Source organism: Procambarus clarkii, chromosome 46 (genome assembly GCF_040958095.1).
Source record: "Procambarus clarkii isolate CNS0578487 chromosome 46, FALCON_Pclarkii_2.0, whole genome shotgun sequence".
Taxonomy (NCBI): domain Eukaryota; kingdom Metazoa; phylum Arthropoda; class Malacostraca; order Decapoda; family Cambaridae; genus Procambarus; species Procambarus clarkii.
The window spans coordinates 3,541,455-3,829,375 of NC_091195.1; the positions used below are offsets into that span (position 1 = coordinate 3,541,455).

At 47.1% G+C, this 287,921-nt stretch overlaps 2 protein-coding genes across 2 annotated transcripts; one reads left to right on the top strand and one right to left on the bottom strand.

Moving 5' to 3' along the window:
* The first annotated feature begins 8,963 nt into the window (after nt 1–8,963).
* On the top strand, nt 8,964–211,163 carry LOC123770447 (uncharacterized). Its single transcript, XM_069301515.1, has 3 exons — nt 8,964–11,157; nt 12,266–12,703; nt 206,945–211,163. Exons 1-3 carry the CDS (start codon nt 8,964–8,966, stop codon nt 207,097–207,099), a joined length of 2,787 nt encoding a protein of 928 aa, XP_069157616.1. The 3' UTR covers nt 207,100–211,163.
* Nucleotides 211,164–267,254: 56,091 nt separating this feature from the next.
* Nucleotides 267,255–267,755, bottom strand: LOC138350497 (uncharacterized). Its single transcript, XM_069301517.1, has one exon. The coding sequence runs from the start codon at nt 267,753–267,755 to the stop codon at nt 267,255–267,257; it is 501 nt and encodes a 166-aa protein (XP_069157618.1).
* Nucleotides 267,756–287,921: the final 20,166 nt, after the last annotated feature.

Consider the following 287,921-nt stretch of genomic DNA (forward strand, 5'->3'; position numbering starts at 1 on the left):
GCCCAGCGTGGGAGCCCTGGTCATAGTGGGAGACATACACACTGTGGGAGCGCCCAGCGTGGGAGCGCTGGTCATGGTGGGAGACATACACACTGTGGGAGCGCCCAGTGTGGGAGCCCTGGTCATGGTGGGAGACATACACACTGTGGGAGCGCCCAGCGTGGGAGCCCTGGTCATGGTGGGAGACAGACACACTGTGGGAGTGCCCAGCATGGGAGCCCTGGACATGGTGGGAGACATACACACTGTGGGAGCGCCCAGTGTGGGAGCCCTGGTCATGGTGGGAGACATACACACTGTGGGAGCGCCCAGCGTGGGAGCCCTGGTCATAGTGGGAGACATACACACTGTGGGAGCGCCCAGCGTGGGAGCCCTGGTCATGGTGGGAGACACACACTGTGGGAGCCCTGGTCATGGTGGGAGACATACACACTGTGGGAGCGCCCAGCGTGGGAGCCCTGGTCATGGTGGGAGACATACACACTGTGGGAGCCCTGGTCACGGTGGGAGACATACACACTGTGGGAGCGCCCAGCGTGGGAGCCTTGGTCATGGTGGGAGACAAACACACTGTGGGAGCGCCCAGCGTGGGAGCCCTGGTCATGCTGGGAGACATACACACTGTGGGAGTGCCCAGGGTGGAAGCCCTGGTCATGGTGGGAGACATACACACTATGGGAGCCCTGGTCATGGTTGGAGACATACACACTGTGGGAGCGCCCAGCGTGGGAGCCCTGGTCATGGAGGGAGACATACACACTGTGGGAGCGCCCAGCGTGGGAGCCCTGGACATGGTGGGAGACATACACACTGTGGGAGCGCCCAGCGTGGGAGTCCTGGTCATGGTGGGAGACATACACACTGTGGGAGCGCCCAGCGTGGGAGCCCTGGTCATGGTGGGAGACATACACACTGTGGGAGCGCCCAGCGTGGGAGCCCTGGTCATGGTGGGAGACATACACACTGTGGGAGCCCTGGTCATGGTGGGAGACATACACACTGTGGGAGCGCCCAGCGTGGGAGCCCTGGTCATGGGGGGAGACATACACACTGTGGAAGCGCCCAGCGTGGGAGCCCTGGTCATGGTGGGAGACATACACACTGTGGGAGCGCCCAGCGTGGGAGCCCTGGTCATGGTGGGAGACATACACACTGTGGGAGTGCCCAGGGTGGGAGCCCTGGTCATGGTGGGAGACAGACACACTGTGGGAGTGCCCAGCATGGGAGCCCTGGACATGGTGGGAGACATACACACTGTGGGAGCGCCCAGTGTGGGAGCCCTGGTCATGGTGGGAGACATACACACTGTGGGAGCGCCCAGCGTGGGAGCCCTGGTCATAGTGGGAGACATACACACTGTGGGAGCGCCCAGCGTGGGAGCCCTGGTCATGGTGGGAGACATACACACTGTGGGAGCGCCCAGTGTGGGAGCCCTGGTCATGGTGGGAGACATACACACTGTGGGAGCGCCCAGCGTGGGAGCCCTGGTCATGGTGGGAGACATACACACTGTGGGAGCGCCCAGCGTGGGAGCCCTGGTCATGGTGGGAGACATACACACTGTGGGAGCGCCCAGCGTGGGAGCCCTGGTCATGGTGGGAGACATACACACTGTGGGAGCGCCCAGCGTGGGAGCCCTGGTCATGGTGGGAGACATACACACTGTGGGAGTGCCCAGCGTGGGAGCCCTGGTCATGGTGGGAGACATACACACTGTGGGAGCGCCCAGCGTGGGAGCCCTGGTCATGGTGGGAGACAGATAAGATAAACACCAACACGACTGATAAGACACATACCTACACACGTCCTCACCATAAGGAACGTGTAAGCTACTGACGTTTACTGATATCATTTAAAACTTTGTATATTTTTAACTTTAAATATTTCCCATATAATATAATACATAATAACGTCATAACTCCACAACACGTGATGTTGCACTTGTGGGTAATATGCAGCCAGCATTATCAGCCATTATCGCTATCACTATTATCAGTCTCTGGCGAATGTGTTCATATCTGTGTGTGTGGTGAACTTCCACACTTCCCAGTTGTTATTGATGGTTCCTCAGTGTGTTGTGGAACCTGAAGCTGGCCACTGTGTAGTGAACTACCAGGTTGTTGTGTTGTGGAACCTGATGCTGGCCACTGTGTAGTGAACTACCAGGTTGTTGTGTTGAGGAACCTGATGCTGGCCACTGTGTAGTGAACTACCAGGTTGTAGTGTTGAGGAACCTGAAGCTGGCCACTGTGTAGTGAACTACCGGGTTGTTGTGTTGAGGAACCTGAAGCTGGCCACTGTGTAGTGAACTACCAGGTTGTTGTGTTGTGTTGAGGAGCCTGAAGCTGGCCACTGTGTAGTGAACTACCAGGTTGTTGTGTTGAGGAACCTGAAGCTGGCCACTGTGTAGTGAACTACCAGGTTGTTGTGTTGTGGAACCTGAAGCTGGCCACTGTGTAGTGAACTACCAGGTTGTTGTGTTGAGGAACCTGAAGCTGGCCACTGTGTAGTGAACTACCAGGTTGTTGTGTTGAGGAACCTGAAGCTGGCCACTGTGTAGTGAACTACCAGGTTGTTGTGTTGTGTTGAGGAACCTGAAGCTGGCCACTGTGTAGTGAACTACCAGGTTGTTGTGTTGAGGAACCTGAAGCTGGCCACTGTGTAGTGAACTACCAGGTTGTTGTGTTGTGTTGAGGAACCTGAAGCTGGCCACTGTGTAGTGAACTACCAGGTTGTTGTGTTGAGGAACCTGAAGCTGGTCACTGTGTAGTGAACTACCAGGTTGTTGTGTTGAGGAACCTGAAGCTGGCCACTGTGTAGTGAACTACCAGGTTGTTGTGTTGAGGAACCTGAAGCTGGCCACTGTGTAGTGAACTACCAGGTTGTTGTGTTGTGGAACCTGAAGCTGGCCACTGTGTAGTGAACTACCAGGTTGTTGTGTTGAGGAACCTGAAGCTCGTCACTGTGTAGTGAACTACCAGGTTGTTGTGTTGTGTTGAGGAACCTGAAGCTGGCCACTGTGTAGTGAACTACCAGGTTGTTGTGTTGTGTTGAGGAACCTGAAGCTGGCCACTGTGTAGTGAACTACCAGGTTGTTGTGTTGAGGAACCTGAAGCTGGCCACTGTGTAGTGAACTACCAGGTTGTTGTGTTGTGTTGAGGAACCTGAAGCTGGCCACTGTGTAGTGAACTACCAGGTTGTTGTGTTGAGGAACCTGAAGCTGGCCACTGTGTAGTGAACTACCAAGTTGTTGTGTTGAGGAACCTGAAGCTGGCCACTGTGTAGTGAACTACTTGGTTGTTGTGTTGTGGAACCTGAAGCTGGTCACTGTGTAGTGAACTACCAGGTTGTTGTGTTGAGGAACCTGAAGCTGGCCACTGTGTAGTGAACTACCGGGTTGTTGTGTTGTGTTGAGGAACCTGAAGCTGGTCACTGTGTAGTGAACTACCAGGTTGTTGTGTTGAGGAACCTGAAGCTGGCCACTGTGTAGTGAACTACCAGGTTGTTGTGTTGAGGAACCTGAAGCTGGCCACTGTGTAGTGAACTACCAGGTTGTTGTGTTGTGTTGAGGAACCTGAAGCTGGCCACTGTGTAGTGAACTACCAGGTTGTTGTGTTGTGTTGAGGAACCTGAAGCTGGCCACTGTGTAGTGAACTACTTGGTTGTTGTGTTGTGGAACCTGAAGCTGGTCACTGTGTAGTGAACTACCAGGTTGTTGTGTTGAGGAACCTGAAGCTGGTCACTGTGTAGTGAACTACCAGGTTGTTGTGTTGAGGAACCTGAAGCTGGTCACTGTGTAGTGAACTACCAGGTTGTTGTGTTGTGTTGAGGAACCTGAAGCTGGCCACTGTGTAGTGAACTACCAGGTTGTTGTGTTGAGGAACCTGAAGCTGGTCACTGTGTAGTGAACTACCAGGTTGTTGTGTTGAGGAACCTGAAGCTGGCCACTGTGTAGTGAACTACCAGGTTGTTGTGTTGAGGAACCTGAAGCTGGCCACTGTGTAGTGAACTACCAGGTTGTTGTGTTGTGGAACCTGAAGCTGGCCACTGTGTAGTGAACTACCAGGTTGTTGTGTTGTGTTGAGGAACCTGAAGCTGGCCACTGTGTAGTGAACTACCAGGTTGTTGTGTTGAGGAACCTGAAGCTGGCCACTGTGTAGTGAACTACTTGGTTGTTGTGTTGTGGAACCTGAAGCTGGCCACTGTGTAGTGAACTACCAGGTTGTTGTGTTGTGTTGAGGAACCTGAAGCTGGCCACTGTGTAGTGAACTACCAGGTTGTTGTGTTGTGTTGAGGAACCTGAAGCTGGCCACTGTGTAGTGAACTACCAGGTTGTTGTGTTGAGGAACCTGAAGCTGGTCACTGTGTAGTGAACTACCAGGTTGTTGTGTTGTGTTGAGGAACCTGAAGCTGGCCACTGTGTAGTGAACTACCAGGTTGTTGTGTTGAGGAACCTGAAGCTGGCCACTGTGTAGTGAACTACCAGGTTGTTGTGTTGAGGAACCTGAAGCTGGCCACTGTGTAGTGAACTACCAGGTTGTTGTGTTGAGGAACCTGAAGCTGGCCACTGTGTAGTGAACTACCGGGTTGTTGTGTTGAGGAACCTGAAGCTGGCCACTGTGTAGTGAACTACCAGGTTGTTGTGTTGAGGAACCTGAAGCTGGCCACTGTGTAGTGAACTACCAGGTTGTTGTGTTGAGGAACCTGAAGCTGGCCACTGTGTAGTGAACTACCAGGTTGTTGTGTTGAGGAACCTGAAGCTGGTCACTGTGTAGTGAACTACCAGGTTGTTGTGTTGAGGAACCTGAAGCTGGTCACTGTGTAGTGAACTACCAGGTTGTTGTGTTGTGTTGAGGAACCTGAAGCTGGCCACTGTGTAGTGAACTACCAGGTTGTTGTGTTGAGGAACCTGAAGCTGGTCACTGTGTAGTGAACTACCAGGTTGTTGTGTTGTGTTGAGGAACCTGAAGCTGGCCACTGTGTAGTGAACTAAAAGGTTGTTGTGTTGAGGAACCTGAAGCTGGTCACTGTGTAGTGAACTACCAGGTTGTTGTGTTGAGGAACCTGAAGCTGGCCACTGTGTAGTGAACTACCAGGTTGTTGTGTTGAGGAACCTGAAGCTGGTCACTGTGTAGTGAACTACCAGGTTGTTGTGTTGAGGAACCTGAAGCTGGTCACTGTGTAGTGAACTACCAGGTTGTTGTGTTGAGGAACCTGAAGCTGGTCACTGTGTAGTGAACTACCAGGTTGTTGTGTTGTGTTGAGGAACCTGAAGCTGGCCACTGTGTAGTGAACTACCAGGTTGTTGTGTTGTGGAACCTGAAGCTGGCCACTGTGTAGTGAACTACCGGGTTGTTGTGTTGTGTTGAGGAACCTGAAGCTGGCCACTGTGTAGTGAACTACCAGGTTGTTGTGTTGTGGAACCTGAAGCTGGCCACTGTGTAGTGAACTACCAGGTTGTTGTGTTGAGGAACCTGAAGCTGGCCACTGTGTAGTGAACTACCAGGTTGTTGTGTTGAGGAACCTGAAGCTGGCTACTGTGTAGTGAACTACCGGGTTGTTGTGTTGTGTTGAGGAACCTGAAGCTGGCCACTGTGTAGTGAACTACCAGGTTGTTGTGTTGAGGAACCTGAAGCTGGCCACTGTGTAGTGAACTACCAGGTTGTTGTGTTGAGGAACCTGAAGCTGGCCACTGTGTTATTGAACTACCAGGTTGTTGTATTGAGGAACCTGAAGCTGGCCACTGTGTAGTGTAGTGTAGTGGGCCCCTATGCTCGTGGGGCCCCTATGCTCGTGGGGGCCCCTGGCCCATGCAGTAAGACGGCTCTAACTGAGATGGGATAAAATCCAATAATGACACTCCTAAAAAAACTGGTCGATTAACTAACGTTTTTCACATGGAAGTGAATTTGGTAAAAAAAAAAAAAAAAAAAAAATATTAAATGGAAATATTTGTCAGTTGGAGGTTAGAAAGGGAGGGGGGTGATGGGGCTACAGCAGGAGAAGGAGAGGTGAAGGATGGATAGAGGGGGAAGGGGGAAGAAGGGAAGGGAATTCCCCTTTGGCGGCCCCTTTATGTACCTCTACGCGGTTCTTTATGTACCACAAGAAGGCCCTTTGTGTGCCTCTTGGTGGCCCATTATGTACCTCTTGGCGGCTCCTTTATGTACCTCTTGGCGGCTCCTTTATGTACCTCTAGGTGGCCTCTTTATGTACCTCTAGGCGGCCCCTTTATGCACCTCAAGGGCGGCCTCTTTATGTACCTCTAGGCGGCCTCTTTATGTACCTCTAGGTGGCCCCTTTATGCACCTCAAGGCGGCCCTTTATGTGCCTCTAGGCGGCCCTTTATGTTCCTCTAGGCGGCTCCTTTATGTACCTCTATGCGGCCCTTTATGTACCTCTAGGCGGCCCTTTATGTACCTCTAGGCGGTTCCTTTATGTACCTCTATGCGGCCCTTTATGTGCCTCTAGGCGGCCCTTTATGTACCTCTAGGCGGCTCCTTTATGCACCTCTAAGCGGCACCTTTATGTACCTCTAGGTGGCCCCTTTACGTACCTCTAAGCGGCTCGTATATATGTACCTCTAGAAGGCTCCTTTATGCACCTCTAGGCGGGCCCCTTTACGTACCTCTAGGCGGCCCCTTTATGTGTCTCTTGGCGGCCCTTTATGTGCCTCTAGGCGGCCCTTTATGTACCTCTAGGCGGCTCTTTATGTGCCTTCAGGCGGCCCCTTTGTGCACCTCTAGGGGGCCTTTTTATGTGCATTTAGGCGGCCTTTTTATGGGCCTCTAGGCGGCCTTTTTATGGGCCTCATAGCGGCCATTTTAAGGGCCTCTAGGCGGCCATTTTATGTTCCTCAAGGGTGCCGTTTTTTAGTCCTCTAGGCGGCCATTTTACCGGCCACTAGGCAGCCATTTTACGGGCCTTTAGGCAGCCCCTTTATGGGCCTCTAGGCGGCCATTTTAGGGTCCTCTAGCTCGCTATTTTAGGGGCTTCTAGGCTGCCCCTTTATTGGCTTCTAGGTTGCCATTTTATGTCCCTCTAGGAGGCCATTTTATATGATGAGCCTCTACGCGGCCCGCCATCATTGCTCCAATAAGAGACTCTCAGGGGACGGAAGTTTACTTGTAGTAAACTCCATGTAAGTTGTTAACATTATACTGTGAATATTGTACACAAGAGAGCGGAGGGGGAGAGGGCGATCTACACAGAAGCTCAGCTGGGAACCCTTGCAAGAAAATAAATAAATAATTCAAAGCCTAATTAATATGATATAGCAAAGTTCGTGGTACGGGGGTAGCTTTGGTACTCTTTAAAGTTGTACTCCCTACATATATGCCATTCCCTGTTGGGCACATACCCAGCAGGAATTACTGTTAGAAATTAGGTGAGGCTAGCTCCCTGAGTAGGGTCTTCTAGCTCGCATAGACAGAGAAGCAGACATTATTTTTTATTGATACAGATTTATCATTTCTTGTTCTATTTTGTGTTGATATAGTAAACAACTTATTATTACTACTTTCGATATAACTTTTCATCCTTTTGACAACATCAATAATATCAACTATACTTTCCGAAGAATGTGTAAACATAGCTTCCTTAATCTCTCTTAATAAGGGAGATTTCTAATTCCTGAGATCAACTTTGTCATTCTTCTCTTTATGGGTTCAAGTTAAATTATGTCCAGTATATTGTATGTTGACCAAACTGAACTGCATAATCTAAATAGGTCCTTACAAGAGCAAGATAAAGGCAGAGGATAACATTACTAAATGCTACACCGTATATTTCTGTGTGAGAAAATGAGCACCATTACTCTACCTAAACCAGAAGCCAACACCACAATGATCACAGGAGTTAGGTCAAAATTTTGACAAGTTTTAAGTTATAAAATAAAACAAAATGCAGGAGGCAGACTTTGGAATTTTATTTGTTTTAGTGATCTCAAAAATGTATTTCTGACCCAATGTTTAACACTAACATCTTGTTTTAATAACGTTAAATTGTTCTTCCAGATGACAGAATTCTGAAGAGTATAAAGACAGAAGAAATTAACTAGTTAAAGAACAAATTGAAAATAACAAATAAGCTGGAACCGAATATTGCATTAACATGTGAACACATTTTGTAAGATTTGGTTTATTTGAAAATCACTTATATTTTTGGTCAATTAAGTGACTGTATTATGGTTAATGCAGTCGGATCATCACCGATTACATCCGAGTTTGATTCCCTGGCAGTGTGAGATGCTCAGCCTCCTGATACCTCTGTTCACCTATCAGTAAACATTAACCTGGAAATTAGTCAACTGTTGAGGGATGCATCTTGAGGAAGGTCTGTCGTTGGCTTAGGAAGGCCTACACAAGCCTAACAAGCTGCCCGTCTCCGACAGTGAGAAACAATGTTATCTTTTTAAACATAATATAATAACAAAACCAGCGTGAGACATTTACTGCTTGTGTGAAACTTGACAACAGTTGTGTGAGGTGAGAATCATACGGCCCAGTATGGCGGCCTCGAGTCCTGTTATCCAACCGGAAGATGTGAACAGACTGCGGTATGGACTGGCTGTGACTAAGGCAGGACGAGACGCGCTAGCAAGTGTGTTTATGTGGTCGTACCGGGGCACCTTCCCAGTAGTGACTTACCTCACTCAGGACTTGAGGTACGACAATGCTCAGTACAGGCGTGTCTTCGATGATCACCAGAGGAAGAAACTCGAAGATTCCTCTGACGCGGCAACTTTTGATATCACCCTGTTGTATAAACTTCTGCAACGTGTGTGTGGTCTGGCTGAGATGAATGACCCCACGTGGACCACTCCAGGGCCTCAGGGACCATCACTTGAACACCTCATTTACAGCCTGAAGGAACACCGAAACACGTTGGCCCATGATAATGTGGGAATGTCAGAGCAAGATCTTACGTCAACACTGACGGAGCTCAGTGACTTATTGGCTAAGATGCTGGCTGAGGCCGGCGTCCGGTGTGGGACAAACAGCCAGGATGTGGACCACGTGACCAGAGATGTCACCAAGTATATTGGTGGTCTGCTAGCGAAGGTCAGAGAGCCGCTGGATCCCTCAGATGTGGCCTACTTGCCACAGCTCCGCCAGGAGATTAAGATGTTCAAAAGCCACATCACAGAAGAGGTTAAGCAGATGAGCAAGCAGGAGCTAACTGACGGGTATAAACTGCTGTACCAGATTGTTTCCGCACCCTGGCTCCTCCTCAACATTAACTACAACCCAAGTCTTGCTTTTACACGACTACGACTCCTTGAAGATCCCGTCATAGGGGCAAGACCCTCCCACGCTGCCAAGGGTCAGGATATAAACTATGAAGACATCTTGAGTATGAGACGAGAGGACGGAAGAGACTCTCAGTGTGTCCTCCTGACGGGGGAAGGTGGTATGGGCAAGACAACTTTACTCAAGCTCATCCTCGAGAAGTGGGTAGAGGACCCTGCTGCCATACGTCACCTGGGCACTGTGGACCTCGTTTTCTATGTACAGTGCAGGGACTCACATCTTAATACCTTCGATGGTCTCCTCCGCCAGTTGCTGCCTCAAACACTTAGTGATTCTGACGCTGACTTCCAGCTGTTTAAGGAGATAATATTGAGCTTAAATATATTAGTCCTGATTGACGGCTACGACGAGGTCAACGACCATTCAGGAAGGCTGGTGAAGGAGCTGTTGCACCTGCCTGGCAAGGATGTGAGGTTGGTGATAACCACACGGCCGGGGTGGGACCAACACCTGTCACAGCTCGTCCCACACACCAGACCTCGCTGCAACATCCTCGTCTTGGGCATCACTCCAGAACGTCGCGTGGAGTTCGCCGAGAGAACCATCAAGGTGCTGGTGGAGGAAGAGAGCCAACGGAGTGACATCACAGGGAGGTTTACCCAGCGGCTGGAGCAGATGAGTCAGTTCCTGGGTGAGTACCTCAACACTCCACTCACCTTGACCTTGTTGGCGCTGCTGTGTGTCGAGGCTCCAGAAGAATTTAACAACCTCACCACAAACACTCAAGTCTACGAGGAGATTCATGACTTCATAACCAACAAACTGGTGTCCAGACTCACAGACAAACACGTGACCGAACCCAAAGGAAAATGTGACGAAAATGTGAAAAAGTTTTTGAGGTTCTTAGAAGAGATTAGTTTAAGAGGGATCCTGAGGATGGAGTACGACCTTTGGCCGGAGACGGAAGCGGAGATTAGGGAGAAGTGTGACACTCTGAGACTGCCGCAGGAGGAGGTCTTGTCCAACTATTTCACAAGAACCAGCTACCGTCGGGGCCTAAATGTGGTGTGGGTGTTTGGCTATTTTCACGCCAGGTACCAGGAGTATTGTGCCAGCAGGAGGCTGGTCGATCTCTTGTTGAAGGCTGAGCAAGACCGAGGTGATCCAGCATCACACCGTGTGTCAGGGGAAAGGTCTATAATCATTGACCTCTTGGTGGATGTTGTACGTAAGGAAAAGGGTACCTTGGGAGATCACCTGAGAGAGTCAAAGTTTGATATTAGCGCCGTGCAACATGAGCTTTGGGCGGGTAACAGATGGTGGAACATTTTACTCTGCACTACCGGGGTGCTGTGTTCCCGGGGAGTAGAGCACAGGTTCATTACTCACATAATTGACCTGTGCGAGATGGTTACACTTGAGACTGACAAGCTGTTGAAGCATGTAGCAGAGTCCCGCGGGAGTGAGCACGTCATCCAAGCCGTGTGTGAGAAGCTGCGTACAGCACAAGCGTGGGAAATAGAGAGTGTTGACTCGTGGGTTGTCCTGCCGCTTGTTCTTAAGAAGGTGACACCTAAGAACATTTACCTAAACATATACGATCCATCCCAACTAAAGCAGCGCCTGTCTACACTGTCAGTGCTGGCAACAATGAAGGTAACCATATGCTTAGATCTTTACTATAGTTTATACAGCAAAGAAACAAGTGTTATAACAAAAGAATGTTTGGAGAGGCTGACAGCCCCCGGCAGTAAGTGTACCTTAGAGGAGTTTGTTGGTGACTTGACTGAGGCAGCCATACCCCTCCTGCCTCACACCCTCAAGATCCTCACCCTGCGCCTCACACTACAGCAACTGCCCGTCCTCATCCGTCACCTGCCTCACCTTCCTCACCTGATGGATCTTGGTAAATATTCATATTTTCCACCATAATTTTTAGGGTTATTTATTAATACCAAAATTACGCAAAGGGCTTCATTCGTCATGTTTAATATAGTAATTCAGATTTACACTGTTTACATATATGTTTACAACCTTATGGACGAAAGACTCCTTATATTGTTTACAAACATAATCACCTTATGGGAGACAAACACCTTATATTGTTTACAAATATATTCATCTTATGGACGACAAACACCTGATATTGTTTACAAATATAGTCACCTTAAGAGCGACAAACACCTGATATTGTTTACAAATATAGTCACCTAAAGAGCGACAAACACCTTATATTGTTTACAAATATAGTCACCTTAAGGGTGACAAACCTTCTACTTTGATTACAAATATAGACTTATTAAGGGCGACTACTCCATGAATAATAAATTTTCGAAACATTCCGCTGCTGTATATATTCTTGTGCATAAATAATTTCATGAAGTATTTAGCGACGCCATACTTTTGGTTCAGATGACTTACAACTTTGACTTTGACTCGTGGTACAGATCTCCTTTCACTGTGACCTAATTCCTGTTTAAGATGACCTTTCACTGTGACCTAATTCCTGTTTAAGATGACCTTTCACTGTGACCTAATTCCTGTTTAAGATGACCTTTCACCGTGACCTAATTCCTGTTTGAGATGACCTTTCACTGTGACCTTGATCCTTGGTTAATTAGACCTTCTGTAACTTTGATCCTTAGTTCAGGTGACCCATCTATCCCTGTGACCTTGATACTTGGTCCAGATGACCTTTGACTGTGACCTTGACTTAGTTTATATGACCTTCTAATGAGACCTTGACCATTGATAAAGATGACCATGACTATGACCTTGACCATGATACAGATGACCATGACTGTGACCTTGACCATTGATACAGATGACCTTGACCGTGGCTTTTAAAAGCTATTAATACATAGTTTAGATGCTATTAATACTGTCCAAAATACGGACTTGTCATCAGGTAATAAACCCAGCAGTAAGGTGAGTGGATGGCTCAGTATGTCTTCTTGTTATATCTTAGAACATACCAGTAACGACCGTGACTGTATCTCAGTGCATGTCTTCAGACATTGACCTGGACGTCACGGGCTACGTGGTCCCGGACACCCTGGACGCCACGGGCTACGTGGACCCGGACACCCTGGACGCCACGGGCTTCGTGGACCCGGACACCCTGGACGCCACGGGCTTCGTGGATCCGGACACCCTGGACGCCACGGACTACGTGGACCCGGACACCCTGGACGCCACGGACTACGTGGACCCGGACACCCTGGACGCCACGGGCTACGTGGACCCGGACACCCTGGACGCCACGGGCTACGTGGACCCGGACACCCTGGACACTCTGCCGTACCAGGGAAGGATGCTCGACCTGACCATCTGGCGGCGCCTCACTGATGACGACCCCGCCATAGACTGGTGCTGCGACCTGGCGGCTCAGCTGTGTCCTCCCTCAAGAGGAGGGTATAGTTACCTGGGCTTCTCTAACACGCTTCTCACCAGTACGTATTGACGACATTTTAACACGTGAATATCTGTAACTCAGTTGTTTAATTCACAGTGCTTCCAGTGGTTTCAAAAATATTTTTACATTAAAAGTCATGAATTAGAGAAGTTATAAGGCTTCTTGAGTAACTTTGAGCACCGTTTAGCGACCAAGAATATTCATTAAGCAAGCTTCACTGCTTATAAGATAACACTGATCAATATTTAGCCCAACATTGTCTTGCTTAATACAAGCTAGATTTACTTGATATAAGTTTTCTTTGGCATGAGTGTGTGACATAGACAGGTGGTGGTGGGGTGAGTAGTCAGGTGTGGGCTTTAGTGTTCCCTCTCATGTGCAGGTGTGGGTCGGGAGAGTAGCCAGGTGTGGGCTTTAGTGTTCCCTCTCATGTGCAGGTGTGGGTCGGGAGAGTAGCCAGGTGTGGGCTTCCGTGTTCCCTCTCATCTACAGGTGTGGGTCGGGAGAGTAGCCAGGTGTGGGCATCAGTGTCCCCTCTCATGTGCAAGTGTGGGTCGGGAGAGTAGCCAGGTGTGGGCTTTAGTGTTCCCTCTCATCTACAGGTGTGGGTGGGGAGAGTAGCCAGGTGTGGGCTTTAGTGTTTCCTCTCATCTACAGGTGTGGGTGGGGAGAGTAGCCAGGCGTGGGCTTTAGTGTTCCCTCTCATGTACAGGTGTGGGTGGGGAGAGTAGCCAGGTGTGGGCTTTAGTGTTCCCTCTCATGTGCAGGTGTGGGTCGGGAGAGTAGCCAGGTGTGGGCTTCCGTGTTCCCTCTCATCTACAGGTGTGGGTTGGGAGAGTAGCCAGGTGTGGGCATCAGTGTCCCCTCTCATGTGCAAGTGTGGGTCGGGAGAGTAGCCAGGTGTGGGCTTTAGTGTTCCCTCTCATCTACAGGTGTGGGTGGGGAGAGTAGCCAGGTGTGGGCTTTAGTGTTTCCTCTCATCTACAGGTGTGGGTGGGGAGAGTAGCCAGGTGTGGGCTTTAGTGTTCCCTCTCATGTACAGGTGTGGGTGGGGAGAGTAGCCAGGTGTGGGCTTTAGTGTTCCCTCTCATGTTCAGGTGTGGGTGGGGAGAGTAGCCAGGTGTAGGCTTCCGTGTTCCTTCCCATCTGCAGGTGTGGGTCGGGAGAGTAGCCAGGTGTGGGCTTTAGTGTTCCCTCTCATGTACAGGTGTGGGTGAGGAGAGTAGCCAGGTGTGGTCTTCCGTGTTTCTTCCCATCTGCAGGTGTGGGTGAGGAGAGTAGCCAGGTGCGGGCTTCAGTGTTCCCTCGCATCTACAGGTGTGTGTCGGGAGAGTAGCCAGGTGTGGGCTTCCGTGTTCCCTCTTATCTACAGGTGTGGGTGGGGAGAGTAGCCAGGTGTGACAACGTTTGTTTTCATGTATTAGCTACGTTATTGTGTGGTTGTAAATAAGTTGTCACAACTTACTGCACAACTTTGGCTAAACAATTTTGAGACCGTGTCGCAACCTTAAATGTTGCATAAAAATCGTTTTCCTGATTGATGGAATATATTTAAAAAATGTAGAAATATTTTAAAAATATATTTTTACATATACTAGAAATAAATCACAATAAAAAGGTAGGTTAAAAATATTTTATTCATTACTTTCACTTAATGGAGAATCCATGGTAGTGGTGGTGGAATTGTTGCTGGGTTGTGGTTGGTGGCTGTGGTGGTAGGTTGTGATTGGTGGCAGTGGTGGGTGATGTTTATTGTTGGTGGTAGTGGTTGGTTCTAGTGGTGGTTAATAGTTGTGGTTAGTGGTGGAGGTGGTTGATTGCTGTGGTTGGTAATTGTGGTGGCTGATGGTTGTGATTAGTGGTAGTGGTGGTTAATGTTAATGGTGGTTGAGGTTGTGGTGGATTATGGTATTGGTGGTTGATAGCTCTGGTGGTTGATGTCTGTGTTGGTTGATGGCTAAGGTGGTTGATGGTGGTGGTAGTTAAAGGTTGTGGTGGTTGATGGTAGTGTTTGTTGATGGTTGTGGTGGTTGATGGTAGTGTTTGTTGATGGTTGTGGTGGTTGATGGTAGTGTTTGTTGATGGTTGTGGTGGTTGATGGTAGTGTTTGTTGATGGTTGTGGTGGTTGATGGTTGTGGTGGTTGATGGTAGTGTTTGTTGATGGTTGTTGTGGTTGATAGTAGTGTTTGTTGATGGTTGTGGTGGTTGATGGTTGTGGAGGTTGATGGTAGTGTTTGTTGATGGTTGTGGTGGTTGATGGTAGTGTTTGTTGATGGTTGTGGTGGTTGATGGTTGTGGTGGTTGATGGTAGTGTTTGTTGATGGTTGTGGTGGTTGATGGTAGTGTTTGTTGTTGGTAGTGTTTGTTGATGGTTGTGGTGGTTGATGGTTGTGGTGGTTGATGGTAGTGTTTGTTGATGGTTGTGGTGGTTGATGGTTGTGGTGGTTGATGGTAGTGTTTGTTGATGTTTGTGGTGGTTGATGGTAGTGTTTGTTGATGGTTGTGGTGGTTGATGGCAGTGTTTGTTGATGGTAGTGTTTGTTGATGGTTGTTGTGGTTGATGGTAGTGTTTGTTGATGGTTGTGGTGGTTGATGGTTGTGGTGGTTGATGGTTGTGGTAGTTGATGGTTGTGGTGGTTGATGGTAGTGTTTGTTGATGGTTGTGGTGGTTGACAGTTGTGGTGGTTATTATTAGTGTTTGTTGATGGTTGTGGTGGTTGATGGTAGTGTTTGTTGATGGTAGTGTTTGTTGATGGTTGTGGTGGTTGATATTTGTGGTAGTTGATGGTAGTGTTTGTTGATGGTTGTGGTGGTTGATGGTAGTGTTTGTAGATGGTTGTGGTGGTTGATGGTTGGGGTAGTTGATGGTAGTGTTTGTTGATGGTAGTGTTTGTTGAAGGTTGTGGTGGGTGATGGTTGTGGTGATTGATGGTTGTGGTGGTTGATGGAAGTGTTTGTCGATGGTAGTCGTGGTTGATGGTTGTGGTGGTTGATGGTAGGGTTTGTTGATGGTTGTGGTGGTTGATGGTTGTGGTGGTTGATGGTAGTGTTTGTTGATGGTTGTGGTGGTTGATGGTTGTGGTGGTTGATGGTAGTGTTTGTTGATGGTTGTGGTGGTTGATGGTAGTGTTTGTTGATGGTTGTGGTGGTTGATGGTAGTGTTTTTTGATGGTTGTGGTGGTTGATGGTAGTGTTTTTTGATGGTTGTGGTGGTTGATGGTAGTGTTTGTTGATGGTTGTGGTGGTTGATGGTTGTGGTGGTTGATGGTAGTGTTTGTTGATGTTTGTGGTGGTTGATGGTTGTGGTGATTGATGGTTGTGGTGGTTGATGGTAGTGTTTGTTGAAGGTTGTGGTGGTTGATGGTAGTGTTTGTTGAAGGTTGTGGTGGTTGATGGTTGTGGTGGTTGATGGTAGTGTTTGTTGATGGTTGTGGTGGTTGATGGTAGTGTTTGTCTATAGTTGTGGTGGTTGATGGTAGTGTTTGTTGATGGTTGTGGTGGTTGATGGTAGTGGTGGTTGATGATTGTGGTGGTTGATGGTAGTGTTTGTTGATGGTAGTGTTTGTTGATGGTTGTGGTGGTTGATGGTAGTGCTTGTTGATGGTAGTGTTTGTTGATGGTTGTGGTGGTTGATGGTAGTGTTTGTTGATGGTAGTGGTGGTTGATGGTTGTGTTTGTTGATGGTAGTGTTTGTTGATGGTTGTGGTGGTTGATGGTAGTGTTTGTTGATGGTAGTGGTGGTTGATGGTTGTGGTGGTTGATGGTTGTGGTGGTTGATGGTAGTGTTTGTTAATGGTTGTGGTGGTTGATGGTAGTGTTTGTTGATAGTTGTGGTGGTTGATGGTAGTGTTTGTTTATGGTAGTGTTTGTTGATGGTTGTGGTGGTTGATGGTTGTGGTGGTTGATGGTTGTGGTGGTAGATGGTACTGTTTGTTGATGGTTGTGGTGGTGGATAGTTGCAGTGGTTGATGGTTGTGGTGGTTGATGGTAGTGTTTGTTGATGGTTGTGGTGGTTGATGGTTGTGGTGGTTGATGGTAGTGTTTGTTGATGGTTGATACCTGGTTGATGGGGTTCTGGGAGTTCTTCTACTCCCCAAGCCCGGCCCGAGGCCAGGCTCGACTTGTGAGAGTTTGGTCCACCAGGCTGTTGCTTGGAGCGGCCCACAGGCCCACATACCCACCACAGCCCGGTTGGTCCGGCACTCCTTGGAGGTTGTGGTGGTTGATGGTAGTGTTTGTCTATAGTTGTGGTGGTTGATGGTAGTGTTTGTTGATGGTTGTGGTGGTTGATGGTAGTGGTGGTTGATGGTTGTGGTGGTTGATAGTTGTGGTGTGTGATGGTTGTGGTGGTTGATGGTTGTGGTAGTTGATGGTTGTGGTGTTTGATGGTTGTGGTGGTTGATGGTTGTGGTGGTTGATGGTTGTGGTGGTTGATGGTTGTGGTGGTTGATGGTAGTGTTTGTTGATGGTTATGGTGGTTGATGGTAGTGTTTGTTGATAGTTGAGGTGGTTGATGGTTGTGGTGGTTGGTAGTTGTGGTGGTTGATGGTTGATGGTAGTGTTTGTTGATGGTTGTGGTGGTTGATAGTTGTGGTGGTTGATGATTGATGGTAGTGTTTGTTGATGGTTGTGGTGGTTGATGGTTGTGGTAGTTGATATTAGTGTTTTTTGATAATTGTGGTGGTTGATGGTTGTGGTGGTTGATAGTTGTGGTGGTAGATGGTAGTGTTTGTTGATGGTTGTGGTGGTTGATGGTAGTGTTTGTTGATGGTTGTGGTGGTTGATGGTTGTGGTGGTTGATGGTAGTGTTTGTTGATGGTTGTGGTGGTTCATATTAGTGTTTGTTGATGGTTGTGGTGGTTCATATTAGTGTTTGTTGATGGTTGTGGTGGTTGATGGTTGTGGTGGTTGATGGTTGTGGTGGTTGATGGTAGTTTTTGTTGATGGTTGTGGTGGTTGATAATAGTGTTTGTTGATGGTTGTGGTGGTTGATGGTTGTTGTGGTTGATAGTTGTGGTGGGTGATGGGAGTGTTTGTTGATGGTTGTGGTGGTTGAAGGTTGTGGTGGTTGATATTAGTTTTGTTGATGGTTGTGGTGGTTGATGGTTGTGGTGGTTGATAGTTGTGGTGGTTGATGGTTGATGGTAGTGTTTGTTGATGGTTGTGGTGGTTGATGGTAGTGTTTGTTGATGGTTGTGGTGGTTGTTGGTTGTGGTGGTTGATGGTAGTGTTTGTTGATGGTTGTTGTGGTTGATGGTTGTGGTATTGATGGTTGCGGTGGTTGATGGTTGTGGTGGTTGATGGTAGTGTTTGTTGATGGTTGTGGTGGTTGATGGTAGTGTTTGTCTATAGTTGTGGTGGTTGATGGTAGTGTTTGTTGATGGTTGTGGTGGTTGATGGTAGTGGTGGTTGATGGTTGTGGTGGTTGATGGTAGTGTTTGTTGATGGTTGTGGTGGTTGATGGTAGTGTTTGTTGATGGTAGTGGTGGTTGATGGTTGTGTTTGTTGATGGTAGTGTTTGTTGATGGTTGTGGTGGTTGATGGTAGTGTTTGTTGATGGTAGTGGTGGTTGATGTTTGTGGTGGTTGATGGTAGTGTTTGTTGATGGTAGTGTTTGTTGATGGTTGTGGTGGTTGATGGTAGTGTTTGTCGATGGTTGTGGTGGTTGATGGTACTGTTTGTTGATGGTTGTGGTGGTGGATAGTTGCGGTGGTTGATGGTTGTGGTGATTGATGGTAGTGTTTGTTGATGGTTGTGGTGGTTGATGGTTGTGGTGGTTGATGGTAGTGTTTGTTGATGGTTGTGGTGGTTGATGGTAGTGTTTGTCTATAGTTGTGGTGGTTGATGGTAGTGTTTGTTGATGGTTGTGGTGGTTGATGTTAGTGGTGGTTGATGGTTGTGGTGGTTGATGGTTGTGGTGTTTGATGGTTGTGATGGTTGATGGTTGTGGTGGTTGATGGTTGTGGTGGTTGATGGTTGTGGTGGTTGATGGTAGTGTTTGTTGATGGTTGTGGTGGTTGATGTCGTACATGTTTGTTGATAGTTGAGGTTGTTGATGGTTGTGGTGGTTGATAGTTGTGGTGGTTGATGGTAGTGTTTGTTGATGGTTGTGGTGGTTGATAGGTGTGGTGGTTAATGGTTGATGGTGGTGTTTGTTGATGGTTGTGGTGGTTGATGGTTGTGGTGGTTGATATTAGTGTTTGTTGATAATTGTGGTGGTTGATGGTTGTGGTGGTTGAGAGTTGTGGTGGTAGATGGTAGTGTTTGTTGATGGTTGTGGTGGTTGATGGTTGTGGTGGTTGATGGTAATGTTTGTTGATGGTTGTGGTGGTTCATATTAGTGTTTGTTGATGGTTGTGGTGGTTCATATTAGTGTTTGTTGATGGTTGTGGTGGTTGATGGTTGTGGTGGTTGATGGTTGTGGTGGTTGATAATAGTGTTTGTTGATGGTTGTGATGGTTGATGGTTGTGGTGGTTGATAGTTGTGGTGGTTGATGGTTGATGGGAGTGTTTGTTGATGGTTGTGGTGGTTGAAGGTTGTGGTGGTTGATATTAGTGTTTGTTGATGGTTGTGGTGGTTGATGGTTGTGGTGGTTGATAGTTGTGGTGGTTGATGGTTGATGGTAGTGTTTGTTGATGGTTGTGGTGGTTGATGGTAGTGTTTGTTGATGGTTGTGTTGGTTGTTGGTTGTGGTGGTTGATGGTAGTGTTTGTTGATGGTTGTTGTGGTTGATGGTTGTGGTGGTTGATGGTTGCGGTGGTTGATGGTTGTGGTTGTTGATGGTAGTGTTTGTTGATGGTTGTGGTGGTTGATGGTTGTGGTGGTTGATGGTTGCGGTGGTTGATGGTTGTGGTGGTTGATGGTAGTGTTTGTTGATGGTTGTGGTGGTTGATGGTTGTGGTGGTTGATGGTAGTGCTTGTTGATGGTTGTGGTGGTTGATGGTTGTGGTGGTTGAGGGTTGCGGTGGTTGATGGTTGTGGTGGTTGATTGTTGTGGTGGTTGATAGTAGTGTTTGTTGATGGTTGTGGTGGTTGATGGTTGCTATGGCTGATGGTTGCGGTGGTTGATGGTAGTGTTTGTTGATGGTAGTGTTTGTTGATGGTTGTGGTGGTTGATTGTGGTGGTTGATGGTAGTGTTTGTTGATGGTTGTGGTGGTTGATGGTTGTGGTGGTTGATGGTAGTGTTTGTTGATAATTGTGGTGGTTGATGGTTGTGGTGGTTGATGGTTGTGGTTGTTGATGGAAGTGTTTGTCGATGGTAGTCGTGGTTGATGGTTGTGGTGGTTGATGGTAGTGTTTGTTGATGGTTGTGGTGGTTGATGGTTGTGGTGGTTGATGGTAGTTTTTGTTGATGGTTGTGGTGGTTGATGGTTGTGGTGGGTATGGTAGTGTTTGATGATTGTTGTGGTGGTTGATGATAGTGTTTGTTGATGGTTGTGGTGGTTGATGGTAGAGTTTGTTGATGGTTGTAGTGGTTGATGGTAGTGGTGGTTGATGGTTGTAGTGGTTGATGGTAGTGTTTGTTGATGGTAGTGTTTGTTGATACTTGTGGTGGTTGATGGTAGTGTTTGTTGATGGTAGTGGTGGTTGATGGTTGTGTTTGTTGATGGTAGTGTTTGTTGATGGTTGTGGTGGTTGATGGTAGTGTTTGTTGATGGTAGTGGTGGTTGATGGTTGTGGTGGTTGATGGTAGTGTTTGTTGATGGTTGTGGTGGTTGATGGTAGTGTTTGTTGATGGTTGTAGTGGTTGATTGTAGTGTTTGTTGATGGTAGTGTTTGTTGATGGTTGTGGTGGTTGATGGTTGTGGTGGTTGATGGTTGTGGTGGTTGATGGTACTGTTTGTTGATGGTCGTGGTGGTGGATAGTTGCGGTGGTTGATGGTTGTGGTGGTTGATGGTAGTGTTTGTTGATGGTTGTGGTGGTTGATGGTTGTGGTGGTTGATGGTAGTGTTTGTTGATGGTTGTGGTGGTTGATGGTAGTGTTTGTCTATAGTTGTGGTGGTTGATGGTAGTGTTTGTTGATGGTTGTGGTGGTTGATGGTAGTGGTGGTTGATGGTTGTGGTGGTTGATGGTTGTGGTGTTTGATGGTTGTGGTGGTTGATGGTTGTGGTGGTTGATGGTTGTGGTGGTTGATGGTTGTGGTGGTTGATGGTAGTGTTTGTTGATGGTTATGGTGGTTGATGGTAGTGTTTGTTGATAGTTGAGGTGGTTGATGGTTGTGGTGGTTGATAGTTGAGGTGGTTGATGGTTGATGGTAGTGTTTGTTGATGGTTGTGGTGGTTGATAGTTGTGGTGGTTGATGGTTGATGGTAGTGTTTGTTGATAGTTGTGGTGGTTGATGGTTGTGGTGGTTGATATTAGTGTTTGTTGATAATTGTGGTGGTTGATGGTTAAGGTGGTTGATAGTTGTGGTGGTAGATGGTAGTGTTTGTTGATGGTTGTGGTGGTTGATGGTAGTGTTTGTTGATGGTTGTGGTGGTTGATGGTTGTGGTGGTTGATGGTAGTGTTTGTTGATGGTTGTGGTGGTTCATATTAGTGTTTGTTGATGGTTGTGGTGGTTCATATTAGTGTTTGTTGATGGTTGTGGTGGTTGTGGTGGTTGATGGTAGTGTTTGTTGATGGTTGTGGTGGTTGATGGTTGTGGTGGTTGATGGTTGTGGTGGTTGATAATAGTGTTTGTTGATAGTTGTGGTGGTTGATGGTTGTGGTGGTTGATAGTTGTGGTGGTTGATGGGAGTGTTTGTTGATGGTTGTGGTGGTTGAAGGTTGTGGTGGTTGATATTAGTGTTTGTTGATGGTTGTGGTGGTTGATGGTTGTGGTGGTCGATAGTTGTGGTGGTTGATGGTTGATGGTAGTGTTTGTTGATGGTTGTGGTGGTTGATGGTATTGTTTGTTGATGGTTGTGGTGGTTGTTGGTTGTGGTGGTTGATGGTAGTGTTTGTTGATGGTTGTTGTGGTTGATGGTTGTGGTGGTTGATGGTTGCGGTGGTTGATGGTTGTGGTGGTTGATGGTAGTGTTTGTTGATGGTTGTGGTGGTTGATGGTAGTGTTTGTCTATAGTTATGGTGGTTGATGGTAGTGTTTGTTGATGGTTGTGGTGGTTGATGGTAGTGGTGGTTGATGGTTGTGGTGGTTGATGGTACTGTTTGTTGATGGTTGTGGTGGTTGATGGTAGTGTTTGTTGATGGTAGTGGTGGTTGATGGTTGTGTTTGTTGATGGTAGTGTTTGTTGATGGTTGTGGTGGTTGATTGTAGTGTTTGTTGATGGAAGTGGTGGTTGATGGTTGTGGTGGTTGATGGTAGTGTTTGTTGATAGTAGTGTTTGTTGCTGGTTGTGGTGGTTGATGGTAGTGTTTGTTGATGGTTGTGGTGGTTGATGGTAGTGTTTGTTGATGGTTGTGGTGGTTGATGGTTGTGGTGGTTGATGGTTGAGGTGGTTGATGGTACTGTTTGTTGATGGTTGTGGTGGTGGATAGTTGCGGTGGTTGATGGTTGTGGTGGTTGATGGTAGTGTTTGTTGATGGTTGTGGTGGTTGATGGTTGTGGTGGTTGATGGTAGTGTTTGTTGATGGTTGTGGTGGTTGATGGTAGTGTTTGTCTATAGTTGTGGTGGTTGATGGTAGTGTTTGTTGATGGTTGTGGTGGTTGATGGTAGTGGTGGTTGATGGTTGTGGTGGTTGATGGTTGTGGTGGTTGATGGTTGTGGTGGTTGATGGTTGTGGTGGTTGATGGTTGTGGTGGTTGATGGTAGTGTTTGTTGATGGTTGTGGTGGTTGATGTCGTACCTGTTTGTTGATAGTTGAGGTGGTTGATGGTTGTGGTGGTTGATAGTTGTGGTGGTTGATGGTTGATGGTAGTGTTTGTTGATGGTTGTGGTGGTTGATAGTTTTGGTGGTTAATGGTTGATGGTAGTGTTTGTTGATGGTTGTGGTGGTTGATGGTTGTGGTGGTTGATATTAGTGTTTGTTGATAATTGTGGTGGTTGATGGTTGTGGTGGTTGATAGTTGTGGTGGTAGATGGTAGTGTTTGTTGATGGTTGTGGTGGTTGATGGTAGTGTTTGTTGATGGTTGTGGTGGTTGATGGTTGTGGTGGTTGAAGGTAGTGTTTGTTGATGGTTGTGGTGGTTCATATTAGTGTTTGTTGATGGTTGTGGTGGTTCATATTAGTGTTTGTTGTTGGTTGTGGTGGTTGATGGTTGTGGTGGTTGATAATTGTGGTGGTTGATGGTAGTGTTTGTTGATGGTTGTGGTGGTTGATATTGTGGTGGTTGATGGTTGTGGTGGTTGATAATAGTGTTTGTTGATGGTTGTGATGGTTGATGGTTGTGGTGGTTGATAGTTGTGGTGGTTGATGGTTGATGGGAGTGTTTGTTGATGGTTGTGGTGGTTGAAGGTTGTGGTGGTTGATATTAGTGTTTGTTGATGGTTGTGGTGGTTGATGGTTGTGGTGGTTGATAGTTGTGGTGGTTGATGGTTGATGGTAGTGTTTGTTGATGGTTGTGGTGGTTGATGGTAGTGTTTGTTGATGGTTGTGGTGGTTGTTGGTTGTGGTGGTAGATGGTAGTGTTTGTTGATGGTTGTTGTGGTTGACGGTTGTGGTGGTTGATGGTTGCGGTGGTTGATGGTTGTGGTTGTTGATGGTAGTGTTTGTTGATGGTTGTGGTGGTTGATGGTAGTGTTTGTTGATGGTTGTGGTGGTTGATGGTTGTGGTGGTTGATGGTTGCGGTAGTTGATGGTTGTGGTGGTTGATGGTTGTGGTGGTTGATGGTAGTGTTTGTTGATGGTTGTGGTGGTTGATGGTTGTGGTGGTTGATGGTTGTGGTGGTTGATGGTAGTGTTTGTTGATGGTTGTGGTGGTTGATGGTAGTGTTTGTTGATGGTAGTGGTGGTTGATGGTTGTGTTTGTTGATGGTAGTGTTTGTTGATGGTTGTGGTGGTTGATGGTAGTGTTTGTTGATGGTAGTGGTGGTTGATGTTTGTGGTGGTTGATGGTAGTGTTTGTTGATGGTAGTGTTTGTTGATGGTTGTGGTGGTTGATGGTAGTGTTTGTCGATGGTTGTGGTGGTTGATGGTACTGTTTGTTGATGGTTGTGGTGGTGGATAGTTGCGGTGGTTGATGGTTGTGGTGATTGATGGTAGTGTTTGTTGATGGTTGTGGTGGTTGATGGTTGTGGTGGTTGATGGTAGTGTTTGTTGATGGTTGTGGTGGTTGATGGTAGTGTTTGTCTATAGTTGTGGTGGTTGATGGTAGTGTTTGTTGATGGTTGTGGTGGTTGATGTTAGTGGTGGTTGATGGTTGTGGTGGTTGATGGTTGTGGTGTTTGATGGTTGTGATGGTTGATGGTTGTGGTGGTTGATGGTTGTGGTGGTTGATGGTTGTGGTGGTTGATGGTAGTGTTTGTTGATGGTTGTGGTGGTTGATGTCGTACATGTTTGTTGATAGTTGAGGTTGTTGATGGTTGTGGTGGTTGATAGTTGTGGTGGTTGATGGTAGTGTTTGTTGATGGTTGTGGTGGTTGATAGGTGTGGTGGTTAATGGTTGATGGTGGTGTTTGTTGATGGTTGTGGTGGTTGATGGTTGTGGTGGTTGATATTAGTGTTTGTTGATAATTGTGGTGGTTGATGGTTGTGGTGGTTGAGAGTTGTGGTGGTAGATGGTAGTGTTTGTTGATGGTTGTGGTGGTTGATGGTTGTGGTGGTTGATGGTAATGTTTGTTGATGGTTGTGGTGGTTCATATTAGTGTTTGTTGATGGTTGTGGTGGTTCATATTAGTGTTTGTTGATGGTTGTGGTGGTTGATGGTTGTGGTGGTTGATGGTTGTGGTGGTTGATAATAGTGTTTGTTGATGGTTGTGATGGTTGATGGTTGTGGTGGTTGATAGTTGTGGTGGTTGATGGTTGATGGGAGTGTTTGTTGATGGTTGTGGTGGTTGAAGGTTGTGGTGGTTGATATTAGTGTTTGTTGATGGTTGTGGTGGTTGATGGTTGTGGTGGTTGATAGTTGTGGTGGTTGATGGTTGATGGTAGTGTTTGTTGATGGTTGTGGTGGTTGATGGTAGTGTTTGTTGATGGTTGTGTTGGTTGTTGGTTGTGGTGGTTGATGGTAGTGTTTGTTGATGGTTGTTGTGGTTGATGGTTGTGGTGGTTGATGGTTGCGGTGGTTGATGGTTGTGGTTGTTGATGGTAGTGTTTGTTGATGGTTGTGGTGGTTGATGGTTGTGGTGGTTGATGGTTGCGGTGGTTGATGGTTGTGGTGGTTGATGGTAGTGTTTGTTGATGGTTGTGGTGGTTGATGGTTGTGGTGGTTGATGGTAGTGCTTGTTGATGGTTGTGGTGGTTGATGGTTGTGGTGGTTGAGGGTTGCGGTGGTTGATGGTTGTGGTGGTTGATTGTTGTGGTGGTTGATAGTAGTGTTTGTTGATGGTTGTGGTGGTTGATGGTTGCTATGGCTGATGGTTGCGGTGGTTGATGGTAGTGTTTGTTGATGGTAGTGTTTGTTGATGGTTGTGGTGGTTGATTGTGGTGGTTGATGGTAGTGTTTGTTGATGGTTGTGGTGGTTGATGGTTGTGGTGGTTGATGGTAGTGTTTGTTGATAATTGTGGTGGTTGATGGTTGTGGTGGTTGATGGTTGTGGTTGTTGATGGAAGTGTTTGTCGATGGTAGTCGTGGTTGATGGTTGTGGTGGTTGATGGTAGTGTTTGTTGATGGTTGTGGTGGTTGATGGTTGTGGTGGTTGATGGTAGTTTTTGTTGATGGTTGTGGTGGTTGATGGTTGTGGTGGGTATGGTAGTGTTTGATGATTGTTGTGGTGGTTGATGGTAGTGTTTGTTGATGGTTGTGGTGGTTGATGGTAGAGTTTGTTGATGGTTGTAGTGGTTGATGGTAGTGGTGGTTGATGGTTGTAGTGGTTGATGGTAGTGTTTGTTGATGGTAGTGTTTGTTGATACTTGTGGTGGTTGATGGTAGTGTTTGTTGATGGTAGTGGTGGTTGATGGTTGTGTTTGTTGATGGTAGTGTTTGTTGATGGTTGTGGTGGTTGATGGTAGTGTTTGTTGATGGTAGTGGTGGTTGATGGTTGTGGTGGTTGATGGTAGTGTTTGTTGATGGTTGTGGTGGTTGATGGTAGTGTTTGTTGATGGTTGTAGTGGTTGATTGTAGTGTTTGTTGATGGTAGTGTTTGTTGATGGTTGTGGTGGTTGATGGTTGTGGTGGTTGATGGTTGTGGTGGTTGATGGTACTGTTTGTTGATGGTCGTGGTGGTGGATAGTTGCGGTGGTTGATGGTTGTGGTGGTTGATGGTAGTGTTTGTTGATGGTTGTGGTGGTTGATGGTTGTGGTGGTTGATGGTAGTGTTTGTTGATGGTTGTGGTGGTTGATGGTAGTGTTTGTCTATAGTTGTGGTGGTTGATGGTAGTGTTTGTTGATGGTTGTGGTGGTTGATGGTAGTGGTGGTTGATGGTTGTGGTGGTTGATGGTTGTGGTGTTTGATGGTTGTGGTGGTTGATGGTTGTGGTGGTTGATGGTTGTGGTGGTTGATGGTTGTGGTGGTTGATGGTAGTGTTTGTTGATGGTTATGGTGGTTGATGGTAGTGTTTGTTGATAGTTGAGGTGGTTGATGGTTGTGGTGGTTGATAGTTGAGGTGGTTGATGGTTGATGGTAGTGTTTGTTGATGGTTGTGGTGGTTGATAGTTGTGGTGGTTGATGGTTGATGGTAGTGTTTGTTGATAGTTGTGGTGGTTGATGGTTGTGGTGGTTGATATTAGTGTTTGTTGATAATTGTGGTGGTTGATGGTTAAGGTGGTTGATAGTTGTGGTGGTAGATGGTAGTGTTTGTTGATGGTTGTGGTGGTTGATGGTAGTGTTTGTTGATGGTTGTGGTGGTTGATGGTTGTGGTGGTTGATGGTAGTGTTTGTTGATGGTTGTGGTGGTTCATATTAGTGTTTGTTGATGGTTGTGGTGGTTCATATTAGTGTTTGTTGATGGTTGTGGTGGTTGTGGTGGTTGATGGTAGTGTTTGTTGATGGTTGTGGTGGTTGATGGTTGTGGTGGTTGATGGTTGTGGTGGTTGATAATAGTGTTTGTTGATAGTTGTGGTGGTTGATGGTTGTGGTGGTTGATAGTTGTGGTGGTTGATGGGAGTGTTTGTTGATGGTTGTGGTGGTTGAAGGTTGTGGTGGTTGATATTAGTGTTTGTTGATGGTTGTGGTGGTTGATGGTTGTGGTGGTCGATAGTTGTGGTGGTTGATGGTTGATGGTAGTGTTTGTTGATGGTTGTGGTGGTTGATGGTATTGTTTGTTGATGGTTGTGGTGGTTGTTGGTTGTGGTGGTTGATGGTAGTGTTTGTTGATGGTTGTTGTGGTTGATGGTTGTGGTGGTTGATGGTTGCGGTGGTTGATGGTTGTGGTGGTTGATGGTAGTGTTTGTTGATGGTTGTGGTGGTTGATGGTAGTGTTTGTCTATAGTTATGGTGGTTGATGGTAGTGTTTGTTGATGGTTGTGGTGGTTGATGGTAGTGGTGGTTGATGGTTGTGGTGGTTGATGGTACTGTTTGTTGATGGTTGTGGTGGTTGATGGTAGTGTTTGTTGATGGTAGTGGTGGTTGATGGTTGTGTTTGTTGATGGTAGTGTTTGTTGATGGTTGTGGTGGTTGATTGTAGTGTTTGTTGATGGAAGTGGTGGTTGATGGTTGTGGTGGTTGATGGTAGTGTTTGTTGATAGTAGTGTTTGTTGCTGGTTGTGGTGGTTGATGGTAGTGTTTGTTGATGGTTGTGGTGGTTGATGGTAGTGTTTGTTGATGGTTGTGGTGGTTGATGGTTGTGGTGGTTGATGGTTGAGGTGGTTGATGGTACTGTTTGTTGATGGTTGTGGTGGTGGATAGTTGCGGTGGTTGATGGTTGTGGTGGTTGATGGTAGTGTTTGTTGATGGTTGTGGTGGTTGATGGTTGTGGTGGTTGATGGTAGTGTTTGTTGATGGTTGTGGTGGTTGATGGTAGTGTTTGTCTATAGTTGTGGTGGTTGATGGTAGTGTTTGTTGATGGTTGTGGTGGTTGATGGTAGTGGTGGTTGATGGTTGTGGTGGTTGATGGTTGTGGTGGTTGATGGTTGTGGTGGTTGATGGTTGTGGTGGTTGATGGTTGTGGTGGTTGATGGTAGTGTTTGTTGATGGTTGTGGTGGTTGATGTCGTACCTGTTTGTTGATAGTTGAGGTGGTTGATGGTTGTGGTGGTTGATAGTTGTGGTGGTTGATGGTTGATGGTAGTGTTTGTTGATGGTTGTGGTGGTTGATAGTTTTGGTGGTTAATGGTTGATGGTAGTGTTTGTTGATGGTTGTGGTGGTTGATGGTTGTGGTGGTTGATATTAGTGTTTGTTGATAATTGTGGTGGTTGATGGTTGTGGTGGTTGATAGTTGTGGTGGTAGATGGTAGTGTTTGTTGATGGTTGTGGTGGTTGATGGTAGTGTTTGTTGATGGTTGTGGTGGTTGATGGTTGTGGTGGTTGAAGGTAGTGTTTGTTGATGGTTGTGGTGGTTCATATTAGTGTTTGTTGATGGTTGTGGTGGTTCATATTAGTGTTTGTTGTTGGTTGTGGTGGTTGATGGTTGTGGTGGTTGATAATTGTGGTGGTTGATGGTAGTGTTTGTTGATGGTTGTGGTGGTTGATATTGTGGTGGTTGATGGTTGTGGTGGTTGATAATAGTGTTTGTTGATGGTTGTGATGGTTGATGGTTGTGGTGGTTGATAGTTGTGGTGGTTGATGGTTGATGGGAGTGTTTGTTGATGGTTGTGGTGGTTGAAGGTTGTGGTGGTTGATATTAGTGTTTGTTGATGGTTGTGGTGGTTGATGGTTGTGGTGGTTGATAGTTGTGGTGGTTGATGGTTGATGGTAGTGTTTGTTGATGGTTGTGGTGGTTGATGGTAGTGTTTGTTGATGGTTGTGGTGGTTGTTGGTTGTGGTGGTAGATGGTAGTGTTTGTTGATGGTTGTTGTGGTTGACGGTTGTGGTGGTTGATGGTTGCGGTGGTTGATGGTTGTGGTTGTTGATGGTAGTGTTTGTTGATGGTTGTGGTGGTTGATGGTAGTGTTTGTTGATGGTTGTGGTGGTTGATGGTTGTGGTGGTTGATGGTTGCGGTAGTTGATGGTTGTGGTGGTTGATGGTTGTGGTGGTTGATGGTAGTGTTTGTTGATGGTTGTGGTGGTTGATGGTTGTGGTGGTTGATGGTTGTGGGGATTGATGGTTGCTATGGCTGATGGTTGCGGTGGTTGATGGTAGTGTTTGTTGATGGTAGTGTTTGTTGATGGTTGTGGTGGTTGATTGTGGTGGTTGATGGTAGTGTTTGTTGGTGGTTGTGGTGGTTGATGGTTGTGGTGGTTGATGGTAGTGTTTGTTGATGGTTGTGGTGGTTGATGGTAGTGTTTGATGATAGTTGTGGTGGTTGATGGTTTTGGTGGTTGATGGTAGTGTTTGTTGATGGTTGTGGTGGTTGATGGTAGTGTTTGATGATAGTTGTGGTGGTTGATGGTAGTGTTTGTTGATGGTTGTGGTGGTTGATGGTAGTGTTTGTTGATGGTTGTGGTGGTTGATGGGAGTGGTGGTTGATGGTTGTGGTGGTTGATGGTAGTGTTTGTTGATGGTAGTGTTTGCTGATGGTTGTGGTGGTTGATGGTAGTGTTTGTTGATAGTAGTGGTGGTTGAGGGTTGTGTTTGTTGGTGGTAGTGTTTGTTGATGGTTGTGGTGGTTGATGGTAGTGTTTGTTGATGGTAGTGGTGGTTGATGGTTGTGGTGGTTGATGGTCGTGTTTGCTGATGGTTGTGGTGGTTGATGGTAGTGTTTGTTGATGGTTGTGGTGGTTGATGGTAGTGTTTGTTGATGGTTGTGGTGGTTGATGGTAGTGTTTGTTGATGGTAGTGTTTGTTGATGGTTGTGGTGGTTGATGGTTGTGGTGGTTGATGGTTGTGGTGGTTGATGGTAGTGTTTGTTGATGGTTGTGGTGGTGGATAGTTGTGGTGGTTGATGGTTGTGGTGGTTGATGGTAGTGTTTGTTGATGGTTGTGGTGGTTGATGGTAGTGTTTGTCTATAGTTGTGGTGGTTGATGGTAGCGTTTGTTGATGGTTGTGGTGGTAGATGGTAGTGTTTGTTGATGGTTGTGGTGGTTGATGGTAGTGTTTGTTGATGGTTGTGGTGGTTGATGGTTGTGGTGGTTGATGGTAGTGTTTGTTGATGGTTGTGGTGGTTCATATTAGTGTTTGTTGATGGTTGTGGTGGTTCATATTAGTGTTTGTTGATGGTTGTGGTGGTTGATGGTTGTGGTGTTTGATGGTAGTGTTTGTTGATGGTTGTGGTGGTTGATGGTTGTGGTGGTTGATGGTTGTGGTGGTTGATAATACTGTTTGTTGATGGTTGTGATGGTTGATGGTTGTGGTGGTTGATAGTTGTGGTGGTTGATGGTTGATGGGAGTGTTTGTTGATGGTTGTGGTGGTTGATGGTGGTGTTTGTTGATGGTTGTGGTGGTTGTTGGTTTTGGTGGTTGATGGTAGTGTTTGTTGATGGTTGTTGTGGTTGATGGTTGTGGTGGTTGATGGTTGCGGTGGTTGATGGTTGTGGTTGTTGATGGTAGTGTTTGTTGATGGTTGTGGTGGTTGATGGTTGTGGTGGTTGATGATTGCGGTGGTTGATGGTTGTGGTGGTTGATGGTTGTGGTGGTTGATGGTTGTGGTGGTTGATGGTTGTGGTGGTTGATGGTTGTGGTGGTTGATGGTAGTGTTTGTTGATGGTTATGGTGGTTGATGGTAGTGTTTGTTGATAGTTGAGGTGGTTGATGGTTGTGGTGGTTGATAGTTGAGGTGGTTGATGGTTGATGGTAGTGTTTGTTGATGGTTGTGGTGGTTGATAGTTGTGGTGGTTGATGGTTGATGGTAGTGTTTGTTGATAGTTGTGGTGGTTGATGGTTGTGGTGGTTGATATTAGTGTTTGTTGATAATTGTGGTGGTTGATGGTTAAGGTGGTTGATAGTTGTGGTGGTAGATGGTAGTGTTTGTTGATGGTTGTGGTGGTTGATGGTAGTGTTTGTTGATGGTTGTGGTGGTTGATGGTTGTGGTGGTTGATGGTAGTGTTTGTTGATGGTTGTGGTGGTTCATATTAGTGTTTGTTGATGGTTGTGGTGGTTCATATTAGTGTTTGTTGATGGTTGTGGTGGTTGTGGTGGTTGATGGTAGTGTTTGTTGATGGTTGTGGTGGTTGATGGTTGTGGTGGTTGATGGTTGTGGTGGTTGATAATAGTGTTTGTTGATAGTTGTGGTGGTTGATGGTTGTGGTGGTTGACAGTTGTGGTGGTTGATGGGAGTGTTTGTTGATGGTTGTGGTGGTTGAAGGTTGTGGTGGTTGATATTAGTGTTTGTTGATGGTTGTGGTGGTTGATGGTTGTGGTGGTCAATAGTTGTGGTGGTTGATGGTTGATGGTAGTGTTTGTTGATGGTTGTGGTGGTTGATGGTATTGTTTGTTGATGGTTGTGGTGGTTGTTGGTTGTGGTGGTTGATGGTAGTGTTTGTTGATGGTTGTTGTGGTTGATGGTTGTGGTGGTTGATGGTTGCGGTGGTTGATGGTTGTGGTGGTTGATGGTAGTGTTTGTTGATGGTTGTGGTGGTTGATGGTAGTGTTTGTCTATAGTTATGGTGGTTGATGGTAGTGTTTGTTGATGGTTGTGGTGGTTGATGGTAGTGGTGGTTGATGGTTGTGGTGGTTGATGGTACTGTTTGTTGATGGTTGTGGTGGTTGATGGTAGTGTTTGTTGATGGTAGTGGTGGTTGATGGTTGTGTTTGTTGATGGTAGTGTTTGTTGATGGTTGTGGTGGTTGATTGTAGTGTTTGTTGATGGAAGTGGTGGTTGATGGTTGTGGTGGTTGATGGTAGTGTTTGTTGATAGTAGTGTTTGTTGCTGGTTGTGGTGGTTGATGGTAGTGTTTGTTGATGGTTGTGGTGGTTGATGGTAGTGTTTGTTGATGGTTGTGGTGGTTGATGGTTGTGGTGGTTGATGGTTGAGGTGGTTGATGGTACTGTTTGTTGATGGTTGTGGTGGTGGATAGTTGCGGTGGTTGATGGTTGTGGTGGTTGATGGTAGTGTTTGTTGATGGTTGTGGTGGTTGATGGTTGTGGTGGTTGATGGTAGTGTTTGTTGATGGTTGTGGTGGTTGATGGTAGTGTTTGTCTATAGTTGTGGTGGTTGATGGTAGTGTTTGTTGATGGTTGTGGTGGTTGATGGTAGTGGTGGTTGATGGTTGTGGTGGTTGATGGTTGTGGTGGTTGATGGTTGTGGAGGTTGATGGTTGTGGTGGTTGATGGTTGTGGTGGTTGATGGTAGTGTTTGTTGATGGTTGTGGTGGTTGATGTCGTACCTGTTTGTTGATAGTTGAGGTGGTTGATGGTTGTGGTGGTTGATAGTTGTGGTGGTTGATGGTTGATGGTAGTGTTTGTTGATGGTTGTGGTGGTTGATAGTTTTGGTGGTTAATGGTTGATGGTAGTGTTTGTTGATGGTTGTGGTGGTTGATGGTTGTGGTGGTTGATATTAGTGTTTGTTGATAATTGTGGTGGTTGATGGTTGTGGTGGTTGATAGTTGTGGTGGTAGATGGTAGTGTTTGTTGATGGTTGTGGTGGTTGATGGTAGTGTTTGTTGATGGTTGTGGTGGTTGATGGTTGTGGTGGTTGAAGGTAGTGTTTGTTGATGGTTGTGGTGGTTCATATTAGTGTTTGTTGATGGTTGTGGTGGTTCATATTAGTGTTTGTTGTTGGTTGTGGTGGTTGATGGTTGTGGTGGTTGATAATTGTGGTGGTTGATGGTAGTGTTTGTTGATGGTTGTGGTGGTTGATATTGTGGTGGTTGATGGTTGTGGTGGTTGATAATAGTGTTTGTTGATGGTTGTGATGGTTGATGGTTGTGGTGGTTGATAGTTGTGGTGGTTGATGGTTGATGGGAGTGTTTGTTGATGGTTGTGGTGGTTGAAGGTTGTGGTGGTTGATATTAGTGTTGGTTGATGGTTGTGGTGGTTGATGGTTGTGGTGGTTGATAGTTGTGGTGGTTGATGGTTGATGGTAGTGTTTGTTGATGGTTGTGGTGGTTGATGGTAGTGTTTGTTGATGGTTGTGGTGGTTGTTGGTTGTGGTGGTAGATGGTAGTGTTTGTTGATGGTTGTTGTGGTTGACGGTTGTGGTGGTTGATGGTTGCGGTGGTTGATGGTTGTGGTTGTTGATGGTAGTGTTTGTTGATGGTTGTGGTGGTTGATGGTAGTGTTTGTTGATGGTTGTGGTGGTTGATGGTTGTGGTGGTTGATGGTTGCGGTAGTTGATGGTTGTGGTGGTTGATGGTTGTGGTGGTTGATGGTAGTGTTTGTTGATGGTTGTGGTGGTTGATGGTTGTGGTGGTTGATGGTTGTGGGGATTGATGGTTGCTATGGCTGATGGTTGCGGTGGTTGATGGTAGTGTTTGTTGATGGTAGTGTTTGTTGATGGTTGTGGTGGTTGATTGTGGTGGTTGATGGTAGTGTTTGTTGGTGGTTGTGGTGGTTGATGGTTGTGGTGGTTGATGGTAGTGTTTGTTGATGGTTGTGGTGGTTGATGGTAGTGTTTGATGATAGTTGTGGTGGTTGATGGTTTTGGTGGTTGATGGTAGTGTTTGTTGATGGTTGTGGTGGTTGATTGTGGTGGTTGATGGTAGTGTTTGTTGGTGGTTGTGGTGGTTGATGGTTGTGGTGGTTGATGGTAGTGTTTGTTGATGGTTGTGGTGGTTGATGGGAGTGGTGGTTGATGGTTGTGGTGGTTGATGGTAGTGTTTGTTGATGGTAGTGTTTGCTGATGGTTGTGGTGGTTGATGGTAGTGTTTGTTGATAGTAGTGGTGGTTGAGGGTTGTGTTTGTTGGTGGTAGTGTTTGTTGATGGTTGTGGTGGTTGATGGTAGTGTTTGTTGATGGTAGTGGTGGTTGATGGTTGTGGTGGTTGATGGTAGTGTTTGCTGATGGTTGTGGTGGTTGATGGTAGTGTTTGTTGATGGTTGTGGTGGTTGATGGTAGTGTTTGTTGATGGTTGTGGTGGTTGATGGTAGTGTTTGTTGATGGTAGTGTTTGTTGATGGTTGTGGTGGTTGATGGTTGTGTTTGTTGATGGTTGTGGTGGTGGATAGTTGTGGTGGTTGATGGTTGCGGTGGTTGATGGTTGTGGTTGTTGATGGTAGTGTTTGTTGATGGTTGTGGTGGTTGATGGTAGTGTTTGTTGATGGTTGTGGTGGTTGATGGTTGTGGTGGTTGATGGTTGCGGTAGTTGATGGTTGTGGTGGTTGATGGTTGTGGTGGTTGATGGTAGTGTTTGTTGATGGTAGTGTTTGTTGATGGTTGTGGTGGTTGATGGTTGTGGTGGTTGATGGTTGTGGGGATTGATGGTTGCTATGGCTGATGGTTGCGGTGGTTGATGGTAGTGTTTGTTGATGGTAGTGTTTGTTGATGGTTGTGGTGGTTGATTGTGGTGGTTGATGGTAGTGTTTGTTGGTGGTTGTGGTGGTTGATGGTTGTGGTGGTTGATGGTAGTGTTTGTTGATGGTTGTGGTGGTTGATGGTAGTGTTTGATGATAGTTGTGGTGGTTGATGGTTTTGGTGGTTGATGGTAGTGTTTGTTGATGGTTGTGGTGGTTGATGGTAGTGTTTGATGATAGTTGTGGTGGTTGATGGTAGTGTTTGTTGATGGTTGTGGTGGTTGATGGTAGTGTTTGTTGATGGTTGTGGTGGTTGATGGGAGTGGTGGTTGATGGTTGTGGTGGTTGATGGTAGTGTTTGTTGATGGTAGTGTTTGCTGATGGTTGTGGTGGTTGATGGTAGTGTTTGTTGATAGTAGTGGTGGTTGAGGGTTGTGTTTGTTGGTGGTAGTGTTTGTTGATGGTTGTGGTGGTTGATGGTAGTGTTTGTTGATGGTAGTGGTGGTTGATGGTTGTGGTGGTTGATGGTAGTGTTTGCTGATGGTTGTGGTGGTTGATGGTAGTGTTTGTTGATGGTTGTGGTGGTTGATGGTAGTGTTTGTTGATGGTTGTGGTGGTTGATGGTAGTGTTTGTTGATGGTAGTGTTTGTTGATGGTTGTGGTGGTTGATGGTTGTGGTGGTTGATGGTTGTGGTGGTTGATGGTAGTGTTTGTTGATGGTTGTGGTGGTGGATAGTTGTGGTGGTTGATGGTTGTGGTGGTTGATGGTAGTGTTTGTTGATGGTTGTGGTGGTTGATGGTAGTGTTTGTCTATAGTTGTGGTGGTTGATGGTAGCGTTTGTTGATGGTTGTGGTGGTAGATGGTAGTGTTTGTTGATGGTTGTGGTGGTTGATGGTAGTGTTTGTTGATGGTTGTGGTGGTTGATGGTTGTGGTGGTTGATGGTAGTGTTTGTTGATGGTTGTGGTGGTTCATATTAGTGTTTGTTGATGGTTGTGGTGGTTCATATTAGTGTTTGTTGATGGTTGTGGTGGTTGATGGTTGTGGTGTTTGATGGTAGTGTTTGTTGATGGTTGTGGTGGTTGATGGTTGTGGTGGTTGATAATACTGTTTGTTGATGGTTGTGATGGTTGATGGTTGTGGTGGTTGATAGTTGTGGTGGTTGATGGTTGATGGGAGTGTTTGTTGATGGTTGTGGTGGTTGATGGTGGTGTTTGTTGATGGTTGTGGTGGTTGTTGGTTTTGGTGGTTGATGGTAGTGTTTGTTGATGGTTGTTGTGGTTGATGGTTGTGGTGGTTGATGGCTGCGGTGGTTGATGGTTGTGGTTGTTGATGGTAGTGTTTGTTGATGGTTGTGGTGGTTGATGGTTGTGGTGGTTGATGATTGCGGTGGTTGATGGTTGTGGTGGTTGATGGTAGTGTTTGTTGATGGTTGTGGTGGTTGATGGTTGTGGTGGTTGATGGTAGTGTTTGTTGATGGTTGTGGTGGTTGATGGTTGTGGTGGTTGATGGTTGTGGTGATTGATGGTTGCTATGGCTGATGGTTGCGGTGGTTGATGGTAGTGTTTGTTGATGGTAGTGTTTGTTGATGGTTGTGGTGGTTGATTGTGGTGGTTGATGGTAGTGTTTGTTGATGGTTGTGGTGGTTGATGGTTGTGGTGGTTGATGGTAGTGTTTGTTGATAATTGTGGTGGTTGATGGTTGTGGTGGTTGATGGTTGTGGTGGTTGATGGAAGTGTTTGTCGTTTGTAGTCGTGGTTGATGGTTGTTACGGCCCTCTCGGGACGCAAGGGGGTTCTTACTCTGATGTAGTTAGAGGAAGATATATATCCGGCCCCAAGCCAGTAGAGGCTATCAAGGGATGCGATCCGTGACGCAAGTAACTTAAAGGGAGTAGGGAAAGAAAGGTAAGAACTTAATATAATATAATTTTCACCATCACCATTTGAATATATAGAAATAAAACGTACACAAGGGGGAGGGGTATTAACACTTTACAAAGGGGATCAACACTGTAGTCTTCTGCTGGAGACTATGGATCCTTGAAGCTAGGTGCTGAGTCCGCGGTGCTTTCTTCGTGGCCTCAAGACGTGTCCTCTGAGAACGCCGAGTCTACCCTGGCCACAGGTCAGCCACAACACAGGTCCACTGGGGGCACCGTCGTGGAGGCCGTCAACCACACGTCCAGCAGGTCTGCTGGCAGGTACTGAGCCACCAAGGCTGGTACGGCCACTCCACGAACGATATAAGGGGTACGCCCTAGACAGGAGTCTCGTGTGATATCACCAATCACCCTCCTGTCCTCAATACCCCAGTGGATTATCGTCTCCAACAGTCGGTCCCGGGTAAATCCTTCCACTGCCACTCCACTGGCAGGCTTAACACACCACAGTGTTCTTCCGGGGGGACGACGTCACAACAGCTGCAGCAAACTTCACTGTATGGAGACTGGCTGCCTCGGGTAGACTGACTTCACCTTCAACACAGTGGTCCCAGGTCGGCTCTGTAAGCAGACACGTCATCAATAACTGGGACACTAATACACCACACTCACAGGCTCAGATACTAACACCTGACGTATCCAGTCCATAGATGGCGCTGTCGTCGGAGCACCACCTCACCAGAGGTCAGGAGCGGCGGTGTTGAGCGTTGAACCAGACTGGAAACTGGTCCTCGAGGCCAGTACACGCTGTCCTCACTAGGTGTCGTCGTTCGTTTGGCGGGGGTTTCGGGAGCTGACCCACAGATGGCGTGTTTGTCACTGCTCCAGGCTCGGACGTTGGATCCGGGTTCGTAACAATGGTAGTGTTTGTTGATGGTTGTGGTGGTTGATGGTAGTGTTTGTTGATGGTTGTGGTGGTTGATGGTAGTGTTTGTTGATGGTAGTGTTTGTTGATGGTTGTGGTGGTTGATGGTTGATGGTTGTGGTGGTTGATGGTTGTGGTGGTTGATGGTTGTGGTGGTTGATGGTTGTGGTGGTTGATGGTAGTGTTTGTTGGTTTTGGTGGTGGATAGTTGTGGTGGTTGATGGTTGTGGTGGTTGATGGTAGTGTTTGTTGATGGTTGTGGTGGTTGATGGTTGTGGTGGTTGATGGTAGTGTTTGTCGATGGTTGTGGTGGTTGATGGTAGTGTTTGTCTATAGTTGTGGTGGTTGATGGTAGCGTTTGTTGATGGTTGTGGTGGTTGATGGTAGTGGTGGTTGATGGTTGTGGTGGTTGATGGTTGTGGTGTTTGATGGTTGTGGTGGTTGATAGTTGTGGTGGTTGATGGTTGTGGTGGTTGATGGTTGTGGTGGTTGATGGTTGTGGTGGTTGATGGTAGTGTTTGTTGATGGTTGTGGTGGTTGATGGTTGTGGTGGTTGATGGTAGTGTTTGTTGATGGTTGTGGTGGTTCATAATAGTGTTTGTTGATGGTTGTGGTGGTTAATATTAGTGTTTGTTGATGGTTGTGGTGGTTCATATTAGTGTTTGTTGATGGTTGTGGTGGTTGATGGTAGTGTTTGTTGATGGTTGCGGTGGTTGATGGTAGTGTTGATGGTTGTGGTGGTTGATGGTTGTGGTGGTTGATGGTAGTGTTTGTTGATGGTTGTGGTGGTTGATGGTTGTGGTGGTTGATGGTAGTGTTTGTTGATGGTTGTGGTAGTTGATTGTGGTGGTTGATAGTAGTGTTTGTTGGTGGTTGTGGTGGTTGATGGTTGTGGTGGTTGATGGTAGTGTTTGTTGATAATTGTGGTGGTTGATGGTTGTGGTGGTTGAGAGTTGTGGTGGTAGATGGTAGTGTTTGTTGATGGTTGTGGTGGTTGATGGTTGTGGTGGTTGATGGTAATGTTTGTTGATGGTTGTGGTGGTTCATATTAGTGTTTGTTGATGGTTGTGGTGGTTCATATTAGTGTTTGTTGATGGTTGTGGTGGTTGATGGTTGTGGTGGTTGATGGTTGTGGTGGTTGATAATAGTGTTTGTTGATGGTTGTGATGGTTGATGGTTGTGGTGGTTGATAGTTGTGGTGGTTGATGGTTGATGGGAGTGTTTGTTGATGGTTGTGGTGGTTGAAGGTTGTGGTGGTTGATATTAGTGTTTGTTGATGGTTGTGGTGGTTGATGGTTGTGGTGGTTGATAGTTGTGGTGGTTGATGGTTGATGGTAGTGTTTGTTGATGGTTGTGGTGGTTGATGGTAGTGTTTGTTGATGGTTGTGTTGGTTGTTGGTTGTGGTGGTTGATGGTAGTGTTTGTTGATGGTTGTTGTGGTTAATGGTTGTGGTGGTTGATGGTTGCGGTGGTTGATGGTTGTGGTTGTTGATGGAAGTGTTTGTTGATGGTTGTGGTGGTTGATGGTTGTGGTGGTTGATGGTTGCGGTGGTTGATGGTTGTGGTGGTTGATGGTAGTGTTTGTTGATGGTTGTGGTGGTTGATGGTTGTGGTGGTTGATGGTAGTGCTTGTTGATGGTTGTGGTGGTTGATGGTTGTGGTGGTTGAGGGTTGCGGTGGTTGATGGTTGTGGTGGTTGATTGTTGTGGTGGTTGATAGTAGTGTTTGTTGATGGTTGTGGTGGTTGATGGTTGCTATGGCTGATGGTTGCGGTGGTTGATGGTAGTGTTTGTTGATGGTAGTGTTTGTTGATGGTTGTGGTGGTTGATTGTGGTGGTTGATGGTAGTGTTTGTTGATGGTTGTGGTGGTTGATGGTTGTGGTGGTTGATGGTAGTGTTTGTTGATAATTGTGGTGGTTGATGGTTGTGGTGGTTGATGGTTGTGGTTGTTGATGGAAGTGTTTGTCGATGGTAGTCGTGGTTGATGGTTGTGGTGGTTGATGGTAGTGTTTGTTGATGGTTGTGGTGGTTGATGGTTGTGGTGGTTGATGGTAGTTTTTGTTGATGGTTGTGGTGGTTGATGGTTGTGGTGGGTATGGTAGTGTTTGATGATTGTTGTGGTGGTTGATGGTAGTGTTTGTTGATGGTTGTGGTGGTTGATGGTAGTGTTTGTTGATGGTTGTAGTGGTTGATGGTAGTGGTGGTTGATGGTTGTGGTGGTTGATGGTAGTGTTTGTTGATGGTAGTGTTTGTTGATACTTGTGGTGGTTGATGGTAGTGTTTGTTGATGGTAGTGGTGGTTGATGGTTGTGTTTGTTGATGGTAGTGTTTGTTGATGGTTGTGGTGGTTGATGGTAGTGTTTGTTGATGGTAGTGGTGGTTGATGGTTGTGGTGGTTGATGGTAGTGTTTGTTGATGGTTGTGGTGGTTGATGGTAGTGTTTGTTGATGGTTGTAGTGGTTGATTGTAGTGTTTGTTGATGGTAGTGTTTGTTGATGGTTGTGGTGGTTGATGGTTGTGGTGGTTGATGGTTGTGGTGGTTGATGGTACTGTTTGTTGATGGTCGTGGTGGTGGATAGTTGCGGTGGTTGATGGTTGTGGTGGTTGATGGTAGTGTTTGTTGATGGTTGTGGTGGTTGATGGTTGTGGTGGTTGATGGTAGTGTTTGTTGATGGTTGTGGTGGTTGATGGTAGTGTTTGTCTATAGTTGTGGTGGTTGATGGTAGTGTTTGTTGATGGTTGTGGTGGTTGATGGTAGTGGTGGTTGATGGTTGTGGTGGTTGATGGTTGTGGTGTTTGATGGTTGTGGTGGTTGATGGTTGTGGTGGTTGATGGTTGTGGTGGTTGATGGTTGTGGTGGTTGATGGTAGTGTTTGTTGATGGTTATGGTGGTTGATGGTAGTGTTTGTTGATAGTTGAGGTGGTTGATGGTTGTGGTGGTTGATAGTTGAGGTGGTTGATGGTTGATGGTAGTGTTTGTTGATGGTTGTGGTGGTTGATGGTAGTGGTGGTTGATGGTTGTGGTGGTTGATGGTAGTGTTTGTTGATGGTAGTGTTTGTTGATACTTGTGGTGGTTGATGGTAGTGTTTGTTGATGGTAGTGGTGGTTGATGGTTGTGTTTGTTGATGGTAGTGTTTGTTGATGGTTGTGGTGGTTGATGGTAGTGTTTGTTGATGGTAGTGGTGGTTGATGGTTGTGGTGGTTGATGGTAGTGTTTGTTGATGGTTGTGGTGGTTGATGGTAGTGTTTGTTGATGGTTGTAGTGGTTGATTGTAGTGTTTGTTGATGGTAGTGTTTGTTGATGGTTGTGGTGGTTGATGGTTGTGGTGGTTGATGGTTGTGATGGTTGATGGTACTGTTTGTTGATGGTCGTGGTGGTGGATAGTTGCGGTGGTTGATGGTTGTGGTGGTTGATGGTAGTGTTTGTTGATGGTTGTGGTGGTTGATGGTTGTGGTGGTTGATGGTAGTGTTTGTTGATGGTTGTGGTGGTTGATGGTAGTGTTTGTCTATAGTTGTGGTGGTTGATGGTAGTGTTTGTTGATGGTTGTGGTGGTTGATGGTAGTGGTGGTTGATGGTTGTGGTGGTTGATGGTTGTGGTGTTTGATGGTTGTGGTGGTTGATGGTTGTGGTGGTTGATGGTTGTGGTTGTTGATGGTTGTGGTGGTTGATGGTAGTGTTTGTTGATGGTTATGGTGGTTGATGGTAGTGTTTGTTGATAGTTGAGGTGGTTGATGGTTGTGGTGGTTGATAGTTGAGGTGGTTGATGGTTGATGGTAGTATTTGTTGATGGTTGTGGTGGTTGATAGTTGTGGTGGTTGATGGTTGATGGTAGTGTTTGTTGATAGTTGTGGTGGTTGATGGTTGTGGTGGTTGATATTAGTGTTTGTTGATAATTGTGGTGGTTGATGGTTAAGGTGGTTGATAGTTGTGGTGGTAGATGGTAGTGTTTGTTGATGGTTGTGGTGGTTGATGGTAGTGTTTGTTGATGGTTGTGGTGGTTGATGGTTGTGGTGGTTGATGGTAGTGTTTGTTGATGGTTGTGGTGGTTCATATTAGTGTTTGTTGATGGTTGTGGTGGTTCATATTAGTGTTTGTTGATGGTTGTGGTGGTTGATGGTAGTGTTTGTTGATGGTTGTGGTGGTTGATGGTTGTGGTGGTTGATGGTTGTGGTGGTTGATAATAGTGTTTGTTGATAGTTGTGGTGGTTGATGGTTGTGGTGGTTGATAGTTGTGGTGGTTGATGGGAGTGTTTGTTGATGGTTGTGGTGGTTGAAGGTTGTGGTGGTTGATATTAGTGTTTGTTGATGGTTGTGGTGGTTGATGGTTGTGGTGGTCGATAGTTGTGGTGGTTGATGGTTGATGGTAGTGTTTGTTGATGGTTGTGGTGGTTGATGGTAGTGTTTGTTGATGGTTGTGGTGGTTGTTGGTTGTGGTGGTTGATGGTAGTGTTTGTTGATGGTTGTTGTGGTTGATGGTTGTGGTGGTTGATGGTTGCGGTGGTTGATGGTTGTGGTGGTTGATGGTAGTGTTTGTTGATGGTTGTGGTGGTTGATGGTAGTGTTTGTCTATAGTTATGGTGGTTGATGGTAGTGTTTGTTGATGGTTGTGGTGGTTGATGGTAGTGGTGGTTGATGGTTGTGGTGGTTGATGGTACTGTTTGTTGATGGTTGTGGTGGTTGATGGTAGTGTTTGTTGATGGTAGTGGTGGTTGATGGTTGTGTTTGTTGATGGTAGTGTTTGTTGATGGTTGTGGTGGTTGATTGTAGTGTTTGTTGATGGAAGTGGTGGTTGATGGTTGTGGTGGTTGATGGTAGTGTTTGTTGATAGTAGTGTTTGTTGCTGGTTGTGGTGGTTGATGGTAGTGTTTGTTGATGGTTGTGGTGGTTGATGGTAGTGTTTGTTGATGGTTGTGGTGGTTGATGGTTGTGGTGGTTGATGGTTGAGGTGGTTGATGGTACTGTTTGTTGATGGTTGTGGTGGTGGATAGTTGCGGTGGTTGATGGTTGTGGTGGTTGATGGTAGTGTTTGTTGATGGTTGTGGTGGTTGATGGTTGTGGTGGTTGATGGTAGTGTTTGTTGATGGTTGTGGTGGTTGATGGTAGTGTTTGTCTATAGTTGTGGTGGTTGATGGTAGTGTTTGTTGATGGTTGTGGTGGTTGATGGTAGTGGTGGTTGATGGTTGTGGTGGTTGATGGTTGTGGTGGTTGATGGTTGTGGTGGTTGATGGTTGTGGTGGTTGATGGTTGTGGTGGTTGATGGTAGTGTTTGTTGATGGTTGTGGTGGTTGATGTCGTACCTGTTTGTTGATAGTTGAGGTGGTTGATGGTTGTGGTGGTTGATAGTTGTGGTGGTTGATGGTTGATGGTAGTGTTTGTTGATGGTTGTGGTGGTTGATAGTTTTGGTGGTTAATGGTTGATGGTAGTGTTTGTTGATGGTTGTGGTGGTTGATGGTTGTGGTGGTTGATATTAGTGTTTGTTGATAATTGTGGTGGTTGATGGTTGTGGTGGTTGATAGTTGTGGTGGTAGATGGTAGTGTTTGTTGATGGTTGTGGTGGTTGATGGTAGTGTTTGTTGATGGTTGTGGTGGTTGATGGTTGTGGTGGTTGAAGGTAGTGTTTGTTGATGGTTGTGGTGGTTCATATTAGTGTTTGTTGATGGTTGTGGTGGTTCATATTAGTGTTTGTTGTTGGTTGTGGTGGTTAATGGTTGTGGTGGTTGATAATTGTGGTGGTTGATGGTAGTGTTTGTTGATGGTTGTGGTGGTTGATATTGTGGTGGTTGATGGTTGTGGTGGTTGATAATAGTGTTTGTTGATGGTTGTGATGGTTGATGGTTGTGGTGGTTGATAGTTGTGGTGGTTGATGGTTGATGGGAGTGTTTGTTGATGGTTGTGGTGGTTGAAGGTTGTGGTGGTTGATATTAGTGTTTGTTGATGGTTGTGGTGGTTGATGGTTGTGGTGGTTGATAGTTGTGGTGGTTGATGGTTGATGGTAGTGTTTGTTGATGGTTGTGGTGGTTGATGGTAGTGTTTGTTGATGGTTGTGGTGGTTGTTGGTTGTGGTGGTAGATGGTAGTGTTTGTTGATGGTTGTTGTGGTTGACGGTTGTGGTGGTTGATGGTTGCGGTGGTTGATGGTTGTGGTTGTTGATGGTAGTGTTTGTTGATGGTTGTGGTGGTTGATGGTAGTGTTTGTTGATGGTTGTGGTGGTTGATGGTTGTGGTGGTTGATGGTTGCGGTAGTTGATGGTTGTGGTGGTTGATGGTTGTGGTTGTTGATGGTAGTGTTTGTTGATGGTTGTGGTGGTTGATGGTTGTGGTGGTTGATGGTTGTGGTGATTGATGGTTGCTATGGCTGATGGTTGCGGTGGTTGATGGTAGTGTTTGTTGATGGTAGTGTTTGTTGATGGTTGTGGTGGTTGATTGTGGTGGTTGATGGTAGTGTTTGTTGGTGGTTGTGGTGGTTGATGGTTGTGGTGGTTGATGGTAGAGTTTGTTGATGGTTGTGGTGGTTGATGGTAGTGTTTGATGATAGTTGTGGTGGTTGATGGTAGTGTTTGTTGATGGTTGTGGTGGTTGATGGTAGTGTTTGTTGATGGTTGTGGTGGTTGATGGGAGTGGTGGTTGATGGTTGTGGTGGTTGATGGTAGTGTTTGTTGATGGTAGTGTTTGCTGATAGTTGTGGTGGTTGATGGTAGTGTTTGTTGATAGTAGTGGTGGTTGAGGGTTGTGTTTGTTGGTGGTAGTGTTTGTTGATGGTTGTGGTGGTTGATGGTAGTGTTTGTTGATGGTAGTGGTGGTTGATGGTTGTGGTGGTTGATGGTAGTGTTTGCTGATGGTTGTGGTGGTTGATGGTAGTGTTTGTTGATGGTTGTGGTGGTTGATGGTAGTGTTTTTTGATGGTTGTGGTGGTTGATGGTAGTGTTTGTTGATGGTAGTGTTTGTTGATGGTTGTGGTGGTTGATGGTTGTGGTGGTTGATGGTTGTGGTGGTTGATGGTAGTGTTTGTTGATGGTTGTGGTGGTGGATAGTTGTGGTGGTTGATGGTTGTGGTGGTTGATGGTAGTGTTTGTTGATGGTTGTGGTGGTTGATGGTAGTGTTTGTCTATAGTTGTGGTGGTTGATGGTAGCGTTTGTTGATGGTTGTGGTGGTAGATGGTAGTGTTTGTTGATGGTTGTGGTGGTTGATGGTAGTGTTTGTTGATGGTTGTGGTGGTTGATGGTTGTGGTGGTTGATGGTAGTGTTTGTTGATGGTTGTGGTGGTTCATATTAGTGTTTGTTGATGGTTGTGGTGGTTCATATTAGTGTTTGTTGATGGTTGTGGTGGTTGATGGTTGTGGTGTTTGATGGTAGTGTTTGTTGATGGTTGTGGTGGTTGATGGTTGTGGTGGTTGATGGTTGTGGTGGTTGATAATACTGTTTGTTGATGGTTGTGATGGTTGATGGTTGTGGTGGTTGATAGTTGTGGTGGTTGATGGTTGATGGGAGTGTTTGTTGATGGTTGTGGTGGTTGATGGTGGTGTTTGTTGATGGTTGTGGTGGTTGTTGGTTTTGGTGGTTGATGGTAGTGTTTGTTGATGGTTGTTGTGGTTGATGGTTGTGGTGGTTGATGGTTGCGGTGGTTGATGGTTGTGGTTGTTGATGGTAGTGTTTGTTGATGGTTGTGGTGGTTGATGGTTGTGGTGGTTGATGATTGCGGTGGTTGATGGTTGTGGTGGTTGATGGTAGTGTTTGTTGATGGTTGTGGTGGTTGATGGTTGTGGTGGTTGATGGTAGTGTTTGTTGATGGTTGTGGTGGTTGATGGTTGTGGTGGTTGATGGTTGTGGTGATTGATGGTTGCTATGGCTGATGGTTGCGGTGGTTGATGGTAGTGTTTGTTGATGGTAGTGTTTGTTGATGGTTGTGGTGGTTGATTGTGGTGGTTGATGGTAGTGTTTGTTGATGGTTGTGGTGGTTGATGGTTGTGGTGGTTGATGGTAGTGTTTGTTGATAATTGTGGTGGTTGATGGTTGTGGTGGTTGATGGTTGTGGTGGTTGATGGTTGTGGTGGTTGATGGAAGTGTTTGTCGATTGTAGTCGTGGTTGATAGTTGTGGTGGTTGATGGTAGTGTTTGTTGATGGTTGTGGTGGTTGATGGTTGTGGTGGTTGATGGTAGTGTTTGTTGATGGTTGTGGTGGTTGATGGTTGTGGTGGTTGATGGTAGTGTTTGATGATAGTTGTGGTGGTTGATGGTAGTGTTTGTTGATGGTTGTGGTGGTTGATGGTAGTGTTTGTTGATGGTTGTGGTGGTTGATGGTAGTGGTGGTTGATGGTTGTGGTGGTTGATGGTAGTGTTTGTTGATGGTAGTGTTTGTTGATGGTTGTGGTGGTTGATGGTAGTGTTTGTTGATGGTAGTGGTAGTTGATGGTTGTGTTTGTTGACGGTAGTGTTTGTTGATGGTTGTGGTGGTTGATGGTAGTGTTTGTTGATGGTAGTGGTGGTTGATGGTTGTGGTGGTTGATGGTTGTGGTGGTTGATGGTAGTGTTTGTTGATGGTTGTGGTGGTTGATGGTAGTGTTTGTTGATGGTAGTGTTTGTTGATGGTTGTGGTGGTTGATGGTTGTGGTGGTTGATGGTTGTGGTGGTTGATGGTTGTGGTGGTTGATGGTTGTGGTGGTTGATGGTTGTGGTGGTTGATGGTAGTGTTTGTTGGTTTTGGTGGTGGATAGTTGTGGTGGTTGATGGTTGTGGTGGTTGATGGTAGTGTTTGTTGATGGTTGTGGTGGTTGATGGTTGTGGTGGTTGATGGTAGTGTTTGTCGATGGTTGTGGTGGTTGATGGTAGTGTTTGTCTATAGTTGTGGTGGTTGATGGTAGCGTTTGTTGATGGTTGTGGTGGTTGATGGTAGTGGTGGTTGATGGTTGTGGTGGTTGATGGTTGTGGTGTTTGATGGTTGTGGTGGTTGATAGTTGTGGTGGTTGATGGTTGTGGTGGTTGATGGTTGTGGTGGTTGATGGTTGTGGTGGTTGATGGTAGTGTTTGTTGATGGTTGTGGTGGTTGATGGTTGTGGTGGTTGATGGTAGTGTTTGTTGATGGTTGTGGTGGTTCATAATAGTGTTTGTTGATGGTTGTGGTGGTTAATATTAGTGTTTGTTGATGGTTGTGGTGGTTCATATTAGTGTTTGTTGATGGTTGTGGTGGTTGATGGTAGTGTTTGTTGATGGTTGCGGTGGTTGATGGTAGTGTTGATGGTTGTGGTGGTTGATGGTTGTGGTGGTTGATGGTAGTGTTTGTTGATGGTTGTGGTGGTTGATGGTTGTGGTGGTTGATGGTAGTGTTTGTTGATGGTTGTTGTGGTTGATGGTTGTGGTGGTTGATGGTAGTTTTTGTTGATGGTTGTGCTGGTTGATGGTTGTGGTGGTTGAAGGTTGTGGTGGTTGATAATAGTGTTTGTTGATGGTTGTGGTGGTTGATAGTTGTTGTGGTTGATTGGAGTGTTTGTTGATGGTTGTAGTGGTTGATGGTTGTGGTGGTTGATATTAGTATTTGTTGATGGTTGTGGTGGTTGATGGTTGTGGTGGTTGATAGTTGTGGTGGTTGATGGTTGATGGTAGTGTTTGTTGATGGTTGTTGTGGTTGATGGTAGTGTTTGTTGATGGTTGTGGTGGTTGTTGGTTGTGGTGGTTGATGGTAGTGTTTGTTGATGGTTGTTGTGGTTGATGGTTGTGGTGGTTGATAGTTGCGGTGGTTGATGGTTGTGGTGGTTGATAATAGTGTTTGTTGATGGTTTTGGTGGTTGATGGTTGTGGTGGTTGATGGTAGTGTTTATTGATGGTTGTGGTGGTTGATGGTAGTGTTTGTTGATGGTTGTGGTGGTTGATGGTAGTGTTTGTTGATGGTAGTGTTTGTTGATGGTTGTGGTGGTTGATGGTTGTGGTGGTTGATGGTAGTGTTTGTTGATGGTTGTGGTGGTTGATGGATGTGGTGGTTGATGGTTGCGGTAGTTGATGGTTGTGGTGGTTGATGGTAGTGTTTGTTGATGGTTGTGGTGGTTGATGGTAGTGTTTGTTGATGGTTGTGGTGGTTGAAGGTAGTGTTTGTTGATGGTAGTGTTTGTTGATGGTTGTGGTGGTTTATGGTTGTGGTGGTTGATGGTTGTAGTGGTTGATGGTAGTGTTTGTTGATGGTTGTGGTGGTGGATAGTTGTGGTGGTTGATGGTTGTGGTGGTTTATGGTAGTGTTTGTTGATGGTTGTGGTGGTTAATGGTAGTGTTTGTCTATAGTTGTGGTGGTTGATGGTAGCGTTTGTTGATGGTTGTGGTGGTAGATGGTAGTGTTTGTTGATGGTTGTGGTGGTTAATGGTTGTGGTGGTTGATGGTAGTGTTTGTTGATGGTTGTGGTGGTTCATATTAGTGTTTGTTGATGGTTGTGGTGGTTCATATTAGTGTTAGTTGATGGTTGTGGTGGTTGATGGTTGTGGTGTTTGATGGTAGTGTTTGTTGATGGTTGTGGTGGTTGATGGTTGTGGTGGTTGATGGTTGTGGTGGTTGATAATAGTGCTTGTTGATGGTTGTGATGGTTGATGGTTGTGGTGGTTGATAGTTGTGGTGGTTGATGGTTGATGGGAGTGTTTGTTGATGGTTGTGGTGGTTGATGGTAGTGTTTGATGATGGTTGTGGTGGTTGTTGGTTGTGGTGGTTGATGGTAGTGTTTGTTGATGGTTGTTGTGGTTGATGGTTGTGGTGGTTGATGGTTGCGGTGGTTGATGGTTGTGGTTGTTGATGGTAGTGTTTGTTGATGGTTGTGGTGGTTGATGGTTGTGGTGGTTGATGATTGCGGTGGTTGATGGTTGTGGTGGTTGATAATAGTGTTTGTTGATGGTTTTGGTGGTTGATGGTTGTGGTGGTTGATAATAGTGTTTGTTGATGGTTTTGGTGGTTGATGGTTGTGGTGGTTGATGGTAGTGTTTATTGATGGTTGTGGTGGTTGATGGTAGTGTTTGTTGATGGTTGTGGTGGTTGATGGTAGTGTTTGTTGATGGTAGTGTTTGTTGATGGTTGTGGTGGTTGATGGTTGTGGTGGTTGATGGTAGTGTTTGTTGATGGTTGTGGTGGTTGATGGATGTGGTGGTTGATGGTTGCGGTAGTTGATGGTTGTGGTGGTTGATGGTTGTGGTGGTTGATGGTAGTGTTTGTTGATGGTTGTGGTGATTGATGATTGTGGTGGTTGATGGTTGTGGTGATTGATGGTTGCTATGGCTGATGGTTGCGGTGGTTGATGGTAGTGTTTGTTGATGGTAGTGTTTGTTGATGGTTGTGGTGGTTGATTGTGGTGGTTGATAGTAGTGTTTGTTGGTGGTTGTGGTGGTTGATGGTTGTGGTGGTTGATGGTAGTGTTTGTTGATAATTGTGGTGGTTGATGGTTGTGGTGGTTGATGGAAGTGTTTGTGGATGGTAGTCGTGGTTGATGGTTGTGGTGGTTGATGGTAGTGTTTGTTGATGGTTGTGGTGGTTGATGGTTGTGGTGGTTGATGGAAGTGTTTGTTGATGGTTGTGGTGGTTGATGGTAGTGTTTGATGATAGTTGTGGTGGTTGATGGTAGTGTTTGTTGATGGTAGTGTTTGTTGATGGTTGTGGTGGTTGATGGTAGTGTTTGTTGATGGTTGTGGTGGTTGATGGGAGTGGTGGTTGATGGTTGTGGTGGTTGATGGTAGTGTTTGTTGATGGTAGTGTTTGTTGATGGTTGTGGTGGTTGATGGTAGTGTTTGTTGATGGTAGTGGTGGTTGAGGGTTGTGTTTGTTGATGGTAGTGTTTGTTGATGGTTGTGGTGGTTGATGGTTGTGGTGGTTGATGGTAGTGTTTGCTGATGGTTGTGGTGGTTGATGGTAGTGTTTGTTGATGGTTGTGGTGGTTGATGGTAGTGTTTGTTGATGGTAGTGGTGGTTGAGGGTTGTGTTTGTTGATGGTAGTGTTTGTTGATGGTAGTGGTGGTTGATGGTTGTGGTGGTTGATGGTAGTGTTTGCTGATGGTTGTGGTGGTTGATGGTAGTGTTTGTTGATGGTTATGGTGGTTGATGGTAGTGTTTGTTGATGGTTGTGGTGGTTGAAGGTAGTGTTTGTTGATGGTAGTGTTTGTTGATGGTTGTGGTGGTTTATGGTTGTGGTGGTTGATGGTTGTGGTGGTTGATGGTAGTGTTTGTTGATGGTTGTGGTGGTGGATAGTTGTGGTGGTTGATGGTTGTGGTGGTTTATGGTAGTGTTTGTTGATGGTTGTGGTGGTTGATGGTAGTGTTTGTCTATAGTTGTGGTGGTTGATGGTAGCGTTTGTTGATGGTTGTGGTGGTAGATGGTAGTGTTTGTTGATGGTTGTGGTGGTTAATGGTTGTGGTGGTTGATGGTAGTGTTTGTTGATGGTTGTGGTGGTTCATATTAGTGTTTGTTGATGGTTGTGGTGGTTCATATTAGTGTTTGTTGATGGTTGTGGTGGTTGATGGTTGTGGTGTTTGATGGTAGTGTTTGTTGATGGTTGTGGTGGTTGATGGTTGTGGTGGTTGATGGTTGTGGTGGTTGATAATAGTGTTTGTTGATGGTTGTGATGGTTGATGGTTGTGGTGGTTGATAGTTGTGGTGGTTGATGGTTGATGGGAGTGTTTGTTGATGGTTGTGGTGGTTGATGGTAGTGTTTGATGATGGTTGTGGTGGTTGTTGGTTGTGGTGGTTGATGGTAGTGTTTGTTGATGGTTGTTGTGGTTGATGGCTGTGGTCGTTGATGGTTGCGGTGGTTGATGGTTGTGGTTGTTGATGGTAGTGTTTGTTGATGGTTGTGGTGGTTGATGGTTGTGGTGGTTGATGATTGCGGTGGTTGATGGTTGTGGTGGTTGATAATAGTGTTTGTTGATGGTTTTGGTGGTTGATGGTTGTGGTGGTTGATGGTAGTGTTTGTTGATGGTTGTGGTGGTTGATGGTTGTGGTGGTTGATGGTTGTGGTGATTGATGGTTGCTATGGCTGATGGTTGCGGTGGTTGATGGTAGTGTTTGTTGATGGTAGTGTTTGTTGATGGTTGTGGTGGTTGATTGTGGTGGTTGATGGTAGTGTTTGTTGATGGTTGTGGTGGTTGATGGTTGTGGTGGTTGATGGTAGTGTTTGTTGATAATTGTGGTGGTTGATGGTTGTGGTGGTTGATGGTTGTGGTGGTTGATGGAAGTGTTTGTCGATTGTAGTCGTGGTTGATAGTTGTGGTGGTTGATGGTAGTGTTTGTTGATGGTTGTGGTGGTTGATGGTTGTGGTGGTTGATGGTAGTGTTTGTTGATGGTTGTGGTGGTTGATGGTTGTGATGGTTGATGGTAGTGTTTGATGATAGTTGTGGTGGTTGATGGTAGTGTTTGTTGATGGTTGTGGTGGTTGATGGTAGTGTTTGTTGATGGTTGTGGTGGTTGATGGTAGTGGTGGTTGATGGTTGTGGTGGTTAATGGTAGTGTTTGTTGATGGTAGTGTTTGTTGATGGTTGTGGTGGTTGATGGTAGTGTTTGTTGATGGTAGTGGTAGTTGATGGTTGTGTTTGTTGACGGTAGTGTTTGTTGATGGTTGTGGTGGTTGATGGTAGTGTTTGTTGATGGTAGTGGTGGTTGATGGTTGTGGTGGTTGATGGTAGTGTTTGTTGATGGTTGTGGTGGTTGATGGTAGTGTTTGTTGATGGTTGTGGTGGTTGATGGTAGTGTTTGTTGATGGTTGTGGTGGTTGATGGTAGTGTTTGTTGATGGTAGTGTTTGTTGATGGTTGTGGTGGTTGATGGTTGTGGTGGTTGATGGTTGTGGTGGTTGATGGTTGTGGTGGTTGATGGTTGTGGTGGTTGATGGTTGTGGTGGTTGATGGTAGTGTTTGTTGGTTTTGGTGGTGGATAGTTGTGGTGGTTGATGGTTGTGGTGGTTGATGGTAGTGTTTGTTGATAGTTGTGGTGGTTGATGGTTGTGGTGGTTGATGGTAGTGTTTGTTGATGGTTGTGGTGGTTGATGGTAGTGTTTGTCTATAGTTGTGGTGGTTGATGGTAGCGTTTGTTGATGGTTGTGGTGGTTGATGGTAGTGGTGGTTGATGGTTGTGGTGGTTGATGGTTGTGGTGTTTGATGGTTGTGATGGTTGATAGTTGTGGTGGTTGATGGTTGTGGTGGTTGATGGTTGTGGTGGTTGATGGTTGTGGTGGTTGATGGTAGTGTTTGTTGATGGTTGTGGTGGTTGATGGTAGTGTTTGTTGATAGTTGAGGTGGTTTATAGTTGTGGTGGTTGATAGTTGTGTTGGTTGATGGTAGATGGTTGTGTTTGTTGATGGTTGTGGGGGTTGATAGTTGTGGTGGTTGATGGTTGAGGGTAGTGTTTGTTGATGGTTGTGGTTGTTGATGGTTGTGGTGGTTGATATTAGGGTTTGTTGATAATTGTGGTGGTTGATGGATGTGGTGGTTGATAGTTGTGGTGGTAGATGGTAGTGTTTGTTGATGGTTGTGGTGGTTGATGGTAGTGTTTGTTGATGGTTGTGGTGGTTGATGGTTGTGGTGGTTGATGGTAGTGTTTGTTGATGGTTGTGGTGGTTCATATTAGTGTTTGTTGATGGTTGTGGTGGTTAATATTAGTGTTTGTTGATGGTTGTGGAGGTTCATATTAGTGTTTGTTGATGGTTGGGTGGTTGATGGTAGTGTTTGTTGATGGTTGCGGTGGTTGATGGTAGTGTTGATGGTTGTGGTGGTTGATGGTTGTGGTGGTTGATGGTAGTGTTTGTTGATGGTTGTGGTGGTTGATGGTTGTGGTGGTTGATGGTAGTGTTTGTTGATGGTTGTTGTGGTTGATGGTTGTGGTGGTTGATGGTAGTGTTTGTTGATGGTTGTGCTGGTTGATGGTTGTGGTGGTTGATTGTTGTGGTGGTTAATAATAGTGTTTGTTGATGGTTGTGGTGGTTGATAGTTGTTGTGGTTGATGGGAGTGTTTGTTGATGGTTGTAGTGGTTGATGGTTGTGGTGGTTGATATTAGTATTTGTTGATGGTTGTGGTGGTTGATATTAGTATTTGTTGATGGTTGTGGAGGTTGATGGTTGTGGTGGTTGATAGTTGTGGTGGTTGATGGTTGATGGTAGTGTTTGTTGAAGGTTGTTGTGGTTGATGGTAGTGTTTGTTGATGGTTGTGGTGGTTGTTGGTTGTGGTGGTTGATGGTAGTGTTTGTTGATGGTTGTTGTGGTTGATGGTTGTGGAGGTTGATGGTTGCGGTGGTTGATGGTTGTGGTGGTTGATAATAGTGTTTGTTGATGGTTTTGGTGGTTGATGGTTGTGGTGGTTGATGGTAGTGTTTGTTGATGGTTGTGGTGGTTGATGGTAGTGTTTGTTGATGGTTGTGGTGGTTGATGGTAGTGTTTGTTGATGGTAGTGTTTGTTGATGGTTGTGGTGGTTGATGGTTGTGGTGGTTGATGGTAGTGTTTGTTGATGGTTGTGGTGGTTGATGGTTGTGGTGGTTGATGGTTGTGGTGGTTGATGGTAGTGTTTGTTGATGGTTGTGGTGGTTGATAGTTGTGGTGGTTGATGGTTGTGGTGGTTGATGGTAGTGTTTGTTGATGGTTGTGGTGGTTGATGGTAGTGTTTGTCTATAGTTGTGGTGGTTGATGGTAGTGTTTGTATATGGTTGTGGTGGTTGATGGTAGTGGTAGTTGATAGTTGTGGTGGTTGATAGTTGTGGTGGTTGATGGTTGTGGTGGTTGATGGTTGTGGTGGTTGATGGTTGTGGTGGTTGATGGTTGTGGTGGTTGATGGTTGTGGTGGTTGATGGTAGTGTTAGTTGATGGTGGTGGTGGTTGATGGTAGTTTTTGTTGATGGTTGTGGTGGTTGATGGTTGTGGTGGTTGATAGTTGTGGTGGTTGATGGTTGAAGGTAGTGTTTGTTGATTGTTGTGGTGGTTGATAGTTGTGGTGGTTGATGGTAGTGTTTGTTGATAGTTGTTGTGGTTGATGGTTGTGGTGGTTGATATTAGTGTTTGTTGATAATTGTGGTGGTTGATGGTTGTGGTGGTTGATAGTTGTGGTGGTTAATGGTAGTGTTTGTTGATGGTTGTGGTGGTTGATGGTAGTGTTTGCTGATGGTTGTGGTGGTTGATGGTTGTGGTGGTTGATGGTAGTGTTTGTTGATGGTTGTGTTGGTTCAAATTAGTGTTTATTGATGGTTGTGGTGGTTCATATTAGTGTTTGTTGATGGTTGTGGAGGTTGATGGTAGTGTTTGTTGATGGTTGCGGTGGTTGATGGTAGTGTTTGTTGATGGTTGTGGTGGTTGATGGTTGTGGTGGTTGATAGTAGTGTTTGTTGATGGTTGTGGTGGTTGATGGTTGTGGTGGTTGATGGTAGTGTTTGTTGATGGTTGTGGTGGTTGATGGTTGTGGTGGTTGATGGTAATGTTTGTTGATGGTTGTGGTGGTTGATGGTTGCGGTGGTTGATGGTTGTGGTGGTTGATATTAGTGTTTGTTGATAGTTGTGGTAGTTGATGGTTGTGGTGGTTGATAGTTGTGGTGGTTGATGGTTGTGGTGGTTGATAGTTGTGGTGGTTGATGGTTGATGGTAGTGTTTGTTGATGGTTGTGGTGGTTGATATTAGTGTTTGTTGATGGTTGTGGTGGTTGGTGGTTGTGGTGGTTTATAGTTGTGGTGGTTGATGGTTGATGGTAGCGTTTGTTGATGGTTGTGGTGTTTGATGGTAGTGGTGGTTGATGGTTGTGGTGATTGATGGTTGTGGTGTTTGATGGTTGTGGTGGTTGATGGTTGTGGTGGTTGATGGTTCTGGTGGTTGATGGTTGTGGTGGTTGATGGTTGTGGTAGTTGATGGTAGTGTTTGTTGATGGTTGTGGTGGTTGATGGTAGTGTTTGTTGATAGTTGAGGTGGTTTATAGTTGTGGTGGTTGATAGTCGTGTTGGTTGATGGTAGATGGTAGTGTTTGTTGATGGTTGTGGGGGTTGATAGTTGTGGTGGTTGATGGTTGATGGTAGTGTTTGTTGATGGTTGTGGTGGTTGATGGTTGTGGTGGTTGGTGGTAGTGTTTGTTGATGGTTGTGGTGGTTGATGGTTGTGGTGGTTGATGGTTGCGGTGGTTGATGGTTGTGGTGGTTGATGGTTGTGGTGGTTGATGGTAGTGTTTGTTGATGGTTGTGGTGGTTGATAGTTGTGGTGGTTGATGGTTGTGGTGATTGATGGTTGCTATGGCTGATGGTTGCGGTGGTTGATGGTAGTGTTTGTTGATGGTAGTGTTTGTTGATGGTTGTGGTGGTTGATTGTGGTGGTTGATGGTAGTGTTTGTTGATGGTTGTGGTGGTTGATGGTTGTGGTGGTTGATGGTAGTGTTTGTTGATAATTGTGGTGGTTGTGGTGGTTGACGGAAGTGTTTGTCGATGGTAGTCGTGGTTGATGGTTGTGGTGGTTGATGGTATTGTTTGTTGATGGTTGTAGTGGTTGATGGTTGTGGTGGTTGATGGTAGTGTTTGTTGATGGTTGTGGTGGTTGATGGTAGTGTTTGATGATAGTTGTGGTAGTTGATGGTAGTGTTTGTTGATGGTAGTGTTTGTTGATGGTTGTGGTGGTTGATGGTAGTGTTTGTTGATGGTTGTGGTGGTTGATGGTAGTGGTGGTTGATGGTTGTGGTGGTTGATGGTAGTGTTTGTTGATGGTAGTGTTTGTTGATGGTTGTGGTGGTTGAAGGTAGTGTTTGTTGATGGTAGTGGTGGTTGATGGTTGTGTTTGTTGATGGTAGTGTTTGTTGATGGTTGTGGTGGTTGATGGTAGTGTTTGTTGATGATAGTGGTGGTTGATGGTTGTGGTGGTTGATGGTAGTGTTTGTTGATGGTTGTGGTGGTTGATGGTAGTGTTTGTTGATGGTTGTGGTGGTTGATGGTAGTGTTTGTTGATGGTTGTGGTGGTTGATGGTAGTGTTTGTTGATGGTAGTGTTTGTTGATGGTTGTGGTGGTTGATGGTTGTGGTGGTTGATGGTTGTGGTGGTTGATGGTAGTGTTTGTTGATGGTTGTGGTGGTGGATAGTTGTGGTGGTTGATGGTTGTGGTGGTTGATGGTAGTGTTTGTTGATGGTTGTGGTGGTTGATGGTTGTGGTGGTTGATGGTAGTGTTTGTTGATGGTGGTGGTGGTTGATGGTAGTGTTTGTCTATAGTTGTGGTGGTTGATGGTAGCGTTTGTTGATGGTTGTGGTGGTAGATGGTAGTGTTTGTTGATGGTTGTGGTGGTTGATGGTTGTGTTTGTTGATGGTTGTGGTGGTTGATGGTTGTGGTGGTTGATGGTAGTGTTTGTTGATGGTTGTGGTGGTTCATATTAGTGTTTGTTGATGGTTGTGGTGGTTCATATTAGTGTTTGTTGATGGTTGTGGTGGTTGATGGTTGTGGTGGTTGATGGTAGTGTTTGTTGATGGTTGTGGTGGTTGATGGTTGTGGTGGTTGATGGTAGTGTTTGATGATAGTTGTGGTGGTTGATGGTAGTGTTTGTTGATGGTTGTGGTGGTTGATGGTAGTGTTTGTTGATGGTTGTGGTGGTTGATGGTAGTGGTGGTTGATGGTTGTGGTGGTTGATGGTAGTGTTTGTTGATGGTAGTGTTTGTTGATGGTTGTGGTGGTTCATATTAGTGTTTGTTGATGGTTGTGGTGGTTCATATTAGTGTTTGTTGATGGTTGTGGTGGTTCATATTAGTGTTTGTTGATGGTTGTGGTGGTTCATATTAGTGTTTGTTGATGGTTGTGGTGGTTGATGGTAGTGTTTGTTGATGGTTGTGGTGGTTGATGGTTGTGGTGGTTGATGGTAGTGTTTGTTGATGGTTGTGGTGGTTGATGGTTGTGGTGGTTGATGGTAGTGTTTGTTGATGGTTGTGGTGGTTCATATTAGTGTTTGTTGATGGTTGTGGTGGTTCATATTAGTGTTTGTTGATGGTTGTGGTGGTTCATATTAGTGTTTGTTGATGGTTGTGGTGGTTGATGGTAGTGTTTGTTGATGGTTGCGGTGGTTGATGGTAGTGTTGATGGTTGTGGTGGTTGATAGTTGTGGTGGTTGATGGTAGTGTTTGTTGATGGTTGTGGTGGTTGATGGTTGTGGTGGTTGATGGTAGTGTTTGTTGATGGTTGTTGTGGTTGATGGTTGTGGTGGTTGATGGTAGTGTTTGTTGATGGTTGTGCTGGTTGATGGTTGTGGTGGTTGATGGTTGTGGTGGTTGATAATAGTGTTTGTTGATGGTTGTGGTGGTTGATAGTTGTTGTGGTTGATGGGAGTGTTTGTTGATGGTTGTGGTGGTTGATGGTTGTGGTGGTTGATATTAGTATTTGTTGATGGTTGTGGTGGTTGATGGTTGTGGTGGTTGATAGTTGAGGTGGTTGATGGTTGATGGTAGTGTTTGTTGATGGTTGTTGTGGTTGACGGTAGTGTTTGTTGATGGTTGTGGTGGTTGTTGGTTGTGGTGGTTGATGGTAGTGTTTGTTGATGGTTGTTGTGGTTGATGGTTGTGGTGGTTGATGGTTGCGGTGGTTGATGGTTGTGGTGGTTGATAATAGTGTTTGTTGATGGTTTTGGTGGTTGATGGTTGTGGTTGTTGATGGTAGTGTTTGTTGATGGTTGTGGTGGTTGATGGTAGTGTTTGTTGATGGTTGTTGTGGTTGATGGTAGTGGTGGTTGATGGTAGTGTTTGTTGATGGTTGTGGTGGTTGATGGTTGTGGTGGTTGTTGGTAGTGTTTGTTGTTGGTTGTGGTGGTTCATATTAGTGTTTGTTGATGGTTGTGGTGGTTCATATTAATGTTTGTTGATGGTTGTGGTGGTTCATATTAGTGTTTGTTGATGGTTGTGGTGGTTGATGGTAGTGTTTGTTGATGGTTGCGGTGGTTGATGGTAGTGTTTGTTGATGGTTGTGGTGGTTGATGGTTGTGGTGGTTGATGGTTGTGGTGGTTGATGGTAGTGTTTGTTGATGGTTGTGGTGGTGGATAGTTGTGGTGGTTGATGGTTGTGGTGGTTGATGGTAGTGTTTGTTGATGGTTGTGGTGGTTGATGGTTGTAGTGGTTGATGGTAGTGTTTGTTGATGGTGGTGGTGGTTGATGGTAGTGTTTGTCTATAGTTGTGGTGGTTGATGGTAGCGTTTGTTGATGGTTGTGGTGGTAGATGGTAGTGTTTGTTGATGGTTGTGGTGGTTGATGGTAGTGTTTGTTGATGGTTGTGGTGGTTGATGGTTGTGGTAGTTGATGGTAGTGTTTGTTGATGGTTGCGGTGGTTGATGGTAGTGTTGATGGTTGTGGTGGTTGATAGTTGTGGTGGTTGATGGTAGTGTTTGTTGATGGTTGTGGTGGTTGATGGTTGTGGTGGTTGATGGTAGTGTTTGTTGATGGTTGTTGTGGTTGATGGTTGTGGTGGTTGATGGAAGTGTTTGTTGATGGTTGTGCTGGTTGATGGTTGTGGTGGTTGATGGTTGTGGTGGTTGATAATAGTGTTTGTTGATGGTTGTGGTGGTTGATAGTTGTTGTGGTTGATGGGAGTGTTTGTTGATGGTTGTGGTGGTTGATGGTTGTGGTGGTTGATATTAGTATTTGTTGATGGTTGTGGTGGTTGATGGTTGTGGTGGTTGATAGTTGTGGTGGTTGATGGTTGATGGTAGTGTTTGTTGATGGTTGTTGTGGTTGACGGTAGTGTTTGTTGATGGTTGTGGTGGTTGTTGGTTGTGGTGGTTGATGGTAGTGTTTGTTGATGGTTGTTGTGGTTGATGGTTGTGGTGGTTGATGGTTGCGGTGGTTGATGGTTGTGGTGGTTGATAATAGTGTTTGTTGATGGTTTTGGTGGTTGATGGGTGTGGTGGTTGATGGTAGTGTTTGTTGATGGTTGTGGTGGTTGATGGTAGTGTTTGTTGATGGTTGTGGTGGTTGATGGTAGTGGTGGTTGATGGTAGTGTTTGTTGATGGTTGTGGTGGTTGATGGTTGTGGTGGTTGATGGTAGTGTTTGTTGATGGTTGTGGTGGTTCATATTAGTGTTTGTTGATGGTTGTGGTGGTTCATATTAGTGTTTGTTGATGGTTGTGGTGGTTCATATTAGTGTTTGTTGATGGTTGTGGTGGTTGATGGTAGTGTTTGTTGATGGTTGCGGTGGTTGATGGTAGTGTTTGTTGATGGTTGTGGTGGTTGATGGTTGTGGTGGTTGATGGTTGTGGTGGTTGATGGTAGTGTTTGTTGATGGTTGTGGTGGTGGATAGTTGTGGTGGTTGATGGTTGTGGTGGTTGATGGTAGTGTTTGTTGATGGTTGTGGTGGTTGATGGTTGTGGTGGTTGATGGTAGTGTTTGTTGATGGTGGTGGTGGTTGATGGTAGTGTTTGTCTATAGTTGTGGTGGTTGATGGTAGCGTTTGTTGATGGTTGTGGTGGTAGATGGTAGTGTTTGTTGATGGTTGTGGTGGTTGATGGTAGTGTTTGTTGATGGTTGTGGTGGTTGATGGTTGTGGTGGTTGATGGTAGTGTTTGTTGATGGTTGTGGTGGTTCATATTAGTGTTTGTTGATGGTTGTGGTGGTTCATATTAGTGTTTGTTGATGGTTGTGGTGGTTGATGGTTGTGGTGGTTGATGGTAGTGTTTGTTGATGGTTGTGGTGGTTGATGGTTGTGGTGGTTGATGATAGTGTTTGATGATAGTTGTGGTGGTTGATGGTAGTGTTTGTTGATGGTTGTGGTGGTTGATGGTAGTGTTTGTTGATGGTTGTGGTGGTTGATGGTAGTGGTGGTTGATGGTTGTGGTGGTTGATGGTAGTGTTTGTTGATGGTTGTGGTGGTTCATATTAGTGTTTGTTGATGGTTGTGGTGGTTCATATTAGTGTTTGTTGATGGTTGTGGTGGTTCATATTAGTGTTTGTTGATGGTTGTGGTGGTTCATATTAGTGTTTGTTGATGGTTGTGGTGGTTGATGGTAGTGTTTGTTGATGGTTGTGGTGGTTGATGGTTGTGGTGGTTGATGGTAGTGTTTGTTGATGGTTGTGGTGGTTGATGGTTGTGGTGGTTGATAGTTGTGGTGGTTGATGGTTGATGGTAGTGTTTGTTGATGGTTGTGGGGGTTGATAGTTGTGGTGGTTGATGGTTGATGGTAGTGTTTGTTGATGGTTGTGGTGGTTGATGGTTGTGGTGGTTGGTGGTAGTGTTTGTTGATGGTTGTGGTGGTTGATGGTTGTGGTGGTTGATGGTTGCGGTGGTTGATGGTTGTGGTGGTTGATGGTTGTGGTGGTTGATGGTAGTGTTTGTTGATGGTTGTGGTGGTTGATAGTTGTGGTGGTTGATGGTTGTGGTGATTGATGGTTGCTATGGCTGATGGTTGCGGTGGTTGATGGTAGTGTTTGTTGATGGTAGTGTTTGTTGATGGTTGTGGTGGTTGATTGTGGTGGTTGATGGTAGTGTTTGTTGATGGTTGTGGTGGTTGATGGTTGTGGTGGTTGATGGTAGTGTTTGTTGATAATTGTGGTGGTTGTGGTGGTTGACGGAAGTGTTTGTCGATGGTAGTCGTGGTTGATGGTTGTGGTGGTTGATGGTATTGTTTGTTGATGGTTGTAGTGGTTGATGGTTGTGGTGGTTGATGGTAGTGTTTGTTGATGGTTGTGGTGGTTGATGGTAGTGTTTGATGATAGTTGTGGTAGTTGATGGTAGTGTTTGTTGAAGGTAGTGTTTGTTGATGGTTGTGGTGGTTGATGGTAGTGTTTGTTGATGGTTGTGGTGGTTGATGGTAGTGGTGGTTGATGGTTGTGGTGGTTGATGGTAGTGTTTGTTGATGGTAGTGTTTGTTGATGGTTGTGGTGGTTGAAGGTAGTGTTTGTTGATGGTAGTGGTGGTTGATGGTTGTGTTTGTTGATGGTAGTGTTTGTTGATGGTTGTGGTGGTTGATGGTAGTGTTTGTTGATGATAGTGGTGGTTGATGGTTGTGGTGGTTGATGGTAGTGTTTGTTGATGGTTGTGGTGGTTGATGGTAGTGTTTGTTGATGGTTGTGGTGGTTGATGGTAGTGTTTGTTGATGGTTGTGGTGGTTGATGGTAGTGTTTGTTGATGGTAGTGTTTGTTGATGGTTGTGGTGGTTGATGGTTGTGGTGGTTGATGGTTGTGGTGGTTGATGGTAGTGTTTGTTGATGGTTGTGGTGGTGGATAGTTGTGGTGGTTGATGGTTGTGGTGGTTGATGGTAGTGTTTGTTGATGGTTGTGGTGGTTGATGGTTGTGGTGGTTGATGGTAGTGTTTGTTGATGGTGGTGGTGGTTGATGGTAGTGTTTGTCTATAGTTGTGGTGGTTGATGGTAGCGTTTCTTGATGGTTGTGGTGGTAGATGGTAGTGTTTGTTGATGGTTGTGGTGGTTGATGGTTGTGTTTGTTGATGGTTGTGGTGGTTGATGGTTGTGGTGGTTGATGGTAGTGTTTGTTGATGGTTGTGGTGGTTCATATTAGTGTTTGTTGATGGTTGTGGTGGTTCATATTAGTGTTTGTTGATGGTTGTGGTGGTTGATGGTTGTGGTGGTTGATGGTAGTGTTTGTTGATGGTTGTGGTGGTTGATGGTTGTGGTGGTTGATGGTAGTGTTTGATGATAGTTGTGGTGGTTGATGGTAGTGTTTGTTGATGGTTGTGGTGGTTGATGGTAGTGTTTGTTGATGGTTGTGGTGGTTGATGGTAGTGGTGGTTGATGGTTGTGGTGGTTGATGGTAGTGTTTGTTGATGGTAGTGTTTGTTGATGGTTGTGGTGGTTCATATTAGTGTTTGTTGATGGTTGTGGTGGTTCATATTAGTGTTTGTTGATGGTTGTGGTGGTTGATGGTTGTGGTGGTTGATGGTAGTGTTTGTTGATGGTTGTGGTGGTTGATGGTTGTGGTGGTTGATGATAGTGTTTGATGATAGTTGTGGTGGTTGATGGTAGTGTTTGTTGATGGTTGTGGTGGTTGATGGTAGTGTTTGTTGATGGTTGTGGTGGTTGATGGTAGTGGTGGTTGATGGTTGTGGTGGTTGATGGTAGTGTTTGTTGATGGTTGTGGTGGTTCATATTAGTGTTTGTTGATGGTTGTGGTGGTTCATATTAGTGTTTGTTGATGGTTGTGGTGGTTCATATTAGTGTTTGTTGATGGTTGTGGTGGTTCATATTAGTGTTTGTTGATGGTTGTGGTGGTTGATGGTAGTGTTTGTTGATGGTTGTGGTGGTTGATGGTTGTGGTGGTTGATGGTAGTGTTTGTTGATGGTTGTGGTGGTTGATGGTTGTGGTGGTTGATAGTTGTGGTGGTTGATGGTTGATGGTAGTGTTTGTTGATGGTTGTGGGGGTTGATAGTTGTGGTGGTTGATGGTTGATGGTAGTGTTTGTTGATGGTTGTGGTGGTTGATGGTTGTGGTGGTTGGTGGTAGTGTTTGTTGATGGTTGTGGTGGTTGATGGTTGTGGTGGTTGATGGTTGCGGTGGTTGATGGTTGTGGTGGTTGATGGTTGTGGTGGTTGATGGTAGTGTTTGTTGATGGTTGTGGTGGTTGATAGTTGTGGTGGTTGATGGTTGTGGTGATTGATGGTTGCTATGGCTGATGGTTGCGGTGGTTGATGGTAGTGTTTGTTGATGGTAGTGTTTGTTGATGGTTGTGGTGGTTGATTGTGGTGGTTGATGGTAGTGTTTGTTGATGGTTGTGGTGGTTGATGGTTGTGGTGGTTGATGGTAGTGTTTGTTGATAATTGTGGTGGTTGTGGTGGTTGACGGAAGTGTTTGTCGATGGTAGTCGTGGTTGATGGTTGTGGTGGTTGATGGTATTGTTTGTTGATGGTTGTAGTGGTTGATGGTTGTGGTGGTTGATGGTAGTGTTTGTTGATGGTTGTGGTGGTTGATGGTAGTGTTTGATGATAGTTGTGGTAGTTGATGGTAGTGTTTGTTGATGGTAGTGTTTGTTGATGGTTGTGGTGGTTGATGGTAGTGTTTGTTGATGGTTGTGGTGGTTGATGGTAGTGGTGGTTGATGGTTGTGGTGGTTGATGGTAGTGTTTGTTGATGGTAGTGTTTGTTGATGGTTGTGGTGGTTGAAGGTAGTGTTTGTTGATGGTAGTGGTGGTTGATGGTTGTGTTTGTTGATGGTAGTGTTTGTTGATGGTTGTGGTGGTTGATGGTAGTGTTTGTTGATGATAGTGGTGGTTGATGGTTGTGGTGGTTGATGGTAGTGTTTGTTGATGGTTGTGGTGGTTGATGGTAGTGTTTGTTGATGGTTGTGGTGGTTGATGGTAGTGTTTGTTGATGGTTGTGGTGGTTGATGGTAGTGTTTGTTGATGGTAGTGTTTGTTGATGGTTGTGGTGGTTGATGGTTGTGGTGGTTGATGGTTGTGGTGGTTGATGGTAGTGTTTGTTGATGGTTGTGGTGGTGGATAGTTGTGGTGGTTGATGGTTGTGGTGGTTGATGGTAGTGTTTGTTGATGGTTGTGGTGGTTGATGGTTGTGGTGGTTGATGGTAGTGTTTGTTGATGGTGGTGGTGGTTGATGGTAGTGTTTGTCTATAGTTGTGGTGGTTGATGGTAGCGTTTGTTGATGGTTGTGGTGGTAGATGGTAGTGTTTGTTGATGGTTGTGGTGGTTGATGGTTGTGTTTGTTGATGGTTGTGGTGGTTGATGGTTGTGGTGGTTGATGGTAGTGTTTGTTGATGGTTGTGGTGGTTCATATTAGTGTTTGTTGATGGTTGTGGTGGTTCATATTAGTGTTTGTTGATGGTTGTGGTGGTTGATGGTTGTGGTGGTTGATGGTAGTGTTTGTTGATGGTTGTGGTGGTTGATGGTTGTGGTGGTTGATGGTAGTGTTTGATGATAGTTGTGGTGGTTGATGGTAGTGTTTGTTGATGGTTGTGGTGGTTGATGGTAGTGTTTGTTGATGGTTGTGGTGGTTGATGGTAGTGGTGGTTGATGGTTGTGGTGGTTGATGGTAGTGTTTGTTGATGGTAGTGTTTGTTGATGGTTGTGGTGGTTCATATTAGTGTTTGTTGATGGTTGTGGTGGTTCATATTAGTGTTTGTTGATGGTTGTGGTGGTTCATATTAGTGTTTGTTGATGGTTGTGGTGGTTCATATTAGTGTTTGTTGATGGTTGTGGTGGTTGATGGTAGTGTTTGTTGATGGTTGTGGTGGTTGATGGTTGTGGTGGTTGATGGTAGTGTTTGTTGATGGTTGTGGTGGTTGATGGTTGTGGTGGTTGATGGTAGTGTTTGTTGATGGTTGTGGTGGTTCATATTAGTGTTTGTTGATGGTTGTGGTGGTTCATATTAGTGTTTGTTGATGGTTGTGGTGGTTCATATTAGTGTTTGTTGATGGTTGTGGTGGTTGATGGTAGTGTTTGTTGATGGTTGCGGTGGTTGATGGTAGTGTTGATGGTTGTGGTGGTTGATAGTTGTGGTGGTTGATGGTAGTGTTTGTTGATGGTTGTGGTGGTTGATGGTTGTGGTGGTTGATGGTAGTGTTTGTTGATGGTTGTTGTGGTTGATGGTTGTGGTGGTTGATGGTAGTGTTTGTTGATGGTTGTGCTGGTTGATGGTTGTGGTGGTTGATGGTTGTGGTGGTTGATAATAGTGTTTGTTGATGGTTGTGGTGGTTGATAGTTGTTGTGGTTGATGGGAGTGTTTGTTGATGGTTGTGGTGGTTGATGGTTGTGGTGGTTGATATTAGTATTTGTTGATGGTTGTGGTGGTTGATGGTTGTGGTGGTTGATAGTTGTGGTGGTTGATGGTTGATGGTAGTGTTTGTTGATGGTTGTTGTGGTTGACGGTAGTGTTTGTTGATGGTTGTGGTGGTTGTTGGTTGTGGTGGTTGATGGTAGTGTTTGTTGATGGTTGTTGTGGTTGATGGTTGTGGTGGTTGATGGTTGCGGTGGTTGATGGTTGTGGTGGTTGATAATAGTGTTTGTTGATGGTTTTGGTGGTTGATGGTTGTGGTTGTTGATGGTAGTGTTTGTTGATGGTTGTGGTGGTTGATGGTAGTGTTTGTTGATGGTTGTGGTGGTTGATGGTAGTGGTGGTTGATGGTAGTGTTTGTTGATGGTTGTGGTGGTTGATGGTTGTGGTGGTTGTTGGTAGTGTTTGTTGTTGGTTGTGGTGGTTCATATTAGTGTTTGTTGATGGTTGTGGTGGTTCATATTAGTGTTTGTTGATGGTTGTGGTGGTTCATATTAGTGTTTGTTGATGGTTGTGGTGGTTGATGGTAGTGTTTGTTGATGGTTGCGGTGGTTGATGGTAGTGTTTGTTGATGGTTGTGGTGGTTGATGGTTGTGGTGGTTGATGGTTGTGGTGGTTGATGGTAGTGTTTGTTGATGGTTGTGGTGGTGGATAGTTGTGGTGGTTGATGGTTGTGGTGGTTGATGGTAGTGTTTGTTGATGGTTGTGGTGGTTGATGGTTGTAGTGGTTGATGGTAGTGTTTGTTGATGGTGGTGGTGGTTGATGGTAGTGTTTGTCTATAGTTGTGGTGGTTGATGGTAGCGTTTGTTGATGGTTGTGGTGGTAGATGGTAGTGTTTGTTGATGGTTGTGGTGGTTGATGGTAGTGTTTGTTGATGGTTGTGGTGGTTGATGGTTGTGGTAGTTGATGGTAGTGTTTGTTGATGGTTGCGGTGGTTGATGGTAGTGTTGATGGTTGTGGTGGTTGATAGTTGTGGTGGTTGATGGTAGTGTTTGTTGATGGTTGTGGTGGTTGATGGTTGTGGTGGTTGATGGTAGTGTTTGTTGATGGTTGTTGTGGTTGATGGTTGTGGTGGTTGATGGAAGTGTTTGTTGATGGTTGTGCTGGTTGATGGTTGTGGTGGTTGATGGTTGTGGTGGTTGATAATAGTGTTTGTTGATGGTTGTGGTGGTTGATAGTTGTTGTGGTTGATGGGAGTGTTTGTTGGTGGTTGTGGTGGTTGATGGTTGTGGTGGTTGATATTAGTATTTGTTGATGGTTGTGGTGGTTGATGGTTGTGGTGGTTGATAGTTGTGGTGGTTGATGGTTGATGGTAGTGTTTGTTGATGGTTGTTGTGGTTGACGGTAGTGTTTGTTGATGGTTGTGGTGGTTGTTGGTTGTGGTGGTTGATGGTAGTGTTTGTTGATGGTTGTTGTGGTTGATGGTTGTGGTGGTTGATGGTTGCGGTGGTTGATGGTTGTGGTGGTTGATAATAGTGTTTGTTGATGGTTTTGGTGGTTGATGGTTGTGGTGGTTGATGGTAGTGTTTGTTGATGGTTGTGGTGGTTGATGGTAGTGTTTGTTGATGGTTGTGGTGGTTGATGGTAGTGGTGGTTGATGGTAGTGTTTGTTGATGGTTGTGGTGGTTGATGGTTGTGGTGGTTGATGGTAGTGTTTGTTGATGGTTGTGGTGGTTCATATTAGTGTTTGTTGATGGTTGTGGTGGTTCATATTAGTGTTTGTTGATGGTTGTGGTGGTTCATATTAGTGTTTGTTGATGGTTGTGGTGGTTGATGGTAGTGTTTGTTGATGGTTGCGGTGGTTGATGGTAGTGTTTGTTGATGGTTGTGGTGGTTGATGGTTGTGGTGGTTGATGGTTGTGGTGGTTGATGGTAGTGTTTGTTGATGGTTGTGGTGGTGGATAGTTGTGGTGGTTGATGGTTGTGGTGGTTGATGGTAGTGTTTGTTGATGGTTGTGGTGGTTGATGGTTGTGGTGGTTGATGGTAGTGTTTGTTGATGGTGGTGGTGGTTGATGGTAGTGTTTGTCTATAGTTGTGGTGGTTGATGGTAGCGTTTGTTGATGGTTGTGGTGGTAGATGGTAGTGTTTGTTGATGGTTGTGGTGGTTGATGGTAGTGTTTGTTGATGGTTGTGGTGGTTGATGGTTGTGGTGGTTGATGGTAGTGTTTGTTGATGGTTGTGGTGGTTCATATTAGTGTTTGTTGATGGTTGTGGTGGTTCATATTAGTGTTTGTTGATGGTTGTGGTGGTTGATGGTTGTGGTGGTTGATGGTAGTGTTTGTTGATGGTTGTGGTGGTTGATGGTTGTGGTGGTTGATGATAGTGTTTGATGATAGTTGTGGTGGTTGATGGTAGTGTTTGTTGATGGTTGTGGTGGTTGATGGTAGTGTTTGTTGATGGTTGTGGTGGTTGATGGTAGTGGTGGTTGATGGTTGTGGTGGTTGATGGTAGTGTTTGTTGATGGTTGTGGTGGTTCATATTAGTGTTTGTTGATGGTTGTGGTGGTTCATATTAGTGTTTGTTGATGGTTGTGGTGGTTCATATTAGTGTTTGTTGATGGTTGTGGTGGTTCATATTAGTGTTTGTTGATGGTTGTGGTGGTTGATGGTAGTGTTTGTTGATGGTTGTGGTGGTTGATGGTTGTGGTGGTTGATGGTAGTGTTTGTTGATGGATGTGGTGGTTGATGGTTGTGGTGGTTGATGGTAGTGTTTGTTGATGGTTGTGGTGGTTCATATTAGTGTTTGTTGATGGTTGTGGTGGTTCATATTAGTGTTTAATGATGGTTGTGGTGGTTCATATTAGTGTTTGTTGATGGTTGTGGTGGTTGATGGTAGTGTTTGTTGATGGTTGCGGTGGTTGATGGTAGTGTTGATGGTTGTGGTGGTTGATAGTTGAGGTGGTTGATGGTAGTGTTTGTTGATGGTTGTGGTGGTTGATGGTTGTGGTGGTTGATGGTAGTGTTTGTTGATGGTTGTTGTGGTTGATGGTTGTGGTGGTTGATGGTAGTGTTTGTTGATGGTTGTGCTGGTTGATGGTTGTGGTGGTTGATGGTTGTGGTGGTTGATAATAGTGTTTGTTGATGGTTGTGGTGGTTGATAGTTGTTGTGGTTGATGGGAGTGTTTGTTGATGGTTGTGGTGGTTGATGGTTGTGGTGGTTGATATTAGTATTTGTTGATGGTTGTGGTGGTTGATGGTTGTGGTGGTTGATAGTTGTGGTGGTTGATGGTTGATGGTAGTGTTTGTTGATGGTTGTTGTGGTTGACGGTAGTGTTTGTTGATGGTTGTGGTGGTTGTTGGTTGTGGTGGTTGATGGTAGTGTTTGTTGATGGTTGTTGTGGTTGATGGTTGTGGTGGTTGATGGTTGCGGTGGTTGATGGTTGTGGTGGTTGATAATAGTGTTTGTTGATGGTTTTGGTGGTTGATGGTTGTGGTGGTTGATGGTAGTGTTTGTTGATGGTTGTGGTGGTTGATGGTAGTGTTTGTTGATGGTTGTGGTGGTTGATGGTAGTGTTTGTTGATGGTAGTGTTTGTTGATGGTTGTGGTGGTTGATGGTTGTGGTGGTTGATGGTAGTGTTTGTTGATGGTTGTGGTGGTTGATGGTTGTGGTGGTTGATGGTTGTGGTGGTTGATGGTAGTGTTTGTTGATGGTTGTGGTGGTTGATAGTTGTGGTGGTTGATGGTTGTGGTGGTTGATGGTAGTGTTTGTTGATGGTTGTGGTGGTTGATAATAGTGTTTGTCTATAGTTGTGGTGGTTGATGGTAGTGTTTGTATATGGTTGTGGTGGTTGATGGTAGTGGTAGTTGATAGTTGTGGTGGTTGATAGTTGTGGTGGTTGATGGTTGTGGTGGTTGATGGTTGTGGTGGTTGATGGTTGAGGTGGTTGATGGTTGTGGTGGTTGATGGTTGTGGTGGTTGATTGTAGTGTTAGTTGATGGTTGTGGTGGTTGATGGTAGTTTTTGTTGATGGTTGTGGTGGTTGATGGTTGTGGTGGTTGATAGTTGTGGTGGTTGATGGTTGAAGGTAGTGTTTGTTGATTGTTGTGGTGGTTGATAGTTGTGGTGGTTGATGGTTGATGGTAGTGTTTGTTGATAGTTGTGGTCGTTGATGGTTGTGGTGGTTGATATTAGTGTTTGTTGATAATTGTGGTGGTTGATGGTTGTGGTGGTTGATAGTTGTGGTGGTTGATGGTAGTGTATGTTGATGGTTGTGGTGGTTGATGGTAGTGTTTGCTGATGGTTGTGGTGGTTGATGGTTGTGGTGGTTGATGGTAGTGTTTGTTGATGGTTGTGTTGGTTCAAATTAGTGTTTATTGATGGTTGTGGTGGTTCATATTAGTGTTTGTTGATGGTTGTGGAGGTTGATGGTAGTGTTTGTTGATGGTTGCGGTGGTTGATGGTAGTGTTTGTTGATGGTTGTGGTGGTTGATGGTTGTGGTGGTTGATAGTAGTGTTTGTTGATGGTTTTGGTGGTTGATGGTTGTGGTGGTTGATGGTAGTGTTTGTTGATGGTTGTGGTGGTTGATGGTTGTAATGGAAGATGGTAATGTTTGTTGATGGTTGTGGTGGTTGATGGTTGTGGTGGTTGATATTAGTGTTTGTTGATAGTTGTGGTGGTTGATGGTTGAGGTGGTTGATAGTTGTGGTGGTTGATGGTTGTGGTGGTTGATAGTTGTGGTGGTTGATGGTTGATGGTAGTGTTTGTTGATGGTTGTGGTGGTTGATATTAGTGTTTGTTGATGGTTGTGGTGGTTAGTGGTTGTTGAGGTTTATAGTTGTGGTGGTTGATGGTTGATGGTAGCGTTTGTTGATGGTTGTGGTGGTTGATGGTAGTGGTGGTTGATGGTTGTGGTGGTTGATGGTTGTGGTGTTTGATGGTTGTGGTGGTTGATGGTTGTGGTGGTTGATGGTTGTGGTGGTTGATGGTTGTGGTGGTTGATGGTTGTGGTGGTTGATGGTAGTGTTTGTTGATGGTTGTGGTGGTTGATGGTAGTGTTTGTTGATAGTTGAGGTGGTTTATAGTTGTGGTGGTTGATAGTTGTGTTAGTTGATGGTAGATGGTAGTGTTTGCTGATGGTTGTGGGGGTTGATAGTTGTGGTGGTTGATGGTTGATGGTAGTGTTTGTTGATGGTTGTGGTGGTTGATGGTTGTGGTGGTTGATGGTAGTGTTTGTTGATGGTTGTGGTGGTTGATGGTTGTGGTGGTTGATGGTTGCGGTGGTTGATGGTTGTGGTGGTTGATGGTTGTGGTGGTTGATGGTAGTGTTTGTTGATGGTTGTGGTGGTTGATGGTTGTGGTGGTTGATGGTTGTGGTGATTGATGGTTGCTATGGCTGATGGTTGCGGTGGTTGATTGTAGTGTTTGTTGATGGTAGTGTTTGTTGATGGTTGTGGTGGTTGATTGTGGTGGTTGATGGTAGTGTTTGTTGATGGTTGTGGTGGTTGATGGTTGTGGTGGTTGATGGTAGTGTTTGTTGATAATTGTGGTGGTTGATGGATGTGGTGGTTGATGGTTGTGGTGGTTGATGGAAGTGTTTGTCGATGGTAGTCGTGGTTGATGGTTGTGGTGGTTGATGGTAGTGTTTGTTGATGGTTGTGGTGGTTGATGGTTGTGGTGGTTGATGGTAGTGTTTGTTGATGGTTGTGGTGGTTGATGGTAGTGTTTGATGATAGTTGTGGTGGTTGATGGTAGTGTTTGTTGATGGTAGTGTTTGTTGATGGTTGTGGTGGTTGATGGTAGTGTTTGTTGATGGTTGTGGTAGTTGATGGTAGTGGTGGTTGATGGGTGTGGTGGTTGATGGTAGTTTTTGTTGATGGTAGTGTTTGTTGATGGTTGTGGTGGTTGATGGTAGTGTTTGTTGATGGTAGTGGTGGTTGATGGTTGTGTTTGTTGATGGTAGTGTTTGTTGATGGTTGTGGTGGTTGATGGTAGTGTTTGTTGATGATAGTGGTGGTTGATGGTTGTGGTGGTTGATGGTAGTGTTTGTTGATGGTTGTGGTGGTTGATGGTAGTGTTTGTTGATGGTTGTGGTGGTTGATGGTAGTGTTTGTTGATGGTTGTGGTGGTTGATGGTAGTGTTTGTTGATGGTAGTGTTTGTTGATGGTTGTGGTGGTTGATGGTTGTGGTGGTTGATGGTTGTGGTGGTTGATGGTAGTGTTTGTTGATGGTTGTGGTGGTGGATAGTTGTGGTGGTTGATGGTTGTGGTGGTTGATGGTAGTGTTTGTTGATGGTTGTGGTGGTTGATGGTTGTGGTGGTTGATGGTAGTGTTTGTTGATGGTTGTGGTGGTTGATGGTAGTGTTTGTCTATAGTTGTGGTGGTTGATGGTAGCGTTTGTTGATGGTTGCGGTGGTTGATGGTAGTGTTTGTTGATGGTTGTGGTGGTTGATGGTTGTGGTGGTTGATAGTAGTGTTTGTTGATGGTTGTGGTGGTTGATGGTTGTGGTGGTTGATGGTAGTGTTTGTTGATGGTTGTGGTGGTTGATGGTTGTGGTGGTTGATGGTAATGTTTGTTGATGGTTATTGTGGTTGATGGTTGTGGTGGTTGATGGTAGTGTTTGTTGATGGTTGTGGTGGTTGATGGTTGTGGTGATTGATGGTTGCGGTGGTTGATGGTTGTGGTGGTTGATGGTAGTGTTTGTTGATGGTTGCGGTGGTTGATGGTAGTGTTTGTTGATGGTTGTGGTGGTTGATGGTTGTGGTGGTTGATGGTTGTGGTGGTTGATAGTAGTGTTTGTTGATGGTTGTGGTGGTTGATGGTTGTGGTGGTTGATGGTAGTGTTTGTTGATGGTTGTGGTGGTTGATGGTTGTGGTGGTTGATGGTAATGTTTGTTGATGGTTGTGGTGGTTGATGGTTGTGGTGGTTGATGGTTGTGGTGGATGATATTAGTGTTTGTTGATAGTTGTGGTGGTTGATGGTTGTGGTGGTTGATAGTTGTGGTGGTTGATGGTTGTGGTGGTTGATAGTTGTGGTGGTTGATGGTTGATGGTAGTGTTTGTTGATGGTTGTGGTGGTTGATATTAGTGTTTGTTGATGGTTGTGGTGGTTGGTGGTTGTGGTGGTTTATAGTTGTGGTGGTTGATGGTTGATGGTCGCGTTTGTTGGTGGTTGTGGTGGTTGATGGTAGTGGTGGTTGATGGTTGTGGTGGTTGATGGTTGTGGTGTTTGATGGTTGTGGTGGTTGATGGTTGTGGTGGTTGATGGTTGTGGTGGTTGATGGTTGTGGTGGTTGATGGTTGTGGTGGTTGATGGTAGTGTTTGTTGATGGTTGTGGTTGTTGATGGTAGTGTTTGTTGATAGTTGAGGTGGTTTATAGTTGTGGTGGTTGATAGTTGTGTTGGTTGATGGTAGATGGTAGTGTTTGTTGATGGTTGTGGGGGTTGATAGTTGTGTTGGTTGATGGTTGATGGTAGTGTTTGTTGATGGTTGTGGTGGTTGATGGTTGTGGTGGTTGATGGTAGTGTTTGTTGATGGTTGTGGTGGTTGATGGTTGTGGTGGTTGATGGTTGTGGTGATTGATGGTTGCTATGGCTGATGGTTGCGGTGGTTGATGGTAGTGTTTGTTGATGGTAGTGTTTGTTGATGGTTGTGGTGGTTGATTGTGGTGGTTGATGGTAGTGTTTGTTGATGGTTGTGGTGGTTGATGGTTGTGGTGGTTGATGGTAGTGTTTGTTGATAATTGTGATGGTTGATGGTTGTGGTGGTTGATGGAAGTGTTTGTCGATGGTAGTCGTGGTTGATGGTTGTGGTGGTTGATGGTAGTGTTTGTTGATGGTTGTGGTGGTTGATGGTTGTGGTGGTTGATGGTAGTGTTTGTTGATGGTTGTGGTGGTTGATGGTAGTGTTTGATGATAGTTGTGGCGGTTGATGGTAGAGTTTGTTGATGGTAGTGTTTGTTGATGGTTGTGGTGGTTGATGGTAGTAGTGGTTGATGGTTGTGGTGGTTGATGGTAGTGTTTGTTGATGGTAGTGTTTGTTGATGGTTGTGGTGGTTGATGGTAGTGTTTGTTGATGGTAGTGGTGGTTGATGGTTGTGTTTGTTGATGGTAGTGTTTGTTGATGGTTGTGGTGGTTGATGGTAGTGTTTGTTGATGATAGTGGTGGTTGATGGTTGTGGTGGTTGATGGTAGTGTTTGTTGATGGTTGTGGTGGTTGATGGTAGTGTTTGTTGATGGTTGTGGTGGTTGATGGTAGTGTTTGTTGATGGTTGTGGTGGTTGATGGTAGTGTTTGTTGATGGTAGTGTTTGTTGATGGTTGTGGTGGTTGATGGTTGTGGTGGTTGATGGTTGTGGTGGTTGATGGTAGTGTTTGTTGATGGTAGTGTTTGTTGATGGTTGTGGTGGTGGATAGTTGTGGTGGTTGATGGTTGTGGTGGTTGATGGTAGTGTTTGTTGATGGTTGTGGTGGTTGATGGTTGTGGTGGTTGATGGTAGTGTTTGTTGATGGTTGTGGTGGTTGATGGTAGTGTTTGTCTATTGTTGTGGTGGTTGATGGTAGCGTTTGTTGATGGTTGTGGTGGTTGATGGTAGTGTTTGTTGATGGTTGTGGTGGTTGATGGTTGTGGTGGTTGGTGGTTGCGGTGGTTGATGGTTGTGGTGGTTGATAATAGTGATTATTGATGGTTTTGGTGGTTGATGGTTGTGGTGGTTGATGGTAGTGTTTGTTGATGGTTGTGGTGGTTGATGGTAGTGTTTGTTGATGGTTGTGGTGGTTGATGGTAGTGTTTGTTGATGGTAGTGTTTGTTGATGGTTGTGGTGGTTGATGGTTGTGGTGGTTGATGGTAGTGTTTGTTGATGGTTGTGGTGGTTGATGGTTGTGGTGGTTGATGGTTGTGGTGGTTGATGGTAGTGTTTGTTGATGGTTGTGGTGGTTGATAGTTGTGGTGGTTGATGGTTGTGGTGGTTGATGGTAGTGTTTGTTGATGGTTGTGGTGGTTGATGGTAGTGTTTGTCTATAGTTGTGGTGGTTGATAGTAGTGTTTGTATATGGTTGTGGTGGTTGATGGTAGTGGTAGTTGATAGTTGTGGTGGTTGATAGTTGTGGTGGTTGATGGTTGTGGTGGTTGATGGTTGTGGTGGTTGATGGTTGTGGTGGTTGATGGTTGTGGTGGTTGATGGTTGTGGTGGATGATGGTTGTGGTGGTTGATGGTTGTGGTGGTTGATGGTAGTGTTAGTTGATGGTTGTGGTGGTTGATGGTAGTTTTTGTTGATGGTTGTGGTGGTTGATGGTTGTGGTGGTTGATAGTTGTGGTGGTTGATGGTTGAAGGTAGTGTTTGTTGATTGTTGTGGTGGTTGATAGTTGTGGTGGTTGATGGTTGATGGTAGTGTTTGTTGATAGTTGTGGTGGTTGATGGTTGTGGTGGTTGATATTAGTGTTTGTTGATAATTGTGGTGGTTGATGGTTGTGGTGGTTGATAGTTGTGGTGGTTGATGGTAGTGTTTGTTGATGGTTGTGGTGGTTGATGGTAGTGTTTGCTGATGGTTGTGGTGGTTGATGGTTGTGGTGGTTGATGGTAGTGTTTGTTGATGGTTGTGTTGGTTCAAATTAGTGTTTATTGATGGTTGTGGTGGTTCATATTAGTGTTTGTTGATGGTTGTGGAGGTTGATGGTAGTGTTTGTTGATGGTTGCGGTGGTTGATGGTAGTGTTTGTTGATTGTTGTGGTGGTTGATGGTTGTGGTGGTTGATAGTAGTGTTTGTTGATGGTTGTGGTGGTTGATGGTTGTGGTGGTTGATGGTAGTGTTTGTTGATGGTTGTGGTGGTTGATGGTTGTGGTGGTTGATGGTAATGTTTGTTGATGGTTGTGGTGGTTGATGGTTGTGGTGGTTGATGGTTGTGGTGGTTGATGGTTGTGGTGTTTGATATTAGTGTTTGTTGATGGTTGTGGTGGTTGATGGTTGTGGTGGTTGATGGTTGTGGTGGTTGATAGTTGTGGTGGTTGATGGTTGATGGTAGTGTTTGTTAATGGTTGTGGTGGTTGATGGTAGTGTTTGGTGATGGTTGTAGTGGTTGATGGTTGTGGTGGTTGATGGTAGTGTTTAATGAGGGTGGTGGTGGTTGATGGTTGTGGTGGTTGATGGTAGTGTTTGTTGATGGTTGTGGTGGTTGATGGTTGTGGTGATTGATAGTTGCGGTGGTTGATGGTTGTGGTGGTTGATGGTAGTGTTTGTTGATGGTTGTGGTGGTTGATGGTAGTGTTTGTTGATGGTTGTGGTGGTTGATGGTTGTGGTGGTTGATAGTAGTGTTTGTTGATGGTTGTGGTGGTTGATGGTTGTGGTGGTTGATGGTATTGTTTGTTGATGGTTGTGGTGGTTCATATTAGTGTTTGTTGATGGTTGTGGTGGTTCATATTAGTGTTTGTTGATGGTTGTGGTGGTTCATATTAGTGTTTGTTGATGGTTGTGGTGGTTCATATTAGTGTTTGTTGATGGTTGTGGTGGTTGATGGTAGTGTTTGTTGATGGTTGTGGTGGTTGATGGTTGTGGTGGTTGATGGTAGTGTTTGTTGATGGTTGTGGTGGTTCATATTAGTGTTTGTTGATGGTTGTGGTGGTTCATATTAGTGTTTGTTGATGGTTGTGGTGGTTCATATTAGTGTTTGTTGATGGTTGTGGTGGTTGATGGTAGTGTTTGTTGATGGTTGCGGTGGTTGATGGTAGTGTTGATGGTTGTGGTGGTTGATAGTTGTGGTGGTTGATGGTAGTGTTTGTTGATGGTTGTGGTGGTTGATGGTTGTGGTGGTTGATGGTAGTGTTTGTTGATGGTTGTTGTGGTTGATGGTTGTGGTGGTTGATGGTAGTGTTTGTTGATGGTTGTGCTGGTTGATGGTTGTGGTGGTTGATGGTTGTGGTGGTTGATAATAGTGTTTGTTGATGGTTGTGGTGGTTGATAGTTGTTGTGGTTGATGGGAGTGTTTGTTGATGGTTGTGGTGGTTGATGGTTGTGGTGGTTGATATTAATATTTGTTGATGGTTGTGGTGGTTGATGGTTGTGGTGGTTGATAGTTGTGGTGGTTGATGGTTGATGGTAGTGTTTGTTGATGGTTGTTGTGGTTGATGGTAGTGTTTGTTGATGGTTGTAGTGGTTGTTGGTTGTGGTGGTTGATGGTAGTGTTTGTTGATGGTTGTTGTGGTTGATGGTTGTGGTGGTAGATGGTTGCGGTGGTTGATGGTTGTGGTGGTTGATAATAATGTTTGTTGATGGTTTTGGTGGTTGATGGTTGTGGTGGTTGATGGTAGTGTTTGTTGATGGTTGTGGTGGTTGATGGTAGTGTTTGTTGATGGTTGTGGTGGTTGATGGTATTGTTTGTTGATGGTAGTGTTTGTTGATGGTTGTGGTGGTTGATGGTTGTGGTGGTTGATGGTAGTGTTTGTTGATGGTTGTGGTGGTTGATGGTTGTGGTGGTTGATGGTTGTGGTGGTTGATGGTAGTGTTTGTTGATGGTTGTGGTGGTTGATAGTTGTGGTGGTTGATGGTTGTGGTGGTTGATGGTAGTGTTTGTTGATGGTTGTGGTGGTTGATGGTAGTGGTAGTTGATAGTTGTGGTGGTTGATAGTTGTGGTGGTTGATGGTTGTGGTGGTTGATGGTTGTGGTGGTTGATGGTTGAGGTGGTTGATGGTTGTGGTGGTTGATGGTTGTGGTGGTTGATGGTAGTGTTAGTTGATGGTTGTGGTGGTTGATGGTAGTTTTTGTTGATGGTTGTGGTGGTTGATGGTTGTGGTGGTTGATAGTTGTGGTGGTTGATGGTTGAAGGTAGTGTTTGTTGATTGTTGTGGTGGTTGATAGTTGTGGTGGTTGATGGTTGATGGTAGTGTTTGTTGATAGTTGTGGTGGTTGATGGTTGTGGTGGTTGATATTAGTGTTTGTTGATAATTGTGGTGGTTGATGGTTGTGGTGGTTGATAGTTGTGGTGGTTGATGGTAGTGTATGTTGATGGTTGTGGTGGTTGATGGTAGTGTTTGCTGATGGTTGTGGTGGTTGATGGTTGTGGTGGTTGATGGTAGTGTTTGTTAATTGATGGTTGTGTTGGTTCAAATTAGTGTTTATTGATGGTTGTGGTGGTTCATATTAGTGTTTGTTGATGGTTGTGGAGGTTGATGGTAGTGTTTGTTGATGGTTGCGGTGGTTGATGGTAGTGTTTGTTGATGGTTGTGGTGGTTGATGGTTGTGGTGGTTGATAGTAGTGTTTGTTGATGGTTGTGGTGGTTGATGGTTGTGGTGGTTGATGGTAGTGTTTGTTGATGGTTGTGGTGGTTGATGGTTGTGGTGGAAGATGGTAATGTTTGTTGATGGTTGTGGTGGTTGATGGTTGTGGTGGTTGATGGTTGTGGTGGTTGATATTAGTGTTTGTTGATAGTTGTGGTGGTTGATGGTTGTGGTGGTTGATAGTTGTGGTGGTTGATGGTTGTGGTGGTTGATAGTTGTGGTGGTTGATGGTTGATGGTAGTGTTTGTTGATGGTTGTGGTGGTTGATATTAGTGTTTGTTGATGGTTGTGGTGGTTGGTGGTTGTGGAGGTTTATAGTTGTGGTGGTTGATGGTTGATGGTAGCGTTTGTTGATGGTTGTGGTGGTTGATGGTAGTGGTGGTTGATGGTTGTGGTGGTTGATGGTTGTGGTGTTTGATGGTTGTGGTGGTTGATGGTTGTGGTGGTTGATGGTTGTGGTGGTTGATGGTTGTGGTGGTTGATGGTTGTGGTGGTTGATGGTAGTGTTTGTTGATGGTTGTGGTGGTTGATGGTAGTGTTTGTTGATAGTTGAGGTGGTTTATAGTTGTGGTGGTTGATAGTTGTGTTGGTTGATGGTAGATGGTAGTGTTTGTTGATGGTTGTGGGGGTTGATAGTTGTGGTGGTTGATGGTTGATGGTAGTGTTTGTTGATGGTTGTGGTGGTTGATGGTTGTGGTGGTTGATGGTAGTGTTTGTTGATGGTTGTGGTGGTTGATGGTTGTGGTGGTTGATGGTTGCGGTGGTTGATGGTTGTGGTGGTTGATGGTTGTGGTGGTTGATGGTAGTGTTTGTTGATGGTTGTGGTGGTTGATGGTTGTGGTGGTTGATGGTTGTGGTGATTGATGGTTGCTATGGCTGATGGTTGCGGTGGTTGATGGTAGTGTTTGTTGATGGTAGTGTTTGTTGATGGTTGTGGTGGTTGATTGTGGTGGTTGATGGTAGTGTTTGTTGATGGTTGTGGTGGTTGATGGTTGTGGTGGTTGATGGTAGTGTTTGTTGATAATTGTGGTGGTTGATGGTTGTGGTGGTTGATGGTTGTGGTGGTTGATGGAAGTGTTTGTCGATGGTAGTCGTGGTTGATGGTTGTGGTGGTTGATGGTAGTGTTTGTTGATGGTTGTGGTGGTTGATGGTTGTGGTGGTTGATGGTAGTGTTTGATGATAGTTGTGGTGGTTGATGGTAGTGTTTGTTGATGGTAGTGTTTGTTGATGGTTGTGGTGGTTGATGGTAGTGTTTGTTGATGGTTGTGGTAGTTGATGGTAGTGGTGGTTGATGGTTGTGGTGGTTGATGGTAGTGTTTGTTGATGGTAGTGTTTGTTGATGGTTGTGGTGGTTGATGGTAGTGTTTGTTGATGGTAGTGGTGGTTGATGGTTGTGTTTGTTGATGGTAGTGTTTGTTGATGGTTGTGGTGGTTGATGGTAGTGTTTGTTGATGATAGTGGTGGTTGATGGTTGTGGTGGTTGATGGTAGTGTTTGTTGATGGTTGTGGTGGTTGATGGTAGTGTTTGTTGATGGTTGTGGTGGTTGATGGTAGTGTTTGTTGATGGTTGTGGTGGTTGATGGTAGTGTTTGTTGATGGTAGTGTTTGTTGATGGTTGTGGTGGTTGATGGTTGTGGTGGTTGATGGTTGTGGTGGTTGATGGTAGTGTTTGTTGATGGTTGTGGTGGTGGATAGTTGTGGTGGTTGATGGTTGTGGTGGTTGATGGTAGTGTTTGTTGATGGTTGTGGTGGTTGATGGTTGTGGTGGTTGATGGTAGTGTTTGTTGATGGTTGTGGTGGTTGATGGTAGTGTTTGTCTATAGTTGTGGTGGTTGATGGTAGCGTTTGTTGATGGTTGCGGTGGTTGATGGTAGTGTTTGTTGATGGTTGTGGTGGTTGATGGTTGTGGTGGTTGATAGTAGTGTTTGTTGATGGTTGTGGTGGTTGATGGTTGTGGTGGTTGATGGTAGTGTTTGTTGATGGTTGTGGTGGTTGATGGTTGTGGTGGTTGATGGTAATGTTTGTTGATGGTTGTTGTGGTTGATGGTTGTGGTGGTTGATGGTAGTGTTTGTTGATGGTTGTGGTGGTTGATGGTTGTGGTGATTGATGGTTGCGGTGGTTGATGGTTGTGGTGGTTGATGGTAGTGTTTGTTGATGGTTGCGGTGGTTGATGGTAGTGTTTGTTGATGGTTGTGGTGGTTGATGGTTGTGGTGGTTGATAGTAGTGTTTGTTGATGGTTGTGGTGGTTGATGGTTGTGGTGGTTGATGGTAGTGTTTGTTGATGGTTTTGGTGGTTGATGGTTGTGGTGGTTGATGGTAATGTTTGTTGATGGTTGTGGTGGTTGATGGTTGTGGTGGTTGATGGTTGTGGTGGATGATATTAGTGTTTGTTGATAGTTGTGGTGGTTGATGGTTGTGGTGGTTGATAGTTGTGGTGGTTGATGGTTGTGGTGGTTGATAGTTGTGGTGGTTGTTGGTTGATGGTAGTGTTTGTTGATGGTTGTGGTGGTTGATATTAGTGTTTGTTGATGGTTGTGGTGGTTGGTGGTTGTGGTGGTTTATAGTTGTGGTGGTTGATGGTTGATGGTAGCGTTTGTTGATGGTTGTGGTGGTTGATGGTAGTGGTGGTTGATGGTTGTGGTGGTTGATGGTTGTGGTGTTTGATGGTTGTGGTGGTTGATGGTTGTGGTGGTTGATGGTTGTGGTGGTTGATGGTTGTGGTGGTTGATGGTTGTGGTGGTTGATGGTAGTGTTTGTTGATGGTTGTGGTGGTTGATGGTAGTGTTTGTTGATAGTTGAGGTGGTTTATAGTTGTGGTGGTTGATAGTTGTGTTGGTTGATGGTAGATGGTAGTGTTTGTTGATGGTTGTGGGGGTTGATAGTTGTGTTGGTTGATAGTTGATGGTAGTGTTTGTTGATGGTTGTGGTGGTTGATGGTTGTGGTGGTTGATGGTAGTGTTTGTTGATGGTTGTGGTGGTTGATGGTAGTGTTTGTTGATGGTTGTGGTGGTTGATGGTTGTGGTGGTTGATGGTTGTGGTGATTGATGGTTGCTATGGCTGATGGTTGCGGTGGTTGATGGTAGTGTTTGTTGATGGTAGTGTTTGTTGATGGTTGTGGTGGTTGATTGTGGTGGTTGATGGTAGTGTTTGTTGATGGTTGTGGTGGTTGATGGTTGTGGTGGTTGATGGTAGTGTTTGTTGATAATTGTGGTGGTTGATGGTTGTGGTGGTTGATGGAAGTGTTTGTCGATGGTAGTCGTGGTTGATGGTTGTGGTGGTTGATGGTAGTGTTTGTTGATGGTTGTGGTGGTTGATGGTTGTGGTGGTTGATGGTAGTGTTTGTTGATGGTTGTGGTGGTTGATGGTAGTGTTTGATGATAGTTGTGGTGGTTGATGGTAGAGTTTGTTGATGGTAGTGTTTGTTGATGGTTGTGGTGGTTGATGGTAGTGTTTGTTGATGGTTGTGGTGGTTGATGGTAGTAGTGGTTGATGGTTGTGGTGGTTGATGGTAGTGTTTGTTGATGGTAGTGTTTGTTGATGGTTGTGGTGGTTGATGGTTGTGGTAGTTGATGGTTGTGGTGGTTGATGGTAGTGTTTGTTGATGGTTGTGGTGGTTGATGGTAGTGTTTGTTGATGGTTGTGGTGGTTGATGGTAGTGTTTGTTGATGGTTGTGGTGGTTGATGGTAGTGTTTGTTGATGGTTGTGGTGGTTGATGGTAGTGTTTGTTGATGGTTGTGGTGGTTGATGGTTGTGGTGGTTGATGGTTGTGGTGGATGATGGTAGTGTTTGTTGATGGTTGTGGTGGTGGATAGTTGTGGTGGTTGATGGTTGTGGTGGTTGATGGTAGTGTTTGTTGATGGTTGTGGTGGTTGATGGTTGTGGTGGTTGATGGTAGTGTTTGTTGATGGTTGTGGTGGTTGATGGTAGTGTTTGTCTATAGTTGTGGTGGTTGATGGTAGCGTTTGTTGATGGTTGCGGTGGTTGATGGTAGTGTTTGTTGATGGTTGTGGTGGTTGATGGTTGTGGTGGTTGATAGTAGTGTTTGTTGATGGTTGTGGTGGTTGATGGTTGTGGTGGTTGATGGTAGTGTTTGTTGATGGTTGTGGTGGTTGATGGTTGTGGTGGTTGATGGTAATGTTTGTTGATGGTTGTTGTGGTTGATGGTTGTGGTGGTTGATGGTAGTGTTTGTTGATGGTTGTGGTGGTTGATGGTTGTGGTGATTGATGGTTGCGGTGGTTGATGGTTGTGGTGGTTGATGGTAGTGTTTGTTGATGGTTGCGGTGGTTGATGGTAGTGTTTGTTGATGGTTGTGGTGGTTGATGGTTGTGGTGGTTGATAGTAGTGTTTGTTGATGGTTGTGGTGGTTGATGGTTGTGGTGGTTGATGGTAGTGTTTGTTGATGGTTGTGGTGGTTGATGTTTGTGGTGGTTGATGGTAATGTTTGTTGATGGTTGTGGTGGTTGATGGTTGTGGTGGTTGATGGTTGTGGTGGATGATATTAGTGTTTGTTGGTAGTTGTGGTGGTTGATGGTTGTGGTGGTTGATAGTTGTGGTGGTTGATGGTTGTGGTGGTTGATAGTTGTGGTGGTTGATGGTTGATGGTAGTGTTTGTTGATGGTTGTGGTGGTTGATATTAGTGTTTGTTGATGGTTGTGGTGGTTGGTGGTTGTGGTGGTTTATAGTTGTGGTGGTTGATGGTTGATGGTAGCGTTTGTTGATGGTTGTGGTGGTTGATGGTAGTGGTGGTTGATGGTTGTGGTGGTTGATGGTTGTGGTGTTTGATGGTTGTGGTGGTTGATGGTTGTGGTGGTTGATGGTTGTGGTGGTTGATGGTTGTGGTGGTTGATGGTTGTGGTGGTTGATGGTAGTGTTTGTTGATGGTTGTGGTGGTTGATGGTAGTGTTTGTTGATAGTTGAGGTGGTTTATAGTTGTGGTGGTTGATAGTTGTGTTGGTTGATGGTAGATGGTAGTGTTTGTTGATGGTTGTGGGGGTTGATAGTTGTGTTGGTTGATAGTTGATGGTAGTGTTTGTTGATGGTTGTGGTGGTTGATGGTTGTGGTGGTTGATGGTAGTGTTTGTTGATGGTTGTGGTGGTTGATGGTTGTGGTGGTTGATGGTTGCGGTGGTTGATGGTTGTGGTAGTTGATGGTTGTGGTGGTTGATGGTAGTGTTTGTTGATGGTTGTGGTGGTTGATGGTTGTCGTGGTTGATGGTTGTGGTGATTGATGGTTGCTATGGCTGATGGTTGCGGTGGTTGATGGTAGTGTTTCTTGATGGTAGTGTTTGTTGATGGTTGTGGTGGTTGATTGTGGTGGTTGATGGTAGTGTTTGTTGATGGTTGTGGTGGTTGATGGTTGTGGTGGTTGATAGTAGTGTTTGTTGATAATTGTGGTGGTTGATGGTTGTGGTGGTTGATGGAAGTGTTTGTCGATGGTAGTCGTGGTTGATGGTTGTGGTGGTTGATGGTAGTGTTTGTTGATGGTTGTGGTGGTTGATGGTTGTGGTGGTTGATGGTAGTGTTTGTTGATGGTTGTGGTGGTTGATGGTAGTGTTTGATGATAGTTGTGGTGGTTGATGGTAGTGTTTGTTGATGGTAGTGTTTGTTGATGGTTGTGGTGGTTGATGGTAGTAGTGGTTGATGGTTGTGGTGGTTGATGGTAGTGTTTGTTGATGGTAGTATTTGTTGATGGTTGTGGTGGTTGATGGTAGTGTTTGTTGATGGTAGTGGTGGTTGATGGTTGTGTTTGTTGATGGTAGTGTTTGTTGATAGTTGTGGTGGTTGATGGTAGTGTTTGTTGATGATAGGGTGGTTGATGGTTGTGGTGGTTGATGGTAGTGTTTGTTGATGGTTGTGGTGGTTGATGGTAGTGTTTGTTGATGGTTGTGGTGGTTGATGGTAGTGTTTGTTGATGGTTGTGGTGGTTGATGGTAGTGTTTGTTGATGGTAGTGTTTGTTGATGGTTGTGGTGGTTGATGGTTGTGGTGGTTGATGGTTGTGGTGGTTGATGGTAGTGTTTGTTGATGGTTGTGGTGGTGGATAGTTGTGGTGGTTGATGGTTGTGGTGGTTGATGGTAGTGTTTGTTGATGGTTGTGGTGGTTGATGGTTGTGGTGGTTGATGGTAGTGTTTGTTGATGGTTGTGGTGGTTGATGGTAGTGTTTGTCTATAGTTGTGGTGGTTGATGGTAGCGTTTGTTGATGGTTGTGGTGGTAGATGGTAGTGTTTGTTGATGGTTGTGGTGGTTGATGGTAGTGTTTGTTGATGGTTGTGGTGGTTGATGGTTGTGGTGGTTGATGGTAGTGTTTGTTGATGGTTGTGGTGGTTCATATTAGTTTTTGTTGATGGTTGTGGTGGTTCATATTAGTGTTTGTTGACGGTTGTGGTGGTTGATGGTTGTGGTGGTTGATGGTAGTGTTTGTTGATGGCTGTGGTGGTTGATGGTTGTGGTGGTTGATGGTAGTGTTTGATGATAGTTGTGGTGGTTGATGGTAGTGTTTGTTGATGGTTGTGGTGGTTGATGGTAGTGTTTGTTGATGGTTGTGGTGGTTGATGGTAGTGGTTGATGGTTGTGATAGTTGATGGTAGTGTTTGTTAATGGTTGTGGTGGTTGATGGTTGTGGTGGTTGATGGTAGTGTTTGTTGATGGTTGTGGTGGTTGATGGTAGTGTTTGTTAATGGTTGTGGTGGTTGATGGTAGTGTTTGTTGATGGTAGTGTTTGTTGATGGTTGTGGTGGTTGATGGTAGTGTTTGTTGATGGTTGTGGTGGTTGATGGTTGTGGTGGTTGATGGTTGTGGTGGTTGATGGTGTTACGGCCCTCTCGGGACGCAACGGGGTTCTTGCTCTGATGTTGTTAGAGGAAGATATATGTATCCGTTCCCAAGCCAGTATTGGCTATCAAGGGATGAGATCCGTGACGCAATTAACTTAAAGGGAGTAGGGAAAGAAAGCTAAGAACTTAATATAATATAATGTTCACCTTCACCGATTAAATATATAGAATAAAAGAGTACACAAGGGGGAGGGGTATTAACACTTTACAAGGGGATCGTGCACAATCTAGTCTTCTGCTGAAGACTCTTTATCAAGAAGCTAGGTGCTGAGTCTGCGGTGCTTTCTTCGTGGCCTCAAGACGTGTCTTCTGAGAATACCGAGCCTACCCTGGCCACAGGTCAGCCAAAACACAGGTCCACTGGGGGCACCGTCGTGGAGGCCGTCAACCACACGTCCAGCAGGTCTGCTGGCAGGTACTGAGCCACCAAGGCTGGTACGGCCACTCCACGAACGATAAAAGGGGTACGCCCTAGACAGGAGTCTCGTGTGATATCACCAATCACCCTCCTGTCCTCAATACCCCAGTGGATTATCGTCTCCAACCGTCGGTCCCGGGTAAATCCTTTCACTGCCACTCCACTGGCAGGCTAACACACCACAGTGTTCTTCCGGGGGGACGACGTCACAACAGCTGCAGCAAACTTCACAGTATGGAGACTGGCTGCCTCGGGTAGACTGACTCCACCTTCATCACAGTGGTCCCAGGTCGGCTCTGTAAGCAGACACGTCATCAATAACAGGGACACTAAAACACCACACTTACAGCCTCAGACACAAACACCTGACGTATCCAGTCCATAGATGGCGCTGTCGTCGGAGCACCACCTCACCAGAGGTCAGGAGCGGCGGTGTTGAGCGCTGAACCAGACTGGAAACTGGCCCTTGTGGCCGATATTCACCGTCCACATCCGGTGTCGTCGTTCGTTTGGCGGGGGTTTCGGGAGCTGACCCACAGATGGCGTAGTTGTTACTGCTCCTTGCTCGGACGCTGGATCCGGGTTCGTGACAGATGGTTGTGGTGGTTGATTGTTGTGGTGGTTGATGGTAGTGTTTGTTGATTGTTGTGGTAGTTGATGGTTGTGGTGGTTGATGGTTGTTGTGGTTGATGGTTGTGGTGGTTGATGGTTGTGGTGGTTGATGGTTGTGGTTGTTGATGGTTGTGGTGGTTGATGGTTGTGGTAGTTGATGGTTGTGGTGGTTGATGGTAGTGTTTGTTGATGGTTGTGGTGGTTGATGGTTGTGGTGGTTGATGGTTGTGGTGGTTGATGGTTGTGGTGGTTGATGGTTAGGGTGGTTGATGGTTGTGGTGGTTGATGGTTGTGGTAGTTGATGGTTGTGGTGGTTGATGGTAGTGTTTGTTGATGGTTGTGGTGGTTGATAGTTTTGGTGGTTGATGGTAGTGTTTGTTGATGGTTGTGGTGGTTGATGGTAGTGTTTGTTGATTGTAGTGTTTGTTGATGGTTGTGGTGGTTGATGGTTCTGGTAGTTGATGGTAGTGTTTGTTGATGGTTGTGGTGGTTGATGGTAGTGTTTGTTGATGGTTGTGGTGGTTGATGGTTGTGGTAGTTGATGGTAGTGTTTGTTGATGGTTGTGGTGGTTGATTGTAGTGTTCGTTGATGGTTGTGGTGGTTGATAGTTGTGGTGGTTGATGGTTGTGGTGGTTGATGGTTGTGGTGGTTGATGGTTGTGGTGGTTGATGGTTGTGGTGGTTGATGGTTGTGGTGGTTGATGGTTGTGGTGGTTGATGGTAGTGTTTGTTGATGGTTGTGGTGGTTGATGGTAGTGTTTGTTGATGGCTGTGGTGGTTGATGGTTGTGGTGGTTGATAGTTGTGGTGGTTGATGGTTGATGGTAGTGTTTGTTGATTGTTGTGGTGGTTGATAGTTGTGGTGGTTGTTGGTAGTGTTTGTTGATAGTTGTGGTGGTTGATGGTTGTGGTGGTTGATATTAGTGTTTGTTGATAATTGTGGTGGTTGATGGTTGTGGTGGTTGATAGTTGTGGTGGTTGATGGTAGTGTTTGTTGATGGTTGTGGTGGTTGATGGTAGTGTTTGCTGATGGTTGTGGTGGTTGATGGTTGTGGTGGTTGATGGTAGTGTTTGTTGATGGTTGTCGTGGTTCATATTAGTGTTTATTGATGGTTGTGGTGGTTCATATTAGTGTTTGTTGATGGATGTGGTGGTTGATGGTATTGTTTGTTGATGGTTGCAGTGGTTGATGGTAGTGTTTGTTGATGGTTGTGGTGGTTGATGGTTGTGGTGGTTGATAGTAGTGTTTGTTGATGGTTGTGGTGGTTGATAATTGAGGTGGTTGATGGTAGTGTTTGTTGATGGTTTTGGTGGTTGATGGTTGTGGTGGTTGATGGTAATGTTTGTTGATGGTTTTGGTGGTTGATGGTTGTGGTGGTTGATGGTTGTGGTGGTTGATATTATTTTTTGTTGATAATTGTGGTGGTTGATGGTTGTGGTGGTTGATAGTTGTGGTGGTTGATGGTAGTGTTTGTTGATGGTTGTGGTGGTTGATATTAGTGTTTGTTGATGGTTGTGGTGGTTGATAGTTGTGGTGGTTGATGGTAGTGTTTGTTGATGGTTGTGGTGGTTGATGGTAGTGTTTGTTGATGGTTGTGGTGGTTGATGGTTGTTGTGGTTGATGGTAGTGTTTGTTGAGGGTGGTGGTGGTTGATGGTTGTGGTGGTCGATGGTTGCGGTGGTTGATGGTTGTGGTTGTTGATGGTAGTGTTTGTTGATGGTTGTGGTGGTTGATGGTTGTGGTGGTTGATGGTTGCGGTGGTTGATGGTTGTGGTGGTTGATGGTAGTGTTTGTTGATGGTTGTGGTGGTTGATGGTAGTGTTTGTTGATGGTTGTGGTGGTTGATGGTAGTGTTTGTTGATGGTTGTGGTGGTTGATGGTTGTGTTTGTTGATGGTTGTGGTGGTTGATGGTAGTGTTTGTTGATGGTAGTGTTTGTTGATGGTTGTGGTGGTTGATGGTTGTGGTGGTTGATGGTAGTGTTTGTTAATGGTTGTGGTGGTTGATGGTTGTGGTGGTTGATGGTAGTGTTTGTTGATGGTTGTGGTGGTTGATGGTAGTGTTTGTTGATGGTTGTGGTGGTTGATGGTAGTGTTTGTTGATGGTAGTGTTTGTTGATGGTTGTGGTGGTTGATGGTAGTGTTTGTTGATGGTTGTGGTGGTTGATGGTTGTTTGTTGATTGTAGTGTTTGTTGATGGTTGTGGTGGTTGATGGTTGTGGTAGTTGATGGTAGTGTTTGTTGATGGTTGTGGTGGTTGATGGTAGTGTTTGTTGATGGTTGTGGTGGTTGATGGTTGTGGTAGTTGATGGTAGTGTTTGTTGATGGTTGTGGTGGTTGATAGTTTTGGTGGTTGATGGTAGTGTTTGTTGATGGTTGTGGTGGTTGATGGTAGTGTTTGTTGATTGTAGTGTTTGTTGATGGTTGTGGTAGTTGATGGTTGTGTTTGTTGATGGTTGTGGTGGATGATGGAAGTGTTTGTTGATGGTTGTGGTGGTTGATGGTTGTGGTAGTTGATGGTAGTTTTTGTTGATAGTTGTGGTGGTTGATTGTAGTGTTCGTTGATGGTTGTGGTGGTTGATGGTTGTGGTGGTTGATGGTTGAGGTGGTTGATGGAAGTGTTTGTCGATGGTAGTCGTGGTTGATGGTTGTGGTGGTTGATGGTAGTGTTTGTTGATGGTTGTGGTGGTTGATGGTTGTGGTGATTGATGGTAGTGTTTGTTAATGGTTGTGGTGGTTGATGGTTGTGGTGGTTGATGGTAGTGTTTGTTGATGGTTGTGGTGGTTGATGGTAGTGTTTGTTAATGGTTGTGGTGGTTGATGGTAGTGTTTGTTGATGGTAGTGTTTGTTGATGGTTGTGGTGGTTGATGGTAGTGTTTGTTGATGGTTGTGGTGGTTGATGGTTGTGGTGGTTGATGGTTCTGGTGGTTGATGGTTGTGGTGGTTGATTGTTGTGGTGGTTGATGGTAGTGTTTGTTGATTGTTGTGGTAGTTGATGGTTGTGGTGGTTGATGGTTGTTGTGGTTGATGGTTGTGGTGGTTGATGGTTGTGGTGGTTGATGGTTGTGGTTGTTGATGGTTGTGGTGGTTGATGGTTGTGGTAGTTGATGGTTGTGGTGGTTGATGGTAGTGTTTGTTGATGGTTGTGGTGGTTGATGGTTGTGGTGGTTGATGGTTCTGGTGGTTGATGGTTGTGGTGGTTGATGGTTGTGGTGGTTGATGGTTGTGGTGGTTGATGGTTGTGGTAGTTGATGGTTGTGGTGGTTGATGGTAGTGTTTGTTGATGGTTGTGGTGGTTGATAGTTTTGGTGGTTGATGGTAGTGTTTGTTGATGGTTGTGGTGGTTGATGGTAGTGTTTGTTGATTGTAGTGTTTGTTGATGGTTGTGGTGGTTGATGGTTGTGGTAGTTGATGGTAGTGTTTGTTGATGGTTGTGGTGGTTGATGGTAGTGTTTGTTGATGGTTGTGGTGGTTGATGGTTGTGGTAGTTGATGGTAGTGTTTGTTGATGGTTGTGGTGGTTGATTGTAGTGTTCGTTGATGGTTGTGGTGGTTGATAGTTGTGGTGGTTGATGGTTGTGGTGGTTGATGGTTGTGGTGGTTGATGGTTGTAGTGGTTGATGGTTGTGGTGGTTGATGGTTGTGGTGGTTGATGGTAGTGTTTGTTGATGGTTGTGGTGGTTGATGGTAGTGTTTGTTATGGCTGTGGTGGTTAATGGTTGTGGTGGTTGATAGTTGGGGTGGTTGATGGTTGATGGTAGTGTTTGTTGATTGTTGTGGTGGTTGATAGTTGTGGTGGTTGTTGGTAGTGTTTGTTGATAGTTGTGGTGGTTGATGGTTGTGGTGGTTGATATTAGTGTTTGTTGATAATTGTGGTGGTTGATGGTTGTGGTGGTTGATAGTTGTGGTGGTTGATGGTAGTGTTTGTTGATGGTTGTGGTGGTTGATGGTAGTGTTTGCTGATGGTTGTGGTGGTTGATGGTTGTGGTGGTTGATGGTAGTGTTTGTTGATGGTTGTGGTGGTTCATATTAGTGTTTATTGATGGTTGTGGTGGTTCATATTAGTGTTTGTTGATGGTTGTGGTGGTTGATGGTATTGTTTGTTGATGGTTGCAGTGGTTGATGGTAGTGTTTGTTGATGGTTGTGGTGGTTGATGGTTGTGGTGGTTGATAGTAGTGTTTGTTGATGGTTGTGGTGGTTGATAATTGAGGCGGTTGATGGTAGTGTTTGTTGATGGTTTTGGTGGTTGATGGTTGTGGTGGTTGATGGTAATGTTTGTTGATGGTTTTGGTGGTTGATGGTTGTGGTGGTTGATGGTAATGTTTGTTGATGGTTTTGGTGGTTGATGGTTGTGGTGGTTGATGGTTGTGGTGGTTGATATTATTGTTTGTTGATAATTGTGGTGGTTGATGGTTGTGGTGGTTGATAGTTGTGGTGGTTGATGGTAGTGTTTGTTGATGGTTGTGGTGGTTGATATTAGTGTTTGTTGATGGTTGTGGTGGTTGGTGGTTGTGGTGGTTGATAGTTGTGGTGGTTGATGGTAGTGTTTGTTGATGGTTGTGGTGGTTGATGGTAGTGTTTGTTGATGGTTGTGGTGGTTGATGGTTGTTGTGGTTGATGGTAGTGTTTGTTTAGGGTGGTGGTGGTTGATGGTTGTGGTGGTCGATGGTTGCGGTGGTTGATGGTTGTGGTTGTTGATGGTAGTGTTTGTTGATGGTTGTGGTGGTTGATGGTTGTGGTGGTTGATGGTTGCGGTGGTTGATGGTTGTGGTGGTTGATGGTAGTGTTTGTTGATGGTTGTGGTGGTTGATGGTAGTGTTTGTTGATGGTTGTGGTGGTTGATGGTAGTGTCTGTTGATGGTTGTGGTGGTTGATGGTTGTGTTTGTTGATGGTTGTGGTGGTTGATGGTAGTGTTTGTTGATGGTAGTGTTTGTTGATGGTTGTGGTGGTTGATGGTTGTGGTGGTTGATGGTAGTGTTTGTTAATGGTTGTGGTGGTTGATGGTTGTGGTGGTTGATGGTAGTGTTTGTTGATGGTTGTGGTGGTTGATGGTAGTGTTTGTTGATGGTTGTGGTGGTTGATGGTAGTGTTTGTTGATGGTAGTGTTTGTTGATGGTTGTGGTGGTTGATGGTAGTGTTTGTTGATGGTTGTGGTGGTTGATGGTTGTGTTTGTTGATTGTAGTGTTTGTTGAAGGTTGTGGTGGTTGATGGTTGTGGTAGTTGATGGTAGTGTTTGTTGATGGTTGTGGTGGTTGATAGTTTTGGTGGTTGATGGTAGTGTTTGTTGATGGTTGTGGTGGTTGATGGTAGTGTTTGTTGATTGTAGTGTTTGTTGATGGTTGTGGTAGTTGATGGTTGTGTTTGTTGATGGTTGTGGTGGTTGATGGAAGTGTTTGTTGATGGTTGTGGTGGTTGATGGTTGTGGTAGTTGATGGTAGTGTTTGTTGATGGTTGTGGTGGTTGATTGTAGTGTTCGTTGATGGTTGTGGTGGTTGATGGTTGTGGTGGTTGATGGTTGAGGTGGTTGATGGAAGTGTTTGTCGATGGTAGTCGTGGTTGATGGTTGTGGTGGTTGATGGTAGTGTTTGTTGATGGTTGTGGTGGTTGATGGTTGTGGTGGTTGTTGGTAGTGTTTGTTGATGGTTGTGGTGGTTGATGGTTGTGGTGGTTGATGGTTGTGGTGGTTGATGGTAGTGTTTGTTGATAATTGTGGTAGTTGATGGTAGTGTTTGTTGATGGTTGTGGTGGTTGATGGTTGTGGTGGTTGATGGTAGTGTTTGTTGATGGTAGTGTTTGTTGATGGTTGTGGTAGTTGATGGTAGTGTTTGTTGATGGTAGTGTTTGTTGATGGTAGTGTTTGTTGATGGTTGTGGTGGTTGATGGTAGTGTTTGTTGATGGTTGTGGTGGTTGATGGTTGTGGTGGTTGATGGTAGTGTTTGTTGATGGTTGTGGTGGTTCATATTAATGTTTGTTGATGGTTGTGGTGGTTCATATTAGTGTTTGTTGATGGTTGTGGTGGTTGATGGTAGTGTTTGTTGATGGCTGCGGTGGTTGATGGTAGTGTTTGTTGATGGTTGTGGTGGTTGATGGTTGTGGTGGTTGATGGTAGTGTTTGTTGATTATTGTAGTGGTTGATGGTTGTGGTGGTTCATGGTAGTGTTTGTTGATGGTTGTGGTGGTTGATGGTTGTTGTGGTTGATGGTAGTGTTTGTTGATGGTTGTGGTGGTTGATATTAGTGTTTGTTGATGGTTGTGGTGGTTGTGGTGGTTGATGGTTGTGGTGGTTGATAGTTGTGGTGGTTGATTGTTGATAGTAGTGTTTGTTGATGGTTGTGGTGGTTGATATTAGTGTTTGTTGATGGTTGTGGTGGTTGATGGTTGTGGTGGTTGATAGTTGAGGTGGTTGATGGTTGATGGTAGTGTTTGTTGATGGTAGTGGTCGTTGATAATAGTGTTTGTTGATGGTTGTGGTGGTTGATGGTTGTGGTGGTTGATGGTAGTGTTTGTTGATGGTTGTGGTGGTTGATGGTTGTGGTGGTTGATGGTTGCGGTGGTTGATGGTTGTGGTGGTTGATAGTAGTGTTTGTTGATGGTTGTGGTGGTTGATGTTTGTGGTGGTTGATGGTTGAGGTGGTTAATGGTTGTGGTGGTTGATGGTAGTGTTTGTTGATAGTTGTGGTGGTTGATGGTTGTGGTGGTTGATGGTAGTGTTTGTTGATGGTTGTGGTGGTTAATAGTTGTGGTGGTTGATGGCTGCGGTGGTTGATGGTTGTGGTGGTTGTTGGTTGTGGTGGTTGATGGTAGTGTTGGTTGATGGTTGTGGTGGTTGATGGTTGTGGTGGTTGACGGTTGCGGTGGTTGATGGTTGCGGTGGTTGACGGCAGTGTTTGTTGATGGTAGTGTTTGTTGATGGTTGTGGGGGTTGATGGTAGTGTTTGTTGATGGTTGTGGTGGTTGATGGTTGTGGTGGTTGATGGTAGTGTTTGTTGATGGTTGTGGGGGTTGATGGTAGTGTTTGTTGATGGTTGTGGTGGTTGATGGTAGTGTTTGTTGATGGTTGTGGTGGTTGATTGTAGTGTTCGTTGATGGTTGTGGTGGTTGATGGTTGTGGTGGTTGATGGTTGAGGTGGTTGATGGAAGTGTTTGTCGATGGTAGTCGTGGTTGATGGTTGTGGTGGTTGATGGTAGTGTTTGTTGATGGTTGTGGTGGTTGATGGTTGTGGTGGTTGTTGGTAGTGTTTGTTGATGGTTGTGGTGGTTGATGGTTGTGGTGGTTGATGGTAGTGTTTGTTGATAATTGTGGTAGTTGATGGTAGTGTTTGTTGATGGTTGTGGTGGTTGATGTTTGTGGTGGTTGATGGTAGTGTTTGTTGATGGTAGTGTTTGTTGATGGTTGTGGTAGTTGATGGTAGTGTTTGTTGATGGTAGTGTTTGTTGATGGTAGTGTTTGTTGATGGTTGTGGTGGTTGATGGTAGTGTTTGTTGATGGTTGTGGTGGTTGATGGTTGTGGTGGTTGATGGTAGTGTTTGTTGATGGTTGTGGTGGTTCATATTAATGTTTGTTGATGGTTGTGGTGGTTCATATTAGTGTTTGTTGATGGTTGTGGTGGTTGATGGTAGTGTTTGTTGATGGCTGCGGTGGTTGATGGTAGTGTTTGTTGATGGTTGTGGTGGTTGATGGTTGTGGTGGTTGATGGTAGTGTTTGTTGATTATTGTAGTGGTTGATGGTTGTGGTGGTTCATGGTAGTGTTTGTTGATGGTTGTGGTGGTTGATGGTTGTTGTGGTTGATGGTAGTGTTTGTTGATGGTTGTGGTGGTTGATGGTTGTGGTGGTTGATATTAGTGTTTGTTGATGGTTGTGGTGGTTGTGGTGGTTGATGGTTGTGGTGGTTGATAGTTGTGGTGGTTGATGGTTGATAGTAGTGTTTGTTGATGGTTGTGGTGGTTGATATTAGTGTTTGTTGATGGTTGTGGTGGTTGATGGTTGTGGTGGTTGATAGTTGAGGTGGTTGATGGTTGATGGTAGTGTTTGTTGATGGTAGTGGTCGTTGATAATAGTGTTTGTTGATGGTTGTGGTGGTTGATGGTTGTGGTGGTTGATGGTAGTGTTTGTTGATGGTTGTGGTGGTTGATGGTTGTGGTGGTTGATGGTTGCGGTGGTTGATGGTTGTGGTGGTTGATAGTAGTGTTTGTTGATGGTTGTGGTGGTTGATGTTTGTGGTGGTTGATGGTTGAGGTGGTTAATGGTTGTGGTGGTTGATGGTAGTGTTTGTTGATAGTTGTGGTGGTTGATGGTTGTGGTGGTTGATGGTAGTGTTTGTTGATGGTTGTGGTGGTTAATAGTTGTGGTGGTTGATGGCTGCGGTGGTTGATGGTTGTGGTGGTTGTTGGTTGTGGTGGTTGATGGTAGTGTTGGTTGATGGTTGTGGTGGTTGATGGTTGTGGTGGTTGATGGTTGCGGTGGTTGATGGTTGCGGTGGTTGACGGCAGTGTTTTTTGATGGTAGTGTTTGTTGATGGTTGTGGTGGTTGATGGTAGTGTTTGTTGATGGTTGTGGTGGTTGATGGTTGTGGTGGTTGATGGTAGTGTTTGTTGATGGTTGTGGGGGTTGATGGTAGTGTTTGTTGATGGTTGTGGTGGTTGATGGTAGTGTTTGTTGATGGTTGTGGTGGTTGATGGTTGTGGTGGTTGATGGTTGTGGTGGTTGGTGGTTGTGGTGGTTGATAGTTGTGGTGGTTGATGGTTGATGGTAGTGTTTGTTGATGGTTGTGGTGGTTGATGGTAGTGTTTGTTGATGGTTGTGGTGGTTGATGGTTGTGGTGGTTGATAGTAGTGTTTGTTGAGGGTGGTGGTGGTTGATGGTTGTGGTGATTGATGGTTGCTATGGCTGATGGTTGCGGTGGTTGATTGTAGTGTTTGTTGATGGTAGTGTTTGTTGATGGTTGTGGTGGTTGATTGTGGTGGTTGATGGTAGTGTTTGTTGATGGTTGTGGTGGTTGATGGTTGTGGTGGTTGATGGTAGTGTTTGTTGATAATTGTGGTGGTTGATGGATGTGGTGGTTGATGGCTGTGGTGGTTGATGGAAGTGTTTGTCGATGGTAGTCGTGGTTGATGGTTGTGGTGGTTGATGGTAGTGTTTGTTGATGGTTGTGGTGGTTGATGGTTGTGGTGGTTGATGGTAGTGTTTGTTGATGGTTGTGGTGGTTGATGGTAGTGTTTGATGATAGTTGTGGTGGTTGATGGTAGTGTTTGTTGATGGTAGTGTTTGTTGATGGTTGTGGTGGTTGATGGTAGTGTTTGTTGATGGTTGTGGTAGTTGATGGTAGTGGTGGTTGATGGGTGTGGTGGTTGATGGTAGTGTTTGTTGATGGTAGTGTTTGTTGATGGTTGTGGTGGTTGATGGTAGTGTTTGTTGATGGTAGTGGTGGTTGATGGTTGTGTTTGTTGATGGTAGTGTTTGTTGATGGTTGTGGTGGTTGATGGTAGTGTTTGTTGATGATAGTGGTGGTTGATGGTTGTGGTGGTTGATGGTAGTGTTTGTTGATGGTTGTGGTGGTTGATGGTAGTGTTTGTTGATGGTTGTGGTGGTTGATGGTAGTGTTTGTTGATGGTTGTGGTGGTTGATGGTAGTGTTTGTTGATGGTAGTGTTTGTTGATGGTTGTGGTGGTTGATGGTTGTGGTGGTTGATGGTTGTGGTGGTTGATGGTAGTGTTTGTTGATGGTTGTGGTGGTGGATAGTTGTGGTGGTTGATGGTTGTGGTGGTTGATGGTAGTGTTTGTTGATGGTTGTGGTGGTTGATGGTTGTGGTGGTTGATGGTAGTGTTTGTTGATGGTTGTGGTGGTTGATGGTAGTGTTTGTCTATAGTTGTGGTGGTTGATGGTAGCGTTTGTTGATGGTTGCGGTGGTTGATGGTAGTGTTTGTTGATGGTTGTGGTGGTTGATGGTTGTGGTGGTTGATAGTAGTGTTTGTTGATGGTTGTGGTGGTTGATGGTTGTGGTGGTTGATGGTAGTGTTTGTTGATGGTTGTGGTGGTTGATGGTTGTGGTGGTTGATGGTAATGTTTGTTGATGGTTATTGTGGTTGATGGTTGTGGTGGTTGATGGTAGTGTTTGTTGATGGTTGTGGTGGTTGATGGTTGTGGTGATTGATGGTTGCGGTGGTTGATGGTTGTGGTGGTTGATGGTAGTGTTTGTTGATGGTTGCGGTGGTTGATGGTAGTGTTTGTTGATGGTTGTGGTGGTTGATGGTTGTGGTGGTTGATGGTTGTGGTGGTTGATAGTAGTGTTTGTTGATGGTTGTGGTGGTTGATGGTTGTGGTGGTTGATGGTAGTGTTTGTTGATGGTTGTGGTGGTTGATGGTTGTGGTGGTTGATGGTAATGTTTGTTGATGGTTGTGGTGGTTGATGGTTGTGGTGGTTGATGGTTGTGGTGGATGATATTAGTGTTTGTTGATAGTTGTGGTGGTTGATGGTTGTGGTGGTTGATAGTTGTGGTGGTTGATGGTTGTGGTGGTTGATAGTTGTGGTGGTTGATGGTTGATGGTAGTGTTTGTTGATGGTTGTGGTGGTTGATATTAGTGTTTGTTGATGGTTGTGGTGGTTGGTGGTTGTGGTGGTTTATAGTTGTGGTGGTTGATGGTTGATGGTCGCGTTTGTTGGTGGTTGTGGTGGTTGATGGTAGTGGTGGTTGATGGTTGTGGTGGTTGATGGTTGTGGTGTTTGATGGTTGTGGTGGTTGATGGTTGTGGTGGTTGATGGTTGTGGTGGTTGATGGTTGTGGTGGTTGATGGTTGTGGTGGTTGATGGTAGTGTTTGTTGATGGTTGTGGTTGTTGATGGTAGTGTTTGTTGATAGTTGAGGTGGTTTATAGTTGTGGTGGTTGATAGTTGTGTTGGTTGATGGTAGATGGTAGTGTTTGTTGATGGTTGTGGGGGTTGATAGTTGTGTTGGTTGATGGTTGATGGTAGTGTTTGTTGATGGTTGTGGTGGTTGATGGTTGTGGTGGTTGATGGTAGTGTTTGTTGATGGTTGTGGTGGTTGATGGTTGTGGTGGTTGATGGTTGTGGTGATTGATGGTTGCTATGGCTGATGGTTGCGGTGGTTGATGGTAGTGTTTGTTGATGGTAGTGTTTGTTGATGGTTGTGGTGGTTGATTGTGGTGGTTGATGGTAGTGTTTGTTGATGGTTGTGGTGGTTGATGGTTGTGGTGGTTGATGGTAGTGTTTGTTGATAATTGTGATGGTTGATGGTTGTGGTGGTTGATGGAAGTGTTTGTCGATGGTAGTCGTGGTTGATGGTTGTGGTGGTTGATGGTAGTGTTTGTTGATGGTTGTGGTGGTTGATGGTTGTGGTGGTTGATGGTAGTGTTTGTTGATGGTTGTGGTGGTTGATGGTAGTGTTTGATGATAGTTGTGGCGGTTGATGGTAGAGTTTGTTGATGGTAGTGTTTGTTGATGGTTGTGGTGGTTGATGGTAGTAGTGGTTGATGGTTGTGGTGGTTGATGGTAGTGTTTGTTGATGGTAGTGTTTGTTGATGGTTGTGGTGGTTGATGGTAGTGTTTGTTGATGGTAGTGGTGGTTGATGGTTGTGTTTGTTGATGGTAGTGTTTGTTGATGGTTGTGGTGGTTGATGGTAGTGTTTGTTGATGATAGTGGTGGTTGATGGTTGTGGTGGTTGATGGTAGTGTTTGTTGATGGTTGTGGTGGTTGATGGTAGTGTTTGTTGATGGTTGTGGTGGTTGATGGTAGTGTTTGTTGATGGTTGTGGTGGTTGATGGTAGTGTTTGTTGATGGTAGTGTTTGTTGATGGTTGTGGTGGTTGATGGTTGTGGTGGTTGATGGTTGTGGTGGTTGATGGTAGTGTTTGTTGATGGTTGTGGTGGTGGATAGTTGTGGTGGTTGATGGTTGTGGTGGTTGATGGTAGTGTTTGTTGATGGTTGTGGTGGTTGATGGTTGTGGTGGTTGATGGTAGTGTTTGTTGATGGTTGTGGTGGTTGATGGTAGTGTTTGTCTATTGTTGTGGTGGTTGATGGTAGCGTTTGTTGATGGTTGTGGTGGTTGATGGTAGTGTTTTTTGATGGTTGTGGTGGTTGATGGTTGTGGTGGTTGGTGGTTGCGGTGGTTGATGGTTGTGGTGGTTGATAATAGTGATTATTGATGGTTTTGGTGGTTGATGGTTGTGGTGGTTGATGGTAGTGTTTGTTGATGGTTGTGGTGGTTGATGGTAGTGTTTGTTGATGGTTGTGGTGGTTGATGGTAGTGTTTGTTGATGGTAGTGTTTGTTGATGGTTGTGGTGGTTGATGGTTGTGGTGGTTGATGGTAGTGTTTGTTGATGGTTGTGGTGGTTGATGGTTGTGGTGGTTGATGGTTGTGGTGGTTGATGGTAGTGTTTGTTGATGGTTGTGGTGGTTGATAGTTGTGGTGGTTGATGGTTGTGGTGGTTGATGGTAGTGTTTGTTGATGGTTGTGGTGGTTGATGGTAGTGTTTGTCTATAGTTGTGGTGGTTGATAGTAGTGTTTGTATATGGTTGTGGTGGTTGATGGTAGTGGTAGTTGATAGTTGTGGTGGTTGATAGTTGTGGTGGTTGATGGTTGTGGTGGTTGATGGTTGTGGTGGTTGATGGTTGTGGTGGTTGATGGTTGTGGTGGTTGATGGTTGTGGTGGATGATGGTTGTGGTGGTTGATGGTTGTGGTGGTTGATGGTAGTGTTAGTTGATGGTTGTGGTGGTTGATGGTAGTTTTTGTTGATGGTTGTGGTGGTTGATGGTTGTGGTGGTTGATAGTTGTGGTGGTTGATGGTTGAAGGTAGTGTTTGTTGATTGTTGTGGTGGTTGATAGTTGTGGTGGTTGATGGTTGATGGTAGTGTTTGTTGATAGTTGTGGTGGTTGATGGTTGTGGTGGTTGATATTAGTGTTTGTTGATAATTGTGGTGGTTGATGGTTGTGGTGGTTGATAGTTGTGGTGGTTGATGGTAGTGTTTGTTGATGGTTGTGGTGGTTGATGGTAGTGTTTGCTGATGGTTGTGGTGGTTGATGGTTGTGGTGGTTGATGGTAGTGTTTGTTGATGGTTGTGTTGGTTCAAATTAGTGTTTATTGATGGTTGTGGTGGTTCATATTAGTGTTTGTTGATGGTTGTGGAGGTTGATGGTAGTGTTTGTTGATGGTTGCGGTGGTTGATGGTAGTGTTTGTTGATTGTTGTGGTGGTTGATGGTTGTGGTGGTTGATAGTAGTGTTTGTTGATGGTTGTGGTGGTTGATGGTTGTGGTGGTTGATGGTAGTGTTTGTTGATGGTTGTGGTGGTTGATGGTTGTGGTGGTTGATGGTAATGTTTGTTGATGGTTGTGGTGGTTGATGGTTGTGGTGGTTGATGGTTGTGGTGGTTGATGGTTGTGGTGTTTGATATTAGTGTTTGTTGATGGTTGTGGTGGTTGATGGTTGTGGTGGTTGATAGTTGTGGTGGTTGATGGTTGATGGTAGTGTTTGTTAATGGTTGTGGTGGTTGATGGTAGTGTTTGGTGATGGTTGTAGTGGTTGATGGTTGTGGTGGTTGATGGTAGTGTTTAATGAGGGTGGTGGTGGTTGATGGTTGTGGTGGTTGATGGTAGTGTTTGTTGATGGTTGTGGTGGTTGATGGTTGTGGTGATTGATAGTTGCGGTGGTTGATGGTTGTGGTGGTTGATGGTAGTGTTTGTTGATGGTTGCGGTGGTTGATGGTAGTGTTTGTTGATGGTTGTGGTGGTTGATGGTTGTGGTGGTTGATAGTAGTGTTTGTTGATGGTTGTGGTGGTTGATGGTTGTGGTGGTTGATGGTATTGTTTGTTGATGGTTGTGGTGGTTCATATTAGTGTTTGTTGATGGTTGTGGTGGTTCATATTAGTGTTTGTTGATGGTTGTGGTGGTTCATATTAGTGTTTGTTGATGGTTGTGGTGGTTCATATTAGTGTTTGTTGATGGTTGTGGTGGTTGATGGTAGTGTTTGTTGATGGTTGTGGTGGTTGATGGTTGTGGTGGTTGATGGTAGTGTTTGTTGATGGTTGTGGTGGTTCATATTAGTGTTTGTTGATGGTTGTGGTGGTTCATATTAGTGTTTGTTGATGGTTGTGGTGGTTCATATTAGTGTTTGTTGATGGTTGTGGTGGTTGATGGTAGTGTTTGTTGATGGTTGCGGTGGTTGATGGTAGTGTTGATGGTTGTGGTGGTTGATAGTTGTGGTGGTTGATGGTAGTGTTTGTTGATGGTTGTGGTGGTTGATGGTTGTGGTGGTTGATGGTAGTGTTTGTTGATGGTTGTTGTGGTTGATGGTTGTGGTGGTTGATGGTAGTGTTTGTTGATGGTTGTGCTGGTTGATGGTTGTGGTGGTTGATGGTTGTGGTGGTTGATAATAGTGTTTGTTGATGGTTGTGGTGGTTGATAGTTGTTGAGGTTGATGGGAGTGTTTGTTGATGGTTGTGGTGGTTGATGGTTGTGGTGGTTGATATTAATATTTGTTGATGGTTGTGGTGGTTGATGGTTGTGGTGGTTGATAGTTGTGGTGGTTGATGGTTGATGGTAGTGTTTGTTGATGGTTGTTGTGGTTGATGGTAGTGTTTGTTGATGGTTGTAGTGGTTGTTGGTTGTGGTGGTTGATGGTAGTGTTTGTTGATGGTTGTTGTGGTTGATGGTTGTGGTGGTAGATGGTTGCGGTGGTTGATGGTTGTGGTGGTTGATAATAATGTTTGTTGATGGTTTTGGTGGTTGATGGTTGTGGTGGTTGATGGTAGTGTTTGTTGATGGTTGTGGTGGTTGATGGTAGTGTTTGTTGATGGTTGTGGTGGTTGATGGTATTGTTTGTTGATGGTAGTGTTTGTTGATGGTTGTGGTGGTTGATGGTTGTGGTGGTTGATGGTAGTGTTTGTTGATGGTTGTGGTGGTTGATGGTTGTGGTGGTTGATGGTTGTGGTGGTTGATGGTAGTGTTTGTTGATGGTTGTGGTGGTTGATAGTTGTGGTGGTTGATGGTTGTGGTGGTTGATGGTAGTGTTTGTTGATGGTTGTGGTGGTTGATAATAGTGTTTGTCTATAGTTGTGGTGGTTGATGGTAGTGTTTGTATATGGTTGTGGTGGTTGATGGTAGTGGTAGTTGATAGTTGTGGTGGTTGATAGTTGTGGTGGTTGATGGTTGTGGTGGTTGATGGTTGTGGTGGTTGATGGTTGAGGTGGTTGATGGTTGTGGTGGTTGATGGTTGTGGTGGTTGATGGTAGTGTTAGTTGATGGTTGTGGTGGTTGATGGTAGTTTTTGTTGATGGTTGTGGTGGTTGATGGTTGTGGTGGTTGATAGTTGTGGTGGTTGATGGTTGAAGGTAGTGTTTGTTGATTGTTGTGGTGGTTGATAGTTGTGGTGGTTGATGGTTGATGGTAGTGTTTGTTGATAGTTGTGGTGGTTGATGGTTGTGGTGGTTGATATTAGTGTTTGTTGATAATTGTGGTGGTTGATGGTTGTGGTGGTTGATAGTTGTGGTGGTTGATGGTAGTGTATGTTGATGGTTGTGGTGGTTGATGGTAGTGTTTGCTGATGGTTGTGGTGGTTGATGGTTGTGGTGGTTGATGGTAGTGTTTGTTAATTGATGGTTGTGTTGGTTCAAATTAGTGTTTATTGATGGTTGTGGTGGTTCATATTAGTGTTTGTTGATGGTTGTGGAGGTTGATGGTAGTGTTTGTTGATGGTTGCGGTGGTTGATGGTAGTGTTTGTTGATGGTTGTGGTGGTTGATGGTTGTGGTGGTTGATAGTAGTGTTTGTTGATGGTTGTGGTGGTTGATGGTTGTGGTGGTTGATGGTAGTGTTTGTTGATGGTTGTGGTGGTTGATGGTTGTGGTGGAAGATGGTAATGTTTGTTGATGGTTGTGGTGGTTGATGGTTGTGGTGGTTGATGGTTGTGGTGGTTGATATTAGTGTTTGTTGATAGTTGTGGTGGTTGATGGTTGTGGTGGTTGATAGTTGTGGTGGTTGATGGTTGTGGTGGTTGATAGTTGTGGTGGTTGATGGTTGATGGTAGTGTTTGTTGATGGTTGTGGTGGTTGATATTAGTGTTTGTTGATGGTTGTGGTGGTTGGTGGTTGTGGAGGTTTATAGTTGTGGTGGTTGATGGTTGATGGTAGCGTTTGTTGATGGTTGTGGTGGTTGATGGTAGTGGTGGTTGATGGTTGTGGTGGTTGATGGTTGTGGTGTTTGATGGTTGTGGTGGTTGATGGTTGTGGTGGTTGATGGTTGTGGTGGTTGATGGTTGTGGTGGTTGATGGTTGTGGTGGTTGATGGTAGTGTTTGTTGATGGTTGTGGTGGTTGATGGTAGTGTTTGTTGATAGTTGAGGTGGTTTATAGTTGTGGTGGTTGATAGTTGTGTTGGTTGATGGTAGATGGTAGTGTTTGTTGATGGTTGTGGGGGTTGATAGTTGTGGTGGTTGATGGTTGATGGTAGTGTTTGTTGATGGTTGTGGTGGTTGATGGTTGTGGTGGTTGATGGTAGTGTTTGTTGATGGTTGTGGTGGTTGATGGTTGTGGTGGTTGATGGTTGCGGTGGTTGATGGTTGTGGTGGTTGATGGTTGTGGTGGTTGATGGTAGTGTTTGTTGATGGTTGTGGTGGTTGATGGTTGTGGTGGTTGATGGTTGTGGTGATTGATGGTTGCTATGGCTGATGGTTGCGGTGGTTGATGGTAGTGTTTGTTGATGGTAGTGTTTGTTGATGGTTGTGGTGGTTGATTGTGGTGGTTGATGGTAGTGTTTGTTGATGGTTGTGGTGGTTGATGGTTGTGGTGGTTGATGGTAGTGTTTGTTGATAATTGTGGTGGTTGATGGTTGTGGTGGTTGATGGTTGTGGTGGTTGATGGAAGTGTTTGTCGATGGTAGTCGTGGTTGATGGTTGTGGTGGTTGATGGTAGTGTTTGTTGATGGTTGTGGTGGTTGATGGTTGTGGTGGTTGATGGTAGTGTTTGATGATAGTTGTGGTGGTTGATGGTAGTGTTTGTTGATGGTAGTGTTTGTTGATGGTTGTGGTGGTTGATGGTAGTGTTTGTTGATGGTTGTGGTAGTTGATGGTAGTGGTGGTTGATGGTTGTGGTGGTTGATGGTAGTGTTTGTTGATGGTAGTGTTTGTTGATGGTTGTGGTGGTTGATGGTAGTGTTTGTTGATGGTAGTGGTGGTTGATGGTTGTGTTTGTTGATGGTAGTGTTTGTTGATGGTTGTGGTGGTTGATGGTAGTGTTTGTTGATGATAGTGGTGGTTGATGGTTGTGGTGGTTGATGGTAGTGTTTGTTGATGGTTGTGGTGGTTGATGGTAGTGTTTGTTGATGGTTGTGGTGGTTGATGGTAGTGTTTGTTGATGGTTGTGGTGGTTGATGGTAGTGTTTGTTGATGGTAGTGTTTGTTGATGGTTGTGGTGGTTGATGGTTGTGGTGGTTGATGGTTGTGGTGGTTGATGGTAGTGTTTGTTGATGGTTGTGGTGGTGGATAGTTGTGGTGGTTGATGGTTGTGGTGGTTGATGGTAGTGTTTGTTGATGGTTGTGGTGGTTGATGGTTGTGGTGGTTGATGGTAGTGTTTGTTGATGGTTGTGGTGGTTGATGGTAGTGTTTGTCTATAGTTGTGGTGGTTGATGGTAGCGTTTGTTGATGGTTGCGGTGGTTGATGGTAGTGTTTGTTGATGGTTGTGGTGGTTGATGGTTGTGGTGGTTGATAGTAGTGTTTGTTGATGGTTGTGGTGGTTGATGGTTGTGGTGGTTGATGGTAGTGTTTGTTGATGGTTGTGGTGGTTGATGGTTGTGGTGGTTGATGGTAATGTTTGTTGATGGTTGTTGTGGTTGATGGTTGTGGTGGTTGATGGTAGTGTTTGTTGATGGTTGTGGTGGTTGATGGTTGTGGTGATTGATGGTTGCGGTGGTTGATGGTTGTGGTGGTTGATGGTAGTGTTTGTTGATGGTTGCGGTGGTTGATGGTAGTGTTTGTTGATGGTTGTGGTGGTTGATGGTTGTGGTGGTTGATAGTAGTGTTTGTTGATGGTTGTGGTGGTTGATGGTTGTGGTGGTTGATGGTAGTGTTTGTTGATGGTTTTGGTGGTTGATGGTTGTGGTGGTTGATGGTAATGTTTGTTGATGGTTGTGGTGGTTGATGGTTGTGGTGGTTGATGGTTGTGGTGGATGATATTAGTGTTTGTTGATAGTTGTGGTGGTTGATGGTTGTGGTGGTTGATAGTTGTGGTGGTTGATGGTTGTGGTGGTTGATAGTTGTGGTGGTTGTTGGTTGATGGTAGTGGTGGTTGATATTAGTGTTTGTTGATGGTTGTGGTGGTTGGTGGTTGTGGTGGTTTATAGTTGTGGTGGTTGATGGTTGATGGTAGCGTTTGTTGATGGTTGTGGTGGTTGATGGTAGTGGTGGTTGATGGTTGTGGTGGTTGATGGTTGTGGTGTTTGATGGTTGTGGTGGTTGATGGTTGTGGTGGTTGATGGTTGTGGTGGTTGATGGTTGTGGTGGTTGATGGTTGTGGTGGTTGATGGTAGTGTTTGTTGATGGTTGTGGTGGTTGATGGTAGTGTTTGTTGATAGTTGAGGTGGTTTATAGTTGTGGTGGTTGATAGTTGTGTTGGTTGATGGTAGATGGTAGTGTTTGTTGATGGTTGTGGGGGTTGATAGTTGTGTTGGTTGATAGTTGATGGTAGTGTTTGTTGATGGTTGTGGTGGTTGATGGTTGTGGTGGTTGATGGTAGTGTTTGTTGATGGTTGTGGTGGTTGATGGTAGTGTTTGTTGATGGTTGTGGTGGTTGATGGTTGTGGTGGTTGATGGTTGTGGTGATTGATGGTTGCTATGGCTGATGGTTGCGGTGGTTGATGGTAGTGTTTGTTGATGGTAGTGTTTGTTGATGGTTGTGGTGGTTGATTGTGGTGGTTGATGGTAGTGTTTGTTGATGGTTGTGGTGGTTGATGGTTGTGGTGGTTGATGGTAGTGTTTGTTGATAATTGTGGTGGTTGATGGTTGTGGTGGTTGATGGAAGTGTTTGTCGATGGTAGTCGTGGTTGATGGTTGTGGTGGTTGATGGTAGTGTTTGTTGATGGTTGTGGTGGTTGATGGTTGTGGTGGTTGATGGTAGTGTTTGTTGATGGTTGTGGTGGTTGATGGTAGTGTTTGATGATAGTTGTGGTGGTTGATGGTAGAGTTTGTTGATGGTAGTGTTTGTTGATGGTTGTGGTGGTTGATGGTAGTGTTTGTTGATGGTTGTGGTGGTTGATGGTAGTAGTGGTTGATGGTTGTGGTGGTTGATGGTAGTGTTTGTTGATGGTAGTGTTTGTTGATGGTTGTGGTGGTTGATGGTTGTGGTAGTTGATGGTTGTGGTGGTTGATGGTAGTGTTTGTTGATGGTTGTGGTGGTTGATGGTAGTGTTTGTTGATGGTTGTGGTGGTTGATGGTAGTGTTTGTTGATGGTTGTGGTGGTTGATGGTAGTGTTTGTTGATGGTTGTGGTGGTTGATGGTAGTGTTTGTTGATGGTTGTGGTGGTTGATGGTTGTGGTGGTTGATATTTGTGGTGGATGATGGTAGTGTTTGTTGATGGTTGTGGTGGTGGATAGTTGTGGTGGTTGATGGTTGTGGTGGTTGATGGTAGTGTTTGTTGATGGTTGTGGTGGTTGATGGTTGTGGTGGTTGATGGTAGTGTTTGTTGATGGTTGTGGTGGTTGATGGTAGTGTTTGTCTATAGTTGTGGTGGTTGATGGTAGCGTTTGTTGATGGTTGCGGTGGTTGATGGTAGTGTTTGTTGATGGTTGTGGTGGTTGATGGTTGTGGTGGTTGATAGTAGTGTTTGTTGATGGTTGTGGTGGTTGATGGTTGTGGTGGTTGATGGTAGTGTTTGTTGATGGTTGTGGTGGTTGATGGTTGTGGTGGTTGATGGTAATGTTTGTTGATGGTTGTTGTGGTTGATGGTTGTGGTGGTTGATGGTAGTGTTTGTTGATGGTTGTGGTGGTTGATGGTTGTGGTGATTGATGGTTGCGGTGGTTGATGGTTGTGGTGGTTGATGGTAGTGTTTGTTGATGGTTGCGGTGGTTGATGGTAGTGTTTGTTGATGGTTGTGGTGGTTGATGGTTGTGGTGGTTGATAGTAGTGTTTGTTGATGGTTGTGGTGGTTGATGGTTGTGGTGGTTGATGGTAGTGTTTGTTGATGGTTGTGGTGGTTGATGTTTGTGGTGGTTGATGGTAATGTTTGTTGATGGTTGTGGTGGTTGATGGTTGTGGTGGTTGATGGTTGTGGTGGATGATATTAGTGTTTGTTGGTAGTTGTGGTGGTTGATGGTTGTGGTGGTTGATAGTTGTGGTGGTTGATGGTTGTGGTGGTTGATAGTTGTGGTGGTTGATGGTTGATGGTAGTGTTTGTTGATGGTTGTGGTGGTTGATATTAGTGTTTGTTGATGGTTGTGGTGGTTGGTGGTTGTGGTGGTTTATAGTTGTGGTGGTTGATGGTTGATGGTAGCGTTTGTTGATGGTTGTGGTGGTTGATAGTAGTGGTGGTTGATGGTTGTGGTGGTTGATGGTTGTGGTGTTTGATGGTTGTGGTGGTTGATGGTTGTGGTGGTTGATGGTTGTGGTGGTTGATGGTTGTGGTGGTTGATGGTTGTGGTGGTTGATGGTAGTGTTTGTTGATGGTTGTGGTGGTTGATGGTAGTGTTTGTTGATAGTTGAGGTGGTTTATAGTTGTGGTGGTTGATAGTTGTGTTGGTTGATGGTAGATGGTAGTGTTTGTTGATGGTTGTGGGGGTTGATAGTTGTGTTGGTTGATAGTTGATGGTAGTGTTTGTTGATGGTTGTGGTGGTTGATGGTTGTGGTGGTTGATGGTAGTGTTTGTTGATGGTTGTGGTGGTTGATGGTTGTGGTGGTTGATGGTTGCGGTGGTTGATGGTTGTGGTAGTTGATGGTTGTGGTGGTTGATGGTAGTGTTTGTTGATGGTTGTGGTGGTTGATGGTTGTCGTGGTTGATGGTTGTGGTGATTGATGGTTGCTATGGCTGATGGTTGCGGTGGTTGATGGTAGTGTTTCTTGATGGTAGTGTTTGTTGATGGTTGTGGTGGTTGATTGTGGTGGTTGATGGTAGTGTTTGTTGATGGTTGTGGTGGTTGATGGTTGTGGTGGTTGATAGTAGTGTTTGTTGATAATTGTGGTGGTTGATGGTTGTGGTGGTTGATGGAAGTGTTTGTCGATGGTAGTCGTGGTTGATGGTTGTGGTGGTTGATGGTAGTGTTTGTTGATGGTTGTGGTGGTTGATGGTTGTGGTGGTTGATGGTAGTGTTTGTTGATGGTTGTGGTGGTTGATGGTAGTGTTTGATGATAGTTGTGGTGGTTGATGGTAGTGTTTGTTGATGGTAGTGTTTGTTGATGGTTGTGGTGGTTGATGGTAGTAGTGGTTGATGGTTGTGGTGGTTGATGGTAGTGTTTGTTGATGGTAGTATTTGTTGATGGTTGTGGTGGTTGATGGTAGTGTTTGTTGATGGTAGTGGTGGTTGATGGTTGTGTTTGTTGATGGTAGTGTTTGTTGATAGTTGTGGTGGTTGATGGTAGTGTTTGTTGATGATAGGGTGGTTGATGGTTGTGGTGGTTGATGGTAGTGTTTGTTGATGGTTGTGGTGGTTGATGGTAGTGTTTGTTGATGGTTGTGGTGGTTGATGGTAGTGTTTGTTGATGGTTGTGGTGGTTGATGGTAGTGTTTGTTGATGGTAGTGTTTGTTGATGGTTGTGGTGGTTGATGGTTGTGGTGGTTGATGGTTGTGGTGGTTGATGGTAGTGTTTGTTGATGGTTGTGGTGGTGGATAGTTGTGGTGGTTGATGGTTGTGGTGGTTGATGGTAGTGTTTGTTGATGGTTGTGGTGGTTGATGGTTGTGGTGGTTGATGGTAGTGTTTGTTGATGGTTGTGGTGGTTGATGGTAGTGTTTGTCTATAGTTGTGGTGGTTGATGGTAGCGTTTGTTGATGGTTGTGGTGGTAGATGGTAGTGTTTGTTGATGGTTGTGGTGGTTGATGGTAGTGTTTGTTGATGGTTGTGGTGGTTGATGGTTGTGGTGGTTGATGGTAGTGTTTGTTGATGGTTGTGGTGGTTCATATTAGTTTTTGTTGATGGTTGTGGTGGTTCATATTAGTGTTTGTTGACGGTTGTGGTGGTTGATGGTTGTGGTGGTTGATGGTAGTGTTTGTTGATGGCTGTGGTGGTTGATGGTTGTGGTGGTTGATGGTAGTGTTTGATGATAGTTGTGGTGGTTGATGGTAGTGTTTGTTGATGGTTGTGGTGGTTGATGGTAGTGTTTGTTGATGGTTGTGGTGGTTGATGGTAGTGGTTGATGGTTGTGATAGTTGATGGTAGTGTTTGTTAATGGTTGTGGTGGTTGATGGTTGTGGTGGTTGATGGTAGTGTTTGTTGATGGTTGTGGTGGTTGATGGTAGTGTTTGTTAATGGTTGTGGTGGTTGATGGTAGTGTTTGTTGATGGTAGTGTTTGTTGATGGTTGTGGTGGTTGATGGTAGTGTTTGTTGATGGTTGTGGTGGTTGATGGTTGTGGTGGTTGATGGTTGTGGTGGTTGATGGTGTTACGGCCCTCTCGGGACGCAACGGGGTTCTTGCTCTGATGTTGTTAGAGGAAGATATATGTATCCGTTCCCAAGCCAGTATTGGCTATCAAGGGATGAGATCCGTGACGCAATTAACTTAAAGGGAGTAGGGAAAGAAAGCTAAGAACTTAATATAATATAATGTTCACCTTCACCGATTAAATATATAGAATAAAAGAGTACACAAGGGGGAGGGGTATTAACACTTTACAAGGGGATCGTGCACAATCTAGTCTTCTGCTGAAGACTCTTTATCAAGAAGCTAGGTGCTGAGTCTGCGGTGCTTTCTTCGTGGCCTCAAGACGTGTCTTCTGAGAATACCGAGCCTACCCTGGCCACAGGTCAGCCAAAACACAGGTCCACTGGGGGCACCGTCGTGGAGGCCGTCAACCACACGTCCAGCAGGTCTGCTGGCAGGTACTGAGCCACCAAGGCTGGTACGGCCACTCCACGAACGATAAAAGGGGTACGCCCTAGACAGGAGTCTCGTGTGATATCACCAATCACCCTCCTGTCCTCAATACCCCAGTGGATTATCGTCTCCAACCGTCGGTCCCGGGTAAATCCTTTCACTGCCACTCCACTGGCAGGCTAACACACCACAGTGTTCTTCCGGGGGGACGACGTCACAACAGCTGCAGCAAACTTCACAGTATGGAGACTGGCTGCCTCGGGTAGACTGACTCCACCTTCATCACAGTGGTCCCAGGTCGGCTCTGTAAGCAGACACGTCATCAATAACAGGGACACTAAAACACCACACTTACAGCCTCAGACACAAACACCTGACGTATCCAGTCCATAGATGGCGCTGTCGTCGGAGCACCACCTCACCAGAGGTCAGGAGCGGCGGTGTTGAGCGCTGAACCAGACTGGAAACTGGCCCTTGTGGCCGATATTCACCGTCCACATCCGGTGTCGTCGTTCGTTTGGCGGGGGTTTCGGGAGCTGACCCACAGATGGCGTAGTTGTTACTGCTCCTTGCTCGGACGCTGGATCCGGGTTCGTGACAGATGGTTGTGGTGGTTGATTGTTGTGGTGGTTGATGGTAGTGTTTGTTGATTGTTGTGGTAGTTGATGGTTGTGGTGGTTGATGGTTGTTGTAATTGATGGTTGTGGTGGTTGATGGTTGTGGTGGTTGATGGTTGTGGTTGTTGATGGTTGTGGTGGTTGATGGTTGTGGTAGTTGATGGTTGTGGTGGTTGATGGTAGTGTTTGTTGATGGTTGTGGTGGTTGATGGTTGTGGTGGTTGATGGTTGTGGTGGTTGATGGTTGTGGTGGTTGATGGTTGTGGTGGTTGATGGTTGTGGTGGTTGATGGTTGTGGTAGTTGATGGTTGTGGTGGTTGATGGTAGTGTTTGTTGATGGTTGTGGTGGTTGATAGTTTTGGTGGTTGATGGTAGTGTTTGTTGATGGTTGTGGTGGTTGATGGTAGTGTTTGTTGATTGTAGTGTTTGTTGATGGTTGTGGTGGTTGATGGTTCTGGTAGTTGATGGTAGTGTTTGTTGATGGTTGTGGTGGTTGATGGTAGTGTTTGTTGATGGTTGTGGTGGTTGATGGTTGTGGTAGTTGATGGTAGTGTTTGTTGATGGTTGTGGTGGTTGATTGTAGTGTTCGTTGATGGTTGTGGTGGTTGATAGTTGTGGTGGTTGATGGTTGTGGTGGTTGATGGTTGTGGTGGTTGATGGTTGTGGTGGTTGATGGTTGTGGTGGTTGATGGTTGTGGTGGTTGATGGTTGTGGTGGTTGATGGTAGTGTTTGTTGATGGTTGTGGTGGTTGATGGTAGTGTTTGTTGATGGCTGTGGTGGTTGATGGTTGTGGTGGTTGATAGTTGTGGTGGTTGATGGTTGATGGTAGTGTTTGTTGATTGTTGTGGTGGTTGATAGTTGTGGTGGTTGTTGGTAGTGTTTGTTGATAGTTGTGGTGGTTGATGGTTGTGGTGGTTGATATTAGTGTTTGTTGATAATTGTGGTGGTTGATGGTTGTGGTGGTTGATAGTTGTGGTGGTTGATGGTAGTGTTTGTTGATGGTTGTGGTGGTTGATGGTAGTGTTTGCTGATGGTTGTGGTGGTTGATGGTTGTGGTGGTTGATGGTAGTGTTTGTTGATGGTTGTCGTGGTTCATATTAGTGTTTATTGATGGTTGTGGTGGTTCATATTAGTGTTTGTTGATGGATGTGGTGGTTGATGGTATTGTTTGTTGATGGTTGCAGTGGTTGATGGTAGTGTTTGTTGATGGTTGTGGTGGTTGATGGTTGTGGTGGTTGATAGTAGTGTTTGTTGATGGTTGTGGTGGTTGATAATTGAGGTGGTTGATGGTAGTGTTTGTTGATGGTTTTGGTGGTTGATGGTTGTGGTGGTTGATGGTAATGTTTGTTGATGGTTTTGGTGGTTGATGGTTGTTGTGGTTGATGGTTGTGGTGGTTGATATTATTTTTTGTTGATAATTGTGGTGGTTGATGGTTGTGGTGGTTGATAGTTGTGGTGGTTGATGGTAGTGTTTGTTGATGGTTGTGGTGGTTGATGGTAGTGTTTGTTGATGGTTGTGGTGGTTGATGGTTGTTGTGGTTGATGGTAGTGTTTGTTGAGGGTGGTGGTGGTTGATGGTTGTGGTGGTCGATGGTTGCGGTGGTTGATGGTTGTGGTTGTTGATGGTAGTGTTTGTTGATGGTTGTGGTGGTTGATGGTTGTGGTGGTTGATGGTTGCGGTGGTTGATGGTTGTGGTGGTTGATGGTAGTGTTTGTTGATGGTTGTGGTGGTTGATGGTAGTGTTTGTTGATGGTTGTGGTGGTTGATGGTAGTGTTTGTTGATGGTTGTGGTGGTTGATGGTTGTGTTTGTTGATGGTTGTGGTGGTTGATGGTAGTGTTTGTTGATGGTAGTGTTTGTTGATGGTTGTGGTGGTTGATGGTTGTGGTGGTTGATGGTAGTGTTTGTTAATGGTTGTGGTGGTTGATGGTTGTGGTGGTTGATGGTAGTGTTTGTTGATGGTTGTGGTGGTTGATGGTAGTGTTTGTTGATGGTTGTGGTGGTTGATGGTAGTGTTTGTTGATGGTAGTGTTTGTTGATGGTTGTGGTGGTTGATGGTAGTGTTTGTTGATGGTTGTGGTGGTTGATGGTTGTTTGTTGATTGTAGTGTTTGTTGATGGTTGTGGTGGTTGATGGTTGTGGTAGTTGATGGTAGTGTTTGTTGATGGTTGTGGTGGTTGATGGTAGTGTTTGTTGATGGTTGTGGTGGTTGATGGTTGTGGTAGTTGATGGTAGTGTTTGTTGATGGTTGTGGTGGTTGATAGTTTTGGTGGTTGATGGTAGTGTTTGTTGATGGTTGTGGTGGTTGATGGTAGTGTTTGTTGATTGTAGTGTTTGTTGATGGTTGTGGTAGTTGATGGTTGTGTTTGTTGATGGTTGTGGTGGATGATGGAAGTGTTTGTTGATGGTTGTGGTGGTTGATGGTTGTGGTAGTTGATGGTAGTTTTTGTTGATAGTTGTGGTGGTTGATTGTAGTGTTCGTTGATGGTTGTGGTGGTTGATGGTTGTGGTGGTTGATGGTTGAGGTGGTTGATGGAAGTGTTTGTCGATGGTAGTCGTGGTTGATGGTTGTGGTGGTTGATGGTAGTGTTTGTTGATGGTTGTGGTGGTTGATGGTTGTGGTGATTGATGGTAGTGTTTGTTAATGGTTGTGGTGGTTGATGGTTGTGGTGGTTGATGGTAGTGTTTGTTGATGGTTGTGGTGGTTGATGGTAGTGTTTGTTAATGGTTGTGGTGGTTGATGGTAGTGTTTGTTGATGGTAGTGTTTGTTGATGGTTGTGGTGGTTGATGGTAGTGTTTGTTGATGGTTGTGGTGGTTGATGGTTGTGGTGGTTGATGGTTCTGGTGGTTGATGGTTGTGGTGGTTGATTGTTGTGGTGGTTGATGGTAGTGTTTGTTGATTGTTGTGGTAGTTGATGGTTGTGGTGGTTGATGGTTGTTGTGGTTGATGGTTGTGGTGGTTGATGGTTGTGGTGGTTGATGGTTGTGGTTGTTGATGGTTGTGGTGGTTGATGGTTGTGGTAGTTGATGGTTGTGGTGGTTGATGGTAGTGTTTGTTGATGGTTGTGGTGGTTGATGGTTGTGGTGGTTGATGGTTCTGGTGGTTGATGGTTGTGGTGGTTGATGGTTGTGGTGGTTGATGGTTGTGGTGGTTGATTGTTGTGGTAGTTGATGGTTGTGGTGGTTGATGGTAGTGTTTGTTGATGGTTGTGGTGGTTGATAGTTTTGGTGGTTGATGGTAGTGTTTGTTGATGGTTGTGGTGGTTGATGGTAGTGTTTGTTGATTGTAGTGTTTGTTGATGGTTGTGGTGGTTGATGGTTGTGGTAGTTGATGGTAGTGTTTGTTGATGGTTGTGGTGGTTGATGGTAGTGTTTGTTGATGGTTGTGGTGGTTGATGGTTGTGGTAGTTGATGGTAGTGTTTGTTGATGGTTGTGGTGGTTGATTGTAGTGTTCGTTGATGGTTGTGGTGGTTGATAGTTGTGGTGGTTGATGGTTGTGGTGGTTGATGGTTGTGGTGGTTGATGGTTGTAGTGGTTGATGGTTGTGGTGGTTGATGGTTGTGGTGGTTGATGGTAGTGTTTGTTGATGGTTGTGGTGGTTGATGGTAGTGTTTGTTATGGCTGTGGTGGTTAATGGTTGTGGTGGTTGATAGTTGTGGTGGTTGTTGGTAGTGTTTGTTGATAGTTGTGGTGGTTGATGGTTGTGGTGGTTGATATTAGTGTTTGTTGATAATTGTGGTGGTTGATGGTTGTGGTGGTTGATAGTTGTGGTGGTTGATGGTAGTGTTTGTTGATGGTTGTGGTGGTTGATGGTAGTGTTTGCTGATGGTTGTGGTGGTTGATGGTTGTGGTGGTTGATGGTAGTGTTTGTTGATGGTTGTGGTGGTTCATATTAGTGTTTATTGATGGTTGTGGTGGTTCATATTAGTGTTTGTTGATGGTTGTGGTGGTTGATGGTATTGTTTGTTGATGGTTGCAGTGGTTGATGGTAGTGTTTGTTGATGGTTGTGGTGGTTGATGGTTGTGGTGGTTGATAGTAGTGTTTGTTGATGGTTGTGGTGGTTGATAATTGAGGCGGTTGATGGTAGTGTTTGTTGATGGTTTTGGTGGTTGATGGTTGTGGTGGTTGATGGTAATGTTTGTTGATGGTTTTGGTGGTTGATGGTTGTGGTGGTTGATGGTTGTGGTGGTTGATATTATTGTTTGTTGATAATTGTGGTGGTTGATGGTTGTGGTGGTTGATAGTTGTGGTGGTTGATGGTAGTGTTTGTTGATGGTTGTGGTGGTTGATATTAGTGTTTGTTGATGGTTGTGGTGGTTGGTGGTTGTGGTGGTTGATAGTTGTGGTGGTTGATGGTAGTGTTTGTTGATGGTTGTGGTGGTTGATGGTAGTGTTTGTTGATGGTTGTGGTGGTTGATGGTTGTTGTGGTTGATGGTAGTGTTTGTTTAGGGTGGTGGTGGTTGATGGTTGTGGTGGTCGATGGTTGCGGTGGTTGATGGTTGTGGTTGTTGATGGTAGTGTTTGTTGATGGTTGTGGTGGTTGATGGTTGTGGTGGTTGATGGTTGCGGTGGTTGATGGTTGTGGTGGTTGATGGTAGTGTTTGTTGATGGTTGTGGTGGTTGATGGTAGTGTTTGTTGATGGTTGTGGTGGTTGATGGTAGTGTCTGTTGATGGTTGTGGTGGTTGATGGTTGTGTTTGTTGATGGTTGTGGTGGTTGATGGTAGTGTTTGTTGATGGTAGTGTTTGTTGATGGTTGTGGTGGTTGATGGTTGTGGTGGTTGATGGTAGTGTTTGTTAATGGTTGTGGTGGTTGATGGTTGTGGTGGTTGATGGTAGTGTTTGTTGATGGTTGTGGTGGTTGATGGTAGTGTTTGTTGATGGTTGTGGTGGTTGATGGTAGTGTTTGTTGATGGTAGTGTTTGTTGATGGTTGTGGTGGTTGATGGTAGTGTTTGTTGATGGTTGTGGTGGTTGATGGTTGTGTTTGTTGATTGTAGTGTTTGTTGAAGGTTGTGGTGGTTGATGGTTGTGGTAGTTGATGGTAGTGTTTGTTGATGGTTGTGGTGGTTGATAGTTTTGGTGGTTGATGGTAGTGTTTGTTGATGGTTGTGGTGGTTGATGGTAGTGTTTGTTGATTGTAGTGTTTGTTGATGGTTGTGGTAGTTGATGGTTGTGTTTGTTGATGGTTGTGGTGGTTGATGGAAGTGTTTGTTGATGGTTGTGGTGGTTGATGGTTGTGGTAGTTGATGGTAGTGTTTGTTGATGGTTGTGGTGGTTGATTGTAGTGTTCGTTGATGGTTGTGGTGGTTGATGGTTGTGGTGGTTGATGGTTGAGGTGGTTGATGGAAGTGTTTGTCGATGGTAGTCGTGGTTGATGGTTGTGGTGGTTGATGGTAGTGTTTGTTGATGGTTGTGGTGGTTGATGGTTGTGGTGGTTGTTGGTAGTGTTTGTTGATGGTTGTGGTGGTTGATGGTTGTGGTGGTTGATGGTTGTGGTGGTTGATGGTAGTGTTTGTTGATAATTGTGGTAGTTGATGGTAGTGTTTGTTGATGGTTGTGGTGGTTGATGGTTGTGGTGGTTGATGGTAGTGTTTGTTGATGGTAGTGTTTGTTGATGGTTGTGGTAGTTGATGGTAGTGTTTGTTGATGGTAGTGTTTGTTGATGGTAGTGTTTGTTGATGGTTGTGGTGGTTGATGGTAGTGTTTGTTGATGGTTGTGGTGGTTGATGGTTGTGGTGGTTGATGGTAGTGTTTGTTGATGGTTGTGGTGGTTCATATTAATGTTTGTTGATGGTTGTGGTGGTTCATATTAGTGTTTGTTGATGGTTGTGGTGGTTGATGGTAGTGTTTGTTGATGGCTGCGGTGGTTGATGGTAGTGTTTGTTGATGGTTGTGGTGGTTGATGGTTGTGGTGGTTGATGGTAGTGTTTGTTGATTATTGTAGTGGTTGATGGTTGTGGTGGTTCATGGTAGTGTTTGTTGATGGTTGTGGTGGTTGATGGTTGTTGTGGTTGATGGTAGTGTTTGTTGATGGTTGTGGTGGTTGATATTAGTGTTTGTTGATGGTTGTGGTGGTTGTGGTGGTTGATGGTTGTGGTGGTTGATAGTTGTGGTGGTTGATGGTTGATAGTAGTGTTTGTTGATGGTTGTGGTGGTTGATATTAGTGTTTGTTGATGGTTGTGGTGGTTGATGGTTGTGGTGGTTGATAGTTGAGGTGGTTGATGGTTGATGGTAGTGTTTGTTGATGGTAGTGGTCGTTGATAATAGTGTTTGTTGATGGTTGTGGTGGTTGATGGTTGTGGTGGTTGATGGTAGTGTTTGTTGATGGTTGTGGTGGTTGATGGTTGTGGTGGTTGATGGTTGCGGTGGTTGATGGTTGTGGTGGTTGATAGTAGTGTTTGTTGATGGTTGTGGTGGTTGATGTTTGTGGTGGTTGATGGTTGAGGTGGTTAATGGTTGTGGTGGTTGATGGTAGTGTTTGTTGATAGTTGTGGTGGTTGATGGTTGTGGTGGTTGATGGTAGTGTTTGTTGATGGTTGTGGTGGTTAATAGTTGTGGTGGTTGATGGCTGCGGTGGTTGATGGTTGTGGTGGTTGTTGGTTGTGGTGGTTGATGGTAGTGTTGGTTGATGGTTGTGGTGGTTGATGGTTGTGGTGGTTGACGGTTGCGGTGGTTGATGGTTGCGGTGGTTGACGGCAGTGTTTGTTGATGGTAGTGTTTGTTGATGGTTGTGGGGGTTGATGGTAGTGTTTGTTGATGGTTGTGGTGGTTGATGGTTGTGGTGGTTGATGGTAGTGTTTGTTGATGGTTGTGGGGGTTGATGGTAGTGTTTGTTGATGGTTGTGGTGGTTGATGGTAGTGTTTGTTGATGGTTGTGGTGGTTGATTGTAGTGTTCGTTGATGGTTGTGGTGGTTGATGGTTGTGGTGGTTGATGGTTGAGGTGGTTGATGGAAGTGTTTGTCGATGGTAGTCGTGGTTGATGGTTGTGGTGGTTGATGGTAGTGTTTGTTGATGGTTGTGGTGGTTGATGGTTGTGGTGGTTGTTGGTAGTGTTTGTTGATGGTTGTGGTGGTTGATGGTTGTGGTGGTTGATGGTAGTGTTTGTTGATAATTGTGGTAGTTGATGGTAGTGTTTGTTGATGGTTGTGGTGGTTGATGTTTGTGGTGGTTGATGGTAGTGTTTGTTGATGGTAGTGTTTGTTGATGGTTGTGGTAGTTGATGGTAGTGTTTGTTGATGGTAGTGTTTGTTGATGGTAGTGTTTGTTGATGGTTGTGGTGGTTGATGGTAGTGTTTGTTGATGGTTGTGGTGGTTGATGGTTGTGGTGGTTGATGGTAGTGTTTGTTGATGGTTGTGGTGGTTCATATTAATGTTTGTTGATGGTTGTGGTGGTTCATATTAGTGTTTGTTGATGGTTGTGGTGGTTGATGGTAGTGTTTGTTGATGGCTGCGGTGGTTGATGGTAGTGTTTGTTGATGGTTGTGGTGGTTGATGGTTGTGGTGGTTGATGGTAGTGTTTGTTGATTATTGTAGTGGTTGATGGTTGTGGTGGTTCATGGTAGTGTTTGTTGATGGTTGTGGTGGTTGATGGTTGTTGTGGTTGATGGTAGTGTTTGTTGATGGTTGTGGTGGTTGATGGTTGTGGTGGTTGATATTAGTGTTTGTTGATGGTTGTGGTGGTTGTGGTGGTTGATGGTTGTGGTGGTTGATAGTTGTGGTGGTTGATGGTTGATAGTAGTGTTTGTTGATGGTTGTGGTGGTTGATATTAGTGTTTGTTGATGGTTGTGGTGGTTGATGGTTGTGGTGGTTGATAGTTGAGGTGGTTGATGGTTGATGGTAGTGTTTGTTGATGGTAGTGGTCGTTGATAATAGTGTTTGTTGATGGTTGTGGTGGTTGATGGTTGTGGTGGTTGATGGTAGTGTTTGTTGATGGTTGTGGTGGTTGATGGTTGTGGTGGTTGATGGTTGCGGTGGTTGATGGTTGTGGTGGTTGATAGTAGTGTTTGTTGATGGTTGTGGTGGTTGATGTTTGTGGTGGTTGATGGTTGAGGTGGTTAATGGTTGTGGTGGTTGATGGTAGTGTTTGTTGATAGTTGTGGTGGTTGATGGTTGTGGTGGTTGATGGTAGTGTTTGTTGATGGTTGTGGTGGTTAATAGTTGTGGTGGTTGATGGCTGCGGTGGTTGATGGTTGTGGTGGTTGTTGGTTGTGGTGGTTGATGGTAGTGTTGGTTGATGGTTGTGGTGGTTGATGGTTGTGGTGGTTGACGGTTGCGGTGGTTGATGGTTGCGGTGGTTGACGGCAGTGTTTGTTGATGGTAGTGTTTGTTGATGGTTGTGGGGGTTGATGGTAGTGTTTGTTGATGGTTGTGGTGGTTGATGGTTGTGGTGGTTGATGGTAGTGTTTGTTGATGGTTGTGGGGGTTGATGGTAGTGTTTGTTGATGGTTGTGGTGGTTGATGGTAGTGTTTGTTGATGGTTGTGGTGGTTGATTGTAGTGTTCGTTGATGGTTGTGGTGGTTGATGGTTGTGGTGGTTGATGGTTGAGGTGGTTGATGGAAGTGTTTGTCGATGGTAGTCGTGGTTGATGGTTGTGGTGGTTGATGGTAGTGTTTGTTGATGGTTGTGGTGGTTGATGGTTGTGGTGGTTGTTGGTAGTGTTTGTTGATGGTTGTGGTGGTTGATGGTTGTGGTGGTTGATGGTAGTGTTTGTTGATAATTGTGGTAGTTGATGGTAGTGTTTGTTGATGGTTGTGGTGGTTGATGTTTGTGGTGGTTGATGGTAGTGTTTGTTGATGGTAGTGTTTGTTGATGGTTGTGGTAGTTGATGGTAGTGTTTGTTGATGGTAGTGTTTGTTGATGGTAGTGTTTGTTGATGGTTGTGGTGGTTGATGGTAGTGTTTGTTGATGGTTGTGGTGGTTGATGGTTGTGGTGGTTGATGGTAGTGTTTGTTGATGGTTGTGGTGGTTCATATTAATGTTTGTTGATGGTTGTGGTGGTTCATATTAGTGTTTGTTGATGGTTGTGGTGGTTGATGGTAGTGTTTGTTGATGGCTGCGGTGGTTGATGGTAGTGTTTGTTGATGGTTGTGGTGGTTGATGGTTGTGGTGGTTGATGGTAGTGTTTGTTGATTATTGTAGTGGTTGATGGTTGTGGTGGTTCATGGTAGTGTTTGTTGATGGTTGTGGTGGTTGATGGTTGTTGTGGTTGATGGTAGTGTTTGTTGATGGTTGTGGTGGTTGATGGTTGTGGTGGTTGATATTAGTGTTTGTTGATGGTTGTGGTGGTTGTGGTGGTTGATGGTTGTGGTGGTTGATAGTTGTGGTGGTTGATGGTTGATAGTAGTGTTTGTTGATGGTTGTGGTGGTTGATATTAGTGTTTGTTGATGGTTGTGGTGGTTGATGGTTGTGGTGGTTGATAGTTGAGGTGGTTGATGGTTGATGGTAGTGTTTGTTGATGGTAGTGGTCGTTGATAATAGTGTTTGTTGATGGTTGTGGTGGTTGATGGTTGTGGTGGTTGATGGTAGTGTTTGTTGATGGTTGTGGTGGTTGATGGTTGTGGTGGTTGATGGTTGCGGTGGTTGATGGTTGTGGTGGTTGATAGTAGTGTTTGTTGATGGTTGTGGTGGTTGATGTTTGTGGTGGTTGATGGTTGAGGTGGTTAATGGTTGTGGTGGTTGATGGTAGTGTTTGTTGATAGTTGTGGTGGTTGATGGTTGTGGTGGTTGATGGTAGTGTTTGTTGATGGTTGTGGTGGTTAATAGTTGTGGTGGTTGATGGCTGCGGTGGTTGATGGTTGTGGTGGTTGTTGGTTGTGGTGGTTGATGGTAGTGTTGGTTGATGGTTGTGGTGGTTGATGGTTGTGGTGGTTGATGGTTGCGGTGGTTGATGGTTGCGGTGGTTGACGGCAGTGTTTTTTGATGGTAGTGTTTGTTGATGGTTGTGGTGGTTGATGGTAGTGTTTGTTGATGGTTGTGGTGGTTGATGGTTGTGGTGGTTGATGGTAGTGTTTGTTGATGGTTGTGGGGGTTGATGGTAGTGTTTGTTGATGGTTGTGGTGGTTGATGGTAGTGTTTGTTGATGGTTGTGGTGGTTGATGGTTGTGGTGGTTGATGGTTGTGGTGGTTGGTGGTTGTGGTGGTTGATAGTTGTGGTGGTTGATGGTTGATGGTAGTGTTTGTTGATGGTTGTGGTGGTTGATGGTAGTGTTTGTTGATGGTTGTGGTGGTTGATGGTTGTGGTGGTTGATAGTAGTGTTTGTTGAGGGTGGTGGTGGTTGAAGGTTGTGGTGGTTGATGGTTGCGGTGGTTGATGGTTGTGGTTGTTGATGGTAGTGTTTGTTGATGGTTGTGGTGGTTGATGGTTGTGGTGGTTGATGGTTGGTTGGTTGATGGTTGTGGTGGTTGATGGTAGTGTTTGTTGATGGTTGTGGTGGTTGATGGTAGTGTTTGTTGATGGTTGTGGTGGTTGATGGTAGTGTTTGTTGATGGTTGTGGTGGTTGATGGTAGTGTTTGTTGATGGTTGTGGTGGTTGATGGTTGTGTTTGTTGATTGTAGTGTTTGTTGAAGGTTGTGGTGGTTGATGGTTGTGGTAGTTGATGGTAGTGTTTGTTGATGGTTGTGGTGGTTGATAGTTTTGGTGGTTGATGGTAGTGTTTGTTGATGGTTGTGGTGGTTGATGGTAGTGTTTGTTGATTGTAGTGTTTGTTGATGGTTGTGGTAGTTGATGGTTGTGTTTGTTGATGGTTGTGGTGGTTGATGGAAGTGTTTGTTGATGGTTGTGGTGGTTGATGGTTGTGGTAGTTGATGGTAGTGTTTGTTGATGGTTGTGGTGGTTGATTGTAGTGTTCGTTGATGGTTGTGGTGGTTGATGGTTGTGGTGGTTGATGGTTGAGGTGGTTGATGGAAGTGTTTGTCGATGGTAGTCGTGGTTGATGGTTGTGGTGGTTGATGGTAGTGTTTGTTGATGGTTGTGGTGGTTGATGGTTGTGGTGGTTGTTGGTAGTGTTTGTTGATGGTTGTGGTGGTTGATGGTTGTGGTGGTTGATGGTAGTGTTTGTTGATAATTGTGGTAGTTGATGGTAGTGTTTGTTGATGGTTGTGGTGGTTGATGGTTGTGGTGGTTGATGGTAGTGTTTGTTGATGGTAGTGTTTGTTGATGGTTGTGGTAGTTGATGGTAGTGTTTGTTGATGGTAGTGTTTGTTGATGGTAGTGTTTGTTGATGGTTGTGGTGGTTGATGGTAGTGTTTGTTGATGGTTGTGGTGGTTGATGGTTGTGGTGGTTGATGGTAGTGTTTGTTGATGGTTGTGGTGGTTCATATTAATGTTTGTTGATGGTTGTGGTGGTTCATATTAGTGTTTGTTGATGGTTGTGGTGGTTGATGGTAGTGTTTGTTGATGGCTGCGGTGGTTGATGGTAGTGTTTGTTGATGGTTGTGGTGGTTGATGGTTGTGGTGGTTGATGGTAGTGTTTGTTGATTATTGTAGTGGTTGATGGTTGTGGTGGTTCATGGTAGTGTTTGTTGATGGTTGTGGTGGTTGATGGTTGTTGTGGTTGATGGTAGTGTTTGTTAATGGTTGTGGTGGTTGATATTAGTGTTTGTTGATGGTTGTGGTGGTTGTGGTGGTTGATGGTTGTGGTGGTTGATAGTTGTGGTGGTTGATGGTTGATAGTAGTGTTTGTTGATGGTTGTGGTGGTTGATATTAGTGTTTGTTGATGGTTGTGGTGGTTGATGGTTGTGGTGGTTGATAGTTGAGGTGGTTGATGGTTGATGGTAGTGTTTGTTGATGGTAGTGGTCGTTGATAATAGTGTTTGTTGATGGTTGTGGTGGTTGATGGTTGTGGTGGTTGATGGTAGTGTTTGTTGATGGTTGTGGTGGTTGATGGTTGTGGTGGTTGATGGTTGCGGTGGTTGATGGTTGTGGTGGTTGATAGTAGTGTTTGTTGATGGTTGTGGTGGTTGATGTTTGTGGTGGTTGATGGTTGAGGTGGTTAATGGTTGTGGTGGTTGATGGTAGTGTTTGTTGATAGTTGTGGTGGTTGATGGTTGTGGTGGTTGATGGTAGTGTTTGTTGATGGTTGTGGTGGTTAATAGTTGTGGTGGTTGATGGCTGCGGTGGTTGATGGTTGTGGTGGTTGTTGGTTGTGGTGGTTGATGGTAGTGTTGGTTGATGGTTGTGGTGGTTGATGGTTGTGGTGGTTGACGGTTGCGGTGGTTGATGGTTGCGGTGGTTGACGGCAGTGTTTGTTGATGGTAGTGTTTGTTGATGGTTGTGGTGGTTGATGGTAGTGTTTGTTGATGGTTGTGGTGGTTGATGGTTGTGGTGGTTGATGGTAGTGTTTGTTGATGGTTGTGGGGGTTGATGGTAGTGTGTGTTGATGGTTGTGGTGGTTGATGGTAGTGTTTGTTGATGGTTGTGGTGGTTGATTGTAGTGTTCGTTGATGGTTGTGGTGGTTGATGGTTGTGGTGGTTGATGGTTGAGGTTTTTGATGGAAGTGTTTGTCGATGGTAGTCGTGGTTGATGGTTGTGGTGGTTGATGGTAGTGTTTGTTGATGGTTGTGGTGGTTGATGGTTGTGGTGGTTGTTGGTAGTGTTTGTTGATGGTTGTGGTGGTTGATGGTTGTGGTGGTTGATGGTAGTGTTTGTTGATAATTGTGGTAGTTGATGGTAGTGTTTGTTGATGGTTGTGGTGGTTGATGGTTGTGGTGGTTGATGGTAGTGTTTGTTGATGGTAGTGTTTGTTGATGGTTGTGGTAGTTGATGGTAGTGTTTGTTGATGGTAGTGTTTGTTGATGGTAGTGTTTGTTGATGGTTGTGGTGGTTGATGGTAGTGTTTGTTGATGGTTGTGGTGGTTGATGGTTGTGGTGGTTGATGGTAGTGTTTGTTGATGGTTGTGGTGGTTCATATTAATGTTTGTTGATGGTTGTGGTGGTTCATATTAGTGTTTGTTGATGGTTGTGGTGGTTGATGGTAGTGTTTGTTGATGGCTGCGGTGGTTGATGGTAGTGTTTGTTGACGGTTGTGGTGTTTGATGGTTGTGGTGGTTGATGGTAGTGTTTGTTGATTATTGTAGTGGTTGATGGTTGTGGTGGTTCATGGTAGTGTTTGTTGATGGTTGTGGTGGTTGATGGTTGTTGTGGTTGATGGTAGTGTTTGTTGATGGTTGTGGTGGTTGATGGTTGTGGTGGTTGATGGTTGTGGTGGTTGATATTAGTGTTTGTTGATGGTTGTGGTGGTTGTGGTGGTTGATGGTTGTGGTGGTTGATAGTTGTGGTGGTTGATGGTTGATAGTAGTGTTTGTTGATGGTTGTGGTGGTTGATATTAGTGTTTGTTGATGGTTGTGGTGGTTGATGGTTGTGGTGGTTGATAGTTGAGGTGGTTGATGGTTGATGGTAGTGTTTGTTGATGGTAGTGGTCGTTGATATGGTGTTTGTTGATGGTTGTGGTGGTTGATGGTTGTGGTGGTTGATGGTAGTGTTTGTTGATGGTTGTGGTGGTTGATGGTTGTGGTGGTTGATGGTTGCGGTGGTTGATGGTTGTGGTGGTTGATAGTAGTGTTTGTTGATAGTTGTGGTGGTTGATGGTTGTGGTGGTTGATGGTAGTGTTTGTTGATGGTTGTGGTGGTTAATAGTTGTGGTGGTTGATGGCTGCGGTGGTTGATGGTTGTGGTGGTTGTTGGTTGTGGTGGTTGATGGTAGTGTTGGTTGATGGTTGTGGTGGTTGATGGTTGTAGTGGTTGATGGTTGCGGTGGTTGATGGTTGCGGTGGTTGACGGCAGTGTTTGTTGATGGTAGTGTTTGTTGATGGTTGTGGTGGTTGATGGTAGTGTTTGTTGATGGTTGTGGTGGTTGATGGTTGTGGTGGATGATGGTAGTGTTTGTTGATGGTTGTGGGGGTTGATGGTAGTGTTTGTTGATGGTTGTGGTGGTTGATGGTAGTGTTTGTTGATGGTTGTGGTGGTTGATGGTTGTGGTGGTTGATGGTTGTGGAGGTTGGTGGTTGTGGTGGTTGATAGTTGTGGTGGTTGATGGTTGATGGTAGTGTTTGTTGATGGTTGTGGTGGTTGATGGTAGTGTTTGTTGATGGTTGTGGTGGTTGATGGTTGTGGTGGTTGATAGTAGTGTTTGTTGAGGGTGGTGGTGGTTGAAGGTTGTGGTGGTTGATGGTTGCGGTGGTTGATGGTTGTGGTGGTTGATGGTTGTGGTGGTTGATGGTTGTGGTAGTTGATGGTTGTGGTGGTTGATGGTAGTGTTTGTTGATGGTTGTGGTGGTTGATGGTAGTGTTTGTTGATGGTTGTGGTGGTTGATGGTAGTGTTTGTTGATGGTTGTGGTGGTTGATGGTTGTGGTAGTTGATGGTAGTGTTTGTTGATGGTTGTGGTGGTTGATGGTAGTGTTTGTTGATGGTTGTGGTGGTTGATGGTTGTGGTAGTTGATGGTAGTGTTTGTTGATGGTTGTGGTGGTTGATTGTAGTGTTCGTTGATGGTTGTGGTGGTTGATAGTTGTGGTGGTTGATGGTTGTGGTGGTTGATGGTTGTGGTGGTTGATGGTTGTGGTGGTTGATGGTTGTGGTGGTTGATGGTAGTGTTTGTTGATGGTTGTGGTGGTTGATGGTTGTGGTGGTTGATGGTAGTGTTTGTTGATGGTTGTCGTGGTTCATATTAGTGTTTATTGATGGTTGTGGTGGTTCATATTAGTGTTTGTTGATGGTTGTGGTGGTTGATGGTATTGTTTGTTGATGGTTGCAGTGGTTGATGGTAGTGTTTGTTGATGGTTGTGGTGGTTGATGGTTGTGGTGGTTGATAGTAGTGTTTGTTGATGGTTGTGGTGGTTGATAATTGAGGTGGTTGATGGTAGTGTTTGTTGATGGTTTTGGTGGTTGATGGTTGTGGTGGTTGATGGTAATGTTTGTTGATGGTTTTGGTGGTTGATGGTTGTGGTGGTTGATGGTTGTGGTGGTTGATATTATTTTTTGTTGATAATTGTGGTGGTTGATTGTTGTCGTGGTTGATAGTTGTGGCGGTTGATGGTAGTGTTTGTTGATGGTTGTGGTGGTTGATATTAGTGTTTGTTGATGGTTGTGGTGGTTGATAGTTGTGGTGGTTGATGGTAGTGTTTGTTGATGGTTGTGGTGGTTGATGGTAGTGTTTGTTGATGGTTGTGGTGGTTGATGGTTGTTGTGGTTGATGGTAGTGTTTGTTGAGGGTGGTGGTGGTTGATGGTTGTGGTGGTCGATGGTTGCGGTGGTTGATGGTTGTGGTTGTTGATGGTAGTGTTTGTTGATGGTTGTGGTGGTTGATGGTTGTGGTGGTTGATGGTTGTGGTGGTTGATGGTTGTGGTGGTTGATGGTAGTGTTTGTTGATGGTTGTGGTGGTTGATGGTAGTGTTTGTTGATGGTTGTGGTGGTTGATGGTAGTGTTTGTTGATGGTTGTGGTGGTATGGTTGTGTTTGTTGATGGTTGTGGTGGTTGATGGTAGTGTTTGTTGATGGTAGTGTTTGTTGATGGTTGTGGTGGTTGATGGTTGTGGTGGTTGATGGTAGTGTTTGTTAATGGTTGTGGTGGTTGATGGTTGTGGTGGTTGATTGTAGTGTTTGTTGATGGTTGTGATGGTTGATGGTAGTGTTTGTTGATGGTTGTGGTGGTTGATGGTAGTGTTTGTTGATGGTAGTGTTTGTTGATGGTTGTGGTGGTTGATGGTAGTGTTTGTTGATGGTTGTGGTGGTTGATGGTTGTTTGTTGATTGTAGTGTTTGTTGATGGTTGTGGTGGTTGATGGTTGTGGTAGTTGATGGTAGTGTTTGTTGATGGTTGTGGTGGTTGATGGTAGTGTTTGTTGATGGTTGTGGTGGTTGATGGTTGTGGTAGTTGATGGTAGTGTTTGTTGATGGTTGTGGTGGTTGATGGTAGTGTTTGTTGATGGTTGTGGTGGTTGATGGTTGTGGTGGTTGATGGTAGTGTTTGTTGATGGTTGTCGTGGTTCATATTAGTGTTTATTGATGGTTGTGTTGGTTCATATTAGTGTTTGTTGATGGTTGTGGTGGTTGATGGTATTGTTTGTTGATGGTTGCAGTGGTTGATGGTAGTGTTTGTTGATGGTTGTGGTGGTTGATGGTTGTGGTGGTTGATAGTAGTGTTTGTTGATGGTTGTGGTGGTTGATAATTGAGGTGGTTGATGGTAGTGTTTGTTGATGGTTTTGGTGGTTGATGGTTGTGGTGGTTGATGGTAATGTTTGTTGATGGTTTTGGTGGTTGATGGTTGTGGTGGTTGATGGTTGTGGTGGTTGATATTATTTTTTGTTGATAATTGTGGTGGTTGATGGTTGTCGTGGTTGATAGTTGTGGCGGTTGATGGTAGTGTTTGTTGATGGTTGTGGTGGTTGATATTAGTGTTTGTTGATGGTTGTGGTGGTTGATAGTTGTGGTGGTTGATGGTAGTGTTTGTTGATGGTTGTGGTGGTTGATGGTAGTGTTTGTTGATGGTTGTGGTGGTTGATGGTTGTTGTGGTTGATGGTAGTGTTTGTTGAGGGTGGTGGTGGTTGATGGTTGTGGTGGTCGATGGTTGCGGTGGTTGATGGTTGTGGTTGTTGATGGTAGTGTTTGTTGATGGTTGTGGTGGTTGATGGTTGTGGTGGTTGATGGTTGCGGTGGTTGATGGTTGTGGTGGTTGATGGTAGTGTTTGTTGATGGTTGTGGTGGTTGATGGTAGTGTTTGTTGATGGTTGTGGTGGTTGATGGTAGTGTTTGTTGATGGTTGTGGTGGTATGGTTGTGTTTGTTGATGGTTGTGGTGGTTGATGGTAGTGTTTGTTGATGGTAGTGTTTGTTGATGGTTGTGGTGGTTGATGGTTGTGGTGGTTGATGGTAGTGTTTGTTAATGGTTGTGGTGGTTGATGGTTGTGGTGGTTGATTGTAGTGTTTGTTGATGGTTGTGATGGTTGATGGTAGTGTTTGTTGATGGTTGTGGTGGTTGATGGTAGTGTTTGTTGATGGTAGTGTTTGTTGATGGTTGTGGTGGTTGATGGTAGTGTTTGTTGATGGTTGTGGTGGTTGATGGTTGTTTGTTGATTGTAGTGTTTGTTGATGGTTGTGGTGGTTGATGGTTGTGGTAGTTGATGGTAGTGTTTGTTGATGGTTGTGGTGGTTGATGGTAGTGTTTGTTGATGGTTGTGGTGGTTGATGGTTGTGGTAGTTGATGGTAGTGTTTGTTGATGGTTGTGGTGGTTGGTAGTTTTGGTGGTTGATGGTAGTGTTTGTTGATGGTTGTGGTGGTTGATGGTAGTGTTTGTTGATTGTAGTGTTTGTTGATGGTTGTGGTAGTTGATGGTTGTGTTTGTTGATGGTTGTGGTGGATGATGGAAGTGTTTGTTGATGGTTGTGGTGGTTGATGGTTGTGGTAGTTGATGGTAGTTTTTGTTGATAGTTGTGGTAGTTGATTGTAGTGTTCGTTGATGGTTGTGGTGGTTGATGGTTGTGGTGGTTGATGGTTGAGGTGGTTGATGGAAGTGTTTGTCGATGGTAGTCGTGGTTGATGGTTGTGGTGGTTGATGGTAGTGTTTGTTGATGGTTGTGGTGGTTGATGGTTGTGGTGGTTGATGGTAGTGTTTGTTAATGGTTGTGGTGGTTGATGGTTGTGGTGGTTGATGGTAGTGTTTGTTGATGGTTGTGGTGGTTGATGGTAGTGTTTGTTAATGGTTGTGGTGGTTGATGGTAGTGTTTGTTGATGGTAGTGTTTGTTGATGGTTGTGGTGGTTGATGGTAGTGTTTGTTGATGGTTGTGGTGGTTGATGGATGTGGTGGTTGATGGTTGTGGTGGTTGATGGTTGTGGTGGTTGATTGTTGTGGTGGTTGATGGTAGTGTTTGTTGATTGTTGTGGTAGTTGATGGTTGTGGTGGTTGATGGTTGTTGTGGTTGATGGTTGTGGTGGTTGATTGTTGTGGTGGTTGATGGTTGTGGTTGTTGATGGTTGTGGTGGTTGATGGTTGTGGTAGTTGATGGTTGTGGTGGTTGATGGTAGTGTTTGTTGATGGTTGTGGTGGTTGATGGTTGTGGTGGTTGATGGTTCTGGTGGTTGATGGTTGTGGTGGTTGATGGTTGTGGTGGTTGATGGTTGTGGTGGTTGATGGTTGTGGTAGTTGATGGTTGTGGTGGTTGATGGTAGTGTTTGTTGATGGTTGTGGTGGTTGATAGTTTTGGTGGTTGATGGTAGTGTTTGTTGATGGTTGTGGTGGTTGATGGTAGTGTTTGTTGATTGTAGTGTTTGTTGATGGTTGTGGTGGTTGATGGTTGTGGTAGTTGATGGTAGTGTTTGTTGATGGTTGTGGTGGTTGATGGTAGTGTTCGTTGATGGTTGTGGTGGTTGATAGTTGTGGTGGTTGATGGTTGTGGTGGTTGATGGTTGTTGTGGTTGATGGTTGTGGTGGTTGATGGTTGTGGTGGTTGATGGTTGTGGTGGTTGATGGTTGTGGTAGTTGATGGTAGTGTTTGTTGATGGTTGTGGTGGTTGATTGTAGTGTTCGTTGATGGTTGTGGTGGTTGATAGTTGTGGTGGTTGATGGTTGTGGTGGTTGATGGTTGTGGTGGTTGATGGTTGTAGTGGTTGATGGTTGTGGTGGTTGATGGTTGTGGTGGTTGATGGTAGTGTTTGTTGATGGTTGTGGTGGTTGATGGTAGTGTTTGTTGATGGCTGTGGTGGTTGATGGTTGTGGTGGTTGATAGTTGGGGTGGTTGATGGTTGATGGTAGTGTTTGTTGATTGTTGTGGTGGTTGATAGTTGTAGTGGTTGTTGGTAGTGTTTGTTGATAGTTGTGGTGGTTGATGGTTGTGGTGGTTGATATTAGTGTTTGTTGATAATTGTGGTGGTTGATGGTTGTGGTGGTTGATAGTTGTGGTGGTTGATGGTAGTGTTTGTTGATGGTTGTGGTGGTTGATGGTAGTGTTTGCTGATGGTTGTGGTGGTTGATGGTTGTGGTGGTTGATGGTAGTGTTTGTTGATGGTTGTGGTGGTTCATATTAGTGTTTATTGATGGTTGTGGTGGTTCATATTAGTGTTTGTTGATGGTTGTGGTGGTTGATGGTATTGTTTGTTGATGGTTGCAGTGGTTGATGGTAGTGTTTGTTGATGGTTGTGGTGGTTGATGGTTGTGGTGGTTGATAGTAGTGTTTGTTGATGGTTGTGGTGGTTGATAATTGAGGTGGTTGATGGTAGTGTTTGTTGATGGTTTTGGTGGTTGATGGTTGTGGTGGTTGATGGTAATGTTTGTTGATGGTTTTGGTGGTTGATGGTTGTGGTGGTTGATGGTTGTGGTGGTTGATATTATTGTTTGTTGATAATTGTGGTGGTTGATGGTTGTGGTGGTTGATAGTTGTGGTGGTTGATGGTAGTGTTTGTTGATGGTTGTGGTGGTTGATATTAGTGTTTGTTGATGGTTGTGGTGGTTGGTGGTTGTGGTGGTTGATAGTTGTGGTGGTTGATGGTAGTGTTTGTTGATAGTTGTGGTGGTTGATGGTAGTGTTTGTTGATGGTTGTGGTGGTTGATGGTTGTTGTGGTTGATGGTAGTGTTTGTTGAGGGTGGTGGTGGTTGATGGTTGTGGTGGTCGATGGTTGCGGTGGTTGATGGTTGTGGTTGTTGATGGTAGTGTTTGTTGATGGTTGTGGTGGTTGATGGTTGTGGTGGTTGATGGTTGCGGTGGTTGATGGTTGTGGTGGTTGATGGTAGTGTTTGTTGATGGTTGTGGTGGTTGATGGTAGTGTTTGTTGATGGTTGTGGTGGTTGATGGTTGTGTCTGTTGATGGTTGTGGTGGTTGATGGTTGTGTTTGTTGATGGTTGTGGTGGTTGATGGTAGTGTTTGTTGATGGTAGTGTTTGTTGATGGTTGTGGTGGTTGATGGTTGTGGTGGTTGATGGTAGTGTTTGTTAATGGTTGTGGTGGTTGATGGTTGTGGTGGTTGATGGTAGTGTTTGTTGATGGTTGTGGTGGTTGATGGTAGTGTTTGTTGATGGTTGTGGTGGTTGATGGTAGTGTTTGTTGATGGTAGTGTTTGTTGATGGTTGTGGTGGTTGATGGTAGTGTTTGTTGATGGTTGTGGTGGTTGATGGTTGTGTTTGTTGATTGTAGTGTTTGTTGATGGTTGTGGTGGTTGATGGTTGTGGTAGTTGATGGTAGTGTTTGTTGATGGTTGTGGTGGTTGATGGTAGTGTTTGTTGATGGTTGTGGTGGTTGATGGTTGTGGTAGTTGATGGTAGTGTTTGTTGATGGTTGTGGTGGTTGATAGTTTTGGTGGTTGATGGTAGTGTTTGTTGATGGTTGTGGTGGTTGATGGTAGTGTTTGTTGATTATTGTAGTGGTTGATGGTTGTGGTGGTTCATGGTAGTGTTTGTTGATGGTTGTGGTGGTTGATGGTTGTTGTGGTTGATGGTAGTGTTTGTTGATGGTTGTGGTGGTTGATGGTTGTGGTGGTTGATATTAGTGTTTGTTGATGGTTGTGGTGGTTGTGGTGGTTGATGGTTGTGGTGGTTGATAGTTGTGGTGGTTGATGGTTGATAGTAGTGTTTGTTGATGGTTGTGGTGGTTGATATTAGTGTTTGTTGATGGTTGTGGTGGTTGATGGTTGTGGTGGTTGATAGTTGAGGTGGTTGATGGTTGATGGTAGTGTTTGTTGATGGTAGTGGTCGTTGATAATAGTGTTTGTTGATGGTTGTGGTGGTTGATGGTTGTGGTGGTTGATGGTAGTGTTTGTTGATGGTTGTGGTGGTTGATGGTTGTGGTGGTTGATGGTTGCGGTGGTTGATGGTTGTGGTGGTTGATAGTAGTGTTTGTTGATGGTTGTGGTGGTTGATGTTTGTGGTGGTTGATGGTTGAGGTGGTTAATGGTTGTGGTGGTTGATGGTAGTGTTTGTTGATAGTTGTGGTGGTTGATGGTTGTGGTGGTTGATGGTAGTGTTTGTTGATGGTTGTGGTGGTTAATAGTTGTGGTGGTTGATGGCTGCGGTGGTTGATGGTTGTGGTGGTTGTTGGTTGTGGTGGTTGATGGTAGTGTTGGTTGATGGTTGTGGTGGTTGATGGTTGTGGTGGTTGATGGTTGCGGTGGTTGATGGTTGCGGTGGTTGACGGCAGTGTTTGTTGATGGTAGTGTTTGTTGATGGTTGTGGTGGTTGATGGTAGTGTTTGTTGATGGTTGTGGTGGTTGATGGTTGTGGTGGTTGATGGTAGTGTTTGTTGATGGTTGTTGGGGTTGATGGTAGTGTTTGTTGATGGTTGTGGTGGTTGATGGTAGTGTTTGTTGATGGTTGTGGTGGTTGATGATTGTGGTGGTTGATGGTTGTGGTGGTTGGTGGTTGTGGTGGTTGATAGTTGTGGTGGTTGATGGTTGATGGTAGTGTTTGTTGATGGTTGTGGTGGTTGATGGTAGTGTTTGTTGATGGTTGTGGTGGTTGATGGTTGTGGTGGTTGATAGTAGTGTTTGTTGAGGGTGGTGGTGGTTGAAGGTTGTGGTGGTTGATGGTTGCTGTGGTTGATGGTTGTGGTTGTTGATGGTAGTGTTTGTTGATGGTTGTGGTGGTTGATGGTTGTGGTGGTTGATGGTTGGTTGGTTGATGGTTGTGGTGGTTGATGGTAGTGTTTGTTGATGGTTGTGGTGGTTGATGGTAGTGTTTGTTGATGGTTGTGGTGGTTGATGGTAGTGTTTGTTGATGGTTGTGGTGGTTGATGGTAGTGTTTGTTGATGGTTGTGGTGGTTGATGGTTGTAGAGGTTGATGGTAGTGTTTGTTGATGGTTGTGGTTGATGATGGTAGTGTTTGTTGATGGTAGTGTTTGTTGATGGTTGTGGTGGTTGATGGTTGTGATAGTTGATGATAGTGTTTGTTAATGGTTGTGGTGGTTGATGGTTGTGGTGGTTGATGGTAGTGTTTGTTGATGGTTGTGGTGGTTGATGGTAGTGTTTGTTGATGGTTGTGGTGGTTGATGGTAGTGTTTGTTGATGGTAGTGTTTGTTGATGGTTGTGGTGGTTGATGGTAGTGTTTGTTGATGGTTGTGGTGGTTGATGGTTGTGGTGGTTGATGGTTGTGGTGGTTGATGGTTGTGGTGGTTGATTGTTGTGGTGGTTGATGGTAGTGTTTGTTGATTGTTGTGGTAGTTGATGGTTGTGGTGGTTGATGGTTGTTGTGGTTGATGGTTGTGGTGGTTGATGGTTGTGGTGGTTGATGGTTGTGGTTGTTGATGGTTGTGGTGGTTGATGGTTGTGGTAGTTGATGGTTGTGGTGGTTGATGGTAGTGTTTGTTGATGGTTGTGGTGGTTGATGGTTGTGGTGGTTGATGGTTGTGGTGGTTGATGGTTGTGGTGGTTGATGGTTGTGGTGGTTGATGGTTGATGGTTGTGGTAGTTGATGGTTGTGGTGGTTGATGGTAGTGTTTGTTGATGGTTGTGGTGGTTGATGGTAGTGTTTGTTGATGGTTGTGGTGGTTGATGGTAGTGTTTGTTGATGGTTGTGGTGGTTGATGGTTGTGGTAGTTGATGGTAGTGTTTGTTGATGGTTGTGGTGGTTGATGGTAGTGTTTGTTGATGGTTGTGGTGGTTGATGGTTGTGGTAGTTGATGGTAGTGTTTGTTGATGGTTGTGGTGGTTGATTGTAGTGTTCGTTGATGGTTGTGGTGGTTGATAGTTGTGGTGGTTGATGGTTGTGGTGGTTGATGGTTGTGGTGGTTGATGGTTGTGGTGGTTGATGGTTGTGGTGGTTGATGGTTGTGGTGGTTGATGGTAGTGTTTGTTGATGGTTGTGGTGGTTGATGGTTGTGGTGGTTGATGGTAGTGTTTGTTGATGGTTGTCGTGGTTCATATTAGTGTTTATTGATGGTTGTGGTGGTTCATATTAGTGTTTGTTGATGGTTGTGGTGGTTGATGGTATTGTTTGTTGATGGTTGCAGTGGTTGATGGTAGTGTTTGTTGATGGTTGTGGTGGTTGATGGTTGTTGTGGTTGATAGTAGTGTTTGTTGATGGTTGTGGTGGTTGATAATTGAGGTGGTTGATGGTAGTGTTTGTTGATGGTTTTGGTGGTTGATGGTTGTGGTGGTTGATGGTAATGTTTGTTGATGGTTTTGGTGGTTGATGGTTGTGGTGGTTGATGGTTGTGGTGGTTGATATTATTTTTTGTTGATAATTGTGGTGGTTGATGGTTGTGGTGGTTGATAGTTGTGGTGGTTGATGGTAGTGTTTGTTGATGGTTGTGGTGGTTGATATTAGTGTTTGTTGATGGTTGTGGTGGTTGATAGTTGCGGTGGTTGATGGTAGTGTTTGTTGATGGTTGTGGTGGTTGATGGTAGTGTTTGTTGATGGTTGTGGTGGTTGATGGTTGTTGTGGTTGATGGTAGTGTTTGTTGAGGGTGGTGGTGGTTGATGGTTGTGGTGGTCGATGGTTGCGGTGGTTGATGGTTGTGGTTGTTGATGGTAGTGTTTGTTGATGGTTGTGGTGGTTGATGGTTGTGGTGGTTGATGGTTGCGGTGGTTGATGGTTGTGGTGGTTGATGGTAGTGTTTGTTGATGGTTGTGGTGGTTGATGGTAGTGTTTGTTGATGGTTGTGGTGGTTGATGGTAGTGTTTGTTGATGGTTGTGGTGGTTGATGGTTGTGTTTGTTGATGGTTGTGGTGGTTGATGAGAGTGTTTGTTGATGGTAGTGTTTGTTGATGGTTGTGGTGGTTGATGGTTGTGGTGGTTGATGGTAGTGTTTGTTAATGGTTGTGGTGGTTGATGGTTGTGGTGGTTGATGGTAGTTTTTGTTGATGGTTGTGATGGTTGATGGTAGTGTTTGTTGATGGTTGTGGTGGTTGATGGTAGTGTTTGTTGATGGTAGTGTTTGTTGATGGTTGTGGTGGTTGATGGTAGTGTTTGTTGATGGTTGTGGTGGTTGATGGTTGTTTGTTGATTGTAGTGTTTGTTGATGGTTGTGGTGGTTGATGGTTGTGGTAGTTTATGGTAGTGTTTGTTGATGGTTGTGGTGGTTGATGGTAGTGTTTGTTGATGGTTGTGGTGGTTGATGGTTGTGGTAGTTGATGGTAGTGTTTGTTGATGGTTGTGGTGGTTGATAGTTTTGGTGGTTGATGGTAGTGTTTGTTGATGGTTGTGGTGGTTGATGGTAGTGTTTGTTGATTGTAGTGTTTGTTGATGGTTGTGGTAGTTGATGGTTGTGTTTGTTGATGGTTGTGGTGGATGATGGAAGTGTTTGTTGATGGTTGTGGTGGTTGATGGTTGTGGTAGTTGATGGTAGTTTTTGTTGATAGTTGTGGTGGTTGATTGTAGTGTTCGTTGATGGTTGTGGTGGTTGATGGTTGTGGTGGTTGATGGTTGAGGTGGTTGATGGAAGTGTTTGTCGATGGTAGTCGTGGTTGATGGTTGTGGTGGTTGATGGTAGTGTTTGTTGATGGTTGTGGTGGTTGATGGTTGTGGTGGTTGATGGTAGTGTTTGTTAATGGTTGTGGTGGTTGATGGTTGTGGTGGTTGATGGTAGTGTTTGTTGATGGTTGTGGTGGTTGATGGTAGTGTTTGTTAATGGTTGTGGTGGTTGATGGTAGTGTTTGTTGATGGTAGTGTTTGTTGATGGTTGTGGTGGTTGATGGTAGTGTTTGTTGATGGTTGTGGTGGTTGATGGATGTGGTGGTTGATGGTTGTGGTGGTTGATGGTTGTGGTGGTTGATTGTTGTGGTGGTTGATGGTAGTGTTTGTTGATTGTTGTGGTAGTTGATGGTTGTGGTGGTTGATGGTTGTTGTGGTTGATGGTTGTGGTGGTTGATGGTTGTGGTGGTTGATGGTTGTGGTTGTTGATGGTTGTGGTGGTTGATGGTTGTGGTAGTTGATGGTTGTGGTGGTTGATGGTAGTGTTTGTTGATGGTTGTGTTGGTTGATGGTTGTGGTGGTTGATGGTTCTGGTGGTTGATGGTTGTGGTGGTTGATGGTTGTGGTGGTTGATGGTTGTGGTGGTTGATGGTTGTGGTAGGTGATGGTTGTGGTGGTTGATGGTAGTGTTTGTTGATGGTTGTGGTGGTTGATAGTTTTGGTGGTTGATGGTAGTGTTTGTTGATGGTTGTGGTGGTTGATGGTAGTGTTTGTTGATTGTAGTGTTTGTTGATGGTTGTGGTGGTTGATGGTTGTGGTAGTTGATGGTAGTGTTTGTTGATGGTTGTGGTGGTTGATGGTAGTGTTTGTTGATGGTTGTGGTGGTTGATGGTTGTGGTAGTTGATGGTAGTGTTTGTTGATGGTTGTGGTGGTTGATTGTAGTGTTCGTTGATGGTTGTGGTGGTTGATAGTTGTGGTGGTTGATGGTTGTGGTGGTTGATGGTTGTGGTGGTTGATGGTTGTAGTGGTTGATGGTTGTGGTGGTTGATGGTTGTGGTGGTTGATGGTAGTGTTTGTTGATGGTTGTGGTGGTTGATGGTAGTGTTTGTTGATGGCTGTGGTGGTTGATGGTTGTGGTGGTTGATAGTTGGGGTGGTTGATGGTTGATGGTAGTGTTTGTTGATTGTTGTGGTGGTTGATAGTTGTGGTGGTTGTTGGTAGTGTTTGTTGATAGTTGTGGTGGTTGATGGTTGTGGTGGTTGATATTAGTGTTTGTTGATAATTGTGGTGGTTGATGGTTGTGGTGGTTGATAGTTGTGGTGGTTGATGGTAGTGTTTGTTGATGGTTGTGGTGGTTGATGGTAGTGTTTGCTGATGGTTGTGGTGGTTGATGGTTGTGGTGGTTGATGGTAGTGTTTGTTGATGGTTGTGGTGGTTCATATTAGTGTTTATTGATGGTTGTGGTGGTTCATATTAGTGTTTGTTGATGGTTGTGGTGGTTGATGGTATTGTTTGTTGATGGTTGCAGTGGTTGATGGTAGTGTTTGTTGATGGTTGTGGTGGTTGATGGTTGTGGTGGTTGATAGTAGTGTTTGTTGATGGTTGTGGTGGTTGATAATTGAGGTGGTTGATGGTAGTGTTTGTTGATGGTTTTGGTGGTTGATGGTTGTGGTGGTTGATGGTAATGTTTGTTGATGGTTTTGGTGGTTGATGGTTGTGGTGGTTGATGGTTGTGGTGGTTGATATTATTGTTTGTTGATAATTGTGGTGGTTGATGGTTGTGGTGGTTGATAGTTGTGGTGGTTGATGGTAGTGTTTGTTGATGGTTGTGGTGGTTGATATTAGTGTTTGTTGATGGTTGTGGTGGTTGGTGGTTGTGGTGGTTGATAGTTGTGGTGGTTGATGGTAGTGTTTGTTGATGGTTGTGGTGGTTGATGGTAGTGTTTGTTGATGGTTGTGGTGGTTGATGGTTGTTGTCGTTGATGGTAGTGTTTGTTGAGGGTGGTGGTGGTTGATGGTTGTGGTGGTCGATGGTTGCGGTGGTTGATGGTTGTGGTTGTTGATGGTAGTGTTTGTTGATGGTTGTGGTGGTTGATGGTTGTGGTGGTTGATGGTTGCGGTGGTTGATGGTTGTGGTGGTTGATGGTAGTGTTTGTTGATGGTTGTGGTGGTTGATGGTAGTGTTTGTTGATGGTTGTGGTGGTTGATGGTAGTGTCTGTTGATGGTTGTGGTGGTTGATGGTTGTGTTTGTTGATGGTTGTGGTGGTTGATGGTAGTGTTTGTTGATGGTAGTGTTTGTTGATGGTTGTGGTGGTTGATGGTTGTGGTGGTTGATGGTAGTGTTTGTTAATGGTTGTGGTGGTTGATGGTTGTGGTGGTTGATGGTAGTGTTTGTTGATGGTTGTGGGGTTGATGGTAGTGTTTGTTGATGGTTGTGGTGGTTGATGGTAGTGTTTGTTGATGGTATTGTTTGTTGAAGGTTGTGGTGGTTGATGGTAGTGTTTGTTGATGGTTGTGGTGGTTGATGGTTGTGTTTGTTGATTGTAGTGTTTGTTGATGGTTGTGGTGGTTGATGGTTGTGGTAGTTGATGGTAGTGTTTGTTGATGGTTGTGGTGGTTGATGGTAGTGTTTGTTGATGGTTGTGGTGGTTGATGGTTGTGGTAGTTGATGGTAGTGTTTGTTGATGGTTGTGGTGGTTGATAGTTTTGGTGGTTGATGGTAGTGTTTGTTGATGGTTGTGGTGGTTGATGGTAGTGTTTGTTGATTATTGTAGTGGTTGATGGTTGTGGTGGTTCATGGTAGTGTTTGTTGATGGTTGTGGTGGTTGATGGTTGTTGTGGTTGATGGTAGTGTTTGTTGATGGTTGTGGTGGTTGATGGTTGTGGTGGTTGATATTAGTGTTTGTTGATGGTTGTGGTGGTTGTGGTGGTTGATGGTTGTGGTGGTTGATAGTTGTGGTGGTTGATGGTTGATAGTAGTGTTTGTTGATGGTTGTGGTGGTTGATATTAGTGTTTGTTGATGGTTGTGGTGGTTGATGGTTGTGGTGGTTGATAGTTGAGGTGGTTGATGGTTGATGGTAGTGTTTGTTGATGGTAGTGGTCGTTGATAATAGTGTTTGTTGAGGGTTGTGGTGGTTGATGGTTGTGGTGGTTGATGGTAGTGTTTGTTGATGGTTGTGGTGGTTGATGGTTGTGGTGGTTGATGGTTGCGGTGGTTGATGGTTGTGGTGGTTGATAGTAGTGTTTGTTGATGGTTGTGGTGGTTGATGTTTGTGGTGGTTGATGGTTGAGGTGGTTAATGGTTGTGGTGGTTGATGGTAGTGTTTGTTGATAGTTGTGGTGGTTGATGGTTGTGGTGGTTGATGGTAGTGTTTGTTGATGGTTGTGGTGGTTAATAGTTGTGGCGGTTGATGGCTGCGGTGGTTGATGGTTGTGGTGGTTGTTGGTTGTGGTGGTTGATGGTAGTGTTGGTTGATGGTTGTGGTGGTTGATGGTTGTGGTGGTTGATGGTTGCGGTGGTTGATGGTTGCGGTGGTTGACGGCAGTGTTTGTTGATGGTAGTGTTTGTTGATGGTTGTGGTGGTTGATGGTAGTGTTTGTTGATGGTTGTGGTGGTTGATGGTTGTGGTGGTTGATGGTAGTGTTTGTTGATGGTTGTGGGGGTTGATGGTAGTGTTTGTTGATGGTTGTGGTGGTTGATGGTAGTGTTTGTTGATGGTTGTGGTGGTTGATGGTTGTGGTGGTTGATGGTTGTGGTGGTTGGTGGTTGTGGTGGTTGATAGTTGTGGTGGTTGATGGTTGATGGTAGTGTTTGTTGATGGTTGTGGTGGTTGATGGTAGTGTTTGTTGATGGTTGTGGTGGTTGATGGTTGTGGTGGTTGATAGTAGTGTTTGTTGAGGGTGGTGGTGGTTGAAGGTTGTGGTGGTTGATGGTTGCGGTGGTTGATGGTTGTGGTTGTTGATGGTAGTGTTTGTTGATGGTTGTGGTGGTTGATGGTTGTGGTGGTTGATGGTTGGTTGGTTGATGGTTGTGGTGGTTGATGGTAGTGTTTGTTGATGGTTGTGGTGGTTGATGGTAGTGTTTGTTGATGGTTGTGGTGGTTGATGGTAGTGTTTGTTGATGGTTGTGGTGGTTGATGGTAGTGTTTGTTGATGGTTGTGGTGGTTGATGGTTGTAGAGGTTGATGGTAGTGTTTGTTGATGGTTGTGGTTGATGATGGTAGTGTTTGTTGATGGTAGTGTTTGTTGATGGTTGTGGTGGTTGATGGTTGTGATAGTTGATGATAGTGTTTGTTAATGGTTGTGGTGGTTGATGGTTGTGGTGGTTGATGGTAGTGTTTGTTGATGGTTGTGGTGGTTGATGGTAGTGTTTGTTGATGGTTGTGGTGGTTGATGGTAGTGTTTGTTGATGGTAGTGTTTGTTGATGGTTGTGGTGGTTGATGGTAGTGTTTGTTGATGGTTGTGGTGGTTGATGGTTGTGGTGGTTGATGGTTGTGGTGGTTGATGGTTGTGGTGGTTGATTGTTGTGGTGGTTGATGGTAGTGTTTGTTGATTGTTGTGGTAGTTGATGGTTGTGGTGGTTGATGGTTGTTGTGGTTGATGGTTGTGGTGGTTGATGGTTGTGGTGGTTGATGGTTGTGGTTGTTGATGGTTGTGGTGGTTGATGGTTGTGGTAGTTGATGGTTGTGGTGGTTGATGGTAGTGTTTGTTGATGGTTGTGGTGGTTGATGGTTGTGGTGGTTGATGGTTGTGGTGGTTGATGGTTGTGGTGGTTGATGGTTGTGGTGGTTGATGGTTGTGGTGGTTGATGGTTGTGGTAGTTGATGGTTGTGGTGGTTGATGGTAGTGTTTGTTGATGGTTGTGGTGGTTGATAGTTTTGGTGGTTGATGGTAGTGTTTGTTGATGGTTGTGGTGGTTGATGGTAGTGTTTGTTGATGGTTGTGGTGGTTGATGGTTGTGGTAGTTGATGGTAGTGTTTGTTGATGGTTGTGGTGGTTGATGGTAGTGTTTTTTGATGGTTGTGGTGGTTGATGGTTGTGGTAGTTGATGGTAGTGTTTGTTGATGGTTGTGGTGGTTGATTGTAGTGTTCGTTGATGGTTGTGGTGGTTGATAGTTGTGGTGGTTGATGGTTGTGGTGGTTGATGGTTGTGGTGGTTGATGGTTGTGGTGGTTGATGGTTGTGGTGGTTGATGGTTGTGGTGGTTGATGGTAGTGTTTGTTGATGGTTGTGGTGGTTGATGGTTGTGGTGGTTGATGGTAGTGTTTGTTGATGGTTGTCGCGGTTCATATTAGTGTTTATTGATGGTTGTGGTGGTTCATATTAGTGTTTGTTGATGGTTGTGGTGGTTGATGGTATTGTTTGTTGATGGTTGCAGTGGTTGATGGTAGTGTTTGTTGATGGTTGTGGTGGTTGATGGTTGTGGTGGTTGATAGTAGTGTTTGTTGATGGTTGTGGTGGTTGATAATTGAGGTGGTTGATGGTAGTGTTTGTTGATGGTTTTGGTGGTTGATGGTTGTGGTGGTTGATGGTAATGTTTGTTGATGGTTTTGGTGGTTGATGGTTGTGGTGGTTGATGGTTGTGGTGGTTGATATTATTTTTTGTTGATAATTGTGGTGGTTGATGGTTGTGGTGGTTGATAGTTGTGGTGGTTGATGGTAGTGTTTGTTGATGGTTGTGGTGGTTGATATTAGTGTTTGTTGATGGTTGTGGTGGTTGATAGTTGTGGTGGTTGATGGTAGTGTTTGTTGATGGTTGTGGTGGTTGATGGTAGTGTTTGTTGATGGTTGTGGTCTTTGATGGTTGTTGTGGTTGATGGTAGTGTTTGTTGAGGGTGGTGGTGGTTGATGGTTGTGGTGGTCGATGGTTGCGGTGGTTGATGGTTGTGGTTGTTGATGGTAGTGTTTGTTGATGGTTGTGGTGGTTGATGGTTGTGGTGGTTGATGGTTGCGGTGGTTGATGGTTGTGGTGGTTGATGGTAGTGTTTGTTGATGGTTGTGGTGGTTGATGGTAGTGTTTGTTGATGGTTGTGGTGGTTGATGGTAGTGTTTGTTGATGGTTGTGGTGGTTGATGGTTGTGTTTGTTGATGGTTGTGGTGGTTGATGGTAGTGTTTGTTGATGGTAGTGTTTGTTGATGGTTGTGGTGGTTGATGGTTGTGGTGGTTGATGGTAGTGTTTGTTAATGGTTGTGGTGGTTGATGGTTGTGGTGGTTGATGGTAGTGTTTGTTGATGGTTGTGATGGTTGATGGTAGTGTTTGTTGATGGTTGTGGTGGTTGATGGTAGTGTTTGTTGATGGTAGTGTTTGTTGATGGTTGTGGTGGTTGATGGTAGTGTTTGTTGATGGTTGTGGTGGTTGATGGTTGTTTGTTGATTGTAGTGTTTGTTGATGGTTGTGGTGGTTGATGGTTGTGGTAGTTGATGGTAGTGTTTGTTGATGGTTGTGGTGGTTGATGGTAGTGTTTGTTGATGGTTGTGGTGGTTGATGGTTGTGGTAGTTGATGGTAGTGTTTGTTGATGGTTGTGGTGGTTGATAGTTTTGGTGGTTGATGGTAGTGTTTGTTGATGGTTGTGGTGGTTGATGGTAGTGGTTGTTGATTGTAGTGTTTGTTGATGGTTGTGGTAGTTGATGGTTGTGTTTGTTGATGGTTGTGGTGGATGATGGAAGTGTTTGTTGATGGTTGTGGTGGTTGATGGTTGTGGTAGTTGATGGTAGTTTTTGTTGATAGTTGTGGTGGTTGATTGTAGTGTTCGTTGATGGTTGTGGTGGTTGATGGTTGTGGTGGTTGATGGTTGAGGTGGTTGATGGAAGTGTTTGTCGATGGTAGTCGTGGTTGATGGTTGTGGTGGTTGATGGTAGTGTTTGTTGATGGTTGTGGTGGTTGATGGTTGTTTTGGTTGATGGTAGTGTTTGTTAATGGTTGTGGTGGTTGATGGTTGTGGTGGTTGATGGTAGTGTTTGTTGAAGGTTGTGGTGGTTGATGGTAGTGTTTGTTAATGGTTGTGGTGGTTGATGGTAGTGTTTGTTGATGGTAGTGTTTGTTGATGGTTGTGGTGGTTGATGGTAGTGTTTGTTGATGGTTGTGGTGGTTGATGGATGTGGTGGTTGATGGTTGTGGTGGTTGATGGTTGTGGTGGTTGATTGTTGTGGTGGTTGATGGTAGTGTTTGTTGATTGTTGTGGTAGTTGATGGTTGTGGTGGTTGATGGTTGTTGTGGTTGATGGTTGTGGTGGTTGATGGTTGTGGTGGTTGATGGTTGTGGTTGTTGATGGTTGTGGTGGTTGATGGTTGTGGTAGTTGATGGTTGTGGTGGTTGATGGTAGTGTTTGTTGATGGTTGTGGTGGTTGATGGTTGTGGTGGTTGATGGTTCTGGTGGTTGATGGTTGTGGTGGTTGATGGTTGTGGTGGTTGATGGTTGTGGTGGTTGATGGTTGTGGTAGTTGATGGTTGTGGTGGTTGATGGTAGTGTTTGTTGATGGTTGTGGTGGTTGATAGTTTTGGTGGTTGATGGTAGTGTTTGTTGATGGTTGTGGTGGTTGATGGTAGTGTTTGTTGATTGTAGTGTTTGTTGATGGTTGTGGTGGTTGATGGTTGTGGTAGTTGATGGTAGTGTTTGTTGATGGTTGTGGTGGTTGATGGTAGTGTTTGTTGATGGTTGTGGTGGTTGATGGTTGTGGTAGTTGATGGTAGTGTTTGTTGATGGTTGTGGTGGTTGATTGTAGTGTTCGTTGATGGTTGTGGTGGTTGATAGTTGTGGTGGTTGATGGTTGTGGTGGTTGATGGTTGTGGTGGTTGATGGTTGTAGTGGTTGATGGTTGTGGTGGTTGATGGTTGTGGTGGTTGATGGTAGTGTTTGTTGATGGTTGTGGTGGTTGATGGTAGTGTTTGTTGATGGCTGTGGTGGTTGATGGTTGTGGTGGTTGATAGTTGGGGTGGTTGATGGTTGATGGTAGTGTTTGTTGATTGTTGTTGTGGTTGATAGTTGTGGTGGTTGTTGGTAGTGTTTGTTGATAGTTGTTGTGGTTGATGGTTGTGGTGGTTGATATTAGTGTTTGTTGATAATTGTGGTGGTTGATGGTTGTGGTGGTTGATAGTTGTGGTGGTTGATGGTAGTGTTTGTTGATGGTTGTGGTGGTTGATGGTAGTGTTTGCTGATGGTTGTGGTGGTTGATGGTTGTGGTGGTTGATGGTAGTGTTTGTTGATGGTTGTGGTGGTTCATATTAGTGTTTATTGATGGTTGTGGTGGTTCATATTAGTGTTTGTTGATGGTTGTGGTGGTTGATGGTATTGTTTGTTGATGGTTGCAGTGGTTGATGGTAGTGTTTGTTGATGGTTGTGGTGGTTGATGGTTGTGGTGGTTGATAGTAGTGTTTGTTGATGGTTGTGGTGGTTGATAATTGAGGTGGTTGATGGTAGTGTTTGTTGATGGTTTTGGTGGTTGATGGTTGTGGTGGTTGATGGTAATGTTTGTTGATGGTTTTGGTGGTTGATGGTTGTGGTGGTTGATGGTTGTGGTGGTTGATATTATTGTTTGTTGATAATTGTGGTGGTTGATGGTTGTGGTGGTTGATAGTTGTGGTGGTTGATGGTAGTGTTTGTTGATGGTTGTGGTGGTTGATATTAGTGTTTGTTGATGGTTGTGGTGGTTGGTGGTTGTGGTGGTTGATAGTTGTGGTGGTTGATGGTAGTGTTTGTTGATGGTTGTGGTGGTTGATGGTAGTGTTTGTTGATGGTTGTGGTGGTTGATGGTTGTTGTGGTTGATGGTAGTGTTTGTTGAGGGTGGTGGTGGTTGATGGTTGTGGTGGTCGATGGTTGCGGTGGTTGATGGTTGTGGTTGTTGATGGTAGTGTTTGCTGATGGTTGTGGTGGTTGATGGTTGTGGTGGTTGATGGTTGCGGTGGTTGATGGTTGTGGTGGTTGATGGTAGTGTTTGTTGATGGTTGTGGTGGTTGATGGTAGTGTTTGTTGATGGTTGTGGTGGTTGTTGGTAGTGTCTGTTGATGGTTGTGGTGGTTGATGGTTGTGTTTGTTGATGGTTGTGGTGGTTGATGGTAGTGTTTGTTGATGGTAGTGTTTGTTGATGGTTGTGGTGGTTGATGGTTGTGGTGGTCGATGGTAGTGTTTGTTAATGGTTGTGGTGGTTGATGGTTGTGGTGGTTGATGGTAGTGTTTGTTGATGGTTGTGGTGGTTGATGGTAGTGTTTGTTGATGGTTGTGGTGGATGATGGTAGTGTTTGTTGATGGTAGTGTTTGTTGATGGTTGTGGTGGTTGATGGTAGTGTTTGTTGATGGTTGTGGTGGTTGATGGTTGTGTTTGTTGATTGTAGTGTTTGTTGATGGTTGTGGTGGTTGATGGTTGTGGTAGTTGATGGTAGTGTTTGTTGATGGTTGTGGTGGTTGATGGTAGTGTTTGTTGATGGTTGTGGTGGTTGATGGTTGTGGTAGTTGATGGTAGTGTTTGTTGATGGTTGTGGTGGTTGATAGTTTTGGTGGTTGATGGTAGTGTTTGTTGATGGTTGTGGTGGTTGATGGTAGTGTTTGTTGATTGTAGTGTTTGTTGATGGTTGTGGTAGTTGATGGTTGTGTTTGTTGATGGTTGTGGTGGTTGATGGAAGTGTTTGTTGATGGTTGTGGTGGTTGATGGTTGTGGTAGTTGATGGTAGTGTTTGTTGATGGTTGTGGTGGTTGATTGTAGTGTTCGTTGATGGTTGTGGTGGTTGATGGTTGTGGTGGTTGATGGTTGAGGTGGTTGATGGAAGTGTTTGTCGATGGTAGTCGTGGTTGATGGTTGTGGTGGTTGATGGTTGTGGTGGTTGATGGTAGTGTTTGTTGATGGTTGTGGTGGTTGATGGTTGTGGTGGTTGTTGGTAGTGTTTGTTGATGGTTGTGGTGGTTGATGGTTGTGGTGGTTGATGGTAGTGTTTGTTGATAATTGTGGTAGTTGATGGTAGTGTTTGTTGATGGTTGTGGTGGTTGATGGTTGTGGTGGTTGATGGTAGTGTTTGTTGATGGTAGTGTTTGTTGATGGTTGTGGTAGTTGATGGTAGTGTTTGTTGATGGTAGTGTTTGTTGATGGTAGTGTTTGTTGATGGTTGTGGTGGTTGATGGTAGTGTTTGTTGATGGTTGTGGTGGTTGATGGTTGTGGTGGTTGATGGTAGTGCTTGTTGATGGTTGTGGTGGTTCATATTAATGTTTGTTGATGGTTGTGGTGGTTCATATTAGTGTTTGTTGATGGTTGTGGTGGTTGATGGTAGTGTTTGTTGATGGCTGCGGTGGTTGATGGTAGTGTTTGTTGATGGTTGTGGTGGTTGATGGTTGTGGTGGTTGATGGTAGTGTTTGTTGATTATTGTAGTGGTTGATGGTTGTGGTGGTTCATGGTAGTGTTTGTTGATGGTTGTGGTGGTTGATGGTTGTTGTGGTTGATGGTAGTGTTTGTTGATGGTTGTGGTGGTTGATGGTTGTGGTGGTTGATATTAGTGTTTGTTGATGGTTGTGGTGGTTGTGGTGGTTGATGGTTGTGGTGGTTGATAGTTGTGGTGGTTGATGGTTGATAGTAGTGTTTGTTGATGGTTGTGGTGGTTGATATTAGTGTTTGTTGATGGTTGTGGTGGTTGATGGTTGTGGTGGTTGATAGTTGAGGTGGTTGATGGTTGATGGTAGTGTTTGTTGATGGTAGTGGTCGTTGATAATAGTGTTTGTTGATGGTTGTGGTGGTTGATGGTTGTGGTGGTTGATGGTAATGTTTGTTGATGGTTGTGGTGGTTGATGGTTGTGGTGGTTGATGGTTGCGGTGGTTGATGGTTGTGGTGGTTGATAGTAGTGTTTGTTGATGGTTGTGGTGGTTGATGTTTGTGGTGGTTGATGGTTGAGGTGGTTAATGGTTGTGGTGGTTGATGGTAGTGTTTGTTGATAGTTGTGGTGGTTGATGGTTGTGGTGGTTGATGGTAGTGTTTGTTGATGGTTGTGGTGGTTAATAGTTGTGGTGGTTGATGGCTGCGGTGGTTGATGGTTGTGGTGGTTGTTGGTTGTGGTGGTTGATGGTAGTGTTGGTTGATGGTTGTGGTGGTTGATGGTTGTGGTGGTTGATGGTTGCGGTGGTTGATGGTTGCGGTGGTTGACGGCAGTGTTTGTTGATGGTAGTGTTTGTTGATGGTTGTGGTGGTTGATGGTAGTGTTTGTTGATGGTTGTGGCGGTTGATGGTTGTGGTGGTTGATGGTAGTGTTTGTTGATGGTTGTGGGGGTTGATGGTAGTGTTTGTTGATGGTTGTGGTGGTTGATGGTAGTGTTTGTTGATGGTTGTGGTGGTTGATGGTTGTGGTGGTTGATGGTTGTGGTGGTTGGTAATTGTGGTGGTTGATAGTTGTGGTGGTTGATGGTTGATGGTAGTGTTTGTTGATGGTTGTGGTGGTTGATGGTAGTGTTTGTTGATGGTTGTGGTGGTTGATGGTTGTGGTGGTTGATAGTAGTGTTTGTTGAGGGTGGTGGTGGTTGAAGGTTGTGGTGGTTGATGGTTGCGGTGGTTGATGGTTGTGGTTGTTGATGGTAGTGTTTGTTGATGGTTGTGGTGGTTGATGGTTGTGGTGGTTGATGGTTGGTTGGTTGATGGTTGTGGTGGTTGATGGTAGTGTTTGTTGATGGTTGTGGTGGTTGATGGTAGTGTTTGTTGATGGTTGTGGTGGTTGATGGTAGTGTTTGTTGATGGTTGTGGTGGTTGATGGTAGTGTTTGTTGATGGTTGTGGTGGTTGATGGTTGTAGAGGTTGATGGTAGTGTTTGTTGATGGTTGTGGTTGATGATGGTAGTGTTTGTTGATGGTAGTGTTTGTTGATGGTTGTGGTGGTTGATGGTTGTGATAGTTGATGATAGTGTTTGTTAATGGTTGTGGTGGTTGATGGTTGTGGTGGTTGATGGTAGTGTTTGTTGATGGTTGTGGTGGTTGATGGTAGTGTTTGTTGATGGTTGTGGTGGTTGATGGTAGTGTTTGTTGATGGTAGTGTTTGTTGATGGTTGTGGTGGTTGATGGTAGTGTTTGTTGATGGTTGTGGTGGTTGATGGTTGTGGTGGTTGATGGTTGTGGTGGTTGATGGTTGTGGTGGTTGATTGTTGTGGTGGTTGATGGTAGTGTTTGTTGATTGTTGTGGTAGTTGATGGTTGTGGTGGTTGATGTTTGTTGTGGTTGATGGTTGTGGTGGTTGATGGTTGTGGTGGTTGATGGTTGTGGTTGTTGATGGTTGTGGTGGTTGATGGTTGTGGTAGTTGATGGTTGTGGTGGTTGATGGTAGTGTTTGTTGATGGTTGTGGTGGTTGATGGTTGTGGTGGTTGATGGTTGTGGTGGTTGATGGTTGTGGTGGTTGATGGTTGTGGTGGTTGATGGTTGTGGTAGTTGATGGTTGTGGTGGTTGATGGTAGTGTTTGTTGATGGTTGTGGTGGTTGATAGTTTTGGTGGTTGATGGTAGTGTTTGTTGATGGTTGTGGTGGTTGATGGTAGTGTTTGTTGATGGTTGTGGTGGTTGATGGTTGTGGTAGTTGATGGTAGTGTTTGTTGATGGTTGTGGTGGTTGATGGTAGTGTTTGTTGATGGTTGTGGTGGTTGTTGGTTGTGGTAGTTGATGGTAGTGTTTGTTGATGGTTGTGGTGGTTGATTGTAGTGTTCGTTGATGGTTGTGGTGGTTGATAGTTGTGGTGGTTGATGGTTGTGGTGGTTGATGGTTGTGGTGGTTGAATGGTTGTGGTGGTTGATGGTTGTGGTGGTTGATGGTTGTGGTGGTTGATGGTAGTGTTTGTTGATGGTTGTGGTGGTTGATGGTAGTGTTTGTTGATGGCTGTGGTGGTTGATGGTTGTGGTGGTTGATAGTTGTGGTGGTTGATGGTTGATGGTAGTGTTTGTTGATTGTTGTGGTGGTTGATAGTTGTGGTGGTTGTTGGTAGTGTTTGTTGATAGTTGTGGTGGTTGATGGTTGTGGTGGTTGATATTAGTGTTTGTTGATAATTGTGGTGGTTGATGGTTGTGGTGGTTGATAGTTGTGGTGGTTGATGGTAGTGTTTGTTGATGGTTGTGGTGGTTGATGGTAGTGTTTGCTGATGGTTGTGGTGGTTGATGGTTGTGGTTGTTGATGGTAGTGTTTGTTGATGGTTGTGGTGGTTCATATTAGTGTTTATTGATGGTTGTGGTGGTTCATATTAGTGTTTGTTGATGGTTGTGGTGGTTGATGGTATTGTTTGTTGATGGTTGCAGTGGTTGATGGTAGTGTTTGTTGATGGTTGTGGTGGTTGATGGTTGTGGTGGTTGATGGTTGTGGTGGTTGATGGTAGTGTTTGTTGATTGTTGTGGTAGTTGATGGTTGTGGTGGTTGATGTTTGTTGTGGTTGATGGTTGTGGTGGTTGATGGTTGTGGTGGTTGATGGTTGTGGTTGTTGATGGTTGTGGTGGTTGATGGTTGTGGTAGTTGATGGTTGTGGTGGTTGATGGTAGTGTTTGTTGATGGTTGTGGTGGTTGATGGTTGTGGTGGTTGATGGTTGTGGTGGTTGATGGTTGTGGTGGTTGATGGTTGTGGTGGTTGATGGTTGTGGTGGTTGATGGTTGTGGTAGTTGATGGTTGTGGTGGTTGATGGTAGTGTTTGTTGATGGTTGTGGTGGTTGATAGTTTTGGTGGTTGATGGTAGTGTTTGTTGATGGTTGTGGTGGTTGATGGTAGTGTTTGTTGATGGTTGTGGTGGTTGATGGTTGTGGTAGTTGATGGTAGTGTTTGTTGATGGTTGTGGTAGTTGATGGTAGTGTTTGTTGATGGTTGTGGTGGTTGATGGTTGTGGTAGTTGATGGTAGTGTTTGTTGATGGTTGTGGTGGTTGATTGTAGTGTTCGTTGATGGTTGTGGTGGTTGATAGTTGTGGTGGTTGATGGTTGTGGTGGTTGATGGTTGTGGTGGTTGATGGTTGTGGTGGTTGATGGTTGTGGTGGTTGATGGTTGTGGTGGTTGATGGTAGTGTTTGTTGATGGTTGTGGTGGTTGATGGTAGTGTTTGTTGATGGCTGTGGTGGTTGATGGTTGTGGTGGTTGATAGTTGTGGTGGTTGATGGTTGATGGTAGTGTTTGTTGATTGTTGTGGTGGTTGATAGTTGTGGTGGTTGTTGGTAGTGTTTGTTGATAGTTGTGGTGGTTGATGGTTGTGGTGGTTGATATTAGTGTTTGTTGATAATTGTGGTGGTTGATGGTTGTGGTGGTTGATAGTTGTGGTGGTTGATGGTAGTGTTTGTTGATGGTTGTGGTGGTTGATGGTAGTGTTTGCTGATGGTTGTGGTGGTTGATGGTTGTGGTTGTTGATGGTAGTGTTTGTTGATGGTTGTGGTGGTTCATATTAGTGTTTATTGATGGTTGTGGTGGTTCATATTAGTGTTTGTTGATGGTTGTGGTGGTTGATGGTATTGTTTGTTGATGGTTGCAGTGGTTGATGGTAGTGTTTGTTGATGGTTGTGGTGGTTGATGGTTGTGGTGGTTGATGGTTGTGGTGGTTGATAGTAGTGTTTGTTGATGGTTGTGGTGGTTGAAAATTGTGGTGGTTGATGGTAGTGTTTGTTGATGGTTGTGGTGGTTGATGGTTGTGGTGGTTGATGGTAATGTTTGTTGATGGTTTTGGTGGTTGATGGTTGTGGTGGTTGATGGTTGTGGTGGTTGATATTATTGTTTGTTGATAATTGTGGTGGTTGATGGTGGTGGTGGTTGATAGTTGTGGTGGTTGATGGTTGATGGTAGTGTTTGTTGATGGTTGTGGTGGTTGATATTAGTGTTTGTTGATGGTTGTGGTGGTTGGTGGTTGTGGTGGTTGATAGTTGTGGTGGTTGATGGTAGTGTTTGTTGATGGTCGTGGTGGTTGATGGTAGTGTTTGTTGATGGTTGTGGTGGTTGATGGTAGTGTTTGTTGAGGGTGGTGGTGGTTGATGGTTGTGGTGGTCGATGGTTGCGGTGGTTGATGGCTGTGGTTGTTGATGGTAGTGTTTGTTGATGGTTGTGGTGGTTGATGGTTGTGGTGGTTGATGGTTGCGGTGGTTGATGGTTGTGGTGGTTGATGGTAGTGTTTGTTCATGGTTGTGGTGGTTGATGGTAGTGTTTGTTGATGGTTGTGGTGGTTGATGGTAGTGTTTGTTGATGGTTGTGGTGGTTGATGGTTGTGTTTGTTGATGGTTGTGGTGGTTGATGGTAGTGTTTGTTGATGGTAGTGTTTGTTGATGGTTGTGGTGGTTGATGGTTGTGGTGGTTGATGGTAGTGTTTGTTAATGGTTGTGGTGGTTGATGGTTGTGGTGGTTGATGGTAGTGTTTGTTGATGGTTGTGGTGGTTGATGGTAGTGTTTGTTGATGGTTGTGGTGGTTGATGGTTGTGTTTGTTGATGGTTGTGGTGGTTGAAGGTAGTGTTTGTTGATGGTAGTGTTTGTTGATGGTTGTGGTGGTTGATGGTTGTGGTGGTTGATGGTAGTGTTTGTTAATGGTTGTGGTGGTTGATGGTTGTGGTGGTTGATGGAAGTGTTTGTTGATGGTTGTGGTGGTTGATGGTTGTGGTAGTTGATGGTAGTGTTTGTTGATGGTTGTGGTGGTTGATTGTAGTGTTCGTTGATGGTTGTGGTGGTTGATGGTTGTGGTGGTTGATGGTTGAGGTGGTTGATGGAAGTGTTTGTCGATGGTAGTCGTGGTTGATGGTTGTGGTGGTTGATGGTAGTGTTTGTTGATGGTTGTGGTGGTTGATGGTTGTGGTGGTTGATGGTAGTGTTTGTTGATGGTTGTGGTGGTTGATGGTTGTGGTGGTTGATGGTAGTGTTTGTTGATAATTGTGGTAGTTGATGGTAGTGTTTGTTGATGGTTGTAGTGGTTGATGGTTGTGGTGGTTGATGGTAGTGTTTGTTGATGGTAGTGTTTGTTGATGGTTGTGGTAGTTGATGGTAGTGTTTGTTGATGGTAGTGTTTGTTGATGGTAGTGTTTGTTGATGGTTGTGGTGGTTGATGGTAGTGTTTGTTGATGGTAGTGGTGGTTGATGGTAGTGTTTGTTGATGGTTGTGGTTGTTGATGGTAGTGTTTGTTGATGGTTGTGGTGGTTGATGGTTGTGGTGGTTGATGGTAGTGTTTGTTGATGGTAGTGTTTGTTGATGGTTGTGGTGGTTGATGGTTGTGGTGGTTGATGGTAGTGTTTGTTCATGGTTGTGGTGGTTGATGGTTGTGGTGGTTGATGGTAGTGTTTGTTGATGGTTGTGGTGGTTGATAGTTGTGGTTGTTGATGGTTATGGTGGTTGATGGTAGTGGTGTTTGATGGTTGTGGTGGTTGATAGTTGTGGTGGTTGATGGTTGTGGTGGTTGATGGTTGTGGTGGTTGATAGTTGTGGTGGTTGATGGTTGATGGTAGTGTTTGTTGATGGTTGTGGTGGTTGATAGTTGTGGTGGTTGATGGCTGATGGTAGTGTTTGTTGATGGTTGTGGTGGTTGATGGATGTGGTGTTGATAGTTGTGGTGGTTGATGGTAGTGTTTGTTGATGGTTGTGGTGGTTGATGGTAGTGTTTGTTGATGGTTGTGGTGGTTGATGGTTGTGGTGGTTGATGGTAGTGTTTGTTGATTATTGTAGTGGTTGATGGTTGTGGTGGTTCATGGTAGTGTTTGTTGATGGTTGTGGTGGTTCATATTAATGTTTGTTGATGGTTGTGGTGGTTCATATTAGTGTTTGTTGATGGTTGTGGTGGTTGATGGTAGTGTTTGTTGATGGTTGCGGTGGTTGATGGTAGTGTTTGTTGAAGGTTGTGGTGGTTGATGGTTGTGGTGGTTGATGGTAGTGTTTGTTGATTATTGTAGTGGTTGATGGTTGTGGTGGTTCATGGTAGTGTTTGTTGATGGTTGTGGTGGTTGATGGTTGTGGTGGTTGATGGTAGTGTTTGTTGATGGTTGTGGTGGTTGATGGTTGTGGTGGTTGATATTGGTGTTTGTTGATTGTTGTGGTGGTTGATGGTTGTGGTGGTTGAAAGTTGTGGTGGTTGATGGTTGATGGTAGTGTTTGTTGATGGTTGTGGTGGTTGATGGTTGTGGTGGTTGATATTAGTGTTTGTTGATGGTTGTGGTGGTTGATGGTTGTGGTGGTTGATAGTTGTGGTGGTTGATGGTTGATGGTAGTGTTTGTTGATGGTAGTGGTCGTTGATAATAGTGTTTGTTGATGGTTGTGGTGGTTGATGGTTGTGGTGGTTGATGGTAGTGTTTGTTGATGGTTGTGGTGGTTGATGGTTGTGGTGGTTGATGGTTGCGGTGGTTGATGGTTGTGGTGGTTGATAGTAGTGTTTGTTGATGGTTGTGGTGGTTGATGTTTGTGGTGGTTGATGGTTGCGGTGGTTGATGGTTGTGGTGGTTGATGGTAGTGTTTGTTGATAGTTGTGGTGGTTGATGGTAGTGTTTGTTGATGGTTGTGGTGGTTGATGGTTGTGTTTGTTGATGGTTGTGGTGGTTGATGGTAGTGTTTGTTGATGGTTGTGGTGGTTGATGGTTGTGTTTGTTGATGGTTGTGGTGGTTGATGGTAGTGTTTGTTGATGGTTGTGGTGGTTGATGGTAGTGTTTGTTGATGGTTGTGGTGGTTGATGGTAGTGTTTGTTGATGGTTGTGGTGGTTGATGGTTGTGTTTGTTGATTGTTGTGGTGGTTGATGGTAGTGTTTGTTGATGGTAGTGTTTGTTGATGGTTGTGGTGGTTGATGGTTGTGGTGGTTGATGGTAGTGTTTGTTAATGGTTGTGGTGGTTGATGGTTGTGGTGGTTGTTGGTAGTGTTTGTTGATGGTTGTGGTGGTTGATGGTAGTGTTTGTTGATGGTTGTGGTGGTTGATGGTAGTGTTTGTTGATGGTAGTGTTTGCTGATGGTTGTGGTGGTTGATGGTAGTGTTTGTTGATGGTTGTGGTGGTTGATGGTTGTGTTTGTTGATTGTAGTGTTTGTTGATGGTTGTGGTGGTTGATGGTTGTGGTAGTTGATGGTAGTGTTTGTTGATGGTTGTGGTGGTTAATGGTAGTGTTTGTTGATGGTTGTGGTGGTTGATGGTTGTGGTAGTTGATGGTAGTGTTTGTTGATGGTTGTGGTGGTTGATAGTTTTGGTGGTTGATGGTAGTGTTTGTTGATGGTAGTGTTTGTTGATTGTAGTGTTTGTTGATGGTTGTGGTAGTTGATGGTTGTGTTTGTTGATGGTTGTGGTGGTTGATGGAAGCGTTTGTTGATGGTTGTGGTGGTTGATGGTTGTGGTAGTTGATGGTAGTGTTTGTTGATGGTTGTGGTGGTTGATTGTAGTGTTCGTTGATGGTTGTGGTGGTTGATGGTTGTGGTGGTTGATGGTTGAGGTGGTTGATGGAAGTGTTTGTCGATGGTAGTCGTGGTTGATGGTTGTGGTGGTTGATGGTAGTGTTTGTTGATGGTTGTGGTGGTTGATGGTTGTGGTGGTTGATGGTAGTGTTTGTTGATGGTTGTGGTGGTTGATGGTTGTGGTGGTTGATGGTAGTGTTTGTTGATAATTGTGGTAGTTGATGGTAGTGTTTGTTGATGGTTGTGGTGGTTGATGGTTGTGGTGGTTGATGGTAGTGTTTGTTGATGGTAGTGTTTGTTGATGGTTGTGGTAGTTGATGGTAGTGTTTGTTGATGGTAGTGTTTGTTGATGGTAGTGTTTGTTGATGGTTGTGGTGGTTGATGGTAGTGTTTGTTGATGGTAGTGGTGGTTGATGGTAGTGTTTGTTGATGGTTGTGGTGGTTGATGGTAGTGTTTGTTGATGGTTGTGGTGGTTGGTGGTTGTGGTGGTTGATGGTAGTGTTTGTTGATGGTAGTGTTTGTTGATGGTTGTGGTGGTTGATGGTTGCGGTGGTTGATGGTAGTGTTTGTTGATGGTTGTGGTGGTTGATGGTTGTGGTGGTTGATGGTAGTGTTTGTTGATAGTTGTGGTGGTTGATAGTTGTGGTTGTTGATGGTTATGGTGGTTGATGGTAGTGGTGTTTGATGGTTGTGGTGGTTGATAGTTGTGGTGGTTGATGGTTGTGGTGGTTGATGGTTGTGGTGGTTGATAGTTGTGGTGGTTGATGCTTGATGGTAGTGTTTGTTGATGGTTGTGGTGGTTGATAGTTGTGGTGGTTGATGGTTGATGGTAGTGTTTGTTGATGGTTGTGGTGGTTGATGGTTGTGGTGTTGATAGTTGTGGTGGTTGATGGTAGTGTTTGTTGATGGTTGTGGTGGTTGATGGTAGTGTTTGTTGATGGTTGTGGTGGTTGATGGTTGTGGTGGTTGATGGTAGTGTTTGTTGATGGTTGTGGTGGTTCATATTAATGTTTGTTGATGGTTGTGGTGGTTCATATTAGTGTTTGTTGATGGTTGTGGTGGTTGATGGTAGTGTTTGTTGATGGTTGCGGTGGTTGATGGTAGTGTTTGTTGAAGGTTGTGGTGGTTGATGGTTGTGGTGGTTGATGGTAGTGTTTGTTGATTATTGTAGTGGTTGATGGTTGTGGTGGTTCATGGTAGTGTTTGTTGATGGTTGTGGTGGTTGATGGTTGTGGTGGTTGATGGTAGTGTTTGTTGATGGTTGTGGTGGTTGATGGTTGTGGTGGTTGATATTAGTGTTTGTTGATTGTTGTGGTGGTTGATGGTTGTGGTGGTTGATAGTTGTGGTGGTTGATGGTTGATGGTTGTGGTGGTTGATGGTAGTGTTTGTTAATGGTTGTGGTGGTTGATGGTTGTGGTGGTTGATGGAAGTGTTTGTTGATGGTTGTGGTGGTTGATGGTTGTGGTAGTTGATGGTAGTGTTTGTTGATGGTTGTGGTGGTTGATTGTAGTGTTCGTTGATGGTTGTGGTGGTTGATGGTTGTGGTGGTTGATGGTTGAGGTGGTTGATGGAAGTGTTTGTCGATGGTAGTCGTGGTTGATGGTTGTGGTGGTTGATGGTAGTGTTTGTTGATGGTTGTGGTGGTTGATGGTTGTGGTGGTTGATGGTAGTGTTTGTTGATGGTTGTGGTGGTTGATGGTTGTGGTGGTTGATGGTAGTGTTTGTTGATAATTGTGGTAGTTGATGGTAGTGTTTGTTGATGGTTGTAGTGGTTGATGGTTGTGGTGGTTGATGGTAGTGTTTGTTGATGGTAGTGTTTGTTGATGGTTGTGGTAGTTGATGGTAGTGTTTGTTGATGGTAGTGTTTGTTGATGGTAGTGTTTGTTGATGGTTGTGGTGGTTGATGGTAGTGTTTGTTGATGGTAGTGGTGGTTGATGGTAGTGTTTGTTGATGGTTGTGGTTGTTGATGGTAGTGTTTGTTGATGGTTGTGGTGGTTGATGGTTGTGGTGGTTGATGGTAGTGTTTGTTGATGGTAGTGTTTGTTGATGGTTGTGGTGGTTGATGGTTGTGGTGGTTGATGGTAGTGTTTGTTGATGGTTGTGGTGGTTGATGGTTGTGGTGGTTGATGGTAGTGTTTGTTGATGGTTGTGGTGGTTGATAGTTGTGGTTGTTGATGGTTATGGTGGTTGATGGTAGTGGTGTTTGATGGTTGTGGTGGTTGATAGTTGTGGTGGTTGATGGTTGTGGTGGTTGATGGTTGTGGTGGTTGATAGTTGTGGTGGTTGATGGTTGATGGTAGTGTTTGTTGATGGTTGTGGTGGTTGATAGTTGTGGTGGTTGATGGCTGATGGTAGTGTTTGTTGATGGTTGTGGTGGTTGATGGATGTGGTGTTGATAGTTGTGGTGGTTGATGGTAGTGTTTGTTGATGGTTGTGGTGGTTGATGGTAGTGTTTGTTGATGGTTGTGGTGGTTGATGGTTGTGGTGGTTGATGGTAGTGTTTGTTGATGGTTGTGGTGGTTCATATTAATGTTTGTTGATGGTTGTGGTGGTTCATATTAGTGTTTGTTGATGGTTGTGGTGGTTGATGGTAGTGTTTGTTGATGGTTGCGGTGGTTGATGGTAGTGTTTGTTGAAGGTTGTGGTGTTTGATGGTTGTGGTGGTTGATGGTAGTGTTTGTTGATTATTGTAGTGGTTGATGGTTGTGGTGGTTCATAGTAGTGTTTGTTGATGGTTGTGGTGGTTGATGGTTGTGGTGGTTGATGGTAGTGTTTGTTGATGGTTGTGGTGGTTGATGGTTGTGGTGGTTGAAATTGGTGTTTGTTGATTGTTGTGGTGGTTGATGGTTGTGGTGGTTGATAGTTGTGGTGGTTGATGGTTGATGGTAGTGTTTGTTGATGGTTGTGGTGGTTGATGGTTGTGGTGGTTGATATTAGTGTTTGTTGATGGTTGTGGTGGTTGATGGTTGTGGTGGTTGATAGTTGTGGTGGTTGATGGTTGATGGTAGTGTTTGTTGATGGTAGTGGTCGTTGATAATAGTGTTTGTTGATGGTTGTGGTGGTTGATGGTTGTGGTGGTTGATGGTAGTGTTTGTTGATGGTTGTGGTGGTTGATGGTTGTGGTGGTTGATGGTTGCGGTGGTTGATGGTTGTGGTGGTTGATAGTAGTGTTTGTTGATGGTTGTGGTGGTTGATGTTTGTGGTGGTTGATGGTTGCGGTGGTTGATGGTTGTGGTGGTTGATGGTAGTGTTTGTTGATAGTTGTGGTGGTTGATGGTAGTGTTTGTTGATGGTTGTGGTGGTTGATGGTTGTGTTTGTTGATGGTTGTGGTGGTTGATGGTAGTGTTTGTTGAAGGTTGTGGTGGTTGATGGTTGTGTTTGTTGATGGTTGTGGTGGTTGATGGTAGTGTTTGTTGATGGTTGTGGTGGTTGATGGTAGTGTTTGTTGATGGTTGTGGTGGTTGATGGTAGTGTTTGTTGATGGTTGTGGTGGTTGATGGTTGTGTTTGTTGATTGTTGTGGTGGTTGATGGTAGTGTTTGTTGATGGTAGTGTTTGTTGATGGTTGTGGTGGTTGATGGTTGTGGTGGTTGATGGTAGTGTTTGTTAATGGTTGTGGTGGTTGATGGTTGTGGTGGTTGTTGGTAGTGTTTGTTGATGGTTGTGGTGGTTGATGGTAGTGTTTGTTGATGGTTGTGGTGGTTGATGGTAGTGTTTGTTGATGGTAGTGTTTGCTGATGGTTGTGGTGGTTGATGGTAGTGTTTGTTGATGGTTGTGGTGGTTGATGGTTGTGTTTGTTGATTGTAGTGTTTGTTGATGGTTGTGGTGGTTGATGGTTGTGGTAGTTGATGGTAGTGTTTGTTGATGGTTGTGGTGGTTGATGGTAGTGTTTGTTGATGGTTGTGGTGGTTGATGGTTGTGGTAGTTGATGGTAGTGTTTGTTGATGGTTGTGGTGGTTGATAGTTTTGGTGGTTGATGGTAGTGTTTGTTGATGGTAGTGTTTGTTGATTGTAGTGTTTGTTGATGGTTGTGGTAGTTGATGGTTGTGTTTGTTGATGGTTGTGGTGGTTGATGGAAGCGTTTGTTGATGGTTGTGGTGGTTGATGGTTGTGGTAGTTGATGGTAGTGTTTGTTGATGGTTGTGGTGGTTGATTGTAGTGTTCGTTGATGGTTGTGGTGGTTGATGGTTGTGGTGGTTGATGGTTGAGGTGGTTGATGGAAGTGTTTGTCGATGGTAGTCGTGGTTGATGGTTGTGGTGGTTGATGGTAGTGTTTGTTGATGGTTGTGGTGGTTGATGGTTGTGGTGGTTGATGGTAGTGTTTGTTGATGGTTGTGGTGGTTGATGGTTGTGGTGGTTGATGGTAGTGTTTGTTGATAATTGTGGTAGTTGATGGTAGTGTTTGTTGATGGTTGTGGTGGTTGATGGTTGTGGTGGTTGATGGTAGTGTTTGTTGATGGTAGTGTTTGTTGATGGTTGTGGTAGTTGATGGTAGTGTTTGTTGATGGTAGTATTTGTTGATGGTAGTGTTTGTTGATGGTTGTGGTGGTTGATGGTAGTGTTTGTTGATGGTAGTGGTGGTTGATGGTAGTGTTTGTTGATGGTTGTGGTGGTTGATGGTAGTGTTTGTTGATGGTTGTGGTGGTTGGTGGTTGTGGTGGTTGATGGTAGTGTTTGTTGATGGTAGTGTTTGTTGATGGTTGTGGTGGTTGATGGTTGCGGTGGTTGATGGTAGTGTTTGTTGATGGTTGTGGTGGTTGATGGTTGTGGTGGTTGATGGTAGTGTTTGTTGATAGTTGTGGTGGTTGATAGTTGTGGTTGTTGATGGTTATGGTGGTTGATGGTAGTGGTGTTTGATGGTTGTGGTGGTTGATAGTTGTGGTGGTTGATGGTTGTGGTGGTTGATGGTTGTGGTGGTTGATAGTTGTGGTGGTTGATGGTTGATGGTAGTGTTTGTTGATGGTTGTGGTGGTTGATAGTTGTGGTGGTTGATGGTTGATGGTAGTGTTTGTTGATGGTTGTGGTGGTTGATGGTTGTGGTGTTGATAGTTGTGGTGGTTGATGGTAGTGTTTGTTGATGGTTGTGGTGGTTGATGGTAGTGTTTGTTGATGGTTGTGGTGGTTGATGGTTGTGGTGGTTGATGGTAGTGTTTGTTGATGGTTGTGGTGGTTCATATTAATGTTTGTTGATGGTTGTGGTGGTTCATATTAGTGTTTGTTGATGGTTGTGGAGGTTGATGGTAGTGTTTGTTGATGGTTGCGGTGGTTGATGGTAGTGTTTGTTGAAGGTTGTGGTGGTTGATGGTTGTGGTGGTTGATGGTAGTGTTTGTTGATTATTGTAGTGGTTGATGGTTGTGGTGGTTCATGGTAGTGTTTGTTGATGGTTGTGGTGGTTGATGGTTGTGGTGGTTGATGGTAGTGTTTGTTGATGGTTGTGGTGGTTGATGGTTGTGGTGGTTGATATTAGTGTTTGTTGATTGTTGTGGTGGTTGATGGTTGTGGTGGTTGATAGTTGTGGTGGTTGATGGTTGATGGTAGTGTTTGTTGATGGTTGTGGTGGTTGATGGTTGTGGTGGTTGATATTAGTGTTTGTTGATGTTTGTGGTGGTTGATGGTTGTGGTGGTTGATAGTTGTGGTGGTTGATGGTTGATGGTAGTGTTTGTTGATGGTAGTGGTCGTTGATAATAGTGTTTGTTGATGGTTGTGGTGGTTGATAGTTGTGGTGGTTGATGGTAGTGTTTGTTGATGGTTGTGGTAGTTGATGGTTGTGGTGGTTGATGGTTGCGGTGGTTGATGGTTGTGGTGGTTGATAGTAGTGTTTGTTGATGGTTGTGGTGGTTGATGTTTGTGGTGGTTGATGGTTGCGGTGGTTGATGGTTGTGGTGGTTGATGGTAGTGTTTGTTGATAGTTGTGGTGGTTGATGGTTGTGGTGGTTGATGGTAGTGTTTGTTGATGGTTGTGGTGGTTGATGGTTGTGGTGGTTGATGGTGGCGGTGGTTGATGGTTGTGGTGGTTGATGGTTTTGGTGGTTGATGGTAGTGTTTGTTGATGGTTGTGGTGGTTGATGGTTGTGGTGGTTGATGGTTGCGGTGGTTGATGGTTGCGGTGGTTGATGGTAGTGTTTGTTGATGGTAGTGTTTGTTGATGGTTGTGGTGGTTGATTGTGGTGGTTGATGGTAGTGTTTGTTGATGGTTGTGGTGGTTGATGGTTGTGGTGGTTGTTGGTAGTGTTTGTTGATGGTTGTGGTGGTTGATGGTAGTGTTTGTTGATGGTTGTGGTGGTTGATGGTAGTGTTTGTTGATGATTGTGGTGGTTGATGGTTGTGGTGGTTGATGGTAGTGTTTGTCTAGAGTTGTGGAGGTTAATGGTAGTGTTTGTTGATGGTAGTGGTGGTTGATGATAGTGGTGGTTGATGGTAGTGTTTGTCTATAGTTGTGGTGGTTAATGGTTGTGGGGGTTGACTACCCTCCTCCTTCTCCTCTGCACCACTACCCTCCTCCTCCTCCTCTGAACCACTACCCTTCTCTTCCTCTGCACCACTACCCTCCTCCTCTTCTGTACCACTACCTTCATCCTTCTCTGCATCACTACCCTCCTCCTGCTCTGCACCACTACCCTCCTATTCCTCTGCACCACTACCCTCCTACTCTGCAGCACTACCCTCCCCCTCCTCTGCACCACTACCTTCCCCTTGATCTGCACGACTGCCGTCCTCCTCTGCACCACTACCATCCTCCTCTGCACCACTACCCTCCTCCTCTGCACCACTACCCTCCTCTTCCTCTGCACCTTTACCATCCTCCTCTGCACCACTACCCTCCTCCTCTGCACCACTACCCTCCTCCTCCTCTGCACTACAACCCTCCTCCTCTGCACCACTACCCTCCTCCCCTGCACCACTACCCTCCTCCTCTGCAGCACTACTCTTCTCCTGATCTGCACCAATACCCTCCTCCTCTGCACCACTACCCTCCTCTTCCTCTGCACCACTACCCTCCTCCTCCTCTGCACCACCACCCTCCTCTTCTGCACCACTACCCTCCTCCTCTGCACCACTATCCTCCTCCTGTGCACCACTACCCTCCTCCTCTGCTTCACTACCCTCCTCCTCTGCACCACTACCCTCCACCTCTGCACCACTACCCTCCTCCTCCTCCTCTGCACCACTACCCTCCTCCTCCTCTGCACCACTACCCTCCTCCTCCTCTGCACCACTACCCTCCTCCTCTGCATCACTACCCTCCTCCTCTGCACCACTACCCTCCTCCTCTGCACCACTACCCTCCTCCTCCACTCCTTCACTACCCTCCTCCTCAGCACCACTACCCTCCTCCTCTGCACCACTACCCTGCTCCTCCTCCTCCTCCTCTGCACCACTACCCTCCTCCTCCTCTGCACCACTACCCTACTCCTCCTCTGCACCACTACCATCCTCCTCCTCTGCAGCACTACCCTCCTCCTCCTCCTCCTCCTCTGCACCACTACCCTCCTCCTCCTCCTCTGCACCACTACCCTCCTCTTCCCCTGCACCACTACCCTCCTCCTCCTCTGTACCACTACCTTTATCCTTCTCTGCACCACTACCCTCCTCCTCCTCTGCACCACTACCCTCCTCTTCTGCACCACTACCCTCCTCCTACTCTGCACCACTACCCTCCTCCTCTTCTGCACCACTACCCTCCTCCTCTGCACCACTATCCTCCTCCTCTGCATCATTACCCTCCTCCTCTGCACCACTACCCTCCTCCTCTGGACCACTATCCTTTTCCTATGTACCACTACCCTCTTCCTCCTCTGCACCACTACCTTCCCCCTCCTCTGCACGACTGCCGTCCTCCTCTGCACCACTACCCTCCTCCTCTGCACCACTACCCTCCTCTTCCTCTGCACCACTACCCTCCTCCTCTTCTGCACCACTACCCTCCTCCTCTGCACCACTACCCTCCTCCTCTGCACCACTACCCTGCTCCTCTGCAGCACTACTCTCCTCCTAATCTGCACCACTACCCTCCACTTCTGCACCACTACCCTCCTCTTCCTCTACACCACTTCCCTCCTCCTCCGCCTCTGCACCACTACCCTCATCCTGCTCTGCACCACTACCCTCCTCCTCCTCTGCACAACTACCCTCCTCCTCTGCACCACTACCCTCCTCCTCTGAATCACTACCCTCCTCCTCTGCAGCACTCCCCTCCTCCTCTGCACCCCTACCCTCCTCCTCTGCAGCACTACTCTCCTCCTAATCTGCACCACTACCCTCCTCTTCTGCACCACTACCCTCCTCTTCCTCTGCACCCATCCTCCTCTCCTCCTCCTCTGCACCACTACCCTTATCCTCCTCTGCACCACTACCCTCCTTCTCCTCTGTACTACTACCCTAATCCTCCTCTGCACAACTACCCTCCTCCTCCTCTGCACCACTACCCTCCTCCTCCTCTGCACCACTACCCTCCTCCTCCTCTGCACCACTACCCTCCTCCTCCTTTACACCACTACCCTCCTCCTCCTTTGCACCACTACCCTCCTCCTCCTCTGCACCACCACCCTCCTCTTCTGCACCACTACCCTCCTCCTCCTCTGCACCACTATCCTCCTCCTCCTCTGCACCACTACCCTCCTCTTCTGCATCACTACCCTCCTCCTCCTCTGCACCACAACCCTCATCCTGCTCTGCACCACTACCCTCCTCCTCCTCTGCACCACTACCCTCCTCCTCTGCACCACTACCCTCCTCCTCTGCATCACTACCCTTATCCTCTGCACCACTACCCTCCTCCTCTGCACCACTACCCTCCTCCTCCTCTGCACCACTACCCTCCTCCTCCTCTGCACCACTACCCTCCTCCTCTGCATCACTACCCTCCTCCTCTGCACCACTACCCTCCTCCTCTGCACCACTACCCTCCTTCTCTGCACCACTACCCTCCTCCTCCTCTGCACCACTACCCTCCTCTTCTGTACCACTTCCCTCCTCCCGCTCTGCACCACTACCCTCCTATTCCTATGCATCACTACCCTCCTCCTCTGCAGCACTACTCTCCTCCTAATCTGCACCACTACCCTCCTCTTCTGTACCACTTCCCTCCTCCTCCTCCTCTGCACCACTACCCTCATCCTCCTCTGCACCACTACCCTCCTCCTCCTCCTCTGCACCACTACCCTCCTCCTCTGCACCACAACCCTCCTCTTCTGCACCACTACCCACCTCCTCCTCTGCACCACTATCCTCCTCCTCCTCTTCACCACTACCCTCCTCTTCTGCACCACTACCCTCCTCCTCCTCTGCACCACTACCCTCATCCTGCTCTGCACCACTACCCTCCTCCTCCTCTGCACCACTACCCTCCTCCTCTGCACCACTACCCTCCTCCTCTGCATCACTACCCTCCTCCTCTGCACCACTACCCTCCTCCTCTGCACCCCTACCCTCCACCTCTGCAGCACTACTCTCCTCCTAATCTGCACCACTACCCTCCTCTTCTGCACCACTACCCTCCTCTTCCTCTGCACCACTACCCTCCTGCTCCTCCTCTGCAGCACTACTCTCCTCCTAATCTGCACCACTACCCTCCTCTTCTGCACCACTACCCTCCTCTTCCTCTGCACCACTACCCTCCTCCTCCTCCTCTACACCACTACCCTCCTCCTCCTCTGCACCACTACCCCTCCTCCTCCTCTGCACCACTACCCTCCTCCTCCTCTGCACCACTACCCTCCACCTCTGCACCACTACCCTCCTCCTCCTCTGCACCACTACCCTCCTCCTCCTCTGCACCACCACCCTCCTCCTCCTCTGCACCACTACCCTCCTCCTCCTCTGCACTACTATCCTCCTCCTCTTCTGCACCACTACCCTCCTCTTCTGCACCACTACCCTCCTCCTCCTCTGCACCACAACCCTCATCCTGCTCTGCACCACTACCCTCCTCCTCCTCTGCACCACTACCCTCCTCCTCTGCACCACTACCCTCCTCCTCTGCATCACTACCCTCCTACTCTGCACCACTACCCTACTCCTCCTCTGCACCTCAACCCTCCTCCTCTGAATCACTACCCTCCTCTGCACCACTACCCACCTCCTCTGCACCACTACCCTCCTCCTCTGCACCACTACCCTCCTCCTCTGCACCACTACCCTACTCCTCCTCTGCACCACTACCCTACTCCTCCTCTGCACCACTACCCTACTCCTTCTCTGCACCACTACCCGCATCCTCCTCTGCAGCACTACCCTCCTCCTCCTCCTCCTTTGCACCACTATCCTCCTCCTCCTCCACCTCCTCTGCACCACTACCCTCCTCCTCCTCCTCCTCCTCTGCACCACTACCCTCCTCTTCCTCTGCACCACTACCCTCCTCCTCCTCTGAACCACTACATTTATCCTTCTCTGCACCACTACCCTACTCCTCCTCTGCACCACTACCCTACTCCTCCTCTGCACCACTACCCGCATCCTCCTCTGCACCACTACCCTCCTCCTCCTCCTCCTCTGCACCACTACCCTCCTCCTCCTCTGCACCACTACCCTCCTCTTCTGCACCACTTCCCTCCTCCTGCTCTGCACCACAACCCTCCTCCTCCTCCTCCTCTGCACCACTTCCCTCCTCCTCCTCTGCACCACTACCCTCCTCCTCTGCACCACTACCCCCCTCCTCCTCTGCACCACTACCCTCCTCTTCTGCACCACTTCCCTCCTCCTCTGCACCACTACCCTCCTCCTCCTCTGCACCACTACCCTCCTCCTGCTCTGCACCACTACCCTCCTCTTCTGCACCACTTACCTCCTCCTCTGCACCACTACCCTCCTCCTCCTCTGCACCACTACCCTCCTCCTGCTCTGCACCACTACCCTCCTATTCCTCTGCATCACTACTCTCCTCCTCCTCTGCACCACTTCCCTCCTCCTCCTCTGCACCACTACCCTCCTCCTTTGCACCACTACCCTCCTCTTCTGCATCACTACCTTCCTCCTCTGCACCACTACCCTCCTTCTCTGCACCACTTCCCTCCTCCTGCTCTGCACCACTACCCTCCTCCTGCTCTGCACCACTACCCTCCTCCTGCGCTGCACCACTACCCTCCTCCTCCTCTTCACCACTTCCCTCCTCCTCCTTCCTCCTCTGCACCACTACCCTCCTCTTCCTCTGTACCACTACCCTCCTCCTCCTCTGAACCACTACCTTTATCCTCCTCTGCACCACTACCCTCCTCCTCCTCTGCACCACTACCCTCCTCCACTGAACCACTACCTTTATCCTCCTCTGCACCACTTCCCTCCTCCTCCTCTGCACCACTACCCTCCTCCTCTGCACCACTACCCTCCTCCTCTGCATCACTATCCTTCTCCTCTGCACCACTACCCTCCTCCTCTGCACCACTACCCTCCTCCTCCTCTGCACCACTACCCTCCTCCTATGCACCACTACCCTCCTCCTCTGCATCACTACCTTCCTCCTCTGCACCACTACCCTCCTTCTCTGCACCACTACCCTCCTCCTCCTCTGCACCACTACCCTCCTCCTCTACATCACTACCCTCCTCCTCTGCACCACTACCCTCCTCCTCTGCACCACTACCCTCCTCCTTCTCCTCTGCACCACTACCTTCCTATCCTTTGCACCACTACCCTCCTCCTCCACCTCTGCACCACTACCCTCCTCCTCCTCTGCACCACCACCCTCCACTTCTGCACCACTACCCTCATCTCCTCCTCTGCACCACTATCCTCCTCCTCCTCTGCACCACTACCCTCCTCCTCCTCTGCACCACTACCCTCCTCCTCTGCACCACTACCCTCCTCCTCTGCATCACTACCCTCCTCCTCTGCACCACTCCCCTCCTCCTCTGCACCCCTACCCTCCTCCTCTGCAGCACTACTCTCCTCCTAATCTGCACCACTACCCTCCTCTTCTGCACCACTACCCTCCTCTTCCTCTGCACCCATCCTCCTCCTCCTCCTCCTCTGCACCACTACCCTTATCCTCCTCTGCACCACTACCCTCCTTCTCCTCTGTACTACTACCCTAATCCTCCTCTGCACAACTACCCTCCTCCTCCTCTGCACCACTACCCTCCTCCTCCTCTGCACCACTACCCTCCTCCTCCTCTGCGCCACTACCCTCCTCCTCCTTTACACCACTACCCTCCTCCTCCTTTGCACCACTACCCTCCTCCTCCTCTGCACCACCACCCTCCTCTTCTGCACCACTACCCTCCTCCTCCTCTGCACCACTATCCTCCTCCTCCTCTGCACCACTACCCTCCTCTTCTGCACCACTACCCTCCTCCTCCTCTGCACCACAACCCTCATCCTGCTCTGCACCACTACCCTCCTTCTCCTCTGCACCACTACCCTCCTCCTCTGCACCACTACCCTCCTCCTCTGCATCACTATCCTTATCCTCTGCACCACTACCCTACCCTCCTCCTCTGCACCACTACCCTCCTCCTCCTCTGCACCACTACCCTCCTCCTCCTCTGCACCACTACCCTCCTCCTCTTCATCACTACCCTCCTCCTCTGCACCACTACCCTCCTCCTCTGCACCACTACCCTCCTCCTCTTCTGCACCACTACCCTCCTCCTCTGCATCACTACCCTCCTCCTCTGCACCACTACCCTCCTCCTCTGCACCACTACCCTCCTTCTCTGCACCACTACCCTCCTCCTGCTCTGCACCTCTACCCTCCTCTTCTGTACCACTTCCCTCCTCCTGCTCTGCACCACTACCCTCCTATTCCTCTGCATCACTACCCTCCTCCTCTGCAGCACTACTCTCCTCCTAATCTGCACCACTACCCTCCTCTTCTGCACCACTAACCTCCTCTTCCTCTGCACCACTTCCCTCCTCCTCCTGCTCTGCACCACTACCCTCATCCTCCTCTGCACCACTACCCTCCTCCTCCTCTGTACTACTACCCTAATCCTACTCTGCAGCACTACCCTCCTCCTCCTCTGCACCACTACCCTCCTCCTCCTCCTCTGCACCACTACCCTCCTCCTCTGCACCACAACTCTCCTCCTCTGCACCACTACCCTCCTCCTCCTTTGCACCACTACCCTCCTCCTCCTCTGCACCACCACCCTCCTCTTCTGCACCACTACCCTCCTCCTCCTCTGCACCACTATCCTCCTCCTCCTCTGCACCACTACCCTCCTCTTCTGCACCACTACCCTCCTCCTCCTCTGCACCACAACCCTCATCCTGCTCTGCACCACTACCCTCCTTCTCCTCTGCACCACTACCCTCCTCCTCTGCACCACTACCCTCCTCCTCTGCATCACTATCCTTATCCTCTGCACCACTACCCTACCCTCCTCCTCTGCACCACTACCCTCCTCCTCCTCTGCACCACTACCCTCCTCCTCCTCTGCACCAATACCCTCCTCCTCTTCATCACTACCCTCCTCCTCTGCACCACTACCCTCCTCCTCTGCACCACTACCCTCCTCCTCTTCTGCACCACTACCCTCCTCCTCTGCATTACTACCCTCCTCCTCTGCACCACTACCCTCCTCCTCTGCACCACAACCCTCCTTCTCTGCACCACTACCCTCCTCCTCCTCTGCACCTCTACCCTCCTCTTCTGTACCACTTCCCTCCTCCTGCTCTGCACCACTACCCTCCTATTCCTCTGCATCACTACCCTCCTCCTCTGCAGCACTACTCTCCTCCTAATCTGCACCACTACCCTCCTCTTCTGCACCACTGCCCTCCTCTTCCTCTGCACCACTTCCCTCCTCCTCCTGCTCTGCACCACTACCCTCATCCTCCTCTGCACCACTACCCTCCTCCTCCTCTGTACTACTACCCTAATCTTACTCTGCAGCACTACCCTCCTCCTCCTCTGCACCACTACCCTCCTCCTCCTCCTTTGCACCACTACCCTCCTCCTCTGCACCACAACTCTCCTCCTCTGCACCACTACCCTCCTCCTCTGCACCACTATCCTTTTCCTATGTACCACTACCCTCTTCCTCCTCTGCACCACTACCCTCCTATCCTCTGCACCACTACCCTCCTATCCTCTGCACCACTACCCTCCTCCTCCACCTCTGCACCACTACCCTACTCCTCCTCTGCACCACTACCCTACTCCTTCTCTGCACCACTACCCGCATCCTCCTCTGCAGCACTACCCTCCTCCTCCTCCTCCTTTGCACCACTACCCTCCTCCTCCTCCTCCTCCTCTGCACCACTACCCTCCTCCTCCTCCTCCTCCTCTGCACCACTACCCTCCTCTTCCTCTGCACCACTACCCTCCTCCTCCTCTGAACCACTACATTTATCCTTCTCTGAACCACAACATTTATCCTTCTCTGCACCACTACCCTACTCCTCCTCTGCACCACTACCCTTCTCCTCCTCTGCACCACTACCCGCATCCTCCTCTGCACCACTACCCTCCTCCTCCTCCTCCTCTGCACCACTACCCTCCTCCTCCTCTGCACCAGTACCCTCCTCATCTGCACCACTTCCCTCCTCCTTCTCTGCACCACTACCCTCCTCCTCCTCCTCCTCTGCACCACTTCCCTCCTCCTCCTCTGCACCACTACCCTCCTCCTCTGCACCACTACCCTCCTCCTCCTCTGCACCAGTACCCTCCTCTTCTGCACCACTTCCCTCCTCCTCTGCACCACTACCCTCCTCCTCCTCTGCACCACTACCCTCCTCCTGCTCTGCACCACTACCCTCCTCTTCTGCACCACTTCCCTCCTCCTCTGCACCACTACCCTCCTCCTCCTCTGCACCACTACCCTCCTCCTGCTCTGCACCACTACCCTCCTATTCCTCTGCATCACTACCCTCCTCCTCCTCTGCACCACTTCCCTCCTCCTCCTCTGCACCACTACCCTCCTCCTGCTCTGCACCACTACCCTCCTATTCCTCTGCATCACTACCCTCCTCCTCCTCTGCACCACTTCCCTCTTCCTGCTCTGCACCACTACCCTCCTCCTGCTCTGCACCACTACCCTCCTCCTGCTCTGCACCACTACCCTCCTCCTGCTCTGCACCACTACCCTCCTCCTCCTCTTCACCACTTCCCTCCTCCTCCTCCTCCTCTGCACCACTACCCTCCTCTTCCTCTGCACCACTACCCTCCTCCTCCTCTGAACCACTACCTTTATCCTCCTCTGCACCACTACCCTCCTCCTCCTCTGCACCACTACCCTCCTCCACTGAACCACTACCTTTATCCTCCTCTGCACCACTTCCCTCCTCCTCCTCTGCACCACTACCCTCCTCCTCTGCACCACCACCCTCCTCCTCTGCATCACTATCCTTCTCCTCTGCACCACTACCCTCCTCCTCTGCACCACTACCCTCCTCCTCCTCTGCACCACTACCCTCCTCCTCTGCACCACTACCCTCCTCCTCTGCATCACTACCTTCCTCCTCTGCACCACTACCCTCCTTCTCTGCACCACTACCCTCCTCCTCCTCTGCACCACTACCCTCCTCCTCTACATCACTGCCCTCCTCCTCTGCACCACTACCCTCCTCCTCTGCACCACTACCCTCCTCCTCCTCCTCTTCACCACTACCCTCCTATCCTCTGCACCACTACCCTCCTCCTCCACCTCTGCACCACTACCCTCCTCCTCCTCTGCACCACCACCCTCCACTTCTGCACCACTACCCTCATCTCCTCCTCTGCACCACTATCCTCCTCCTCCTCTGCACCACTACCCTCCTCCTCCTCTGCACCACTACCCTCCTCCTCTGCGCCACTACCCTCCTCCTCTGCATCACTACCCTCCTCCTCTGCACCACTCCCCTCCTCCTCTGCACCCCTACCCTCCTCCTCTGCAGCACTACTCTCCTCCTAATCTGCACCACTACCCTCCTCTTCTGCACCACTACCCTCCTCTTCCTCTGCACCCATCCTCCTCCTCCTCCTCCTCTGCACCACTACCCTTATCCTCCTCTGCACCACTACCCTCCTTCTCCTCTGTACTACTACCCTAATCCTCCTCTGCACAACTACCCTCCTCCTCCTCTGCACCACTACCCTCCTCCTCCTCTGCACCACTACCCTCCTCCTTTGCACCACTACCCTCCTCCTCCTTTACACCACTACCCTCCTCCTCCTTTGCACCACTACCCTCCTCCTCCTCTGCACCACCACCCTCCTCCTCCTCCTCCTCCTCTGCACCACTACCCTCCTCCTCCTCCTCCTCCTCTGCAACACTACCCTCCTCTTCCTCTGCACCACTACCCTCCTCCTCCTCTGAACCACTACATTTATCCTTCTCTGCACCACTACCCTACTCCTCCTCTGCACCACTACCCCTACTCCTCCTCTGCACCACTACCTGCATCCTCATCTGCACCACTACCCTCCTCCTCCTCCTCCTCTGCACCACTACCCTCCTCCTCCTCTGCACCACTACCCTCCTCTTCTGCACCACTTCCCTCCTCCTGCTCTGCACCACTACCCTCCTCCTCCTCCTCCTCCTCTGCACCACTTCCCTCCTCCTCCTCTGCACCACTACCCTCCTCCTCTGCACCACTACCCTCCTCCTCCTCTGCACCACTACCCTCCTCTTCTGCACCACTTCCCTCCTCCTCTGCACCACTATCCTCCTCCTCCTCTGCACCACTACCCTCCTCCTGCTCTGCACCACTACCCTCCTCTTCTGCACCACTTCCCTCCTCCTCTGCACCACTACCCTCCTCCTCCTCTGCACCACTACCCTCCTCCTGCTCTGCACCACTACCCTCCAATTCCTCTGCATCACTACCCTCCTCCTCCTCTGCACCACTTCCCTCCTCCTCCTCTGCACCACTACCCTCCTCCTTTGCACCACTACCCTCCTCTTCTGCATCACTACCTTCCTCCTCTGCACCACTACCCTCCTTCTCTGCACCACTTCCCTCCTCCTGCTCTGCACCACTACCCTCCTCCTGCTCTGCACCACTACCCTCCTCCTGCTCTGCACCACTACCCTCCTCCTCCTCTTCACCACTTCCCTCCTCCTCCTCCTCCTCTGCACCACTACCCTCCTCTTCCTCTGCACCACTACCCTCCTCCTCCTCTGAACCACTACCTTTATCCTCCTCTGCACCACTACCCTCCTCCTCCTCTGCACCACTACCCTCCTCCACTGAACCACTACCTTTATCCTCCTCTGCACTACTTCCCTCCTCCTCCTCTGCACCACTACCCTCCTCCTCTGCACCACCACCCTCCTCCTCTGCATCACTATCCTTCTCCTCTGCACCACTACCCTCCTCCTCTGCACCACTACCCTCCTCCTCTGCATCACTACCTTCCTCCTCTGCACCACTACCCTCCTTCTCTGCACCACTACCCTCCTCCTCCTCTGCACCACTACCCTCCTCCTCTACATCACTACCCTCCTCCTCTGCACCACTACCCTCCTCCTCTGCACCACTACCCTCCTCCTCCTCCTCTGCACCACTACCCTCCTCCTCCTCCTCTGCACCACTACCCTCCTATCCTCTGCACCACTACCCTCCTCCTCCACCTCTGCACCACTACCCTCCTCCTCCTCTGCACCACCACCCTCCTCTTCTGCACCACTACCCTCCTCCTCCTCTGCACCACTATCCTCCTCCTCCTCTGCACCACTACCCTCCTCTTCTGCACCACTACCCTCCTCCTCCTCTGCACCACAACCCTCATCCTGCTCTGCACCACTACCCTCCTTCTCCTCTGCACCACTACCCTCCTCCTCTGCACCACTACCCTCCTCCTCTGCATCACTACCCTTATCCTCTGCACCACTACCCTCCTCCTCTGCACCACTACCCTCCTCCTCCTCTGCACCACTACCGTCCTCCTCCTCTGCACCACTACCCTCCTCCTCTTCATCACTACCCTCCTCCTCTGCACCACTACCCTCCTCCTCTGCACCACTACCCTCCTACTCTTCTGCACCACTACCCACCTCCTCTGCATCACTACCCTCCTCCTCTGCACCACTACCCTCCTCCTCTGCACCACTACCCTCCTTCTCTGCACCACTACCCTCCTCCTCCTCTGCACCTCTACCCTCCTCTTCTGTACCACTTCCCTCCTCCTGCTCTGCACCACTACCCTCCTATTCCTCTGCATCACTACCCTCCTCCTCTGCAGCACTACTCTCCTCCTAATCTGCACCACTACCCTCCTCTTCTGCACCACTACCCTCCTCTTCCTCTGCACCACTTCCCTCCTCCTCCTGCTCTGCACCACTACCCTCATCCTCCTCTGCACCACTACCCTCCTCCTCCTCTGTACTACTACCCTAATCCTACTCTGCAGCACTACCCTCCTCCTCCTCTGCACCACTACCCTCCTCCTCTGCACCACAACTCTCCTCCTCTGCACCACTACCCTCCTCCTCTGCACCACTATCCTTTTCCTATGTACCACTACCCTCTTCCTCCTCTGCACCACTACCCTCCTATCCTCTGCACCACTACCCTCCTCCTCCACCTCTGCACCACTACCCTCCTCCTCCTCTGCACCACCACCCTCCACTTCTGCACCACTACCCTCATCTCCTCCTCTGCACCACTATCCTCCTCCTCCTCTGCACCACTACCCTCCTCCTCCTCTGCACCACTACCCTCCTCCTCTGCACCACTACCCTCCTCCTCTGCATCACTACCCTCCTCCTCTGCACCACTCCCCTCCTCCTTTGCACCCCTACCCTCCTCCTCTGCAGCACTACTCTCCTCCTAATCTGCACCACTACCCTCCTCTTCTGCACCACTACCCTCCTCTTCCTCTGCACCCATCCTCCTCCTCCTCCTCCTCATCTGCACCACTACCCTTATCCTCCTCTGCACCACTAACCTCCTTCTCCTCTGTACTACTACCCTAATCCTCCTCTGCACAACTACCCTCCTCCTCCTCTGCACCACTACCCTCCTCCTCCTCTGCACCACTACCCTCCTCCTCCTCTGCACCACTACCCTCCTCCTCCTTTACACCACTACCCTCCTCCTCCTTTGCACCACTACCCTCCTCCTCCTCTGCACCACCACCCTCCTCTTCTGCACCACTACCCTCCTCCTCCTCTGCACCACTTTCCTCCTCCTCCTCTGCACCACTACCCTCCTCTTCTGCACCACTTCCCTCCTCCTCCTCTGCACCACAACCCTCATCCTGCTCTGCACCACTACCCTCCTTCTCCTCTGCACCACTACCCTCCTCCTCTGCACCACTACCCTCCTCCTCTGCATCACTACCCTTATCCTCTGCACCACTACCCTCCTCCTCTGCACCACTACCCTCCTCCTCCTCTGCACCACTACCCTCCTCCTCCTCTGCACCACTACCCTCCTCCTCTTCATCACTACCCTCCTCCTCTGCACCACTACCCTCCTCCTCTGCACCACTACCCTCCTCCTCCTCTGCACCACTACCCTCCTCCTCTGCATCACTACCCTCCTCCTCTGCACCACTACCCTCCTCCTCTGCACCACTACCCTCCTTCTCTGCACCACTACCCTCCTCCTCCTCTGCACCACTACCCTCCTCTTCTGTACCACTTCCCTCCTCCTGCTCTGCACCACTACCCTCCTATTCCTCTGCATCACTACCCTCCTCCTCTGCAGCACTACTCTCCTCCTAATCTGCACCACTACCATCCTCTTCTGCACCACTACCCTCCTCTTCCTCTGCACCACTTCCCTCCTCCTCCTGCTCTGCACCACTACCCTCATCCTCCTCTGCACCACTACCCTCCTCCTCCTCTGTACTACTACCATAATCCTACTCTGCAGCACTACCCTCCTCCTCCTCTGCACCACTACCCTCCTCCTCCTCCTCTGCACCACTACCCTCCTCCTCTGCACCACAACTCTCCTCCTCTGCACCACTACCCTCCTCCTCTGCACCACTATCCTTTTCCTATGTACCACTACCCTCTTCCTCCTCTGCACCACTACCTTCCCCCTCCTCTGCACGACTGCCGTCCTCCTCTGCACCACTACCCTCCTCCTCTTCTGCACCACTACCCTCTTCCTCTGCACCACTACCCTGCTCCTCTGCAGCACTACTCTCCTCCTAATCTGCACCACTACCCTCCTCTTCTGCACCACTACCCTCCTCTTCCTCTGCACCACTTCCCTCCTCCTCCTCCTCTGCACCACTACCCTCATCCTCCTCTGCACCACTACCCTCCTCCTCCTCTGTACTACTACCCTAATCCTCCTCTGCAGCACTACCCTCGTCCTCCTCCTCCTCTGCACCACTACCCTCCTCCTCCTCCTCTGCACCACTACCCTCCTCCTCTGCACCACAACCCTCCTCTTCTGCACCACTACCCACCGTCTCCTCTGCACCACTAACCTCCTCCTCCTCTGCACCACTACCCTCCTCTTCTGCACCACTGCCCTCCTCCTCCTCTGCACCACTACCCTCATCCTGCTCTGCACCACTACCCTCCTCCTCCTCTGCACCACTACCCTCCTCCTCTGCACCACTACCCTCCCCCTCTGCATCACTACCCTCCTCCTCTGCACCACTACCCTCCTCCTCTGCACCCCTACCCTCCTCCTCTGCAGCACTACTCTCCTCCTAATCTGCACCACTACCCTCCTCTTCTGCACCACTACCCTCCTCTTCCTCTGCACCACATACCCTCCTGCTCCTCCTCTGCAGCACTACTCTCCTCCTAATCTGCGCCACTACCCTCCTCTTCTGCACCACTACCCTCCTCTTCCTCTGCACCACTACCCTCCTCCTCCTCCTCTACACCACTACCCTCCTCCTCCTCTGCACCACTACCCCTCCTCCTCCTCTGCACCACTACCCTCCTCCTCCTCTGCACCACTACCCTCCTCCTCCTCTGCACCACTACCCTCCTCCTCCTCTGTACCACTACCCTCCTCCTCCTCTGCACCACCACCCTCCTCTTCTGCACCACTACCCTCCTCCTCCTCTACACCACTATCCTCCTCCACTTCTGCACCACTACCCTCCTCTTCTGCACCACTACCCTCCTCCTCCTCTGCACCACAACCCTCATCCTGCTCTGCACCACTACCCTCCTCCTCCTCTGCACCACTATTCTCCTCCTCTGCACCACTACCCTCCTCCTCTGCATCACTACCTCCTCCTCTGCACCACTACCCTCCTCCTCTGCACCACTACCCTCCTACTCCTCTGCACCACTACCCTCCTACTCTGCACCACTACCCTACTCCTCCTCTGCACCACAACCCTCCTCCTCTGCATCACTACCCTCCTCCTCTGCACCACTACCCACCTCCTCTGCACCACTACCCTCCTCCTCTGCACCACTACCCTCCTCCTCTGCACCACTACCCTACTCCTCTTTTGCACCACTACCCTACTCCTCCTCTGCACCACTACCCTACTCCTCCTCTGCACCACTACCCGCATCCTCCTCTGCAGCACTACCCTCCTCCTCCTCCTCCTTTGCACCACTACCCTCCTCCTCCTCCTCCTCCTCCTCCTCCTCCTCCTCTGCACCACTACCCTCCTCTTCCTCTGCACCACTACCCTCCTCCTCCTCCTCTGAACCACTACCTTTATCCTTCGCTGCACCACTACCCTACTCCTCCTCTGCACCACTACCCGCATCCTCCTCTGCAGCACTACCCTCCTCCTCCTCCTCCTCCTCTCCCCCACTACCCTCCTCTTCCTCTGCACCACTACCCTCCTCCTCCTCTGCACCACTACCCTCCTCCTCTGCACCACTACCCTACTCCTCCTATGCACCACTACCCTACTCCTCCTCTGCACCACTACCCGCATCCTCCTCTGCACCACTACCCTCCTCCTGCTCTGCACCACTACCCTCCTATTCCTCTGCATCACTACCCTCCTCCTCCTCTGCACCACTTCCCTCCTCCTCCTCTGCACCACTACCCTCCTCCTTTGCACCACTACCCTCCTCTTCTGCATCACTACCTTCCTCCTCTGCACCACTACCCTCCTTCTCTGCACCACTTCCCTCCTCCTGCTCTGCACCACTACCCTCCTCCTGCTCTGCACCACTACCCTCCTATTCCTCTGCATCACTACCCTCCTCCTCCTCTGCACCACTTCCCTCCTCCTTCTCTGCACCACTACCCTCCTCCTCCTTTGCACCACTACCCTCCTCTTCTGTACCACTTCCCTCCTCCTGCTCTGCACCACTACCCTCCTATTCCTCTGCATCACTACCCTCCTCCTCTGCAGCACTACTCTCCTCCTAATCTGCACCACTACCCTCCTCTTCTGCACCACTACCCTCCTCTTCCTCTGCACCACTTCCCTCCTCCTCCTGCTCTGCACCACTACCCTCATCGTCCTCTGCACCACTACCCTCCTCCTCCTCTGTACTACTACCCTAATCCTACTCTGCAGCACTACCCTCCTCCTCCTCTGCACCACTACCCTCCTCCTCCTCCTCTGCACCACTACCCTCCTCCTCTGCACCACAACTCTCCTCCTCTGCACCACTACCCTCCTCCTCTGCACCACTATCCTTTTCCTATGTACCACTACCCTCTTCCTCCTCTGCACCACTACCTTCCCCCTCCTATGCACGACTGCCGTCCTCCTCTGCACCACTACCCTCCTCCTCTTCTGCACCACTACCCTCCTCCTCTGCACCACTAACCTCCTCCTCTGCACCACTACCCTGCTCCTCTGCAGCACTACTCTCCTCCTAATCTGCACCACTACCCTCCTCCTCCTCTGTACTACTACCCTAATCCTCCTTTGCAGCACTACCCTCCTCCTCCTCCTCCTCTGCACCACTACCCTCCTCCTCCTCCTCTGCACCACTACCCTCCTCCTCTGCACCACAACCCTCCTCTTCTGCACCACTACCCACCTCCTCCTCTGCACCACTATCCTCCTCGACCTCTGCACCACTACCCTCCTCTTCTGCACCACTGCCCTCCTCCTCCTCTGCACCACTACCCTCATCCTCCTCTGCACCACTACATTCCTCTTCCTCTGCACCACTACCCTCCTCCTCTGCACCACTACCCTCCTCCTCCTCTGCACCACTACCCTCCTCCTCTGCACCACTACCCTCCTCCTCTGCATCACTACCCTCCTCCTCTGCACCCCTACCCTCCTCCTCTGCACCCTTACCCTCCTCCTCTGCAGCACTACTCTCCTCTTAATCTGCACCACTACCCTCCTCTTCTGCACCACTACCCTCCTCTTCCTCTGCACCACATACCCTCCTGCTCCTCCTCTGCAGCACTACTCTCCTCCTAATCTTCACCACTACCCTCCTCTTCTGCACCACTACCCTCCTCTTCCTCTGCACCACTACCCTCCTCCTCCTCCTCTACACCACTACCCTCCTCCTCTGCACCACTACCCCTCCTCCTCCTCTGCACCACTACCCTCCTCCTCCTCTGCACCACTACCCTCCTCCTCCTCTGCACCACTACCCTCCTCCTCCTCTGCACCACTACCCTCCTCCTCCTCTGCACCACCACCCTCCTCTTCTGCACCACTACCCTCCTCCTCCTCCTCTGCACCACTATCCTCCTCCACTTCTGCACCACTACCCTCCTCTTCTGCACCACTACCCTCCTCCTCCTCTGCACCACAACCCTCATCCTGCTCTGCACCACTACCCTCCTCCTCCTCTGCACCACTACCCTCCTCCTCTGCACCACTACCCTCCTCCTCTGCACCACTACCCTCCTACTCTGCACCACTACCCTCCTCCTCTGCACCACTACCCTCCTCCTCTGCACCACTACCCTCCTCCTCCTCTGCACCACTACCCTCCTACTCTGCACCACTACCCTCCTCCTCTGCACCACTACCCTCCTCCTCCTCTGCACCACTACCCTCCTACTCTGCACCACTACCCTACTCCTCCTCTGCACCACAACCCTCCTCCTCTGCATCACTACCCTCCTCCTCTGCACCACTACCCACCTCTGCACCACTACCCTCCTCCTCTGCACCACTACCCTCCTCCTCTGCACCACTACCCTACTTCTCTTTTGCACCACTACCCTACTCCTCCTCTGCACCACTACCCTACTCCTCCTCTGCACCACTACCCGCATCCTCCTCAGCAGCACTACCCTCCTCCTCCTCCTCCTTTGCACCACTACCCTCCTCCTCCTCCTCCTCCTCCTCTGCACCACTACCCTCCTCTTCCTCTGCACCACTACCCTCCTCCTCCTCTGAACCACTACCTTTATCCTTCTCTGCACCCCTACCCTACTCCTCCTCTGCACCACTACCCGCATCCTCCTCTGCAGCACTACCCTCCTCCTCCTCCTCCTTTGCACCACTACCCTCCTCCTCTTTCTCCTCCTCTGCACCACTACCCTCATCTTCCTCTGCACCACTACCCTCCTCCTCCTCTGCACCACTACCCTCCTCCTCTGCACCACTACCCTCCTCCTTTGCACCACTACCCTCCTCTTCTGCATCACTACCTTCCTCCTCTGCACCACTACCCTCCTTCTCTGCACAACTTCCCTCCTCCTCCTCTACACCACTAGCCTCCTCCTCCTCTGCACCACTACCCTCCTCCTCCTCTGCACCACTACCCTCCTCCTCCTCTGCACCACTTCCCTCCTCCTCCTCTGCACCACTACCCTCCTCCTCTGCACCACTACCCTCCTCCTCTGCATCACTATCCTCCTCCTCTGCACCACTACCCTCCTCCTCTGCCCCACTACCCTCCTCCTCCTCCTCTCCACCACTACCCTCCTCCTCCTCTGCACCACTACCCTCCTCCTCTGCATCACTACCTTCCTCCTCTGCACCACTACCCTCCTTCTCTGCACCACTACCCTCCTCCTCCTCTGCACCACTACCCTCCTCCTCTACATCACTACCCTCCTCCTCTGCACCACTACCCTCCTCTTCTGCACCACTACCCTCCTCCTCCTCCTCTGCACCACTACCCTCCCCCTCCTCTGCACCACTACCCTCCTCCTCCTCCTCTGCACCACAACCCTCATCCTGCTCTGCACCACTACCCTCCTCCTCCTCTGCACCACTACCCTCCTCCTCTGCACCACTACCCTCCTCCTCTGCATCACTACCCTCCTCCTCTGCACCACTACCCTCCTCTTCTGCACCACTACCCTCCTCCTCCTCTGCACCACAACCCTCATCCTGCTCTGCACCACTACCCTCCTCCTCCTCTGCACCACTACCCTCCTCCTCTGCACCACTACCCTCCTCCTCTGCATCACTACCCTCCTCCTCTGCACCACTACCCTCCTCCTCTGCACCACTACCCTCCTCCTCCTCTGCACCACTACCCTCCTCCTCCTCTGCACCACTACCCTCATACTCTGCACCACTACCCTCCTCCTCCTCTGCACCACTACCCTCCTCCTCTGCACCACTACCCTCCTCCTCTGCACCACTACCCTCCTCCTCCTCTGCACCACTACCCTCCTCCTCTGCATCACTACCCTCCTCCTCTGCACCACTACCCTACTCCTCGTCTGCACCACTACCCGCATCCTCCTCTGCAGCACTTCCCTCCTCCTCCTCCTCCTTTGCACCACTACCCTCCTCCTCCTCCTCCTCTGCACCACTACCCTCCTCTTCCTTTGCACCACTACCCTCCTCCTCCTCTGAACCACTACCTTTATCCTCCTCTGCACCACTACCCTCCTCCTCCTCTGCACCACTACCCTCCTCCTCTGAACCACTACCTTTATCCTCCTCTGCACCACTTCCCTCCTCCTCCTCTGCAACACTACCCTCCTCCTCTGCACAACTACCCTCCTCCTCTGCATCACTATCCTACTCCTCTGCACCACTACCCTCCTCCTGTGCACCAATACCCTCCTCCTCCTCTGCACCACTACCCTCCTCCTCCTCCTCTGCACCACTACCCTCCTCCTTTGCACCACTACCCTCCTCTTCTGCATCACTACCTTCCTCCTCTGCACCACTACCCTCCTTCTCTGCACAACTTCCCTCCTCCTCCTCTACACCACTAGCCTCCTCCTCCTCTGCACCACTACCCTCCTCCTCCTCTGCACCACTACCCTCCTCCTCCTCTGCACCACTTCCCTCCTCCTCCTCTGCACCACTACCCTCCTCCTCTGCACCACTACCCTCCTCCTCTGCATCACTATCCTCCTCCTCTGCACCACTACCCTCCTCCTCTGCACCACTACCCTCCTCCTCCTCTGCACCAATATCCTCGTCCTCCTCCTCAGCACCACTACCCTCCTCCTCCTCTGCACCTCTACCCTCCTCCTCCTCTGCACCACTACCCTCCTCCTCCTCTGCACCACTGCCCTCCTCCTCTGCACCACTATCCTCCTCTTCCTCTGCACCACTACCCTCCTCCTCCTCCTCTGCACCACTACCCTCCTTCTCCTCTGCACCACTACCCTCCTCCTCTGCACCACTACCCTCCTCGTCCTCTGAACCACTACCCTCCTCCTCCTCTGCACCACTACCCTCCTCCTCTTCTGCACCACTACCCGCATCCTCCTAATCTGCAGCACTACCCTCCTCCTCCTCTGCACGACTACCCTCTTTCTCCTCTGCACCACCCTCCTCCTATGCACCACTACCCTCCTCTTCTGCACAACTAACCTCCTCCTCCTCTGCACCACTACCCTCCTCCTGCTCTGCACCACTCCCCTCCTCCTCCTCTGCAGCACTACTCTCCTCCTCCTCCTACTACTCTGCACCACTATCCTTCTCCTCCTCTGCACCACTACCCTCCTCCTCCTCTGCACTACTACCATCCTCCTCCTCTGCACCACTACCCTCCTCCTACTCTGCAGCATCACCCTCCTCCTCCTCTGGACCACTACACGCATCCTCCTCCTCTTGTGCACCACTACCCTCCAACTCCTCTGCACCTCTACCTTCCTCCTCTGCACCACTACCCCCTCCTCCTCCTCTGCACCACTACCCTCCTCCTCTGCACAACTACCCTCCTCTTCTGCACCACTACCCTCCTCCTCCTCTGCAGCACTACCCTCCTCCTCCTCCTCCTCTGCACCACTACCCTCCTCCTCCTCTGCATCACTACCCTCCTCCTCCTCTGCGTCACTACCCTCCTCCTCCTCTGCACCACTACCCCCATCCTCCTCCTCTGCACCACTACCCTCCTCCTCCTCTGCATCACTACCCTCCTCCTCCTCTGCGTCACTACCCTCCTCCTCTTCTGCACCACTTCCCCTCCTCCTCCTCTGCAGCATTACTCTCCTCCTCCTCCTACTACTCTGCACCACTATCCTCCTCCTCCTCTGCACCACTACCCTCCTCCTCCTCTGCACTACTACCCTCCTCCTCCTCTGCACCACTACCCTCCTCCTACTCTGCAGCACTACCCTCCTCCTCCTCTGCACCACTACCCTCCTCCTCTGCACCACTACCCTCCTCCTCCTCCTCTGCGCCACTCCCCTCCTCCTCCACCGAGCCACTACCATCCTCCTCCTCCCCCTCTGCACCACTACCTTCCTCCTCTGCACCACTACCTTCCTCCTCTGCACCACTACCCTCCAACTCCTCTGCACATCTACCTTCCTCCTCTGCACAACTACCCTCCTCTTCTGCACCACTACCCTCCTCCTCCTCTGCAGCACTACCCTCCTCCTCCTCCTCCTCTGCACCACTGCCCTCCTCCTCCTCTGCATCACTACCCTCCTCCTCCTCTGCGTCACTACCCTCCTCCTCCTCTGCACCACTACCCCCCTCCTCCTCCTCTGCACCACTTCCCTCGTCCTCTGCAGTTCTACCCTCTTCCTCCTCCGCACCACTGCCCTCCTCCTCTGCACCACTACCCTCCTCCTCGTCTGCACCACTACCCTCCTCCTCTGCACCTCTACCCTCCTCCTCTACACCACTACCCTCCTCCTCCTCCACACCACTACCCTCCTCCTCCTCCTCATTCGCACCACTACCCTCTTCCTCTACACCACTACCCTCCTCCTCCTTTGCACCACTACCCTTTTCCCTCTGAACAACTACCCTCCTCCTCTGCATCACTACCCTCCTCCTCCTCCTCCTCCGCACCACTACGCTCCTCCTCTGCACCACTACCCTTCTCCTGCTTCGCACCACTACCCTCCTCCTCCTCTGCACCACTACCCTCCTCCTCCTCAGCACCACTACGCTAGTCCTCTGCATCACTACCCTCCTCCTCTGCGCCACTACCCGCATCCTCCTCCTCCTCAGCACCACTACCCTCCTCCTCCTCCCCCTCTGCACCACTTCCCTCCTCCTCTGCACCACTACCCTCCTCCTCCTCTGCACCACTACCCTCCTCCTCCTCTGCACCACTACCCTCCTACTCTGCACCGCTACCCAACTCCTCCTCTGCAGCACTACCCTCCTCCTCCTCTGCACCACTTCCCTCCTCCTCCTCTGCACCACTACCCTCCTACTCTGCACCGCTACCCAACTCCTCCTTTGCACCACTACCCTCCTCCTCCTCCTCCTCTGCTCCACTACCCTCCTCTTCCTCTGCACCTCTACCCTCCTCCTCCTCTGCACCACTACCCTCCTCCTCCTCTGCACCACTTCCCTCCTCCTCCTCTGCACCACTACCCTCCTCCTCTGCACCACTACCCTCCTCCTCTGCACTACTACCCTCCTCCTCCTCATCTGCACCACTACCCTCCTCCTCCTCTCCACCACTACCCTCCTCCTCCTCCTCTGCACCACTTCCCTCATCCTCCTCTGCACCATTACCGTCCTCCTACTCTGCACCACTACCCTCCCCCTCCTCTGCACCACTACCCCTCCTCTTCTGCACCACTACTCTTCTCCTCCTATGCACCACTACCCTCATCCTCCTCTGCACCACTTCCCTTCTCCTCCTCTGCACCACTACCCTCCTCCTACTTTGCACCACTACCCTCCCCCTCCTCTGCACCACTACCCTCCTCCTCCTCTGCACCACTATCCTCCTCCTCTGCACCACTACCCTCCTCCTCCTCCTCTGCACCACTACCCTCCTCTTCCTCTGCATCACTACCCTCCTCTTCCTCTGCACCACTACCCTCCTCTTCCTCTGCACCTCTATCATCCTCCTCTGCACCACTACCCTCCTCTTCCTCTGCACCACTATCCTCCTCCTTTGCACCACTACTCTCCTCCGCCTCCTCTGCACCACTACCCTCCTCCTCCTCTGCACCTCTAAACTCCTCTTCCTCTGCACCAATATCCTCCTCGTCTACACCACTACTCTCCTCCGCCTCCTCTGCACCACTACCCTCCTCTTCCTCTGCATCACTATCCTCCTCCTTTGCACCACTACTCTCATCCGCCTCCTCTGCACTACTACCCTCCTCCTCCTCTGCACCTCTACCCTCCTCTTCCTCTGCACCACTATCCTCCTCCTCTGCACCACTACCCTCCTCCTCCTCCTCTGCACCACTATCCTCCTCTTCCTCCTCTGCACCACTACCCTCCTCCTCCTCCTCTGCACCAGTACCCTCCTCCTCTGCATTACTAACCTCCTGCTCCTCTGCACCACTACCCTCCTCCTCTGCACCACTACCCTCCTCCTCTGCACCACTACCCTCCTCCTACTCTGCACCACTACCCTCCTCCTCTGCACCACTACCCCCTCCTCCTCTGCATCTCTACCCTCTTCCTCTGCACCACTACCCTCCTCCTCTGCACCACTACCCTCCTCCTACTCTGCACCACTACCCTCCCCCTCCTCTGCACCTCTACCCCTCCTCTTCTGCACCACTACTCTTCTCCTCCTATGCACCACTACCCTCATCCTCCTCTGCACCACTTCCCTTCTCCTCCTCTGCACCACTACCCTCCTCCTACTTTGCACCACTACCCTCCCCCTCCTCTGCACCACTACCCTCCTAATCCTCTGCACCACTACCCTCCTCCTCCTCTGCACCTCTACCCTCCTCTTCCTCTGCACCACTATCCTCCTCCTCTGCACCACTACCCTCCTCCTCCTCCTCTGCACCACTACCCTCCTCTTCCTCTGCACCACTACCCTCCCCCTCCTCTGCACCACTACCCTCCTCCTCCTCTGCACCACTACCCTCCTCCTCCTCTGCACCTCTACCCTCCTCTTCCTCTGTACCACTATCCTCCTCCTCTGCACCACTACCCTCCTCATCCTCCTCTGCACCACTACCCTCCTCCTCTTCTGCACCACTACCCGCATCCTCCTCCTCTGCATCACTACCCTCCTCCTCCTCTGCACCACTACCCTCCTCCTCTGCACCACAACCCTCCTCTTATGCACCACTACCCTCCTCTTTTGCATAACTACCCTCCTCCTCCTCTGCACCACTACCCTCTTCCTGCTCTGCACCACTACCTTCCTTCTCCTCTGCACCACTACCCTCCTCTTCTGCATCACTCCCCCTCCTCCTCCTCTGCAGCACTACTCACCTCCTCCTCCTACTACTCTGCACCACTATCCTCCTCCTCCTCTGCACCACTACCCTCCTCCTCCTCTGCACCACTACCCTCCTCCTACTCTGCAGCACTACCCTCCTCCTCCTCTGCACCACTACCCTCCTCCTCTGCACCACTACCCTTCTCCTCCTCTGGACCACTACCCGCATCCTCCTCCTCCTCAGCACCACTACCCTCCTCCTCCTCCTCTGCGCCACTACCCTCCTCCTCCTACGCGCCACTACCCTCCTCCTCCTCCCCCTCTGCACTACTACCTTCCTCCTCTGCACATCTACCTTCCTCCTCTGCACCACTACCCTCCTCTTCTGCATCACTACCCTCCTCCTCCTCTGCAGCACTACCCTCCTCCTCCTCCTCCTCTGCACCACTACCCTCCTCCTCCTCTGCATCACTACCCTCCTCCTCCTCTGCACTACTACCCTCCTCCTCCTCATCTGCACCACTACCCTTCTCCTCCTCTGCACCACTACCCTCCTCCTCATTCTATGCACCACTACCCTCATCCTCCTCTGCACCACTTCCCTTCTCCTCCTCTGCACCAGTACCTTCCTCCTACTTAGCACCACTACCCTCCCCCTCCTCTGCACCACTACCTTCCTCCTCCTCTGCACCACTACCCTCCTCCTCCTCTGCACCTCTACCCTCCTCTTCCTCTGCACCACTATCCTCCTCCTCTGCACCACTACCCTCCTCCTCCTCCTCTGCACCACTACTCTCCTCTTCCTCTACATCACTACCCTCCTCTTCCTCTGCACCTCTATCATCCTCCTCTGCACCACTACCCTCCTCTTCCTCTGCACCACTATCCTCCTCCTTTGCACCACTACTCTCCTCCGCCTCCTCTGCACCACTACCCTCCTCCTCTGCACCTCTACCCTCCTCTTCCTCTGCTCCAATATCCTCCTCCTTTACACCACTACCCTCCTCCTAATCTGCACCACTACCCTCCCCCTCCTTTGCACTAATATCCTCCTCCTCTTCACCACTACCCTCCTCCTCCTCCTCTGCACCACTACCCTCCTCCCCTGCATTACTACCCTCCTGCTCCTCTGCACCACTACTCTCCTCCTCTGCACCACTACCCTCCTCCTCCTCTGCACCACTACCCTCCTCCTCTGTGCCACTACCCCCTCCTCCTCTGCATCACTACCCTCTTCCTCTGCACTACTACCCTCCTCCTCTGCACCACTACCCTCCTCCTCATCCTCTGCACCACTACCCTCCTCCTCCTCTGCACCAATATCCTCGTCCTCCTCCTCTGCACCACTACCCTTCTCCTCCTCTGCACCACTACTCTCCTCCTCCTCTGCACCACTACCCTCCTCCTACTCTGCACCACTACCCTCCTCCTCCTCTGCACCACTACCCTCCTCCTCTTCTTCACCACAACCCGCATCCTCCTCCTCTGCAGCACTACCCTCCTCCTCCTCTGCACTACTACCCTCCTCCTCCTCTGCACCACTACCCTCCTCCTATGCACCACTACCCTCCTCCTGTTCTGCACCACTACCTTCCTTCTCCTCTGCACCACTACCCTCCTCTTCTGCACCACTCCCCCCCTCCTCCTCTGCAGCACTACTCTCCTCCTCCTCTGCAGCACTACTCTCCTCCTCCTCCTACTACTCTGCACCACTATCCTCCTCCTCCTCTGCACCACTACCCTCCTCCTCCTCTGCACTACTACCCTCCTCCTCCTCTGCACCACTACCCTCCTCCTACTCTGCAGCACTACCCTCCTCCTCCTCTGCACCACTACCCTCCTCCTCTGCACCACTACCCTCCTCCTCCTCTGGACCACTACCCGCATCCTCCTCCTCCTCAGCACCACTACCCTCCTCCTCCACCGCGCCACTATCATCCTCCTCCTCCCCCTCTGCAAAACTACCTTCCTCCTCTGCACCACTACCCTCCAACTCCTCTGCACATCTACCTTCCTCCTCTGCACAACTACCCTCCTCTTCTGCACCACTACCCTCCTCCTCCTCTGCAGCACTACCCTCCTCCTCCTCCTCCTCTGCACCACTACCCTCCTCCTCCTCTGCATCACTACCCTCCTCCTCCTCTGCGTCACTACCCTCCTCCTCCTCTGCACCACTACCCCCATCCTCCTCCTCTGCACCACTACCCTCGTCCTCTGCAGCACTACCCTCTTCCTCCTCCGCACCACTACCCTCCTCCTCTGCACCACTACCCTCCTCCTCGTCTGCACCACTACCCTCCTCCTCTGCACCTCTACCCTCCTCCTCTACACCACTACCCTCCTCCTCCTCCACACCACTACCCTCCTCCTCCTCCTTCGCACCACTACCCTCCTCCTCTGCATCACTACCCTCCTCCTCCTCCTTCTCCGCACCACTACGCTCCTCCTCTGCACCACTACCCTTCTCCTGCTTCGCACCACTACCCTCCTCCTCTGCACCACTACCCTTCTCCTGCTTCGCACCACTACCCTCCTCCTCCTCTGCACCACTACCCTCCTCCTCCTCAGCACCACTACGCTAGTCCTCTGCATCACTACCCTCCTCCTCTGCGCCACTACCCGCATCCTCCTCCTCCTCAGCACCACTACCCTCCTCCTCCTCCCCCTCTGCACCACTTCCCTCCTCCTCTGCACCACTACCCTCCTCCTCTGCACCACTACCCTCCTCCTCCTCTGCACCACTACCCTCCTGCTCCTCTACACCACAACCCTCCCCCTCTGCACCACTACCCTCCTCCTCTGCACCACTACCCTCCTCCTCTGCACTACTACCCTCCTGCTCCTCTGCACCACTTCCCTCCTTCTCTGCACCACTACCCTCCTCCTCCACCTCGTCCTCTGCACCACTACCCTCCTACTCTGCACCGCTACCCAACTCCTCCTCTGCAGCACTACCCTCCTCCTCCGCCTCCTCTGCACCACTACCCTCCTCCTCCTCTGTACCTCTAAACTCCTCTTCCTCTGCACCAATATCCTCCTCCTCTACACCACTACTCTCCTCCGCCTCCTCTGCACCACTACCCTCCTCTTCCTCTGCACCACTATCCTCCTCCTTTGCACCACTACTCTCCTCCGCCTCCTCTGCACCACTACCCTCCTCCTCCTCTGCACCTCTACCCTCCTCTTCCTCTGCACCACTATCCTCCTCCTCTGCACCACTACCCTCCTCCTCCTCCTCTGCACCACTACCCTCCTCTTCCTCTGCATCACTACCCTCCTCTTCCTCTGCACCACTACCCTCCTCTTCCTCTGCACTACTATCCTCCTCCTCTTCACCACTATCCTCCTCCTCCTCCTCTGCACCGGTACCCTCCTCCTCTGCATTACTAACCTCCTGCTCCTCTGCACCACTACCCTCCTCCTCTGCACCACTACCCTCCTCCTCTGCACCACTACCCTCCTCCTCCTCTGCACCACTACCCTCCTCCTCTGCACCACTACCCCCTCCTCCTCTGCATCACTACCCTCTTCCTCTGCACCACTACCCTCCTCCTCTGCACCACTACCCTCCTCCTCATCCTCTGCACCACTACCCTCCTCCTTCTCTGCACCACTCCCCTCCTCCTCCTCTGCACCACTACCCTCCTCCTCCTCTGCACCACTACCCTCCTCCTCCTCTGCACCAATATCCTCGTCCTCCTCCTCTGCACCACTACCCTCCTCCTCCTCTGCACCACTACCCTCCTCTTCCTCTGCACCACTACCCTCCTCCTCCTCCTCTGCACCACTACCCTTCTCCTCTGCACCACTATCCTCCTCTTCCTCTGCACCACTACCCTCCTCCTCCTCCTCTGCACCACTACCCTCCTCCTCTGCACCACTACCCTCCTCCTCTGCACCACTACCCTCCTCGTCCTCTGAACCACTACCCTCCTCCTCCTGTGCACCAATACCCTCATCCTCTTCTGCACCACTACCCGCATCCTCCTCCTCTGCAGCACTACCCTCCTCCTCCTCTGCACCACTACCCTCCTTCTCTGCACCACTACCCTCCTCCTCTGCACCTCTACCCTCCTCCTCCTCTGCACCACTACCCTCCTCCTCCTCTGCACCACTTCCCTCCTCCTCCTCTGCACCACTACCCTCCTCCTCTGCACCACTACCCTCCTCCTCTGCATCATTACCCTCCTCCTCTGCACCACTACCCTCCTCCTCTGCACCACTACCCTCCTCCTCTGCACCACTACCCTCCTCCTCTGCACCACTACCCTCCTCCTCTTCATCACTACCCTCCTCCTCTGCACCACTACCCTCCTCCTCTGCACCACTATCCTCCTCCTCCTCTGCACCACTACCATCCTCCTCTACATCACTACCCTCCTCCTCTGCACCACTACCCTCCTCCTCTGCACTACTACCCTCCTCCTCCTCATCTGCACCACTACCCTCCTCCTCCTCTGCACCACTACCCTCCTCCTCCTCTGCACCACTACCCTCATCCTCCTCTGCACCATTACCCTCCTCCTACTCTGCACCACTACCCACCCCCTCCTCTGCACCACTACCCCTCCTCTTCTGCACCACTACTCTTCTCCTCCTATGCACCACTACCCTCATCCTCCTCTGCACCACTTCCCTTCTCCTCCTCTGCACCACTACCCTCCTCCTACTTTGCACCACTACCCTCCCCCTCCTCTGCACCACTACCCTCCTCATCCTCTGCACCACTATCCTCCTCCTCTGCACCACTACCCTCCTCCTCCTCCTCTGCACCACTACCCTCCTCTTCCTCTGCATCACTACCCTCCTCTTCCTCTGCACCACTACCCTCCTCTTCCTCTGCACCTCTATCATCCTCCTCTGCACCTCTAAACTCCTCTTCCTCTGCACCAATATCCTCCTCCTCTACACCACTACCCTCCTCCTCCTCTGCACCTCTACCCTCCTCTTCCTCTGCACCACTATCCTCCTCCTCTGCACCACTACCCTCCTCCTCCTCCTCTGCAAAACTACCCTCCTCTTCCTCTGCATCACTACCTTCCTCTTCCTCTGCACCACTACCCTCCTCTTCCTCTGCACTACTATCCTCCTCCTCTGCACCACTACCCTCTTCCTCTGCATTACTAACCTCCTGCTCCTCTGCACCACTACCCTCATCCTCTGCACCACTACCCTCCTCCTCTGTACCACTACCCTCCTCCTCTGCACCACTACCCTCCTCCTCCTCTGCACTACTACCCTCCTCCTCTGCACCACTACCCCCTCCTCCTGTGCATCACTACCCTCTTCCTCTGCACCACTACCCTCCTCCTCTGCGTCACTACCCTCCTCCTCATCCTCTGCACCACTACCCTCCTCCTTCTCTGCACCACTCCCCTGCTCCTCCTCTGCACCACTACCCTCCTCCTCCTCCTCTGCACCACTACCCTCCTCCTCCTCTGCACCAATATCCTCGTCCTCCTCCCCTGCACCACGACCCTCCTCCTCCTCTGCACCACTACCCTCCTCCTCCTCTGCACCACTACCCTCCTCCTCTGCACCACTATCCTCCTCTTCCTCTGCACCACTACCCTCCTCCTCCTCCTCTGCACCAATACCCTCCTCCTGCTCTGCACCACTACCCTCCTCCTCTGCACCACTACCCTCCTCGTCCTCTGAACCACTACCCTCCTCCTCCTCTGCACCACTACCCTCCTCCTCTTCTGCACCACTACCCGCATCCTCCTCCTCTGCAGCACTACCCTCCTCCTCTGCACGACTACCCTCCTTCTCCTCTGCACCACCCTCCTCCTATGCACCACTACCCTCCTCTTCTGCACAACTAACCTCCTCCTCCTCTGCACCACTACCCTCCTCCTGCTCTGCACCACTACCTTCCTTCTCCTATGCACCACAACCCTCCTCTTCTGCACCACTCCCCTCCTCCTCCTCTGCAGCACTACTCTCCTCCTCCTCCTACTACTCTGCACCACTACCCTCCTCCTCCTCTGCACCACTACCCTCCTCCTCCTCTGCACCTCTACCCTCCTCTTCCTCTGCACCACTATCCTCCGCCTCTGCACCACTACCCTCCTCCTCCTCCTCTGAACCACTACCCTCCTCTTCCTCTGCACCACTACCTTCCTCTTCCTCTGCACCACAACCCTCCTCTTCCTCTGCACCTCTATCATCCTCCTCTGTACCACTACCCTCCTCTTCCTCTGCACCACTATCCTCCTCCTTTGCACCAATACTCTCCTCCGCCTCCTCTGCACCCCTACCCTCCTCCTCCTCTGCACCTCTAAACTCCTCTTCCTCTGCACCAATATCCTCCTCCTCTACACCACTACCCTCCTCCTCCTCTGCACCTCTACCCTCCTCTTCCTTTGCACCACTATCCTCCTCCTCTGCACCACTACCCTCCTCCTCCTCCTCTGCACCACTACCCTCCTCCTCCTCCTCTGCACCACTACCCTCCTCCTCCTCTGCACCAATATCCTCGTCCTCCTCCTCAGCACCACTACCCTCCTCCTCCTCTGCACCTCTACCCTCCTCCTCCTCTGCACCACTACCCTCCTCCTCCTCTGCACCACTGCCCTCCTCCTCTGCACCACTATCCTCCTCTTCCTCTGCACCACTACCCTCCTCCTCCTCCTCTGCACCACTACCCTCCTTCTCCTCTGCACCACTACCCTCCTCCTCTGCACCACTACCCTCCTCGTCCTCTGAACCACTACCCTCCTCCTCCTCTGCACCACTACCCTCCTCCTCTTCTGCACCACTACCCGCATCCTCCTAATCTGCAGCACTACCCTCCTCCTCCTCTGCACGACTACCCTCTTTCTCCTCTGCACCACCCTCCTCCTATGCACCACTACCCTCCTCTTCTGCACAACTAACCTCCTCCTCCTCTGCACCACTACCCTCCTTCTGCTCTGCACCACTCCCCTCCTCCTCCTCTGCAGCACTACTCTCCTCCTCCTCCTACTACTCTGCACCACTATCCTTCTCCTCCTCTGCACCACTACCCTCCTCCTCCTCTGCACTACTACCATCCTCCTCCTCTGCACCACTACCCTCCTCCTACTCTGCAGCATCACCCTCCTCCTCCTCTGGACCACTACACGCATCCTCCTCCTCTTGTGCACCACTACCCTCCAACTCCTCTGCACCTCTACCTTCCTCCTCTGCACCACTACCCCCTCCTCCTCCTCTGCACCACTACCCTCCTCCTCTGCACCACTACCCTCCTCCTCCTCTGCACCACTACCCTCCTCCTACTCCGCACAACTACCCTCCTCTGCACCACTACCCTCCTCCTCCTCTGCACCACTACCCTCCTCCTCCTCTGCACCACTACCCTCCTCCTCCTCCTCCTCCTCTGCACTACTACCCTCCTCCTCCTCTGCATCACTACCCTCCTCCTCCTCTGCATCACAACCCTCCTCCCCCTCTGCACAACTACCCTTTTCCTCTGCATCACTACCCTCCTCATCCTCCGCACCACTACCCTCCTTCTCTGCAATACTAACCTCCTCCTCCGCACCACTACCCTCCTCCTGTGCACCACTACCCTCCTCCTCCGCACCACTACCCTCCTCCTCTGCACCACTAACCTCCTCCTCCTTCGCACCACTACCCTCCTCCTCCTCTGCACCACTACCCTCCTCCTCCTCCTCCTCCTCCTCCTCCTCCTCCTCCTCCTCCTCCTCCTCCTCAGCACACACTACCCTCCTCCTCATCTGCACCACTACCCTCCTCCTCCTCCTCCTCCTCTGCATCACTACCCTCCTCCTCCTCCTCCTCTGCACCACTACCCTCCTCCTCTGCACCAATACTCTCCTCCTCTGCATCACAACCCTCCTCCTACTCTGCACCACTACCCCTCTCCTCCTCCTCTGCACCACTACCCTCCTCCTCTGCACCACTATCCTCCTCCTCCTCTGCACCACTACCCTCCTCCTCCTCTGCACCACTACCCTCCTCCTCTGCACCACTACCCTCCTCCTCCTCTGCACCACTACCCTCCTCCTCTGCACCACTATCCTACTCTTCCTCTGCACCACTACCCTCCTCCTCCTCTGCACCACTACCCTCCTCCTCCTCTGCACCACTACCCTCCTCCTCTGCACCACTACCCTCCTCCTCCTCTGCACCACTACCCTCCTCCTCTTCTGCACCACTACCCGCATCCTCCTCCTCTGCCGCACTACCCTCCTCCTCCTCTGCACCACTACCCTCCTCCTCCTCTGCACCACTACCCTCCTCCTCCTCTGCACCACTACCCTCCTCTACTGCACAACTACCCTCCTCCTCCTCTGCACCACGTCCCTCCTCCTGATCTGCACCACTACCTTCCTTCTCCTCCGCACCACTACCCTCCTCTTCTGCACCACTCCCCTCCTCCTCTGCAGCAATACTCTCCTCCTCCTCCTACTACTCTGCACCACTATCCTCCTCCTCCTCTGCACCACTACCCTCCTCCTCCCTGCACTACTACCCTCCTCCTCTGCACCACTATCCTCCTCTTCCTCTGCACCACTACCCTCCTCCTCCTCTGCACCACTACCCTCCTCCTCCTCTGCACCACTACCCTCCTCCTCTGCACCACTACCCTCCTCCCCCTCTGCACCACTACCCTCCTCCTCTTCTGCACCACTACCCGCATCCTCCTCCTCTGCCGCACTACCCTCCTCCTCCTCTGCACCACTACCCTCCTCCTCCTCTGCACCACTACCATCCTCCTTTGCACCACTACCCTCCTCTACTGCACAACTACCCTCCTCCTCCTCTGCACCACGTCCCTCCTCCTGATCTGCACCACTACCTTCCTTCTCCTCTGCACCACTACCCTCCTCTTCTGCACCACTCCCCTCCTCCTCTGCAGCAATACTCTCCTCCTCCTCCTACTACTCTGCATCACTACCCTCCTCCTCCTCTGCACCACTACCCCCCTCCTCCTCCTCTGCACCACTACCCTCGCCCTCTGCACCACTACCTTCCTCCTCCTCCGCACCACTACCCTCCTCCTCTGCACCACTACCCTCCTCCTCGTCTGCACCACAACCCTCCTCGTCTGCACCTCTACCCTCCTCCTCTACACCACTACCCTCCTCCTCCTCCGCACCACTACCCTCCTCCTCCTCCTTCGCACCACTACCCTCTTCCTCTGCACCACTACCCTCCTCCTCCTTTGCACCACAACCCTTTTCCCTCTGCACAACTACCCTCCTCCTCTGCATCACTACCCTCCTCCTCCTCCTCCTCCGCACCACTACCCTCCTCCTCCTCCGCACCACTACGCTCCTCCTCTGCACCACTACCCTCCTCCTCCTCTGCACCACTACCCTCCTCCTCCTCCTCAGCACCACTACCCTCCTCCTCCTCTGCACCACTGCCCTCCTCCTCCTCCTCCTCCTCTGCATCACTACCCTCCTCCTCCTCCTCTGCACCACTACCTTCCTCCTCTGCACCAATACCCTCCTCCTCTGCACCACTACCCTCCTCCTCCTTTGCACCACTAACCTCCCCCTCTGCACAACTACCCTCCCCTCTGCACAACTACCCTCCTCCTCTGCACCACTACCCTTTTCCTCCTCTGCATCACTACCCTCCTCCTCCTCCTCCTCCGCACCACTACCCTCCTCCTCTGCACCACTACCCTCCTCCTCTGCACCACTATCCTCCTCCTCCTCTACACCACTACCCTCCTCCTCTGCATAACTACCCTCCTCCTCCTCCGCACCACTACCCTCCTCCTCCTCTGCACCACTACCTTCCTCCTCCTCCTCCTCCTCCTCAGCACCACTATCCTCCTCCTCCTCTGCAGCACTACCCTCCTCCTCCTCTGCACCACTACCCTCCTCCTCCTCTGCATCACTACCCTCCTCCTCTGCATCACTACGCTCCTCCTCCTCTGCACCGCTACCCTCCTCCTCTGCACCACTACCCTCCTGCTCCTCTGCACCACTACCCTCCTCCTCTGCACAACTACCCTCCTCCTCCTCTGCACAACTACCCTCCTGCTCCTCTGCACCACAACCCTCCTCCTCTGCACAACTACCCTCCTCCTCCTCTGCACCACTACCCTCCTCCTCCTCTTCAGCACTACCCTCCTTCTCCTCTGCACCACTACCCTCCTCCTCCTCCGCACCACTACCCTCCTCCTCCTCCGCACCACTACCCTCCTCCTCTGCACCATTACCCTCCTCCTTCGCACCACTACCCTCCTCTTCCTCTGCACCACTACCCTCCTCCTCCTCCTCTGCATCACTACCCTCCTTCTCCTCCGACTCTGCACCACTACCCTCCTCCTCTGCACCAATACCCTCCTTCTCTGCATTACTACCCTCCTCCTCCTCCGCACCACTACCCTCCTCCTCTGCACCACTACCATCCTCCTCCGTGTTACGGCCCTCTCGGGACGCAACTGGGTCCTTACTCTGATGTTGTTAGAGGAAGATATATATATCCGTTCCCAAGCCAGTAGTGGCTATCAAGGGATGTGATCCGTGACGCAAGTAACTTAAAGGGAGTAGGGAAAGAAAGTTAAGAACTTATTATTATAATTATCACCATCACCAATTAAATATATAAAATCAAAGAGTGCACAGGGGGAGGGGTATTAACACTATACAAGGGGATTATTCACAATATAGTCTTCTGCTGAAGACTCTGGATCCAGAAGCTAGGTGCTGAGTCTTCGGTGCTTTCTTCGTGGCCTCACAACGTGTCCTCTGGGAATGCCGAGCCTACCCTGGCCACAGGTCAGCCAAAACACAGGTCCACTGGGGGCACCGCCGTGGAGGCCGTCAACCACAAATCCAGCCGGTCTGCTGGCAGGTTCCGGACCCGCAACGCTGGTCAGGCAACTCCACGGACGATATTAGGGTAAACACCCTAGACAGGAGTCTCGTGTGATATCACAAATCACCCTCCTGTCCTCAATACCCCAGTGGATAATCGTCTCCAACAGTCGGTCCCGGGTAATCCTTTTACTGCCACTCCACTGGCAGGCTAACACACCACAGTGTTCTTCCGGGGGGACGACTTCACAACGGCTGCAACAAGGTACAAGGTATGGAGACTGGCTGCCTCGGGTAGACTGACTCAACTCCCATCACAGCAGTCCCAGGTCGACTCTGTAAGCAGACACGTCATCAATAACTGGGACACTAAAACACCTCACTTACAGGCTCAGACACAAACGCCCGACACATCCACTTCATAGATGGCGTTGTAGTCTGAGCACCACCTCACCAGAGATCAGTGGCGGCGGTGTAGAGTGCTGAACGGGACTGGAAACTGGCCCTTGTGGCCGGTATTCGCCGTCCTCCCCAGGTGTCGTCGTCCGTTTGGCGGGGGTTTCGGGAGCTGACCCACAGATGGCGTGGTCGTTACTGCTCCGTGCTCGGACGCTGGATCCGGGTTCGTAACACTCCGCACCACTACCCTCCTCCTCTGTACCACTACCCTCCTACCCAGCACCACTACCCTCCTCCTCTGCACCTCTACCCTCCTCCTCTGCACCACTACCCTCCTCCTCTTCCGCACCACTACCCTCCTCCTCCTCCTTCGCACCACTACCCTCCTCCTCTGCACCACTACCCTCCTTCTCCTTTGCACCACTACCCTCCCCCTTTGCACAACTACCCTCCTCCTCTGCACCACTACCCTTTTCCTCCTCTGCATCACTACCCTCCTCCTCCTCCTCCTCCGCACCACTACCCTCCTCTGCACCACTACCTTCCTCCTCCTCTACACCACTACCCTCCTCCTCTGCATAACCACCCTCCTCCTCCTCCGCACTACTACCCTCCTCCTCTGCACCACTACCCTCCTCCTCTGCATAACTACCCTCCTCCTCCTCCTCCTCTGCACCACTACCCTCCTCCTCCTCTGCACCACTACCCTCCTCCTCTGCATAACTACCCTCCTCCTCCTCTGCACCACTACCCTCCTCCTGTGCACCACTACCCTCCTCCTCCTCTGCACCACTACCCTCCTCCTCTGCATCACTACCCTCCTCCTCTGCACCACTACCCTCCTCCATCTCTGCGCCACTACCCTCCTCCACGTCCCCCTCTGCACCACTACCCTCCTCCTCTGCACCACTACCCTCCTCCTCCTCGGCTCCACTACCCTCCTCCTCCTCTGACCACTACCCTCCTCCTCCTCTGCACCACCACCTTCCTCCTCTGGAACACTACCCTCCTCTTCTGCACCACTACCCTCCTCCTCGTCTGCACCACTTCCCTCCTACTCCTCTGCACCACTACCCTCCTCCTACTCTGCACCACTACCATCCTCTTCTGCACCACTACCCTCCTCCTCCTCTGCAGCACTACCCTCCTCCTCCTCCTCCTCTTCATCACTACCCTCCTCCTCCTCTGCATCACTACCCTCCTCCTCCTCTGCACCACTATCCCCCTCCTCTTCCTCTGCACCACTACCCTCGTCCTCTGCACCACTACCCTCCTCATCTGCATCACTACCCTCCTCCTCCTCTACACCACTACCCTCCTCCTCCGCACCACTACCCTCCTACTCTGCACCACTACCCTCCTCCTCCTCTGCACCACTACCCTCCTCCTCTGCACTTTTACCCTCCTCCTCTACACCACTACCCTCCTCCTCCTCCGCACCACTACCCTCCTCCTCCTTCGCACCACTACCCTCTTCCTCAGCACCACTACCCTCCTCCTCCTTTGCACCACTACCCTTCCCCTCTGCACAACTATCCTCCTCCTCTGCTTCACTATCCTCCTCCTCCTCCTCCTCCGCACCACTACCCTCCTCCTCCTCCGCACCACTTCGCTCCTCCTCTGCACCACTACCCTCCTCCTCCTTCGCACCACTACCCTCCTCCTCCTCTGCACCACTACCCTCCTCCTCCTCCTCCTTCTCAGCACCACTATCCTCCTCCTCCTCTGCACCACTACCCTCCTCCTCCTCTTCCTCTGCATCACTACCCTCCTCCTCCTCCTCTGCACCACTACCCTCCTCCTCTGCACCAATACCCTCCTCTTCTGCACCACTACCCTCCTCCTCCTCCGCACCACTACCCTCCTCCTCTGCACCACTACCCTCCTCCTCCACACCACTACCCTCCTCCTCTGCACCACTACCCTCCTACCCAGCACCACTACCCTCCTCCTCTACACCACTACCCTCCTCCTTTGCACCACTACCCTCCCCCTATGCACAACTACCCTCCTCCTCTGCACCACTACCCTTTTCCTCCTCTGCATCACTACCCTCCTCCTCCTCCTCCTCTGCACCACTACCCTCCTACCCAGCACCACTACCCTCCTCCTCCTTCGCACTACTACCCTCCTCCTCTGCACCACTACCCTCCTCCTCTGCATAACTACCCTCCTCCTCCTTATCCTCTGCACCACTACCCTCCTCCTCTGCACCACTACCCTCCTCCTCCTCTGCACCACTACCCTCCTCCTCTGCATCACTACCCTCCTCCTCCTCCTCCTCAGCACCACTACCCTCCTCCTCCTCCTCTGCACCACTACCCTCCTCCTCCTCCGCACCACTACCCTCCTCCTCTGCACCACTACCCTCCTCCTCCTCTGCACCACTACCCTCCTCTTCTGCATCACTACCCTCTTCCTCCTCCTCTGCACCACTACCCTCCTCCTCTGCACCAATACCCTCCTCCTCTGCACAACTACCCTCCTGCTCCTCTGCACCACTACCCTCCTACTCTGCACCACTACCCTCTTCCTCCTCCGCACCACTACCCTCCTCCTCTACATCACTACTCTCCTCCTCCTCCTCCTCAGCACCACTACCCTCCTCCTCCTCCGCACCACTACCCTCCTCTTCTGCACCACAACCCTCGTCCTCCTCTGCACCACTACTCTACTTCTCTTCTACAACACTACCCTCCTCCTCTGCACTACTACCCTCCTCTTCTACACCACTACCCTCCTCCTCTGCAGCACTACCCTCCTCCTCCTCCTTCCCTGCACAACTACCCTCCTCCTCCTCTGCACCACTACCCTCCTCCTCCTCTGCACCACTACCCTCCTCCTCCTCTGCACCACAACCCTCATCCTCCTCTGCACCACTACTCTACTTCTCTTCTACAACACTACCCTCCTCCTCCTCCTCCTCTGCACCACTAACCTCCTCCTCCTTTGCACCACTATCCTCTTCCTCCTCTGCACCACTACCCTCCTCCTCTGCAGCACTACCCTCCTCCTCCTCCTCCTCTGCACCACTACCCCTCCTCCTCTGCACCACTACCCCTCCTCCTCTGCACCACTACCCTCCCCCTCCTCCTCTGCACCACATCCTCCTCCTCCTCCGCACCACGACCCTAATCCTCTGCACCACTACCCTCCTCCTCCTCCTCTGCACCACTACCCTCCCCCTCCTCTGCACCACTACCCTTCTCCTCCTCTGCACTACTACCCTCCTCCTCCTCTTCACCACTACCCTCCTCCTACTCTGCACCACTACCCTTCTCCTCCTCTGCACTACTACCCTCCTCCTCTGCACCATTACTCTCATCCTCCTCTGCACCACTACCCTCCTCCTCCTCTGCACCACTACCCTCTTCCTCCTGTGCACCACTACCCTCCTACTCTGCACCACTGCCCTCCCCCTCCTCTGAACCACTACCCTCCTCCTCCACTGCCCCACTGCACTCCCCCTCCACCTCCTCTGCAGCACTACCCTCCTCCTCTTCCTCCTCTGCACCACTACTCTCCTCCTCTTCCTCTGCACTACTATCCTCCTTAAACTCTGCGCCACTACCCTCCTCCTCCTCCTCCTCTACACCACTACCCAGTACCTTCCTCCTCCTTTACACCACCACCTTCCTCCCCCTCCTCCTCTGCAACACTACCCTCCTCCTCTGCACCACTACCCTCCTCCTCTGCACCACTACCCTCCTCTGCACCACTACCCTCCTCCTCCTCTGTCCCACAACAATACTCCTCTGCATCACTACCCTCCCCGTCCTCTGCACCACAACTCTCTTCCTCTGCACCACTACCCTCCTCCTCCTCCTCTGCACCTCTAGCCTCCTCCTACTCTGCACCACTACCCTCCTCTGCACCACTACCCTCCTCCTCCTCTGCACCACTACCCTCCTCCTCCTCCTCCTCTGCACCACTACCCTCCTTCTCCTCCTCCTCTGCACCACTATCCTCCTCCTCCTCTGCAACACTACCCTCCTCCTCTGCACCATTACCCTCCTCCTTCTCCTTTTCTGCACCACTACCCTCATCCTCCTCTGAACTACTACCCTCTTCCTCTGCACCACTACCCTCCTCCTCCTCCTTTTCTGCACCACTACCCTCATCCTCCTCTGAACTACTACCCTCTTCCTCTGCACCACTATCCTCCTCCTCCTCCTCCTCTGCACCACTACCCTCCTCCTCTGCACGACTACCCTCCTCCTCCTCCTCCTCTGCACCACTACCCTCATCCTCCTCCGCACCACTACCCTCCTACTCTGCACCACTACCCTCTTCCTTTCTCCACACCACTACCCTCCTCCTACTCTGCACCACTACTCTCCTCCTCCTCTTCAGCACTACCCTCCTCCTCCTCTGCACCACTACCCTCCTCTTCTGCACCACTACCCTCCTCCTCTGCACCACTACCCTCCTCCTCCTCTTCAGCACTACCCTCCTCCTCCTCTGCACCACTACCCTCCTCCTCCTCTGCCCCACTACCCTCCTCCTTTTCAGCAATACCCTCCTTCTCCTCTGCACCACTACCCTCCTCCTCCTCTGTACCACTACCCTCCTCCTCCTTTTCAGCACAACCCTCCTCCTCCTCTGCACCACTACCCTCCTCCTCCTCCGCTGCACCACTACCCTCCTCCTCTGCACCACTACCCTCCTCCTCCTCTGCACCACTACCCTCCGCCTCTGCACCACTACCCTCCTCCTCCTCTGCCCCACAACAATACTCCTCTGCATCACTACCCTCCCCGTCCTCTGCACCACAACTCTCTTCCTCTGCACCACTACCCTCCTCCTCCTCCTCTGCACCACTAGCCTCCTCCTACTCTGCACCACTACCCTCCTCTGCACCACAACCCTTCTCCTCCTCTGCACCACTACCCTCCTCCTCCTCCTCCTCTGCACCACTACCCTCCTCCTCCTCCTCCTCTGCACCACTATCCTCCTCCTCCTCCTCCTCTGCACCACTACCCTCCTCCTCTGCACCACTACCCTCCTCCTCCTCCTTTTCTGCCCCACTACCCTCATCCTCCTCTGAACTACTACCCTCTTCCTCTGCACCACTACCCTCCTCCTCCACCTCTGCACCACTACCCTCCTCCTCCTCTGCACCACTACCCTCCTCCTTCTCTGCACCACTACCCTCCTCCTCCTCTTCACCACTGCCCTCATCCTCCTTTGCACCACTACCCTCCTCCTCCTCTGCGCTACTACCCTCCCCCTCCTCCTCTGCACCACTACCCTCCTCCTCCTCTTCACCACTACCCTCCCCCTACTCTGCACCACTACCCTCCCCCTACTCTGCACGACTACCCTCCTCCTCCTCCTCCTCTGCACCACTACCCTCCTCCTCCTCTTCACCACTACCCTCCCCCTACTCTGCACCACTACTCTCCCCCTACTCTGCACGACTACCCTCCTCCTCCTCCTCCTCCTCCTCCGCACCACTACCCTCCTCCTACTCTTCAGCACTACCCTCCTCCTCCTCTGCACCACTACCCTCCTCCTCTGCACCACAACCCTCCTCCTCCTCTGCACCACTACCCTCCTCCTCCTCTTCAGCACTACCCTCCTCCTCCTCTGCACCACTACCCTCCTCCTCCTCTGCCCCACTACCCTCCTCCTTTTCAGCACTACCCTCCTTCTCCTCTGCACCACTACCCTCCTCCTCCTTTTCAGCAACACCCTCCTCCACCTCTGAACCACTACCTTCCTCCTCCTCTGCACCACTACCCTCCTCCTCCTCCGCTGCACCACTACCCTCCTCCTCTGCACCACTACCCTCCTCCTCCTCTGCACCACTACCCTCCTCCTCCTCCGCTGCACCACTACCCTCCTCCTCTGCACCACTACCCTCCTCTTCTGCACCACTACCCCCCTCCTCCTCTGCAGCACTACCCTCCTCCTCCTCCTCCTCCTCCTCTGCACCACTACCCTCCTCCTCCTCTGCATCACTACCCTCCTCCTCCTCTGCCCCACTACCCCCTCTTCCTCCTCTGCACCACTACCCTCCTCCTCTGCACCACTACCCTCCTCCTCCTTTGCACCACTACCCTTCCCCTCTGCACAACTATCCTCCTCCTCTGCTTCACTATCCTCCTCCTCCTCCTCCTCCGCACCACTACCCTCCTCCTCCTCCGCACCACTTCGCTCCTCCTCTGCACCACTACCCTCCTCCTCCTTCGCACCACTACCCTCCTCCTCCTCTGCACCACTACCCTCCTCCTCCTCCTCCTTCTCAGCACCACTATCCTTCTCCTCCTCTGCACCACTACCCTCCTCCTCCTCTTCCTCTGCATCACTACCCTCCTCCTCCTCCTCTGCACCACTACCCTCCTCCTCTGCACCAATACCCTCCTCTTCTGCACCACTACCCTCCTCCTCCTCCGCACCACTACCCTCCTCCTCTGCACCACTACCCTCCTCCTCCACACCACTACCCTCCTCCTCTGCACCACTACCCTCCTACCCAGCACCACTACCCTCCTCCTCTACACCACTACCCTCCTCCTTTGCACCACTACCCTCCCCCTATGCACAACTACCCTCCTCCTCTGCACCACTACCCTTTTCCTCCTCTGCATCACTACCCTCCTCCTCCTCCTCCTCTGCACCACTACCCTCCTACCCAGCACCACTACCCTCCTCCTCCTTCGCACCACTACCCTCCTCCTCTGCACCACTACCCTCCTCCTCTGCATAACTACCCTCCTCCTCCTTATCCTCTGCACCACTACCCTCCTCCTCTGCACCACTACCCTCCTCCTCCTCTGCACCACTACCCTCCTCCTCTGCATCACTACCCTCCTCCTCCTCCTCCTCAGCACCACTACCCTCCTCCTCCTCCTCTGCACCACTACCCTCCTCCTCCTCCGCACCACTACCCTCCTCCTCTGCACCACTACCCTCCTCCTCCTCTGCACCACTACCCTCCTCTTCTGCATCACTACCCTCTTCCTCCTCCTCTGCACCACTACCCTCCTCCTCTGCACCAATACCCTCCTCCTCTGCACAACTACCCTCCTGCTCCTCTGCACCACTACCCTCCTACTCTGCACCACTACCCTCTTCCTCCTCCGCACCACTACCCTCCTCCTCTACATCACTACTCTCCTCCTCCTCCTCCTCAGCACCACTACCCTCCTCCTCCTCCGCACCACTACCCTCCTCTTCTGCACCACAACCCTCGTCCTCCTCTGCACCACTACTCTACTTCTCTTCTACAACACTACCCTCCTCCTCTGCACTACTACCCTCCTCTTCTACACCACTACCCTCCTCCTCTGCAGCACTACCCTCCTCCTCCTCCTTCCCTGCACAACTACCCTCCTCCTCCTCTGCACCACTACCCTCCTCCTCCTCTGCACCACTACCCTCCTCCTCCTCTGCACCACAACCCTCATCCTCCTCTGCACCACTACTCTACTTCTCTTCTACAACACTACCCTCCTCCTCCTCCTCCTCTGCACCACTAACCTCCTCCTCCTTTGCACCACTATCCTCTTCCTCCTCTGCACCACTACCCTCCTCCTCTGCAGCACTACCCTCCTCCTCCTCCTCCTCCGCACCACTACCCTCCTCCTCTACATCACTACTCTCCTCCTCCTCCTCCTCAGCACCACTACCCTCCTCCTCCTCCGCACCACTACCCTCCTCTTCTGCACCACAACCCTCGTCCTCCTCTGCACCACTACTCTACTTCTCTTCTACAACACTACCCTCCTCCTCTGCACTACTACCCTCCTCTTCTACACCACTACCCTCCTCCTCTGCAGCACTACCCTCCTCCTCCTCCTTCCCTGCACAACTACCCTCCTCCTCCTCTGCACCACTACCCTCCTCCTCCTCTGCACCACTACCCTCCTCCTCCTCTGCACCACAACCCTCATCCTCCTCTGCACCACTACTCTACTTCTCTTCTACAACACTACCCTCCTCCTCCTCCTCCTCTGCACCACTAACCTCCTCCTCCTTTGCACCACTATCCTCTTCCTCCTCTGCACCACTACCCTCCTCCTCTGCAGCACTACCCTCCTCCTCCTCCTCCTCTGCACCACTACCCCTCCTCCTCTGCACCACTACCCCTCCTCCTCTGCACCACTACCCTCCCCCTCCTCCTCTGCACCACATCCTCCTCCTCCTCCGCACCACGACCCTAATCCTCTGCACCACTACCCTCCTCCTCCTCCTCTGCACCACTACCCTCCCCCTCCTCTGCACCACTACCCTTCTCCTCCTCTGCACTACTACCCTCCTCCTCCTCTTCACCACTACCCTCCTCCTACTCTGCACCACTACCCTTCTCCTCCTCTGCACTACTACCCTCCTCCTCTGCACCATTACTCTCATCCTCCTCTGCACCACTACCCTCCTCCTCCTCTGCACCACTACCCTCTTCCTCCTGTGCACCACTACCCTCCTACTCTGCACCACTGCCCTCCCCCTCCTCTGAACCACTACCCTCCTCCTCCACTGCCCCACTGCACTCCCCCTCCACCTCCTCTGCAGCACTACCCTCCTCCTCTTCCTCCTCTGCACCACTACTCTCCTCCTCTTCCTCTGCACTACTATCCTCCTTAAACTCTGCGCCACTACCCTCCTCCTCCTCCTCCTCTACACCACTACCCAGTACCTTCCTCCTCCTTTACACCACCACCTTCCTCCCCCTCCTCCTCTGCAACACTACCCTCCTCCTCTGCACCACTACCCTCCTCCTCTGCACCACTACCCTCCTCTGCACCACTACCCTCCTCCTCCTCTGTCCCACAACAATACTCCTCTGCATCACTACCCTCCCCGTCCTCTGCACCACAACTCTCTTCCTCTGCACCACTACCCTCCTCCTCCTCCTCTGCACCTCTAGCCTCCTCCTACTCTGCACCACTACCCTCCTCTGCACCACTACCCTCCTCCTCCTCTGCACCACTACCCTCCTCCTCCTCCTCCTCTGCACCACTACCCTCCTTCTCCTCCTCCTCTGCACCACTATCCTCCTCCTCCTCTGCAACACTACCCTCCTCCTCTGCACCATTACCCTCCTCCTTCTCCTTTTCTGCACCACTACCCTCATCCTCCTCTGAACTACTACCCTCTTCCTCTGCACCACTACCCTCCTCCTCCTCCTTTTCTGCACCACTACCCTCATCCTCCTCTGAACTACTACCCTCTTCCTCTGCACCACTATCCTCCTCCTCCTCCTCCTCTGCACCACTACCCTCCTCCTCTGCACGACTACCCTCCTCCTCCTCCTCCTCTGCACCACTACCCTCATCCTCCTCCGCACCACTACCCTCCTACTCTGCACCACTACCCTCTTCCTTTCTCCACACCACTACCCTCCTCCTACTCTGCACCACTACTCTCCTCCTCCTCTTCAGCACTACCCTCCTCCTCCTCTGCACCACTACCCTCCTCTTCTGCACCACTACCCTCCTCCTCTGCACCACTACCCTCCTCCTCCTCTTCAGCACTACCCTCCTCCTCCTCTGCACCACTACCCTCCTCCTCCTCTGCCCCACTACCCTCCTCCTTTTCAGCAATACCCTCCTTCTCCTCTGCACCACTACCCTCCTCCTCCTCTGTACCACTACCCTCCTCCTCCTTTTCAGCACAACCCTCCTCCTCCTCTGCACCACTACCCTCCTCCTCCTCCGCTGCACCACTACCCTCCTCCTCTGCACCACTACCCTCCTCCTCCTCTGCACCACTACCCTCCGCCTCTGCACCACTACCCTCCTCCTCCTCTGCCCCACAACAATACTCCTCTGCATCACTACCCTCCCCGTCCTCTGCACCACAACTCTCTTCCTCTGCACCACTACCCTCCTCCTCCTCCTCTGCACCACTAGCCTCCTCCTACTCTGCACCACTACCCTCCTCTGCACCACAACCCTTCTCCTCCTCTGCACCACTACCCTCCTCCTCCTCCTCCTCTGCACCACTACCCTCCTCCTCCTCCTCCTCTGCACCACTATCCTCCTCCTCCTCCTCCTCTGCACCACTACCCTCCTCCTCTGCACCACTACCCTCCTCCTCCTCCTTTTCTGCCCCACTACCCTCATCCTCCTCTGAACTACTACCCTCTTCCTCTGCACCACTACCCTCCTCCTCCACCTCTGCACCACTACCCTCCTCCTCCTCTGCACCACTACCCTCCTCCTTCTCTGCACCACTACCCTCCTCCTCCTCTTCACCACTGCCCTCATCCTCCTTTGCACCACTACCCTCCTCCTCCTCTGCGCTACTACCCTCCCCCTCCTCCTCTGCACCACTACCCTCCTCCTCCTCTTCACCACTACCCTCCCCCTACTCTGCACCACTACCCTCCCCCTACTCTGCACGACTACCCTCCTCCTCCTCCTCCTCTGCACCACTACCCTCCTCCTCCTCTTCACCACTACCCTCCCCCTACTCTGCACCACTACTCTCCCCCTACTCTGCACGACTACCCTCCTCCTCCTCCTCCTCCTCCTCCGCACCACTACCCTCCTCCTACTCTTCAGCACTACCCTCCTCCTCCTCTGCACCACTACCCTCCTCCTCTGCACCACAACCCTCCTCCTCCTCTGCACCACTACCCTCCTCCTCCTCTTCAGCACTACCCTCCTCCTCCTCTGCACCACTACCCTCCTCCTCCTCTGCCCCACTACCCTCCTCCTTTTCAGCACTACCCTCCTTCTCCTCTGCACCACTACCCTCCTCCTCCTTTTCAGCAACACCCTCCTCCACCTCTGAACCACTACCTTCCTCCTCCTCTGCACCACTACCCTCCTCCTCCTCCGCTGCACCACTACCCTCCTCCTCTGCACCACTACCCTCCTCCTCCTCTGCACCACTACCCTCCTCCTCCTCCGCTGCACCACTACCCTCCTCCTCTGCACCACTACCCTCCTCTTCTGCACCACTAGCCCCCTCCTCCTCTGCAGCACTACCCTCCTCCTCCTCCTCCTCCTCCTCTGCACCACTACCCTCCTCCTCCTCTGCATCACTACCCTCCTCCTCCTCTGCCCCACTACCCCCTCTTCCTCCTCTGCACCACTACCCTCCTCCTCTGCACCACTACCCTCCTCCTCCTCCGCACCACTACCCTCCTCCTCCTCCGCACCACTACCCTCCTCCTCTGCACCGCTACCCTCCTCCTCCTCCTCTACACCACTACCCTCCTCCTCTGCATAACCACCCTCCTCCTCCTCTGCACCACTACCCTCCTCCTCTGCACCACTCCCCTCCTCCTCTGCATAACTACCCTCCTCCTCCTCCTCCTCTGCACCACTACCCTCCTCCTCTGCATAACTACCCTCCTCCTCCTCTGCACCACTACCCTCCTCCTGTGCACCACTACCCTCCTCCTCCTCTGCACCACTACCCTCCTCCTCTGTATCACTACCCTCCTCCTCTGCACCACTACCCGCATCCTCCTCCTCCTCAGCACCACTACCCTCCTAGTCTTCTGCGCCACTACCCTTCTCCTCCTCCCCCTCTGCACCACTACCCTCCTCCTCTGCACCACTACCCTCCTCCTCCTTTGCACCATTGCCCTCCTCCTCCTCTGCACCACTACCCTCCTCCTGCTCTGCACCTCTACCTTCCTCCTCTGCACCACTACCCTCCTCTTCTGCACCACTACCCTCCTCCTCCTCTGCACCAATACCCTCCTCTTCTGCACCACTACCCTCCTCCTCCTCTGCAGCACTACCCTCTTTCTCCTCCTCCTCTGCACCACTACCCTCCTCCTCTGCACCACTACCCTCCTCCTCCTCTGCACCACTACCCTCCTCCTCCTCTTCAGCACTACCCTCCTCCTCCTCTGCACCACTACCCTCCTCCTCCTCTGCCCCACTACCCTCCTCCTTTTCAGCACTACCCTCCTTCTCCTCTGCACCACTACCCTCCTCCTCCTCTGTACTACTACCCTCCTCCTCCTTTTCAGCACTACCCTCCTCCACCTCTGAACCACTACCTTCCTCCTCCTCTGCACCACTACCCTCCTCCTCCGCTGCACCACTACCCTCCTCCTCTGCACCACTACCCTCCTCCTCCTCTGCACCACTACCCTCCTCCTCCTCCGCTGCACCACTACCCTCCTCCTCTGCACCACTACCCTCCTCTTCTGCACCACTACCCTCCTCCTCCTCTGCAGCACTACCCTCCTCCTCCTCCTCCTCCTCCTCCTCTGCACCACTACCCTCCTCCTCCTCTGCATCACTACCCTCCTCCTCTGCATCACTACCCTCCTCCTCCTCTGCCCCACTACCCCCTCTTCCTCCTCTGCACCACTACGCTCGTCCTCTGCACCACTACCCTCCTCCTCTGCACCACTACCCTCCTACTCCTCTGCACCACTACCCTCCTCCTCCTCCGCACCACTACACTCCTAATCTGCACCACTACCCTCCTCCTCCTCTGCACCACTACCCTCCTCCTCTGCACCTCTACCCTCCTCCTCTACACCACTACCCTCCTCCTCCTCCGCACCACTACCCTCCTCCTCCTCCTTCGCACCACTAACCTCCTCCTCTGCACCACTACCCTGCTCCTCCTCCTCTACACCACTACCCTCCTCCTCTGCATAACCACCCTCCTCCTCCTCTGCACCACTACCTTCCTCCTCTGCACCACTCCCCTCCTCCTCTGCATAACTACCCTCCTCCTCCTCCTCCTCTGCATCACTACCCTCCTCCTCTGCATAACTACCCTCCTCCTCCTCTGCACCACTACCCTCCTCCTGTGCACCACTACCCTCCTCCTCCTCTGCACCACTACCCTCCTCCTCTGCATCACTACCCTCCTCCTCTGCACCACTACCCGCATCCTCCTCCTCCTCAGCACCACTACCCTCCTCCTCTTCTGCGCTACTACCCTTCTCCTCCTCCCCCTCTGCACCACTACCCTCCTCCTCTGCACCACTACCCTCCTCCTCCTCTGCACCATTGCCCTCCTCCTCCTCTGCACCACTACCCTCCTCCTCCTCTGCACCTCTACCTTCCTCCTCTGCACCACTACCCTCCTCTTCTGCACCACTACCCTCCTCCTCCTCTGCACCAATACCTTCCTCTTCTGCACCACTACCCTCCTCCTCCTCTGCAGCACTACCCTCTTCCTCCTCCTCCTCTGCACCACTACCCTCCTCCTCCTCTGCATCACTACCCTCCTCCTCCTCTGCACCACTACCCCCCTCCTCCTCCTCTGCACCACTACCCTCGTCCTCTGCACCACTACCCTCCTCCTCTGCACCACTACCCTCCTCCTCCTCTGCACCACTACCCTCCTCCTCCTCCGCACCACTACCCTCCTCCTCTGCACCACTACCCTCCTCCTCCTCTGCACCACTACCCTCCTCCTCTGCACCTCTACCCTCCTCCTCTACACTACTACCCTCCTCCTCTTCCGCACCACTACCCTCCTCCTCCTCCTCTGCACCACTACCCTCCTCCTTCTTTGCACCACTACCCTCCTCCTCCCCCTCTGCACAACTACCCTCCTCCTCTGCATCACTACCCTCCTCCTCCTCCTCCTCCTCCACACCACTACCCTCCTCCTCCTCCGCACCACTCCGTTCCTCCTCTGCACCACTACCCTCCTCCTCCTTCGCACCACTACCCTCCTCCTCCTCTGCACCACTACCCTCCTCCTCTACACCAATACCCTCCTCCTCTGCACCACTACCCTCCTCCTCCTCCTCCTCAGCACCACTACCCTCCTCCTCCTTCGCACCACTACCCTCCTCCTCGTCAGCACCAATACCCTCCTCCTCTGCACCACTACCCTCCTCCTCTGGACCACTACCCTCCTCCTCCGCACCACTACCCTCCTCCTCTGCAACACTTCCCTCCTACCCAGCACCACTACCCTCCTCCTCCTCTGCACCACTACCCTCCTCCTCTGCACCTCTATCCTCCTCCTCTGCACCACTACCCTCCTCCTCTGCACCACTACCCTCCTCCTCTTCCGCACCACTACCTTCCTCCTCCTCCTTCGCACCACTACCCTCCCCTTCTGCACAACTACCCTCCTCCTCTGCATCACTACCCTCCTCCTCCTCCTCCTCTACACCACTACCCTCCCCTTCTGCACAACTACCCTCCTCCTCTGCATAACTACCCTCCTCCTCCTCTGCACCACTACCCTTTTCCTCCTCTGTATCACTACCCTCCTCCTCCTCCTCCTCCTCCTCTGCACCACTACCCTCCTCCTCCGCAACACTACCCTCCTCTTCTGCACCACTACCCTCCTCCTCCTCTGCACCACTACCCTCCTCATCTGCATCACTACTCTCCTCCTCCTCCTCCTCAGCACCACTACCCTCCTCCTCCTCTGCACCACTACCCTCCTCCTCCTCCGCTCCACTACCCTCCTCCTCTGCACCACTACCCTCCTCCTCCTCTGCACCACTACCCTCCTCCTCTGCATCACTACCCTCCTCCTCCTCCTCTGCACCACTACCCTCCTCCTCTGCACCAATACCCTCCTCCTCTGCACCACTACCCTCCTCCTCCTCTGCACCACTACCCTCCTACTCTGCACCACTACCCTCTTCCTCCTCCGCACCACTACCCTCTTCTACATCACTACTCTCCTCCTCCTCCTCCTCAGCACCACTACCCTCCTCCTCCTCTGCACCACTACCCTCCTCCTGCTCCGCACCACTACCCTCCTCCTCTGCACCAATACCCCCCTACTCTGCACCACTACCCTCTTCCTTTCTTTGCACCACTACCCTCCTCTTACTCTGCATCACTACCCTCCTCCTCCTCTGCACCACTACGCTCCTTCTTTTCTGCACCACTACTCTCCTCCTACTCTGCACCACTACACTCCTCCTCTGCACCACTACCCTCTTGCTCCTCTGCACCACTACCCTCCTCCTCCTCTTCACCACTACCCTCCTCCTCCTCTGCACCACTACCCTCCTCCTCTGCACCACTACCCTCCTCCTCCTCTGCACCACTACCCTCCTCCTCCTCCTCGGCACCACTACCCTCTTCCTCTTCTGCACCACTACCCTCCTCCTCCTCTGCACCACTACCCTCCTCCTCCTCCACTGCACCACTACCCTCCTCCTCTGCACCACTACCCTCCTCCTCCTCTGCACCACTACCCTCCTCCTCCTCCTCGGCACTACTACCCTCCTCCTCTTCTGCACCACTACCCTCCTCCTCCTCCTCTGCACCACTGCCCTCCTCCTCCTCCGCTGCACCACAACCCTCCTCTGCACCACTACCCTCCTCCTCTGCGCCACTACCCTTTTCCTCCTCCTCCTTAAGAGATGGGTGTGAGGTGTAGCCAGGTGTGGGCTTCAGTGTTCCCTTTCATCTGCAGGTGTGAGCTTCAATGTTCCCTCTCCTCTGCAGGTGTGGGTGGGGAGAGTTGCCAGGTGTGGGCTTCAATGTTCCCTCTCATCTACAGGTGTGGGTGGGGAGAGTTGCCAGGTGTGAGCTTCAATGTTCCCTCTCATCTACAGGAGTAGGTGGGGAGAGACTCCTGCGAGGACTTCACCGGAGGGACGTCACTGGCCGTGACCTTAGGATTTGGATCGAGGACAGTGAGGAGAACAAGAAGTACCTCCGAGAGCTCGGTGCGTCGCTTAACAATTTTAATGATGTTGAAACATGGTAAATTGTTGAGACCAGCCTCACAAGACCAATAATGTACAAGGACACATCTACGAGGAGCTGGTTGTTGAGACCTGCCTCACGAGACCAATAATGTACAAGGACACATCTACGAGGAGCTGGTTGTTGAGACCAGCCTCACGAGACCAATAATGTACAAGGACACATCTATGAGGAGCTGGTTGTTGAGACCTGCCTCACGAGACCAATAATGTACAAGGACACATCTACGAGGAGCTGGTTGTTGAGACCTGCCTCACGAGACCAATAATGTACAAGGACACATCTACGAGGAGCTGGTTGTTGAGACCAGCCTCACGAGACCAATGTAGATGTACATTATATGACAATGATTATGATGTACATCTCTCAATGAGATGATTACATCACATCAAGTATTAGATGTACATGTGTAGATGTACAGTAATCTACAAATGTACCTGTGTAGATGTACAGTAATCTACTGATGTACATGTGTAGATGTACAGTAATCTACAGATGTACATGTGTAGATGTACAGTAATCTACAGATATACATGTGTAGATGTACAGTAATCTACAGATGTACATGTGTAGATGTACAGTAATCTACAGATGTACATGTGTAGATGTACAGTAATCTACAGATGTACATGTGTAGGTGTACAGTAATCTACAGATGTACACGTGTAGATGCACAGTAATCTACAGATGTACATGTGTAGATGTACAGTAATCTACAGATGTACATGTGTAGATGCACAGTAATCTACAGATGTGCATGTGTAGATGTACAGTAATCTACAGATGTACATGTGTAGATGTACAGTAATCTACAGATGTACATGTGTAGATGTACAGTAATCTACAGATGTACATGTGTAGATGTACAGTAATCTACAGATGTACATGTGTAGATGTACAGTAATCTACAGATGTACATAACATAGAGACCAATGTCCTCCTACATACGAGGACCTCGCTGGAACTCTTACCACTGACGGGTTTATCAAAGTTTTATCACAAGTTGGGTTTAGTAAGACATACAACAAGACCATGTGTATGTTTGTGGTTTGTATAAGTTTTTGTGTGTTGGTTGTATGATAAATATATCCAAAGGTTACTTGATCAACCGGGCTGTGACTTTAGGCTGTGAGCAGACGTGTCTAACATCCTGGATGACCAGACCAGCAGCCATAGAGGCTTGGTCGGTGACCAGACCAGGAGACATGGTCGGTGACCAGACCAGCAGCCAGGAGACATGGTCGGTGACCAGACCAGCAGCCAGGAGACATGGTCGGTGACCAGACCAGGAGACATGGTCGGTGACCAGACCAGCAGCCAGGAGACATGGTCGGTGACCAGACCAGGAGACATGGTCGGTGACCAGACCAGCAGCCAGGAGACATGGTCGGTGACCAGACCAGCAGCCAGGAGACATGGTCGGTGACCAGACCAGCAGCCAGGAGACATGGTCGGTGACCAGACCAGCAGCCAGGAGACATGGTCGGTGACCAGACCAGCAGCCAGGAGACATGGTCGGTGACCAGACCAGCAGCCAGGAGACATGGTCGGTGACCAGACCAGCAGCCAGGAGACATGGTCGGAGACCAGACCAGCAGCCAGGAGACATGGTCGGTGACCAGACCAGCAGCCAGGAGACATGGTCGGTGACCAGACCAGCAGCCAGGAGACATGGTCGGTGACCAGACCAGCAGCCAGGAGACATGGTCGGTGACCAGACCAGCAGCCAGGAGACATGGTCGGTGACCAGACCAGCAGCCTGGAGACATGGTCGGAGACCAGACCAGCAGCCAGGAGACATCGTCGGAGACCAGGGGTCATGGTCCCCAGAACGACCAACTGGTAGACTACAAGTGGGTGGTATGAATGTGTATGATGGTGGATTAAATGATTTTTTGTGTCCATTGTATTAATGAGTTGTATGCTGCAGTATTAATGAGCTTTGGTATGCTGGAGGTATGAGTGAGTTTTGGTATATTATGTAACTGTGCACTGTGTTAGATAATGTTCCAGTGTTCTGTCGGGCATTTCTCCACAGTGCTGACATTTCCTCTCATCTTCTGGAATCTGTAAGCCTATTTCCCATGAACATGGGTGTCCAAGTCTAATGCGATGAGTGTTCTTTTGTTGTTCTACTGTTCCCTTTCATCAAAATAAGTGGTTTGTTGTTGGTTGAATTCTTGTATCAACTTGCAAATCTTGATGTTGCAAAGGCTGTATTGTGGTCACTGTTCATCTTCTGCATTGCTCTATTTCTAATCACTTTCTTAATATGTGATAGACTCTGTGGTATGTAAATGTCTACATTTCTTCTCTTACTTTCAAGTTTTACAGCTTCGTCTGCAGTGTCATTTCCTATTATTCCCACATGACTTGACACCCAGTTGACAAATACCCGACGGCTTTGACGTTTGAGTAATGACGTTCGATTTTAGTATGCTTGTGGTATGAATGAGTTTTAGTATGCTGATGGTATGAATGAGTTTTGTTATGCTAGTGGTATGAATGAGTTTTGTTATGCTGATGGTATGAATGAGTTTTGTTATGCTAGTGGTATGAATGAGTTTTGATGCATTGGTGGTATGAATGAATTTCTGTATAATGGTAGTATGAATGAGTTTTGGTATACAATGTTTGAATAAGTTTTGTTATATTAGAGGTATGAATGTATTATAGTATGCTGGAGGTACCTTCCTTGAGGTGGTTTCTGGGCTTTGCGTCCCCACGGCCCGGTCCTCGACCAGGCTTCCACGTTGCTGGACTGGTCAACCCGGCTGTTGGACGCGGCTGCTCGCACCCTGTCATATGAATCACAGCCTGGTTGATCAGGTATCCTTAGGAGGATCCTATCAAGTTCTCTCATGAACACTGTGAGGGGTCGGCTAGTTATACCCCTTATGTGTAATGGAATAGTGTAAATATAGTGGAAGGTATAGATAAGCAGCCTTCCAGTCTGTAGTGGAAGGTATAGATAAGCAGCCTTCCAGTCTGTAGTAGAAGGTATAGATAAGCAGCCTTCCAGTCTGTAGAGGAAGGTATAGATAAGCAGCCTTCCAGTCTGTAGTGGAAGGTATAGATATGCAGCCTTCCAGTCTGTAGTGGAAGGTATAGATAAGCAGCCTTCCAGTCTGTAGTGGAAGGTATAGATAAGCAGCCTTCCAGTCTGTAGTGGAAGGTATAGATAAGCAGCCTTCCAGTCTGTAGTGGAAGGTATAGATAAGCAGCCTTCCAGTCTGTAGTGGAAGGTATAGATAAGCAGCCTTCCAGTCTGTAGTGGAAGGTATAGATAAGCAGCCTTCCAGTCTGTAGTGGAAGGTATAGATAAGCAGCCTTCCAGTCTGTAGTGGAAGGTATAGATAAGCAGCCTTCCAGTCTGTAGTGGAAGGTATAGATAAGCATTTGTCTCCTGATTTTATGAATAAGTTCTGGTATGTAATTGATATATTAGCATTTTCTACACTTTATTATCAATATGACTTTCTTTACTATTGTTTATTGGATCACTATTATTAGTTTTGGGTCTTTATTTGTTACGAGATCTTAGTTATTGTAACATTTTAGGGATTTTAGACATTTGGGAATTTTTGGCTGACTTTAGTCTGTCTTAACCTTATTATCCTCAAGATCAAGCAGGAGCATATATACACCTGTGTTATTGTAAGTTGCTTAATGTACAACTAAATACAGTAAGTTGACGACTGTAACTTACAATTATGCATTAAGCAGCTTACCGTATATGTACTTTCATATTATCAGTATCCTATTGTAAACTTGCTCTAATACAGTAGGAAGCCTTTTGGGCACTTACTTTATTACAGTAAGTAACGTACTGTACAAGATCTTTTGTACAGTAAGCAGCTTACTGTTCAAGTAGTTTAATACAGTAAGTGTCCTTCTGCACACTTAAATGAACAATTTCTTTAGTAAAGAAACTACCATATGTACGCCTGCTTTGATACTGTAAGTAGTACTGTACTTTATTTTATATAGTAAAGTACTACAATTATTAAAGTCAATACATGCATTATTTGAAATACAGTAACATATAACTTTAAACAATATAAACACTTTTATTTTCACTCATTCTCTGAGGCCTGTTGTTTGGAGGTATTAACTTGCTAGTGGTATATGATATGACTTTTTCAACAGAAACAGAGTAAGACAAATCCGAGTGGTAAACGTTGTCAATGGTCCTTAGGACTCTGGCCTGAGACTGTCTTGTTTAAAGTATATAAACCACGTAGATAAAAATAAATTAATTTTCTTAATAAATTAAGAAAATCTTAATACGATACAAGAAGACTTAGGCTTTTAAAATTTAACAAAACTTTTGCATGTGCTGGTCAAAACTGTTTATGCTCAGTTTAATATTACGTTGACTTTCCTTTAATTGACTGGAGAGGAAAGTCTCATTTTGATAATTTTCTCAAATTCTTCACCTTCATTATACCTCACTATCAAACTGTTGCTGCTGACAGTGAGAACAGTAACCAACCTTAAAACATTTAAACTGGGAGAAAGCCACTATTGCTGACCTAAAAAAGCTTAGTGTCTGTTTAACAGAAAACTTGATAATATTCATATATCAATTATTGCAACTGTCAACACAAATCTTCAGTGTAATATCTATCAAAACAGTTTCAATTACTCTTTTTTTTTCATCTGTTATGTCAGTGCTGGTTAAGGAAGGGAGAGAGAATCCTTCTAAAAAACTAATAGAAGAAGTTATGCCTGGTTGGAATTGTCACGTTAAAGGATTCCAAATTACATCTATTATTGGGATAGTCTGTGGAAAGATGCTGGGTGTCCCAGAGATGGCTGGGATACTCTGTGGCAAGATGCTGGGTGTCCCAGAGATGGCTGGGATACTTTGTGGCAAGATGCTGGGTGTCCCAGAGATGGCTGGGATACTCTGTGGCAAGATGCTGGGTGTCCCAGAGATGGCTGGGATACTCTGTGGCAAGATGCTGGGTGTCCCAGAGATGGCTGGGATACTCTGTGGCAAGATGCTGGGTGTCCCAGAGATAGCTGGGATACTCTGTGGCAAGATGCTGGGTGTCCCAGAGATGGCTGCCTGTCCCAGACCAGTCCAAGAACTAGTGCTCTGACCATCATATTATCAACAGGATTTAAGACAAAACAAATATTTTACAATCAAAGGATTTCTGATTGCCTTAAAAGACAAAACGGTTTATGAATTTCGTGATGAAATTGTAAAATTATGAGAGTAAGGAACGTCGTTGAAGATTCCTCTGGGCCTGTATTACATGTAATACTTTCAGAGATAAGTATTCTACACTATACAGCAGCGCTGTATACAGGACACGAGACTTAACCTGACCTTACAGCAAAATGATGTCCAAATAAACCCATCCTCATCCTTCCCCCCTCCACCTCCTCCTCATTCTCTCCCTGCCTGTACAACAACACTCCACACACACTCACACAATATACAATGCTCAACCTACTAATCATAGAATTAAGATGTGAATAAGGCTGTCTTTCTAAACTGTTTCTACCTCTTGTATTTCGCCATTCCAAACGATCATTCCCGGGCGGTAGCCAAAACTGGGTTCCTGAAATTCTCGCGAAGGTTTGATCGGGCAACTAACAGCCTTGTAGCAGGCTTAGGCTATCGATAGGTTCAATTACCAACTGTTCAAGTAGCTCCAGTTGCCTAACAACCAGAAGTTAGCGGCCTCGGCCGAACTAACACCCACCAGCCTCTTAGTCTACCAAGACACAACACAAACATCCACCTTAGATTAGACTAGGCTTCCTGGCCCAACAAGGTCATGGCGGCCAAAGTCAGGTTAACTGACGAATCTGGCCAGATTCGTTCTCCAGCCCAACTACTTGAAGTAATTCATGAGATCACCCAGATTACCTACAAAAAATGTGTTCAAAATAACAACTGGAGCCATCTTGTTGGTACACAATGCAGACCTTCCAGAACTCCTTTCGACCGGCAGTCTGAACAAACTATTGGAGAAGGTGGATCACAGTCTATACCCCGGCCCACTTCCAAGCCAAACGCACTATCTTTGTACATAGGATCCATGACATCATCATGGATCACTCAGTTGACGAGATATCTGCAGAAATCTGGAGAAAAAACAGGGATATTAAAATAATTCAGGCCCACTGGTTCACAACTCAATCCCACAACAACCAAGTACTGAAGCTAACTCTGGCTTCACCGGAGCAAGCAGCACAAGTCTGCAACCTTGGCTTTTCTGCATTTGGCATCAAGTCTGGCCCTGACCAAATCACCCTACAGAGGTTTCACAAGCTCAAACAATGCTTCAAATGCTTCCAATATGACCACTATTCCAGTGCATGCAACATTGAAATCCCCAAGTGCAGCAGGTGTGCAGGGGAACACAACTACAGGGAATGCACAAGCCAAACACCCAATTGTGCACTAAGCAATGGTGCACACATTGCAATCTCTCATTTGTGTCCGCATAAACAGGATGCAATCAAGCAAGTACAAGAAACGGTGACAACAGCCCGTCAACAAGCAGCAATCACCATTCCTGCCCCTCCTCCACCAGTAAACGCCTAGGGTAACCCCAACCAACAAGAGGCACAATGGCCTGTCCCCTGTCCACATGCCCGAGGACTCGCTGACCTACCTGTCTCCTAACAACACAACAGCCACCGGCCAGGCCCAAGCACAACCCAACAACCCCAACCCAAGTACACTCCACCCCCAGGTCTCATCCAACGCTCAAGAGACACCAAACTCCCAGAACCAACCCGGACCCTCCACCCCGACAACCTAGCAAACACCCAGGTCCACCCTTCCTACAGTAGTCCCAGACAGGATTGTACTCAAAGCCTTCACAAGCACCCTTGCCATAAGAAACCCTAGACGCAATCAGCGCCTCACACACCGCAGTTCCACACCCAGCAGCTCCACACACCATTGTTCTAAGAGGCTCAGGGCCAACTCTAGCAGCCGAATCTCATCCCCTGAGGACAGGATAAGGGCAAGCAACCCCTAATACTCCATCTGTGAGTGACTCTAGCACTACAGACGTGGACATCGAGAACAGTAGCGACAACAAAGACCCCTCAATTGTACAGCAACGTGTGGAAAACCTCATCCAAGCCCCTGCCGGAACCAAGAACATGATCCCTGGTCCAAAAGACTTATCCTCCACCTACACACACATCAGAAGCCAAACCGAAGTTAACAACACTGACACTCGACCCAAACAAACACATACGACTCACAACCAACAACGGGGATCACCATTCTTCAAGTGAATATCAGACACTACTTCAACAACAGATACCTCCTCACCCTGGAGGTAGCCAGACTTAACCCAGATATTATCTTACTCAATGAAGCAGCGGTTAGACAGGACCAGCACACCTCACTTTGGGGATATTCTACTATGGAGGTCAACAGGGGGATGCACAGCGGGGTGGCAATCCTAATAAAGAGAAGGCTTTCCTACCGCCCCATCCTCATAGAAGATGACCACTTCCTTGCAATAGAATTCACCACCTCACACGCCCCCTAATCGTCTGCACCGCATACCTACCCCAGGACTCATTACTTCCCCTCTATCCCACTCAACAGGCTGCTCGACAGGACACTCCCAACTATAATTGCAGGAGGCCCATCACCACCAGGCCCTATTTAACGCTCCTACCAGAGCAGACCTAAAGGGCAGACAGCTCTTCAGTTTAATGCAAAACAGAGACCTCTCCATCGAAGGCCTCCACTTCAAGACATTCTTTGCTGGCAATGTGAGTGGCACCCCTGACATATTACTGACCAACAGAGACTGTGACCTGTTCCACTGCAGAGTGACCCCAGGCAAGAACGTGGTGTCTGATCACATCCCTGTGGTCACCATCCTCCATGCTACCCCCTTCCAGTTTGTGACACCTCCCAGGCCCAGACTGGAAACCATGCGAGCCAGGGACTATGACACCTTCCTCACTGACGACCCCATAATTGAGTTTGACAACCTACCCACCCAAAAATAGACCAAGCAGTAAACACCATCCACAACCACATCCAGCTTGCAACTGAGGCCACCTGTGAAAGATCCACCACAAGGGCCCACCACCAATATAAACCGACTCAAGAAATCAGAGGTAAAATGAATGAGTACCAGCGAGCCAGTCAAAGCCACTACCAAACTGGCCAGCCACCAGTGTTGTCCCTACAAACACTCAGAAAGGGGAACCTTAGGCCTAATGCTAACTCATAAGAGCCACATATGGGGAACCCTTGTGAGACAGGCCAACCAGTACAAAAAAGAGCCGGGAGCCTTCTGGTGTAAGATCACACAGCTCTTGGGATCGGCTAACCCCAGCCTCACCCGCCTCATACACACATTCCTGGATGAAGATGACGAGGAACAACAGGAAAAATTAGAAGACGCACAAGAACAGGCTGACCTCATCGGTGCAGTATGGAAAAAAAGACACTCACGGCTTCAAACTGCAGAGCCTTCAACAACATTCACTTCATCCGTGTCAACCAATGGACAACAGAAAACGCCGCCTCCCTTCTCAGCACCCCCTTGATAAACCTTACAACCCTCCAAGACGATCACCCACTAACAAGACCCATAACTATATTAGAGATGAGAGGAGTCATTAAAAACATCCAAGATAAGGCCCCAGGACCATCGGGGATCAAAGCAAAGCAGATCAAATTCCTACCAGGCAATTTTCTGCAATCCCTACTCAACCTATTTAATGCCATGCTGGCTTCTGGTCACATTCCCTTAGCTTTCAAATCGGCCAAGATGATATTCATTCCCAAACCCAAGAAAGACCCCCACCAGCCTGGCAACTACCGCCCAATCTCCCTTAGACACAATAGGCAAGTGCTTTGAAAAAATCATGTCCAACCGTCTCAACTTCTACATGGAGTACAACAACCTCTTCACAGAAAAACAGTTTGGCTTTCGAGCACAAAGGTCAATCCAGCACGCAATAAACATAATCTACGATGCTGTGAGATCAATTCGCCAGCAAAAACAGGTAGCCCTGATTGCGACGAGGGCAGTCCACAAGGCCTTCGACAGCCTATGGCACGATGGTCTGGTGTACAAATTACCAGAATTACCTGCCCAAAACTGAACCCTCCTCAGGCTGATCAGAAACTTTCTAAAGAACAGACAAGTTACTCCCAGCTTCAAGGCGAAACCTGCATCAGTTTTCACCCCAACAGCTGGAGTCCCCATGGGTCGTACCTGAGCCCGGTCCTCTTCAACATTTTTGTAAATGACCTGCCCCAACTGGAGAACAGGGACAAAATTATTGTCCAATTTGCGGACGACGAAACACACGTAATAACATCTAACCCAAGTAGCCAAGCAGCCAAACATGCAACTGTAACCCGTAAGGCGAACACAGAACCAGCCAGGACTGCTAACTGGGAAAGAAAATGGAGGATCATCACTAACCCAGAAAAGATCCAAATAGGCACTGTCAGATGTATGGCCTTCTCAATTGAAAACGAGGGGGGGAATAAGGATCAGGGGTGAACCCATAGCCATCTCAAACTCCAACACAGTGCTCGGATACAACTTTAACAGTCTACTCAACTCCACCCAGTACGTCTCCCAGAAGACAGAGATGGCTAGGGGTTCCCTGTTGAGGCTCTTCCACTTTAGGCAAGACCCATCCCACATCTAGCTCTACCTGTACTGAATGATAATAAGGCCTAGCCTGGAGTACCTTTACGTTCCTCTGACTCTTACCAACAAAACCAACATGCTGAAGATCCAACGGGTACAAAATAAAGCACGTCGCTTTGCAGTGGGCCTGTCACTGATGGATAGGGTAAGAACAGACCAAATCCATGAGACACTCAACATGATGCCAATGAACATCAGGCTCAGCTACCTGGCCAGAAGGCAGCTGTACCGCATGAAGCACATGTACGTCCCAGACCCCGAAGATCCCTACGAAGCAGTAAACACCACCAGTGACTACGAGATCCATGAACCACCACACAGGACCAGAAGAATAACTTTCTAACAAAAAGTGAGACATGTACGTGATCAGGCCTTCCCTAGACCTCATATATTAAGTGGCCTACCAGACGACCTAGATGAGTGGCCCATCCGGGACCCAATCTATACATAATAAAGAATAAAAAAAAATAAAAAAAAATAAAAAAAATTATAAATAAATAAAAAATTAAAAAAATAGATAACAACAAAAACCTTTTTTGTGCTACCAGAAGAGTAACTACCGTGATGTTGCTAAGATTAAACTCTTGCAGCCAACTCCACCTAGGGCTTCCAGACACCAGCTTGGACACAAACACTAGCCACCCAGCCAAAGTACTGGCAACCCAACACACCACAAACCCAAACAAACGACACACACATGTCAACCCATGGTGGACAGGCCACCGAACTTTCTAACCTCCTCTCTCTCAACACCTGCATCCTCTTCCAGCACTTCACCTTCCCATACCCTCTACCTTCCCCAACCTTTCCAAACCCTTTGGACATCAAAGAAAAGAAAGAAAAGAGCCCACTTAGTTCAGGAATGATTTTTCTTGGCCGGCGTTGAACTTTTCCTTAAGCAGATGTACCTTTCTGAAGCTGAGGTCTCCATGCTTCGATACAATAATACAAGGACAAGAGATTTATACTGTTGAAAAAAAATAGTTACTCTATTTTCAATTAAATCAAAGTTACGTCTGACTATTCCTCGGATATGGTTGGCTTCTTTTACTGCAGCTTCCACTTGTTGAGCAACTTTTGATTTGATTTGTGGATCCTGACTCCAAGGTCCTTCTTCATCAACCTCCTGCAAGGTAATATTTTTTATTTGATAATTGTGATGTGCAATGTTATGCCCCACATGCAAGTTCTTTGTATTTTTCGTAGTTAAAGAGCATCTTCCAATAGTCCGACACTTGTGGAGTTCATGTAGATCGCTGTGTAAGGCCTCAATATTATGTTCACTCCATACTTTACCATAAATCTTAGCGTCATCTTCAATTTTGATGATATGGTTTGTGATATTCTATTCTGTCATTGATGTATATGACAAAAAGGGTTAGCCCCAAAATGGAACCTTGCGGTACTCCACTCACCACATTTCTCCAGTCAGAGATATTTCCGTTTAGGACGACACATTGCTTTCTTTGTTTCAATCATTGTTTGATCCATTCTAGTATTCTGCCATATACTTCATATGTTTGTACTTTCTATGTCAGTCTTTCATGTGGTACATTAGCAAAAGCTTTAGCAAAGTTTAAGTATATTAGCTGTACTGGAAGTCCTTGTCTGAATACTTGGTTACCATTTCCAAAACCTGGAGCAGTTTGTAAGGCATGATTTATTTTTAAGAAGGCCATTGTTGTGACCCAGAGTGAAGGAGTGAATAAATTCGAAAATCTCTCTCAGAGTATGGGACAAGGGAAGTGTGTATAAATGTGTGTGTGTGTGTGTGTGTGTGTGTGTGTGTGTGTGTGTGTGTGTGTGTGTGTGTGTGTGTGTGTGTGTGTGTGTGTGTGTGTGTGTGTGTGTGTGTGTGTGTGTGTGTGCAAGCAAGCTAGTGGAGACATTTGGGACGCCAGAATGTCGGTACCGTCTAAGAATCATCCGCCAGTTATGGCTGCTATAAGGAAGGCGGTACTTCAAGGACACAGGGTGGCCGGAAACGCCCAAGGGCTGGTTGTGTGGAGGGCCAGAGGACATATGAGACAGATGTGGATTTGGGAGTTGACATTTGGCTGGAGCAAGTGATGGAAGGTAGTTCTGTCCTGCATGTCAGGCTGGGCAGCGATCCAGTGGAAGCCGATGGTACATCAACAGAGTACCTGTCGACAACTGAGGACATCAGTTGTCGACATGTCCTAGTCTGGTTGCCTCCACACCTCAGTGTAGCAGTTTGGTTTACGTGAGTGTGCATCTTAAGTAGCATATTATGATGCTACTGATGTTAGCATCACACTGATGAGATGATGGTAGGGGGTGGGTGCTAGAGCTCCTAGTTAGAGGTCCGATTTCCCGGGTGTTAAGGGCGCGACACAAGTGTTAAGTGGCAGACTAAAGCATAACTAACGAACCTGCGACACTGCAATAAAATATCATCCGAAGTCACCCTGCTCTCGCACAAGACAGCACATATATGACTTATTGCTTATAGTCACTATTTCGCTTGTAAATAAATACATGTGATATATTCCAAGCCATATTTTTTTTTCAAGGCACTAACTTTTTTCTGTTTTATTAAACAATAGAGATTTTATAAAACAAAAAAATGACAATATCCTAGGTTACTTTACAATTTATTTAAATAGTTTAGTTTTGTTTTATTATTTTTATAAAACTGTAATATCAGTATAGGTATAGATTCAGTACTAATAGTATATCTTAACATACTAAGAAGGTTAGGTTAGGTTGTGGTTTTCTATTCAGCTTTTCAAGGTAAACTCAAATATTCACAATAAATTAGTATGTCACATATGCACTTATTCATAAGAAATATATTGACTATAAGCAAGTGCGAGATCGGGTTGCAGAAGTGATATATGAGTGGCAGAAAGAGGCCTACGTTTTGGAATTCAAGTGTGGTGCTAACCATAGCTGGCGGCTATCTTGATGTTATCTTGAGATGGTTTCGGGGCTTAGCGTCCCCGCGGCCCGGTCCTAGACCAGGCCACCTTTATGTTATACTCCCCTAGGAAGCAAACTATAGCAGATGTCTAACTCCCAGACACGTATTTACGGCTAGGTAACAGGGGCATCAGGGTGTAAGAAACTCTGCCCATTTGTTTCCGCCTCCACCGGGGATCGAACCCCGAACCTTAAGACTACGAATCCGAAGCACTGTCCACCCAGCTGTTAGGCCCTATTCAGGGGCATTCAAAGAGTTAAAGGAGGAATAGAAGGCTATACTACAGGCTCAAGGCCTTTCCCAGTATTTATAGCTAAGTGGATTAGTGTGCTGGGCAACATGAATATTATCGTGTACTAATATTAATAATCAACAAACAATAAAGAAAATATATATATAAACAGAGAAGTAAGATATATTCTTTTGGGTGAGTATCCTCCCAGAGCGCCAGCTATGTAGCAGAGATGGCAGGAAGTTATGATAAATGTGACCAGTGTAATTGTGCTGTGGGGCCCAGGTCCAAACATCCAACCACATGCGAGGGTTGCAAGTTTGTATATGACGGCTTGTGCCTCATGATCTCGGTCCCCTTGTGTGAGACATACACCAACGGTCCCCTTGTGTGAGACATACACCAACGGTCCCCTTGTGTGAGACATACACCAACGGTGGCCTTGTGTGAGACATACACCAACGGTGGCCTTGTGTGAGACATACACCAACGGTGGCCTTGTGTGAGACATACACCAACGGTGGCCTTGTGTGAGACATACACCAACGGTGGCCTTGTGCGAGACATACACCGACGGTGGCCTTGAGTGAGACATACACCAACGGTGGCCTTGTGTGAGACATACACCAACGGTGGCCTTGTGTGAGACATACACCAACGGTGGCCTTGTGCGAGACATACACCAACAGTCACCTTGTGTGAGACATACACCAACTGTCACCTTGTGTGAGACATACACCAACGGTGGCCTTGTGTGAGACATACACCAACGGTGGCCTTGTGTGAGACATACACCAACGGTCACCTTGTGTGAGACATACACCAACGGTGGCCTTGTGTGAGACATACACCAACGGTGGCCTTGTGTGAGACATACACCAACGGTGGCCTTGTGTGAGACATACACCAACGGTCACCTTGTGTGAGACATACACCAACGGTGGCCTTGTGTGAGACATACACCAACGGTCACCTTGTGTGAGACATACACCAACGGTCACCTTGTGTGAGACATACACCAACGGTCACCTTGTGTGAGACATACACCAACGGTCACCTTGTGTGAGACATACACCAACGGTGGCCTTCTGTGAGACATACACCAACGATCACCTTGTGTGAGACATACACCAACGGTCACCTTGTGTGAGACATACACCAACGGTCACCTTGTGTGAGACATACACCAACGGTCACCTTGTGTGAGACATACACCAACGGTCACCTTGTGTGAGACATACACCAACGGTGGCCTTCTGTGAGACATACACCAACGATCACCTTGTGTGAGACATACACCAACGGTGGCCTTGTGTGAGACATACACCAACGGTGGCCTTGTGTGAGACATACACCAACGGTGGCCTTGTGTGAGACATACACCAACGGTGGCCTTGTGTGAGACATACACCAACGGTCACCTTGTGTGAAACATACACCAACGGTCACCTTGTGTGAGACATACACCAACGGTCACCTTGTGTGAGACATACACCAACGGTCACCTTGTGTGAGACATACACCAACGGTCACCTTGTGCGAGACATACACCAACGGTCACCTTGTGTGAGACATACACCAACGGTCACCTTGTGTGAGGCATACACCAACGGTGGCCTTGTGTGAGACATACACCAACGGTGGCCTTGTGTGAGACATACACCAACGGTCACCTTGTGTGAGACATACACCAACGGTGGCCTTGTGTGAGACATACACCAACGGTCACCTTGTGTGAGACATACACCAACGGTCACCTTGTGTGAGACATACACCAACGGTCACCTTGTGTGAGACATACACCAACGGTCACCTTGTGTGAGACATACACCAACGGTGGCCTTCTGTGAGACATACACCAACGATCACCTTGTGTGAGACATACACCAACGGTCACCTTGTGTGAGACATACACCAACGGTCACCTTGTGTGAGACATACACCAACGGTCACCTTGTGTGAGACATACACCAACGGTCACCTTGTGTGAGACATACACCAACGGTGGCCTTCTGTGAGACATACACCAACGATCACCTTGTGTGAGACATACACCAACGGTGGCCTTGTGTGAGACATACACCAACGGTGGCCTTGTGTGAGACATACACCAACGGTGGCCTTGTGTGAGACATACACCAACGGTGGCCTTGTGTGAGACATACACCAACGGTCACCTTGTGTGAAACATACACCAACGGTCACCTTGTGTGAGACATTCACCAACGGTGGCCTTGTGTGAGACATACACCAACGGTCACCTTGTGTGAGACATACACCAACGGTCACCTTGTGCGAGACATACACCAACGGTCACCTTGTGTGAGACATACACCAACGGTCACCTTGTGTGAGGCATACACCAACGGTGGCCTTGTGTGAGACATACACCAACGGTGGCCTTGTGTGAGACATACACCAACGGTGGCCTTGTGTGAGACATACACCAACGGTCACCTTGTGTGAGACATACACCAACGGTGGCCTTGTGTGACACATACACCAACGGTCACCTTATGTGAGACATACACCAACGGTCACCTTGTGTGAGACATACACCAACGGTCACCTTGTGTGAGACATACACCAACTGTCACCTTGTGCGAGACATACACCAACGGTCACCTTGTGTGAGACATACACCAACGGTCACCTTGTGTGAGGCATGCACCAACGGTGGCCTTGTGTGAGACATACACCAACGGTGGCCTTGTGTGAGACATACACCAACGGTGGCCTTGTGTGAGACATACACCAACGGTCACCTTGTGTGAGACATACACCAACGGTGGCCTTGTGTGACACATACACCAACGGTCACCTTATGTGAGACATACACCAACGGTCACCTTGTGTGAGACATACACCAACGGTCACCTTGTGTGAGACATACACCAACGGTCACCTTGTGCGAGACATACACCAACGGTCACCTTGTGTGAGACATACACCAACGGTCACCTTGTGTGAGGCATACACCAACGGTGGCCTTGTGTGAGACATACACCAACGGTGGCCTTGTGTGAGACATACACCAACGGTGGCCTTGTGTGAGACATACACCAACGGTGGCCTTGTGTGAGACATACACCAACGGTCACCTTGTGTGAGACATACACCAACGGTGGCCTTGTGTGAGACATACACCAACGGTCACCTTGTGTGAGACATACACCAACGGTCACCTTGTGTGAGACATACACCAACGGTCACCTTGTGTGAGACATACACCAACGGTGGCCTTGTGTGAGACATACACCAACGGTGGCCTTGTGTGAGACATACACCAACGGTCACCTTGTGTGAGACATACACCAACGGTGGCCTTGTGTGAGACATACACCAACGGTCACCTTGTGTGAGACATACACCAACGGTCACCTTGTGTGAGACTTACACCAACGGGAACTGTAGGTAAGCACTGAGAGGTAAGCACTCTCAGGTAAGCATTGACAGGTAAGCACTGTCAAGTAAGCACTGACAGGTAAGGACTGACAGGTAAGCACTCTCAGATAAGCACTGATAAGTAAGCACTGACAGGTAAGCACTGACAGGTAAGCACTGACAGGTAAGCACTCTCAGGTAAGCATTGACAGGTAAGCACTGTCCGGTAAGCACTGACAGGTAAGCATTGACAGGTAAGCACTGACAGGTAAGCACTGACAGTTAAGCACTGACAGTTAAGCACTCTCATGTAAGCACTCTCAGGTATGCATTGACAGTTAAGCACTTACAGGTAAGCACTGACAGGTAAGCACTGTCAGGAAAGCACTGACAGGTAAGCACTGTCAGGAAAGCACTGACAGGTAAGCACTGACAGGTAAGCACTGACAGGTAAGCATTGACAGGTAAGCACTGTCAAGTAAGCACTGACAGGTAAGGACTGACAGGTAAGCACTCTCAGGTAAGCACTGATAAGTAAGCACTGACAGGTAAGCACTGACAGGTAAGCACTGACAGGTAAGCACTGGCAGGTAAGCACTGACAGGTAAGCACTGACAGGTAAGCACTCTCAGGTAAGCATTGACAGGTAAGCACTGACAGGTAAGCACTCTCAGGTAAGCATTGACAGGTAAGCACTGACAGGTAAGCACTGACAGGTAAGCACTGACAGGTAAGCACTGACAGGTAAGCACTGACAGGTAAGCACTGAGAGGTAAGCACTCCCAGGTAAGCATTGACAGGTAAGCACTGTCAAGTAAGCACTGACAGGTAAGGACTGACAGGTAAGCACTGATAAGTAAGCACTTACAGGTAAGCACTGACAGGTAAACACTGACAGGTAAACACTGACAGGTAAACACTGACAGGTAAGCACCTGTGTGGTCTGTGTCAGGAACTTTATATTATATATATATATATATATATATATATATATATATATATATATATATATATATATATATATATATATGTCGTACCTAATAGCCAGAACGCACTTCTCAGCCTACTATGCAAGGCCCGATTTGCCTAATAAGCCAAGTTTCCATGAACTAATGCTTTTTCGACTACCTAACCTACCTAACCTAACCTAACCTAACATTTTCGGCTACCTAACCTAACCTAACTTATAAAGATAGGTTAGGTTAGGTTAGGTAGGGTTGGTTAGGTTCGGTCATATATCTACGTTAATTTTAACTCCAATAAAAAAAATTGACCTCATACATAATGAAATGGGTAGCTTTACCATTTCATAAGAAAAAAATTAGAGAAAATATATTAATTCTGGAAAACTTGGCTTATTAGGCAAATCTGGCCTTGCATAGTAGGCTGAGAAGTGCGTTCTGGCTACTAGGCACGACATATATATATATATATATATATATATATATATATATATATATATATATATATATATATATATTATTAAATATGACCGAAAAAGTAAGATTAATAATTCTAACACGAATTTTCTCAATCTTTCGTACATTACGCTTCACTGTTGGAGGTAAATCAAAAATCACTTCTCCAAAATTCATTTTTATTTCTAGTCTGACGCGACACGGGCGCGTTTCGTAAAACTTATTACATTTTCAAAGACTTCACAAATACACAACTGATTAGAACTTGCGTTTCTCTGATTTTATATCTACATTTGAGTGAGGTGGCCAATTATTGCACAACTATATTCTACCCACCTCAAGACTCCGCTCCAATATAGAAGCATCAAGAAATATGGACCAATAGGCTTTCTACAAACACTTCTATTCAATACCCATTGTTTCTGTTCTGTCTTGTGTTGATACTTTTAATACCCTATTAATATCCCCTAGTGTTCTGTCTTGTGTTAATGCCACATCACCCTTCCCACCTCACTCAAATGTAGATATAAAATCAGAGAAACGCAAGTTCTAATCAGTTGTGTATTTGTGAAGTCTTTGAAAATGTAATAAGTTTTACGAAACGCGCCCGTGTCGCGTCAGACTAGAAATAAAAATTAATTTTGGAGAAGTGATTTTTGATTTACCTCCAACAGTGAAGCGTAATGTACGAAAGATTGAGAAAATTCGTGTTAGAATTATTAATCTTACTTTTTCGGTCATATTTAGTAATATATGTCTACAGGAAAGACTGCTACCAAAATATATATATATATATATATATATATATATATATATATATATATATATATATATATATATATATATATATATATATATATATATATTAGAAAATGTACATTGGGTTTATGAAAGTAAATAGTATTGATGTTTCTACATTGTTGTAAAGTCACTAACGCGGAGAGCGTTTCGGGCAGATCTTTAATCTTAAAGATAATTAAGTTTGTATTTGTCGCAAAGTTTTAAGAATATTATTATACATATTGTAAAAAACATAACTATGATATAAGTTATGTTCAACCTAACACCTATGATATAAGTTATGTTCAACCTAACTACTATGATATAAGTTATGTTCAACCTAACAACTATGATATAAGTTATGTTCAACCTAACTACTATGATATAAGTTATGTTCAACCTAACAACTATAATATAAGTTATGTTCAACCTAACAACTATGATATAAGTTATGTTCAACCTAACAACTATGATATAAGTTATGTTCAACCTAACAACTGTGATATAAGTTATGTTCAACCTAACAACTAAGATATAAGTTATGTTCAACCTAACAACTATGATATAAGTTATGTTCAACCTAACAACGATAATATAAGTTATGTTCAACCTAACAACTATGATATAAGTTATGTTCAACCTAACTACTATGATATAAGTTATGTTCAACCTAACAACTATGATATAAGTTATTAGCAGTGATTACAATGGTGAAGGTGAATGTCTTAAGCATTGGTGGAGGTGGGTAGCACAAGATACAGGGCGAGTTTAAAGCTCTAGGTAGGAAACTACGAGGATGAAACTAAGTACTTTTTGCTTTTACTTATGAATAAGGCATAGGCTGGACAGCTTTTATTTCGTTGGGGAGTGAGTTCCATAGACTAGGTGTTACGGCCTCTTTGGGTCGTAACCGGGTTCTTGATGGATGAACCTAAGTGATAGTATCCGGCCCCAAGTCGGTAGTGTCTGTCATGAAGTAGACTAGGTAATGCAATAAATAAAAAAGGGGGAGATTAACACAACTGATTCCTTTTTCAATATATTCCCATCACCTTAAATAAAAACATTAAAATAAAATATTACTACACATAGATGTATATACAGGTGTCTCACACTGAGCACTACGACGCTAACACAATGCAGCCTTCGTCAATATTCGTGTTTCCACAACACACAGTACCATTCCCAACCTGTCTGGCCACAGTACTGGGAAACACTGGCGAGTTTACCTTTTGCCGTGGCCCAGCCTACCGGCAGTCTCACGAGCGGCCTCTCTGCCCACAACCACTTTCCAGCTAAGTGCTGGCAGAGAACCTCAGCCAACCGCTGATTGGGGCCTCTACACAGACAAATACAGGGTTATCGCACACATTGCAGAAGCCTCTAGCGACGGGCTAGTAATGCTCCTCGACAGGCACCTCACTGTCGGTCGTCTCTTCCCCGTAGCCAATCCCAGGATACGCTGAATTCTTCCGCTACTACTCCCCTAGCAGAAACTACACTATTCCTGATCGGCGGCGGCTCACTTAGCCTTCAGGCGGGACTAAGTTGGGAGAGTTTAGGCTACCCAGGGCCATCCTCAGTACCACTGCTGCCCCACGTCACCTCTGTGGATACAGACACGTCATCAGTTATAGGGACTGGAGAAACCAGGAAGCAACATACACACTCGGGCATTGACATTTTGCTTGTAGCTCCAACAGACGACACTGGTCTTGAATCGCCACATCACCAGAGGTCACTCACCTCACTACCTCACTAAAGTGAGGTAGTTACTCAGAGGTAACTACCTCACTTGTTAACAAAGGCAGGAACCTTGAGCCATTTGCAGGAATCAGACTGTCTCCACTAGAAGGCGTCGTCCATATGACAGCAGATACTGTGGGGTTAGAGAGCTGACTCACAGATGGAGCTGACGTCGCTACTCCGTACTCCGACGATGTAGTCGGGTTCATAACACTAGGTCTCTTTATTTGCATAGAGTGTTTACACAGGTTTAGTTATGTTCTATTATTTGTATTAATACTAAGCATTAATACTCTGCGTATATCAATGAGATATTTATTTCTGGTATGGTGATTATGGGTTCTATTACATCTTTCCAGGAAGAGTTTCAGAACAGGGTTTGCATTTAAGAAAAAGGTTTTGTACATGTAAATAGGACAAGAGAATGTGTGGATTGAATGAGTGTTCAGCATGTTTAGGGATTTAAAAAGAGGGGCTGTGTGTTGTCTGAAAATAGAATTAGATATTGTTCTGATAGCATTATTTTTTGCTGGGTGATGATGGGCTTGAGGTAATTTGCAGTAGTTTAACCCCATGCACAGATACCGTATGTAAGATAGGGATAGATTATCGAGTAGTATAATTAAAGGAGAACAGAGTGGGAAACATAATATTTTATTTTAGAGAGTAAAGTTTTTGAGCCTTTTTTGGCTGTGTGTTGTATGTGGGTGCTGAAGTTGAGTCTCTTATCTATGTATAGGCCAAGGAACTTTCCATAATTTTTATGGCTGATGTTAACTTTGTCTACCTGAAGTTGAATTAGTTTTAATGATTTGCTTCCAAATAAATTGTAGTAAGTATTTTTCAAGTTTAGTGCGAGGTAGTTAACATCCATGAGTGAACATTTTTCATTCGTTATTTACAACATTATCTAGTGTGTTTGGGTTGGGGTCTGAGTAGAAAAAGATAGTATCGTCAGCAAATAGCATAGGTTTAAGAATGTTAGAGACATTAGGCAAATCATTGGTGTATATAAGAAGTAGGAGAGGTCCTAGAATGCTGCACTGTGGCACTCCTACAGATAATGATTGAGTGGGGGAGGTTATATCATTGATGGCAACATATTGGTGTCTGTCTCCAAGATAGGAGAATATAGTTCAGGGCAAGACCTCGGATTCCATAATGGAGAAGTTTAAGTAAGAGGTAGTTTTAGTTAACAGTACCAAAGGCCTTTCTCAGGTCAATGAAGAACCCAACTGGGAACTCATTTTTGTCAAGGGCTGTGTAGATTATATCAAGCAGATATAATTACTCGTGTAGATTATATCAAGTAGATATAATTTCTCCTGTAGATTATATCAAGCAAATATAATTACAGATATAGAGTTACTCGTGCTTTTTTAGGGATATCAGGTAAAGTATGACATTCTAGAGATTTGTTGAATATCAGAGCTATGGGTGGGGCAAGTGCATGAACGGCACTCGTGTAAACCATAGATGGTATTTCACTAGTGTTCCCAGCTTTGATTTTAATGAGTAAATGACAGACAACATCTGCCGAGCTGACTGGTAAAAGGAAAAGATAGTTAGGATAGCTAACGGTAAGATATGTAGTAACATGTGTCTGAGGGATTTTTTTTGGCGAGGTGAGCACCAACAGATGGAAAAATGCTATTAAATTCAGTTGTCATTTCTAAGTCTGTTGCAGGTGTGTAACCATCCTTGGAGAGTTTTATCTGCGTGTTATGTGATTGTTGTTTAGATCCTTGATTGACTTAATATGCTTTTCATGTTTCCTTTTGCTTCTTTGAATCTACGCCCATAATAGGAATGTTTCGTTCTTCCTGTTATACTGGTAAGCATTAATGAGTATCTCTTAATTAATTAATTTTATTAACTATGTATTTTATAACTAGGCCAATACTATGTTTTTTTCATATTCATGTTTCATGATGATTGCTTTGAGTATGTCACTCGTGAGCAAGGGGTTGTTTAATCTTTTGGCAGTTATTTGCTTGGTGAGGAGAGGACAATGACTGTTGTAGAGGCTATACAGTTTTGGAAAAGAAGGTGTTGACTAATGAATTTATATCCTGTGTATTATTGAATTCAGATTCCAAGTTTACATTGTGAAGTGCATTTGTGAGATTGACTATTGCTGCTTTGCTGTCTAATCTGAAGGTAAGTTTCTTGGTATCCAATGGTGTTATGTTGTGAGAGAGTGTCTTTCAAGATTCTCCCACAGCTGACTGGAATGGCTCATTGCTGTGCACAGTGCACCGATCTTGTGCACAAGGTCCTATTTCTGTTAACCCTGGATAGTGACCCGGCATGTTGGGTATCTCCAGAATGCCCACTTAACCAGGAACACTTCCATAATATGGAGGCCGCCGTATGTCCAGGCAGGAAGTAGATACAGGGAGTTAAGCATACTTGCCACCAAAGGGTCAGTGAGTACATGGCTGGTGCCCGCGTGAGAGAGGGGAGACGTTAGCAGCGTCTGACCTCTGGGGTCAACCGGCGCGATGGAAAATAACAGCTATGACGTGGTCGTGACGTGTTCATGACGTCACTCCTGATACTGCTCATCGAACGAGCTAATATGATTGGTTCCCGCTCATTTGCTGCAATGCCATTGGTCAAATTGTAATCCCCTTGTGTGTGCCACAAGACGCCCTGAGCTTCAGACATTCTTGTGAGGGATCTCTAGCAAAGTGGACGCGTTCTGTTCTACCGGCCAATAGACTGAACACCGTCTATTCCTCACCGTCAAGTTAACTCAGCGCCTGAAGATTATACGATACACTCGCCCAGAATCACGGGTGTGAATATATTAATCAGAAGCCTAAAGTGACAAATCTCCAGAGCGAAACAGACTGGTATCAGGTAACCCCTGGTGACAAAGATCGTTGTGAGTGACTTAGAGTGAACTAAGGCAGTGCCGCCGCCTAGTAACCTGTGTGTGACTTTACCACAAGTGTACCTGCATGGTACCACAGCCGCCACTCGTCCCGAGCGTGCACCTCAGTACCCTGTACCCCAGTACCTCCGTACTTCTGTGCCTCGAGCGCGCGCCGCCGCCCTCACACTACTACGTGACGTCATCACCTTGCTCATCGCCAGTGCCAGTGGGTGCGCGTGTGTCTGTCTGTTAAGCATACAGCCCGCCCTACTGCAAGTGCCTTCCGTGTCTACGAGCGAAACCAGCTGTCAGGCCACCTACGAGTGCTTGTATAAATGTGCCTGAGTGAGTGAGTAAGGAAAAGGTACCTATCTGTAAGTACAAGATTTTGTCATTGTTTTATTGTGTCTGTGTTGATCTGAGGGATCAACCACAGTTCTCACCTTCTCATACCTGTCACAGGTCATAGGTGAATCGACGGTGAATGCGTGTTTATCTGTGTGGTATCACGGCATTTCACTAGTCTGTGAATGTGAGCTTCACATACACCACACATTTAGTTATTGTGTGTGATATTATTGTTCATGTTATTGCCTGTCCCATTGACAGTGTAGTTGTTGATTTATTGCATATCATCATTACCGAGTATCCGGTTGGAACTCTTGTGATCCCTTTGCATACCGGCAGTTAGGTTGCCGTGTTAATGATTGATTGTCAACTGTGTTAAGTTAGGTGTTTCTCCACGAGTGGATACGAGTCGTTTAGCCAGACGTCAAGAGTCTCGCTAATATAACCATAGCTTTGCTGACGCCAATCTAAAGTAAATCAAGGACCCTGTGTATTAGTGGTTAAGTTAGTAAATAAACTACTGTTAAGCTTTATGCGGTGTTTCCGTTGAACCACTTCTGAATACTGCCAATAGTACACAAGCCTTCAGCTCTAAGTGTCTTCAACACCGAGTTGCCTATGAGTCACAAACTATAAATGTGATGAGGACCCTAGGAGTCCCTTAAAGTGTTAAATCATTGAGGAGATTCCAACGATCAACGAGGAGCAGGACCAGGTGAGGCTAGTCTGAGAAGAGACCCTCAAGGACTCTAACTCGACCTTGCTCCCAGGCCCCGTACGGTTGCTCTCGTATTTTCTATTCTGCTAATTCCGACAGCTTCGTGAAGCGTCTGCCACATGTACATTGGCGACGTACGCATTGCAGTCGTGAAAGCAAAAAAGAAACACCCCACATATGTCCATGTTTACTAAGAAGATGGTTGGATAGTGGTCAGTTGTTCTGTCAGTGATAATAACAGATGCAAGGGGGGTTATGTTATTCCATAAGTGATCCAAGGTTGTTGCGGATGTTTGAGTGATTCGGGTGGGCCTGGTGATTGTGGCGGTTAGCAATCAGGAGTTCATGCTGTTTAGGAAATTGTCAACATGAGGTCTATATCGTTGACACGCGTCAATATTGAAGTCACTTACTAGAATAACGTGATTTTTGTTGAGCTTGTTGTTTATGATTAGATTTCTTAGGTGATCTGAGAATGCAGTTGTATTAGTATTGGGAAACCTATTGATAGCTCCAATTGTCAAGGAGGATTTGAGGGATTTAATCGAGAATTGAGCAAAGGTAGATTCACAATAGTCGTCTCTATCACTAATAACACTAGTGAAAATGAAGGTGTTATAGTAATAGATAGCTGTGCCACCTCCTTTTTTATTTGGTCAACAATTGTGAATGTCTTTATAACTGGGTAAGTTGTAAAGTTGGGTATGGTCCTTACTTAGCCATGTGCAGGCGATGAGTCACAATAACGGGGCTAAAGTATGTTGACCAGACCACACACTAGAAGGTGAAAGGACGACGACGTTTCGGTCCGTCCTGGACCATTCTGAAGTCGATTCGAAACGTCGTCGTCCCTTCACCTTCTAGTGTGTGATCTGGTCAACTTACTTAGCCATGTTTCTGATAAAATAATGAATGATAGTTTAGTACCTAATGCTGAGAGTAGTGCATTTATGTCATCAAAATGTTTATCTTGTGATCTGACATTTTGGTGGAATACTAATAGGTTTGTGTTATTTTGGAGTTTGTTTTTTGCAAGAATCCCTGTGTAGTACCTGCAGCAGTGATGATCAATATGATGGTTATTGTAGATTTGTGACAGCAGATTTAGTTCAGGGTCAATATCAGCTTGCATGTAGATACACTGGAGTCAAGATACAATCAAGTAATCTATTACAGAACAGTAAAGTACTAAATCTGCTTTAAATCTACTTTCTATAATTTTTACAAGTACAGTAACAGTAAAAATTTAGATTTATAAACAAGCAATATTAAAAATTCAAATCTATGTCAATAGAATAAAAGTAACAGCAAAAAACAATACTGTAATTGACAAATGAAGAAATGAACAATATATAACGGTGGGATAAACAAGATAAAAAATATGTAAAATTAATGTGCTTATGATGTACTCACATAGTTGTGCTTGTTGGGGTTGAGCTCTGGCTCTTTGGTCCCGCTTAGATTTAGCTGCATTTATCTATGATTTTAAAATATTACAATTGTCAAATTCAGAACAAGAAACTATTTCCGTAACGACTTACACAAATGGTTTCAATAATGAATGAACTAAACAGGAGTACATTAGTGTAAATCAGACCTTACATCTTGGCTAATAGTGAGTAACATTTAGCTTACAGTTTGAGAGGTGATATATGTTGGGAAAATAAAGCGTAGTTTACCATTAGAGCAGTGAGAAATATTGCCACATTTTATATTACAAAAGTAGACGATGAGAATACAATCAGATTCTAGGGGTAACCCAGAGCAAAATCTCCCCCAACACTGTAACATAGAACTGACTTCCATAGCACTCAAGATGCCTGTCAGTTGGTCGTCTCTTTACGACGGAAGTTCCTTCAAAATCTCTGTTATCCAGCTGGGGTCTTCCTGCTTTCTCTGCTGACCAGTCAGTTGCTTTATTCTATAATGTATATCTACTGCACCATTATATACATCACTCATTCTTAAGTTGTGTTTCCTGGCAATGAAGTTTATATTTCTGGAAAAGTTGGAGTGGCCAGTGACAAGTGAGTGCCTGAAAAAAGAATTGATTGAGTTTGCTGGATTAGTGATTCCCTTCACACAAAAATATATAATTCTTTGTAAACAACTTCTCCATTTGCAGACGATGAATCACAGTAACGGTGCTGAAGACATGATGACCAAACCACACATCAGAAGATGGGAAAACGACGACATTTCGGTTCGTCTTGGACCATTATCAAGTCGTGTGTATCAAACACATGACTTGATAATGGTCCAGGACGGACCGAAACGTCGTCGTTTCTCCATCTTCTGATGTGTGGTTTCGTTAACGTAATTTCTTTACGTGTGGGTGTGCACATCATGCCTGATATGAGATAACAATGAGTGCGAGGATGGACACCCAAGATTCGCCTTGAACATTTCCTCCATTCACAATTAAGCATACCAAGATCAGCCTTTTGTTGGTCCTATAGTTCACATCTATACAGGCTTAAATATTGAGTGCTAAATAACCTTACGTTTGAAAGATATTAAGATGACCGAATTTACTCCTAATGACATATGTTCTAACTTTAGGTCTCTAATAGCATAACAAAATTTGAAAAGTTGCCCCTTTGAGGATATAATATGCCACAGATATTTGTCAGTATACTTTACAGAAATCTCTGCTTAGTATATATAATTTGGGATCAATATAAATTAAATCCAGTGAGTTAAAACAAGCTAGGGCACACTTGGCAGGATTCAACGTTAGGTTGTATTCTGCACTATATCTTTCACATATTCCTATCAAGGCGTCCATAGCATCTTTGGTGGGTGCGAGTAGAACTAGATCATCAGCATAACAGAAACATTGGCCGTAATACTGCCTGTGTGACAGCCAGCTTATGGCTCTTGGGATCAAGATAGACAACAAATGATATAGGACTAAACACTGCACCTTGTTTGACTCCATTTTTAGGAAGAAATATTCATAGAGGACAATACTCCAATTCACAGCTAATATACATACCTCATAAGAAATATATAAATAATCTAGTAATGACAGGGCATACTTCTCTGTTAAGCAATTCTCTAAAAATTTGATGCATGCAACTTTTTCAAAAGCTTTGGAAGCATCAGGAAATAAAGAGAGAACAGAACTACCTTACGAGTTGTAGAACTGAATCGTTTCCGCCACCATGAAACTACAGAGCGTTGTTGAGTCAACCTGTTCTCGCGAGCGTTCCCAACGTCAAGAACTGTCATACTGAAGTGCCTTATCCTAACCTACCAGACGACTCACGAACAGAAAAAGGCATATTATATCAATTGCGTGAGCTGCTCCCATTTTCTAATGCGACAATTTTTAGCTTTAGGTAAAGTATACGTCAAAATGCGAAGTGCTATTAGGAGGACGCGAGACTGAGCAACCATTTCTGTATGCAAACTGAAGGTCAGAGGCGTCCAGTTGGTCAGCTGGAACGTCAGTAAGTAATCAAATTCTTTGTTTAATTTAGTGTTATTAGTGTTTAGTGGGGGAGTAAAGTGTTATCACTTTACTCCCCTGCGGGCACAAAGTTGGGACAACTATTTTTCTCTTGAATCTGAGCGAGCGACATATTTTTATGTCTGATGAACAAATATTTCTAAAAAATTCAATTCTTATCCAATCAACTTGTGGATAGTATGAAGATGTTTGCCATGAAATTTTAATTTACGTTTTCTTTATTAGCCACATAGCCTATTTGAAAGAACGGAATTGTCTTGTATCTTCGTGGTAGAACTATTGTATTGTAGACATGGCGAGTGTGGGCGACGAAGTTTCTTTATTTGGTGCCGGTCTAACGCATCCGTGTGTGATATTTTATAAATATGTTCTTCTAGAACATTTTATTGCGAAAACATTGGTACAAAAATGAAATACATACGTAGAAAATTAAGGTCAGGACAGTGAAAAGAATATTCACTTTTCAATACTGGTTACACTAAAATCCAGTAACAAGTAACACTTCGCCCACTTCCCACACTCTTGCGGGTGGGCCGCTACCATGATTCTACATTTATATGCATATGTCCGTGTAGAGAATTTTATTGTAATCTCAGAGATACCAAATTTAACGCTATAGGACAAGTGTGGAGTTGACAACCCTGAAAAGAATGAAAACATCTCGTCGCTGTTTGGAGCTCACGGCTAGTGATCATCGAAGATTCTTTATTTGGTGCCGGTCTAACGCATCCTTGTGTGACATTTTATACATATGTTCTTCTAGAACATTCTATTGCGAACACATTGGTACAAAAATGAAATACGTACGTAGAAAATTAAGGTCAGGACAGTGAAAAGAGTTTACACTTTTCCGGGTTGCCGCTCGATCACCCAAAACACCAGGAGCACTTTGCACTATTTTTGTTGTTGTTTGCCGGGCGCACTAAAGTGCGTTCATAGTCCGTTTAGGGCAATAGTTCTGTAGTTGTCAGTGGAGGACACAGAAGCTTGACAGTTCTTAGGTATGGTAACAAGTACAGTGTTTATTACAGGTGGTGCTGTACCTGAAGTGTTTATTACAGGTGGTGCTGTACCTGGAGTGTTTATTACAGGTGGTGCTGTACCTGGAGTGTTTATTACAGGTGGTGCTGTACCTGAAGTGTTTATTACAGGTGGTGCTGTACCTGGAAGTGTTTATTACAGGTGATGCTGTACCTGGAGTGTTTATTACAGGTGGTGCTGTACCTGGAGTGTTTATTACAGATGGTGCTGTACCTGGAGTGTTTATTACAGGTGGTGCTGTGCCTGGAGTGTTTATTACAGGTGGTGCTGTACCTGGATTGTTTATTACAGGTGGTGCTGTACCTGGAAGTGTTTATTACAGATGGTGCTGTACCTGGAGTGTTTATTACAGGTGGTGCTGTACCTGGAGTGTTTATTACAGATGGTGCTGTACCTGGAGTGTTTATTACAGGTGGTGCTGTACCTGGAGTGTTTATTACAGGTGGTGATGTACCTGGAGTGTTTATTACAGATGGTGCTGTACCTGGAGTGTTTATTACAGGTGGTGATGTACCTGGAGTGTTTAATACAGGTGGTGCTGTACCTGGAGTGTTTAATACAGGTGGTGCTGTACCTGGAAGTGTTTATTACAGGTGGTGCTGTACCTGGAGTGTTTAATACAGGTGGTGCTGTACCTGGAAGTGTTTATTACAGATGGTGCTGTACCTGGAGTGTTTATTACAGGTGGTGCTGTACCTGGAAGTGTTTATTACAGATGGTGCTGTACCTGGAGTGTTTATTACAGGTGGTGCTGTACCTGAAGTATTTATTACAGGTGGTGCTGTACCTGGGAGTGTTTATTACAGGTGGTGCTGTACCTGGAGTGTTTATTACAGGTGGTGCTGTACCTGGAGTGTTTATTACAGGTGGTGCTGTACCTGGAGTGTTTATTACAGGTGGTGCTGTACCAGGAAGTGTTTATTACAGGTGGTGCTGTACCTGGAAGTGTTTATTACAGGTGGTGCTGTACCTGGAGTGTTTATTACAGATGGTGCTGTACCTGGAGTGTTTATTACAGGTGGTGCTGTACCTGGAAGACAAAAGACTGTAAGACACACAGACAGACAAACAGTTCCAACATTCCATGTTAATGGTTGTCACAGCACATGTTAAAGGGACTATCATAACTCTCAATGTTTAGCTTTCATAACCATTACAGGTGTTAGAGTGTGCAGGTGTTTAACATTAGGGGCAGGACGCATACAGGTCTCGCATACAGCTGCAGTTAGGTCACTTTCACTCTCATCTCTCCTATCTCTCCCACTCTTGTACAACCTTAAATATTTATCTTTGGAAACATGAGATGTATTATTGTACCAGAGATTTCGTCACTATTATTGTACCAGAGGCCTCGTCACCATTATTGTACCAGAGGCCTCGTCACCATTATTGTACCAGAGACTTCGTCACTATTATTGTGCCAGAGGCCTCGTCACCATTATTGTACCAGAGACTTCGTCACTATTATTGTGCCAGAGCCCTCGTCACCATTATTGTACCACAGGCCTCGTCACCATTATTGCACCAGAGGCCTCGTCACCATTATTGTACCAGGGACCACGTCCATGACTTGTCACCATCATTGTACCAGAGGCTTCGTCCATGACTTGTCATCATTATTGTACCAGAGGCCTCGTCCATGACCTGTCACCATTATTGTACCAGAGGCCTCGTCCGTGACTTGTCACCATTATTGTACCAGAGGCCTCGTCCGTGACCTGTCACCATTATTGTACCAGAGGCCTCGTCCGTGACTTGTCACCATTATTGTACCAGAGGCCTCGTCCATGACCTGTCACCATTATTGTACCAGAGGCCTCGTCCGTGACTTGTCACCATTATTGTACCAGAGGCCTCGTCCATGACTTGTCACCATTATTGTACCAGAGGCCTCGTCACTATTATTGTACCAGAGGTCTCGTCCATGACTTGTCACCATTATTGTACCAGAGGCCTCGTCCATGACTTGTCACCATTATTGTACCAGAGGCCTCGTCCGTGACTTGTCACCATTATTGTACCAGAGGCCTCGTCCGTGACCTGTCACCATTATTGTACCAGAGGCCTCGTCCATGACTTGTCATCATTATTGTACCAGAGGCCTCGTCCGTGACTTGTCACCATTATTGTACCAGAGGCCTCGTCCGTGACCTGTCACCATTATTGTACCAGAGGCGTCATCCATGACTTGTCACCATTATTGTACCAGAGGCCTCGTCCATGACTTGTCACCATTATTGTACCAGAGGCCTCGTCCGTGATCTGTCACCATTATTGTACCAGAGGCGTCGTCCATGACTTGTCACCATTATTGTACCAGAGGTCTCGTCCATGACTTGTCACCATTATTGTACCAGAGGCCTCGTCCATGACTTGTCACCATTATTGTACCAGAGGCCTCGTCCATGAACTGTCACCATTATTGTACCAGAGGCCTCGTCCGTGACTTGTCACCATTATTGTACCAGAGGCCTCGTCCATGACTTGTCACCATTATTGTACCAGAGGCCTCGTCCATGACCTGTCACCATTATTGTACCAGAGGCCTCGTCCGTGACTTGTCACCATTATTGTACCAGAGGCTTCGTCCGTGACTTGTCACCATTATTGTACCAGAGGCATCGTCAGTGACTAGTCACCATTATTGTACCAGAGGCCTCGTCCATGACTTGTCACCATTATTGTACCAGAGGCCTCGTCCATGACCTGTCACCATTATTGTACCAGAGGCCTCGTCAGTGACTAGTCACCATTATTGTACCAGAGGCCTCGTCCATGACTTGTCACCATTATTGTACTTGAGGCCTCGTCCGTGACTTGTCACCATTATTGTACCAGAGGCCTCGTCCGTGACTTGTCACCATTATTGTACCAGAGGCCTCGTCCGTGACTTGTCACCATTATTGTACCAGAGGCCTCGTCCGTGACTTGTCACCATTATTGTACCAGAGGCCTCGTCACCATTATTGTACCAGAGGCCTCGTCCGTGACTTGTCACCATTATTGTACCAGAGGCCTCGTCCGTGACTTGTCGCCATTATTGTACCAGAGGCCTCGTCCATGACTTGTCACCATTATTGTACCAGAGGCCTCGTCACCATTATTGTACCAGAGGCCTCGTCCGTGACTTGTCGCCATTATTGTACCAGAGGCCTCGTCCGTGACTTGTCGCCATTATTGTACAAGAGGCCTCGTCCGTGACTTGTCACCATTATTGTACCAGAGGCCTCGTCCATGACTTGTCACCATTATTGTACCAGAGGCCTCGTCCATGACCTGTCACCATTATTGTACCAGAGGCCTCGTCCGTGACTTGTCACCATTATTGTACCAGAGGCTTCGTCCGTGACTTGTCACCATTATTGTACCAGAGGCATCGTCCGTGACTTGTCACCATTATTGTACCAGAGGCTTCGTCACCATTATTGTACCAGAGGCCTCGTCCGTGACTTGTCACCATTATTGTACCAGAGGCCTCGTCCATGACTTGTCACCATTATTGTACCAGAGGCCTCGTCCATGAGTTGTCACCATTATTGTACCAGAGGCCTCGTCCGTGACTTGTCACCATTATTGTACCAGAGGCCTCGTCCGTGACTTGTCACCATTATTGTACCAGAGGCCTCGTCCGTGACTTGTCACCATTATTGTACCAGAGGCCTCGTCCATGACTTGTCACCATTATTGTACCAGAGGCCTCGTCACCATTATTGTACCAGAGGTCTCGTCCATGACTTGTCACCATTATTGTACCAGAGGCCTCGTCACCATTATTGTACCAGAGGCCTCGTCCGTGACTTGTCACCATTATTGTACCAGAGGCCTCGTCACCATTATTGTACCAGAGGCCTCGTCCGTGACTTGTCACCATTATTGTACCAGAGGCTTCGTCACCATTATTGTACCAGAGGCCTCGTCCGTGACTTGTCACCATTATTGTACCTGAGGCCTCAAACATGACTTGTCACCATTATTGTACCAGAGGCCTCGTCCATGACTTGTCACCATTATTGTACCAGAGGCCTCGTCCATGACTTGTCACCATTATTGTACCAGAGGTCTCGTCCATGACTTGTCACCATTATTGTACCAGAGGCCTCGTCACCATTATTGTACCAGAGGCCTCGTCCATGACTTGTCACCATTATTGTACCAGAGGCCTCGTCCATGACTTGTCACCATTATTGTACCAGAGGCCTCGTCCATGACTTGTCACCATTATTGTACCAGAGGCCTCGTCCATGACTTGTCACCATTATTGTACCAGGGACCTCGTCCGTGACTTGTCACCATTATTGTACCAGAGGCCTCGTCCATGACTTGTCACCATTATTGTACCAGAGGCCTCGTCACCATTATTGTACCAGAGGTCTCGTCCATGACTTGTCACCATTATTGTACCAGAGGCCTCGTCACCATTATTGTACCAGAGGCCTCGTCCGTGACTTGTCACCATTATTGTACCAGAGGCTTCGTCACCATTATTGTACCAGAGGCCTCGTCCGTGACTTGTCACCATTATTGTACCTGAGGCCTCGTCCATGACTTGTCACCATTATTGTACCAGAGGCCTCGTCCATGACTTGTCACCATTATTGTACCAGAGGCCTCGTCCATGACTTGTCACCATTATTGTACCAGAGGCCTCGTCACCATTATTGTACCAGAGGCCTCGTCCATGACTTGTCACCATTATTGTACCAGAGGCCTCGTCCATGACTTGTCACCATTATTGTACCAGAGGCCTCGTCCATGACTTGTCACCATTATTGTACCAGAGGTCTCGTCCATGACTTGTCACCATTATTGTACCAGAGGTCTCGTCACCATTAATGTACCAGAGGCCTCGTCCGTGACTTGTCACCATTATTGTACCAGAGGCCTCGTCCATGACTTGTCACCATTATTGTACCAGAGACTTCGTCACTATTATTTTACTAGAGGCCTCGTCACCATTATTGTACCAGAGGCCTCGTCCATGACTTGTCACCATTATTGTACCAGAGGCCTCGTCCATGACTTGTCACCATTATTGTACCAGAGGCCTCGTCCATGACTTGTCACCATTATTGTACCAGAGGCCTCGTCCATGACTTGTCACCATTATTGTGCCAGGGACCTCGTCCGTGACTTGTCACCATTATTGTACCAGAGGCCTCGTCCGTGACTTGTCACCATTATTGTACCAGAGGCCTCGTCCATGACTTGTCACCATTATTGTTCCAGAGGCCTCGTCCGTGACTTGTCACCATTATTGTACCAGAGGCCTCGTCCATGACTTGTCACCATTATTGTACCAGAGGTCTCGTCCATGACTTGTCACCATTATTGTACCAGAGGCCTCGTCACCATTAATGTACCAGAGGCCTCGTCCGTGACTTGTCACCATTATTGTACCAGAGGCCTCGTCCATGACTTGTCACCATTATTGTACCAGAGGCCTCGTCCATGACTTGTCACCATTATTGTACCAGAGGCCTCGTCACCATTATTGTACCAGAGGCCTCGTCCATGACTTGTCACCATTATTGTACCAGAGGCCTCGTCCATGACTTGTCACCATTATTGTACCAGAGGCCTCGTCCATGACTTGTCACCATTATTGTACCAGAGGTCTCGTCCATGACTTGTCACCATTATTGTACCAGAGGCCTCGTCACCATTAATGTACCAGAGGCCTCGTCCGTGACTTGTCACCATTATTGTACCAGAGGCCTCGTCCATGACTTGTCACCATTATTGTACCAGAGACTTCGTCACTATTATTTTACTAGAGGCCTCGTCACCATTATTGTACCAGAGGCCTCGTCCATGACTTGTCACCATTATTGTACCAGAGGCCTCGTCCATGACTTGTCACCATTATTGTACCAGAGGCCTCGTCCATGACTTGTCACCATTATTGTACCAGAGGTCTCGTCCATGACTTGTCACCATTATTGTACCAGGGACCTCGTCCGTGACTTGTCACCATTATTGTACCAGAGGCCTCGTCCGTGACTTGTCACCATTATTGTACCAGAGGCCTCGTCCATGACTTGTCACCATTATTGTTCCAGAGGCCTCGTCCGTGACTTGTCACCATTATTGTACCAGAGGCCTCGTCCATGACTTGTCACCATTATTGTACCAGAGGTCTCGTCCATGACTTGTCACCATTATTGTACCAGAGGCCTCGTCACCATTAATGTACCAGAGGCCTCGTCCGTGACTTGTCACCATTATTGTACCAGAGGCCTCGTCCACGACTTGTCACCATTATTGTACCAGAGGCCTCGTCCATGACTTGTCACCATTATTGTACCAGAGACTTCGTCACTATTATTTTACTAGAGGCCTCGTCACCATTATTGTACCAGAGGCCTCGTCCATGACTTGTCACCATTATTGTACCAGAGGCCTCGTCCATGACTTGTCACCATTATTGTACCAGAGGCCTCGTCCATGACTTGTCACCATTATTGTACCAGAGGCCTCGTCCATGACTTGTCACCATTATTGTACCAGGGACCTCGTCCGTGACTTGTCACCATTATTGTACCAGAGGCCTCGTCCGTGACTTGTCACCATTATTGTACCAGAGGCCTCGTCCATGACTTGTCACCATTATTGTACCAGAGGCCTCGTCCGTGACTTGTCACCATTATTGTACCAGAGGCCTCGTCCGTGACTTGTCACCATTATTGTACCAGAGGCCTCGTCCATGACTTGTCACCATTATTGTACCAGAGGCCTCGTCCATGACTTGTCACCATTATTGTACCAGAGGCCTCGTCCGTGACTTGTCACCATTTTTGTACCAGAGGCCTCGTCCGTGACTTGTCACCATTATTGTACCAGAGGCTTCGTCCATGACTTGTCACCATTATTGTACCAGAGGCCTCGTCCATGACTTGTCACCATTATTGTACCAGAGGCCTCGTCCGTGACATGTCACCATTTGCGTCAACAGAATGATCCTACCCTTCCTCACCCTGTGGCAGGATGATGACGGGTATGACCTGTGCCCTGAGGCAGGGTGAGAAAAGGTAGGACCTTTGCTCTGAGGCAGGGTGAGAAAAGGTAGGACCTGTGCCCTGTGGCAGGGTGAGAAAAGGTAGGACCTGTGCCCTGAGGCAGGGTGAGAAAAGGTAGGACCTGTGCCCTGAGGCAGGGTGAGAAAAGGTAGGACCTGTGCCCTGAGGCAGGGTGAGAAAAGGTAGGACCTGTGCCCTGAGGCAGGGTGAGGAAGAGTATAGGACGTTTGATAAATAAAAAATCAAAAGTATGTTTGTAATGTAGGAAAAAATGTGTCATCAGTAAATAAGAGAATTGTATAAACTTTGGTGACGTTCTCACTCTGAAACTGCCAGAGACTCTTTTATGTATGTTATTTGTTGTTATTATTATTATTATTATTATTATTATTATTATTATTATTATTATTATTATTATTATTATTATTATTATTATTATTATTATTATTATTATTATTATTATTATTATTACTACTGTATATGCTCATTAAAAGTATCTTTGTTTACTTTGCACAATGGGGATGGATTCTGGCATGGAGGGCATTTTCAGTCAGTGTCCTCCGTTATCATTTACAGAATTCCTGTAAATCATAAAGGAGAGCATATATTGAAAATTAATTGGTCTGGTGACTGAGATTAGAAGTGCTGTCAGACTCGTGAGACATGACAACAAGTGGCAACAGTGAGTACATTGCCTGTTGTCGTGTGGTTGTTTGGTCATATCCTCCAGCGGCATGAGTAATCTCCTGTGTAGTAGTACACTGGCTCCTGCAGTTTATTATACTTTGTAATGCTGTCTTATTTTTGTATTGTAATGACCCATGTACTCATAGTCTTGTGGCTAAAGCTCTCTCTCTCTCTCTCTCTCTCTCTCTCTCTGTCTCTCTCTCTGTCTCTCTCTCTGTCTCTCTCTCTGTCTCTCTCTCTGTCTCTCTCTCTGTCTCTCTCTGTCTCTCTCTCTCTCTCTCTCTCTCTCTCTCTCTCTCTCTCTCTCTCTCTCTCTCTCTCTCTCTCTCTCTCTCTCTCTCTCTCTCTCTCTCTCTCTCTCTCTCTCGTTCTCTCTCACACTCTCTCTCTCTCTCTCTCTCTCTCTCTCTCTCTCTCTCTCTCTCTCTCTCTCTCTCTCTCTCTCTCTCACAAGAACATACAGGTACGGTGGGTACAGTCACAACACACAAGAACATACAGGTACGGTGGGTACAGTCACAACACACAAGAACATACAGGTACGGTGGGTACAGTCACAACACACAAGAACATACAGGTACGGTGGATACAGTCACAACACACAAGAACATACAGGTACAGTGGATACAGTCACAACATACAAGAACATACAGGTACGGTGGACACAGTCACAACACACAACATACAGGTACGGTGGGTACAGTCACAACACACAAGAACATACAGGTACGGTGGGTACAGTCACAACACACAAGAACATACAGGTACGGTGGATACAGTCACAACACACAAGAACATACAGGTACGGTGGATACAGTCACAACACACAAGAACATACAGGTACGGTGGACACAGTCACAACATACAAGAACATACAGGTACGGTGGACACAGTCACAACACACAACATACAGGTACGGTGGGTACAGTCACAACATACAAGAACATACAGGTACGGTGGACACAGTCACAACACACAACATACAGGTACGGTGGATACAGTCACAACATACAAGAACATACAGGTACGGTGGACACAGTCACAACACACAACATACAGGTACGGTGGGTACAGTCACAACACACAAGAACATACAGGTACGGTGGGTACAGTCACAACACACAAGAACATACAGGTACGGTGGATACAGTCACAACACACAAGAACATACAGGTACGGTGGGTACAGTCACAACACACAAGAACATACAGGTACGGTGGATACAGTCACAACACACAAGAACATACAGGTACGGTGGATACAGTCACAACACACAAGAACATACCTGGTACCTGGTTGATACCTGGTTGATGGGGTTCTGAGAGTTGTTCTACTGCCCAAGCCCGGCCCGAGGCCAGGCTTGACTTGTGAGAGTTTGGTCCACTAGGCTGTTGCTTGGAGCGGCCCGCAGGCCCACATACCCACCACAGCCCGGTTGGTCCGGCACTCCTTGGAGGAATAAATCTAGTTTCCTCTTGAAAATGTCCACGGTTGTTCCGGCAATATTTCTTATGCTTGCTGGGAGGACGTTGAACAACCGCGGACCTCTGATGTTTATACAGTGTTCTCTGATTGTGCCTATGGCACCTCTGCTCTTCACTGGTTCTATTCTACATTTTCTTCCATGTCGTTCACTCCAGTACGTTGTTATTTTTCTGTGTAGATTTGGTACTTGGCCCTCCAGTATCTTCCAGGTGTATATTATTTGATATCTCTCTCGTCTTCTTTCTAGTGAGTACATTTGGAGAGCTTTGAGACGATCCCAATAATATAGGTGCTTTATTGCGCCTATGCGTGCCGTATATGTTCTCTGTATTCCCTCTATTTCAGCAATCTCTCCTGCTCTGAAGGGGGAAGTGAGTACTGAGCAGTACTCAAGACGGGACAACACAAGTGACTTGAAGAGTACAACCATTGTGATGGGATCCCTGGATTTGAAAGTTCTCGTAATCCATCCTATCATTTTTCTGGCTGTCGCAATATTTGCTTGGTTATGCTCCTTAAACGTTAGGTCGTTAGACATTATTATTCCCAAATCCTTTACATGCTGTTTTCCTACTATGGGTACATTTGATTGTGTTTTGTACTCTGTATTATGTTTAAGGTCTTCATTTTTACCGTACCTGAGTACCTGGAATTTATCACTGTTAAACATCATGTTATTTTCTGATGCCTAGTCGAAAACTTTATTAATATCAGCTTGAAGGTTTTCAATGTCTTCAGCCGAGGTAATTTTCATACTGATTTTTGTGTCATCTGCAAAGGATGATACGAAGCTGTGACTTGTATTTTTGTCTATATCTGATATGAGAATAAGGAAAAGCAGCGGTGCAAGGACTGTACCCTGAGTTACAGAGCTTTTAACTGCACTTGGACTAGATTTTATATGGTTGACCGTTACTCGCTGAGTCCTGTTTGACAGAAAACTGAGTATCCAGCGTCCTACTTTACCGGATATTCCCATTGACTTCATTTTGTGTGCTATCACGCCATGGTCACATTTATCGAAGGCCTTTGCGAAGTCCGTGTATATCACATCAGCATTCTGTTTCTCTTCTAATGCCTCAGTGACTTTGTCGTAGTGCTCAAGTAGCTGTGAGAGGCACGATCTTCCCGCTCGAAATCCATGTTGGCCTGGGTTGTGAAGGTCATTGGTCTCCATGAAATTGGTGACCTGACTCCTAATCACTCTCTCAAATACTTTTATGATGTGCGATGTTAGTGTAACTGGTCTATAATTCTTTGCCAATGCTTTGCTCCCTCTATTGTGTAGAGGGGCTATGTCTCCTACAGGGAAGGGAGCTAATGTACATAACATACAGGGAAGACAAAACTGATAAACATACAGGGAAGACAACTAATGTAGTCCCAATATACAAGATGGGTGACAGACAAGAGGCACTGAACTACAGGCCAGTGTCCTTAACTTGTATACCATGCAAGGTGATGGTGAAAATCGCGAGAAAAACCCTAGTAACACATCTGGAGAAAAGGGACTTCGTGACAACCCATAAACATGGGTTCAGGGAGGGTAAATCTTGCCTTACAGGCTTGATAGAATTCTACGATCAGGTAACAAAGATTAAGCAAGAAAGAGAAGGATGGGCGGACTGCACTTTTTGGACTGTCAGGAAGCCTTTGACACAGTACCCCATAAAAGGTTGATGCATAAGCTGGAGAAACAGGCAGGAGTAACTGGTATGGTGCTCCAGTGGATAAGGGAGTACCTAAGCAATAGGAAGCAGAGAGTTACAGTGAGGGGTGAGACCTCAGATTGGCGTGTAGTCACCAATGGAGTCCCACAGGGTTCTGTACTCGGACCTATCCTGTTTCTGATATAAGTAAATGGTCTCCCAGAGGGTATAGACTCATTCATCTCAATGTTTGCTGACGACGCCAAAATTATGAGAATGATTAAGACAGAGGAGGACAGCTTGAGGCTTCAAGAAGACCTGGACAAGCTGCAGGAATGGTCAAACAAATTGTTGTTAGAATTTAACCCAAGCAAATGTAATGTAATGAAGATAGGTGTAGGGAGCAGGAGACCAGATACAAGGTATTATTTGGGAGATGAAATACTTCAAGAGTCAGAAGGGAGAGAAAGACCTGGGGGTTGATATCACGCCAGACCTGTCCCCTGAAGCTCATATCAAGAGGATAACATCAGCAGCATATGCCAGGTTAGCTAACATAAGAACGGCCTTTAGAAACTTGTGTCAGGAATCTTTCAGAACATTATATACCACATATGTCAGACCAATCCTGGAGTATGCGGCTCCAGTATGGAACCCATATCTAGTCAAGCAAAAGACTAAACTGGAAAAAGTTCAAAGGTTTGCCAACAGACTAGTACCCTAGTTGAGAGGTATGAGCTACGAGGAGAGACTACGGGAATTAAACCTCACTTCGTTGGGAGACAGAAGAGTTAGGGGGGACATGATCACCACTTTCAAGATTCTCAAGGGAATCGACAGGGTTGATAAAGACATGCTATTTAACACAAGGGGCACTTGCACTAGGGGACACAGGTGGAAACTGAGTGCCCAAATGAGCCACAGAGATATTAGAAAGAACTTTTTTAGTGTCAGAGTGGTTGGCAAATGGAATGCAATAGGAAGTAATGTGGTGGAGGCTGACTCCATACACAGTTTCAAGTGTAGATATGATAGAGCCCAATAGGCTCAGGAACCTGTACATCTGTTGATTAACGGTTGAGAGGCGGGACCAAAGAGCCAGAGCTCAACCCCCGCAAACACAACTAGGTGAGTACACACACACACACACACACACACACACACCTACCCTCCTCTCTCTCTCTCTCCCTCTCACCCCCTCTCTCCCTCCCTCCTCTCCCTCCCTCTCCTCCCCCCCCCTCCCCCTCTCCTTTCTTCTCACTTCAGTGAGAGGGTCGGATCGCCCCCACCCATCCATCACACACTCACATGCGCGGACACACAAACACACGCCCGTGTGTTTGTCTCTCTCTCACCCCACTCTCTCACCCCATTCTTACCCCTCTCTCCCACAAACTCTCTCTCTCTCTCTCTCTCTCTCTCTCTCTCTCTCTCTCTCTCTCTCTCTCTCTCTCTCTCTCTCTCTCTCTCTCTCTCTCTCTTTCTCTCTCTCTTGCTCTCTCTCTCTCTCTCTCTCTCTCTCTCTCTCTCTCTCTCTCTCTCTCTCTCTCTCTCTCTCTCTCTCCCTCCCTCCCCCATCCCGCTCTGCCCTCCTGACAAATCCTATCACGGCACACTTATAGGAATAGGGGCATGCATGACAGCCAGAGGTACCAGGGGAACAGGGAAAAGTCAAGGTGACGAAATGAAAGAAATGTTCGCCCAGTTTCTGGAGGACATCAAAAGTGAGATGCAAGAAATGATGCAAGAAATGAAGAACAAAATAAACAACCTGAAAAGAGAGCTGACAGCAGCAAAGGAGGAGATTAGAGCCCTCAAAGAGAACGGTATCGATGCTGAGACTCAGAAAACCATCCAGGGAGAAGGTGGTAATAGTATTTTGGAAGGGAATGCCACAATAAAAGCAACATTTGCAGAAATGCTAAAAATATAACTCCGAAATAATGTCGGCAGTGATGGAGGTGGCCATGAAAGCAGCCACCTCACAGGAAGTGGCACGCTCCACTAGCCAACTGCTGGAAAGGAAAAGATCAGTGGTTGCTGTGGGCATTAAAGAGCAGGAAGGCTCCAATAGGACAGAGTGGAATGAAAAGGACAAAGCAGCAGTGAATGAAATACTGAAGGCACTAGACATGGAAGGGCTGAGCATAGCAGTGAGAAGGTTTTCAGGCTAGGCTGGTACAACAAAGACCGAGACCGTGTGATAAAGATAGTGTTTGCAAACGAGAACACAAAGGAGATTCTAAGAAGGAAGAGTGAAGGAACTGGTGAATTTAGTTGGAGCTCTGAGAACAGAGCTGGATTCTCTACGGGAGGAGGTACGACAGCTGAAACAACATCAGGAAGAAACAAAGGAGGAGACTAGTGTTAAAAAGACCTCGTCTTGGCAAGTTGTCAAGGACAGGGGTCTTAAGAAGACCTTGGCAAAACCGACACCTAATAGCCTAAGGACTTCTAACGCATTTGATGTGTTAGAGGACGAGTGCTATGGTGAACCTGTAGTTCAACGAGGAGGCAAAGGCAAAGCAACGAGGAACATTGAAGCGCAGGTCCCTCAAAGTGCCCTAAAGGAAAAGGGAGGAACGAAGCGAATTTTGGTTGTGGGAGATTCCCAGGTAAGGTATTTAGACAGAACGTTTTGTGCCAGAGATAAAGGAAACAGGTTAAGGGTTTGCTATCCGGGAGCTGGTATTGGTGATATTGTTGGAAACATGAAAGATATTATGATGGGAAATGGGAACAAACCCATTATTTGTATTAGTGCAGGGGGTAATGATATTGGGCGAGTTAGGAGTGAGGAACTAATACAGAGATTCAAGACAGCTATAGAATTAGTTAGGAGCAAGGGAGGAATCCCGATCATATGTGGCATTCTTCCAAGAAAGGGAGTGGGAAATGAATGGATGTCGAGGGCACTTGGTGTCAATTGCAGGCTGGAAAGATATTGCAAATCTAATGCAATATCTTTCATAGACAACTGGGAACACTTCTATGGAAGAAATGAAATGTATGCTCGTGATGGGGTGCATCTATCGAGGGCTGGGGTTGTTGCTGTTGCGAACTCGTTGGAACCAGTGGTTAGAGGTGTTTGTTTGGGTTTAAACTGTTAGTAGATAGTGGTATGGGAATTGATTTGGAGGAAGAAGATAATAAAAGTATGTGTTTGGGGGAGAAAGGAATTGGCAAAATGATCAGGGAAATTGAAGGGCCTCAAAATAACAATTCACTTAGGGTATATTACACTAACAGTAGAAGTCTAAGAAATAAAATAAACGAATTAAATGCTCTTGTATGCACAGAAAAAATAGATATTATCGCTCCTACCGAAACGTGGATGAATGTAGAAAATAGAGAACTATTAGCTGAATATTATTATAGACTGTGGGTTGGTTGGTATTGTCGTCGTTGATCCTTCTCTATGGACAACCCAACCCACAACTCGGTAGAGTGCTTATACTAGGAGATCACCCTTGGCGCTTCTGGCTCTTGGAGAGGGGCTCAACGTCACACGTTTAGGGGATGCGGCTCCAACACTTAGCCTCGTTGTCACGTGCACACACCCACTCGAGCCGCTGTGACTTCCCATTCTCTCCTTATGAGATATGATCTCCTCAATCCCCTATGACTTACTAGTATTACCTCCTACCCTGTCCACAGCAGTGGTTCTTGGTTCTTTCTCTCTTTCTCTCTCCTTCTTTACTACCTCCTGGGAAGCCTCACTAGGACAAGGGCAAACACCAGCAAATTGTGACACATTTACTGGACAAAGCACATATAATAATAATGAATCCTATACTCTATAATATTGCAATCAGGTTGCACTCCAACACCATCAGAACTCTATCATCAGCTTATCAAGTGGTATCCTATCTCCTGGTTCACCACCTGATACTATCAACCTCCTCAAGTTGATCAAGTCTACATACACTGTTGCACCATCAGCAAGAGAATATATATATGTATCTATAAATGTGTACCAAGAAAATCAGCATTTGAATGCAATAACATATCAGTATAAATGTTCATTGATACACAACAATGATCAATCGATCACTCTATCAGTCCTAGAACGCATACGTCTGTAGGTAATCCAGCCTACGACTGTAACTCTAAACTTCAGTGTAAAACACTCCTTGACATCAGAATACCAACAATCACTCACCTCTCACTGCGTCTTGCACGCTACTGACAACCAAACACTATCAACTCCCTACAAGTAATCCACCAGAACTTCCCTTCCACCTCTGGAAGTTCACTACCCTAATATCTTTAGGTTCTTCCGGGCTTCACTACCAGGATCCTCTGCAGCTTCTCCAGGCTGCTATCATGAAGTTTCCTTGAGTAACTACGGTGCTTCACCCTTCTGCTAGGTTCCTCCACAGCTCTCTTGGCTGCTACACCACCTCTACAGAAGCACGTGACACTCCTCTTCACTGCTTCTCCTCACAGCTCGAGGTCCTCTGCTTCACTACCTTGGAGTCTCATCAATTACTTCATCTAGGCTGGCTTCGAAGTTCTCAGCCACTTCTTCCCCAAAGACAAACCTGCAACCCATCGACACTCCAATAAAAATGTTCCCCATTAACACATGAACAAAAATAATCACACAATATGTTTGCCTCCAACCTCTATCTGTCCTCTATATACAGTGAGAGTGGACTCCCCCGTTTTGGGCGGGTCCATACTCCACCTCGCCTGGCGGCGGTCCTCACTCGCTGGGAGGGTCTTCCTCCGTCAGGAGCCAGGCTCCCTCAGTCGCCCGCCAGCGCTCAGAGGGGATGGACGTCGCTCCTGTTCCTCCCTCTCCACTCTCTTATTTCAGGCCTTCTGCCTTATTAAAACATGTCTAACTTATAAATAAACATCGCTACTGTCGCTGGGCACACGACCAACTACAAGCAATCACTATGAACTGGTGTATATCGTGCTTACCACAGATCGTCTGGTCGAGGGCGCTTCTTCCTCTGACGAGGCTTGGTCAGGGCGCTCCACGGCCCACAATAATGCCTCCGGGCGGCTTAATATTCACTAATTATCGCCCACGACATGAGACCACAAGTCCCCAGCTCGATTCCACAGCTGGTACATCTGCACACTTCTCTTCTCTTCGAGATATATCACTAGGGGTTCCCTTCTGACGGGAGCTCAACGGAGCGCGGCTTTTCCCCTGCGATGTCTGGCCTCAAGTGAGGTCAAAGCCCCTCCAGAAGCAAGCCTCACGCCTCCAGCAAAATGTCCACATCTCCTAGCCAGTCATTTATCTATTTCCTTACTTACTGCCCATAATCTTAAATTGTTATACATCTCCAAGCAACTATTTTACATATGGGTTATCACCTCAATATTTGCTAGACCTTCTAGTTAGGTCAGGCTTGATGAATAACTCTCAAGGAGGGAGACTCGTTTCTCCTGTAGGCTGAGATCATAACAATTTCAAATAAATGGATTTAAACTATTTCACACAGATAGATATATTAGACGAGGAGGGGGAGTAGCCATATACGTTAGAGACAATTTGAAATGTAGTCTCAAAGAGGGAATCAAAACTGAGCCACACACAGAAACTATTTGGATAGAATTAAACGAAAAAGCAAATAATATTATAATTGGAGTTATATATAGGCCACCAAATTTAGACAGAGCAAAAGAAGTAAAGCATCTATGGGATGAAATATCTAGAGCATCTAGATCTAACAATGTTTATGCCATGGGTGATTTTAATTTTAGTGGAATAAACTGGTTGAACAAAATAGGGAATAATGAAGCAGAAGATTTTCTAGAATTAATTGACGATTGCTTTCTTACGCAACACATTAAGGAACCAACGCGGGAAAATAATATTTTAGATTTAGTGTTAACTAACAGGGAAACACAAATTAAAGACATCGAAATAGGGAGTGAGCTAGGGAGTAGTGATCATAAGGGAGTGAGCTAGGGAACAGTGATCATAAGGGCGTGAGCTAGGGAACAGTGATCATAAAGAAATCAGATTTAGCATAGAATGGAATAGATCTGTAGGAGAAAATTATGTTAAAGTACCTGATTTTCGAAAAGCTAATTTCAATAACCTAAGAAATTTATTGGGTCAAATAGATTGGAAAGTCTTGGGTATGGGGTGTGGGCCGGTCTTAGAGCTAGACGTGAACCCAGCGATAGGTGACGTAAAAAAGGTTTTCGATGTGGACTCAAAATATAACCTATTTAAAAATATTCTAAGCGAAGCCCACGAATGTAGTATACCATATAAATTGAATAGATCGAATACTAATGATCCAAAGTGGATAACAAAGGATCTGAAGAACCTTATTGGTAAAAAGAGAGCGTGCTACAAAAGGATTAAGAATGGGGAAGTCAGTTTAGAACAGGAATTCGTACAACTGGTTAGAAATACTAAAAAAGAGATAAGGAAAGCAAAAAGAAACTATGAAGTTTGCATAGCAGAGCAAACAAAGACAAATCCTAAAGGGTTTTTCCAGTAATACCGGATAAAGTTTAGGGAGAGGATAGGTCCATTAAAAACTGAGTCAGGTTAAATAACAGATAATGATGAAAAGATGAGTAGTATTTTTAATAAATATTTTATATGTGTATTTACTAAAGAGGAACTTAACAAAATGCCTTCAGCCGAACAAGTATGTGTGGGTGGGGAAGAGGACAGGTTGACTAGTTTAGCAGTTACCAGTGAGGATGTAATTAAACAAATAGTTAAACTCAAACCAAACAAATCCCCAGGGCCGGATGAAGTGTTTGCCAGGGTGCTTAAAGAATGCAAAGAGAAGCTTTGCGACCCACTGTCTACCATATTTAATAAATCAATAGAGTCAGGCAGAGTGCCAGAGTTATGGAAAGTTGCTAATGTGATACCAGTTTTTAAGAAAGGAGATAAATCACTTACGTCAAACTATCGACCAATTAGCCTAACGTCTATTGTGGGAAAGTTACTTGAATCGATAATTGCAAATAAAATTCGTCTTCATCTTGAAAAACACAAATTAATAAATGAGTCGCAACATGGTTTTACAAATGGCCGTTCATGTTTAACAAATTTGCTATCTTTTTATTCCAGCATAGTTGAGGCAGTTGATAGTGGTAACGATTGTGATGTCGTGTACCTTGACTTTAGCAAAGCTTTTGATACGGTGCCACATGAAAGACTGATTAAAAAAATAGAAGCTCATGGTATTGGAGGTGCTATATTAAGTTGGATTAGGGCATGGCTATTCCAAAGGAAACAGAGAGTTAGTATAAATGGGGTTAAGTCAGGGTGGGAAAATGTTGTAAGTGGAGTGCCTCAGGGCTCTGTCCTGGGACCTCTGTTGTTTATAATATATATCAATGATTTAGATTCAGGTTTGAGTAGCAACATTTGCAAATTTGCAGATGATACAAAAATCGGCAGGGAAATTAACACGGAAGAAGACTCACTATCACTTCAAGTTGATCTAGATAGGGTTTTGAAATGGTCAAAGGATTGGCAGATGCAGCTTAATGCTGATACATGTATAGTTTTGAGGCTAGGTAATGATGATAGAGTTACAAGATACGAGCTAGATGGTGTTGAGATTGCGAAGTCGAATTGTGAAAGGGATCTGGGAGTTATGATAAGTAAGAATTTAAAACAAAAGGATCAATGCATGAATGTTCGTAATAAGGGAAGTATGACACTGGGATTTATTAATCGAAGCATTAGTAACAAGACACCTGGTGTCGTTCTTCAGCTATATCTTGCTCTGGTTAGGCCCCGTTTAGATTATGCAGCTCAGTTTTGGTTGCCGTACTATAGAATGGATATAAATTCACTTGAACGTGTCCAGCGTAGGATGACTAAGTTAATTCCCCAAATTAGAAATCTTTCATATGAAGAAAGATTAACAAAGCTTAAATTGCATTCACTGGAAAGGCGGAGAGTTAGGGGTGACATGATAGAGGTTTACAAGTGAATGAATGGTCATAACAAAGGAGATATTAATACGGTATTAAAAGTATCAACACAAGACAGAACACGAAACAATGGTATAAATTGGATAAGTTTAGATTTAGGAAAGACTTGGGTAAATACTGGTTCGGTAACAGGGTTCTTGATTTGTGGAACCAATTACCACGTAACGTGGTGGAGGTGGGGTCCCTCGAGTGTTTCAAGCGCGGGTTGGACAAGTATATGAGTGGGATTGGGTAGTTATAGATAGGAGCTGCCTCGTATGGACCAATAGGCCTTCTGCAGTTACCTTTGTTCTTATGTTCTTATGAAGAGCTACCTGCAAAATGTGGGAGAATTCAAAAATGTATTCCTCCAGAGAGACATGACGAGGGAGGAGAGAGCCATGGCAGCAAAAGCAAGGAAGAGGCGCAGGGCAAGAGGGGAAAACCAGGAAGTCACAGCTCCCAACACAACATCCCCAGAGGCGAAGGGGGAGCCCACAACCAGCTACCCAGTAACACCAGCGGGGAGGGTAACCCCACCACCCTCCTCTACATAGAAAACCCCCTACCCCAAACCCTCTCTGCCCCCACTCAAATGCTCAGACAAATCTCCCTCCCCCCACAACCAATCCCCACCCTTCTACCCCTCCCCCTGCCTTTCCTTCCTGTCCTCTCTCCCCTTTCACCCCATACCCTCCCTGTCACTCCCCCTTCACTTGATCCCCCGCCCCTCATCCCAGTACCCTCTGAGACCCTGTTATCCACCTCACAGATTCTCACATTCATGGAACAGCTTTCCCCACCAGCAGAACACTCACCAAGGAGGCGATTTGAGAAGGGACAGAAGAAAGTGAGCCTCAAGGCAATGTATACTAACATAGATGGAATTACATATAAAGCCATTGAGCTTGGAGAATGGGTACTAGAGGAAAACCCAGACATAAGAGCCCTCACAGAAACAAAGCTCACGAAAATCATAACAAATGCAATGTTTCCACAGGACTATTATGTTATGAGGAAAGAGAGGGAAGGAAGAGGAGGTGGTGGTGTAGCTCTGCTGGTAAGAAAAGGCTGGGATTTTGAGGAGATGGTTATTTAGGGCTGTGAAGGTTTCAGTGACTACATAGGAGGTACCATAACAACTGGATGGCAAAAAATTTTAGTCGTAGTCATATATAATCTATCACCAAATGACAGAAGACCCAGAGAGGAATATGATAGAAACAACATGGCCACCATTAACATAATAGAGAGAGCAGCTTTTATTGCTAGCAGGAATGGATCTGGACTACTAATTATGAGAGACTTCAACCATGGGAAGATAGATTGGGAGAACAGAGACCCGCATGGAGGACCAGAAACATGGAGAGCTAAGCTGCTGGACGTGGCAACAAGAAACTTTCTGAGCCAGCACATCAAGGAATCAACAAGAATGAGAGGAGAAGATGAACCAGCAATGCTTGATTTGATATTTACCCCTAAATAAGTGGGATATAAGGGAAGTTAAGATGGAAGTACCCTTGGGAATGAGTGATCACAGTGTATTGAACTTTGAGTACCTGGTAGAGGTAGGAATTATCTCCCCCAAAAAAGAACTAGGAAACAAAAGGCTGGCTTACCGAAAGGGGAATTATGAGGAGATGAGAAGTTTCCTAAGGGAAACCTTGGGACACAGACCTCAGAAGATAAGTCTGTACAGGGTATGATGGACTATGTTACCCAAAAGTGTCAGGAGGCAGTAAACAGGTTCATCCCGGCCTTAAGGGAAAAATCCGAGAAGCAACAGAAGAATCCATGGTATAATAGGGCATGTAAGGAAGTAAAGAAACTGAAAAAACGGGCGTGGAGGAACTTCCGGAATAACAGAACACCAGAAAGCAGGGAGAGATACCAGAGAAACAGGAATGAGTATGTCAGGGTGAGAAGAGAAGCAGAGAAAAGTTATGAAAATGATATAGCAAACAAAGCCAAGACCGAACCAAAGCTACGCCACAGTCACATCAGAAGGAAAACAACAGTGAAAGAACAGGTTTTGAAACTTAGAACAAGCGAGGACAGGTATACAGAGAATGACAAAGAGGTGTGTGAAGAACTCAATAAGAGGTTCCAGGAGGTCTTCACAATAGAACAAGGTGAGGTCACTGTGCTAGAAGAAAGGGAGGTAAACCAAGCGGTCTTGGAAGAGTTCGAAATTACAAGAGAGGAGGTCAAGAGACACCTGCTGGATCTGGATGTTAGAAAGGCTGTTGGTCCAGACAGGATCTCACCAAGGGTACTGAAAGAGTGTGCTGAGACGCTTTGCTTGCCACTCTCAATAGTGTATAGTAAGTCACTGGAGACGGGAGACCAACCAGAAATATGGAAGACGGCAAATGTGGTCCCAATATACAAAAAGGACGACAGGCAAGAGGCACTGAACTACAGGCCAGTGTCCTTGACTTGTATACCATGCAAGGTGATGGAGAAGATCGTGAGAAAAAACCTGGTAACACATCTGGAGAGAAGGGACTTCATTACAAATCGCCAACATAGGTTCAGGGAGGGTAAATCTTGCCTGACTGGCTTAATAGAATTCTACGACCAGGTGACAAAGATTAAGCAAGAAAGAGAGGGCTGGGCGGACTGCATTTTCTTGGATTGTCGGAAAGCCTTTGACAAAGTACCGCATAAGAGGCTGGTACATAAGCTGGAGAGTCAGGCAGGTGTAGCTGGTAAGGTGCTCCAGTGGATAATGGAGTACCTGAGCAACAGGAAGCAGAGAGTTACGGTAAGGGGTGAGACCTCCGATTGGCGTGAAGTCACCAGTAGAGTCCCACAGGGCTCTATACTCGGTCCTATCTTGTTTCTGATATATGTAAATGATCTCCCGGAGGGTATCGATTCATTTCTCTCAATGTTTGTGGACGATGCCAAAATTATGAGAAGGATTAAGACAAGAGGACTGTTTGAGGCTTCAAGAAGACCCAGACAAGCTGAAGGAATGGTCGAACAAATGGTTGTTCGAGTTTAACCCAACCAAATGTAATGTAATGAAGATAGGTGTAGGGAGCAGGAGGCCAGATACAAGGTACCATATGGGAGATGAAATACTTCAAGAGTCAGAGAAAGAAAAAGACTTGGGGGTTGATATCATGCCAGACCTGTCTCCTGCAGCCTATATCAAGAGAATGACATCAGCGGCATATGCCAAGCTGGCCAACATAAGAACGGCATTCAGAAACTTGAGTAAGGAATCATTCAGAACTTTGTATACCACATATGTCAGGCCAATCCTGGAGTATGCAGCTCCAGCATGGAGTCCATATCTAATCAAGGATAAGACTAAACTGAAAAAGGTTCAAAGGTTTGTCACCAGACTAGCACCCGAGCTGAGAGGTATGAGCTACGAGGAGAGACTACGGGAATTAAACCTCACTTCGCTGGAAGACAGAAGAGTTAGGGGGGACATGATCACCACATTCAAGATTCTCAAAGGAATTGATAGGGTAGATAAAGACAGTCTATTTAACACAAGGGGAACACGCACTAGGGGACACAGGTGGAAACTGAGTGCCCAAATGAGCCACAGAGATATTAGAAAGAACTTTTTTAGTGTCAGAGTGGTTGACAAATGGAATGCATTAGGAAGTGATGTGGTGGAGGCTGACTCCATACACAGTGTCAAGTGTAGATATGATAAAGCCCAATAGGCTCAGGAACCTGTACACCTGCTGATTGACGGTTGAGAGGCAGGACCAAAGAGCTAAAGCTCAATCCCTGCAAGCACAACTAGGTACGTACACACACACACAAACATACACACACACACACATACACACACACAGAACTAGAAAGACAGTTTGAAAATGACATCGCGAGTAAAGCCAAGACCCAACCATAACTGCTCCATAGTTACATCAGGAGGAAAACAGCAGTGAAGGAACAAGTGATGAAAGTGAGAAAATGGGAGAACAGATTTACAGAAAATGACAAGGAGGTGTGTGAAAAGTCAACAAGTGATTTCAAGAGGCCTTCACAATAAAACAAGGAGAAGTCCTTGCAGTAAATGAGGAGGCATACCAAGCAACCTTTTGTGTCGTGAAGGAAAGTTTACTCTCAATATATTGATATTTAATTGACTGACTTAAATTAATCGAAGGACCACCCTATTTTTACTGAAAAGGGAAACAGATAAATAAGCAATAGAAAAGGACTTAAATACCTGTGCCTATGGATAATGTCACTATTAAGAATTATTTCTTGAATATTAATGGACTGTAAATTAAATTACTATTCAAGAAGTAAACTTTCCCTCCTACACAAATGGGGGTTAATACCAGAAGTAGAGTACTCCCAGTACACTTTATCGAGGCTGGTTCTTCCTCGAATAAAATTAGTAACTCTTAGTAAGATATAAATAAAATAGACATTTGACAATTTGGTTAGTAGCAAGAATATATTGGACAATGATTATACGAGAAATTATTCTCATATAAAGTTCATGAGGCTTTGAACTTATACTTGACTTCCTAAATCACCTAAATGAAATATAATCTCAAATTATTATTAGCTTTCAACCGTTCATTAACAAATAATAACTAAATTAAAGTAATTTCAGCCGCTTAGCTGTAACAGTGAACGGAGGTGCAGTGTCGAGATGGCGTCATCTGGAACTTGCTGGAACACGTGACACGCTAGCCTAGCCTGGGAAATTGTTGCAATCACGGCAGCTCCAACACACGCGGGAAACCCAATAGAGTGTAAAAATTGTCAACACAAATTAGATTATGCCATTACAGTTCAATAGAAGGGCCAAATTAAATTCCTTGCGGACGTACTTGGTGTTTGGGGAGGTATTATGGCGTAACAATGGACTAAGTGCATAGTACATATATAGTGAGCTCCTATAACAATACTAGACCACTTAACCTGCTGGTTGTCCACCAATGCTATCCTTGGATCGCTAATGGAGTAATTGCACACTCCAAGGCCGATTAAAAGCAAGGGCCTATCGTGTAATTGATGAAAGATTCGTCTCTCCCTGGACTAATGGCCGCCATTAGTCTAAGCGTCGTCCAACCGCCTGGCTCGCTCCCGTCCCACTCCTCTCTCGCGCATGCGCGACATATTAGTATAAATTGAAAATTCTTTTCCGTGTAATTACTCTACTTAATACGTCAATGAGAATAGAGTCGCAATTATAGGGAGTTAAATATTGTTTCCATTCTGGCTAATTGCCAATAATTATGAACAGTGTTCTTATTGAATGAGAAATGGAGAGAAGTTCTGTTTCCTCCATGACGGTTTAAGATAACATAAACTGTTATATAGTGATATTTTAGATGATAACTCGTTGTTATTGAATCACTAGTTGTTATATCGCACGTCGACAGTAATTATGTCTTGCTGGATATTATCTGACGCAATACTGCCCCTCTATGTGGGGAGAATTTTAGTAAATGATGCGCAGATAAGAAAATATTTATTTATATTAGTACTACAGTTAGTAGGGTTAATAGATACTATGCTAAGTATACAATAGTGATGTATTATGATACAATAAGGATGCATCAGTGTAGGAACTTTCCAACACTTGGTGAAATTTGACCTCACCAGTTATGAGGTCCAAAGAAATCTGTTGGAGCTGAATGTGACGAAGGCTGTTGGGCCTGACAGACTCTCACCATGGATACTAAAAGAAGGTGCAGAGGCATTAAATGTGCTACTCTCTATGGTTTATAACAGGTCACGTCAAACTGGAGATTTACCGGAAAGCTGGAAGACAGCTAAAGTAGTACCAATATACAAAAAGGGTGACAGGCAAGAGGCGCTGTACTACAGGCCAGTTTCCCTAACTTGTATACCATGCAAGATGATGGAGAAGATCGTGAGAAAAAGGCTCGTAGAGCATCTGCAGGGAAAAAGCTTTGTAACACACCACCAGCATGGGTTCAGAGATGGTAAATCATGCCTCACAAGTTTAATAGAATTATAAGATCAAGCAACACAAGTTAGGCAAGAAAGAGTAGGGTGGGACGACTGCATTTTCTTGGAGTGTCAGAAAGCCTTTTACACAGTATCTCACAAAAGGCTGTTACAACTGTTGGACAACCGGCAGGAGTAAAAGGTAAGGTGTAAAGTGGATAAGGGAGTATCTAAGCAACAGGAAACAGCGAATAACGGTGAGAGGGGGGGGGAGACATCAGAGTGGCGAGATGTCACCTGCGGGGTTCACGGGGCTCTGTACTTGGACTCATCCTGTTTCTAATATATGTAAACGACCTTCCAGAGGGTATAGACTCGTTCCTCTCAATGTTTGCTGATGATGCAAAAATTATGAGAAGAATCAAGACAGATGAAGATAGACAGAGACTACAGGACGACCTGGACAAACTGGCCGAATGGTCTAGAAAATGGCTACTAAATGAAAATGGCTGATCAACCACTGTAGGGTTAGTAAGGCCACCACCACCATAGTATACTGACCAACCACTGTAGGGTTAGTAAGGCCGCCACCACTATAGTATACTGACCAACCACTGTAGGGTTAGTAAGGCCACCACCACCGTAGTATACTGACCAACCACAGTAGGGTTAGTAAGGCCACCACCACCGTAGTATACTGACCAACCACTGTAGGGTTAGTAAGGCCACCACCACCATAGTATACTGACCAACCACTGTAGGGTTAGTAAGGCCACCACCACCGTAGTATACTGGCCAACCACTGTAGGGTTAGTAAGGCCACCACCACCGTAGTATACTGACCAACCACTGTAGGGTTAGTAAGGCCACCACCACCATAGTATACTGACCAACCACTGTAGGGTTAGTAAGGCCACCACCACCATAGTATACTGACCAACCACTGTAGGGTTAGTAAGGCCACCACCGTAGTATACTGACCAACCACTGTAGGGTTAGTAAGGCCACCACCACCGTAGTATACTGACCAACCACTGTAGGGTTAGTAAGGCCACCACCGTAGTATACTGACCAACCACTGTAGGGTTAGTAAGGCCACCACCACCATAGTATACTGACCAACCACTGTAGGGTTAGTAAGGCCACCACCACTATAGTATACTGACCAACCACTGTAGGGTTAGTAAGGCCACCACCACCGTAGTATACTGACCAACCACTGTAGGGTTAGTAAGGCCATCACCACCGTAGTATACTGACCAACCACTGTAGGGTTAGTAAGGCCACCACCACCATAGTATACTGACCAACCACTGTAGGGTTAGTAAGGCCACCACCACCATAGTATACTGACCAACCACTGTAGGGTTAGTAAGGCCGCCACCACCATAGTATACTGACCAACCACTGTAGGGTTAGTAAGGCCACCACCGTAGTATACTGACCAACCACTGTAGGGTTAGTAAGGCCACCACCACCGTAGTATACTGACCAACCACTGTAGGGTTAGTAAGGCCACCACCGTAGTATACTGACCAACCACTGTAGGGTTAGTAAGGCCACCACCACCATAGTATACTGACCAACCACTGTAGGGTTAGTAAGGCCACCACCACCATAGTATACTGACCAACCACTGTAGGGTTAGTAAGGCCACCACCACCGTAGTATACTGACCAACCACTGTAGGGTTAGTAAGGCCACCACCGTAGTATACTGACCAACCACTGTAGGGTTAGTAAGGCCACCACCACTATAGTATACTGACCAACCAACAAGAAAACTTTAGTCCTGAACATTGTTCAGGGCTGAAGTAAACCATCAGTGTATACTTCAGAAGTGAGATATACCTCTCGGTGTACCTCACGATATATTTGCAATGCTTCTTGTACACTTTTTATACATATGCAATATTTCTTATTGCAGACTTACGATATTTTTGCCATACTTCTTGCATTCTAACTGATTTGCCACACTTCTTGTACTCTAACGATACATTTGCCACACTTCTTGTACTCTAACGATACATTTACCTCACTTCTTGTACTCTAACGATACATTTGCCACACTTCTTGTACTCTAACGATACATTTGTCTCACTTCTTGTACTCTAACGATACATTTGTCTCACTTCTTGTACTCTAACGATACATTTGCCACACTTCTTGTACTCTAACGATACATATGCCACACTTCTTGTACTCTAACGATACATATGCCACACTTCTTGTACTTTAACGATACATTTGCCATACTTCTTGTACTTTAACGATACATTTGCCACACTTCTTGTACTTTAACGATACATTTGCCATACTTCTTGTACTTTAACGATACATTTGCCTCACTTCTTGTACTTTAACGATACATTTGCCATACTTCTTGTACTTTAACGATACATTTGCCACACTTCTTGTACTCTAACGATACATATGCCACACTTCTTGTACTTTAACGATACATTTGCCATACTTCTTGTACTTTAACGATACATTTGCCATACTTCTTGTACTTTAACGATACATTTGCCATACTTCTTGTACTTTAACGATACATTTGCCACACTTCTTGTACTTTAACGATACATTTGCCATACTTCTTGTACTTTAACGATACATTTGCCACACTTCTTGTACTTTAACGATACATTTGCCACACTTCTTGTACTTTAACGATACATTTGCCACACTTCTTGTACTCTAACGATACATTTGCCATACTTCTTGTACTTTAACGATACATTTGCCATACTTCTTGTACTCTAACGATACATTTGCCACACTTCTTGTACTCTAACGATACATTTGCCATACTTCTTGTACTTTAACGATACATTTGCCATACTTCTTGTACTTTAACGATACATTTGCCATACTTCTAACCTTTCCACCGTTGCCCACTGGATTGGAGATGGAGGGGGGGGGGGGGGGGGAAGCGGTTGTCCATGATAAACCAACCAAATTATAACGCTGACTCATGACAGGCATATGTAAGTTACTAAGCGTAGAGACTGTAGGTGTGGTCGTTCTCGAACCCATCGTTGATACACAGTGAACTGTGCAACTAGCTCATCAAAACTGTAACTTGCTTACCGCAAGCAGTTTTGAGGTTGAGCTCCTGAGCCCATAATGCATTGGTAACCTTTACCATTTCTGCCCACGGGAAGGATATAGGATCCACTACCGCCCAAAGGATGGATATGGGGTCCACTTCCACTCACAGGATGGGTATTGGGTATACTGCCGTCCACAGGATGGGGATGGGGTCCACTGCCGACTGCAGGATGAATATGAGGTTCATTACCACCCACAGCATGGGCATGGGTCCTCTACCACCCACAGCATGGGCATGGGTCCTCTACCACCCACAGGATGCGTATGGTGTGCATAATAAATGAACTAAACTAAAACTTATACAAAATAAATATAATAGACAAGTTACTGAAGGACCCATTTTCTTTAAGAATTATCGTGGTCTAAGTATCTTATAGAAGTAATAATGGCTAATATTGTCAACTACGATGAATTCCAAAATATACAAAGGAATTTATACTCGTTCTCTCAGCAGCTAAATTGGAGTTGCAAAGAAAACGTAAATTTGTCGAGAAGCCAGACTAGAGTAATATTAGGGTAGATGCACATTTTGAACGACCACAGCAGCAGCAAGACTCCAACAAATAGATATCACAAGTCTCAATAATCAATTTTCCTACTCTTCATACTGCAAAAAGAGAAGGAATGTAAGTAACTATACATGTCCTTTAAAAATTATAAAAACCATACTCAAGTATTTAGTTTAAATATATTTATGCATAGTGTTTTAGGTTATTTATTTTGTTTGAATTTGTTTTAATCACATGAGTTATTGTTGTCCGTAATAATAACTTTGAAAGTTACGCATGTATAGATTTTTGGTGTAGCTTGTCTACTAATGTAATTATTGGTCTTAAATCTAGAAGTGGGAGCTGCTGAGTTTGAACAGTGTATTCGAAATATTAAGTTTACCAGAACCACGTTAATGACAGAGACTCAGTCAATAGACTGATTACGTGAATCTTAAAGCTAGGCCTAGAGGTGGGGGAAATTAGGAAGAAGGAATTCGTTGCAAGCCTATAATTTTTAATTTGTTCCAGAAATATGCAGTCTGCCCAGTCTTTTCTACTTTTCCTAATTTTTGTTCCCTAGTCATAGAACTCAATTAAATCTGTTAGGCATGATTTGCCATCCCTGAACACATGCTGATTGTGGGGGTTTTCTTTTTTGCTTTCACGACTGCAATGCGTACGTCGCCAATGTACATGTGGCAGACGCTTCACGAAGCTGTCGGAATTAGCAGAATAGAAAATACGAGAGCAACCGTACAGGGCCTGGGAGCAAGGTCGAGTTAGAGTCCTTGAGGGTCTCTTCTCAGACTAGTCTCACCTGGTCCTGCTCCACGTTGATCGTTGGAATCTCCTCAATGATTTAACACTTTAAGGGACTCCTCGGGTCCTCATCACATTTATAGTTTGTGACTTATAGGCAACTCGGTGTTGAAGACACTTAGAGCTGAAGGCTTGTGTACTATTGGCAGTATTCAGAAGTGGTTCAACGGAAACACCGCATAAAGCTTAACAGTAGTTTATTTACTAACTTAACCACTAATACACCGGGTGCTTGATTTACTTTATATTGGCGTCAGCAAAGCTATGGTTGTATTAGCGAGACTCTTGACGTCTGGCTAAACGACTCGTATCCACTCGTGGAGAAACACCTAACTTAACACAGTTGACAGCCAATTATTAACACGGCAACCTAACTGCCGGTATGCAAAGGGATCACAAGAGTTCCAACCGGATACTCGGTAATGATGATATGCAATAAATCAACAACTACACTGTCAATGGGACAGGCAATAACATGAACAATAATATCACACACAATAACTAAATGTGTGGTGTATGTGAAGCTCACATTCACAGACTAGTGAAATGCCGTGATACCACACAGATAAACACGCATTCACCGTCGACTCACCTATGACCTGTGACAGGTATGAGAAGGTGAGAACTGTGGTTGATCCCTCAGATCAACACAGACACAATAAAACAATGACAAAATCTTGTACTTACAGATAGGTACCTTTTCCTTACTCACTCACTCACTCAGGCACATTTATACAAGCACTCGTAGGTGGCCTGACAGCTGGTTTCGCTCATAGACACGGAGGGTACTTGCAGTAGGGCGGGCTGTATGCTTAACAGACAGACACACGCGCACCCACTGGCACTGGCGATGAGCAAGGTGGTGACGTCATGTAGTAGTGAGGGCGGCGGCGGGCGCTCGAGGCATAGAGGTACAGAGGTACTAGCTACACGCTCTGGACCGAGTGCAGGCTGGCTACTGCAGGTTATGTGGTACCATGCACTACACTGTACACTGTGGTACAGGTACACTGTGGTAAAGTTACACACAGATTACTTAGGTGGCGACACTGCCTTAGTTCACTCTAAGTCACTCACAACGATCTTTGTCACCAGGGGTTACCTGATACCAGTCTGTTTCGCTCTGGAGATTTGTCACTTTAGTCTTCTGAACAATATATTCACACTCGTAATTCTGGGCGAGTGTGGGGTATATCGCAAAGACGCTGAGTTAACTTGACGGTGTTCAGTCTATTGGCCGGTAGACAGAACAGGACACGTCCGCTATGTAATGGGTCCCTCACGTGAATGCTTTTTCCTGAGGCTCAGAGCATCTTGTGGGGCACAACACAAAAAGAGTTACAATTTTACCAATAGCATTGCAGCAAATGGGCGGGAACCAATCATATTGAACGTTCGATGATCAGTAGGAGAGGTGACGTCATGAACACGTCACGACCACGTTATAGCTGTTATTGTCCATCGCGCCGGTTGACCCCAGAGGTCAGACGCTGCTAACGTCTCCCCTCTCTCACGCGGGCACCAGCCATGTACTCACTGACCCTTTGGTGGCAAGTATGCTTAACTCCCTGTATCTACTTCCTGCCTGGACATACGGCGGCCTCCATATTATGAAAGTGTTCCTGGTTAAGTGGGCATTCTGGAGATACCCAACATGCCGGGTCACTATCCAGGGTTAACAGAAATAGGACCTTGTGCACAAGATCGGTGCACTGTGCACAGCAATGAGCCATTCCAGTCAGCTGTGGGAGAATCTTGAGAGACACTCTCTCACAACACCTCCCAACAAAGATCGAGCCCACATAGTGGCGCTCGTTCAGACCTCACACCGCTGACGCACGTGCACAGTGCTGAGTGCATGTGGCATGGCCGGGTCAAGCAGACCCTGTTTTCTATACAGCTAGGCGAGGCGGGTCCTCGTCTAGACTATTTCCTTCTGTTAAGTGAGGAATTTCTTCAGTCACCGGGTCACATGTGGCTATCTGTTCAGGTCTTGAGCAGGCACTGTGGTCTGACGGAGCTTCAGCTCTGGGTCGGCTCAACGCCTAGAAACCTTGAGTGGCGCTAGTCTGTCCACTGCCTCTCTCCACCTGTGTCATGCCTGAAACATCAGAGACACACTGGGAACCAGTGTTCGGTGATTCGTGTTGCATTTCCTCGCTCATGTCTCCCTCGTTCGACGTCTCGTTAATCACCCCTGACCTACTCAACTACTCAGCACCTACTGCTGAGAGCAGTGGGTTGTCGATGTCGAGGCCCGTGGTCTTCTCCTGTTCTTACATCTTACATGCTTCTTCGGCTTAGTGGAAACATCTACAGGAGGGTCCTTGTAGCGTTTGAGCATGTTGACGTGGTACTTCTTCCTGGCACCATCGACGTCGAGCACATAATTTAACGAGTGCGAGCACTCCACTACCATGAATGGGCCCTTCTACTGCAGCAAGAGCTTGTTCTTGCTGGTGGGAAGTAACAAAAGTACCTTGTCACCTACAATGAACTTGCGTTCTTTTGCTTTTTTGTCGTATGTTTGCTTCTGGTACTCCTTTGCTTTTGCTAGCTCTTCTCGGGCCAGCTGACAGGTGTTCTCCAGCCGTTCCCGTAGATCGATGACGTACTCGTACGTCGTCTTGGTTATAGGGGTACAGTCATTGCCTTCCCACAAGTTCCTCAGTACCTGCAGAGGGCCTTTAACTGTGCGACCGTACAAAAGCTCGAAGGGTGAGAACCCTGTGCTAGCCTGTGGCACCTCCCTGTAGGCAAACAACAAAGGGTTGATATACCTGGGCCACTCCCGAGGCTGTTCGATGCACATTCCCTTCAACATCTTCTTGAGAATACCATTGAAGCGTTCTACCAAACCGTTTCCCATAGCATGATACGGCGTGGTGAGGGATGCTCTCGCTGTGAGCAGACGTCTGACATCATTTACCATCATCTCGCTGGTAAACTGTGTCCCTCAGTCGGTATGGATCCACTCAGGTATACCAAGGCGACTGAAAAAACGTACCAAGGCTTCCGCTACCGTTGACTTCCGCTACCGAGCTTGTATCCGCGCACTGGTCTTTGCGTGACCCATATGACCTCCCATCAAAGCTTCATGACCTAAACGGAACACAGCCAGTCTATGCTCATGTGGGACAACGAGTTGGTCCCAAGTGTCGTGGGGCGTCTCAACTCTGCGCACCAGTTTCCCATTATGGTGCAAGTACCAGTACTTGCGTTCCTGGTGTTGGAAAACCCTTTTCTCCTCAGCATACCTACGTATCTGGGCTAGTGTTGGGTCGCTCCCTTGGGCAGCAATAAACTCCTTTGCAGACACTCCCTGAATGTCTCGTAATTTCAAAGGTTTTTCTGAGCGAGTCGGCTTGTTGCTCTCTGACCTCGTAGTGACAGCTGCCACGAGCGAGTTACCTGTTAATGGAGTTGCTGTCGCTTCAACCAGGGGTTTTGCTTCTCTCTCCATAACTTCACAGCTTGCTTTCTCTCCCTTATTCTTCAGCTGGGTGAGTGTGTGGTCACTTCCTGTGACGTTATCCGTGACTCCAGCTGACTGAGGACGGCTGCACCCAGTTGAGTCAGCGTTCTCACTCTCCCCCGTTTTCTTCGAGGGTGGACTCGGGCAATCAGAGATTCCTGGAACATTTCCCAATAACAATCCATATATAGCACGTTCCTGTTGAACGGCGCGGATTTTACCTTTGATGTAAGGTGTGTCGACCCACACATACCCCTCCATCATCTCTTTAGTATAGCCATTTCGGAATTTGACATATATATGTCTACCTGTCTCAGATGCTGGCTTTACTAGGCATTTTCTAACCATGTGAGTAGTGGCGCATTTGTCACGGAAGATTGTCGCCGATTTTCCGTTAACATTTCCGTCCACCACCTCAAGGGTCCAAGCTAGTGGATCTTTTCCGACGTTGGGATGTATCTTACCACTTGAGCTCACACCTGCTATGTAACCTGACTTCGGTTTTACCTTGCAATCAGCTGCACGATGACCTGGCTTACCACAGGTGTAGCACTTGTGCACATGCTTGTTGGAGGAGTTTCCCTGCTCCCCCGACACACCAGTCTTAGGCTTAGCTCCCTCGCCCATACCTGTAGCATGATGCTTCTCGTGCGGCTTCACCCCTTTCACCTGTCTCCTGGCCCCAGCCCACAGATCACCTTGCTTGGCCATAGACAGATTTGACACAGTTTCTTGCTCTTTGAGCTTGACACGCGGAGACGATTCGCATGCTTCTAAGAACTGTTCACGAATCATCAGTTGATAGAACTCCATGCTCCCAGGAGCAGTCTCCATGAGTTCACAGTAACGGTTTAGACTCGATTCTAACCGCTGTAACTTTAACACATATGTCTCTCCTTTTTGCGATTGAGCTCTACGGAAATTCTCTAGCATCCGGTCTGCAGTGATGCCAAAACCGTTCAGCAGCGCTGTTGTCAATGCCTCGTAATCTCCGCGCTGGTGCGGACCCAGACTGTGGTAGATAGTTAGTGCCCTACCCTTTAACAATGCACTAAGAGCGAGTGCCCACTTTGATCTTTCCCACCCGCAATCAGCGGCGTGACCTTCGAAACGCTTGATGTATACATCCATCGAGTCGTCCCTTTCATCAAAGTTAGCTAGTTTAGGTAGTTTGACAGTCTTACCTTGTTCAACGTTAGTCTCTGTTGAACGACCACTTGTCTGGTCATCCTGCCTCGCTTGTAACTGCATGCGAGCTATGCGTTCAGTACTTTCTTGGTTCTGCTGATCAGTCCAGCGTTTGTTTTCTCTCTCTTGCTGATCAGTCCACAGTTTACTTTCTCTGTCCTGCTGATCAGTCCACAGTTTACTTTCTCTGTCCTGCTGATCAGTCCAGAGTTTCATAGCTTGCTCAGCTACTTTATTCCCTTCGAATCCCAACTCCCTAACTTGGTTACGGTATTCCTCTAAGGTGAATAATTGCGAGCCTGTGGTACCTACTCTTTGAGTTGGTGTCGTCCACAAGGACCTTTTGGGCTGAGATTCTTCCCCATAGAATCCCCCCAACGGAGTATTTAAAGGGCTAGATTCCAGTGTGACTCCGTTTTCTTCCGCAGCGCGCGTGATTCTGGTGACATCATTCTCGGTGACGTCACCCACTGGGGTCTCACCCCCAGTAGCCTCATCCAGTGTGATGAGACTCGTGCACGCCACCTCAGTACTACCCTGCATGTGTGCTGTAGCATCACCTCTTCCACGGCCCTCAAATGTTGTTCCACTCGTTCCTTACACTCTTGCTCAGTAAGAGTGTCGTAGTCGTCAGGTCTACGAGCGGTCAAGGCCAGGTGAAGATGCAGGTAGCGCTGTTTGTACTCTTCACACTCAGACATACTGGTGGTGTGTGTACCTAACAGGGTGTTAAACATCTTCTGAATACTGCTCGTCACTTTTTTTATTTTCAGGGAAAATTTAAGTGCGAAATTTTACTGTACAACCTAGCTCATAGGTTCCAACTAAGCCAATCACGTTGGGCGCCAGATGTGGGGTGTTTCTTTTTTTGCTTTCACGACTACAATGCGTACGTCGCCAATGTACATGTGGCAGACGCTTCACGAAGATGTCGGAATTAGCAGAATAGAAAATACGAGAGCAACCGTACAGGGCCTGGGAGCAAGGTCGAGTTAGAGTCCTTGAGGGTCTCTTCTCAGACTAGCCTCACCTGGTCCTGCTCCACGTTGATCGTTGGATTGACCTCAATGATTTAACACTTTAAGGGACTCCTAGGGTCCTCATCACATTTATAGTTTAGTGAATTAAGCAACTCGGTGTTGAAGACACTAGAGCTGAAGGCTTGTGTACTATTGGCAGTATTCAGAAGTGGTTCAACGGAAACACCGCATAAAGCTTAACAGTAGTTTATTTACTAACTTAACCACTAATACACCGGGTGCTTGATTTACTTTATATTGGCGTCAGCAAAGCTATGGTTGTATTAGCGAGACTCTTGACGTCTGGCTAAACGACTCGTATCCACTCGTGGAGAAACACCTAACTTAACACAGTTGACAGCCAATCATTAACACGGCAACCTAACTGCCGGTATGCAAAGGGATCACAAGAGTTCCAACCGGATACTCGGTAATGATGATATGCAATAAATCAACAACTACACTGTCAATGGGACAGGCAATAACATGAACAATAATATCACACACAATAACTAAATGTGTGGTGTATGTGAAGCTCACATTCACAGACTAGTGAAATGCCGTGATACCACACAGATAAACACGCATTCACCGTCGACTCACCTATGACCTGTGACAGGTATGAGAAGGTGAGAACTGTGGTTGATCCCTCAGATCAACACAGACACAATAAAACAATGACAAAATCTTGTACTTACAGATAGGTACCTTTCCTTACTCACTCACTCACTCACTCAGGCACATTTATACAAGCACTCGTAGGTGGCCTGACAGCTGGTATCGCTCGTAGACACGGAGGGTACTTGCAGTAGGGCGGGCTGTATGCTTAACAGACAGACACACGCGCACCCACTGGCACTGGCGATGAGCAAGGTGGTGACGTCACGTAGTAGTGTGAGGGCGGCGGCGGGCGCTCGAGGCACAGAAGTACGGAGGTACTGGGGTACTGAGGTGCACGCTCGGGACGAGTGGCGGCTGTGGTACCATGCAGGTACACTTGTGGTAAAGTCACACACAGGTTACTAGGCGGCGGCACTGCCTTAGTTCACTCTAAGTCACTCACAACGATCTTTGTCACCAGGGGTTACCTGATATCAGTCTGTTTCGCTCTGGAGATTTGTCACTTTAGGCTTCTGATGATATTCACACCTATGATTCTGGGCGAGTGTATCGTATAATCTTCAGGCGCTGAGTTAACTTGACGGTGAGGAATAGACGGTGTTCAGTCTATTGGCCGGTAGAACAGAACACGTCCACTTTGCTAGAGATCCCTCACAAGAATGCCTGAAGCTCAGGGCGTCTTGTGACATACACAAGGGGATTACAATTTGACCAATGGCATTGCAGCAAATGAGCGGGAACCAATCATATTAGCTCGTTCGATGAGCAGTAGCAGGAGTGACGTCATGAACACGTCACGACCACGTCATAGCTGTTATTGTCCATCGCGCCGGTTGACCCCAGAGGTCAGACGCTGCTAACGTCTCCCCTCTCTCACGTGGGCACCAGCCATGTACTCACTGACCCTTTGGTGGCAAGTATGCTTAACTCCCTGTATCTACTTCCTGCCTGGACATACGGCGGCCTCCATATTATGAAAGTGTTCCTGGTTAAGTGGGCATTCTGGAGATACCCAACATGCCGGGTCACTATCCAGGGTTAACAGAAATAGGACCTTGTGCACAAGATCGGTGCACTGTGCACAGCAATGAGCCATTCCAGTCAGCTGAGGGAGAATCTTGAGAGACACTCTCTCACAACATAACACCATTGGATACCAAGAAACTTACCTTCAGATTACACAGCAAAGCAGCAATAGTCAATCTCACAAATGCACTTCACAATGTAAACTTGGAATCTGAATTCAATAATACACAGGATATAAATTCATTAGTCAACACCTTTTCCAAAACTGTATAGCCTCTACAACAGTCATTGTCCTCTCCTCACCAAGTAAATAACTGCCAAAAGATTAAACAACCCCTTGCTCACGAGTGACATACTCAAAGCAATCATCATGAAACATGAATATGAAAATGACATAGTATTGGCCTAGTTATAAAATACATAGTTAATAAAATTAATTAATTAAGAGATACTCATTAATGCTTACCAGTATAACAGGAAGAACGAAACATTCCTATTATGGGCGTAGATTCAAAGAAGCAAAAGGAAACATGAAAAGCATATTAAGTCAATCAAGGATCAAAACAACAATCACATAACACGCAGATAAAACTCTCCAAGGATGGTTACACACCTGCAACAGACTTAGAAATGACAACTGAATTTAATAGCTTCTTTCCATCTGTTGGTGCTCACCTCGCCAAAAAAAATCCCTCAGACACATGTTACTACATATCTTACCGTTAGCTATCCTAACTATCTTTTCCTTTTACCAGTCAGCTCGGCAGATGTTATGTCTATCATTTACTCACTAAAATCAAAGCTGGGAACACTAGTGAAATACCATCTATGGTTTACACGAGTGCCGTTCATGCACTTGCCCCACCCATAGCTCTGATATTCAACAAATCTCTAGAATGTCATACTTTACCTGATATCCCTAAAAAAGCACGAGTAACTCTATATCTGGAATTATATTTGTTTGATATAATCTACAAGAGGAATTATATCTACTTGATATAATCAACACGAGTAATTATATCTGCTTGGTATAATCTACACAGCCCTTGACAAAAATGAGTTCCCAGTTGGGTTCTTCATTGACCTGAGAAAGGCCTTTAGTACTGTTAACTATAACTACCTCTTACTTAAACTTCTCCATTATGGAATCTGAGGTCTTGCCCTGAACTATATTCTCCTATCTTGGAGACAGACACCAATATGTTGCCATCAATGATATAACCTCCCCCACTCAATCATTATCTGTAGGAGTGCCTCAGGGCAGCATTCTAGGACCTCTCCTACTTCTTATATACACCAATGATTTGCCTAATGTCTCTAACATTCTTAAACCTATGCTATTTGCTGACGATACTATCTTTTTCTACTCAGACCCCAACCCAAACACACTAGATAATGTTGTAAACAACGAATGAAAAAAGTCCACTCATGGATGTTAACTAACTAACTCGCACTAAACTTGAAAAATACTTACTACATTTTATTTGGAAGCAAATCATTAAAACTAATTCAACTTCAGGTAGACAAAGTTAACATCAGCCATAAAAATTATGGAAAGTTCCTTGGCCTATACATAGATAAGAGACTTAACTTCAGCACCCACATACAACACATAGCCAAAAAAGGCTCAAAAACTTTACTCTCTAAAATAAGATATTATGTTTCCCACTCTGTTCTCCTTTAATTATACTACTCGATAATCTATCCCTATCTTACATACGGTATCTGTGCATGGGATTAAATTACTGCAAATTATTTCAAGCCCATCATCACCCAGTAAAAAATAATGCTATCAGAACAATATCTAACTCTATTTTCAGACAACACACAGCCCCTCGTTTTAAATCCCTAAACATGCTGAACATTCATTCAATCCACACATTCTCTTGTCCTATTTACATGTACAAAACCTTGTTCTTAAATGCAAACCCTGTTCTGAAACTCTTCCTGGACAGATGTAATAGAACCCATAATCACCATACCAGAAATAAATATCTCATTGATATACTCAGAGTATTAATGCTTAGTATTAATACAAATAATAGAACATAACTAAACCTGTGTAAACACTCTATGCAAATAAAGAGACCTAGTGTTATGAACCCGACTACATCATCGGAGTATGGAGTAGCGACGTCAGCTCCATCTGTGAGTCAGCTCTCTAACCCCACAGTATCTGCTGTCATATGGACGACGCCTTCTAGTGGAGACAATCTGATTCCTGCAAATGGCTCAAGATTCCTGCCTTTGTTAACAAGTGAGGTAGTAGTGAGTGACCTCTGGTGATGTGGCGATTCAAGACCAGTGCCATCTGTTGGAGCTAAAAGCAAAATGTCAATGCCCGAGTGTGTATGTTGCTTCCTGGTTTCTCCAGTACCTATAACTGATGACGTGTCTGTATCCACAGAGGTGACGTGGGGCAGCAGTGGTACTGAGGATGGCCCTGGGTAGCCTAAACTCTCCCAACTTAGTCCCGCCTGAAGGCTAAGTGAGCCGCCGCCGATCAGGAATAGTGTAGTTTCTGCTAGGGGAGTAGTAGCGGAAGAATTCAGCGTATCCTGGGATTGGCTACGGGGAAGAGACGACCGACAGTGAGGTGCCTGTCGAGGAGCATTACTAGCCCGTCGCTAGAGGCTTCTGCAATGGGTGCGATAACCCTGTATTTGTCTGTGTAGAGGCCCCAATCAGCGCTTGGCTGAGGTTCTCTGCCAGCACTTAGCTGGAAAGTGGTTGTGGGCAGAGAGGCCGCTCGTGAGACTGCCGGTAGGCTGGGCCACGGCAAGAGGTAGACTCGCTAGTGTTTCCAGTACTGTGGCCAGTAAGGTTGGGAATGGTACTGTGTGTTGTGGAAACACGAATATTGACGAAGGCTGCATTGTGTTAGCGTCGTAGAGTGCTCAGTGTGAGACACCTGTATATACATCTATGTGTAGTAATATTTTATTTTAATGTTTTTATTTAAGGTGATGGGAATATATTGATAAAGGAATCAGTTGTGTTAATCCCCCCTTTTTTTATGTATTGCATTACCTAGTCTACTTCATGAAAGCCACTACCGACTTGGGGCCGGATACTATCACTTAGGTTCATCCATCAAGAACCCGGTTACGACCCAAAGAGGCCGTAACACCTAGTCTATGGAACTCACTCCCCAACGAAATAAAAGCTGTCCAGCCTATGCCTTATTCAAAAGTAAAAGCAAAATGTACTTAGTTTCATCCTCGTAGTTTCCTACCTAGAGCTTTAAACTCGCCCTGTATCTTGTGCTACCCACCTCCACCAATGCTTAAGACATTCACCTTCACCATTGTAATCACTGCTAATAACTTATATCATAGTTGTTAGGCTGAACATAACTTATATCATAGTTGTTAGGTTGAACATAACTTATATCATAGTTGTTAGGCTGAACATAACTTATATCATAGTTGTTAGGTTGAACATAACTTATATCATAGTTGTTAGGTTGAACATAACTTATATCATAGTTGTTAGGTTGAACATAACTTATATCATAGTTGTTAGGTTGAACATAACTTATATCATAGTTGTTAGGTTGAACATAACTTATATCATAGTTGTTAGGTTGAACATAACTTATATCATAGTTGTTAGGTTGAACATAACTTATATCATAGTTGTTAGGCTGAACATAACTTATATCATAGTTGTTAGGTTGAACATAACTTATATCATAGTTGTTAGGTTGAACATAACTTATATCATAGTTGTTAGGTTGAACATAACTTATATCATAGTTGTTAGGTTGAACATAACTTATATCATAGTTGTTAGGTTGAACATAACTTATATCATAGTTGTTAGGTTGAACATAACTTATATCATAGTAGTTAGGTTGAACATAACTTATATCATAGTTGTTAGGTTGAACATAACTTATATCATAGTTGTTAGGTTGAACATAACTTATATCATAGTTGTTAGGTTGAACATAACTTATATCATAGTTGTTAGGTTGAACATAACTTATATCACAGTTGGTAGGTTGAACATAACTTATATCATAGTTGTTAGGTTGAACATAACTTATATCTTAGTTGTTAGGTTGAACATAACTTATATCATAGTTGTTAGGTTGAACATAACTTATATCATAGTTGTTAGGCTGAACATAACTTATATCATAGTTATGTTTTTTACAATGTGTGTAATAATATTCTTAAAACTTTGCGACAAATACTAACTTAATTATCTTTAAGATTAAAGATCTGCCCGAAACGCTCTCCGCGTTAGTGACTTTACAACAATGTAGAAACATCAATACTATTTACTCTCATAAACCCAATGTACATTTTCTATATATATATATATATATATATATATATATATATATATATATATATATATATATATATATATATATATATATATATATATATATATATATATAAATTAAGTTCCTGACACAGATCACACAGGTGCTTCCCGCCAAACACACACCGAAACTACGACGTTCGTATAACGTTCGAACAAGTTTTAACACCTCCTAACCAGTTATAACAACCAATATAGCAAGTTGTAACAACGTTCTAATACGTCATAAACACGTTAAGCCAAGATGTAACAACTTTATTACAAGTTGTAACAAGCGGAAAATAGACACAGTTACGGTTTGTGTTTCCAGGGTTACCTGTCAGTGCTAACCTGTCAGTGCTTACCTGAGAGTGCTTACCTGAGAGTGCTTACCTGTCTGTGTTTACCTGTGAGTGCTTACCTGTCAGTGCTTACCTGGCAGTGCTTACCTGTCAGTTCTTACCTGTCTGTGCTCACCTGAGAGTGCTTACCTGTCAGTGCTTACCTGAGTAGTGCTTACCTGAGTAGTGCTTACCTGAGTAGTGCTTACCTGATAGTACTTACCTAGTGGTGCTTACCTACAGTTCCCGTTGGTGTATGTCTCACACAAGGCGACCGTTGGTGTATGTCTCACACAAGGTGACCGTTGGTGTATGTCTTACACAAGGTGACCGTTGGTGTATGTCTCACACAAGGTGACCGTTGGTGTATGTCTCACACAAGGTGACCGTTGGTGTATGTCTCACACAAGGTGACCGTTGGTGTATGTTTCACACAAGGTGACCGTTGGTGTATGTCTCACACAAGGTGACCGTTGGTGTATGTCTCACACAAGGTGACCGTTGGTGTATGTCTCACACAAGGGGACCGTTGGTGTATGTCTCACACAAGGTGACCGTTGGTGTATGTCTCACACAAGGTGACCGTTGGTGCATGTCTCACACAAGGGGACCGAGATCATGAGACACAAGCCGTCATATACAAACTTGCAACCCTCGCATGTGGTTGGATGTTTGGACCTGGGCCCCACAGCACAATTACACTGGTCACATTTATCATAACTTCCTGCCATCTCTGCTACATAGCTGGCGCTCTGGGAGGATACTCACCCAAAAGAATATATCTTACTTCTCTGTTTATATATATATTTTCTTTATTGTTTGTTGATTAATAATATTAGTACACGATAATATTCATGTTGCCCAGCACACTAATCCACTTAGCTATAAATACTGGGAAAGGCCTTGAGCCTGTAGTATAGCCTTCTATTCCTCCTTTAACTCTTTGAATGTCCCTGAATAGGGCCTAACAGATGGGTGGACAGTGCTTCGGAATCGTAGTCATAAGGTTCGGGGTTCGATCCCCGGTGGAGGCGGAAACAAATGGGCAGAGTTTCTTATACCCTGATGCCCCTGTTACCTAGCAGTAAATAGGTGTCTGGGAGTTAGACAGCTGCTGTGGGTTGCTTCCTAAGGGAGTATAACATAAAGGAGGCTTGGTCGAGGACCGGGCCGTGATGATGCTAAGCCCCGAAACCATCTCAAGTTAACCTCAAGATAGCCGCCAGCTATGTTTAGCACCACACTTGAATTCCAAAACGTAGGCCTCTTTCTACCACTCGAATATCACTTCTGCAACCCGTTCTCGCATTTGCTTATAGTCAATATCTTGCTTATGAATAAGTGCATATGTGACATACTAATTTATTGTGAATAATTGAGTTTACCTTGAAAAGCTGAATAGAAAACCACAACCTAAGATAACCTTCTTAGTATGTTAAGATATACAATTAGTACTGAACCTATACCTATACTGATATTACAGTTTTATAAAAATAATAAAACAAAATTAAAATATTTAAATAAATTTTAAAGTAACCTCGGATATAGTCAATTTTTTTTTATAAAATCTCTATTGTTTAATTAAACTGAGAAAAAGTTAGTCCGTTGAGAGGAAAAAATATGGCTTGGAATATATCACATATGTATTTATTTATAAGCGAAATAGTGACTATAAGCAATAAGTCATATAGGTGCTGTCGTGTGCGAGAGCAGGTTGATTTCTGATGATAATTTGTTGCTGTGTAGCAGGTTCGTTAGTTATGCTTTAGTCTGCCACTTAATATTTGTGTCGCGCCCTTAACACCCGGGAAATTGGAACTCTAACTAGGAGCTCTAGCACCCACCCCCTACCATCTCATCAGTATGATGCTTACATCAGTAGCATCATAATATGCTACTTAAGATGCATACTCACGTAAACCACAAAGAGGTCTACACTGCTACACTGAGGTGTGGAGGCAACCAGACTGGGACATGTCCACCAACTGATGTCCTCACTTACTCTGTTGATGTACCCTCGGCTTCCCTTGGATCACCGCCCAGTCTGACGTGCAGGACAGAACTACCTTCCGTCAATTGCTCCAGCCAAATGTCAACTCCCAAATCCACATCTGTCACATATGTCCTGTGGCCCTCCACACAACCAGCCCTTGTGCGCTTCCGGCCACCCTGTGTCTTTGAAGTACCGCCTTCCTTATAGCAGCCATAACTGGCGGATGATTCTTAGACGGTACCGACATTCTGGCGTCCCAGATGTCTCCACTAGCTTGCTTCCACACACACACACACATCCATTCATACACATAAGGTAGATATGTGATAGGGTAGTGTTATGATCCAAGGTAGCCGAAAAACGAGTCTCCCCTTGGAGAATTATTCTATCAAGCCTGACCTGACTAGAAGGTCCAGGAAATATAGAGGTGAAGATACAGATGTAAAATAGTTGGTTGGATATGATGAACAATTTGAGATTATGGGCAGTGAATAAGAAAATAGATAAATGACTGGTTAGGAGATGTGGATAATTTGCTGGAGGCGTGAGGCTCGCTTCTGGAGGGCTTTGAGTTCACTTCAGTGCCAGACATCGCAGGGGAAAGCCGTGCTCCGTTTGAGCTCCCGTCAGAAAGGAACCCCTAGAGATATATCTCCAAGAGAGGAGAAGTAAGCAGATGTTCCAGCTGTGGAATCGAGCTAGGAGCGTTGTGGTCTCAAGTCCTGGACGGCGAGGAGTGTTTATTAAGCCGTCCAGAGATGTTATCATGGGCCGTGGGAGCGCCCTGACCAGGCTCTGTCAGAGGGAGGAGCGCCCTCGACCAGACAATCTGTGGTAAGCACGATTTAAGCCAGTTCATAGTGATTACTTGTAGTTGGTCGTGTGCCCAGCGACAGTAGCAATGTTTATTGATAAGTTAGACATGTTTTGATAAGGCAGAAGGCCTAAAATAAGAGAGTGGAGAGGGAGGAACATCCTGTAGGATGGAGCGACGTCCGTCTCCTCTGAGCGCTGGCAGGTGACTGAGGGAGCCCAGCTCCTGACAGGGAGGATTCCTCCCAGAGTGAGGACCGCCGGGCGAGGTGGAGCATGGACCAGCCCAAAACGGGGGAGTCCACTCTCACAGTATGTAGAGAGCAGATAGATGTTGGAGGCAAACATATTGTGTGGTTATTTTTGTTTATGTGTTTAAGGGGAAACATTTTTATTGGAGTGTCAATGGGTTGCAGGTTTGTCTTTGGGGAAGAAGTTGCTGAGAACTTCGAAGCCAGCACAGAGGGAGTAGTTGATGAGACTCCAAGGTAGTGGAGGAGAGGACCTCGAGCTGTGAGGAGAAGCAGTGAAGAGGAGTGTCACGTGCTTCTGTAGAGGTGGTGAAGCACCATAGTTGCTCGAGGGAACCTCATGGTGTAGCAGCCAGGAGAGCTGTGGAGGAACCTAGTAGAAGTAGTGAAGCACCGTAGTTACTCAAGGAAAACTTCATGGTGTAGCAGCCTGGAGGAGCTGCAGAGGACCCTGGTAGATAAACCTGGAAGAACCTGATGAGATCAGGGTAGTGAACTTTCAGAGGTGGAAGGGAAGTTCTAAATGATTACGGTAGGGAGGTGATAGAGTGTTTGGTTGTCATTAGCGTGCAAGACGCAGTGAAAGGTGAGTGATTGTTTGCCATTCTTGTGCAGAGGAGATGTTTATACTGAAGTTTAGAGTTACAGTCGTAGGCTGGATTACCTACAGATGCAAGTGTTCTAGGACTGATAGGGTGATCGATTGATCATTGTTATATATCAAGGAACATTTATACTGATATATATGTGTTATTGCATTCATACACCAATTTTCCTTGCACATGTTTATAAATATATATTCTCATGCTGACAGTGCAACATTGTATTATAAGACTTGATCTACTTGAGGAGGTTGGTAGTATTAGGTGGTGAATCCGGAGATAGGATACCACTTGATAAGCAGATGATAGAGCTCTGATAGTGTTGGAGTGCAACCTGACTGAAATAGTATGGAGTGTAGGATTCATTATTATTATATGTGTGTAGGTATTGTGTATGTGCTTTGTCCAGTAAATGTATTCTAATTTGCTGGTGTTTGCCCTTGTCCTAGTGAGGCTTACCAGGAAGTAGTAAAGAAGGAGAGAGAGAGAGAGAGAGAGAAAGAACCAAGAACCACTGCTGTGGACAGGGTAGGACGGAAAACTAATAAGTCAAAGGGGATTGAGATCATATCACATAAGGAGAGAGTGGGGAGGCACAGCGGCTCGAGTGGGTGTGTGCACGTGACAACGAGGCTAAGTATTGGAGCCGCATCCCCTAAACGTGTGACGTTGAGCCCCTCTCCAAGAGCCAGAAGCGCCCAGGGTGATCTGGTAAAGTATAAGCACTCTACCGATTTGTGGGTTGAGTTGTCCAGAAAGAAGGATCAACGACGACAACACCACCAACCCACGCTACAACAGTAGATAAAGACAGGCTATTTAACACAAGGGGCACATGCACAAGGGGACACAGGCGGAAACTGTGTGCCCAGATGAGCCGCAGAGATATTAGAAAGAACGTTTTTAGTGTCAGAGTGGTTGACAAATAGAATGCATTAGGAAGTGATGTGATGGAGGCTGACTCCATACACAGTTTCACGTGTAGATGTGATAGAGCCCAATTGGCTCAGGAATCTGTACACCTGTTGATTGACGGTTGAGAGGCGGGACCAAAGAGCCAGAGCTCAACTCCCGCAAACACAACTAGGTGAGTACACACTTCCCTTGCCCAATACTCTGAGAGAGATTTTCGAATTTATTCACTCCTTCACTTTGGGTCACAACAATAGCCTTCTTAAAAATAAATCATGCCTAACAAACTGCTCCAGGTTTTGGAAATGGTAACAAGCAATTCAGACAAGGACTTCCAGTTCATGTAGTATACATAAACTTTGCTAAAGCTTTTGATAATGTACCACATGAAAGACTGACATGAAAAGTACAAGCACATGGAATATATTGTAGAATACTAGAATGGATCAAACAATGATTGAAACGAAGAAAGCAAAGTGTCGTCCTAAACGGAAATATCTCTGAGTGGAGAAATGTGGTGAGTGGAGTACCGCAAGGTTTCATTTTGGGACTAACCCTTTTTGTCATATACATCAATGACATAGAATAGAATATCACAAACCATATCATCAAAATTGAAGATGACGATAAGATTAATGGTAAAGTATGGAGTGAACATAATATTGAGGCCTTACACAGCGATCTACATGAACTCCACAAGTATCGGACGATTGACAAATGCTCTTTAATTTCCAAAAATGCAAATACCATGCATATGCGGCATAACATTGCACATCACAACTATCAAATAAGAAATATGTGGCAAAAATAAAAAAATAAAAGAGGGTTGTCAGGTCTATCAAGGGGGTGCTGAGAAGGGAGGCGGCATTTGCTGTTGTCCATTGGTTGACACGGATGAAGTGAATGTTGTTGAAAGCTCTGCTGTTTGAAGCCGTGAGTGTCTTTTCCATACTGCACCGATGAGGTCAGCCTGTTCTTGTGGGTCTTCTATTTTTCCCTGTTGTTCCTCGACATCTTCATCCAGGAATGTGTGTACGAGGCAGGTGAGGCTGGGGTTAGCCGATCCCAAGAGCTGTCTGATCTTATGCCAGAAGGCTCCTGGCTCCTTTTTGTACTGGTTGGCCTATCTCACAAGGGTTCCCCATATGTGGCTCTTATGAGTTAGCATTAGGTCTATGGTTTCCCTTCTGAGTGTTTGTAGGGACAACACTGGTGGCTGGCCAGTTTGGTAGTGGCTTTGACAGGCTCGTTGGTACTCCTTCATTTTACCTCTGATTTCTTGGGTCGGTTTATATTGGTGGTGGATCTTTCACATATGGCCTTAGTTGCAAGCTGGATGCTTTTGTGGATGGTATTTACTGTTTGGTCTATTGTTTGGGTGGGTAGGTTGTCAAACTCGATGATGGGGTCGTCAGTGAGGAAGGTATCATAGTCACCTGGGAGGTGTCACAAACTGGAAGGGGGTAGGTTAGAGGGTGGTGACCACATGTATGTGATCCGACCCCAAGTTCTTGCCTGGGGGTCACTCTGCTGTGGAACAGGTCACAGTCTCTGTTGGTCAGTACTATGTCAGGGGAGCCCCTCACAGTGCCAGTAAAGAATGTCTTGAAGTGGGGGCCTTCGAAGGAGAGGTCTCTGTTTTGCATTAAATTGAAGAGCTGTCTGCCCTTTAGGTCTGCTCTGGTAGGAGCGTTAAATAGGGCCTGGTGGTGGTGGGCATTCAGGTCTCCGGCAAATATAGTTGGGAGTGTCCTGTCGAGCAGCCTGTTGAGTGGGTTAGAGGGGAGGTAAGCGAGTCCTGGGGGGTAGGTATGCGATGCAGACGATTAGGGGGGGCCCTTTGAGGTGGTGAATTCTATTGCAAGGAAGTGGTCATCTTCTATGAGGATTTGGCGGTAGGAAAGCCTTCTCTTTATTTGGATTGCCACCCAGCTGTGCATCCCCCTGTTGACCTCCATAGTAGAATATCCCAAAGAGAGATGTGCTGGTCCTGTCTGCCCGCTGTTTCATTGAGTAAGATAATATCTGGGTTAAGTCTGGCTACCTCCAGGGTGAGGAGGTATCTGTTGTTGAAGTAGTGTCTGATATTCACTTGAAGAATGGTGATCCTCATTATTGGTTGTGAGTCGTATGTGTTTGTTTGGCTCGAGTGTCAGTGTTGTTAACTTCGGTTTGGCTTCTGATGTGTGTGTAGGTGGAGGATAGGTCTTTTGGACCAAGGATCATGTTCCTGGTTCCGGCCGGGGGTTGGATGAGATTTTCCTCATGTTGCTGTGCAATTGTGGGGTCTTTGTTGACGCTACTGTTCTCGATGTCCACGTCTGTAGTGTTAGAGTCACTCACAGATGGAGTATTAGGGGGGGCTGCTTGCCCTTACTCTGTCCTCAGGGAATGAGCTTCGGCTGCTAGAGTTGGCCCTGAGCCTCTTAGAACAGTGGTGTGTGGAACTGCGGTGTGTGAGGCGCTGATTGCGTCTAGGGTTTCTTATGTCAAGGGTACTTGTGAGGGCTTTGAGTATAATCCTGTCTGGGACTACTGTAGGAAGGGTGGACCTGGGTGTTTGCTAGTTTGTCGGGGTGGAGGGGCCGGGGTGATTCTGGGAGTTTGGTGTCTCTTGAGCGTTGGATGAGGCCTGGGGTTGGAGAGTATTTGGGTTGGAGTTGTTGGGTTGTGCTTAGGCCTGGCCGGCGGCTGTTGTGTTGTTAGGAGACAGGTAGGCCAGCGAGGCCTCGGGCATGTGGACAGGGGACAGGCCATTATCCATCCTGAGTGAGTTCCAGAAATCCAGGAGCTTCACTGGGTTGTTTGGAAATGTGATTTGGGCAAATTTTAGGAGTTTAGCTCCTAAGCTGGGATTAGGATTGGGGTTTGTTGCGAGGAGGTTAGATGTTGAGGCCTGTTGTGGATGGTTCTGGGTTTGCCCTGGTATAACTGTGGAGTTATTGAGGTGTTGGTTGCTTTGGTGTTTCCCTTGTTCGACCGACTGGGCCTGCAACCCTGGGAATTGGGCCTGTTGTTGGTTGGGGTTACCCCAGGCGTTTACTGGTGGAGGAGACGCAGGAATGGTGATTGCTGCTTGTTGACGGGCTGTTGTCACCGTTTCTTGTGCTTGCTTGATTGCATCCTGTCTATGAGGACACAAATAAGAGATAGCAATGTGTGCACCATTGCATTGTGCACACTTGGGTGTTGGGCTTGTGCATTCCCTGTAGTTGTGTTCCCCTGCCCACCTGCTGCGCTTGGGGATTTCAATGTTGCATGCACTAGAATAGTGGTCATACTGGAAGCATTGTTTGAGCTTGTGAAACCTCTGTAAGGTGATTTGGTCAGGGCCAGACTTGATGCCAAATGCAGAAAAGCCAAGGTGAAAACTGCTGCCAAGACTTGTGCTGCTTGCTCCTGTGAAGCCAGAGTTAGCTTCAGTACTGGTTGTTGTGGGACTGAGTTGTAAACTAGTGGGCCTGAATTATTTTAATATCCCTGTTTTTTTCTCCAGATTTCTGCAGATATCTCGTAAACTGAGTGATCCATGATGATGTCATGGATCCTATGTACAAAAATGGTGCGTTTGGCTTGGAAGTTGGCCGGGGGGTAGACTGTGATCCACCTTCTCCAATAGTTTGTTCAGACTGTCGGTCGAAAGGAGTTCTGGAAGGTCTGCATTGTGTACCAGCAAGATGGCTCCAGTTGTTATTTTGAACACATTTTTTGTAGGTAATCTGGGTGATCTCATGAATTACTTCAAGTAGTTGGGCTGGAGAACGAATCTGGCCAGATTCGTCAGTTAACCTGACTTTGGCCGCCATGACCTTGTGGGGGCCAGGAAGCCTAGTCTAATCTATACTAAGGTGAATGTTTGTGTTGTGTCTTGGTAGACTAAGTGGCTGATGGGTGTTAGTTCAGCCGAGGCCGCTAACTTCTGGTTGTTAGGCAACTAGAGATACTTGAACAGTTGGTAATTGAACCTATCGATAGCCTAAGCCAGTTACAAGGTTGATAAGACTCAAATATACAAGATGACAACGAAGAAGTTCAAGAAGTTACCTAGAAAAAAAGAGAGACATATATCTCGATTGAAATTAACAGAGGCAGGAAATGAATTAGATCAACACTGATGGAGCTGCTAACCGTACCAATAGCGGGGCTGGAGCAGCCTACACTAATTACAAATAATGCCTTCCAAGACGAAAATGAAGGAGAAGCCGGGATTGAGAAACAGGCCTCTCAACACAAGCAGAGCTCACTGTTATTGTTGTGGCACTAAGATGTCTTCAAGGGGAGCAGTGATATTCCCCGACTCAAGAGCAGCCCTGCAGCGACTCGGTAAAGGTCAGAAAGAAAAGGGGGATAAGATACTACTTTAACTCAAGAGAACGGTGAAAATGCCATCGAGCCAGGGAAGGTTGCTCAAGTTCTTGTGGGGTTCCTTTTCATGCTGGAATCTGTGGAATCGAACGAGCAGATGTGCTGACTGCCGAAAGTGCTGAAGGAGATCATAGGAGATCAGGAGATCATATCGATCATAGACCGCAGTGAAACGCTGCGCGTACTAGTGGCTTTACAAGATTGTAATTACTATACTATGTATCCTCACAATCCCAATGTACCTTCTTGTATATATATAAATAAATAAATAAATTTTGAATACTCCATCCCAAGGACCCTTTTTAGAAATCAGGGGCATCATCAAATAATATTACCATGACAAGGAAGAAGAGGTCAGTGAATTATTTTTTTTGGAGTAAAGAGGAAGGAGAGGCATAGGTGAAGGGAAGTATAGAAGTGGGAAATACAGTGAGAGGTATGAAAGCAGGCGGACTGTCCGCCTTGCTGACACGATGTGTGGGTGTTGGCAGCTAAGCTAAGCTGGCTCCCTCTTGTCAGGGAGCTGTGAGTGTGTGAGAGGTTCTTCACATGTGTTTCACCATATATACATGTCTATAGATGAATATTGTGTAGCATTCATATATACACACTCCGATGCTTCCACACATGTTGTTCTGTTTAAGGCTCTTCATTTTATTATTATTATTATTTATCGAGTTGTTCATACATGAACATATATACATACATATACTATATATACATATACATATACATATATATGTACAGTTGTATACATATACAGTTGTATACACATATGTGAATAGTTGTGTACATATGCACAACTATACACATGTACACATACATACACACATACATACTCAATTTTTCAATTATGGGGGAAGGATATCTGGTCAGTATTTCATCTGGGAATTATGTATTGTGGGGCGGGGTTTTCATCTAGTGAATCGAGGCTCTTGGGCCACCAGCTGTGGGAGCGGGGCGTCTCATCTTGGAGTAATCTTTCTAACATTGGGTCCTCTAGCATTTCGATGGTGTTCCACACCCTGATGGCTTGGTGCTGCAGTCTGATGTTTAGTGGCTGTATGTTCAGGAGTTCATGGAGCTCCTGGATTGTTGTTTAGTTGCCCGATCAAACCTTCACAAGAATTTCAAGAACCCAATTTTGGCTACCACTCGGGAAATATCGTTTGGAATGGCGAAAAACAAGAGGTAGAAACAGTTTAGAAAGACAGCCTTATTCACATCTTAATTCTATGATTAGTAGGTTGTGCATTGTGTATTGTGTGAGTGTGTGTGTGGAGTGTTGTTGTACAGGCAGGGAGAGAAGGAGGAGGTGGTGGAGGGGGGAAGGATGAGGATGGGTTTATTTGGACATCATTTTGCAGTAAGGTCAGGTTAAGTCTCGTCTTCTGTATACAGCGCTGCTGTATAGTGTAGAATACTTATCTCTGAAAGTATTACATGTAATACAGGCCCAGAGGAATCTTCAACGACGTTCCTTACTCTCATAATTTTATAATTTCATCACGAAATTCATAAACCGTTTTGTCTTTTAAGGCAATCAGAAATCCTTTGATTGTAAAACATTTGTTTTGTCTTAAATCCTGTTGATAATATGATGGTTAGAGCACTAGTTCTTGGTCTGGTCTGGGACAGGCAGCCATCTCTGGGACACCCAGCATCTTGCCACAGGGTATCCCAGCCATCTCTGGGGCACCCAGCACCTTGCCACAGAGTATCCCAGCCATCTCTGGGACACCCAGCATCTTGCCACAGAGTATCCCAGCCATCTCTGGGGCACCCAGCATCTTGCCACAGAGTATCCCAGCCATCTCTGGGACACCCAGCATCTTGCCACAGAGTATCCCAGCCATCTCTGGGGCACCCAGCATCTTGCCACAGAGTATCCCAGCCACCTCTGGGACACCCAGCATCTTGCCACAGAGTATCCCAACCATCTCTGGGGCACCTAGCATCTTGCCACAGAGTATCCCAGCCATCTCTGGGGCACCCAGCATCTTGCCACAGAGTATCCCAGCCATCTCTGGGACACCCAGCAACTTGCCACAGAGTATCCCAGCCACCTCTGGGACACCCAGCATCTTGCCACAGAGTATCCCAGCCATCTCTGGGGCACCCAGCATCTTGCCACAGAGTATCCCAGCCATCTCTGGGACACCCAGCATCTTGCCACAG

What these genes read in the sequence shown, in the direction of transcription:
- LOC123770447 (XM_069301515.1), top strand. Translation starts at nt 8,964, where the DNA reads ATGCTGGCTGAGGCCGGCGTCCGGTGTGGGACAAACAGCCAGGATGTG. An exon ending in TCCTCACCTGATGGATCTTG is followed by an intron (nt 11,158 to 12,265) that starts GTAAATATTCAT and finishes GCATGTCTTCAG; the next exon opens with ACATTGACCTGGACGTCACG. An exon ending in CTCTAACACGCTTCTCACCA is followed by an intron (nt 12,704 to 206,944) that starts GTACGTATTGAC and finishes TCTCATCTACAG; the next exon opens with GAGTAGGTGGGGAGAGACTC.
- LOC138350497 (XM_069301517.1), bottom strand. Translation starts at nt 267,755, where the DNA reads ATGGTAAATGATGTCAGACGTCTGCTCACAGCGAGAGCATCCCTCACC.